General features: G+C 46.6%; 1 protein-coding gene and 1 pseudogene across 1 annotated transcript; both read left to right on the forward strand.

Annotated features, from left to right (window-relative positions):
• The first annotated feature begins 44,586 nt into the window (after nt 1-44,586).
• Nucleotides 44,587-202,095, forward strand: HPD (4-hydroxyphenylpyruvate dioxygenase). The gene is made up of 14 exons (XM_086942984.1): nt 44,587-44,743; nt 44,923-44,949; nt 46,551-46,613; nt 113,869-113,973; nt 134,500-134,542; nt 135,936-136,018; nt 154,496-154,585; nt 155,840-155,943; nt 160,455-160,532; nt 160,822-160,984; nt 178,071-178,142; nt 200,175-200,297; nt 201,717-201,833; nt 201,921-202,095. Exons 1-14 carry the CDS (start codon nt 44,741-44,743, stop codon nt 202,029-202,031), a joined length of 1,182 nt encoding a protein of 393 aa, XP_086799110.1. The 5' UTR covers nt 44,587-44,740; the 3' UTR covers nt 202,032-202,095.
• Nucleotides 179,818-180,031, forward strand: LOC147679427 (centromere protein X pseudogene; annotated as a pseudogene).
• Nucleotides 202,096-288,358: the final 86,263 nt, after the last annotated feature.

Below are 288,358 nucleotides of genomic sequence, written 5' to 3' on the forward strand. Positions count from 1 at the left end.
AGACACTCTTTCACTCGCACTCTTGTACTTGTCCACAATAAGGTCTGACAGAGACACAAACCAGTTTAAAATGTTTATTTCAACTAACGTGCTCCAATATGCAGTATACGTGCCACAACAAGCAGAGAAATGCATAATACAAATACGGTCAGCATAGCAGTTAGGGTCATATGTATCATCAAACTATTTTGCATTTCCTATATAGCAAATTTTAAGGAATCGCTATTGAGGAAATGCAAAATGGTATGTATGAACAAAATCGCTTTTTATTTGCGATTCCTTAAGCTTCCTTATTTGCGAATTCGCATTTTGCGAATTCGCAATTAAGGAATAATTTCCAATGCATTCCTATGGACCAGGAGGCCCATAGGAATGAATGCTAAATAATTCTCAAATTGCGAATTCGCAATTTGCTAATCGCAATTTGAGAATTATTGCAAGGGTGCAGGGGTGTCTCAAAGACACCCATCTGCACCCCTGAAAAGAACATGTGTGTGCATATGGCTCACATACATGCCCTATGGGCATGTGTGTGCATCATATGCCACCTTTAAAAAAGCCAATTTGTGCATTTCTGGAAGAATTTGCAAGTTACCATCAACTGAAAGTTGGTGGTAATTTGCGAATTCTTAAACAAAATTTGCAAGCTAAAATTGCTACATACATAGCATTTAAGGAATCGCAAATTTGCGATTCCCTAAATTCTATGGAAAAATAAGGAATCGCACAAGTTTGCAATTCCTTATTTTGGAAATGTTTCATACATTCCAAAACGTGCAAAACGTCCGTTTGCGAGTCGCAAAGGCCGAAATTCTGCGAATTTCGGCCTTTGCGATTAAAAAACGGCTTGATACATATGGCCCTTAGTCCATAAATCATGAAAGGAGATGTCATTATGAAAGAACAGTATATCCTATCCTGCCTCCCCTTGCTTAGAAGTAGTGTTATTATGTATTAGAAGATGTCAGAACTTTGTCTGCAGACCCCATACCGTAGCCTATAGGTGGTAGATCTATCTCGCTCTTCTCTCTGGAAAGGTCCCTCTCCAAGTGCTTGCTACCTATTTGTGTATTCCAATAAGACTGAAATACGTTGTCCCAAACAACAGCTGCATCTGCATGTTTTGTCTAGTTGCTAACATGTAGTAAGGGAACCCAATAAGTGAAACTGGGGAGTAGTAATGTTTCAGAAAAAACAATGGTTCATATGTGGGCAAAATATTGTCTAAAGCAAAGAGAGTCAGCGTCAGATTTAGACACTGTGTTTTAAAGTCTAGATGGATAATGAATATCTCAGGAAACAATAATTAGTGTGACCAGGGCCAAACGAGTCTAGTTTAACGGTTTTTAATTTCATGAAAATGTACACAAAATAGTTCAAATGCTCACATAAGAAAGTGACAACAAGCGTGATGTAAGTGAGGGAGACTTTTTAAAAATGATATACATCGCATTGATAACATATAGGAGAACTCATGAATAAATTATGCAAGGTGTGTGGCGTTCTTGTTGTAGGGGGTCTATGGTGTTTTGATCTCAGCTGTTTGAGATCAACTTCAGGACATAGCAATTGTGAGCAAGTTGAATCTATAAGAGATATTATATATGTTAAAGTACGGACCCTGGAAAGTCATTTAATTTAATTCTTGCTTTAAAAACAGTGAATGTTTTAAAGCAAAAATTAAATTAAATGACTGTCCAGGGTGCGTACTTTAACATTTGTAATATCTGAACATGATCTCAAACAGCTAAGGTCGAAACTCCTTCGACCCCCTGCAACCCAGTCTCACTCATGAGCACAAGTTTCACTTCTTGAAGCACTGTCTCACTCACTAAGTGTGTAGCTCATATCTTGAAGCCCACTCTCACTCATTGAGCACAAGTTGCACTTCTTGAAGCACTGTCTCACTCACTGATTGTGGAGCTCATATCTTGAAGCCCAGTCTCACTCTTTGACCGCAAGTTTCATTTCTTGAAGCACTGTCTCACTCGATGAATATGGAGCTCATTTCTTGAAGCCTGGTCTCACTCTTTTGAGTGCAAGTTGCACTTCTTGAAGCACTGTCTCACTCATTGAGTGTGGAGGAGCTCATATCTTGAAGCCCAGTCTCACTCTTTGAGCACAAGTTTCACTTCCTGAAGCACTGTCTCACTCATTGAGTGTGGAGGAGCTCATATCTTGAAGCCCAGTCTCACTCTTTGAGCACAAGTTTCACTTCCTGAAGCACTGTCTTACTAAGTGTGGAGGAGCTCAAATCTGGAAGCCCAGTCTCACTCTTTGAGCACAAGGTGCACTTCTTGAAGCACTGCCTCCCTCACTGAGTGTGGAGCTCATATCTTGAAGCCCAGTCTCACTCTTTGAGCACAAGTTTCACTTCCTGAAGCACTGTCTTACTAAGTGTGGAGGAGCTCATATCTTGAAGCCCAGTCTCACTCTTTGAGCACAAGTTTCACTTCCTGAAGCACTGTCTTACTAAGTGTGGAGGAGCTCATATCTTGAAGCCCAGTCTCACTCTTTAAGCACACGTTTCACTTCCTGAAGACTGTCTCACTCACTGAGTATGGAGCTCATATCTTGAGCTGAAGCTTTATTTACAGGGGGAGAATCACGTGGTGCTTATTTTCTCCACCAAGGAGCAGTCTCGTGTACTGTGCGTGGGTGGATCTCACACATTTAAAGCGCAGAGTTTCACTCACTGAGTGGTAGCGTCAAACACGTAAAAAAAGTTGAACTAGTTAGGTATGCATCGGACATGTTGGCAAAGTCTCACTCAGTGGGTGAGACTCACTGAGCGTCATTCTCACACATTAAGGTAACATCTCCGTGGGTGTGAATGATACATCTTGGGACACAGTTTCACTCACTGGGCTTTGAATCTCACACCATGAAAAACAGTCTCACTAGTTAGTTGTGAATCTCACAACTTTGAGCACAATGCCTTGTGAAGCGTGAGCCTCAAACTTTGGAGTAAGTCTATCTCTTGTGAGTGATTGGGGTGTCAGACAGTTTCATGCACATTGCAGTCTCTCTAATGGTGAGCGAATCCCCACATGATAGCAGAGGTTCGGTCACTGGCCTTGCCTCTCATTCAATGGCTGCCATCTCACGCCCAGGGTTTGAATGTCCCACCTTGAAACTCACTCTCACTCGCCAGCTGTGAATATCACGCATTGAACAGTGTCGGCCTTATGAAGTTTGAGTGTCACGCGATGGTCTACATTCTCACTCTTTTGGGGTGAATCTCACACCTTGGAGCAATGTCACTTATTGGGGGAGAATCACTAGTTGCTTGTCCTACGCCCCAGGGAAGTTCCACTAACTATGGGTGAACGCGACAAGTTGGCAAATAGGATCACTCACTGAAAAACAGCTTCACTCATCATATGTTGAATCTCACACAATAAATGAAGCACCTGTCTGAACCTGTACGAATCTCGCTCCATGGCGATGATTGAGGAGCGTGTCAAACTATGAGGACTGACAAGCTAAATATCCCAGGAGTGGATTTTACATCCATGCCTGAGCAGGAATTCTCACGTATTCCACCTCGTGCCTTCCCAATCACCCACCATTTGTCCCCCAGAGTTCTTACTCCCCACCCCACATCTTTTACTCCCACTTCTAATTCCCACTCAATGCCCTCTAGAAAATCCCCTCTAACTAATATCATCAAGATCGATGTTTCCTAAACCACCTCCTTCAACTCCAAGGTCAATCCAAAGCTGCACTCTTCTTAATTATTGATCAGTTGCTTCCAAATGCACCAACATTTCTGCCACTATCCTGGACCACAATTAATTCTTGCTAAACGACTCCTCCCACCCACTGATAGACATCCTCCTTACCTCCAATTACTCCATTATTGGATAGGATTGGTAGGGAAAACCAGGTGTTGGTGTTGGGTTGCTATCATTCACAAAAGCAATCTGTCCTGTTCACTCTTTCTTGCCCTATTTTCTTATCCTTTGAAATAGCTCATGTTGATCTTTCCCACACCAGAACAAACACACAGAGGTTCCTATGAAACATCCCCATGTAAACAAACCCCACTTTCCTAAATGAGCCCATTGAGCTCCTCACTTCCAGATGTCTTCTTCCATTTGATGGGCCTCATTCTGGGAGATTTCACCATCAGGTGTAACAAATCCTCTGACCCTATCTCTTCTGAACTAGTATTATTCCTCTCGGGTAATTTTCTTCAACTCTGTAAGAATCGCACTCATGTCAAAGGCTCCATCCTTGGTCTTATCATTTCCAGACAAGATCTTGTCCAACTCATAGATCCAGTTATCTTGAACTGGTCTGACAATTTCTTTAATCCTTTCTAAAGATCTTCCCTCACCACTTCAACCCAGAATCAAACAAAATATGAATACACGTATTGCCACGAAATCAAATCATAAGATGCATTATTTTAGAGTCATTTCAGGGATAACAATATATACATACAAACAATCAGTACTGCTTGAATTCACCATCCATTGACAACATACTCTGTGTGATAATTCACAGATTAAACACACATATAAATACCAATACAAATGTAAGAAATTCTTTAAAAAATGTTAAACTTTTAAACAGATCATTTCATTTTCTGGAAAGTTAAAAAAAATATATACAGGCCTTATACACTGTAAAAATACCATATCAAACAAAAAGAGGCTTTAAAGCAAAGGAACAAAACAGTGCAAGGCTGAACAAACAAATACAGTGCGATCAAAATCTTGGACCCCCTTAGTATAAAAGTTACATAAACTGTCTTTTATGTTAAACTTTTCCCGGGCCCCATATTACTCCTTAGCAGTCACATATTTGATGTAGAAGAAGAATTAATCGTTTGACTACATGGTCCAAATTCCATATCAAGTACTGTTTACCCTAAAGGGAGAATAGATGTTTGCCTTCCTCAAGGCAGGATGCCATATTGTTCTCTATGCCGAGATACGGGCAGGAGCGTTTAAAAAAATATTTTTATGTAAGCACAAAAGCAAAACCCTCTAATTGTAGCTTAAACAAATTTAAAGCAGCAGAAACATTCCTACGAAAGATACTGTCCAATATCTGTAGGACAAAATTATCTCTACACAATGGATTTCTTAAGGGGTTCTTCTCAGAGTGTTTCAAGTGGAGTCCCCAGCATAGGACTGCTAACAAACCCAGCACATAAGCGCTGGTTAAACCCAGGTCTAGGCAGATCGCATAAATTGCCACCAAAGAATTCAGGGTACATAATTTGCGTATCATTCTGTCCTCAATGGTGTCCATAAAGGACCATCTTTCTACACTTAGTGCCATGACTACCAACTACTAATCTTGAGGGCCTGCAACACCTCAACCTTCATGCTTCCACCTGCATTCTGTGGCACTAATCTTCTTTTTGAAAAATGCAACTCTTTTATTGAGGTCACCGTTGATGACAATATCTTTGTCTCCACATAAAACCATTCAGAAAGCTAGTAGCTTCAAATGGCTCTCTTTCAGCCTCAGTCACAAGTGACTCTTAGTTAGAAGAGCCAAGACTGTTAGCAGAGCTAATTCACCTTGAACCATTTTCCTGGGTTTCTTACCTGGAAAACATAAAGGAAGCAGTCACACTATGGGTTTCGCCTTGGGCTATCTGGTCAACATCTCTCTTACCCCCAGGGTTTATATTGTATGGGAAAGCAGTAGGGCAATCAATCAATCAATCAATGACACTTGTAAAGCGCGCTACATACCCGTAGGGTCTCAAGGCGCTGGGGGGGGGGGGGGTGCCGCTACTGCTCGAACAGCCAGGTCTTCAGCTTCTTCCTGAAGGAGAGGTGGTCTTGGGTCAGGCGCAGGTCGGTCGGGAGGGAGTTCCAGGTCTTGGCAGCCAGGTAGGAGAAGGACCTTCCTCCTGTAGTCGCTCTTCGGATGCGGGGGACGGCGGCGAGGGCGTGGTTAGCTGATCGGAGGTGGCGTTTGGGAGCGTAGAAGTTGACTCGGCTGTTGAGGTAGCTCGGGCCTTGGTCGTGTAGGGCTTTGTGTGCGTGGGTGAGGAGGCGGAAGGTGATTCTTTTGCTGACGGGGAGCCAGTGAAGGTCTCTGAGATGTCCGGAGATGTGACTGGTTCGTGGGATGTCGAGGATGAGTCTGGCTGAGGCGTTCTGGATCCGCTGGAGTCTCTTCTGGAGCTTGGCGGTGGTACCGGCGTAGAGGGCGTTGCCGTAGTCCAGTCGGCTGGTGACGAGGGCCTGGGTGACGGTCTTCCTGGTCTCGGTGGGGATCCACCAGAAGATCTTCCGTAGCATGCGTAGGATGTTGAAGCACGCCGAGGAGACGTTGTTGACTTGCCTGGTCATGGAGAGGGAGGAGTCCAGGAGGAAGCCCAGGTTGCGTGCATGGTCTGTCGGTTTGGGTGCGGTGCCCAGGGCGGGAGGCCACCAGGAGTCGTCCCAGGCGGAGGGTGAGGGGCCCAGGATGAGGACCTCCGTCTTGTCCGAGTTCAGTTTTAGGCGGCTGGTCGTCATCCACTCGGCTACCTCCTTCATCCCTTCGTGCAGGTTGGCTCTGGCGGCGGCGGGGTCGTTGGTCAGGGAGAGGATCAGCTGGGTGTCGTCGGCGTAGGAGATTATGCTGAGGTTGTGTTTGCGTACGATGGCCGCGAGGGGGCTCATGTAGACGTTGAAGAGGGTGGGGCTCAGAGATGATCCTTGAGGGACGCCGCAGATGACTTCGGAGGCCTCTGACTTGTACGGTGGTAGGCGGACTCTCTGTGTTCTTCCGTCGAGGAAGGAGATGATCCATTCCAGCGCCTTGTCCTGGATTCCGATGTTGCTGAGGCGCCGTACTAGGGTGCGGTGGCAGACCGTGTCGAATGCCGCGGAGAGGTCTAGGAGGATGAGGGCCGCTGTTTCTCAATTGTCCATCAGGGCTCGGATGTCATCGGTGGCGGCGATAAGGGCGGTCTCGGTGCTGTGATTGGCTCGGAAGCCGGACTGTGAGGGGTCGAGGGATCCGTTCGTCTCGAGGAAGGCGGCCATCTGCTTGTTGACGGTCTTCTCGATCACTTTGGCTGGAAACGGGAGGAGCGAGATGGGGCGGTAGTTCTTGAGGTCGGTGGGGTCCGCTGTTGGTTTCTTGAGTAGAGCGCTGAGTTCGGCGTGTTTCCAGCAATCAGGGAAGATGGTGGTGTCGAAGGATGTGTTGATGATGTCTCGCAGGTGGGGTGCGATGACAGCGTCGGCCTTGTTGAAGACGTGGTGAGGGCAGGGGTCGGTCGGTGATCCGGAGTGGATGGAGTTCATCGTGCGGATGGTGTCTTCGGTGCTGATCGGGGTCCAGGCGTGGAGGGTGGTGGTGGGGGGTGGTTGTTCGGTCATGGTGTGCGTTGGTTGGTTGTTGAAGCTGTTGTGTATGTCCGCGATCTTGTTGTGGAAGTATGAAGCGAGGGAGTTGCAGAGGTCTTGCGATGGGGTGATGTCGTTGTTTCCTGCGCTGGGGTTGGAAAGCTCTTTCACGATGTTGAAGAGTTCCTTGCAGTTGTGTGCGTTGTTGTCCAACCTGTCCTTGAATGCTGTTTTCTTGGCGGCGCGGATCAGCTGGTGGTGTTTCCGGGTGGCAAGCTTGAAGGAGGTCCTGTTGTCCGGTGTCGGTTCCCTTCTCCAGACTTTCTCGAGGGCTCGGCAGTTCTTCTTGGAGCTCTTGAGTTCGTCGGTGAACCATGGAGCCTTCTTGCTGCCGGGTCTGCTAGGCGGGGTCCTCAGTGGGGCGAGTTCGTCCGCGCAGTTGCTGATCCACTTTGTGAGGTTGTCGGCGGCCTGGCTGGGGTCCGCTGAGCTGGCAGGAGGGTGCTGGCTCAGGGAGGTGGCGAGCTGGTCTGCTGTGATCTTGTTCCAGCTTCTGCGGGCGGCCTGTTGTTGGTGTTGGTGGGTCGTCGTTCTCTTGAAGGTGAAGTGGACGCAGCTGTGGTCTGTCCATTGAAGCTCTGTGGCGTGGCTGAAGTCGATGTCTGTGCTGGAAGAGAAGACTGCGTCGAGTGTGTGTCCGGCGAGGTGGGTGGGGGTGGACACCAGTTGCTTGAGTCCCAGGTTGGCGAGGTTGTCGAGCAGGGTGCTGGTGTTGCGGTCGTTGTAGTTCTCCAGATGGAAGTTGAGGTCTCCCAGGAGGATGTAGTCAGCGGAGGGGAGGGAATGCGGGCTGACAAAGTCGGCGATGTCCTCGCTGAATTGTGTGCGTGGTCCAGGGGGTCGGTAGATCAGGGTGCCTCTGAGGGTGGTGTTCGGGTTGGTGTGGATCTGGAAATGCAGGTGTTCGGCGCTGGTCAGGGTGTTGTCGGTGCTGGTCGTGAGACGGATGGTGTTCCTGTGGATGATGGCGATGCCTCCTCCCATCTGGTTGGCGTTTCGGTCCCTCCGGACGATCTTGTAGCCCTCTGGGATAGCGATGGCGATGTCGGGAGCTGAAGAGGCGTTCATCCAGGTCTCCGTGAGGAAGGCAACGTCAGGGGCTGTGGCGTCTAGAAGGTTCCAGAGTTCGATGGCGTGTCTGTGGACGGAGCGGGTGTTGAGCAGGACGCACTTGAGGTGGGTGCTGCTGGTGTTCGACTTGGCGGGTGCTGGTGCGAGGCTGGTCCGGATGCAGGAGAACTTGCAGGCGTGGCAGCTGAAAGGTCCGTGGGTATGTCGCGGGGTGGCTTGATGGCATTCTGGGAGTCGGTCGGTGTTGAGTGCGGTGAGGGTGGCGGCGGAGTACGTCAGGCGGGTCGGTCGGGCTCTTCGGGGGCCAGTGGTCCTGGCACTGGTCGCGATCCGGTCAGCCAAAGTATCTCTCTTTCTCCCCCCTTTAGGTTGAGTTTTCACTCAGGTGTCTCTCTAGGCTCTTTCCCTTGTCCTTATTGGTCCTTAAACGTCTTCCTGTCTCTTCATTGCAGTCGCTTTCCTATTCTGGCTCTGCGCCCTTCCTCCTCGTTATCAACCCACGGCTTCCTGAGAGTAAATATTTTTCCCTGGTTAGTGGCATTTCAGGTCCCATACCCCTTCTTGGCCCTCTTTCCCTTCATTGCCACCCTACCCATGGGAGCCAACTGCAATCGCTCCATCTCTTTCAAAGAAAATACCATATCATAGGGCTCTGGAAGTCACCTACATACCCAACGCATGTTGTTCCTCTTGCCCCTCTATCTCTTCAACCTCCAGCCTTGGAAAGAGTGTCCTGTGCCTTCTACTGTTGGACGCTGTCAATATTAAATCTTAGTACATCCTGATGATGTGCCTGTAGTGTCCCTCTTGGTATTGCAGGGTTTCGTTACCCTAGCTCCTGTGACACAAACTGATTTCTCCTTAGAGTTCATTCTTTCTCATCTCAGAAGAAACTCTTCTCCCTGCTGTGTCTGACACCAAACCCTTATCATACTCCGGTGACCCAGCTCTTCCTTCTTGTGCCAAAAATCGCACTCAGTTCCTAATACCTCATTGGCTTTCCTGCACCACAAGTAATGATCCAGTTCAGAGAGTTTGGGCTGTTCGCTGTATATGAGACAGCATGCTGCAGCACGTGGCAGCACCTAGAAGGCGCTGGCTCTCTCCCTTGAGCTGCATTTTCCCAGCTATCGGAGCTGCTCCCAATCCGCAAAGACGGGGTAAGTCACTCTTCTCTTTTTCCAACGGCTGCGGGACGCTACTGGACCGATTGATCGTGGCGCCCGCGGGTTGATGCACTAACGGTTTACATCAGAATTATCGCTTTTAATATGAAGATAAAACATCGAAGTTGACATCTACGCCTCATTAGACGTGCCGACTGTTCCGTATTGCCGAGCACTGCGATCAAACGCGTAAGAGGCAGACATTCAAGCTGCGCTCTAAGTCTTCTGTAACAGGCACTATAATCCGGGTTTTTGGAAACATTAGTCAAAAATAAGAAAACCGGCAAACCGACTTACATCCGCTACTTTGGTGCTTTGAATAGGAAAAACTATACTTCATTTTTATACAGCATTTTATCAAGGAAACACAATTTAAAACCACTTCTGCTGCAACGTTCCCGGCATATCTAGTTATCAGCCTAATAAGATTGTACATGTGACTCCTGAAGAAGGCGTTCCAGTGATAACGCCGAAACGCGCGTCGAGAAGAAGATTAACTTTGTCCATTATTGCCTTAGGAATCAGTAATCTATGATATTGTTTTGAATATTATGTTAGGTTGTATATTCTTAAGATGTCAAGAGCACTTTTTTAACTTTATGTCAAGTTATTTTATGTTTTTTAATCTAAGTATATATACTGAATAAATAAACAAAATTTTGTATTTTTTTAACTACCTGTGTTGCTTGTTCACTTAGCGTTTACTCCCTCCTTGTTATTGCATGGGTTTTTTTGTTTACATTGTATGAGACAGCATGCTGCAGCACGTGGCAGCACCTGGAAGGCGCTGGCTCTCTCCCTTGAGCTGCATTTCCCAGCTATCGGAGCTGCAAAGACGGGGTAAGTCACTCTTCCTCCAGCTCCAGACCGGAGCCCATCAAGGGTGTGATGTCTCCTGCGGCATCCTACATGGTCCTATGGGCGTCAGTCTGGGGCAGGCCTTAGTGTGCCGCAATGTTTTTACCGGGCAATGACCCGAACTTCTGACAATGTTGGCACCGACAGCTCATTCTGGCTTACGGGGTTGCCGTTGTACTTTTCAGCCTAGATGCAGACTCCTTCAGTTCAATCGCCCACACCACAGTGGTCCCTCCTAGCATACAGGGTTGCCGATTAAGGCAGACACAAATCTCAACACTCTGGCAACAATAAATTGAAGCGTGGCCCCCTCTCTCATACCCGGTCACCATAACAAGGTGGTTCTGGCCTTGCTTTTCCCATATGGCGCTCACTGCACAGCTCAGCTCACAGTGGATCTCTCCTGGCATATGGGGGTTGCCAAATTTCTCCTGCAGATGGTCAATGACCTGATCAGTGCACAGCGGTTTCCACACACCTCACTCAGGGAGTCGTTTTGATAGGGCTCCCCACTGGACCTTGCTCCCTACAATGCTCTCCTCTTCCTCACAGAGTGCAATGGTCTTGGCAAGCAGAGAGGTGCTGGTGCTCCAGACTCCAGGGCAAGTGTTCTTGGTTTCCCCAGGTGCAGTCCCGCCACACAGGAGGGAGATTAGCAGGCCTTTGCCCCCAGTTCTGGTTACAGGCAGAAGTCTTGCAGAGCTTACCCTTCGTACATAGTCCATCTAGCTGTTTGGCAGACAACAATGTTTGGGGTCTTTACAACCACTTCTTATAGTGCATTTTTAGACACCAAATGTAATTTAGAGTCTGAGTCTTTGAAGTTTTATTTAGGGGTTTTGCTTCTTTTGAAGTTTTTCTTCTTTCCACTTGAAAGGCTGTCTGTCACAGCAGGAAACACTCCAAAGCTGATTTTCAAACCAAACCATTGGTTTGTAGGTGGCATGAACTGGAGAAGTGGTATGTCACACTAGGTTGCTCCCACATCTCTCTCATATAAGAATAAATGAAGCTGGCTCCCCGGTTGGAAATTACCTTCCTTGTAAATCCAACCCTAGAACAAATTGACATGAGAACTCTCACCACCACCTTTGTAGTCATTCTTCTCAGAGGTACAACTTCAGCTGTAGGGTATCTGATGGCATGGTCCACCACAACCAAGATATTGTTGTCTGACCGTGAGGGGGAGGTCATATGGACAGACTATGTCTATTTCCACCTGCTCAAATGGAACACCTACAGCTGGTAGAGCCACAAACTCCCTCTGCTTATCACTCATCTGTCAAGAGGGACAGGTTCTACAGACACTCTCTGTGTCTCCGTGCAACCCTGGTCAGTAGAACGGAGGGTCCAACCTATCCTGGGTTTTTCTAATTCCCAGGTGTTCTGAGAAGGGCAGGTCATGGGCTAGTGACAACAGGATGTTCCTGTACACTAATGGAACCACTAGCTTCTTTCTAGTTCCAGGCTCAGGTTTTACCAGTTCACTATAGAGAAGACCATCCTCCCAGCCAGCATAGTGTTTCCCAACCACTACTTTGCTGACCTGTTCCTGGGCTTCCTTATGAAGTTCCACCTTCAACTGGTTAAGGGATTGAAAATCCTTTGCTCCCATCCCTCTTACCCACTTATTCCAATCACGCAATACACAGTGGTGTAACGAAACTTGATGGGGCCCCCTGCAAAGCACATGTAGGGGGCCCCCTCCCCCTGCGGCGCAGCCCACCATCTACCACTTTGCCCTACCACCCAAAAATCTAGTATATTTTTATTTGAAACCTCCAACATTTAACTGAAATGCCTCTATAGTGTCTTTCTCTAAGTTCTAACGAGAAAGTGGGAAACACTCTTAACATACAAGCTATGCCATTTGTAACAATAGTCAAAAGCAGATTATTTGACTGAGGCACCAATCAGAACAATGCCAAGGAGCGAATCTATTGTCTCAGGAACTGCCTATGGCTGAAGAACAAAGAACAACTATCAAGGGTCTGAAATAGAATTGACATTAATGGGCAGTACCTTGAAACTTTTCAAAGACAAACCCAAACCTGCAATTCCATAAAAACTGGACTGACAATATACATGAGAAGTACACAAGATATAACTCAGTATCCTGCGAAGGTCAAGAGAAATAGGCTGGTGAATTATCTGCATGCAACACACTAGCGACTGTCAAGGGTTGCACAAGATAATAACGTAAACTGAGGAAGCAATTTCAATCATAATGTATTTATTAGTAAGCATTGCAAAAGAGGCAGGCAAAAAAGGCTGAGCAACAAAACTGTTTGGATGCCAACAGCCACCCTCTTCTTATTCATGGTTGGTATAGATCCAGCAGCATGGGGCGGAAGGAGGTTCTTGTTTACGCCTCGAAATGCTGGAAAGCGCTTCCGCTGCACATTCAAAAGGCCCCCAACGCACGGGCCTTTCGGAAACTGCTGAAAACCTGCATCTTTAACTCTTCTGAGCCCTCCCTCTGTGTCTGTCAAGGCCTTGTGAGCTAGCGCCAAGACACCTCTGTCGCAGGGTTTCCGTTCTCTCACAGAACTGTGCTCAGAGACCTAGAACCTGGGTGAGTCAGGGTGACCCAAAACTCACCTATGTTTCAGAAATCCCCTTACCAGGCTAGCTACAGTATCTCATCGGCAGTAAATACTTCCCGATGTCTTAGACAATCCAGAACATGAACTTAGAATACCTCAGGTATCGTGGAACACATGAACACTCTTTCGTTATATTATCATTCCAAACCGAAACTGGGAGGCAATGAGAACACGTGCAAGTTTGAAATGTTTATTTTTTCAATGCAACATTCTCAAACGCAGTATCTTGTATAATATCAACATACATATTATAAAAATCAGAGTCAGCAGCATAGTCACTAATCCATAGTAAGCAAACTGTGATAACATATTATGATGCAAAATCTATAGAATTCTGTATCACCTATATTTCGCGCACCCTAATTAGCATATTATATTATATCTAAGAAGGTCTCATTTGGGCTTTAGCTGGGCGAACCCATACCTCAAATTCTCAGTACTAGGAGATCACATCAACAGCTACCAGCTCTCAGCATGTCCAGCATCAAGTGTGTTTTTCAATTCCCTGTAACTGTATCTTGAACTCACGTAAAGCCCAAAGTTGGCACAAACATTATTTGTGTTATGACTAACGTAGTGCGAGGATCAGGCCTACAATAACCTTGTGTTAGAGTGTGCAGCTCTCAGTGTGCAGACAGTTGTACAAAGTGTTCCAGGCACGACTGATACCAGTACAATAATATATTATTCTGAAGTAATTCACATCTTTCTTCTAGGTTAAAAGCTGTAATAACAATTAGGTGTTGTGTGCAAACCGAAGCAGAAAGAAAAGATGGCGTTTAAACTTTTAACAAGCACATGCTAACTTAACACAACCTATGGAAACGTAATAACCATATGACACCCCCCCAATGGTCCGAGGACGGTCAAGAGACAAATATATAAGCCAATACTCTATGAGAGGCAAGACTTGAAAGCAGAGTTCAATGATATTGAGCCAAGCTAAATGAATGTAATGTATGTAAAATTTAAAAAATACAAAAACTATGTATGAATGCCTATAGTGGCCACACAAAATATAAAAAGTCGAACTTGAGGCCTAAATATAATAAACAGGCCTTGAACATATGAAAAAATCGAATGTTCGTATCGAAATTGGCACCATTCAGAATTACTAAAAAGTCACGTGCCATATAGATGGAAGTATTCAGAGTCATTCCTCGTTGAATGAATAGGCAAAATATGTAGCAACAGCTTCCAACATGAAATCACTGTCATCATCCGAAAACAGTTCAGCCATCCAATTAAGCAATGGGAAAGAACATACGTGCTCCTCCAGTACTGAATCCTCTAGCATCATCAGAGGACAACTCAGTGGGTTCTCGAGAACGCTTTGTGCCAGAAAGTCATGCACTGCTGCGAATACGTCCCACTGACCCATTAGTCCATGCATCGCTGCCACAGCCATAACCCTTTCGCCAGAACAGACCAACTCATGAGCCACTACGGGGGACATCAGCTGATCAAAGTCGACGTCAGGAGAAGTCGGTAAACAGAGACACAAATCAATGGCCCAGTCGAAATCACAGCTCAGGCAATGAAACACAGGCTGGACACAGGTGAAATAGGAAAATCTGAAAGATAATCCAAAAGCCGTGCTTAAAGTCGCAAGCGGCAGGGATCCATAATAATCAAGCATCCGGTTGCGAAACTGCATCAGTAGGTGCTGTGCGTTTCCTTGCGCAGGATGGGCATCCATGTTTTATGAAATAAAATATCACCAGAACGCCTGCAGCCAAAGCCAGCAAAACAGGAAATCCGCCAAACAGACTAGCGAATATAGAATGAAAGAACGCAGGGATAATACCAAATACTTTTTCAAATGTAGTCACAAGACCACTGCTAACCATTTTAAAAAAATGAGCGAGGTTGGATGTGGAGGAGGCATTAAAGATTTGATGAACCAGCTCGCAAAAATGAAACGGCAAATCAGTACTTAAAAGAGCTTGCACTTCTGTGCGTGTGTTTGCTATGTGAAGGACATAAGTTTCACGGGCAGAGCTCAGGGCCACCTGTTTTTGAGACAAAAGGGCTCTTATACGGCCTAAACCATTGAATTCAGCTCTCAAGGTTGGTATTCTCGGCCAAATTAAAACTTCTGAATTCCCATGCGTGGGTGGATACAACACATTCTTGCAACAAACGACCCTTTCAGACACGGTAACCACATATCCGATTCCAGCCTCTAACCCACAACAAAACTCGTTATTTAAAAGTAAATAACTACCGTTGGACAACAACGTGAACGTGGGAACTATTGCAGGAACTGGGGTCCCTTTCAAAACACAGGCCAAATTCGGTTTGTCCTGATTACAAGAACCATGCAACTGGATGTGTCTGCAAATAAGTGAGCGGTCAGGGGACTGTGTACATTCTTCACCATTCAGATTCACCTCATTCCCATCCTTAAGGCATCTGTAAGTGTATGGTAAAGACCATGTCTCATGGAGGAAAGCGCTGCCTAATGGTTCATATCGCCCAATGGCAATATATTTCATACAATTTGTAAATTTATACAAAGCAAAAGGTAACGTTATAACACCATGAATAAGCCATGTTGCTGCAGTTACTTCAGCCACCGAAAATGGCAGGGATTCTAATTTTTCAATATGTAACATAGAAAATGTAGCATCTCTCATCGACAACATGCGCTGTTTTTCAGTCAAATTAAACGGGGCAAATAATGATGATATGTTCAAAAAAGTCCATGGCACTCGACCAGACTTAAGAGTCTGTAGTGTCCATGCAAACTGCATCACAGAACGCAATTGATTTTGACCATGATACAACACGGATACTTCATCATGTATTATGTCGACAACAGAAGACACAATATTATTTAAAGTGTAAATTCGGGAAGAAAGCGTGTTAATGCTGTTATCAACCACTGCAAGCACTTTTTCCAAATTAGCTTGATCAATAGCCCTTAGGCGTTTAGCAGCCTCAACCTGGTTAACTTTCCAAATTTCATTGTAAATTGCATACAGGAAACGTTTAGATCTACCTTTAGCAGGGCCTTTTATAAAATCGTTTAAATCCACATTATCATGTAATTGAGACAAATGTAGTTTAACTGCAGCTAAAGTAGAATGCTGTAACCAATTTTGACATAGCTTCCCCACAGAATAAGTCGTGACAGAATAGTCACCCTCAAAACGTGGATCGGGCCTGAGTTTTGTGAATCCCTCAGCCAAACCCATAAAACGGCGCTGGCAAGAATCAGCACTTTTTTGCCATACCAGCCAACCCTTGGAATCCAAACTGGAAATGTTAAAGGACGAATTGTGTAAAAGAGTTTGGTCCCTCATATCGAGCACCGGTCCGAGTCCTTGGAGTGAAGGGCACAAGAACAGTCATTTTACCACCACTACCAGGAAATGTCACCCACGAATAAAACAGTTCGTACGGGTAAGCATGTTCCGCGCTCACCACCAGAACCACAGCCAAGCCATCCAAAGGAACATCATACATCCGCAAATGGTCACGCACCGCAATGCGACTATGCTGCGGGATGTCCACAGGCTGAGCCATGTTAGCACAGGAAGTAGAAAAAACAAATTATACTTTGTAGCACAACTGGGTAGTAATTCAAAGAAACCGTTTTAGATAGATTCAAGCTTGAAAATGACCTATTTCAAAAATAGGTAGGTTTTTCCGACACTGCCGTTTTCCGGAAACGGGAATGTAGGCGTTAAGGTTTGAATGATATACTACTCGAGTGTCATGTTATAGGGCCAACCAATGTTTGGGCGCCATGTCGCAGGGTTTCCGTTCTCTCACAGAACTGTGCTCAGAGACCTAGAACCTGGGTGAGTCAGGGTGACCCAAAACTCACCTATGTTTCAGAAATCCCCTTACCAGGCTAGCTACAGTATCTCATCGGCAGTAAATACTTCCCGATGTCTTAGACAATCCAGACATGAACTTAGAATACCTCAGGTATCGTGGAACACATGAACACTCTTTCGTTATATTATCATTCCAAACCGAAACTGGGAGGCAATGAGAACACGTGCAAGTTTGAAATGTTTATTTTTTCAATGCAACATTCTCAAACGCAGTATCTTGTATAATATCAACATACATATTATAAGAATCAGAGTCAGCAGCATAGTCACTAATCCATAGTAAGCAAACTGTGATAACATATTATGATGCAAAATCTATAGAATTCTGTATCACCTATATTTCGCGCACCCTAATTAGCATATTATATTATATCTAAGAAGGTCTCATTTGGGCTTTAGCTGGGCGAACCCATACCTCAAATTCTCAGTAGTAGGAGATCACATCAACAGCTACCAGCTCTCAGCATGTCCAGCATCAAGTGTGTTTTTCAATTCCCTGTAACTGTATCATGAACTCACGTAAAGCCCAAAGTTGGCACAAACATTATTTGTGTTATGACTAACGTAGTGCGAGGATCAGGCCTACAATAACCTTGTGTTAGAGTGTGCAGCTCTCAGTGTGCAGACAGTTGTACCAAGTGTTGCAGGCACGACTGATACCAGTACAATAATATATTATTCTGAAGTAAATCACATCTTTCTTCTAGGTTAAAAGCTGTAATAACAATTAGGTGTCGTGTGCAAACCGAAGCAGAAAGAAAAGATGGCGTTTAAACTTTTAACAAGCACATGCTAACTTAACACAACCTATGGAAACGTAATAACCATATGACACCTCTGGGTATTCATTGTGCTTTAGAAGTCCTAACATAACACAATACATCACAACATATCACTCATTACACAACAAATCATAGCACATTACTCATAACATAACACATCACTCATAACACATCACAACACAATACTCATAACACAACACATCACTCATAACAGATCAATCTTCACAACACATTACTCATAGCATAAAACATCACACCACATCCCTCTTATCACAAGACATCACTCATATCACAAAACATCACTCATAATACAACATATCACAACACATTATTCTTATCACAACACATCACTCATATCACAAAACAACACTCAGAACACAACATATCACAACACCTCACAAAACATAACATAACACAACACATCACTCATAACACAACACATCGCACACATCACTCATAACACAACGCATTGCTCATAACACAACACAACACATAATTCATAACACAACACATCATAACACATCACTCATAACACAATACACCACTCATATCACATCACAACACATCACTCACATCACGTCACCCCACAGCATAACACATCACTCATATTAAAACACATCACTCATAACACAGCACACCACAACACATTGCTTATAACACAACACATCACTCCACCTCATAACATATCACTCATACCACAACACTACACTCATAGTCATAACACAACACACCACTCATATCACAACACATCATAACACATCACTCATATTACAACACATCACTCATTACACATCACAATACATCACATAACACAACACATCACTCATAACACAAAACATCACTCATAACACAACACATCGCACACATCACTCATAACACAACACATTACTCATAACAAAACACAACACATAATTCATAACACAACACAATTCATATCACATCATAACACATCACTCATAATACAATACATCACTCATAACACAGCACACCACAACACATTGCTCATAACACAACACATCACTCCACATCATAACACATCACTCATACCACAACACTACACTCATAGTCATATCACAACACATCACTCATATCACAACAAATCATAACACACCACTCATATTACAACACATCACTCATAACACAACACGTTACTTTCACAACACATCACTCATATCACTCCACATCATAATACATCACTCCACATCATAATACATCACTTCACATCACAACACATCACTCCAAATCATAACACATCACTCCACATCACAACACATCATAATATATCACGCACATCATAACATATCACTCCACAACATAACACAGCACAACTCATCACTCCACATCACAACACATCACTACACATCATACTACATCACTCCGCATCATAACAAATCCCTCATATCACTGCACATCATAACACATAACACTTTGCCAACTTCTGTGAGGAGGCTTGAATAGTAGAGTGCATACACAGGCCCTGAGATCAACAGCTCATCTACAATCTTTACTTTCATGAAAATCTAGCAACCATTCAAATCCATTCCAGGTTTCAATATCTTTCCCACAAAGATGTTTTCTGAAAAGAACGCTCACCACAGGGTTTGGTGTTAGATTAAAGGTAGGTGACAGAATGTCTCTTTTCATAGTCGCTGCCACTGACCGACACCAAGTCCCTGTTCAGTTTTTCCATTTCCAATCCCATTAATTTTGTGTCCAGGAGGGTTGTAGTATCTGTACAAGTAACGTGAATGAATGAATGAATGAATGAATGAAAAGAAATGGATGGATGAATGAATGGTCACATTTCTAAAGCAGAATAGCTGCACAAAAGCCCGTCCCTCGCTTATGTAAAGCAGCGACTTACATAACGCACTATTACTTAAATCTCATTTAAAAGGCATCTTCTCAGCTGCTTTCTGAAGCAAGTCTCACTCTTAGGAAGATGGACCTATGAAGATGGGATACTGTCCCAGGTGTTTTCGGACAGGTGGGCAAATGCCCCCTTTAACTAGTCTAAACCCAGGAATCTTTAGTAGAGAGGATTTAGACGATCTCAAAGTCCACGATGGACAGTGACCCATGAACCTTTCTCTGAGGTGACTAGTCTTAGTGATGCTTTGTGAAAATGAAATTGTGCGAAACAAAGAAGCCGGGGTCAGAGGACCGTCTCACACATTCCTAAAGTGCTGGAAAGAAACATCTTCAACATGGAAGGTCCTTTACAGTTCCACAAACCGTAAGGTGCTGGTTGGGATGGTGGCAGCATAAGTTAAAATATTCCTCCCTCTCAACCTTACCATGCATGAGAAAGAGCAGCAAGGCACAAAAAACAAGCATTTGCAATGCAATAGGTCTCGCTTTTGCGAGAGTTTGAACTATTCACATTGTAAATGACAATGCCTTTTATTTATGTGTTTTGAAAACTTGCAAGCGATGCGTAAACATGCCCTCTATACTTACAGCCGTTGCCTACGAGAAGCGAGGCCGGCAATAACTACGCCTCTTTTACTGCCAGCCTTGCTTCTCGTAAGCAAGGACTATCTGTACAAAGTGTTTGTTTACGTACCGCTTGTAGGTTTTCAAAACACATAAATAAAAGGCATAGGGGCATATGTATCAAAATACTTATTTGCGATTCTCAAATGGCGATTTTTTGAGCATCGCTATTTGAGAATTGCAAAATGGTATGTATCTAAAAAAATCACAATTTTGGGCGATTTCTTAATATTCCTTAATTGCAAATAGCAAATTTCGAATTTGCAATTAAGGAATACTTTCCCATTCATTACTATGGGCCAGGAGGTCCAGTGGAATGAATGGGAAGTTATTCTCAATCTGCGATTCGCAATTTGAGAATCACAAATTGAGAATAATTTTAAGGGTGTCATAAGGACACCCTGAAGCACCCCTGAAATTTACATGTGTGCGCATATGGTGCACATACATGCCCTAAGGGCATGTATGTGCGTGCCACATGGCACCTTCACAAATGGCAAAATGTGCATTTGTGAAAGAAATCGCAATTTATAACCCACTTCAAGTGGGTGGTAATTTGCGATTTCTTAATTAGAAATTGCACAACTTGGGTGCTTCATGCATAGCATTTAAAGAATCGCAATTTGCGATTCCTTAAATGCTGATGCAAAATTAAGGAATCGCAAATTTTGCGATTCCTTAATTTTGCGATGCGATTTCAATCGTACATCGCATTTTCTGTTTTTTTGTCGCAAACACTGCTTTTTTGCGAATCAGAGCGCTTGCGACGAAAAAACCTTATGATACATATGCACCATAGTAATTTACAATGCCAATAGCTCAAACTCTTGCAAATGCAAGACCTATTGCATTGCAAATGCTTGCTAGAACTGCGGTTGCTCAGCGTCGGCAGGACGCTGTCAACTTAAAGCCCTGCTGATTACACATCACTTTTTGCGTGCTTGCTGCACGTTATTTATGACTGTTGGTCAGTGTGCAAGGGTGCAGGCATGTGTAGTGGACTTTGTGAAAAGTGACTTGTGGGGGTGTTGGTCTGTCTGCATGCCCCGTGGGACAATGTATTTTCCTTCTGTGTATATTACTATATCAAAGCCATCATACCTGTTGACTTTCTGTGCTTGCTGTTGGTGTGAAAGTTTGAATTTAAATTAATATATCTTGGAATTGTAATCCAGACTTGACCAGTAGAACCCACCCATTTTACCTCGAGCCCCTGTTTGCTAGTTTTGAAGTAAACTAAGGGCGTTGCGAGGATAATTCCCCTAAAACCGTTTAACCTCTTGAAAGGGCGGATAATCAGGTCTTTGTGGTAATGTGCATTTCTCTGTGGGGTGCCCCGGCTCCACCCACTGCCATAGGATTAGCTGCAGTGGTCTCACCCTCAGTTGTTTACCTGAGACGCTCCCGAGAACCTAAACATAGTGGGCCCGATTCACAGAACTAACTTAAGACAAAATCCTAAACTTACTACTTTTGGTATTCACAGAAGTTAGGATTTTGTCTTAAGACAGACTTAAGACAGACTTAGGACAGTCTTAAGTTAGGATTCTGTCTTAAGTCTGTCTTAAGACAAACTTAAGACAAACTTAAGACAAAATCCTAACTTTTGTAAATACCAAAAGTAGTAAGTTTAGGATTTTGTCTTAAGTTAGTTCTGTGAATCGGGCCTCTCGGGTTTGAGAGCTCTTTCATGCTATGAATTACCAACACGCCACCTTTCTATCTCTTCCGGGGCACTTTACGCAATATCCGCAGACTAGGCCTCATTAAGTGCACAGTTAGTCTCACGCATTTTATCAACATTGTGGTGGTCGAAGGCTGGTACAGGCTGGGGACAATTGAAGGGTTGTACGTAACACTAAACAGTAACTAGTCAGCGTGTTAATGTGTTTCTGCTGCTTGTTCTAGCAAAGCTTAACCATTACATCAAATCTGTGTTTTTGTACTGAATTAATCCTTTATGCACACATGCAAAGCAAGTAAAGAAACATACGCGTGTGTGCCACATTTCAAAGTCTTATTGCCTTGAGTAATTAAACATTGTTTTTAAAAGTGTAATTAAATTGTCAGAATAGCAAACATTTATTTAACCGTTTTACAACATGTGACGTTCCCCACTCTTTCATTGCACCTTTTTCCATCCAGTACAATAATAAAATGTAACTTGCAAAACCCCCAGGCTAGTCCTAAAACATTATCTAATATAACTTGCGATCTGTAAAGTTGTAGAAATACACAGTACTGTTCAGCACACACACACACACTACGGTTGCTTCCCACAAGCGAGGGCAGTCGCACCCTGACTATGATGTGGTCTTTTTCAGTGCCCGGACTAACTGGCAGTCCTCTTATGACTTTTTTTTTTGTTTTTCAGAATATTTTATTGAAAGTAAATTTTTCATATATAAAAACAAAACAATTGTCTTACTTTGGGCAGCTCTTACAATGTGTACTTTTAACATAGTGGAGCCAGAGAGAGAGAAAAGAAGAGAGAAGAGAGGGGGGGAGGTTTACGGTTTACTGCCTCAGGTGGGCCTCGAGGGCTTCCCACATGTCCTCTTTGGCTGTGTGGTTTGCCGCCTTGTGTTTGGCGGTAATGTTGTCTGACCCCCGAAGTAATGTTATCCAGTTGAACCAGCGTTTGAAGGTGGTTTTGCTGGTGTTCTTCCAGTTCCCCAGGATGGTTTACACCGCTGCCGTCAGCAGAACGTCGACTAGTTCACGTTCTTCTTTGGACTGAAGCTGTGATGCTAGGAAGGCGGTGGCAATGCCCGCTAGGCCATGTTGTGTCTGGCATCCTGTGATTGTGTCTATGAGGTTGTATACTTTGTTCCAGAATGTTTGAACTTTGGGACATTCGTATATCATGTGGGCTAGGTCTCCCCTTGCTTTATAGCAGTTCCAGCAGGTGCTGCAACCGCTTGCCCCCACTGTTTCTAGTCTCGCTGGTGTCCAGTGTAGTCTGTGTAGTATCCAGTATTTTGTTTGTGCCAACTGCAGTGTTACTTTGTTTTTGGACGCCGATGTCCAAACTCTAGCCCTCTCCTCTTTGTTTAGCGGTCTCTGTATAATCTCCTCCCAGAAGGCTATTGTTTTGTTGTTAAGAGCTGTGGTGCGTGGTGTGATTAATTTGTAGATCTGCGCTGTTTGGTGGCCTGTCTTGTTCAGATTCTGTGCATACTGCATGATGGTGGGTTTGTGTTTGGAGAGGTTTGCCTTGGTGATGGCTGCTTTGATTCTTAGGAATTTGTAGAATTCCTTGTCTGGTAGTTTGGTTATCTGCTGCAGTGCCTTGTAGGTGAGTGGGTTGTTTCCTACTTCTAGTTGTGCCGGCGTCATGATTCCTCTGCTATACCATTCTCTGCTATCTAGCGCCTTCCCTTTGTATGTGATTTTGGGGTTATGCCATATTGACTCCCATTTGGTGCCTCTGATGCTTACTTCTAGTTCCTTGTCTACTCTCAGTAGCGCTGTTTTTGTGTTCCGGAGTATCGCATTTTTGGCTTCTGGGTGTCTGTTTGCCGTAAGCGCCATGATCGGGTCTGCACCTCCTAGAATGCCCCTTTCCAGGTCCAGCCATACTGGCATGTACTCTGGTATGGGGGCAACCCAGTGTAATCCCTGTTTGGCAAGGCATGCCGTTTGGAAGGCCTTGTAGTTTGTGAGGTTCAGTCCTCCCTGTTCTTTTTTGAGTCTGAGTTTCGCTAGGCTGATTCTTGGCTTTCCCCCCCCCCCCATAGGAACGTATTGATAGCTTTGTCCATGTGTTTATGGAAATCCGTTGTTAGAGTAAGTGGCAGCATGGACAGCAAGTAGTTTAGCATAGGGGTGACCACCACCTTGATTGTCTCAATTCTTCCCCACCAGCTAATAAATTTGGGGCCCCATGTTTCTAGCTTGGTCTTTATCTTTTTCATCATCGCTTCCTCGTTGTGGTCTAAGGTTGATCTGAGGTCCCTCCCGAAGAGGAGGCCAAGATATTTTAGGGGTTTTGTTTGCCACGCCCATCCGGACGTTCCTAGGACTGTTCTGGTGGTATGGCAGTTCATCGGTTTGCATTCGGATTTCTCCCTGTTAAGTTTGTAACCTGAGACTTGTGCATACTCCTCTATTGTTTGTACAAGTGCTTCTATTGACTCTTGTGGGTTGCATGTGGTGATCAGGATTTCATCTGCGTATGCTGCTAGCTTGAAGGCTTGACCCTCTACTTGCACTCCTGTGATCCGCGGGTGCGACCCAATCATGTGGAGGAGTGGCTCTAGTGCCAGCAGCAATAGCCCCAGTGATAAGGGGCATCCTTGTCTTCTCCCTCTGCCTAGGGTGAGTGTTTCTGATGTGGCTGCGTTGACCACCACTCGAGCCCGGGGGTTTTTGTACAGAGACATGATCATACCTCTGTATCTTTCCCCGAGTCCGAACTTGCGCATACATTGGTCTAGTAATGGCCACGAGACTCTATTGAAGGCCTTTTCTGCGTCTAACGCGATCATAACGGCCTTCTCCGTACTGTTTGCAGTGCGGTTTATTATGTGACAGAGCAGTCTGGTGTTGTCCTGTGAGAGTCTGTTTTTCAGGTAGCCCACTTGCGTTTTGTGTATGAGAAAGGGAAGATGTACATTTAGTCTCGCTGCCATTACTTTTGCGTACATTTTACAATCGACATTTATTAAGGAGATTGGCCTGTAGTTTTGTGGGAACTGGGGGTCCTTCCCTTCTTTGGGGATGACAATAATGTTTGCCTCCGCCATTGAGTCTGTCATGTTCCCCTTCTCCGCACATGTCTGGAAGACTCTGACCAGTGTGTCTTTGAGCAGCGGTTGGAACTGTTTGTAAAATGTTGCCGTGAAGCCGTCTGGCCCTGGGGCTTTGTTGGCTTTTAGCGAGTCTATGGCCATTCCTACTTCTGTTCTGGTTATGTTTTGGTCTAGCGCCTCTCTTTGTTCATTGCTTAGTTTGGGTAGGTCTAGTTTCTCTAGCAGGCTTGCCCCCCGTCTGCCTCCAGTGATGCATCGGCTGTGTATAGGTCCTTATAGAACCTCCTGAACGTTTTGAGGATTTGTTTGTTTGCTGTGTGCGTTTTGTTGTCTATGTCGGTGATTGCTGCAACAAAGTGTTGCCTCTGTTTGGCTTTTAAGTATCCTGCTAGTGCCCTTCCTGCTTTGTTTGCTGAGCATAAGTTTATGGATTTGTATTTGTTGATCCATGTGGAGGCCCTCTCGCTTAATATTCAGTTGAGTTCGTACTTCTTCTTTGTGAGTGTCGTAAGTGTGTTCCTGTCCAGTAAATTTATAGTGTGGTTCCCTTCTAGCACCTTTATCTGCTCCTCCAGCTCTCTAATTTTTTTGTTCCTGTCTCTGTTCATTCTTCCCTTAATGCTTAGGAGCTTCCCTCTTATTGTGGCTTTTAGTGCTTCCCACAGTGTCATGACATCTGTGTCTTCTGTGTCATTGTATTGGAGATATTCTTTGATTGCCTCTTCTATTTCGGTGATGTTAGCGGGGTGTTCTAGTATGTCGCTATTGAGGCGCCTTCTTCTGCTTGCTGTTTCATTGTGTTTCCCGCTTATGGAGAGGGAGATGTGGGCGTGATCTGAGATTGTTATGGGTCCTATCTCCGTTGTGTCAGTCAGGTGTGTGTGTGTGTTTGACATGAGTATATAGTCTATTCTACTGTACGAGTAATGGGGGTTCGAGTAGAAAGTGTATTCTCTAGCGCTGGGGTGTTGTAGTCTCCATGGGTCCGTTAATGCAAGTTTGGTACATACGTTTTTGAGTGTGTTCTGTTCTTGTGTAGCATGGCTAGGCCTGTGTGGGTGCCTGTCTATGGCGTTGTCCATCGCCTGGTTCATGTCTCCCGCTGTGATTAGTAGTTCTCCTAATGGGATCTTGCTGAGCTCGCTTTCTACCTCCTCCCAGAACTTTTTGTCTACTGCGTTCGGCCCGTAGATGTTTGCTATGTGCATGGTTTCCTTGCCTCTTTTGATGCATGTGAGTAGTCTCCTACCTTTTGTATCTGCTACGTTGTCGTGAACCCTGAACTTCCCTTTCTTGCTGATAATGGTAATCACCCCTCCCTTTTTTTTGACGGCTGGTGAGCATACGACCTCGCTTATCCAGTTTGCCTTGAGCCTGTTTGCATCCTCTACGGATACTCTGGTTTCTTGGAGGACGTATACATCTGCTTTGAGCCTATTTAAGTAGTCTAATGTCTTTCTTCGCTTGACGGGGTGGTTTAGGCCTTTGACGTTTAGTGAAATGATCTTGATGTCTGCGGTTATCTGCGCTAGGCCCTGAGTGTTGGGTGTGATCATGGTGCCTTTGTTATCTCGCTGCTGACTGGGCTGATTCCTATGTTAATGTTCTGTATCCGGTGTTGTACCACTGCCCGCCACCAGTCTTTGGGCCCCCCCCCGGGGTGTGGATGGGAATGGGGATGTGTGTGAGCAGAAGGAAGAAAGAAAAAAAGAATAGGTAGCTCCACCAAGCTGTGGTTGTCCGTGCTTCATGGCCTCCCCCCCGGCCCTCTCCTCCCCCCCTCCCCTCCGGCCCCCTCCCCCCTGTCAACGTACTTTCAACGTGCGACAACAACGGTTCTCCGCCCTCCGCCCCCCCCGGGTACTTACAAAAACAACAACCCCTGCTTCCCTCCGTGCTGTGCGTACGATAAAAGGATATTTATTGTTGATCCCTGGGGCCTGCCCTTCAGTGATCATTCCTGAGAGTCTCGTAATACTTGTTTGGTAGTCTTTGGCTCTTCATTCCGTTTATCATGAGGTAGGTGTCCGTTTCATTTTGAGGTAGTTGTTGTCTGCGTTTTTCTCTGTGGTCTTGTGTCAGAGTCTCTTATCGACGACCTGCTGCCGCATTTTCTCCTGTCTCCGAACCATCCGATGAGGCCCTTCTCTTCGCCGTTCGAGGCTGTTTTGTTCCATCTCCTCCTGATCTGGTTCCTGAAGGTATCTACGTAGCTCTGCTGGGTCGTCGAACAAGCGTGTGCCTTTTCTGTCTGATATTTTCATTTTTGCTGGTCCTGCAAAGCTACACGTTATCTTGGCCTTCTTCAAAGTGTCTCTTAGCGCCAGGAAGCCCTTCCTTGTTTCTACCGTGCTCTTGGAGAAGTCCTGGGTGATTATTATCTTTTTGCCTTTCCAGTTGAGTGATTGGCCTTTACGTGCAAAGGCGAAGATGGCGTCGGTGTGGTTTGTTCTCAGGGGTTTGCAAATGATTGTTCTTGGGCCCTTCATGTGCTGTTGTCTTATGGCCGGTACTCTGTATGCCTTGTCAATCTCGAAAGTTCTTTCGAAGTTGAGGTCTGTCAGTGCACTGCTTGACAACGGAGAAACAGCAGCCTGCATCCTCCTAGACCTCTCCGCGGCCTTCGACACTGTCTGCCACCATACACTAGTGCAGCGACTCAGCAACGTCGGAATCCAGGAGAAGGCACTGGAGTGGATCATCTCCTTCCTCGCCGGAAGGACACAGAGAGTCCGCCTCCCCCCGTTCAGATCTGAAGCCACCGAAGTCATCTGCGGCGTTCCTCAAGGCTCCTCGCTCAGTCCAACCCTCTTCAACGTCTACATGAGCCCCCTCGCAGACATCGCACGCCAGCACAACCTCAACATCATCTCCTACGCCGACGACACCCAGCTGATTCTCTCCCTCACCAACGACCCCGCCACCGCCAGAGCCAACCTTCACGAAGGGATGAAAGAGGTAGCCGAATATGAATGATGAAGAACAGCCGCCTGAAACTGAACTCGGACAAGACGGAAGTCCTCATCCTGGGATCCTCACCCTCCGCCTGGGACGACTCCTGGTGGCCCCCCGCCCTAGGCAGCGCACCCAAACCAACAGACCACGCACGTAACCTGGGCTTCATCCTGGAATTCTCCCTCTCCATGACCAGACAAGTCAACGCCGTCTCCTCGTCGTGCTTCAACATCCTGCGCATGCTACGTAAGATCTTCCGGTGGATCCCCACCAAGACCAGGAAGACGGTCACCCAGGCCCTCGTCACCAGCAGTCTGGACTACGGCAACTCCCTCTACGCCGGAACCACCGCCAAACTCCAGAAGAGACTCCAGCGGATCCAGAACGCCTCAGCACGACTCATCCTGGACATCCCCCGTCGCAGCCACATCTCCGGACACCTGAGAGACCTGCACTGGCTCCCGGTCAACAAGAGAATCACCTTCCGACTCCTCACCCACGCACACAAAGCCCTACACAACCAAGGCCCAAGATACCTCAACAGCCGCCTCAACTTCTACGCTCCCAAAAGCCAGCTTCAATCGACCGGCCACGCCCTCGCCACCGTCCCCCGCATCCGTAGAGCCACCACAGGGGGGCGGTCCTTCTCCTACCTCGCCGCCAAGACATGGAACTCCCTCCCGACTCACCTCCGCCTGACCCAGGACCACCTCGCCTTCAGGAAGCAACTCAAGACCTGGCTGTTCGAGCAGTAGCGGACCCCCCTCCCCTAGCGCCATGAGACCCTCTGGGTGAGTAGTGCGCTATATAAATGCTCTGATTGATTGATTGATTGAGTTTGGGTATTAGTACTTCAAGTAGTGCTGCGCATGAGCCCGCCTCTTCTTCATCTTCTTCAGGCACTCCTAGGATCCTGATGTTCCCTTTCCTGTTTTTGTCTTCTTGTTCCGCGAGCATTCTCTGCATATCGCTGGAGATCCTGGAAATGTAACGTACGTCTCTGTCCATGGTGTCTGATGTGTCTTCTATTTCACTAATTCTTCTTTCTGCTTCCCCTACTCTGCTCGTTATTCTGTTCTTGTCTGCACGTATGGCTTTGAGTTCTAGCTGAACATTGTCCATGGAGTTCATTTTGGCTTTGGCTAGGTCGTTGGCTTCCGTTATTTTTTTTACTAGCAGGTCCATTGCTGTCTCCGTGTTCTGAATGCTCTTCAGTTTGATTGGTGAGTCCAGGTCTTTCCTAATTTTTTTGTTGTCACTGATCGACATCCTTTCAATGCCTCTTCTTTCCTGGTAGATGGACAGCCTTTCCTTTTTTTGCTGGTCCGCCTGTTGGGCTCCTTGTGGTGGGCTGTTGTTTATGTTGTCCGTGTGTTTGTTGTTCTTTGTGGTGCCCCCGAATTTGAACCGGCTTGGCCACCTCACAGTCCTTGTTCTAGTTTTCCCGGACGCCAGGGCTTCTGTATCTGAGCAGGGGGGCTGTTGGTTGGGGTGCCTGGTACCCACTAGTGTTCACAGTGTTTCTTGGCTTGGCGTTGGGCTGCGCGGGCCTTCGTATTTGCTTTCCCCCTCCCCAGTAGCTGCGTGCTTGCGCCTGCTTCCTGGTTCTCTTTGGCTCGTTGTTGCCTTGAGACTTTGTCCTGTTCTCGCTTGCCTCTTTCTTTCAACGCCTATTTTGTACAGTTTTGTGTTTCCTTGCTTGTGCCTTCTGGCTTTCTGTTTGTTTGCTCCTTCTGCCGTCTCGCCTTAGGCTCTGTAGGCTTCTACCTGGTTTCTGTCTCCTTTGAGATGGCCGCCACACTTTTTGCCCCAATTAGGGTGGCCTCCTTCCGTTTTGCCCCAATTAGGGTGTCCTCCGCCTTCCGTTTTATGGGCGCGTCACCAGTCTTTTTTGGGGTCTGGTAGGGGAGATCGTTCTTCTCCAGGACCTTTCTGGCTCTTTCTGGCTCTTTGTTCGTTCGCTCTCTCTGCCGTCCTACCCGTGGGCTAGTGAGCGTTTGGTTGGTCTCTGCCACCACTAAGATGGCCGCCGCTGTTTTTGACCCGTTCTCAGATGGCCGCCGCGTTCGGTTTGTGCAGGGTTTTCTGGGCGCTTTGGTCGAGGTAGTGTTCGGCCCCTGCAAGAACCAAACGCTCCGTTTGTTCGGCATGCACTGCCTGCTGTGCTTGGCTCGGCTTCTTTTGCGGCGATTTCGCCACCCTATTTAAGATGGCCGCCTTCGCCGCCTTGCCTTGCGCCTTGCTTCGTGCTTTGCTCCTTAGTCTGTGGCTATTTGGCTCTTACGTTGCAGATGCTGGTACCATCAGGCGAGTGATCGGCCTCGCCCCCCTGCGCTCTTGTATAATTGGCTTCTCGAGCGCTCGCTGGCTTGATGTATTTCTGCGGTGAGGTGGTTAAGATGGCCGCCTTCGGCTCTTGGCTTTCGGTTTCACTTTCCCCTTTATAGCGTAGTTTGGGCTGCTTGCCTGCCCGGGATTCGCCCACCACGCTCGCTGCAGACTCCGTCCTTACCTCCGCTCTTGCTTTCAACGTTTCCTGGTTTCCGGACGTGCCTGGTGTCTGTTTCAGAGTCGCGGTGGCGGCCCCTTTCCCTTCGTCTCCTTTTATTGCTCCGCCATCTTGGTCCGCCTCACTCCTCACTCGCTGTCTCGGGGATCTTAGCTTTTTCTGCCTTCTTTCTGGTGCCTCGCTTGCTTAGGCTCCTTTTTTCTTCTGCTCCATGTGTTCCCACACCCTTTGCTCTGGTTTGCGTGGGATTTAAGGGTCTTTTCGCCGTGTTGCTCGCCGTTCTTTTCCCCGGGGTCACGGAGCTCTCGAACTTAGGCAACCGCCTGCGTTGCCATCCAAGCCACGCCCCCAGTCCTCTTATGACTTTGGTCGTCAAGGGGGACAGCTCGCAGGCGCGGCAAGAGCTGGTTGGGCAGGCCAACTAGCTATTGGTTGTGGTTGGGTTCCTAGGAAGAACAGTCCAAGCTCACTTTTCAGCTTTTTCCTGGGTTATGAGGAGGAACACCTTAAATTGTTGCACATGGATTTCCAAAGGGAATTAATCTTTTCTCCTCTGTATTGTCATGAGAAAGAGCAGCAAGGTACAAAAAATCAGCAGACTGTTCGTCTTTTAATGAACATTTATCGGCGAGCGCTCCCTGCTTTTTCAGAACCTGAACCTGTGCCCCCCTCAAAGAGCAGCCCCGAATTAAGGCACTAAAAGCTCTGGGAACGGCCTGCGCCGAGGCTTCAAAGAGTGGAGGCTTGACTCCTGCCCGACCTCTGACTCGTCTCGGAAAACAGACTGAGACTCACTCACCTGAGGCCTCTTCAAAGGCAGACGCGAGGGGGCAGCAGGACAGGGCAAGCTAGCCACGACAGGCAGGGACTAGCACTATAATAATTAAAATATGCTCGGCGGCCCGGCCACGCGGTGATGACGGTCCACCACTCCTTAAGTAATGGTCTCGAGCTGGGCTGGGTCGGGTCTTCTGGGATGATTCACCTCGTCACGAGTCCTCAATCACGCCACGCACTTTTAGCTGCAAGACGCATAATAGCATTGTGCCCCACCCGCGAACACGCGGCGGTTTAGAGGTGACAACTGCGCGCCGCCGTGCACGCGCACCATTTAATTTAATTATGAGAGTGAGAGCCTCAGAGGCCCCGGCGTGCGCACGGCACTATTTATATAATTAATGAAGGGCAGTGCACCACTGGCCGTGGGCTGTGCGCACTGTTGTGTCGGGTGATCTACACTCAAGGGGCATCTAACCCTGACTAGGCCTAACACGTGGCCCTAGGATAAACTCAGCCAGACACTGGGAATAAAGTTGCTTGTTCGGTCGGCGCGTCTCTCTCTGAACGCCCTCTCACGTGCTCGACCTCTTTTTATTATAGGGCGGTCACATGACCAACTTGTCCGTCCCTCCGGACCTCGGGGCGGACCTTCAGGAACATAACATTCCTCCTAAAACAAGGAAACAAAACAAAAACCAAGAACAAACTGCAAAACCTTAAACATGGTCTGATCATGCTCATTGTCTTAATACTTACAACAAGGGGTGGTGAGGGACAGAGTCTCTGAATTAAGCAGAAAGCTCTCACCCAGTGAAGAGATCAGGGCTAGATCCAACACCGTTTTTTAGCTCACTGCACCATCCCAGTTTCAGAACCTGGCTGTATGCAAATTAGTCTGTTCCTGTCCCAGTGCATGATGGGAACAGGGCAAACCAAACTACAAAAGCCAATTCTTACACTGGGAAGGAAACAAGCTCCCGGGGACCGGTTTCTGGCATTACAGCCGTCTTCGGCCCGGTTTGCTTGAATCCTGATGGTGCAATGAGCAAGGGTCTCACATCTGAGAATACCCTTCCACGCTTAGGGTGGACAAAAATATTTACAACAAGGGGTGGTGAGGGACAGAGTCTCTGAATTAAGCAGAAAGCTCTCACCCAGTCAAGAGATCAGGGCTAGATCCAACACCGTTTTTTAGCTCACTGCACCATCCCAGTTTCAGAACCTGGCTGTATGCAAATTAGTCTGTTCCTGTCCCAGTGCATGATGGGAACAGGGCAAACCAAACTACAAAAGCCAATTCTTACACTGGGAAGGAAACAAGCTCCCGGGGACCGGTTTCTGGCATTGAGTGTCTGCTCAATTCAGACACTCTGTTCATCACCACCCCCTTTTGTAAATCCATTGTCTTAATACTATCAGGACCGAAACCTTCAGCGTCTTTCAAAATGCCAGTGCAATCGGTTCAAACATCATAGGTGTACATGTAAATGAGAACAGTCTTACGTAAAGTAGTCCCTCAGCCACCCGGAGGGGGGGGGGGGGTTGGCACGTAGTTGGCGTTGGGACCCCCGATGAGTCATCAGCTCTGTTCCAGCCTCCACCTCAGGACCTGGCGCCTCACTGTCGGCCCCCTCCGGATCTGGGGCCTCATCCAGGGCCTCCGTGTCGCCGCCCATTTCCTCACTAGAAACCTGCTGCTCGTCACGTGGCCTGACCTCGGGCTGAGATGTTGATTCACCAGGCGGCAACGTAGTTGCAGTTTCGGTTTCTCTGTCGCCTTGCTGGCGCCTTGGCTCGCTGCTCGCAGGATGGTAGAGTTTGAAGTGAGACACGTTGCGAGTCACCCTGTCTCGTCCTCGAGTGGCCGTGATGCGGGTGCCCTTCACACCACTGACTCGCCATGGTCGCTTTTCGTAACTGAGTTTGAATTTGCCACCAGTGGCCCGATTCTTGATGAGCACTAGGTCACCTCTTTTGAAGTGGGGGGCCACGGCCCTGCGTTTCTTGCTGATCTTGTCGCATGCGGAACGTCTCCTCATTTCCACTGTATGTTCATCTATTAGTTCAGGTGCCCACTGGGGGTGATGGGGAATGGAGTCCGTTATTACCCGCCCCAGGAGAAGGTGTGCAGGAGCTACCCCCGTTGTGGAGTGTGGGGTCTGTCGATAGCTACGAAGGAAAGTGAAAATAGCCATTTCCACTGACTGTCCCTTATCATGCGCAATGCGAATTACCTTATTTAAAGTTCTCATGAACCTCTCGGCCTCCCCATTGGCTTGAGGCCACCTCGGGGTGATGCGCCTGTGACGGGTTCCTAGGGACGAGAGATATTCCGCAAAGTCTTGACCCTGGAATGGCGGTCCATTGTCCGTTCTGAGTTCTCTCATGGCTCCATGGGTGGCAATGATTTTCTCAATCTTGGGAATCACGCAGTCTGCACTGGTGCCGGTGACGATTTCGACCTCAGGATATTTGGAATGGTCGTCAATCATCACAAGCGTGTGCCGTCCATCCGGAAGGCTGCCAAAATCCATGCTGACCCTTTCCCAGGGGCCTCGGGGCCTGGGTTCCACAATAATGGGGGCTTCGCGGGGGCTGTCGCCCGTAGTTTGGGCAGGTGCGGGCAGGTGCGCACCACAGTTTCCACCATGTCGTCCATGAGCGGGAACCACACCTTTGTCCGCAGCCGGGCCTTTGTCTTAACCATTCCCTGGTGCCCCACGTGCGCCAGTTGAACTACTCGGCCTGTCAAAGCCGTCGGGATCACCAGGCGATGCCCTCGCAGGAGGCACCCCGCCGCGTCCTCATTCAGTTCAGCCCTCACGTGATACAGGCCGTCCATGATTTTCTGGGCCTCTGGGGTGAGTACCTTCCAGCTCTCCTTGGCTTTCTGCCAGTTAGCCGTCCGGAGCAGATCTTTGGCCCGCTGTATGCAGGCATCCTGAGCCGTGGCGCTCACAACCTCTTCCAGGGATATGGGGCGCGGGCATGATCTGGCCACGACCCATCGCACATAGGCCTCCGTCTCTTCAGCTTCGTCCATCTCCTCTGGGGTGGCCGCCCGGGGATGTCGTGACAGATAATCCGCCGGATTCTTTGCCCCTGGCTGGTACTCGATGGCACAGTTGTACTCTTGCAATTGCAAAATCCACTTTTCAATTCTAGGGGGTGGCTTGGATGAGGTGCCTGAAAACAGCGACAGCAGCGGCTTGTGGTCCGTCACTACTGTGAAGGGCTTGCCATATACGTACAAGTGGAAGTGCCGGCACCCCCAATGAATCGCGATGGCCTCCTTTTCGATTTGGGAGTACCTTTTTTCTGTGTCCGTGAGGGACCGGCTGGCAAAAGCGACAGGGGCCCAGTCTATCTCGTCTCGGGCTCTCTGCATCAGAACAGCCCCCAATCCCGCCGGTCCGGCATCTACCGCAATGAGAGTGGAATGTCTTGGATCAAAAAATGCCAGCGTGGTGTTGCTGGACAGCGCACTCTTGATATTCTGGAATGCCATTTCCTGCTCCGTTCCCCAGTTCCATGGTGTGGAGTCTTTGGTTAGGTCACGTAGAGGGAGGGTCAGGTTGGCTAGGTCCCTTATAAAACGACCGCAGTAATTCACCATCCCGAGAAAGCTTCGGACTTCCGTGACAGTCGTGGGCGGAGGTGCATCCTTGATGTCCTTGACCTTGTCGGGATCAGGATTGACGCCATCGGCCGAGAATATGTAGCCGAAGAATCCTAATTTGGTCTGAAGAAACTCGCATTTGTCTCGGTGCAGAGTGAGTCCAGCGCTCCGGAGCCTACGGAATACCTGTGCCAAGCGTTGGTTGTGCTCGGGAATTGTCTTTGCGTGCACCATGATGTCGTCACTGACGTTGATCACCCCCGGTATGCCAGTAATGAGCTCTTGGATAACATTCTGGAACACTTCGGCAGCACTGGATATCCCGAAGCTCAGCCTGGTGTACCTGCGCAGTCCGATGTGGGTGGAGAACGTCGTAATGTTCCGGGATTCTTTATCCAGCACGAGCTGATGGTACCCCGCCCGGAGATCCAGCTTGGAAAACCATCGGGCCCCGGCCATCTCTCCGATCAGGTCGTCGATCGTAGGGGTGATATGTCGTTCCCTTTTGATGGCCGCATTGGGGAGGCGCATGTCCACGCATATCCGGACCGCTCCCGGCTGCTTTGGCTTCCTGGTAACCACAATGGGCGATACCCAGGGGGTGGGTCCGGACACCTTCTCAATGATGCCCGCGGCTTCCAGCTTCTGTAGTTCTTCCTCAACCAGTGGCCTTAAATGAAACGCAACCCGCCGGTGTCGCAGGGCTACCGGTTGAACAGTGGGGTCCACATGCAGGTGAATTTCCCGACCCCTGAAGCGGCCAATCCCTTCGAACAAATCCGAAAAGTCGGCAATCAGTTGCTGCACCGATTCCTCGTGCACCCCAAATGCAAAAGAGACCACTCCCAAGTCTTCTGCCGTCCGACAACTCAGGAGCATGCCTTGACCTTCCTCCGACACGAAGATGTTGGCACGCGTTATCTTGTCTCCGTGCCGGACTGCTGCTTTAAACTTTCCCCGAATACGGAGGGGCACGTCCTGGCCGTAGGCAAAAACGGTGATCGGAGTGGAGCGGAGGCTGGGGGAATTAGCCATGCTTCCGTAGAGGGATGCACTCATGAGGTTTATCGAGGCGCCCGTGTCCACAGTTGCCATGATGTCCTGATCAGCTACTTGTATCGCACATTGGGGTAGCGTCCTCGTGCGTCGGGTGGCCGTGCCGATCATGTGCACCTTGTGGACGGACCGCTCCTCCTCGTCGTCATCCATATCACTGTTGCTGGGTCCTCCTTCCGCGCCTTCGGGCTCCGCCACCGTGTGTACCGTCTGGCGGGGCTTGCCGAACTTCTTGGACCGGCACACCTTTTCAAAATGATTCATTTTTCCGCACCCGGAGCATATCTTGCCCCGTGCTGGACATTCTGGCGCCGGGTGTCTCGGGCCTCCACAGTACCCACATGATTGCGCCGAAGCTCCGCCCTGCGGGGTTGTTGTTCGCTTCACCCATTTGGGCTGTGGGCGGACTTGTAGTTTGTTCACCGGTTCCACTTTCATGTTGGCCTGTAGAGCTGCTTCCATGTGGGCTGCCCTGGCCTTGGACAGCTCCTTCGTGCGGCCCAGCGTGAGAATGTCTGGGAGGGGTTTCCCCGACTCCTCCAAAATTCTCTCGCGTAGTTTAGCGGAAGCGCAACCCTGAATAATCTGGCCTCTGATTTCCTCCGTGACATCTTGAAATCCACACGTTAGTACCAGTTTCTTCAACCGAGAGTGATAGGCGTCCAGCGATTCGTCTGGTAGTTGCCGCGCTTGTCTGAAAATGAACCGTTCATAGTCTTGGTTGGCCATGGGTTCAAAATGCGCATTGAGCGCGTTTATGAGCGTGTAGTGGGTTTTGGGAGTTGCTTCCGTAAGGGTGCGGGCGATGGAATGAATGTCCTTGCCGCCAAGATGGAGGATCATGGCACGCTTCTGCTCCTTATGGACCTTGGTGGCCTCGAAGAATATGAAGAGCCTGTCCACCCATTCTTTCCACTTCGGTGCGAGAGTGGATGGCGCACCCTCCACCACAAACGGCTCAATGGGCGGAATGTTTGCCATCGCTCTAGACGCCCGGGAGGATGTCCGTGGGCAGCCGGGATGTGATCCAGCGGCAGCCGGAGCGCCCGTCCAGTTGTGTCTTGGTGCGGATTACACCCGTGCAGCCCAGTGCGGCGTAGCACCAAGACGTGGAGGGTCCACGGGGGAAGCACCTCGCGCGACCAATCAGACTCCTGTGCGCCGCAGGAAGGTGTGAGCCAGCGCCGCTCACCTGATGAGAGCCAGGGATCAGAGTATTTCCACCAGGCCGGCAGAGCGGGGGGGTGTGTGGTGGCAAGGCACGAGCACCGCGGACACGTGGTAGTGCCCGCAGCCGCCTCACCTCCAGAGGGACACACACACGCACCCCGAGCGGGGGATCGATCACCACCCTCGTCGCCAATTGTTGTGTCGGGTGATCTACACTCAAGGGGCATCTAACCCTGACTAGGCCTAACACGTGGCCCTAGGATAAACTCAGCCAGACACTGGGAATAAAGTTGCTTGTTCGGTCGGCGCGTCTCTCTCTGAACGCCCTCTCACGTGCTCGACCTCTTTTTATTATAGGGCGGTCACATGACCAACTTGTCCGTCCCTCCGGACCTCGGGGCGGACCTTCAGGAACATAACACGCACCATTTGCAAGAGCCTCAGGGGCCCCGGCTGGTGCCCTGCACCATTTGCATAGCCTCAGGGGCCCCAGCCTTGGCCCCCACAGTGCCCGCACCATTTGCAAGAGCCTCAGGGGCCCCGGCCGGGGCCCGCACAATTTCTTAAGAGCCTGCCGGGGCCCGCGCACTAACACCATTGTAACTAGCCCAGCCAGGAGCCCCGGCCGGGCCCCGGCACCATTTGCAGAGCCTCAGGGGCCCCGGCTGGTGCCCTGCACCATTTGCATAGCCTCAGGGGCCCCAGCCTTGGCCCCCACAGTGCCCGCACCATTTGCAAGAGCCTCAGGGGCCCCGGCCGGGGCCCGCACAATTTCTTAAGAGCCTGCCGGGGCCCGCGCACTAACACCATTGTAACTAGCCCAGCCAGGAGCCCCGGCCGGGCCCCGGCACCATTTGCAGAGCCTCAGGGGCCCCGGCCGAGGCCCGCGCACCATTTATAAGTGCCCCAGGGGCCCTGACCGGGGCCCGTGCACCAATCAGTTAAGAGCCTCAGTGGGGGCCCAGGGCAGTGCGCACAGCGCACCTTTAAAATCCATGATGAAGATGATGTATTGTGAGGGGACCGGGTGGGGCCCCTGGAGCGCAGGGGCCCCCCGCAACACAGGGGCTGTGGGGGCCTGTATTACGCCCCTGACAATACACTATGAATCCAAGTCTCAAACAGAACACCGTCTGCTCTTTAGCAGTGTTGCAGGGATTCTGCCCAAAAAACAGAACTATGTGTAGGATTATGGGATTTTAGTGCACAGGGACTGAGTAATCCTACCAGCTTAGTACCCATGAGCCCAGGGCCGACTAGATATAGTGTCTAACATGCTCTCCTACTCACTCACAGAGAAAAAAGTGATTAGACACCCCAGAACACAACACTCCCAAATCTCTCAGGAATTGCGGTTGCAAGACACTCTTTCACTCGCACTCTTGTACTTGTCCACAATAAGGTCTGACAGAGACACAACCCAGTTTAAAATGTTTATTTCAACTAACGTGCTCCAATATGCAGTATACGTGCCACAACAAGCAGAGAAATGCATAATACAAATACGGTCAGCATAGCAGTTAGGGTCATATGTATCATCAAACTATTTTGCATTTCCTATATAGCGAATTTTAAGGAATCGCTATTTAGGAAATGCAAAATGGTATGTATGAACAAAATCGCTTTTTATTTGCGATTCCTTAAGCTTCCTTATTTGCGAATTCGCATTTTGTGAATTCGCAATTAAGGAATAATTTCCAATGCATTCCTATGGGCCAGGAGGCCCATAGGAATGAATGCTAAATAATTCTCAAATTGCGAATTCGCAATTTGCTAATCGCAATTTGAGAATTATTGCAAGGGTGCAGGGGTGTCTCAAAGACACCCTGCTGCACCCCTGAAAAGAACATGTGTGTGCATATGGCTCACATACATGCCCTATGGGCATGTGTGTGCATCATATGCCACCTTTAAAAAAGCCAATTTGTGCATTTCTGGAAGTATTTGCAAGTTACCATCAACTGAAAGTTGGTGGTAATTTGCGAATTCTTAAACAAAATTTACAAGCTAAAATTGCTACATACATAGCATTTAAGGAATCGCAAATTTGCGATTCCCTAAATTCTATGGAAAAATAAGGAATCGCACAAGTTTGCAATTCCTTATTTTGGGAATGTTTCATACATTCCAAAACGTGCAAAACGTCCGTTTGCGAGTCGCAAAGGCCGAAATTCTGCGAATTTCGGCCTTTGCGATTAAAAAACGGCTTGATACATATGGCCCTTAGTCCATAAATCATGAAAGGAGATGTCATTATGAAAGAACAGTATATCCTATCCTGCCTCCCCTTGCTTAGAAGTAGTGTTATTATGTATTAGAAGATGTCAGAACTTTGTCTGCAGACCCCATACCTTAGCCTATAGGTGGTAGATCTATCTCGCTCTTCTCTCTGGAAAGGTCCCTCGCCAAGTGCTTGCTACCTATTTGTGTATTCCAATAAGACTGAAATACGTTGTCCCAAACAACAGCTGCATCTGCATGTTTTGTCTAGTTGCTAACATGTAGTAAGGGAACCAAGGGAACCCAATAAGTGAAACTGGGGAGTAGTAATGTTTCAGAAAAAACAATGGTTCATATGTGGGCAAAAAATTGTCTAAAGCAAAGAGAGTCAGCGTCAGATTTAGACACTGTGTTTTAAAGTCTAGATGGATAATGAATATCTCAGGAAACAATAATTAGTGTGACCAGGGCCAAACGAGTCTAGTTTAACGGTTTTTAATTTCATGAAAATGTACAAAAAATAGTTCAAATGCTCACATAAGAAAGTGACAACAAGCGTGATGTAAGTGAGGGAGACTTTTTAAAAATGATATACATCGCATTGACAACATATAGGAGAACTCCTCATGAATAAATTATGCAAGGTGTGTGGCGTTCTTGTTGTAGGGGGTCTATGGTGTTTTGATCTCAGCTGTTTGAGATCAACTTCAGGACATAGCAATTGTGAGCAAGTTGAATCTATAAGAGATATTACATATGTTAAAGTACGGACCCTGGAAAGTCATTTAATTTAATTCTTGCTTTAAAAACAGTGAATGTTTTTAAAGCAAAAATGTAATTAAATAACTTTCCAGGGTGCGTACTTTAACATTTGTAATATCTGAACATGATCTCAAACAGCTAAGGTCGAAACTCCTTCGACCCCCTGCAACCCAGTCTCACTCATGAGCACAAGTTTCACTTCTTGAAGCACTGTCTCACTCACTAAGTGTGTAGCTCATATCTTGAAGCCCACTCTCACTCATTGAGCACAAGTTGCACTTCTTGAAGCACTGTCTCACTCACTGACTGTGGAGCTCATATCTTGAAGCCCAGTCTCACTCTTTGACCGCAAGTTTCATTTCTTGAAGCACTGTCTCACTCGATGAATATGGAGCTCATTTCTTGAAGCCCGGTCTCACTCTTTTGAGTGCAAGTTGCACTTCTTGAAGCACTGTCTCACTCATTGAGTGTGGAGGAGCTCATATCTTGAAGCCCAGTCTCACTCTTTGAGCACAAGTTTCACTTCCTGAAGCACTGTCTCACTCATTGAGTGTGGAGGAGCTCATATCTTGAAGCCCAGTCTCACTCTTTGAGCACAAGTTTCACTTCCTGAAGCACTGTCTCACTCATTGAGTGTGGAGGAGCTCATATCTTGAAGCCCAGTCTCACTCTTTGAGCACAAGTTTCACTTCCTGAAACACGGTCTTACTAAGTGTGGAGGAGCTCAAATCTTGAAGCCCAGTCTCACTCTTTGAGCACAAGTTTCACTTCCTGAAGCACTGTCTCACTCATTGAGTGTGGAGGAGCTCATATCTTGAAGCCCAGTCTCACTCTTTGAGCACAAGTTTCACTTCCTGAAGCACTGTCTCACTCATTGAGTGTGGAGGAGCTCATATCTTGAAGCCCAGTCTCACTCTTTGAGCACAAGTTTCACTTCCTGAAACACTATCTTACTAAGTGTGGAGGAGCTCATATCTTGAAGCCCAGTCTCACTCTTTGAGCACAAGTTTCACTTCCTGAAGCACTGTCTCACTCACTGAGTGTGGAGGAGCTCATATCTTGAAGCCCAGTCTCACTCTTTGAGCACAAGTTGCACTTCTTGAAGCACTGTCTTACTAAGTGTGGAGGAGCTCATATCTTGAAGCCCAGTCTCACTCTTTGAGCACAAGTTTCACTTCCTGAAGCACTGTCTCACTCACTGAGTGTGGAGGAGCTCATATCTTGAAGCCCAGTCTCACTCTTTGAGCACAAGTTTCACTTCCTGAAGCACTGTCTCACTCATTGAGTGTGGAGGAGCTCATATCTTGAAGCCCAGTCTCACTCTTTGAGCACAAGTTTCACTTCCTGAAACACGGTCTTACTAAGTGTGGAGGAGCTCAAATCTTGAAGCTCAGTCTCACTCTTTGAGCACAAGTTTCACTTCCTGAAGCACTGTCTCACTCATTGAGTGTGGAGGAGCTCATATCTTGAAGCCCAGTCTCACTCTTTGAGCACAAGTTTCACTTCCTGAAGCACTGTCTCACTCATTGAGTGTGGAGGAGCTCATATCTTGAAGCCCAGTCTCACTCTTTGAGCACAAGTTTCACTTCCTGAAACACTATCTTACTAAGTGTGGAGGAGCTCATATCTTGAAGCCCAGTCTCACTCTTTGAGCACAAGTTTCACTTCCTGAAGCACTGTCTCACTCACTGAGTGTGGAGGAGCTCATATCTTGAAGCCCAGTCTCACTCTTTGAGCACAAGTTGCACTTCTTGAAGCACTGTCTTACTAAGTGTGGAGGAGCTCATATCTTGAAGCCCAGTCTCACTCTTTGAGCACAAGTTTCACTTCCTGAAGCACTGTCTCACTCACTGAGTGTGGAGGAGCTCATATCTTGAAGCCCAGTCTCACTCTTTGAGCACAAGTTTCACTTCCTGAAGCACTGTCTCACTCACTGAGTGTGGAGGAGCTCATATCTTGAAGCCCAGTCTCACTCTTTGAGCACAAGTTGCACTTCTTGAAGCACTGTCTTACTAAGTGTGGAGGAGCTCATATCTTGAAGCCCAGTCTCACTCTTTGAGCACAAGTTTCACTTCCTGAAGCACTGTCTCACTCACTGAGTGTGGAGGAGCTCATATCTTGAAGCCCAGTCTCACTCTTTGAGCACAAGTTTCACTTCCTGAAGCACTGTCTCACTCATTGAGTGTGGAGGAGCTCATATCTTGAAGCCCAGTCTCACTCTTTGAGCACAAGTTTCACTTCCTGAAACACGGTCTTACTAAGTGTGGAGGAGCTCAAATCTTGAAGCCCAGTCTCACTCTTTGAGCACAAGTTTCACTTCCTGAAACACTATCTTACTAAGTGTGGAGGAGCTCATATCTTGAATACCAGTCTCACTCTTTGAGCACAAGTTGCACTTCCTGAAGCACTGTCTCACTCACTGAGTGTGGAGGAGCTCATATCTTGAAGCCCAGTCTCACTCTTTGAGCACAAGTTGCACTTCTTGAAGCACTGTCTTACTAAGTGTGGAGGAGCTCATATCTTGAATACCAGTCTCACTCTTTGAGCACAAGTTGCACTTCCTGAAGCACTGTCTCACTCACTGAGTGTGGAGGAGCTCATATCTTGAAGCCCAGTCTCACTCTTTGAGCACAAGTTTCACTTCCTGAAGCACTGTCTCACTCACTGAGTGTGGAGGAGCTCATATCTTGAAGCCCAGTCTCACTCTTTGAGCACAAGTTTCACTTCCTGAAGCACTGTCTTACTAAGTGTGGAGGAGCTCATATCTTGAAGCCCAGTCTCACTCTTTGAGCACAAGTTTCACTTCCTGAAGCACTGTCTCACTCACTGAGTGTGGAGGAGCTCATATCTTGAAGCCCAGTCTCACTCTTTGAGCACAAGTTTCACTTCCTGAAGCACTGTCTTACTAAGTGTGGAGGAGCTCATATCTTGAAGCCCAGTCTCACTCTTTGAGCACAAGGTGCACTTCTTGAAGCACTGTCTCACTCACTGAGTGTGGAGCTCATACCTTGAGCCGAAGCTTCATTTACAGGTGGAGAATCGCGTGGTGCTTAATTTCTCCACCAAGGAGCAGTCTCGCGTATTGTGTGTGGATCTCACATATTTAAAGCGCAGAGTTTCACTCACTGAGTGGTAGCGTCAAACACGTAAAAACAGTTGAACTAGTTGTGTATGCATTGGACATGTTGGCAAAGTCTCATTCAGTGGGTGAGACTCACTGAGCATCAGTCTCACACATTAAGGTACCATCTCCGTGGGTGTGAATGATACATCTTGGGGCACAGTTTCACTCACTGGGCTTTGAATCTCACACCATGAAAAACAGTCTCACTAGTTAGTTGTGAATCTCACAACTTTGAACACAATGCCTTGTGAAGCGTGAGCCTCAAACTTTGGAGTAAGTCTATCTCTTGTGAGTGATTGGGGTGTCAGACAGTTTCACGCACATTGCAGTCTCTCTAATGGTGAGCGAATCCCCACGTGATAGCAGAGGTTCGGTCACTGGCCTTGCCTCTCATTCAATGGCTGCCATCTCACGCCCAGGGTTTGAATGTCCCACCTTGAAACTCACTCTCACTCGCCAGCTGTGAATATCACGCATTGAACAGTGTCAGCCTTATGAAGTTTGAGTGTCACGCGATGGTCTACATTCTCACTCTTTTGGGGTGAATCTCACACCTTGGAGCAATGTCACTTATTGGGGGAGAATCACTAGTTGCTTGTCCTACGCCCCAGGGAAGTTCCACTAACTGTGGGTGAACGCGACGAGTTGGCAAATAGGATCACTCACTGAAAAACAGCTTCACTCATCATATGTTGAATCTCACACAATAAATGAAGCACCTGTCCGAACCTGTACGAATCTCGCTCCATGGAGACAGGGGTGGCTCTAGGTTCATGGCGGCCCTGGGCAGGGAGCCTAGGTAGGGGGCCCCGGAAGAGGGGGTCCGGGCGGGACGGAGCGCGGAGGCCAGTGAAGAAGGGGGTGTCAGGGTGTTTGGAAGTGGAACAGAGCTGGAGCCACCAAATCCCTGTCAGGGGCCACCGTGCAAATATGTATTTATCCTCAGAGGATTGTTATACTAAGGATATATATTGGCGTAGTGGCCCCTGGGGTTTGGTGGCCCTGTGCAGGTGCACAGCTTGCACTGCACATGCCTAACGCCGCCCCTGATGGAGATGATTGAGGAGCGTGTCAAACTATGAGGACTGACAAGCTAAATATCCCAGGAGTGGATTTTACATCCATGCCTGAGAAGCAATTTCAATCCGGGGGTTTTCTTTTAAAATCTAGGACGTGAAGTCTTGATCTTCCAATGCTAAACACGGGACTACAAATCCCAGAATGCAAAGACCATCGCGCGATCTGGTTCCAATTTGTATCGCAATCTCTGTCTTCACCGTTCTCTGTGGACCTTCGCTGCAAATAGTCTCAAGAGTTTATGAATAATTTACCTGCAAACATTAACTTTGGTTTACCCCTGTGCGCTCGCTCAACCCTGTGCTACCACCTCCTAGACCGCCCCCAGAGTCCAAAGCGAGTTACTGTATTTAATTAACCTTTGAGGAGGAGGAAGATGCGTTGAACAGAATAACAGACCGCTTTTACCGCGCATGGGATTGCGCAATAATAAAACGGTGGGCGGAGCTTACCGCTGCTCCCTGGAACATATCCCCCTGCAAGCTTCTAGGAGTTCCACTGCGCTCGCTGTACAACCATGGTAAGCATCTCTTCACGTTAGCTTCCTACCGGTGTGTGCTCCTGTGCACCGCATGCAGCCCCACACCATGTTTACCCCCTCACACTGAAAGAAAATATTCTGCAATAATGGTGGCTTGGGGAGAAGTGATTTTATATTTGTACCGTTTAGTTTACCTAATGCACTTTCTTTTTCTTTAGACTTCCTACACAGATAAAGGTGAAAAGGTAAGTTACGCTGTGGTTAATTATGATTTTAATTGGCATTCGATTTCTTACCTTTTTGTGTAGGGCGCTTTACTATTTAGCACCGACATTATTATTTTTATCATCATAGATTTTTCTATTCTGTGAATTATTAAGAGTCTGCGTGATGTTCCTTTTTTTTATTAAAATGTTTCAATATTATAGCATTACGTTAAATCCACTGTTATTGAGTGAAGTTGTTTCACAATAGTTTCTGATGCACATGTAAAGTATAATGTTCGTATCCTCGTGAGGTGGGTTATTTATTACTAAGATATCTAGTTCACAGGCGAAGCAATGATCTAAATAAGGAATTGTAAAATAAAAACGATGCATTTAATTTTGTGTAGCGCACTGTGAGAACCGGATCTACCCTAAGCGCTTCAGTTTTACGATTTAAGCATAGTTTCTAGAGGGAATCCTGCAAGTTGCAGGGGAGTGTGATAACCTTACTCCCAGTAAGTCAACATGTTGCTCAAAATAACATATGATTTGGCTTATTTTAAGCTTTCCCTACTCGGTCGATGATTGGCAGGCGGGTAAAGAGATTCGCCCAGGATCACCCACTTTGCTACAGAAGGGAAGCAAGGATTAGGGCTCACGTCTCCTAGTTCTATCTTGAATCGGGGGCTTCCAGAGTCCAGCACTACCCTCTAATTCTAGCCAACGTTGAAGTCTTCCTTTTGTTGTAAACTAAGGACTCCTGGCCTAACATTTCTTTTGACACACCACGTATGCAAATGCTTGTTCGGTATTTCCTACAATTAACCTGACACGGTGTCAGTGGCGTAAAATGAGTCAGTGGCCCCTTAGTCTCCCATATCTCAGATATTCACTGACCTTGGGCTGAATAGGGGTCCTTTGAAGGGCTACCCCTCCCCCCCAAAGATTGGGGCGCTGCAAGAGCTTGTGTTAAGCCTATGCAATGTGCTTTTTTTTATCATCACCCTGAAACCCCCCCCCCTTATTCTGGAAAGTGCCCAGGGAGGTGTTGTCTTTTAGCTGACAAGTGAGGAGGAAGCCGCTCAATTGAGCCTTTTGCCAAGTAACAACGTGGAGATGTGGCTGGTTTGTGCTTTTTTTTTATTTCAGTAAAAACATTTATTGAAATTATGCCGTTTTAAACTCTAGCACTGCCACCAAACGAAGAACCCTCGTATCACCCACCTTTACTTTAAGAATAGAAAACTGCTGAATGTATTTAAAATGCTGCCACTTTGAGTATTTCCTAAACCTAAACGTTTACCTGTTGAAAATAGAGACATTATTTTGGAAAAGTACAATTGAAATGAAAATATACGTTCACATTTCGACGTGATTATGCCTAATCTTTTTGAAAAGAGCTCTTGCAGTCAGGGAGTGACTTCAGAGCGCTGATAAAACGTAATCCGACCAGTGCGCTCACCAGCCTAACTATACCCCACATTTTAATGATCAAAACTGCCTTGGAATACACGTCATTAAATATGGTACTTAACTTAACCACCCCATCCTTTGAAGTCTGCTTGCTAATATTTCATCGGCTTCCAGGACAACGTTTGGCATTGAGGTAAACCTGGTGTTTCTGCTTATTTCTTTTTTAGCACGAAAGGGGGAGATTTCTCAGCTTCCACTCTGTGACACTCTGGGTCGGCAATGCAAAGCAGGTAAGTTAAAACAAATTTCCTCAATTTTTGGTGCGTGTTTTCGAGTTGAACGAGCTAAAGTTCAGACTGAAGCAGCCGAATGGTATTTCGCCCCGGGCTGTGATTGGTTGAGAAGAGGGGCGGCTACGGGGCGTCGGAGGGGTCTGAAATCTGGCTTTCATTAAACCGCGGCTGTTTCCCATCTGCACCTCTCGGTGGGTCAGCTGAGCTGAGCGTGCCACAGCCCACTCCGGGGTTTAAAGAGTCCTGCATTTCAGCACACGTAAAGCATAGCTGCCAAGGTTTCAGATTGCTATATGTGACATTTTCATAATTTTAGTGTCATTATGAGCGACATTTCAACAACTATGAGTGGCACTTTCTCGTAAACAAAATAAAGATGAGGGAAACATATAAATATCAAATTTTACACTCATTTGAGCAATGAGAAACTGTAAGAAGATCTTGAAACTTCTGTAAAGCACGAGAAACTTTGAGGGGCTCTAACCTAGTGCCCTTGTAACCTAATCGTATTGTAAAACAAGCATGGCTAACCTACATCTGAAAGGACATTTACATGTATGCGTTTTTATATAGCGCTGACTTTACCCGAAGGTGTCGGAGCGCTTCACAATAGGAACAGTATAGATACCTACAAGTGAACAAAGTACAAAAGCAAACGTTAAGTTACACGAGACCAAAACTGACCCGAGACTCGTTCACTATTCGTAAAAAATATCACGCTTGTTGACCTGGAAATAAGGACACCAGCATAACGACATTGCTTAATCAGCTCTAATTGTTTATAAGAGCTATGGCAGATCCTTCTGTTGAAATAATATCCAGTCTGCAGATCGGCCCTATACACCATGTGTATCTAAGGGATTTTACTTGACGAAAAACACTAGTCCTGATGATGGTCCTATAGATGCCAACAAACAAGACCGAAACGTCGACCATAGACATCAACTCCTCAGCTTTTATGCATTGAAGGACACCTTTATACATCTTTGATTTTGGTATTCTTCATCTTTTTATGGAGCTGATGAAATGTTATGAATTGATTAGTTAATGTAGATATACTGCTATTCATGACTTTTATTCAACGTTTTGTTCTATTATTTGTCCCCATGATTTCTTCTTTGTGATTTATTCTAATACAATTTACTTCAAACATAACCTTCTTGGCTGTGTGCTTCTTCTCTCTTTGCTTTATTTTACTATATTAAATATATTCATTTGAAAAACTGTTTACTAATGTTAAAGTAATCCTGTGGATACATTGGGCTCAATTGTCTAATGAGCCTACAATTGCAATACTTGGCAGACACTCAAACCACAAGAACACACTGGGAAGGCACTTCCACAGTCATGGAGAATAGAATTTTCTATAATGGAAGGTCTTCCTTCAGATAATAGAGAGGGCGTGAATTAAATTTGGAAATGTCTTTGAAGGAGGAGAACTTTGAGTTCAGTTTTGAAGGCCTGGAAGGAGGTGGTGGTCCGGAGCTGAGGTGGAAGAGAGTTCCAGATTCTCACTGCGTTGCCTGAAAAGGATTGGTCCATCGATCTTTCCTTCTTGAAAATGGGTGGTTCAAGCAGAACATTTTCTGCATTACGTGATGGTCTAGAGCCTCCAGAGAGTTTCAGTTTATTCGCCAGGTAGCGAGGAGAGGAGGAATGCAAGGCTTTGTGGGTGATACAGGCAGTCTTGTAGATAGATCTTGCCTCGATGGGAAGCCAGCGGAGGGTGGATAACATGGGTGTGATGTGGTCGCTTCTTTGGCCCCAAAAATGAAACAAGCTGCTGAGTGGAAAACAGATTTAAGGGGGGACAGATGGGATTTGGGGAGGCCAGTAAGAAGAGAATTGCAGTAGTCCAGTCTGAGAGGACCATGATTTTAAGGTCTTGCTCCGGGAAGAAGCGACGAATTCCCCAAAGAGGGCGCAGTTGGTATCGAGCAGACTTTACAATGGAATTGATGTGGGAGATTAGATTGAGTTTTTTGTCGAGTATGACACCAAAGGATTTTGCGCTGTCGACAATGATGGGTTTATTGTTAAGTAGATTCATCTGATCCATACATAATTGAAATGGGGGAGGAGAAAGCGAGGAGGAGAGGAGGAGGAATTCAGTTTTGGAGGGATTCAGAATCCGTTCATGAGTTGACATCCAATTTTGAATAGAGTCGAGAGTAGAGCTTAGGATGGAGAGATCGTGAGTGGAGGCCACCTTGAGGTAGATTTGCGTGTCGTCTGCATAGAGATGATAGTGGATCCTGATTTACTTAGGAGATTTCCCAGTGGTTCTAAATAGAGATTGAACAATGTGGGTGTAAGTATAGAGCCTTGAGGAGCACCTTCACCTACCGCCAAAGGAGATGAAAGACTGTTCGCTATTTTGATCATTTGGGATCTATCAGAGAGGAAGGAAGCAAACCATTTAAGCACAGTGCTCTCCATGCCCATTCTCTGTTGGAGAGTGTTGAGGAGGGTGTTGTGATTGACAGTGTCAAAGGCTGCAGAAAGGTAAAGGAGAATTAGAAGACAAGACCCCCCCCCCGAATGGAGTATCCGCAGCGCGTCATAATCACTTGCAGCAGGGCTGTTTCAGTGCTGCAGTTTTGGATGAAGCCAGACTGAAAATTATCAAGAAGGTCATTGTCCATGATATGACGAGAGAGTTGTTTCGCTACACATCTTTCTGTGATCTTCGCAAGAAAGGGTAGGTTAGTGATAGGACGGAAGTTGTTGAGGTCATTCGCATCTGCAGTGGGTTTTTTAAGCAGAGGGGTGACCTGCCCAGTTTTGAAGGAGACAGGAATGGAGAATTGAAAGAGGGAGAGGTTGACCAGAGTGATCCAATAGGAAAGAGAATGGGTATATGAGTCAATGGCAATGGCACTAGGGATGGGGTCAAGGGAATGGTTGGAGGGCTTTGTTTCACGGATGCAAATGAGGAGGGCATCTTCAGAGATGGGGTCAAAGTTCTGCCAAATGGCTAAGGATTTGCGCTCCTCTGGAGGGGTAGGATGAACGACCCAATCCACCAGTGATTTCACTTTTTCGTCAAAGAATATAGCAAAATCCGCTGCTTTCTTTGTAGAATCCTCCAGCTTGGAGGTTGGGGGAGAGCAGTTAGGATTCTTGATGAGATCGAATAGTTTTTTGGGTCTATTTTTGGCTGAGTCAAGGAGGGTTCTGAAGTGCGACTCTTTCCCAAGAAAGATGTGCTTGTGGTACTTGGATCTTGCTGAACGAAGCAAGGCCAAATTATCGATGGAGGGCGCTTGCCTCAATTTTTTTTCCAGCAATCTAAGGTGCTTCCTTTCTTCATAGAGGGATTTGTTGAACCAAGGTGCTGTGGGAGAGGGCCTTTTCTTTTTGCGTTGGAGAGGAGGACGTTATTGATTTCGACTGCAAGGACTGTGAGGCATTGGGAGGTGAGTTCGTCAACATCTAGGTTCTGGTCTAGCCTTGGAAGTGATAGCAAAGCTGATTCACAGAAGGAACCAATGTCAATATATTTAGTGTCACGGAACCAGGAGGTAGCCCTCTTAGGTTGGCCAAGAGTTAAAGAGTGTGATAGGCGAAGAGAGAATGGGATGAGGAAGTGGTCAGACCAGTCTACATGAATAGGGGTAGCGACAGAAAGCATGCCTGCTTTAAAAATCACAAGGTCCATGATTGAGCCCTTAGAGTGTGTTGATTCTGTGCATTGTTGGATAAGATCGTTTGCAGAGAGGAAGGTGGCCAGCAAATTTGCAGAAGAGTCTTGCGGTAAGCCCCAGTGGAGATTGAAGTCACCCACGAAGATCTGATTGTCACTTTGCGAGTATCGGTCGCTGATGAAGTCAGTGAATTCCTCCATAAAGGAAGAGCCACTACACGGCGGGGGGTAAATGGCATGGAATCTGAGGGGTGAGCGGTGGTGTAAGTGAAGCTCAAGAGATAGGCATTCAAAAATACGGAAGGAGCTGATAGGAAAAGCCTTAAGTTGAAGGGAGTTTCTAAAGATGACTGCAACACCTCCCCCAACTTTGTCAGTTCTGACATTCCTAAATATAGAATAGCCTGTGCGTAGTAGGAGATCAAACATAGAGTGAGAGGTATCGTTGAACCAGGTCTCTATGAGGAAGAGCATGTCTATGTTGCTTTTGTGTTTAATTGCAGATCTGCAGTTGTGGAGCAGACATCGCAGCTCTGTCAAGACTGTTTTGGTGATGGGGCACTTGGGCAATGACGGGTGATAGGGATATTGTGCTTATACGGGGGTGCTCGGGGGGTTTAGGTAGATTCTTGGTTCTGACAGAGGAGATGGTTAAGGGTGGCGTTCAAGGACTTGTGTGAGTTAACAATATTTGCAGATGATGGGTTATGTTTGGCTATAATGGAGTGAGGGAGCAAGGTGCATCTCGTGGGAAGGTGAGAGTTTTCCAAAGGAGTTGAGGTGAATGGAAAAGAGGAAATCTTGGAGCTTAAAAGTGAAATGGAAGCTACAAGCTGGGAGATGGATTTGATAAGATAGCCTAGCTTCTTTTCCAGAGAGAGTAGGGCAGAGCACGGATGGTTGGGTGACTCGATGGGAGAAGGAGGGGGTGAAATTGGTGGTGGAAGGCAGGGAGTGGTGGGGGGACAGGAGGAGAGTTGGGGTATAGGGTTCATAGGTGGGGAAAGGTGGAGGTTGAGAGCAGGAGTTGGAGTGTCAGAGGTGAGGGGGGAGTTGTCTTTGTTGGCGTTTCAAGAAGGACAGGAATAAAGAACATAATTATGGGGGAGATTGGTGCGGATCACGGCGGAGGGGTAGAATGAGAGGGGAGGACTTTGTGGAGTCGTGGGAATGTTGGAGGTTTGGGAGGAATAGAGGGGAGGTGGTTGGAGAGGTCCTGTCAACTAGGAGAGGTGGCTGTGAGGGAACGGGCATCTGGCAGAGTGAGGGGAGTTGGGAGAAAGGGAAGTTGGAGAAAGGAAATGGTTTTGCTGGGCGCGATGGAGGGAAATGGAAAGGGTTACCAAGGGGAGAAAGTGGGTAGCACAACAATGCTGGAGGAGTGGGGGGAAGGAGAGAGATGCAATGGGTTTGTGGAGATATCGGGGTAAATAGCGAGGGGAGAAGGGGTAGAGAAGAGGGGAAGAGGGACAAAAGTGGGGAGCATACGGAAAGTTAAATGGGGGAGAAGGTTGGAGGAGAGGTGGACTAAAAAGGGGGGTGGCAGGTAGGAAAATGAGGGAAGAGATGAGATTGGAGTACCGGGACGGTGCAGATTGAACGAGGAGCGTATTAGCTAGAGGTAAGGCTGAAGTGATGAAGGGGGGATATACTGTGAGGAGGAGGAATGGGAGAGCAACAGCACACTGGATGCTAGGACTTGCAGCTTTTCGTTTCATGTCAATTATGGGCCCAAAAATACCAGCATTAAAGTGGTGATGTTCAAAAACTGTGGACTTGCACATGTGTCACAAATGACTCAGTCAAACCGCTAGAGTCCCTGCCCACCCCACCATGTGGTAGGCGACAACCCGCTCCGTGCAGGGTCGCACTGGCCTATAGTGAATGCAATCAGGCAGTACCCGATGGGCTGGTCTGACAAGTCAGTGTGTGGGGTCAGGTTTTTGGCAGTTCCTGGGCCTGTTTTATGGTCTGTTGGGCCAGTTTGTACAGTGATTTTCCCTGATATTAAACAAAATATTGCCTACAGCAAGCTCAAATCCATGTAGTCTTCCATCCCTACATAACATTTATACAGCTGTGTTTTACAAGTTGAAACTTTTTTTAAACTATCTAATTCCCTAATGGTGTATGGGTGTTTGTGTATGGGGAGGGGGGCTTTTATGTTGGCACCCTGGCCTAAATGCTGTCCCAGTTCGGTCCTGGCTCCATACCACCAAAAGACTATGCTTCCTGACAGTGTTTGAAATAGAAATATGAAAGTGCAGGTACACACAACTGAGATTACCTGTTTGCTACTGAGAAGTTCTGCTACTCTTCCATTAAAAGTATTGCACCCCTGCTGCAAAATGCTGGAACTCTCCCTTCATAGTGCAGGTACCCAGGACCTGCGCGTACTTTCCCATTTAAAGTACTGCTTCCAGAAGTAGGTCTTGCTTTACCAAATTAATATTATCGGTGTGGTTGTCTTATTGTTGCAATTACAAAGAATAAAGACGACAACATTCAGAATACCATGATTTATTAAAGTTAAGGACTGAAACTGCTGTAACTGTGACATGGAATAATCTTGGCACCAAACACAAAGCCACCAACCCTTTGTACATCCATTTACCTTTGATGGCAATGCCAAATTCTGCTACCCTAAAACGTCAGGCTTCCTAAGAACCCAATTCAATTCTACCGTTGAGTGTGTAAATCTCAAAATACACAGAAAGTGGTCAAGGATTTAGGCAAAATAAACTCAGAGGTCAATTTCTTCTATACTTGTTTGACGTAATGAATTTATGTTTAGTCGTACCATACCGCATAAACTTTTAGGTATACTTTTTAACCTTCAAGCCCAACAAACAGACTATAATTCTTAGAGTGACCAGATGCCTCCATGTCACCGGGACACCACTTGTCCACTCCGGGACTTTGCTTTTATATATCAGTGCATTCTGGAAGTTGTAGTCTTGGTTCATTTTAATTACGTCACTTCGACCTATCCAGCTCCTCACATTGATATCTAAATCCAAAGCCCAGAAATGGAAAAGTGGGGTCCTGGTAAAACGCAGCCATCTGGTCACCCTAACGTTTAGGACAAGTCTCTATTTCAGAAAGCCATGTGTTGCGCCGTTCTCTTAGGGCAGTCAAAGCCATAAAGCAAAACAACAGACCGTTTCCATCTAAGCACTCATGCTCTGTAACAAACTCCGCTTACTTCTGAGACTCCTCTAGACAATAATTCAAGCAGGGACTCCAGACCTTGCTTCATCCTCAGAAACGCTTCAGTGCCAAGACGTCCAAACCAAACAATGTGCTTTTCGAACACGAGTTAACACCCATGACTTAGAACGGATGCTGGCAAGTACCTTTATAAAACCACCTCTTGTTGTACAAGACCAATTCAACAGTGTCTCCTTTGTTAAACTGTTTAATTGTATATTGCGCTATATTCAAGAATTTATATAGCGCTTTATGCCCCTGACGATTTAACAAAGCACTTTAACCGCAGTGGTGTGACTTGCAGGTAATTTTGATGTGCATGGTTGGAAGGAGTGCGTTTCTAGATCTCGCTGGCGTGGAGCTCCCAAGATTTAATGATTTAGAGGGGGTTTCAGTTACAGGCGTTAAGCCCCGCCCCTCTTTCCCATTGGCCAGCGTCACCGTTTATGCTAAACGGTGGCCAGCCATAGGGAAAGAGGTTAGTGTGACATACACTTTGACGGACTGGCCTGCTTTCCTTCTGCTGCAAAAGGTTTGTTTTCTTTATGGGCCAAACACATGGCCCCATAAAGATAATAAACCTCTTGCAGCAGAAGGAAAGAAGCCCTTGTTATTGACCAGAAAATACGTAACAATTGAGGAACCTCAATTCGAACTGTCAAACTTCACAGTCTCTACTTCCCCTGACTGGTCTGAAACCCAGTCTAATGCCAGGGACGGTCTCTTGTGCGACTACAGTTTAGGGAGCAGATTTACAAGCCCCCTGTGCCTCTTTTATGCAGCGTTGCGCCACTTTTGTGACGCAGCGGCGGTGCAAATCCAGCACCATAGTGCGGGGTACTTACAACATGGCGCATCTGGGAGAGGCGCCACGTTCTAAAGCCTTGCGCCACAAGAAGGCGTTCCTGCGCAGGGGTGGGGGGGGGGGGCCTTCCGGTGCAAGAACGCCTCCTAAAAGTGGCCGAGTGAAATCTACAAGATTTCACTCAGTCACTTTTAGGGCCATGCTGCGTCAAAACCCTGCGCCTGCTTTAAGCAGGCGTAAGGATTGACGCAGCATGTTAGAGATAGGGCCCCCGAGTCTTGCTGGAGCTGCGACAACATTGCTGGAGAACTCCAACAATGCGCCGCATTTCTGCCAGAGATGCGTCACACATCTGCCCATCTGAGTTCCACAGAGTGCAGCATTATAAATGCCAAACTAAGGGGGCTAGGCCCAATGGACAGGACCCAGGTAGGGCCTTATATATACTTAAAAACGGGGGGAAACCTGGTATCCTAGTCATTTATGAATTATTTTCACAACAACCACACTATTTTCTTTCAGTGATTGGGTTATTTATTTACCCTATTTTTAAACAACTCTTTTTTCTTTTTTCTTGAAGGACTTTTAAATCTTTCACATGGAACACCACAATACCATATACAATTTACACAAAAATTACAACGCTATACAAAACTGACATTTTCAATACATTACACAAATCTTTACACAACCATAGATATATCAAAACAAACCAATGCACTACATGTACTCAAGCGATGGCTCAATTGGATATCATTGAGCATTCTGATGATTTAATCCAGAATTAATAATGAATCAATTCTATTTCTTTTTTTTGATTCTTTATCCACTCGTTGCTACTTTAATAGCAACTGCCGACGCGTTTCAAGCGGTGTACAGACAAAATATCGACTGGACATAATATCGAGTTTTAAATATAGACTGGACAAAATATCGACTGGAGATAATATCGACTACAAAAATATCGTTTTTCAGGTAAGTGAAGTAATATCGACTGTATAAAATATAGATAGCAAAAATATCGAATTTTTAATAATATATAATATTTTATAGTGTATTTTTATGTAATAATATGTGTGAAAAGTGTGTCTTAATGTTATAAAATATTTTATTAAATGAATTTTGTTTTTATAATAATTGCGTAATGTAATTCTGTAGCGGGTTGTGGGTTTATAGGGGAATAGGGTGGGAAGTAATTTAATAATAATTAATTAATTAATATATGTTTGTTAATATTTTTAATTAATAATTAATTGATAATTAATTAATATTAATTAGTTAATTAATTAATATAATTTTGAACATATTTTGTATTAGTAATTAATTGGTAATTAATTAATTGTAATTAGTTAATTACATTAATTAGAGTAACTTTTTAATATATATAATTTTGTGTTATTTTTAAGTAATTAATTTGGAAAAAATAATATTAATTATTAAAATAATTACAGCTAATGTGCTAATATATTTACTTTATTGTTATTGTTAATTAATAATTAATTGGCAATTAAATAATATTGATACATTTTGGGTAAAGGAGCATTTTTAGGGTTCAGGGTCAGTTTTCAGTTTTAGGGTAAAGGGGTATTTTTGGGGTTCAGGGTCAGTTTTCAGTTTTTGGGTAAAGGGGCATTTTTAGGGTTCAGGGTCAGTTTTCAGTTTTAGGGTAAAGGGGTATTTTTAGGGTTCAGGGTCAGTTTTCAGTTCATGGGTAAAGGGGTATTTTTAGGGTTCAGGGTCAGTTTTCAGTTCATGGGTAAAGGGCTATTTTTAGGGTTCAGGGTCAGTTTTCAGTTCTTGGGTAAAGGGGTATTTTTAGGGTTCAGGGTCAGTTTTCAATTTTTGGGTAAAGGGGCATTTTTAGGGTTCAGGGTCAGTTTTCAGTTTTTGGGTAAAGGGGTATTTTTAGGGTTCAGGGTCAGTTTTGGGTTTTGGGGTAAAGGGGTATTTTTAGGGTTCAGGGTCAACAAATAAGATTGTAAAAAATTATTTTTATTATTTTCATTTATTATTTAATTATTATAATTTAATTTAAGTATTTTTAAGTATATTTTAGTAATTAAAATTTAATATTAATTTAATTTAACACTGTTTTTAATAAAGTCGATATTTTTTACATCTATATTATTGTTAACGATATTTTGTACTCGATATTTTTGTACTTACCTGTTTGTACATACAAACTCGATATTTTGACTGTCGATATTTTGTCCACGATATTTTGGCAAGTCGATATTTTGTCCCTCGATATTATTTCAGTGATCCGTTTCAAGCCTCACTGGTTTTCTATGAGGCTCTCATCAGGGCATCTTACTTTCACCACATTAGATATATCTACAATATAAATAAAACATACCTCATTAGACCACCACCCTTTTCTTCTCTATTTCCCGTGCCCCTCACTGGCACCTGAGCACATACCTGTCAATGTCGTGAATATTTTTGCTTGAGACTTTGTTTTCAGAGATCATGTATCTCTCTCAGTATCAAAATATGATCCTCATCATTGTCTGTGAATAATAAAGTTCGATTTGAAAAAAACCTGACCAAGTGCTCTATCTATAATATAGTGGTGCTACTTTGAACAACAGACATACCTTCCACCAATCCTTCTTGTGGCGATATGCTTGTTTAAGTAGATCTGCTTTCCTACGGGCACGAATAGAACCTGACTCTGTAGGGAAATTCAACATCCCTATAAATAATTGACCCTCAATTCACACACACAAAAGGAGACTCTCATCGGTGCGACATACCTTTGCCAGTAAAATAAAGGATAGTGCCGTTGCCTACTTCGTGCAACTATCTCCGATTCTAGGGAAAACTAAAGGGGCAGATCTTATTAAAACCGCGCGTCATGGACTGTGTCCGATTTACGGTCAAGGAAGCAATTCGATTATGTGCTCCCCTTCGGGTTATCTTCGACAGGGCAGTAGTGTCTCCTCACAATCTTAGAATCGGAGATATTTGCACGAAGTAGAAGACGGCACTATCCTTATATTAGGATGCGGAGAGTATGAATGGGACCCAGACCATGTACGCAGCAAGAGTTAACTTGGCAGGGAGGTCGGCAGCAACAGGGGAGGGGGGGAGTAGTAGAGGGGGGGTACTGTTAGGTTGTTAACATTGCTGAGAATCCAGTATAGCAAGCACTGCATAACGTAATAGACAGTCATAGGATAAGCAGAGACTGGGAGGGGGGCGTACGAACTCACTGGGACGGATCCTATGTTGGGATTTGTGGATATTTCCTGGCTGGATGAAGATGTACCTGTATTTTACTGAATGATAAATGCCAATAAAATATGTTTAAAAAAATAATAATAACTAGGATACCAGGTTTCCCCGTTTTCAAGCATTGTAAATGTGGCGCATCAGTGGTGGTGCACGGGTGGGCAGATGCGTCACAACTAGGGTGACCAACCGTCCGCAAATTTCACGAGCCGTCCGTAATTTGGACCTCACTTCCGTTGTCCGCGAGGATCCTTTTTACGGACGCCTTTTGTCCGTAATTTTGGGTATTGCAGGGAACAGCACTGTTCCCTGCATGAAGCTTCAGCCCCCTGATGGGGCCGCCTCGCACTCCTCCTCGGAGCACAAGTAGCCCACCCGGCCATTGACACTCTGTCTGCGGCTGATTGTCACATACAGAATGACAATGGGCCAGTTTGGAGAGTTACTTACTGCATGCAATGGCCTCCTCCTGCCTTGGGCTAGGGCAGTTGGAAGGAATGCGCAAACGCGCCAATGCTGCTACACAATCCAGTACATTCAAAGAAGCTAGTGAAACAAGTTGAAAAGAAGGGGCCAGAGTTCTTTCAGTCTCATCATTTTAGAAAAGTGCAGTTTCAATATTATATTCAACGAAGCCAAGGTTGCTGCATTTTTAGTTCATGCAACTAACAAACATTGACAAAGCCAATAGTTCTGGCTTGTTGTAGGTGTAACTTTATTTGTATTATATATCTAGATACAATGACAGACGAGGTAACATACCAGTCGGGCGGTACACTATGTTAAGCAGAGATTTTTAGCTTAGGTGTTTTAAGACACGTTCTTAATTACATCAAACACCCCCTTTTCAGAGCCCCCCTTTTTCATCCTGCTTAAAGCCCTGGAAACAACACCATGTCACAGTCACCTCCTGGCATGTATGGCACTGTGCATCATGCCTGACTCATGCCTTCTACTTTTTCAGATTGCCTATGTGCAGGGGCATAGTGAACCCGCCTCCCACCCCACTCCTTGCTTTATAAACTTAAGCAAGGGTGAAATTCTTGATGGGCCTCTTCTTTCTGCAATCATGCAGCCAAAGGCTCAGCTCATAATTAATATGAACATAGAGGCGAGTTAGTGAGTGAAGGGATGGGTGGATAGCTGGATGGATTAGTGAATTGTGAATGGATTAATGAAAGGGTGAATAGTTGGCTAATGAGTGAAAGAATGAATTGATGAGTGAAAGGGTGGATGATCGGTGAGTGAATGGGTGGATGGATGAGAAAAAAGGTAAATAGATGTATGTATGTGTGGAAGGGTAGATGAATGGGTAAAAGGGTGGATGGATGAGTGAAAGGATGGATAGATGAGTGAAAGGATGGATGATGGATGAGTGAATGGGTGGATGGATGAGTGAAATGATGGATGAGTGATAGGGTCAATGGATGGATTCATGAGTGGATGAGTAAAAGGATGGGTGGATGGATGGAAGGAAGGATGGCTAAGCGAAAAGATCAATGGAGAAAGAAAGGGAGGGTGGATGGACGACTGAAAAAGTGAATGGGTGGAAGGATGCGTGACTGGGTGGATGGATGAGTAAGTGAAAGGATGGCTGGATGGGTGAAAGGGTAAATGGCTTGATGGATGAGTGGATGGTTGGGTGGCAGAGTGGATGGATGAGTGTACGGATGGATAGGGTAAAAGGGTGTAAGGATGGATGAGTAAAAGTGTGGATGGAGGGATGGATGAGTGAAATGATGGATGGAAGGATACATGATGGATAGGTTTGCAAATGGATGAATATGTTTGGATATAGATGGGATTACTTATATACAAATACGCGACCTACTTTGATGTGTCTGTAAAACGTACCTTTTGTACCAAAGTTTTGTCCTGAATTTTGACCTCCTGTCCTGAATTTTTGTCCTGAATTTTGACCCTTTGTCCTGAATTTTTACCCTCACCATCCTGAATTTGCACCTATGCCAGTTGGTCACCCTAGTCACAATGCTTCTGGCGCATCCCTGCTGATTAGCAGAGATGCGCCAGAAGTCATAAATCTGCTCCTTGGTTTCCTTATACTTCAGTCTATGACTTCCGTAGTACGAAGGAACACCGTGTGAGTGAGTGAGGTAGTGTGGCTCACTGGTTAGAGGCGGCAGACCCGAGAGCAGAGGACGGCCCGGGACCAGGGTTCGATTCCCGGCGCGGCAGGTTTCTGGACCAGGGTCAGCGGACTCGATAATTCTCTCGCCTTGGTGCCCACTCTGATCAGCGATCACACTCGGCAACTCTGGGCATTAGCTTGCCTCATCCTCACTAACGGCCCCACCAGACCGCCGGGGATGCCTGGTCTCACCCTGGAGATACCCATTAAGGGACCATCTCTCAGGGAAGCCAGGAAGGGTTTCGCAGCGGTCGAAACGCCTTGGGACCCTACGGGTAAGTAGTGCGCTATATAAATGCCTATACATTTACATTTACAGTTTAAAACGGCCCAGAGCGCCCCCCAGCGAGCGCTGTGCGCAGATGCAACCAGAGAGAGTGAGCTTAGATGAAGACCCCAGCCCCGGTTACTCTGATGTGCCCTGTTCGGTCTTTTCTGTTCAACAGCGCCCCTCTGCCACGGCGAGACAATCCAAAGACCGTAGATATGACGATTCTTCATCCCTGTTGCCTGACCCTGCTGAGAATTTAACTAGAAAACATCCCAAGATAACCTAACGGCCTTCATCGTCGACTCGAAGTCCTACCATAAGGTTTATTATTCCACCTACGGTCGTACTTTGCACGTCACAGCAGTGCACGTGTCAGTGTCCGTCCAGGAGATTGTTGTGTTCTAGCGTTTCCACGTCCGGGACGTAACAGGCGTGGTACGTCAGAGCACGTGATGTAAGATAATAAAAAGGGTCTCCGCCCCGACGTATGCCAGTTTTGGTGACGCCGGGCAGACCTCTAGCAAGTCACCCTGTGTCCGTGTATCATTGTTGGTCACCATGTGCTAGGCCCTATGCCGAGAGTGCATCCTTGCCCCAGAACACAACAGCTGGCGACGAGGGTGGGATGCCCCTCGCTGCAAACACACCCCCGCTGAAAGGTGTGTGATTGACTCCAGGGCATCAGTGAGCTTCACATGTGCTCGAGGAGCTCATGCACTGAGGGGGGGGATCTACGGTGACGCCGCGTCGACAGCCAGAAGAAAGAGGTGAGCCGCTGTGCCCGTGCGACCTGCCTTGACTCCGCAGCACCTTCAGTGGCACAGCAAAGCCATCAGAGGCGCTCGGTCCGGACAGGCCTACGTTGCCCTGAACTGCGCCCCCACCCCCGCAAGAGCGCGAGGCTCTGCAGAGGCGCGTAGGAGAGAGACGAGCCCCCAAGGCACCTGACACGCCCCCGCATATCGCGCCTGACCCAGGGGAGCCGCTGAACAAATCTCCCAGGCCAAGAAGCACACAGCCACGTGGGAGCACGTGTAGGGAGGCCCACAGATAGCCTCAGACTGCCAAGGAGACTGGGAGACACCCAGGAATTCTCCCCTGCCGTCACAACCCGAGCCAGAAGGCTAATAAAAGCGGCCAGAAGGGAATTAAGTGACGAGATCCCTAGGCAGTCAGCAAGCGCTGACACCTGCAAATATAAGGCCCCATCACCAACAAGCATTGGCACATCTAAGGGCAGGATTAGCCCAAGAGGATAACGGGAACACCGCCGGGCCACAGTCACTCCCAGGCGAACTGCACACTACCTCAGGGAACATTGCCACCATACCCCCCATTGAGCCCTTTATTGTGGAAGGTTCTCCATCGTCCTTGTCCCCTAAGTGGAAGGATTGGGTAGACCGTCTACTAATATTTTTCGGAGCCACCAAGGTGCACAAAGATCAAAAACGCGCCATGGTCCTTCACTTGGGAGGGAAAGATGTCCACAACATAGCGAAAACCCTAGTGGAAGTTCCGCCAAAGAATCACCACTCGCTAATAAACGCACTGAACGCGCACTTTGAGCCTATGGCCACCAAGACTACGAGCGCTTCATATTTCGTCAGGCAAGACAACTACCGGAGGAGTCTCTAGACACGTACCACGCCTGGTTAAAGAACTTAGCCTCGACATGTGGATTTGCAGATACCACCGAGGAGATACGCGGTCAGATAATACAAGGCTGCACCTCTGCCAAGCTCAGAGAGAGGATCCTCGAAGAGTCCGGCAAACCGCTGGCAGACATCCTAACCCTAGGACGCACTAAAGAATTGTCAAAGGCCCGAGCGGCCCATATGGAGGCGGCCCTCCAAGCGCCAGTAAAGGCTGAGCCTGTCAACAAGGTGACCATCAGATCACTGACGAAATGGACCAAGAAGGGCACAGGTGCCGCCACGGGGACCTTGCCGAAGACATGCGGATACTGCGGAGGGCCACCACATCCTGCAGCAGAATGCCTTGCAAAAGGGAAGAGGTGCTCAGGGTGCGGGCGCTATAACCATTTTGAAAAGGTCTGCAGATCCAAGAAGTTCTGTAGGCCACGTCAGGTGGTGAACACAGTACCGGAAGGAGATCCCAGCCAGAGTGACATGGGCGACGACGAGGAGGAAGAACGGACGATGCACAAGGTGCACATGATTGGCAAAGCCACTCAAAGAACCCGGCGACTGCCGCAGTGTAGCATCCGGGTAGGGACGCAGGAAGTCATGGCTGTCATCGACACAGGAGCAACCATAAATCTCATGGCCTCTGCCCTACACCAGACACTAGACCCACCGCCGATATTGAGCCCCTCTGCCATCACAGTATTTGCCTATGGACAAGACACCCAGCTGAGAATTCAAAGAAAATTCAAGACATCCATCTCACACGGTGACAGGTCCGTTACCGCCAATGTGTTTTTGTCCGAAGACGGGCAAGGAATGCTGCTAGGTTGCCGAGCAGCAGAGGACCTCGGAGTGGTCACCTTCGCCTTTGGGGTGCATCAGGAATCGATTCAGCAGCTGATACCAGAGTTTTCAGACGTCTTCAAAGGCATCGGAAAGTTCACTAGGAAGGAAGTACATCTCCACATCGATCCGACCGTCCAGACGGTAGACCTGAGACACCGTCGAATTGTATTTCATCTCAGGCCACTGGTGGAAGAGGAACTCAAAAAGCTGGAGGCGGCCGAGATAATATAAAAAGTGTCGGGCCCTACCCCGTGGGTTTCACCCATTGTAGTTACAAGAAAGCCCAAGCAACCGGGGGCAGTGCGAATTTGCATAGACATGCGACTCTCCAACGCACCGATCAAGAGGGAGCGACATATACCGCCCACCATTGATGACCTCATCGGGGAAATGGCCGGAGCCAGCTGGTTCTCCAAGCTAGACCTGCGGTCAGGCTACCATTAGCTGGTGCTGGACGAAGAGTCACGCAACATCACAACCTTCTCTACACACCTTGTCTCAGCTTCGGAGTATCCAGTGCGGCCGAGGTATTCCAAAATGTTATACAAGAGCTCATCGCTGACATACCTGGTGTGATCAACGTCAGTGACGACATCATGGTGCACGCCAGGACCATCCCGGAGCACACCAGTCGACTGACTCAGGTGCGTCGACGATTGCGAGAAGCGGGCCTCACACTGCATCGCGAAAAGTGCGAATTCCTCAAACGAAGGCTGCAGTTCTTCGGGTATAACTTCTCCGTCGATGGTGTCAATCCGGATCCGGATACGGTCAAGGACATCAAGGAAGCAGACGCCCCCACCACGGTCACGGAAGTCCGGAGCTTCCTGGGCATGGTCAACTACTGTGGACGATTCATCCGGGACCTGGCCAACCTAACGCTGCCATTGAGGGAGCTCACGAAAGACACCACGCCCTGGATGTGGGGCCCGGAACAGTCCAAAGTTTTTCAAGAAATAAAAGACGCTCTCTCCGAAGCCACCACATTGGCATTCTTCGACTCCGGAAAGCTCACGCAGGTGGCTGTAGATGCAGGACCCGTGGGGCTAGGAGCTGTATTGATGCAAAGAAAAAGGGCAGACGAAGACTGGACTCCAGTAGCATTTGCAAGCAGGTCTCTCACAGACACTGAGAGAAGATATTCCCAAATTGAGAAGGAGGCGATAGCCATCCACTGGGGGTGCCGGCACTTCCACCTGTATATTTATGGGAAGCCCTTCGTGGTTGCCACAGACCATAAGCCATTGGTCGCTCTGTTTTCAGGGACTTCCAAGAAGCCTCCACCCGCATCGAAAAATGGATGCTACAACTGCAAGATTACAACTGTAAGGTGGAGTACCAATGGGGTCTCGAAACCCGGCTGACTACCTGTCCCGACATCCTCGAGCAGCCACCCTGGGAGAAATGGAGGAGGCAGCGGATACTGAAGAATATGTGAGATGCATCACAGCCAGGTCATGCCCCCTGCCCATGTCCATAGAGAGCATTGCGGAAGCCACCCAGAAGGACGTGTGCCTACAGAGGGCCAGGGTGGCACTTCAGAGCGGAAACTGGCACAAAGCCAAGGAGGAGTGGAGGATTTTGACTCCGGAGGCGCAGAAGGTCATGGACAGCCTTTACCATGTGCGAGAAGAGCTCAATGAGGACAGCACTGGATGTTTGCTGCGCGGTCACTGGCTGGTGATACCATCCGCCATGACAGCTCAAGTAGTACAGCTGGCCCATGTGGGCCACCAAGGAATTGTCAAGACGAAATCCAGAATGCGAACTAAAGTGTGGTTCCCCCTAATGGACGACCTTGTAGAAGCCACGGTGAGATCCTGCGCGGCCTGTCAGGTCACGGGAGAAGGACCCCGAGCGACACCGATAATCGTGGAGCCCCAGCCTCACTCTCCCTGGGAATGCGTCAGCCTTGATTTTGGCAGCCTTCCGGACGGCAGGCATACCCTAGTAGCCATAGACAACCACTCCAAGTATCTGGAAGTAGAAATAGTATCCACCACGAGTGCCATGGAGGTAATTCCCAAATTGGAGAAAATCATGGCCGCCCACGGACTGATGCGTGAACTACGGACAGATAATGGTCCTCCCTTTCAGAGGCAAGAACTGGTTAGTTACCTCACCGCGCTGGGCATCCAACATCGCAGGATAACACTGAGATGGCCTCAAGGAAACGGGGAAGCGGAAAGGTTCATGCGAACGCTGAACAAGGTTATCTGCATTGCCCACGACAAGGGGCAGTCATTGGAGTTGGCCATCTTCACATTTTTGAGGAGCTGCTGGCAGACACCCCACACTACCACGGGGGTTGCCCCAGGACACCTCCTCATGGGACGCGTGGTCACCGACTCCATACCCCATCACCCCCGATGGCGCACAAATCCCTCAAATGAATGTCAAGTCGAAGCCCGTCGGAGGAAAGCGTATGCCCAAGTCAGCCAGTGGAGGAGGGCCCGAGCGCCACAGATAATCCAAGGCGATGTAGTACTGCTCAAAAATCGAGCCCCCGGCGGAAAGTTCAGTCTGCCCTATGAAACAAGGCCCTGGACTGTAATCAACGTGAAAGGAACTTGGGTCATTGCCACCAGGGGCCGAGAGACTGTGGCATGCAACGTGTCGCACTTCAAAAGATATCATACTGAAGACGAGGCGGTCACCTCCCCAGAGGCTCAAGAGCTCCCGATGGTACACAGCCCCGGACTGAATAGCCCCCTAACACCGGGAGACGCGGGGGCATCAGGTAAGATCTGGACCAGTCCGCCGGCGAAAGTTCCCAACCGGACGGAGTGAAGAGCCCTGACGTGGACCACCTGGTAGGCGATCCTGAGCCCACTCCCCGTGAGTCGCTGTCCCCGGCTGGGGCTGGCACCACTCCAGGTCGAGGGGACTCCCATCAGCGGTTAAGAAGAAACCCGGTGCCATCCTGCCGTCTCCGAGACCACTTCACGTAAGACTGTTCCTTTATATGCCTGTGTTGATGTTTATTGCATAGTTTTCAAAGCAGGACTGAGGACATTGAAATTGTTTTTTCTGAAAGAAATGCTTGGGGGCACAGCATCTTGTTTTCTTTTGGTTGGGGAGGAATGTTGTGTTCTAGCGTTTCCACGTCCGTGACGTAAAGGGCGTGGTACGTCAGAGCAGGTGATGTAAGATAATAAAAAGAGTCTCCACCCTGACATATGCCAGTTTTGGTGACGCCGGGCATACCACTAGCAAGTCACCCTGTGTCCGTGTATCATTGTTGGTCACCATGTGCTAGGCCCTATGCCGAGAGTGCATCCCTGCCCCAGAACACAACAGAGACATAGGTGCAGTGCTTAATTTGTAAAAAAACTTTGTGCTTGGGCTCTGACAAGAAGACACTAGAGCTTGCACCATCCGTTGCCCCTGGAAGCACTACTAATCATCACACTCTTAAAAGTGTGACAATTCATACTATTACAGGCCCCCAAAGCTACGAGAATGGCTTTGGAGGCAAATACTAATAATTGTACATTCAAATAATAAACAGAAGAATTTGTGCTCGTGCCTAAATTGAAAGACAACACTACCATGTGGCAGACAGTCATAAGCCCCGGAGCTGGCAATTAAGTGCCGGTGCTGAGCACCAGCACAAATTAAGCACTGCTTGGGTGGAGCTGACGGAACGTCACTTCCATGACACAACCCAACCGGAGCATCAGTTCTTTTCAAGTTCTTTCCTTTCTCGCGTTTTACACTGAGGAAAACGCGCCAGCAGACAGTATGACAGTGATAAATTAACCGAAACACCTCGGCAGTAAAACAGTAGTGTAAAACAAGCATTTACAATGCAATGGTTTTGCCTTTGTTAAAGTTAGAGCTATTGGCATTGCTCTTGACACTCTGAAGCTCCACTCTGCATTCTGAAGCTCCACTCTGCACTCTGAAGCTCCACTCTGCACTCTGAAGCTCCACTCTGCACTCTGAAGCTCCACTCTGAAGCTCCACTCTGAAGCTCCACTCTGAATCTGCAGCTCCACTCTGCACTCTGAAGCTCCACTCTGCACTCTGAAGCTCCACTCTGAAGCTCCACTCTGAAGCTCCACTCTGAAGCTCCACTCTGAAGCTCCACTCTGAAGCTCCACTCTGCAGCTCCACTCTGCACTCTGAAGCTCCACTCTGAAGCTCCACTCTGAATCTGCACTCTGAAGCTCCACTCTGAAGCTCCACTCTGAAGCTCCACTCTGAAGCTCCACTCTGAAGCTCCACTCTGAAGCTCCACTCTGAATCTGCACTCTGAAGCTCCACTCTGAAGCTCCACTCTGAAGCTCCACTCTGCACTCTGAAGCTCCACTCTGAAGCTCCACTCTGAAGCTCCACTCTGAAGCTCCACTCTGAAGCTCCACGCTCCACTCTGAAGCTCCACTCTGAAGCTCCACTCTGAAGCTCCACTCTGAAGCTCCACTCTGAAGCTCCACTCTGAAGCTCTGAAGCTCCACTCTGAATCTGCACTCTGAAGCTCCACTCTGCACTCTGAAGCTCCACTCTGAAGCTCCACTATGCACTCTGAAGCTCCACTCTGAAGCTCCACTCTGAAGCTCCACTCTGAAGCTCCACTCTGAAGCTCCACTCTGAATCTCCACTCTAAAGCTCCACTCTGAAGCTCCACTCTGAAGCTCCACTCTGAAGCTCCACTCTGAAGCTCCACTCTGCACTCTGAAGCTCCACTCTGAAGCTCCACTATGCACTCTGAAGCTCCACTCTGAATCTGCACTCTGAAGCTCCACTCTGAAGCTCCATTCTGAAGCTCCACTCTGAAGCTCCACTCTGAAGCTCCACTCTGAAGCTCCACTCTGCACTCTGAAGCTCCACTCTGAAGCTCCACTCTGCACTCTGAAGCTCCACTCTGAAGCTCCACTCTGAAGCTCCACTCTGCACTCTGAAGCTCCACTCTGAAGCTCCACTCTGAAGCTCCACTCTGAAGCTCCACTCTGCACTCTGAAGCTCCACTCTGAAGCTCCACGCTCCACTCTGAAGCTCCACTCTGAAGCTCCACGCTCCACTCTGAAGCTCCACTCTGAAGCTCCACTCTGAAGCTCCACTCTGAAGCTCCACTCTGAAGCTCTGAAGCTCCACTCTGAATCTGCACTCTGAAGCTCCACTCTGCACTCTGAAGCTCCACTCTGAAGCTCCACTCTGCACTCTGAAGCTCCACTCTGAAGCTCCACTCTGCACTCCGAAGCTCCACTCTGAAGCTCCACTCTGAAGCTCCACTCTGAAGCTCCATTCTGAAGCTCCACTCTGAAGCTCCACTCTGAAGCTCCACTCTGAAGCTCCTCTCTGCATTCTGAAGCTCCACTCTGAAGCTCCACTCTGAAGCTCCACTCTGAAGCTCCACTCTGAAGCTCCACTCTGCACTCTGAAGCTCCACTCTGAAGCTCCACTCTGAAGCTCCACTCTGCACTCTGAAGCTCCACTCTGAAGCTGCACTCTGAAGCTCCACTCTGAAGCTCTACTCTGAAGCTCCACTATGCACTCTGAAGCTCCACTCTGAAGCTCCACTATGCACTCTGAAGCTCCACTCTGAATCTGCACTCTGAAGCTCCACTCTGAATCTGCACTCTGAAGCTCCACTCTGAATCTGCACTCTGAAGCTCCACTCTGAAGCTCCACTCTGAAGCTCCACTCTGAAGCTCCACTCTGAAGCTCCACTCTGAATCTGCACTCTGAATCTGCACTCTGAAGCTCCACTCTGAATCTGCACTCTGAATCTGCACTCTGAAGCTCCACTCTGAATCTGCACTCTGAATCTGCACTCTGAAGCTCCACTCTGAATCTCCACTCTGAAGCTCCACTCTGAATCTGCACTCTGAAGCTCCACTCTGAAGCTCCACGCTGCACTCTGAAGCTCCACTCTGAAGCTCCACTCTGCACTCTGAAGCTCCACTCTGAAGCTCCACTCTGCACTCTGAAGCTCCACTCTGCACTCTGAAGCTCCACTCTGAAGCTCCACTCTGCAGCTCCACGCTGCAGCTCCACTCTGCAGCTCCACTCTGAAGCTCCACTCTGAAGCTCCACTCTGAAGCTCCACTCTGAAGCTCCACTCTGAATCTGCACTCTGAAGCTCCACTCTGCACTCTGAAGCTCCACTCTGCACTCTGAAGCTCCACTCTGCACTCTGAAGCTCCACTCTGAAGCTCCACTCTGAATCTGCACTCTGAAGCTCCACTCTGCACTCTGAAGCTCCACTCTGCACTCTGAAGCTCCACTCTGAAGCTCCACTCTGCACTCTGAAGCTCCACTCTGAAGCTCCACTCTGCACTCTGAAGCTCCACTCTGAAGCTCCACTCTGAAGCTCCACTCTGAAGCTCCACTCTGAAGCTCCACTCTGAATCTGCAGCTCCACTCTGCACTCTGAAGCTCCACTCTGAAGCTCCACTCTGAAGCTCCACTCTGAAGCTCCACTCTGAAGCTCCACTCTGAAGCTCCACTCTGCACTCTGAAGCTCCACTCTGAAGCTCCACTCTGAAGCTCCACTCTGAAGCTCCACTCTGAAGCTCCACTCTGAATCTCCACTCTGCACTCTGAAGCTCCACTCTGAAGCTCCACTCTGAAGCTCCACTCTGAAGCTCCACTCTGAAGCTCCACTCTGAAGCTGCACTCTGAAGCTCCACTCTGAATCTGCACTCTGAAGCTCCACTCTGAATCTGCACTCTGAAGCTCCACTCTGAATCTGCAGCTCCACTCTGCACTCTGAAGCTCCACTCTGAAGCTCCACTCTGAAGCTCCACTCTGAAGCTCCACTCTGAAGCTCCACTCTGAATCTGCACTCTGAAGCTCCACTCTGAATCTGCACTCTGAAGCTCCACTCTGAAGCTCCACTCTGAAGCTCCACTCTGAAGCTCCACTCTGCACTCTGAAGCTCCACTCTGAAGCTCCACTCTGAAGCTCCACTCTGCACTCTGAAGCTCCACTCTGAAGCTCCACTCTGAAGCTCCACTCTGAAGCTCCACTCTGAAGCTCCACTCTGAAGCTCCACTCTGAAGCTCCACTCTGAAGCTCTGAAGCTCCACTCTGAATCTGCACTCTGAAGCTCCACTCTGAAGCTCCACTCTGCACTCTGAAGCTCCACTCTGAAGCTCCACTATGCACTCTGAAGCTCCACTCTGAATCTGCACTCTGAAGCTCCACTCTGAAGCTCCACTCTGAAGCTCCACTCTGAAGCTCCACTCTGAAGCTCCACTCTGCACTCTGAAGCTCCACTCTGAAGCTCCACTCTGCACTCTGAAGCTCCACTCTGAAGCTCCACTCTGAAGCTCCACTCTGCACTCTGAAGCTCCACTCTGAAGCTCCACTCTGAAGCTCCACTCTGAAGCTCCACTCTGCACTCTGAAGCTCCACTCTGAAGCTCCACGCTCCACTCTGAAGCTCCACTCTGAAGCTCCACGCTCCACTCTGAAGCTCCACTCTGAAGCTCCACTCTGAAGCTCCACTCTGAAGCTCCACTCTGAAGCTCTGAAGCTCCACTCTGAATCTGCACTCTGAAGCTCCACTCTGCACTCTGAAGCTCCACTCTGAAGCTCCACTCTGCACTCTGAAGCTCCACTCTGAAGCTCCACTCTGCACTCCGAAGCTCCACTCTGAAGCTCCACTCTGAAGCTCCACTCTGAAGCTCCATTCTGAAGCTCCACTCTGAAGCTCCACTCTGAAGCTCCACTCTGAAGCTCCTCTCTGCATTCTGAAGCTCCACTCTGAAGCTCCACTCTGAAGCTCCACTCTGAAGCTCCACTCTGAAGCTCCACTCTGCACTCTGAAGCTCCACTCTGAAGCTCCACTCTGAAGCTCCACTCTGCACTCTGAAGCTCCACTCTGAAGCTGCACTCTGAAGCTCCACTCTGAAGCTCTACTCTGAAGCTCCACTATGCACTCTGAAGCTCCACTCTGAATCTGCACTCTGAAGCTCCACTCTGAATCTGCACTCTGAAGCTCCACTCTGAATCTGCACTCTGAAGCTCCACTCTGAAGCTCCACTCTGAAGCTCCACTCTGAAGCTCCACTCTGACTCCACTCTGAAGCTCCACTCTGAAGCTCCACTCTGAAGCTCCACTCTGAAGCTCCACTCTGAATCTGCACTCTGAATCTGCACTCTGAAGCTCCACTCTGAATCTGCACTCTGAATCTGCACTCTGAATCTGCACTCTGAAGCTCCACTCTGAATCTCCACTCTGAAGCTCCACTCTGAATCTGCACTCTGAAGCTCCACTCTGAAGCTCCACGCTGCACTCTGAAGCTCCACTCTGAAGCTCCACTCTGCACTCTGAAGCTCCACTCTGAAGCTCCACTCTGCACTCTGAAGCTCCACTCTGAAGCTCCACTCTGCACTCTGAAGCTCCACTCTGCACTCTGAAGCTCCACTCTGAAGCTCCACTCTGCAGCTCCACGCTGCAGCTCCACTCTGCAGCTCCACTCTGAAGCTCCACTCTGAAGCTCCACTCTGAAGCTCCACTCTGAAGCTCCACTCTGAATCTGCACTCTGAAGCTCCACTCTGCACTCTGAAGCTCCACTCTGCACTCTGAAGCTCCACTCTGCACTCTGAAGCTCCACTCTGCACTCTGAAGCTCCACTCTGAAGCTCCACTCTGAATCTGCACTCTGAAGCTCCACTCTGCACTCTGAAGCTCCACTCTGCACTCTGAAGCTCCACTCTGAAGCTCCACTCTGCACTCTGAAGCTCCACTCTGAAGCTCCACTCTGCACTCTGAAGCTCCACTCTGAAGCTCCACTCTGAAGCTCCACTCTGAAGCTCCACTCTGAAGCTCCACTCTGAATCTGCAGCTCCACTCTGCACTCTGAAGCTCCACTCTGAAGCTCCACTCTGAAGCTCCACTCTGAAGCTCCACTCTGAAGCTCCACTCTGAAGCTCCACTCTGCACTCTGAAGCTCCACTCTGAAGCTCCACTCTGAAGCTCCACTCTGAAGCTCCACTCTGAATCTCCACTCTGCACTCTGAAGCTCCACTCTGAAGCTCCACTCTGAAGCTCCACTCTGAAGCTCCACTCTGAATCTGCACTCTGAAGCTCCACTCTGAATCTGCACTCTGAAGCTCCACTCTGAATCTGCACTCTGAAGCTCCACTCTGAATCTGCAGCTCCACTCTGCACTCTGAAGCTCCACTCTGAAGCTCCACTCTGAAGCTCCACTCTGAAGCTCCACTCTGAAGCTCCACTCTGAATCTGCACTCTGAAGCTCCACTCTGAATCTGTACTCTGAAGCTCCACTCTGAAGCTCCACTCTGAAGCTCCACTCTGAAGCTCCACTCTGCACTCTGAAGCTCCACTCTGAAGCTCCACTCTGAAGCTCCACTCTGCACTCTGAAGCTCCACTCTGAAGCTCCACTCTGAAGCTCCACTCTGAAGCTCCACTCTGCACTCTGAAGCTCCACTCTGAAGCTCCACTCTGAAGCTCCACTCTGAAGCTCCACTCTGAAGCTCCACTCTGAATCTGCATCTCCACTCTGCACTCTGAAGCTCCACTCTGAAGCTCCACTCTGAAGCTCCACTCTGAAGCTCCACTCTGAAGCTCCACTCTGAAGCTCCACTCTGAGGCTCCACTCTGAAGCTCCACTCTGCAGCTCCACTCTGAAGCTCCACTCTGAAGCTCCACTCTGAAGCTCCACTCTGAAGCTCCACTCTGAATCTGCACTCTGAAGCTCCACTCTGCACTCTGAAGCTCCACTCTGCACTCTGAAGCTCCACTCTGCACTCTGAAGCTCCACTCTGCACTCTGAAGCTCCACTCTGAAGCTCCACTCTGAATCTGCACTCTGAAGCTCCACTCTGCACTCTGAAGCTCCACTCTGCACTCTGAAGCTCCACTCTGAAGCTCCACTCTGCACTCTGAAGCTCCACTCTGAAGCTCCACTCTGCACTCTGAAGCTCCACTCTGAAGCTCCACTCTCCACTCTGCACTCTGAAGCTCCACTTTGAAGCTCCACTCTGAAGCTCCACTCTGAAGCTCCACTCTGAATCTGCAGCTCCACTCTGCACTCTGAAGCTCCACTCTGAAGCTCCACTCTGAAGCTCCACTCTGAAGCTCCACTCTGAAGCTCCACTCTGCACTCTGAAGCTCCACTCTGAAGCTCCACTCTGAAGCTCCACTCTGAAGCTCCACTCTGAAGCTCCACTCTGAATCTGCACTCTGAAGCTCCACTCTGAATCTGCACTCTGAAGCTCCACTCTGAATCTGCAGCTCCACTCTGCACTCTGAAGCTCCACTCTGAAGCTCCACTCTGAAGCTCCACTCTGAAGCTCCACTCTGAATCTGCACTCTGAAGCTCCACTCTGCACTCTGAAGCTCCACTCTGCACTCTGAAGCTCCACTCTGCACTCTGAAGCTCCACTCTGCACTCTGAAGCTCCACTCTGCACTCTGAAGCTGCACTCTGAAGCTCCACTCTGAAGCTCCACTCTGCACTCTGAAGCTCCACTCTGCACTCTGAAGCTCCACTCTGCACTCTGAAGCTCCACTCTGCACTCTGAAGCTGCACTCTGAAGCTCCACTCTGAAGCTCCACTCTGAAGCTCCACTCTGCACTCTGAAGCTCCACTCTGAAGCTCCACTCTGCACTCTGAAGCTCCACTCTGCACTCTGAAGCTCCACTCTGCACTCTGAAGCTCCACTCTGCACTCTGAAGCTCCACTCTGAAGCTCCACTCTGCACTCTGAAGCTCCACTCTGAAGCTCCACTCTGCACTCTGAAGCTCCACTCTGCACTCTGAAGCTCCACTCTGCACTCTGAAGCTCCACTCTGAAGCTCCACTCTGAAGCTCCACTCTGAAGCTCCACTCTGCACTCTGAAGCTCCACTCTGAAGCTCCACTCTGAAGCTCCACTCTGAAGCTCCACTCTGAAGCTCCACTCTGCACTCTGAAGCTCCACTCTGAAGCTCCACTCTGCACTCTGAAGCTCCACTCTGAAGCTCCACTCTGCACTCTGAAGCTCCAATCTGCAGCTCCACTCTGAAGCTCCACTCTGAAGCTCCACTCTGCACTCTGAAGCTCCACTCTGAAGCTCCGCTCTGAAGCTCCACTCTGAACATAGAAAAACAAGACTGTCCACTGGTTTATATCGTACATACTAGTACTAAGAAGAAACATGATGTACCAGACGGCACACTCAATGGTAATGTCACACATAAATAATCTGAAATTTGCCGGCTAAGAGTACATATGATCTGGCATTCAACTAAAAACGTTGGTGAACCTTCCTCTCTTACCCCTAACATCTTGTGACTTTTACCTGTCCCCCTCAGCAAACCGGCAGGTACAGAGTAGACGATGGTGAAAACAAGTAGTGAGCCAGAGAAAGCCACCAATCGCATTGCGCACACGTGCACTCCTTACGAAAGGCGTCAACACTGCAGAGAAGTAATTGGGCTGCACCTGCGTAGTAATTAAACACCAGCCTCGTACCGCAGGTGCTCGTACTTCTGTCCTGCACAGATAACACACGACACTGCTCCGGTACAGACCTTGTAGAAGGTAGAGGGGAGCGCACGTGCGAATGTTAACCGGGTGAGCGCTGTAACCTTTGTACCGTTGGTTGTCTTTGACCACTGCGGATGCCACAGGCGGGTGCCGGCAATGCCGGAACAGAATCGGGGGCGTTCCCGGCTTTCGCCTGACGTCGCGTGACGTCGGCAAAAGCCAAAGAATCTCGGGAACGCCCCCGTGTCTGGTCCGGCATTGACGGACAGGCCCCTCATCCAATGGCTAGGCTCCATTTATGGAGCCAGCCAATGAATGACGAGGGCCGACCCAAAGCCACACTACAGTTCTCATTAGGTTTTTGCTGCGCAAAAAAGATGCGCAGAGCGCATTTTTTGGCGAGGCAAAACCTAAACAGCAGAAGGCGCGCCGCGCGCGGTGTAACAAGCTATGAACTTGCGCTCTTCAAAACTGATGGAATAATAACTCCTCCACACAGGGACTTTACATCTCAAGGACTAACTTAAATACAATTACTAAATACAGTTATCCCTCCAAACAGAGGGATAACATCTTGTCCCTATGTAAAGAGGGCAGGCAGTTCTTCTGAAAGTGCCACGTCTTTTAAAATGTTAAACTCATCAACGGGGGCTAAGTGGGCACCCCCGGGTGCTGGGCGGGATCCTCTGCCCACATGGGCTGCTAATGGCTGGGCGTTTTTGAGTAGGTGGCTTCCAATCAGACGGATGGCACCCGCATCGAGATGCAATTGTTTGCTTTGGTCACCCACCAGAAGGTAACGGCCCCACCCGGGACGCCCATTGTCGCCTCGTTCTTCCCACGAAACCCTCCCGCCCTGTGCGGTCTGTTAACCTGCCCGCAGGCCTGTGTGACCCGAGGAACCGGAATGAGCCCACCTTTGACCCGGACACTGAATGCACACCTCATTCCTGAGCGCTGGGAATGCAATGCGCGCCAGGCCTCGCTGACCAGAGGGTCGCCACTGCACTTTACACGCACAGACAGAAAGGCAATACATACTGCTCTCTTAAGAAGGGATGGTGAAGCGGTCCTTGTAATGTGAAAAACAATAGAGGAGTGACCATTCGCACAATCGCAAGTGCACACCTGGCCCATGTAGACTTGGAAAAAACTCCTAAATTAAGAATCGCAGATCTTTTTTATACACCTGTTATTTACTATCTGGAAAAACTCCGAGGCATTATCATTTCCAATAATACTGAACGCACCCAGCTTCCAAGGAGAGATGCCAGGCAGCCCTTTCTAGAGTATGCGCGAGGCGGAGTCCGCACTTGTATGTATATATGGCACATTTGTAAAGCGCAACTGTCACCCAACGGGTATCCTGGCACTTCCAACCTTAGTTCTGTCCTGTAAATTACACATGTAGATGTGGGGAAGTAGCACAGGGCACGCTGCACACGCTTAAAGGCCCTTTAGGCGCTTTAATGAAACATTCCGTTACTCATTTTTGGCACTTATTTTGCCAGCCTCGAACAGGTGAAGTCCGCCGAGCTTTCATTTGCATTGCAAACCTGCAGAGTAGACGCAAATCTCTGCAACAGATCCTTAAACACACCGAACTCCCCTCCAAACGATTGGGTTTTATGTTTTGGGTGTCGATAATATCAAAACCTCTAGAAGCAGATATACTACATGTTCACCCAACGCGGTGCGCTGCATCGAAGGGAGAGAACAGAAAAGGGACATAACTATAAAGATGTGGCTCTGTGGCCCTCTCTCCATGCCACGGGGCGCTTCAGGTTGGCATGCGCCAATGCACGCGCCCTTCAACCATGGTGTAGCGGCATGTGCGTTTTGTCAGGGTGTAGGAAAGAAGGGTCCCAGTAGAGCTCAATACATTTGGTTGAATTTATTGTAGAAAAATCAAATAAATATCAAACAATGTCACTTAATCACAATGAATGAACCATATCATTTGGTAAATAACAGTGCCCCAGAAAGGAATTGGGAGTGGGATAGCGTGATGCTGTGAAGGAAAAGGACAGTGAGGAAATAAAGTTGGTGACAAATTGTGTATTGCGAAATTAATTCAAATTACAATACAGTTTCATGGCTTCAGATCCCTGAGCCGAACAACAGGGGATCATAACATATCCCAAAGGTTAGAACAATTTCTGTTGACACAGAATTATTCGAATTAGTGCGGGAGTGTCAACTGAACAAGAGATGGAGGTAGCCGTCGACGTTTCGACCCCACGCTACATGTGTAGGCGTGTCTATTGCCTTACGTCGGGGTCTTCATCAGGACAGGGTAAACAACAAAGGAGCACTACAGTATCTGCTCAAGTCGAGCAAGTGGCATGGCTATGTCCACATTAATCACGTTGATTCCATACGTAGTATCTTAACAGCCCGTGAAGATAGGAAGTATCTCATTGGTTGGTCATATATCTCCACATCGGCGGTGCGTCAAAACAGATCGCATCAAGTATGCCGCATCTTCTCTGTAAATTCACGGAGCTCAAAGTCGCAGCCTTCCCGCTGTTGCTGACTGCAAACTCAGTTTGCAGTCAGCAACAGAGATACTTCCTATCTTCACGGGCTGTTAAGATACTACGTATGGAATCAACGTGATTAATGTGGACATAGCCATGCCACTTGCTCGACTTGAGCAGATACTGTAGTGCTCCTTTGTTGTTTACCCTGTCCTGATGAAGACCCCGACGTAAGGCAATAGACACGCCTACACATGTAGCGTGGGATCTAAACGTCGACGGCTACCTCCATCTCTTGTTCAGTTGACACTCCCGCACTAATTCGAATAATTCTGTGTCAACAGAAATTGTTCTAACCTTTGGGATATGTTATGATCCCCTGTTGTTCGGCTCAGGGATCTGAAGCCATGAAACTGTATTGTAATTTGAATTAATTTCGCAATACACAATTTGTCACCAACTTTATTTCCTCACTGTCCTTTTCCTTCACAGCATCACGCTATCCCACTCCCAATTCCTTTCTGGGGCACTGTTATTTACCAAATGATATGGTTCATTCATTGTGATTAAGTGACATTGTTTGATATTTATTTGATTTTTCTACAATAAATTCAACCAAATGTATTGAGCTCTACTGGGACCCTTCTTTCCTACACCCTATAGCACCCAGGTCCCATGTGGATTGATTGGGTATAACCCCCCTTTTTAGATAACTGTGCGTTTTGTCAAGCATAGGTTTTTGTACCGGAAGGGAAGCCTTGCGGTACAAAAACTCTTCGTCAATACTTTTCCCAATTTGTATGTGTGCTGTACACGGCAGCACACATACAAAGTTGGCTAAATGTGGAGAATTTAAAAAGTTTCTCCAAAGTTAGGCCAGCCTCAAGGAGGCGTAAGCTAGATAGGAATTTGCTCCAAAGTCCATGGGTGGTTGCCTGAGAACTCTCTTGTACCACCCGTGGTACGCCACCTTGAGGCCGAAGTAGTGCATGTTGCTACTTTGTGTTACTTTGGCTAATTTTCCAACGTTCATCTCGATTTGCATTAGAAAGTCAATGACACTACAAGTTGTGCCAGGTTTGCGTATAAATGTAATGTAAACCTGGCGCAAATGGTTAGTAATTCTGGGTCCTAGTGCTTAGTTACTTGGTGGGTGGAGGAGGGTACAGGGGACGAAACTCTGACCCAGTGAGACCAGTAAGGCGTCTTCAAGTCTTCATATATGGCATTCATGAAGGACTACATGGACAGGCAGGGACTCGCCCTCATTTGGAAGGTGCGAGCACGCCAACCGCCAGCAGAGATTTCAAACGTCACACCCTAGCAGAACAACTGAACCCCACTGTTAGAAAGGCGATCCTAGGGGGGAGGCAGAGGTTGTCTGGCCGACCACCCCCGGACCCACCTCTCCTTCTGGAGTTGGCCGAGCGTCTTCAAGAGGCCTCCTGGCGAGTTTCCTCTCCTAGAATCGTACGGGCGAGCAACCACACCACTACAAATGGACACCACACAAGGATAGATTCTTAGCGTCTTTATCAGCAATCAAGGCAGGTTATCTCAGCAATATATGTACAAATGGATCGAGGGATCCTTAAGGTCTCGGTAACTGTGGGAAGGGGGTAGCGGGACAGTCTTGGTACCAGCCTGGTACAGGGATACCCTGCGCTCAGCTCTCAATCCTCGAGCTGGGGGTTCCTCGGGGTCGGGCCGCGGCAGCGTCAGCAGGGCTCCGAAGATGGTTCAACGAGGTCGGGCCGCGGCAGTGCCAGCAGGGCTCCGAAGATGGTTCAGCGAGGTCGGGCCGCGGCAGTGCCAGCAGGGCTCCGAAGATGGTTCAGCGAGGTCGGGCCGCGGCAGTGCCAGCAGGGCTCCGAGGATGGTTCAGCGAGGTCGAGCCGCGGCAGGGCCAGCAGGGCTCCGAAGATGGTTCAGCGAGGTCGGGCCGCAGCAGGGCCAGCAGGGCTCCGAAGATGGTTCAGCGAGGTCGGGCCGCAGCAGCGCCAGCAGGGCTCTGAATAGGGTTCAGGGTTCCGTAGTGAGTTCGTCACAGGGTCAGCCGCGGTTCAACCTGCAGGGCTCTCGACTCCAGGATACAACTGCCGACCCATTTCAGAGCTGCCCCAGATTTAGGTCGGGAGTCCTTTGATGTCCGGACCCTCGCACCTGGGGGTCAGAGGGGCCGGGATGAGAGTGTCCAGACACACAGCAGGGGGGTGGAGCCAGCGCCCAGGGAGGCCGGAGGGCGATCAAAACCAGGCGTCTGGGGACGGCTGGAGGGCCATTGAAACTCTCCTCCTCCTTGTTCCGTCAAGTGGCCCTTTTATCACCTGGTCGGATCTTGGTGCCTCGATGTCGGGGCTTCGCTGGGGCCGCGGCCGAGGTCGGGCCGAGGCCATGGGACCCGGACATGGAAGGCCCAAGATGGAGTCGGGCCTAAGAGAGTGGCCCGGGATAGGGGTCGGACCAGCAGCGTGGGGCGAGTAGGGGTCGCCATGTTCTGGAGGGGGAGAGCCGGGGGTCGCCATGAGAGGCGGGTCTCGTGAAGGTTGGAGGGGGTAGCTTCAGGCCGGGGGACAGGGGTCGATGACGTCCAGGGCCCGCCATGCGGTAGGAGTGGGACCACGCCACGAGGCCGGGTCCAACACACGTCCCCCCCAGCTGAAGGCAGGGAGAGTCACCCATCTTCTTGGGGGTTCTCCTCGCCGAGGCGGAAGAAGCGGGACAGGCCGTCAGCGTTGGCGTGGTCGCTGCCGGGGTGATGCTCCACAGTAAAGTCCATCCCTTGTAAGGAGATGGACCAACGTAGCAACTTCGGGTTCTCCCCTCGCATCTGCATCAACCACCGCAGGGGTCGGTGGCCAGTTTGCACCCGGAAGTGGGTGCCGAAGAGGTAGGGTCGGAGTTTCTTGAGGGCCCACACCACAGCAAAGGCCTCTCGTTCAATGGTGCTCCAGCGTTGTTCTCGGGCCAGCAGACGTCGGCTGAGACAGGACCGCCCCAACACCGTGCTCGGAGGCATCTGTTTGGAGTATGAATTCCCGGCTGTAGTCGGGGGCTTGGAGCACGGGGCAGTACACATCGCTGTCTTCAGGGTCTCAAAGGCGGCCTGACACTCGGGTGTCCAGTGTACCTTCTGTGGCTGCTTCTTGGAAGTGAGTTCCGTGAGCGGGCCCACAATGCTGCCATAATTCTTCACAAAGCGCCGGTAATACCCAGTGAGCCCCAGGAAGGCTCGGACCGCTGTCTGGGTGACCGGGGGCTCCCAGGCCAAGATGGCGTCGATCTTGGGTTGGAGGGGTGCCACCTGGCCGCTCCCCACTTGGTGTCCCAGAAAGGTCACGGAACCTTGGCCGATCTGGCGTTTGCTTGCTTTTATGGTCAATCCGGCCCGGCGGAGGGCCGCCAAGACCTCCCGGAGGTGCTGGAGGTGTTCGGCCCAGTGGAGGCTGTACACCGCGATATCGTCCAGATATGCGGCGCTGAACTCTTCTAGCCCCGCCAGCACCGTATTCAACGGTCTCTGGAACGTTGCGGGGGCGTTTTTCATCCCGAAGGGCATCACCCTGAAGTGGTAGTGGCCATCAGGGGTTGAGAAAGCGGAGCGCTCTTGGGCGCCTGGTGTGAGTCCGATCTGCCAGTAGCCGGATGTTAGGTCGAATGTGCTCAGGTAGCGGGCCGCCCCCAGGCGGTCGATCAGTTCATCAGCCCGGGGAATGGGGTGGGCATCAGTTTGGGTGACGGCGTTCAATCCCCGGTAGTCTACACAAAACCTTAGTTCGGGAGAAGCGCCAGGGGCGGCGGCTTTGGGGACCAGGACGACAGGGCTGGCCCACGGACTGTCAGAGGGTTCGACCACCCCCAGAGCCAGCATCTTGGAGACTTCCGATTGAATGCAGGTCCGAACTCGACCGGGAACTCAGTAGGCCCGGTGTCGCACAGGCGGGCTGTCCCAGGTGTCGACATCGTGGACGCACCATGGGGTGACTCCGGGGGTGAGAGAAAACAAGTCTGCAAATTGTCCCAGCACCTTTTGGCAGTCTCGGCGTTGTTCTGGGGTCAGGGGGGAGGAGAGGTTGACTCCCTCCACGGAGCCATCTTTCTCGGAGGCGTTCAGGAGGTCCGGTAGGGGCTCGGAGTCGTCTTCGGCCCCTCCGTCAGTAGCCATCAGGAGGCTAAGTTCCGTCCGGACAAAGTGGGGTTGCAGTCTGTTGGCGTGGAGGACCCGGAGGGGGTTCCGGGGGGACTCCATGTCCACCAGGTATGTGACAGGGCTCTTGCGCTCCACCACTTTGAAGGGCCCAGTCCACTTGTCCTGGAGGGCACATGGTTCGACCGGGGACATGACCCAGACCTGTTGGCCCGGCTCGAACTCAATGGAAGAGGCGTTTTGATCATACCAGCGTTTCATCTCTTCTTGGCTGGCCTCGAGGTTGTCCGTGGCAAGTTCCCGGAACCGGCGAGTCTGGTTTCGGAGGGTCAGGAGGTACCGGTATACGTCGGGGGGAGTATCTTGGGTGGCTACCTCCCAGCCTTCTTTGATCAGGCTTAGGGGACCCCGGACGGGGTGCCCGTACAATAGTTCGAAGGGGCTGAACCCCAGGGACTTCTGAGGGACCTCCCGATAGACGAAGAGGAGGCAGGACAGCAACACGTCCCATTGGCGTTGCAAGGGCTCTTCCAGGCCCATGATCATCCCCTTGAGGGTTCGATTGAATCGTTCCACCAGTCCGTTCCCTTGGTGGTGGTAGGGGGTCGTAAATTTGTACGTGACCCCGCATTGTTGCCACAGGGACTTCATGTAGCAGGAAATGAAGTTCGTACCCCGGTCACTGACGACTTCTCGGGGGAAGCACACCCGGGAGAAGATCCCCATCAGCGCCCGGCCCACCACGGGAGCCGTCACAGTCCAGAGAGGGATGGCTTCGGGATAGCGGGTGGCATGGTCCGCCAGGACGAGAATAAAACGGTGACCTTGAGATGTTTGGGGCTCCAGGGGTCCCACAATGTCGATCCCCACCCGCTCGAATGGGATGTTGACGACTGGGAATGGTTGCAGGGGGACCTTGTGCTTTCCGCCGCCCTTCCCGCTAGCTTGGCAGGTGGGGCAAGTCCGGCAGTGAATGCTTACATCATTCCTCATCTTGGGCCAGTAGAAATGAGTCACCAGGCGGCTGTATGTCTTGTCCTGCCCCAGGTGCCCGGCGAGGGGCACATCGTGTGCCAGATTCAGGAGGAAGTCTCTGAACCGGAGGGGGACCACCAGCACCCGGCTGGCCCCCAGCTCGGCAATCATTTGTTCGCTGTAGAGGAGATCGTTGTCCCAATAGACCCAGTGGGACCCCAAGGGGTCTCCGGCGGTTTGAGCGGCGGCTTGCTGTCGGATCCCCTCGAGGGAGGGACACGTTTTCTGTTCTTGACGGAACTGTTCTCGGGTGGGGCCACTTTCTTGGTACCATTGGGCCAGTTCCGGGAGGTCACTGAGCGGGGCAACTTCTTCACGGTTGGGCCCCAGCGGACCGGGCTCAGGGTCGGAGTCTTCGGAGATGGCGGGCGGGGGAGGCTCGGGCCACTCCGGTTCTTCGGTTGGGGTGGTGGCCCGGGCGGTCATGGATCGGGTGGTCCCCAGATGCTCTCTCCGCTCAGGGGGAACTTTCCAGGTCGTTCCCGAGGAGGCAGTCTACAGGGGCATCATCCCGGACGGTCACTTTCAGCATGCCCAACACTCCTCCCCACTCAAAGGGGATTCGGGCCATCTGGCACAGGCTCTCTGAATTGTCCCCTGACCGCACTGGGCACAGTACATTGGGCAGTATTTGGTCAGGGGTCACCAGGTGGCAACGGACGGCCGTCACGCTGGCTCCCATGTCGCGGAGGGCTTCGGCCCGGTGTCCATTAATGGTGACCCACTGGCGGTACTTCTGAGTGTTGCCCGGGATCGGGGCCCGGGGGACTATGTCTCTTTTGCCCAGACATACCAGGGACATGGCGGCGGGCTCCCACTCGGTCTGGTCTTGGTCATAGTTCTCTTCTTCGCCCCTTTCCTCTCCCAGGGAGGCGGCGGCAATCTGGCGGTTTGGCAGACCGGTGGCGTGGGGCAAGTAGGGGTCACCATGTTCTGGAGGGGGAGAGCCAGGGGTCGGCTCTCGTGAAGGTTGGTGGGGGTAGCTTCAGGCCGGGGGACAGGGGTCGATGACGTCCAGGGCCCGCCATGCGGGAGGAGTGGGACCACGCAACGAGGCCGGGACCGACACCCACCCCAAAGAAGTTAGTCCCCATTGCAGTCAAATCGCTCAAAGGGTGCACCCTACCCAGAACTAGTTTGCCTCCATTTGCTTCAATGGGAAAATCTCACCTAATCCTTCTCGGAGAGTCAACAATTTGAGATTTATGCTGGCGAGCATGCCGTTATAAATAAGCAGTGAATCGCTCAAAGACAAGAGAATTCTTTATACTTTTTACAGATTCTGTGCTCTAGTGCACGCATATGAGGCCCAGTGAAAGTAGCCAACATGGCTCGAGTGCGTCGGGTACACCTGGATACCACCATGTTCACTGACATCAGGTGAAGTCCATTCAATTCCACTAGTTTCAACTCAGTCCCGATGCCAAGGGGTCACCTCCATCGGCCCATTCTTTTTTTAGCCGGCAGCATTCAGGTTTCTGGCACTTGACATACAAGTCGCAGAATGCATTATGCAGGCTGCTAAAAAAAAAACCAAAAAAACCCTAAATTTAGCTCTCCTGAGTTAAGGATTGTGAAGTTGATGGCTGTGTACTCAACTGGCTGAACTCTTTAATGTTGAGTCTGCGTGAGCCAGAGCCATTTGATATGGCATAGGGTCTCACTTGCTAGACACTATTGTTTTTTTTTTAAAAGGCTTGAACCCTATCCATTGCTTACTATTCCTTGGCTTCAGTGTCACTTCTTCTTTGCTGCCTCCTAATTGAACAGTGCAGGCCAAGTGTCACATCCTGTTTCTTTTCTGGTGCATGGGCCAAGCACAGATTGATTCTTCTTAATTAGAAAGATTCCTTTTCTTGCTCCATGTAACTTGGCTCCCCCCTAACAGACTGAGAACTTGTAGCATTCCAGCTGTTTTGTAAAATATGAAAGCTTCTTGGAGACACAGTCCTTTATAGACCACCAGGATATCAACCCCAAATGCCCACCAACCTCCTGGCACTGCTGACCCCACTAAGATTAAGCATGGGCAATGCATAGTTATTGGTGATTTTAATTTACCATTTGAGAACACCAAAGACCCCCTTTGTAAACAATTGGGAAAGGATATGAAAATGCTCCAACTCAAACAACGGATCACAGGTCCCGCCCATAGAGCTGGCCATACTCTAGATCTCCCTTTGTCAAACATTGAAGCCACAAACATGTTGGACTTTGGCCCTCTAACTTAGACAGACCATTCACTGATTACTGTCTCTCATGTTATTAGCAGATAAAAACAATACTTATACTTCTAGATGTTTCAGTAGCACTCAAAAGACCGTGGCGTTGCACGAATGCTGAAACTTTTCACAAACCCTTCACTCCTTCTCCTACTGGTTATTTTAAACCATTAGAAGATTACATTGAAACCCCTAATACAGCTATTTAAAATACTTTAGATATTTGCGCCCCTTTGAAACATAGTAAATCAGTTAGAGGCTCGCTCTCAGAAAATTGGTACTCTAATGATTTAAGACTAGCAAAATGGAAATGTACAATGCTTGAACATAGCTGGAGGCGCTCAAAAAATATAACAGATTGCCAAATTTACAAAGTGGAATTGAAAAAATATCTCCAGGCATTAAGGAGACCATAATTCCAGTGACCTTGGCTACCAGTGAGTGGTCAGTTCAACTCCACTAGCGTTTTTATTGTATTGCATTTTAACTGCTTTTACATGACGCTTCATTCCTTTCACTGGTAAATCGATCGCATACCGCAGCTCTGAGGAGGGCTTGCTTGGAAGAGTGTTGCATTCCAATGTGTGGTGCGTGGGAAGAATGTTCCTCTGTGCGTGATTGACCAGGGTGGTGCTGTTATCCAGGAGTCGGTCACAGCGCCTGGTGTATCGGGTTGAAAGTTGAAGTTAGTTGAAGTTAAAAATTCTTAATAGAGCGCACTGTGACCAAGCGGCTTCCTGGCTCTAGAATTAAAACTGAGGAGCACAGAAATCTGCCGAGATGGAAATCAGCAGGAGTACGCTTGGGAGAACAGGAAAGTCTTAAGGGCCTTGCGAAATTGTAAGTAAACTGGAGTAGATCTAATGGACAGCGGAAGGCTGTTCCAGAAGCGAGGGGCTAGCACAGAGAATCTAGTACCTCCAGTTTTGGACCTGCGAAAGCGAGGGACATTGAGAAGGGCCTGATTGGAGAAGGGGAGGGCACGACTGGGGGTGTAGGGACTGATGAGGGAATTAATGAAGGCCGGGGCAGTGCGGGCACGGGCCATGAAGGCCAGATATCCCATCTTGAAAAGGGATCTCTGGCAGATGGGGAGCCAGTGAAGGAATTTCAAAACAGGAGTGATGTGGTGGAACTTGGGAAGGTGGTGGATAAGACGGGCGGCCTGATTCTGAATAGCCTGAAGACGGCGTAGTTCGTAGGCCGGGATACCCACGTAGAGGCTATTACCGTATGTGGATGTGGGTTGCGTGTGTAGTAGTAAGTTGGTCTTTGAAAGGCGATTTGAACCTGTGCCTTAGACATTGCAAGGACCTCATTTCTGATCTTGCCTGTCCCTTTTAAACACTGAGTCCTGATGTTTTTATTAGGCCGAATACCTGCCAATCAAGGTGAAATTAATACAATGAGAAAAACAAAGATCATAAATTCGATCATATAACAAACAAGACACAGCTCATAACAGGTACATATGAAGGTCCCCGTGGCTCCTGCGATGCAGTTCGTTGCTCAAAACAGAGTTTTGCTCATGTATGGATGGAAAAGTCCCTGCAAGGTGACGGACGTGCATCCCTTGCACAGAGTGCCCAGACTCCTTAGTCTGATTTTTTGTCATCAGCGAACACTGGTCATGCATGTGTGCCATGACCTAGGCCTCTCTTTCAGTAATGGGAGAGGATGTAGCCTTACGGCTAGAGCAGTCGACCTTGAAGCTAGGGAACTGGGTTCGAGTCTAGGCAACCACGCTCAACATCCTGTGATTCTGGGCAAATCACTTAGGGCCAGATCTAGGAGGCCATTTACCGACCGGTAAATGGGTATTTGTGATGTAGGTGGCCAATTTTACAGATTCGGTAAATTTACCGAATCGGTAAAATACAGAATCGGTATTTTTACCGATTCGGTAATTGCCAGATGTAGGTGGGACTCTTCTGAGTCCCAAAGGCCTTACAGATTCGGTATTTTACCACCCAATCCAATTGGGTGGTAAAATATGGAATCCAGGTGTGCTTGCATATGTGTGCATGCACACCTATGCCATGTGACAGACAGACATGCCCTTAGGGCATGTCTGTGTGCCACATGGCACACATGCCTGTATTTGGGGTGCTAGAGGGTGTCAAAGTGACACCCCCTGCACCCTTGCAGGATTCGGTATTTACCGAATCGGTAAATACCGATTCGGTAATGCCCATTGATTCCTATGGGCTTCAAGGCCCATAGGAATCAATGGGCATTACCGAATCGGTATTTACCGATTCTGTAAATACCGATTTTTACAGATTCGGTAATTCAATTATCGGATTTACCTAAATCCCCCTCCTTCAATTTTACCGATTCATAAATACCGAATCGGTAAAATTCAGTATTTATGAGTCGGTAAAATATACTTACCTACATCTGGCCCTTAATCTCCTTGTGCCTAACACAAATGAATGTGTCCATCTGTAGCGAAACTGGTGCTCATGTAAAGTGCTCTGATACCCGATGTCCCGGGTCTAGTTCGCACTATATAAAACAAAACAAAAAATGCATTAAAAATGCAATAGGTCTCCCCTTTCACTAAGTTACAGCCATTTGCTTTGCTATACAATACCATTAGCAAAGCAAATGGCTTTAACTTAATAAAAGGGAGACCTATTGCATTTTCAATGCTTGCTTAGTTTGTTATTCACGAGAAGCACTCTGTGTTGTTAAAGAGGATCGGAGAAATGCTTCAGTATTGTTGCAGCCAACTTATAGCTGTGCTAGGCTGTGCTGCAAGGGGCGGGGCAGGCTCAGCCACGCAAGCAGGCACCTACCATTGCCCCAGGGGTGGTCAGTTTCATTTGCTTGAAAACAGACAGGTTTTTAAGGCTCTCTGAAATTGAATGTGAATGCACAGAGCTTTAAAGGTGCTGGGCATAACTGAAGGCCCGGTGAAATGAGATCTGGACAGGTAGATTTAGAAGGTGTTTGGCTTTTGCATTCTGTATTTTCAGGAGCCTGAGTAGTAGCTAGAGGGGCCTCTGAGATAAATACCATTGGTATAGCTCTGACATGATAGAACTTAAACATTTGTATACTGCATGCTTTTTTAGAACACTTTCAGTAAGAATGTTTGATGTAAACGAATATGTCAAGACGTGCGTTTAGTAAGGCCCACGGATCTAGTGCTGCACTCCAATATCAGATCTATTAAGAAAACAAAACAACTATACAATAATGAATGTTATATTAAAGATGTTCACTTCGACCCCCATTTCCGTTCTGAGCATTGCCATGACAGTCCCATGAAATTGGTGGTACAGTACACATCAGCTGAATCCAGGGTTGAGGTGGGCTGTTGCGTACTAAGTGTTACATATCGGGAGTAGTGGTGGTGAGTGTGTAGGTACCTGCTGACTGCACTAGTCGCTGCTAGCAGACTGCTGGGGTGGGTGGGCCTTGTTTGCATGTGGCATGCTTGATTCAAAGAGCTTTACTTTCCATGCATTGCTAGCATTGAGTTTCAAATCGGTTTTATGGAGCCAGCAGAAAAGGGGTTAATTGTAAAGGTAGCCAAAAAACTGCAGGCTAGATCGTTAAAAACATACATAAATAAACAGGGCAATCCCTTGGTAGGCTGGGCTGCATTTGGACAAAAGTAGCCATGAGTGATCAACACATAAATAAGTGTGCTGTAAAATGACTTGGTTGGCCCCATGTTTTCAAGGAAGTTCTTGGAAATTGATCACCCAGCCTGTCTGCATCTGCAGCCCTAGAGAGGATGTGCACACGAGGGGAGACTGTCTTTAAAAATATCTGTAAAACGTTATTAAAAAATATTCAGATGTCCAACTGACTGCACACGTATACACATGCAGCTGTGGCCATCTTTCAATGTTTGTAAATAAAGATCTTTTACAAACATATTCAAAGATAAGCACCTATGCTTCCACTTGTATGTTGAACTGTTTTTTCAAAAAGTGTGGCTCACTGGTTAGAGGAGGCAGACCTGGAAGCAGAGGTCAGCCCGGGACCAGGGTTCAATTCCCGGCTCGGCGGGGTCTTGAGTCCTAAAATGTCCATGGACTTGACAATTCTCGCTCCGGTGCCTACTCGATTCACGGGTTCACACTCCGCGACTCTGGGCAATAGCATGCTTAATCTCCACAACGGCCCCTCGCGGCGGGATGCCTGGCTTTCACCTTGCGATACCCTGCCGGGATTATCTCACAGGGGAATACCAGGACGGGTTCCCTAAGCAAGCGCTTAGAAACCGCTTGGTGATTTGCGCTATATAAATTCCTGTACAAAAATGTATTTTTTTAAAATAACGATTTACAAAACCATTAAAACAAACTTGGGCAAAGTCAGGAAGCAGGCACCCCGAGCCTGACTTATTGGTTTTGCCAATGTTTTTTTGCTGCAGTTTACCAACTTACTTCTAGTACTTCTTCGCCACTTCCCTGGGACAGTAGTTGTTGGGTTATGTACTCAGAACTTATTGTGGCACCATGACAGCAATGACTGGGGGTGGAATGCTGGAATGTTCATGTTGGAAGGAAACACGAGTTGCTGCTCCCTGCCCGCTCTGATGGTTGTGTTGTGCTTATCTAGAATAAATACTTCAAACTCACGCAACACTTTTGTTATTTGGAGAACTTTTCAGTGGCAACCAGTGGAGTTTGGACCCCATGACCGGCAGAGCGGGCATTTCTGAAGGACAGAGTCAGGCTACTCCTAACAACAGGAAGAACAGAGATATCTCCTGTTTCGCCGTTGTAGCTGGTCCCTGGTTTCCGGTGCGGCTTCAGGAGAGGCCACAAGAGGCAATTTATTCAGATTTGGCCTCATTTTCAGCTTCAGATTTGGACTGTATGTTGCGTATCAGTGATACATACACATCACCAATTATCAGTGAGCTCATCAATTAACGGGTGGTAACGCATAGCCCAGCCCTGCCAAGTACCACGCATCAGGTGTTAGACTAACACATTTTATTGTGATGGTCTGCATCACCGCATTAATCGCGCATTTTAGTGCCCTGATGGCACCAGCGCATTCAGCCTGGGTGAAGTAGGTAGGGACTGAGACCGCCATCGGAGCTGCATTTACAGCGGCCGGGGAGGCATCCAAGTGCTCAACGAAGGAGGGCTCCTGCACCATGGGGCTCTGGAACAGGAGCCTGTCTGTGAGCCCTGGAATCGTCTGCCTGCTCTCGGTTAGCATCACAATCTCGCTTCGGCAGAGGGCGCTTCTAGCCTTCTCCCTGGCATTGCCTGCTCCCACTCTCTCACCACACCCAATATAAATAGAGTATATTGCTTCAGTGGTTGTCCGTCTAGTAGTGAACTGAGCATATTCCACAAGACCCGAGTCCATGAAGGACACGTGGGCATGAGAGCCATGAAGAGAAGGATCAGCAAGATCGTTTGGTGGCCGAGAATGGATCAATGTGTAGAACATTATGTGATTGATTGTGTTGCTTACACAGTGAGTGGTAAAACTCAAGTTACATTTTCAAGTCTGGTCGAAGCCATACCTGTTCTGGATAAGCCTTGGTTCAAATTGGGTCTGCATGTCATAAGATAACTTTATGTATTGAATGAGCGAAACAGGCATGGTTCAGCGTAAAGTGCAGTTTGTGAAGACAGCCAATAGGGAGGAGGTGGTAGGATATTTGTAGTCTTTATGCTTGAGAGAGGGTGCCGCAGTTGAACTTGTCACCGACAATGCGGTGCAATTTGTGTCTAAAGAGTTCCAGAAGTGCATGTCCCATTGGGGTATAAAGCACATTACTACCTCTTTGTTTGAATCTGTTTATTGCTTTTTAGGTCTAGCTGAGCCAATGCGCATGCGTTGCTCTGCAAAAGTTAAGTAAGTGCTTTCAAAAATGCTCCCAAAGTCTGCAGGCAGATTCGGCACAGTGCATGTGCACTTGGCGCACGCACCATTTGTCCGCCTGCAGCCTTTGGGAGGACTTTCGCGGCTGCTTTGATGTTCTCAGTGAGCCGCGCGGCCACTGAGAACATTAGAGCGGCCGCGAAAGTGCTCACCATTTGCCACCCCCCCCCTTATCCCACTTCCTTCTTGTTTTTTATGATCTCTTCATCCGCATCGCTGGCTCGGTCTGCCTCTGTCTTGTTTGTAATGTGCATGTGGCACATTTTCGTGTGTGCCAACTTTTAGCTGCTCTGCCAGTGTTCTTCAAAAGGCCCTTGTTGGTGTCAAAAAGCAATAAAAAAAAAACGAATTCTGCAGTAGGATCTTAGAAGATATTGGTATTTTAAACATGACAGGTGTCTGATCAGGAAAATGCACATTATAGGGCCACGATCTTGTGTGTGTACATTTCTCTGATTTCTCATGAACAAACCATAATGGCATTTGCTTGCCTTTCTTTCCGCTCATGCCTGCTATGCAGTTTTAATTGTTTTAAGGAAACTGATCTTTCCACAGCTTGAGATCATGGTGTAAAAGCGACCAGGGACCATCCCTTCTGTGGAAGGCTGTATGTACACTGTTTGCTCCAAAAGACAGTGTGTTAGAGCTTTTGTTTTTTTAAAGTTTTGTTTTCATGTAATCGCATAGTAAGGTGCACTTCAATTTTCTAATCATTTTAAAGACTATACATTAGTTATTTATGGTTGTTGTCTTCCGTGCATGCCATGAATGCTTAATATAGGAGTAGGCCCTTTAAACTGAACATAGGAGTGTCAACACTGAACAGGCAATAACTGAGCGCATACTACAGCAACACGAAATAACACAAGTGCAGTATGCCCATTGCACAAAGGCGGCTAGCATGATCTTTCCAGTTCAAAAGTTGGACGTCTAGTGGCCTGACATAATTGATGGGATTGCATGTACTGATGTTATGTTTTTTTGCTTGCCCTGTTGTAAATCAATGTGTTTGCTGTTGGTGTTTACGGAGAACATGAATGCACGTTAACTTGCTTTTCTAAAAGATTGCTGACACATCAGTCAATGACTAATCAAGAAATTGCTGCACCTTCCTAAAAATTAGGTCAGTTAGATATTCTTTCCATTGCTCATGAAAGAGAGGGTGCCCCTGTTAATACTCGAATAGTAGAGAAGTGATTGCTTCTAGGAGTTGGACTAGATAAATGCAGGATAATAACTTTACTACATTCGAAAGTGGTCAGTAATATCCTCTTATTGCATAGGCTCACTTATTTTTTTCTTTACAGAGTTTTATATAGCGCAAACTTGACATCAGAATGCTTTGCATGAGCACCAGTTGCGTTACATGCAGACACATTCATTTTTGTTTTGTTTTGTTAGGCACGGGGAAGTTAAGTGATTTTCCCAGAATCACAGGATGTTGCGCACCCAACCACACACACACAACCACACAACCACACACACAACCACACACACACACAACCACACACACACAGAACCACACACAACCACACACACACACAACCACAGACACACACACAACCACAACCACACACAACCACAACCACCCACACCCACACAACCACACAAACAACCACACAACCACAACCATACCCAACCACACACACACAACCACACACACTCACACAACCAAACCCAACCACACAAACAACCACACAACCACAACCATACCCAACCATACACACACACAACCACACACACTCACACAACCACACAAACAACCACCCACACAACCACACACAACCCTTCACACAAACAACCACACACACACAACCACACAAACAACCACACACACACAATCACAACCACACCCAACCACACAAACAACCATACAACCACAACCACACCCAACCACACAAACAACAACACAACCTCAGACAGAACCACATCCACAACCACACATAACCACACACACATAACCACACACCCAACCACAAGCACACACACAACCACAAACACAACACACACACAAGCACACACACACCACCACAAAACCACACACACAACCACAACCACACACAACCACCCACACAACAACCACACACACAACCACACACAAGCACACACACACACACACAACCACACGCAACCACACACAACCACACACACACAACCACAAGAACACAAACAACCACAAAACCACAAACACAAAATACACACACAACCACACACACAACCACACACACGACCTCACACACAACCTCACATACAACTACACATAACCACAAACACACACAACCACGCACACACACAACCATGCACACACACACACACACAACCACACAACCACAACCACACAAACAACCACACACAACCACACACAGAACCACACACACACAACCACAAGAACACAAACAACCACAAAACCACAAACACAACATACACACACAACCACACACACAACCACACACACGACCTCACACACAACCTCACATACAACTACACATAACCACAAACACACACAACCACGCACACACAACCACGCACACACACACACACAACCACACAACCACAACCACACAAACAACCACACACAACCACACACAGAACCACACACACACAACCACACACAACCACACAAACAACCACACAACCACAACCACACCCAACCACAAAAACAACCACATAACCACAACCACACACAACCACACACACACAACCACACCCACAACCACACACAACCACAACTACAAAACCACACACACAACCACAACCACACAACCACAACCACACATACACAACCACACACAACCACACACACACAACCACAAGCACACACACATACAACCACAAACACAACACACACAACCACACACACAACCACAAAACCACACACACACACAACCACACACACAACCACAACCACACACAACCACCCACACAACCACAACCACACACACAAACACACATACACACACACAACCACCCACAACCACCCACAACCACACACAACCACACACACTACCACACACAACCACACAACCACAAACACAACACACACACAACCACAATACCACACACACACACAACCACCCACACAACCACAACCACACACAACCACCCACACAACCACAACCACACACAACCACCCACACAACCACAACCACACACACAATTACACACACACAACCACACACAACCTCACACAATGTCACACACAACCACACACACAACCACACACACACACAACCACACACAAACACAACCAACCACAACCACACACACAACCACAAGCACACACACAACCACAAGCACACACACAACCACACAACCACACACACAACCACACACACACAACCACACAAACAACCACACAACCACACCCAACCACACAACCAGAACCACACACAACCACACAACCACAACCACACACAACCACATACAACCAAACACACAACCACACACACAACCACACAAACACACAACCACACACACACACAACCACACAACCACACACACACAACCACCCACAAACAACCACACACAACCACAACCACACACACACAACCACATACAAACCATCACGCTCACAACCACAACCACACACACACAACCACACACACACACACAGCCACATACACAATCACACACACAACCACACACACACACACAACCACACACACCACACACACAACCACAACCACACACGACACACAAACACACACACACAACCACACATAACCACACAAACACAACCACACACACAACCAAACACAAACAACCAAAGCCACACGCAACCACAACCACAACCACACACAGAACCACACACACAACCACAGACACAACCACACACACAACCACACACACAAAAACACCATCAGTGCACACTTTCACCAGGCACAGACATCATCAGTCATCAGTGCACGCTTTCATCGGGCACAAACACCACCAGCCATCAGTGCACGTTTTTTACCGGGCACAAACACCACCAGCCGTCAGTGCACACTTTCACCGGGCACACACACCACAAACCATCAGTGCATGCTGTCACCAGGCACATACACACCACCAGCTTTCAGTGCACGCTTTCACCAGGCACACACACACCACCAGCCGTCAGTGCTCACTTTCACCAGGCACACACCACCAGGCGCCAGTGCACACTGTCACCAGGCACACACCGCCAGCCGTCAGTGCACGCTTTCACCAGGCGCAAACACCACCAGCCGTCAGTGCACGCTTCCACTAGGTACACACACCACCAGCCGGCAGTGCACACTTCTACCAGGCACACACACCACCAGCCATCAGTGCAAAATTTTTACATGCACAAACACCCTCAGTCATCAGTGCACACATCAATTAACACATCCACAATTAACTATTGTAACAATTGCAGTATGGCATACTTTACTTTTAAACATATTCATCTAAAGCGCAGCATGCCACCATTCTACAAAAATAAATACACATTTTTTTGGCCTACAATTTATAGACTTTTGTTGTAATTGGTGTTGCAATATTTAGCAATGCCAATAGCTCAAACTTAATTAATGCAAGACCTATTGCATTGCAAATGCTTGTTTCTATGGTTACAGTTACAAAAAAAGATGGATTTCCAGGAACACAGTTTACAATATTGACATCAGTTAACAATTGCATTTTAGCACTTTGCAAGAGCAATCTGAGAAAATACATTGTTGACAATGTTGAATAGGGACTGAAAAGACATTGCCACTCCATGTAACTGTAATGTTAGTGGAACGCAGTTTGACAGGAGACATTTATGCGAATCACACGAAGTGGCACTACAAAACGACTGCTCTTTGCGTCAAACGAGCGTGTACTGTTTGCAACAAGCAATTATTCACAATGACAGTAATAAACAGCTGAAGGTCTTCATCAAACAACATTGAGAACGCATGTGGAGAAAGAACCTCAATAGTAACTGTGATGCCAGCAGTAGCTTCCCCCTCCCTCACAAACAACGAACCCTACTCCATGTCTAGTTGCTAAGTGAGGTACTCTTGTCTGTCCTTAGGCACCCCATCAGTGGGGCCATTATCTGGCATAGGGCTTTCATCGTCCACGTCTCCTGCCAATGGGAGCAACAAGAGGGGGGGGGGAAACAACTCACGCACATCATCTCTGATGCATCTTCGCAGGTTAGTTGGGCCTCCAGTGATGGGTAAGCATCAGATATATCCATGTGGAGGTCTGCCATGACCGCATCTAAAATTCTGGCCAATGGATATTTACAGACCCCATGGCATCCTCCCTGTGTAATGCAATGCTCTCTGCCTGTGCCTAGTTGATAAGCGATCACGTCCAAGCTGTGAGGTGTGGAGTGTCGGGTGATGTCCACCTGCATGTGATCAGCCGTTTGGCCGAGATCTATGATGCGAGGTGTAACTTTATACTTTTTACTTCGCCGATATAGGCAGAGTATGCACACCTCCCATGTATGAGAGAGAGATAGCTCTCAGTACAGTGCACCAAACAAGCTTGGACCGCACTCCAACATAGCTGCAGAGGCAGGCAAGCCCAAAGGATATGTATGATACCTGCATTCACCACCCCGCAATGAGGTGTTGGGCCCGAGTTCGAGTGGCCCAACCCTAAGAGGAGGTCTCCCTGGCGATCCTGAACCAAGAGCCAGTGACCCCTTACCTGCCTCAAGCCTCTAGCTGATGCCTACAGCCTCAAACCGGAAGGTCCTCCCAATCGTGACCAGGAGCTGGTAAGAAGATCTGACCCTAAAAGGCACCCCTGCACCCGACGCCCCACGGCCTTGGGTGGCCCAAATGATGGTGCCTAAGCATTTCCAACATCCCAACTTACCTCACCAAGTGGTGGTCGCACCCAGAAGACCTTCGTCCCCGAACCTGCAGTGCTTTTGCAAACCAGAGACTTCCCAATGAAAGCTACAGGGCTTTCGACGTCAAAACAGCACTCTGCACCCGGCCGCCCCAGTGCCGCTGAAGGTGCATCTTTTGTGCTGGCCTAAACCCCAATTGCCCTGAGCTTCAGTCCAGGAGCTTTGCTCCCACAACCCAGTGGCCTGCTCGTCAGCAGCCACCAACCGAAGACCCCTATCCCCCATTGGATAACATTGGGCCTCAGCATAATTCACCCAGCCGCCCTAGTGCCGCTGAGGGTGTAACAAGAGTGCATCCTTGACCCTGGGGGACCCCTGAGTCTAATCCCAGAATACCAACTCCCACAACAAAGTACTTACCTTTGAACCAATAACACTATTTTCCTCCATAGGATAACATTGACTGTTTTCCTATGAAAAGTGTGGAGTTGAAAAATCTAAGAAATACTTTAAAAATGTAACCAAATAACCAAAACGCTTTTACTTACCTGTTTACAGGAAATGTCCCAGTGCAGTATCCAGGTATATTATACTGCACTGTGTAAGAAAAGTAATCCAAAAAGTATTTGCACTGTATTCTGGAAAGGATTGCATTATCAGTAACCCTACTGTAATCACATTTTCCAATTGCAATTCCAACTGTATATTTACTGCAAATTATTTGTTACTTACCTGTGCCAGGCTTGCTTGATTATAGGAAATAAAATAACAAAATGAATATTTTCATACAAAAACAATTGGTCTGAAGTACAGTCTTTGAGTGTGTGAATGAATTTGCTGACAGAGTGTGTACAACAAATGCTTAACATTGTCCTCTGATAAAGCCTTGCTGCTGCCCACACTACCACAAATAGAGAGTGAGGTGCTATCTACTTTTACCTCTGCCTACCTTTGGGGTTCCACTGAACTCTGTTATCACTATACCTCACTTTGGTATAGTATATACAGAGCCAGCTTCCTACATAAGCCACAACAGCTCAGGAGCGGCAAGCCAGATCCAGAGGGCTCAAGATTACACACAGTAGTGCCGGGGGAGGCAGCAGGTAAAGAGTCCAGGTCCGCGGTGCGGCATGAAGGCGTCCACTCCACCCCGGCGGCTAGGCCTAGGTCTGATCTGGCCACCTCATCGACCCCTCAGCCAACAGGGAGCAGGGGCAGAGAAGACAGAAAGGGGCAGCCAGGAGAGCAATGGCCTCGCAGCTTACATGCTCGCTCGCCCCACAGTGATCTCTCAGGTGGTAGCTCTCTTTCCCGCACTCATCATGCCCACAACCCTCTATCCAGACCAGCTAACCTCTGCCTCGGGGTCGGTCCGTCGGCATGCCGTTCCCATTCAGCCAGCCTCAGCGTCCAGACACCCGGCCACTCCGTTGCCACCCGTGGTCTCACGGTCAGGTCAGCAGGAGGTGGCTGGGAATGTTAACCAATATAGTGCAGCGGCACCAGGGGCACCCGACTGCCCAGCTATCATCATCTCACCGCCATGCGGATGTAGGCCGCAAGCAAATTCCGTAGCAGAGAGGCAGTTCCCAGCAGGCAATCATCTCAATGGCGGGTTGCGCCTGTAGAGGGCCAACTTGGGAGCAGATAAATCGGGCCAGGACATTGGATGGAAACTGTTGACTAGAGTAACGTCGAATAATGGGGTAGATGCTGAGAGCCTACTCCGAGCACGTCTGCCATCTTGGCACTGAAAGCCACGCCCCGCACATTACTACCTCTTTATATCATACCCGCAGTGATGGCTTGGTGGAGCATTGTAACAGGTCATCAAGCCATTACTGCGGGGAAGATTTAAACATATTCAAAGGTGGGCAGCTGTGTGTCCACATGTATGTGCATACATGGGTAGCCATTTACATATTTCTTTTTAATCAAGATTTACAAAATCGGTAAAAAAAAAACTTTGGCAAAGCTAAGAAGCAGGCACTCTGAGCCAGACCTATTGGTCTTGCCAATGTTTTTTGCTGCAGGTTACCTACTTTGCTATAGCACTGCATTGCCACACCCCTGGGATAGAGGCCATAGGGGAATAAATGTTGGGTCATTCGCTGTTTATCCTGAAAAAAATATATTGCATATAGCCACCTCAGCTCAAATAATTTCTGTGAATACAGGAGTTTGAGATATATAAAAATACTACTAGACCTGCAGGTCTAGTGACTTAAAATGAACTCGACCGAATTATAATGCTCTTGACGCATAAACTGGTTTCAAAATATGTGATCCTGGGCAAATACTTTATTTTACTGAGCCACCATTATCTTGTTTATCACACATGAGAGCACCTTCTAATACGCAAGTTCAGGATGTTTGATGTACAAAAACACTTTGTTTGATTATATAGACTAAAATGTTGCTCCATATATAATTCAAATCTAGCCACATGTAGGATGCACATGACCGCTGACTTGCCTCTTAGTTTATTAACCGCATTGTCTTCAGGGCGGGGGAAGAAATGTTTCTCAAATCCTGTTTTAGCAAATTACATAACTGAAGCATGAAGTGGTAGTATACTTATTTGCAATCAGCCATAGAAATGGCCACATGTCCCACTGAAATGTGGATTACTGATAAACCTGTTTAGTGTACAATGTTTGGAATTCAGTTTCTGCAAATATTTGTCATTTATACATCACCAAGAAAAGTGTTCTGATTTGTTTTGCTCCTATTTAAATATTTGTTTGCGTCGCACTTCTGAATTACAAAAAAAGTCATTTCTTAATTCCTAATATATGTTGAAATACTTTTACTATTTATTTACAAGCTGTCTAAATGTTTTGTGTTTGTAAAAAAATCTGCCATTTTTACAGCCTTTTGTTTCACAATGATTGTCAGTCAGCTAACTTGATAAAACCTCTAACTGTAATAAGAGAAAGAAAAGTAAACACCATTTTCCAGGATGAGAAGTACAACAATTAGTAAAATGACAAACTGACATTTGACCTCGGTCCTGGAAAAGACTGCAAATGTGTCAAGATAAAAACAAGATTTAAAGGTGTCTTTATGCTCATTCACTTTCTGAATGAGCAGAACACCTGTTGCTTCCAGCTGTAATTAATTATCCAGAACAGACTAGTAGATGCTAAAAATAGCTCGACCTAATAAAATCTGACTCGCCATAGCGAGTGGACAGGTCGATTTTTCGAAGGCCTGAATTTGTTCCAGCAGTTTCACTCTATTCCTGATGCATGATGCCGGCCAGCCAATCAATGCTTACTTTCTGCATTCTGTCCCTTTTCCCCTCATGGCGAGATTCCTAGCACTTCTTCACAGGGAGAATGAGGAAGTCATAATAACCCCCTCTACCCTCACATCAGGAGCTTCACTCTTCTGATGAAGACGGCATTATACATGGAATGGCCTTCCATATTCCACAACAATTAGAGTCCAGAGCTGTCACTTTTGTCTATTTAGAGACTTTATTTATCTGCTTGGAAGATGAGAGGAAGGGTTTGCAATAACCAGGTCTCTCTTTATCTTTGGCAGCTGCTGTTCAGTAGATCCATAAAAGATCTATTCGTAGATCCTGCCATTGGCATTGGGCGTCTTTTGTTTCTTGTTGTCAGAACCAGGCTTTAGAAGTTTGTTCATGTGAACCCAAATTGATGCTTCAGTTTGTGCAGGATGGATTGACCTAGGATTAACAGTGGCTACCTTTAAGGTTCAGTTAGCAGCTATTAAAACCATTTGTTCTCTGTGGGGGTGGGTGGTTTGGCTGCCATCGAATAACTGTGGAGCATCTTTTAAAAGGATTTTCATTGCAGAGACCACCTCCTAAGTTGTCAATTATGCCTTGGAATCTTCCTTTGGCACTTAAGGATTTACAGCTTCCACTGTTTGAGCATTAGTGGACATGCCTGTTTCATTTTTGGCCCTTAAGACGGTCTTATTGTTTGTTAGCCTTCGTTTCTGCCAGGAGTCTTGATGGGTTGGCCGATCTTTCAGTTATGACTCCTTACCTTCAGATATATTCTGATAAGATTACTTTACAGCTAGGTCCACATTTTTTACCTGAGGTATGTTGTAACTTCCACATTGGGAAAGAAATTACTCTTCCATCATGTTTTCCAAGTCCCATCTTCAGAAGGAGAGAAGGATAAGACTGCATCTTATGGGTGTTTTTGAGCTGTGCAATTTTACTCTCCTGTTTAGCTGAGTATAGACTTTCAGACAACCTTTTTGGGAATTTTGGATTCTTCAGGGGGATCTAGAAATCATCCACTGTAAGACACTCGATTACATCTGCTATTTCTTTAGCTCATGAACTCACAGGGTGTTTGCTTACCTAGTTCTATTTAGGGGGAGAGGAAAAAAAACACTTACCTGCTAGACGCCGCCACGCCGCCACCGCCAGGAGTCATTCTGAAGGCACGCAGGCACCTGGAAGCACGCCGCCACCGCCAAGAGTCATTTTCCACCTGACTTCACGCGCCGCCGCTCCAGGACTTCAATTCCCGGCAGCCTACACGGCGGCGCGCTTTCAAACGACGTGAGGGCGCCAGCAGGCGCACAAAAGCGCAACAGAAACCCACTTCGCGGGACACCCGGAGCGAAGCCCGGGCAAAGGGCGGGCCCTCTACAGCCCTCACCGGCACGAGTAGGTCAGGCTAGGCCACCTCCCTAAAAATCAACACTGTGCACCAGGGATTAGTTCCAGCCAGCTCATTGAGTGGAAGTGTTATTGCATTTTGGTTGACCGCCTCCCAAGTTCTAGTTACCAGACGGGGTCGGTAAGTAGTCTGTATAGCTGCCACCGAATCGCCCAGGAGCTTGGGAAGAGGAGGGGGCCTTCGCTGAGAAGTTGATAGCAGATAAAACACCTCTACGAATCAGGAAATAAGTCCGCTGGATACCTGCACAAGGCGCTGAAGTAAGACATTTATTTTTAAACCTTGAGAGTTACACTTTGTCATTTTATTGAGTTGTGGGTGCAAGACTATCACACACCTTTGTATAACTATGCCTAAAAGAAATCATCACATGGGATCTGAAACACCAAAGAACACCATGGAAAACTACCTTATTCAAGTGGTTAACAAGATAAACAGTGAGCGCAGACAGTCGTTGGGACTGTCCCAGTCACCCATTCTCCCTCCCATGAGCCCACCCACTTCCTCACAAACAAATGAGTCTCTGCTATTAGACTCTAACAATGATGCTCATGAAATAAACTCCCCAGTAAATGTCAGTATCGATACCAGTGCAGCTAATGTGGCGGACATTGAGCCACATGTGGACAATGACTTAGATGCACAGGCTGTCATTGTGGTTGAAGAAAAAGAAGAAGTGGAGGACGAACCATCAGTAAAGCAGTCCACGAGGGCAGTTAGAGCCTGTCGTAGATTACAAAGCAAACGTGGGGGGGCACGTTCAGGAAAAAATAAGGTTTCATCACCGCCAAAGACAAAAATTACTCGCCAGAACCATGAGGAGAACAATCTGAGGGAGATATTGGATGAGGACCGAATGTCAAAAATAGCGGAGCTGTTAGAAATAAAAATTCAGACACTTATCAAGCCACTTATTAGCAAGATTGATAAACTTTCTGCGGAGATAAAGAAATTGGGAGGTACACAAAATGTATTAGCAGATGTGATAGGAAATGTTTTAAGTAATGTTAATAAGGGCCACGACTGTCCAAAGGAAGATAATGAATCTGGGTTAACATCAGATGTTACCCCACCAGGGCCAATCCTTCCGGAATGCCCGCAAACTGGCCATATTATCAATGACTTGCCACTAGAAGCCCCAATTGTTCAACTAATTGATCCATCACATGTCACAGTGCCCCCTAGTTCTGAAGAAGATTCAACACAATTTGTAGTTGAAGCATCGCCATTGGTGTTAGTTCTAGCTAATACACCAATCCTACCACCGGGTCAAACCGAGTCAGCCTCGTCACTAATAAGCAAGGCACTATACTGGCTGTCAAATAATATGCGGATAGCACAGGGGGGTGAACAGCGGCTGGCTGACGAAATTAAAATGGCAAGGAGGGTTAGATGGATAGGAAATAAGCAAAAAAAATGGAAGGGCGACTGTGTGATATTAAATCTTTCAAATCCAGCTGCTCTTCCCGATATTCTATCCAATATTCTTCCACCACAAAGAAGAAGTAGTTCTATAATCCCCCTTACATTAGAATTCTTTTACAATGAGTCGCAAAAAGCCAACAATCATAAGTCCCTAAAGCCAGCTTGGTTAGCGAGAAATAATGGATGGGGTGGGGGACCTACAATGTTTGACACAAACTATGTTTCTAAAAATAGGGCTGGCCCATGGCAAGTTAATCAACATAACACTCCTCGTTATACCACTCCAGGGCAAAATTGGAATCTAATGGGCAGACGAGGGCCGGGTACACTTGCTAACAATTGTGGGACCTTAGGTAATGGCAACTACAACGGAGGATGGCCAGGTGTGCAGCAGAATTTATTGTATCCTATTACCCCAGCACCCATAGGCAATGGCAACCATAATGGAGGATGGCTGGGTACTCACCAAAATCCAGCATATCCTATTACCCCTGCACCTAGATGGAATGTACCAGCAAATGGTTGGGGTTTTGGGGCCCCATCTTATAATTGGGGAGTCAGCACCTCAAATAGGTTTGAGGCCCTAGCTGGTTTAGCTGATTGCGATTGACTTGATGGAGGGGCTTTGGCAATGTCATATGGCATAAAACATACATATCCTAGTTTGCATCCTGAAGTTGTACCAAAGCAGATCGCACTTGTTAAAAATTCTCAACAGTCACTGCATTATGTTGACACAATGGTACAAACACCACACTTAGATGTGAATGTGTCTATTACACAACAGCAGGTAACAGAGAAACTAGGTGTTCTAGAAATAACAAAAATTATCTGTTGGAATATTGCAGGTTTGAAAAAAAACCTTTCAGATCCGGCCTGGCAAGACTATCTGGCTAGTGGGGATTTAATCATGTTCCAGGAAACCTGGGGGCTCGAGAATTATTTTAAGGTTGATTATAGATCTTTTTTCATCCCTGCAGTAAACACAAATGGGGGAAGACCTTCTGGCGGCCTAACAATATGGGTGAAAATTACAGGAGGCCTATCCTTTAAGCAAATTGATACAAATAATCCCGACCTTTTATTACTTGAGATAAAAAACACTAAGGGTTGTAGCATTTACGTGATCAATATTTACAGTAGACCACATCGATCATGTAAAGAATCATCAGTTGTAACCCATTTGAGTAATATTGTGGCGGGGTTTGATCAAAATGCAATAATGATTATAGGTGGTGACTTTAACAGAGGTTTCGAACCTATAATAGGTCTAGAAGACCTCTATAAGGATGAGGACAGTGCCAATAATATCCCTTTGGTTGACACAAACTATAAAGCACCTTGTACAGTGAGTGCCTTACAACTATTGAATTTGACTCTCGAGTCAGGCCTACGTGCCTGCAATGGGTGGTTGCCCTCAGATTGCCCCAGTAAACTAACATTTACCAGAGGGGCGAATCCCAGCCATTTAGATTATTTTATAGTTTCTCTGAATTCATGGCCCATGATCATCGACCTAATGGTGGATGACCGCACGGAAAGTGACCATTATCCTTTGATTCTATCTGTCCAGACCCAGATCTTTAAAACCCTTGACAAAAGTGTTAAAAGTACAGTTTCCTTGCCACAGGACCCTCTAGTGGCAAATAACCGTAGATCCCTGAGGTGGCCAGTGGTTTTAGGTAACACAAAAATCATTAGTCAAATCTATAATGTATTTGTGAGGCACATGTCTCCTCTCTTAGGAAATAGTACTGTCACCCAAAATCCTTGTCTGATAGAATCCCATGAACATTTAATTAACCAACTTGGCGAGATCCTAACTAGGGCGGTAAAAAGATCACATACCGCCCAAAAGAGTAAACAAACAGGGATCACCTGGTACAACCAGAAATGCCGGAGAGCTAAAACAGACCTAATTACAGCGGTCAGGGGGGATTCAGCGGATATTGTGAGAATTAAAAGAGCTCAATACAAAAGAACCCTATTAATGGCCAAAAAAGAGTGGGACGAAAGGGTTTGGTCAGATTTGTTGGACGCATGTAAGTGTAAAGATCAGACCTCCTTTTGGAGCCTCATCGCTAGAGGCATCAGGGGGGCGACTGAATGCAAAGATAAATTCTTAGAGGAGGAAACTTGGGTCAAGCACTTTACCTCATTATATGCTTGCGAAAGTTCTGGCGAGATTGAAGGTTGGGACAGCTTGCAGCCTCTTTTGGCTGCACATGACACACCTCTTGTCTTCTCCTTGACAGAAACAATTCTCGCAATCAAGGCAGTTAAGCCAGGGAAAGCGCCAGGCCCTGACAGAATACCAGGTGATCTTTGGAAGCACGAGAATTACATTTGGGCTCCTTATATCAATTTATTATCTAATGATATTGCTAGAGGAGCTCCTGTTCCAGAAACCTGGAAGGGGGCGGAGATTGTAACACTGTTCAAGAAGGGTGACAGGTCAAATCCCTCGCACTATCGGCCTATCAGCTTAATTGACGTGTTGCAAAAAAATTTTTCCCGCCAAGTTCTTAGTCGGCTTTCCACTTGGATTGAAGAACACTCTATCTATACAAAATACCAGGCAGGTTTTAGATCAAAGATAAGCACTGAAGACCAGGTTTTTAGATTTTTATGTTTAGTCTGGAAATATACGATCATAAGAAGTTCCCATATATACGTGGCTTTTGTTGATTTGAAGGCAGCTTTTGATATGGTTCCAAGGGTAGCCCTATGGAAGACATTAAGTAAGATGGGCGTCCCCGGGAATATCCTCCAAACTTTAATTAGACTTCACGAGAATAATTACGCACGAGTTAGATGGGGACCAAACGGAGAAGTCAGTGAGAAGTTAAAAATAGCAAAAGGGGTAAGGCAAGGGTGCGTAATGGCACCTACTTTATTCTCTTTATACGTCAATGACAATCCCGATACTCTTTTGGGCTGCGAGCATGACTCTCCCAAATTGAGCGGGCAAGCCGTTCCGGCATTATTGTTTGCAGACGACACCATTTTAATTTCTCAGACACCTAGGGGGCTCCAAAACCTTTTAAATACATTTAGTTTGTATTGTCACGACAAGGAACTAGAAATCAATTCCTCAAAAACAAAAGTTATGACAATCAACCCTCATAAAGGTTTTAGTAAAGTTTTTAAGATAAATAACGAACCTATCGAAGAAGTCCCCAATTTTAAATACCTGGGTATCATTTTAGACAGCAACGTTACATGGAAAACACAATTGGAGAACTCGAAATTAAGGCTGACTCAAAATCAGTGTACGATTTTAAAGAGGCATAAGAATAGCCATTTTAAAGCAGTCTCACCAGCCATTGAATTATTTAAGTACAAAGTGCAATCATCCTCACTTTATGGCGCGGATCTCTGGGCTTATGCTTTAAAGGATACTTTCCGAGTGAGGGAAAATTCCTTCATTAGGCAACTCTTAGGGATACCTGGGTCAACACCACTGACACCCGTATTATGGGATCTTAACTTTCGACGTACAGATGGCTATGCTTCTCTCCGTCCGCTGCTCTATTGGGTCCGCTTATGGTCCGTTGAGGAGCTGACTGATTACAGAGAAGCATTGAAAGAGATACTGGCTATAAGGAATATCACGCATTTGCCATGGTTAGAGTACGTCAAAAAATGGTTTGAAAAACTAGGGTTAAGTGACTTTTGGTTTGATCCTGACTCCCTCACAAATAGCTCAAAAAGGATCTTGAAACAAAGGTACTGGGACTATATTAGAGACTCAGTGTTATCAAACCCCAGAACAGGGACTCTAACCTCGAAATTTTTTGAATTTAAAATGACCATGCAATTAGAGCCCCTTATGGATGAAATTTACCCTCCATTGGCCAAAAGCTTATATCTAAAGATCCGGTATGGTATTTTGCAATTAAAAGAAAGGACAACTAGCTGGAACTGTAATAAGGGGTTGGCCGGGGCCGCTGGCTCCGATATATGTGAGTTTTGCGAGATGGGGCTGAAAGAGGATGTGTCCCATGTTTTATTTATATGCCCAGCATACCTTAAAGCCAGGAAAAAATGGCTAAAGCCAATCTGTAAAAGGTTAGGCCTCCGACAAATTAAGGTTGGACTTAGAATTTTGTAAGGGAGACACTGCTCAACCGATTGTGTTCAGCCTGAGCCGTTTTCTCTTATGCGTAGCCTTGATTAGGAAGATGAAAAACCAAAAAACCTAAGGAAATAGGCTAGTTTACCATGTTACTGAGTCATCTGTTAGCTGCTAAAGTGCTGCTTGCTTTACTGTTCTGGTGTATACTTTTTTTTAACAAAAACAGATGTTTGATTTATTGTTTTATTATTCTGTACACTTATTCAGTGTTCTTGTATACTAGAGGGGCCAACTAGGACCTAGCCACCCTCAAGTGGATGATTTGGAAAATGAATTGAATTCTATGTATTTTATGCAAAGGAAGTGTGTTGATATTTTTATCCACCCGCTATTTTATTATGTATTTAAATTGTGATATGATGTATTATGATTGAATGTATTGTATCTTACAAGGTTTTTTAAACCGAATAAAGATTGAAATGAAATTTGGGGTTGATCCAAATGGTGAATGGCAGTTTCATAGACATAAGCGGACAGAGGCATTCTCTCCATGAGAAGTGTGCTCACTGAGCTATGCCGTCTACACATTTGTTTCCCATAAATACTGGATGTCGGAGATCTGACTGTTCTAAAATTTGGAACCAGTTTTATGGCTTCTGTTTGTTTTTTTTAAACTGTTTTTGTTACAACAAACAGAAATTGGCAATGCAGACATACATATATATCCGAGGTGTTACTAGCTCGTGTAAATCGCGGTTCACATTGTAGATCATTCTGCGTTAAATATAATACAGATATTATTATTCCTATCGATTTCCGCCCCACTTCAATCCAAACTCACCCCCTACCCTCCCTCTCCCGCTTCGTCTGAACTGTCAACATCAAATTCCGGCAATGGTTCACAGATATCCCCTCGGAAAGTAATCCATGCCGCCCATATCTTATTCCATTTCCTTGGACACCCCCTGGTTGCAGACACTGCGCGTTCAGTGACCATTGTCAGGTCCATGTTTCTGCACCATGCTGATAGCATCGGCACCTCTGCTGCCCCCCATTTCTGCGCAACATCCCTTTTGGCAATTAAAAGACCCATTGTAGCCCAGATTTGTCCGTGACGGGAGAGGTCGTTAGGCTCCCACACGTTTAGTAGGCATCTTCTCGGTTCATGCAAGAGTGACACCGTTGTTGCCTGAGAAATGGTGCGTAGCACCTGCCGCCAATAACCTATTAGTCCTGGGCAATCCCATAAGGTGTGGAAATAGCTTCCTTCCTCTCCGCAGCCTCTTAGGCAGAATGGGTGTGGTGTTCTCTGCAATTTTTGTAAGGTGGTCCTAGTGTAATATATGCGGTGTAGAATTTTAAGTTGCACTAATCTAAGCCTGGCCGAAATTCCCACCTCTTTGGGTGAAGCTAGGGCCTCCCGCCATTCCTGATCGTCCATTTCTCCAATCTCTGTCACCCATTTTTTTCTCAGTATACCTGTGAGGTCAGGTAGGTTATTAAGTAGTTTCCTGTATGTAAATGATGTGGCACTTGTTTGCATGTGATCTGTAAGCAACCGGTCTTCCAGCGGGGATGCCTCCGGGATCTCGGTGTACAGTGGGATCGCTGTTAGTAATGCATGTCGTATTTGCATGTATCTAAATTTCTCATTCGGGCCCAGATTATATTGGAGTTGGAGCTGGGGAAATGGTATTACTGTACCCTTGTTCCATAAATCCCCCACCGTGGAGATGCCTATGTTGTCTCATTGTGTGAAACCCTTACTTCGGCGCAAGTGTCCTAACACCTTGACATCCCACAGTGGGGTCAGCCTGGTTATCACCCCTCTCCAACCCAGTCGAGCCTGCTCCGCATGCCAAACCTGGGCAGTGTGTTTAGTAGGTCCTACTAATTTCGAGACCGAGCCTTTGATGTAAAGCACTGCTAACATGTTATTCGTTCCCAGTTGAGGCCTATCTGCCCTGTACGCTGGGTCGTCATGGGGTACATGGATCCATTGGTTTACGATTTTGAGTTGTGCCGTCCAATAGTACATTTGGAGTTTCGGAAGCGCAATCCCCCCATCGTATCAGCTTTTGTGCAGTTTCGCTTGAGCGATACGGGCTGGGCGGTGACCCCAAAGAAGGAGCGATACTTGTGCCGCTACTTGTTTAAAATAGCGGGGTGGGATCGGATCCGGTGCATTTTCCAGGATATAGAGGAATCTAGGGAGGGCCTTCATTTTGTACAGTGCAGCTCTCCCGGACAGTGTGAGGGGCAGCGACGCCCAGTGTGTCATATCACGTTTCAGTCTTTCCAGTGGCGGTGTCAAATTCTTAGTGAAGAAATCTGTTGCGTTTCTGGTGATGTGTATCCCTAAGTATTTAAATGAGTCCTCTGCAATCATTAATGGGCACTCCATGGAAAGTGCTGGTATCGGCCCCTTTAAAATGAAGATGATCGATTTGGACCAGTTTACTGACAGTCTACCGTGGGTGTTATAAATATTAAGAAGTTCCGGTATGCAGCTCTCTGGTTCTGTAAGATATACTAGCATGTCATCCGCGTAAAGTGAGAGACGGTCTTCCCACCCTTACTGCCAACTAATTCCTTTCAGCAACGGGGTCGCCCTAATCAGTGTCGCAAGGGGTTCTAGTACTACTGCAAATAACAGCGGCACGGGGAACATCCCTGGCGTGTTCCCCGTGCCAGTGGTATCTCGTCTGATATGTGGCTATTAGCAGACACTCGGGCCACAGGTTTGGTGTACAGGAGTCGTATCCATGCACAGAATTTATGGCCGAAACCCATACGTGTTAGCACTCCAAATAAATATTGCCATTCCACCATATCGAATGCCATTCTCGCATCCAAGGACAATATCACCGCCGGTTCTGTGAGCAGTGAGGCTTTTGCCAACACCCCTTGCACGCGTCTGAGATTAAGTGCTGTGTTCCTGTGAGGCAGGAAACCGGACTGGTCTGGGTGCATCAATTGCGGGAGATGGATCATCAATCTGTTTGCTAATAGTTTTGCTAAAATTTTTGCTTCTGCATTTAATAATGATATCTGGCGGTAGGACGCACACTCCGACAGTGGTTTTCCGGGTTTTGAGATCGCCACTATCGTGGCGATACGCTGGTCCAATGAGAGCTCGGCCTGCGCCAAACTCTCATTGTACATCGCCAACAAGGGCGGGCCTATTGTTTCCGGCATCAGCTTAAACCATTCTATAGGTATCCCGTTGGGTCCCAGTGCTTTGCCCGATTGAACCGCAGTAATTGCAGTTTGTAATTCTTCAAGAGTTAATTCCGCCTCTAACTCCACGGACATCTCTGGTGTCAGAGTTGGCATCTCAATATGTCTCAGGGAGTCCCGTATCTCCGCCTCTGTCAGTGTTACAGTTGGGGTATATACCTCTCGGAAGTGTTCTGCTAGTGCGTGTACTATATCTTCCGGGTGTGAGTGTAGCGTTCCCTCCCTCGAGCGCAGCTGTTGTATTCCCTTTGTGCCATCTCCCTTCCTATCCAGACATGCTAGCATTCTACCGGCTTTGTCTCCTACATCATATATTTTGTTTTTGACCATCGCGATATCATCCATGGTCCGTTCTTTGAGGTAGTCTCTGTATTGCCGTTGACGGATATTCAGGGTATGTGCTGTGTCGGGCCTGTGATCTAAGGTGTATGTTTTATCCGCCTCTGATAGGGCCAACTCTAAGTCTGCCAGTTCCTTTTGTTGGGACCGTTTGTGTCCAGTGATGGATGCAATCGCTTGCCCCCTGAGTACCGTTTTGTAAGCTTCCCACACTATTGGGGCCGAGTCAACTGATGTCGTGTTTTCATCAAAGTAGTGTTTGGTGGTTTTGCGGAATTCTTTCTTGATGGCAGGGAACTTGAGGTAACCTGGACAAATGGGGTACAATCGCTGGCGTACTTTTTCTTGACACGAGAGTGTAAGAAAAAGGGGAATGATCCCCTCTGGGTCTTATGTCTATCTCCTCGATATTCCAGAGCCTGGTGCCCAGCATCAGAAAATAATCTATCCGAGATATGCTATTGTGTACCATGGAATGATATGTGTATTGACAAGTATTAGGGTGTATATGTCTCCAGATATCTACTAGACCCTTAGCTTCTATAAACCCCTGGAATCGCGATGGTCCAGGTGGTTGCAATCGAGTGGGGTATCTGTCTAGAGCTGCGTCTATTGTGTTATTAAAGTCCCCATCTATGATAAGGTCCCCCTCTGGCAGTGTAAGTAGGAATTCGCCGAGCGCCGGTAGAGCCACAGAGTGGAGTGCCGGCGGTATGTAGACCGGCACTATATTTAGGAGTTTGCCCTCCCACTGGCCCTGTATTGCTGCGAACCTCCCTTGATCTATCTTAGTCAGCAAGACCATAAATGACAACGTTTTCTTAATCAGTATGCCTGTTCCTCTAGATCCTGAGGAGAATTCGGAGTGTGCAGCCATTGTATACCCCCATCTATCCAGTGCTCTGCATGCCGTTCCTGTGAGGTGTGTCTCTTGCAAGAGCGCCAGCGCCGGGCCATGACGTTTCAGCGCGTACAGTACCAATCCCCTCTTTATTTTGTCAACCAGCCCTCTTACGTTCCATGTTAAAATTTTTAGGGGGTTTACCGATGTCGCTTGTATTATAGTTGCCGGGCCACTAGATATTGAGGCCGACGCCATAGGTAATATGTGGGAGCAAGAGGGACCCCAGTCCCTTGGTATCAATTAATGGACCCGCCGGGCAGGCGAGTCCGGAGCGTGTAGAAGCGTTCGGATACCTCTCGTCATGCGTGTGGTAAAGCAGCGTCCCTAGTGCATGTTGCGTCGTTTGAGCTAAAAGCCTCTCTTGTGATCGCTGTAGTTCTCTGTTATCATTGCCTTTAATAATCGCCAGTAAACTATAAGAACATATAACTTTCCCCCCCTAGCCCTCCCCACCCTCCCTGCTTCCCTGCTTAGCGGTTCTGCAACTACCCGCCACCCCAACTCAGCAGGGTGCTCCTCCCCTCCCAAAAAAATAGTACTTGCTTGTCTGGGGTAAGAGGTCCAGTGGAAGTCCCAGACCCTCCGGTCCGCTACCTTGGCTGGCCCAGCCGTGGTCGAGCTACTTGTTTGTGTCGTCCACTGGCAATCTTTTAAGTGGTGACGGCATGGTCCATATGTCTATTCCTCTTCCTGAGTCGGAGTCTGTTCTGATTCTGAGTGTCTCGATCCTTGTGTTCCCAGGTCTTCCCCTCCTTCTCGGCGGCGGTGTTGTCTCTTCCCGCGATTTGGGTCCCCACAGTTTGCCATCCTTCGATCCAATCCTGCGCCGCTTCCGGCGTCTTGAAAAACTATGTCCGTCCATCTGCGACTACTCTAAGTTTTGCAGGATAGAGCATAGAATAGGGCAATTCCTGGGCCCTCAACAAGTTTTTTAACCTCTATGAAACTTCTCCTGCGTCTGGACACTGCTGCCGTGTAGTCAGGAAAGAAAGTTATTGTGGAGTTTTGCACTCCTATGGGTGGAGAGATCCTTGCGGTTTGCAGGATTGCGTCCCTGTCTCTGTAATTAAATAACTTTGCGAGTGCCGGTCTCGGGGGGGGCCCTGGTTTTGGTCTGCCGCCGGGTACCCTGTGTGCTCGTTCCACTGAGAAGAAGTGGGAGAGTCCTTTGGGTTGTAGTCTGGTTTTCACGAGGTCTTCCACATAGAGGTTCATTGCTTGCTTCCCTTCTGTCTCCAGAATGCCAAGTATGCGTACATTATTGCGTCTTGAGCGCCCTTCCTAGTCATTGAGTTTCTCCGCAAGCAATTTGTTGTCTTTTTGAAGCTGGGAGACGGTTGATTGTAGTTCAGATGTGTCCGTTACTAGTGATTTCGTTACTATCTCCACTTCTTTCACTCTGTCTGTCATTTTGTGGAGATCAGCACGTAATAGTGAGACGTTGGTGGAGATAGAGCCCACCGTGGTTTGAACGTTAGATAGTGCCTTCATGATATCTTCAAGAGTAATTTTTTTCGCCCCGTCTCCTTCAGGGCTTTTTCCTGTAGGTGTGCGTCCTTCTGATTGAGATATCGAGCTTTTTTCAAAAGCAAATGCGTCCAGTTTGGCCTGTGTGGCACTGTTCCTAGGACCCCTTCCTGCCATGGCTCCTTCTGTGTGGAGTCGACGACTGCCTGCGCAGCCTGAGTCTTCCGCCTGACACTGTAGCGTGGAAAGGTGACCATGGGTCTGTCTGTTTTCCCCAGTGTAGGTGTAGTTATCGGGTGTCCTGCACTGCAGTTTTCCCTCTACTCCAGCGGGTTCGCAAAATACGGCTCCCTGCCTCTGGTTGTGCTGTATTGGGACTTCCCGCCTCTTGCCGCTCCTCCGTCTGCGCGTCCGCCACCAAAGTGAAGTGCCTGCCTTGACTCTGCAAATGGAGTTTAGGTGGATTGCAGGTTGTCAGCTGTCAGGGGTTTGGTTACAGTTTACAGTCCACTGTAGGTTTGAGCGTGTTGTGCCAGCGGGTTGTATCTGGCCATAACTGTACTATTCACTAGGCAATCTGAACTCCGCGTTAGCTGGCGAGCTGCCTGTGCTTCTGGACCTACCTGTAAGTTTGCTTTGCTCCCATAGCAGGCATTAAGAACAATGGCCCTGTTACCGGGTCTCATTGGGGCATCACCAGCGTCAGGCACAGCGCCACCACAACAGTTGCTACCGATTTTACCACTGATGGTCTGTCTTTGTGGCGCCCGTACCTCGTCACCAAAGGTCCACTATCTCTTCACCGGAGTGCTCGTTCCTTCTCTCGGGATGTTAATATACTGTTTATCCCCGCTTCCTGTCTCCGGATGAGATCGGCTCTGCGCACATGTTCATGCCCCTCCGATGCGAGTCTCACGTTCGGTCCGTACGATCCCGACTTGCAGTAAAGTTGTTAATTCAGTGTTGGCCACTGTGGGTGTGCTGACTCGGCTCGTCCTCACTGCCGCTTCTCTCCTGTAGATTCCGTCCCTGAGCTTCGCTGCTGGCGGCATTCGTCTCGGGCACACAGTTACGCGGGCTCCGGCTCACTTGCGCTCCAAGGCGGCACCTTCCCAAACTTTAATCCCTGGTCTCTGTCTAGCAGGTCGGCCGCTCCTGTGCATTCGTCGTTTTCGCCACTTTCCAGCCCCGGATTGACATCGGAGTTTCACCAGCTGTTGCCGCCCGGCCGCGGACCTCGGTTCCAGCCCCTGGAAGTCAGTAGTATGTCGGATTATTGCTCGGATAGTCAGAAGGGCCGCGTTATCCCTGGAGCCCCTCAACTAAGGAGCCATCTTACTCGGCTGCTAGCCACGCCCCGCTTCTGTTGGTTTTATCTAAATAATGTTTGTTATATTATGCTTCATTATATAAAGAGCTGTGTAGCAAGCCAACAAAGGTAGTACATTTCTTTGTGAATAAAGTTGTGTTGTACTGCTTTTTTTTATTCTCAATTCGGTAAGAACTGGGAAAGGGTGGGGTTACAGTGGTAATGGTCTGATTAGCTACCAGTATATTTTATTCCTTTTAATAGCTGTCTTCTCCCAGCACTCACATTCTCACCCTCCCTCCTCCTAAACACAACTTTGATCTGTAACGCTTGGCGACAACAGACTGTTGTGAAGTCTAAGAGATATATCATGGGCTCAGGCTGGGCAGGTCCAAAGGATCTTTAGGATGAAAGAGGGGGTAAAAGTTTTAATTGTCGATGTGACACTTTTGAGAGGTGTGCCATATCTCAATTCTGTAATTTCTGGGACAAGGAAGGGTATCCAAAGTAATGAAGATTACCAGTAAGTAATCAGCCCATTTTTATACTCATCTTCTTGCTTATCACACAAACACACTCCCCATCTCTGGTGATTCTAAGCTCACCCGCAAACAGGAAAAATGAGACTGCAAACTAAGAAGTGTAAAAAGAAAAACCAGGCAACCGGCTTTTCCATCTATGCACTCAGGATCTGGAAAAGCATCCCCATATCCAAGAGGGCCGCCTCAGTGCTGCACTATTTTAAGAAAGAGTTGAAGATGCACCACTTTACAGAACACAAATAACATTGCATTACCAGCCCACAAACCACCTATCTCTCTTAACACTCATTGACTTTGATTGTCTTTGATCCTGCACAGCATATAGTTGCCTTTTGTTTAGGTTTGGGATGTGGAAATACAGCCTACAATAATACCTATGCTGCAAACAATGGTTTTACCTAAGGTATATATGTTGTTGATTTTAGAGGATGAGGTTTTCTGATACTCACTACAAATACGTTTTTCATTTTGAAGGCAGCTTCATTTTACTGCAATAAAATGGGATTCGAACCGTTTGCTTACAAAGGCCTGGAGACTGGCAGCAGAGAGGTGGTGTCCCACGTTGTGAAACAGGATAAGGTAAGGACACAACCAGTATTGTTACCATAGGAAGGCACAGCCTGTAGTGAACATACCTTTTCCAGCATTGTACAGATTTCTTCAAAAGGCTTTTGTGAATGGTTGGTGAAAGCATGTTGGCTGAGGTGGCGAGATGTCCATGTTACTCCTGAAGAACACTTATCTTTTGGTCTAACGACCACAGCTTTGTTTATGGCCTCATCCATTTTTGGCTGATAGAAATCTTCAACCACGGTGCGTTAGTGGTGACTTGTACAGTCAATTATTATAAATCCTCCGTTGGCGAAGTCAATGTTTCCAACGGCCACATGCATAAAAGTCCGGTTTTGCGATTTGCGATTTGCGATTTTTAGGGAATCGCAAATAAGGAATCGCAAAATGGGATGCATGATTTAAATCGCATAATATTTACGACTCGGTAAAAATCGTAATTTTTACCGAATCGCAAATATTATGCGAAGTCTAATTTGCGATTTCGCAATTCCCATTGGTTCCTATGGGCCAAAATGCCCATAGGAATCAATGGGAAGGCATTGACATTTTGCGAATTTCAATTAGCGATTCGCAAAATGTTAATGCATTCCATGGGTGCAGGGGGGGGTCCAAAGGACCCCCCCCTGCACCCCTGAAATGTATTTTGAAGTGAAGTGTATGTTTCACACACACATGTCCTAAGGACATGTGTGTCTGTAACATGACAGTGTTTTAAAATGCAATTTTGAGCATTTTAATACATTTTCGCAAATTACCACAAGGTTCACCCTCGTGGTAATTTGCACCCCCTAATTGCGAATTTACAATTTTAAAAGTAATCATGCATTGCTTTTAAGGAATCGCAAATTTGCGATTCCTTAAAAACAATCGCATTTTTGGAATTCGCTAAAAATAGCGATTTTTCCAAAAATGTTTGATGCATCCCAAAAACTTATTTAGGAATTGCAAACGGCCGAATTTACCGATTCGCACCGTTTGCACTTTGCAAATAGGTTGATGCATGTGGCCGTAAATGTTGCTCTTTCCACCTCCGGGTATTAGGAAATTACACCTTCAGTTTCCAGCAATCAAGCATAGGTTAGGCAGAGCTTGGCAAGAAAGGTCTGGCCATAGAAAGGGACTCTGAAACACTGGAATTCAAACCAATTTAGTCAGTCATCTGACCCAATAGAGGAGACCAGAGTCTCCACAGCCAAAAAGGGGCAAACAAGAGAAGTTGTGCATTTTCTATTGGAATTCTATTTAGAAACCTCAGGAGAAGGTCAATGGGCAAGAATGCAAACAGGAGTCCTGGAAGCCAATGGAATGACAAGAGTGGCCACTGCCCATACCTCTTTCCAAGGTGGTCATTCTTCTGGTGCAAACTAACGGAAGTTAAGCATACTCTCTAGATGCAAACAGATCCAGCCAAGGATTCAGTAAGTGATCAATTAGAAACTAGTCCCGTATGTGGGTTTGCCAGAGATCTAAAGAGTGACGTAGGCGACTGGAACCGAGGATAGTTCAGTATAGTCGGGCCTCGGGAGGTTGCTGAAACATGGTTACAGGAGTGATTAGGGATTTATCAGCAAAGATGGCTCCTTGACCACCAGCGTGTCCGTGTAAGAATCCTCTACCAGATCCCTGCTGATTTGGAAACTTGTGTTGTTGGGAACAAGGAAATAAAAAAGAGCGTGGTCGGGGAAGCTGAATCCAGAATGACATTAAGATCTATTTATCTTCAGGGTTTTGCTTCATCAGTCCATCCCATTGAGGGCCACAAATGGTAGATGTGAAGTGAGGGAACGTTGAGTAGCCTCCAGTTTCTATGGTTGCATCCAGATGGGAACTCATCCAGCAGTGATGGCTCCAGAGAAACCTTCAGCAGCACACAAACTATCAAACATCAATTATGAGGACTCTCATCCTGAGATCCATAGTCCCTAAGCGCTCATTACAGTCCCTTCCCTTTTGATCATAATCATAAAGGGCTGAAATCTTTGTGTGGTATATGCCATCTCTCTTGCTCCAGCCTCCCCTCCACAGCTTAACCTTCCAACAATCTTCCATCTCTCGTTCATGCCACTGTCTCTGTCCCACTTCCTGTGTCAAACACAATTAAATGCTTCAGTTTCTCTCTCACTCAAACTGACACATGCCAAGGAAGGATGCATGTTTTCACTCTCCTTATCACCAATGAAAATGCTAACTGATAATGTTTTTAACTTATACTGTTGAAAACAATAAAGCATTATCAACTGGCAGGTCCTTAGCCACTGACGAGATGTGAAGAGAAACCTCTGTGCAGGATTATTTTTGGGGTCAGTTACAAATGTCTGCTCTCTGTATTTCTTTTATCTTGTATATCGATGAGTAGCTATAACCTGTTATATCAGGATTACTTGGAACTGCCCACCCACCTCCTAAATATTTATGCTAAAATCATGCACGCATGTCTCAACCTATCTGTGAAGGTGTTATGTTATGTTATGTTATGTTATGTTATGTCATGCTATGTTAATTTTCTAGTGCGCACAGCTACTCAACAAGGGTTTTCCAGCGCAGGTCCTGAAAGAAATTCTGAAAACCCAAATTAGAATTATTGGTTGAAAAGCCAAGTTTTTAATTGCTTGCGGAATTTGGAGTACAAATTCTCTTCCCGCAACATGTCAGGTAAAGAGTTTCACAGGGTTGGGCCGAGGAAAGAGAAAGAGCGCCCTCCCTATCTCACCATTTTGAACCTGGGAATTTCACATTTCTCTTCTGTGGAAGAGCGTAACATGCGGGCGGGATGATATGGATGCACCAGGTCTTGCAAGTATTTGGGTGAGGAGCCGTTCTTGATTCTAAACATATAACACAGGGCTTTGAATTTAGCTTGTCTTTCCACCTTGAGTCAGTGCAGTTCTCTCAAGGTGTTAGACATACTGGCCATTCTAGGCAGTCTACACAGCAATCTGGCTGCAGAATTCTGCACCACCTGAAGCTTACGCAGCACGTCCGTGTTTGCACCCAGAAACAAGATGTTTCCATAGTCCAGGCGAGATGTTACAAGTGCCTAAACTACTGTCCTCTGGGTGGCGACAGGGAGCATCCAAATGATTTTCTTTAACCATTTGAGGATGGTAAAGCAGGTGGAAGCAGTTTGTACTGCCCGTTGTTTCATCGACAATTTATTGTCGATAATGATGCCAAGTTTGCGGACCTGGGGGTGGGGGGCATAGGTAAGGGTCCCATTTCGGCGGGCCAATGTTGATGGCCCCAGTGTTCTACATTTTTCCCAAAGATGAGCACCTCCGTTTTTCCCCATTAAGTATGAGCAGGTTAGATTCCATCCACGATGCAACACTACGCAAGCACAATTGTAACTTCGAAGGACCCACTTTCTTGTCAGCCGTTAAGGAGAAGATAATCTGCGTGTCATTGGCGTACCAGAAATTCGCCAGCCCTGCTTTTTCAGCAATCACTGTCAAAGGTTGTATATAGATGTTAAAAAAGAGCGGACTCAGAATTGAGCCCTGAGGCACCCCATACGGGGAGGAAAAAGACTTAGAGGTGGCCCTAGAAGAGAAGACCTGGAAAGTCCGCTCGGATAAAAAGGAGGACAGTCAGCCAAGTGCTGCTCCAGAAATGCCCATGGCCTGTAAGGACTTTATTAATACAGTGTGAGAAACCATATCAAATGCGGCACTTAGATCTAACAAAACAAGGGCCACAGTCTCCCCTGCATCCATATCATAGTGCAATATTTCCGTGACACCCAGCAGGGTAGTCTCCGTAGAGAACCCGGCTCAGGAGCCCGACTGAGAGGAGTGCAAGAAGTTGGATGATTCCACAAGTGTGGACAGTTGGGCGTTCATGTGTTCTTCCAAAACTTTGGAAAACACCGGGAGCAGGGAGATAGGTCGAAAATTTGTCAGCTGAGCGGAGTCCGCATTTAACTTTTTCAGCAATGGCATGACCATCGCATGCTTCCTGACCGATGGCACCACTGCCTCACAGAGCGGGCTGTTCCATTTGCAGAGAGAGGATCGCAGGGAGAGCCTGATTTAATACTTGCCAAGATACTTCTAAAATAATCAATGTCTGAAGGTAGCCACGTCTTTAATTTAAGCAAAGGTTCGGTTACCACATTGGGAGCCGATGCAGGACTCCTCAGAGCAGGGGTCGACGCACAAGTTCCTCCTAAAGTCTGATAAATTTGTTCTACTTTATTTAAAAATAAGTTAGCTAGAGTATCACATTGTAGTTCATCAAGAACAGGTGGGCTAGGTTGAGTGCATGTACACTGGGTGCGTCGAATACTTGCATATGAAGTACCTTATGACCCCAGACTCGATGTTGAACCTGTTCAGGTTGTTCAGAGTCGCCACTAATGGAAATCTCCCACTAATGTGACAGGAGGTTTAGATTCCAATAAAGACAGGGAGGCAAATATTATGACTAAAGTCTCTTTTACTGGAAATCTAGCAGCAAAGAAAAAGCAAGTGAAACATCCAACATGGAAAAAACTTTACAAGCATATAGGAATAAGTCGGCATGCCGTCCTGGTGTGATCTCATAATACATTAGCCAATCAGTCAGTCAGTCAATCACTTTTATTCGATTTTTGAAAATCATAAAAAGACACAGGATACAATTCATAAATTACACACAAAATATAAAAAAGAAGGCAATAACAAAGAATATGTACATAATATATATACATAGTAGATCGTATATCATATCATCAAAGAGACTATTTTTAAAGTGACATATGCATGAACAATCAATATAAACAATCTGAAAGTTTAAAAAGACTATTAAAACATTTTATAACATCAATATATCTATTATCTATTATGGATAAACTTAAGATATTTCGTTTATAATTAATCCATTGTTGCCTTTGCTGCGCTTTTTATTAATACGTACTCCTGCTACTAAAAAGTTAGTGACATGAAAAGTGACTTGTGCATTGTGCAAAAGTTGCAGAAATAAAAGCGCAGGCCTAACTTGTAAGAAGCGAGCCTCTCTAAGGATGGGAACAAGATATTTTCTTCTGATTTTATCGTAATGATCACAAAACATAATAAAATGTAATGTGTCCTGAGGTGAAAAATGATCACAATCACAGGGTTTGTTATTATCAGGAGTATCCCATCTATAGTATGTGCCCAACAGAAAATGTATTAAATTCAAACGAAATCTAATTAAAAGAAAGCGGTGGAAAGGTTTGTTGACGAATACCAGATATGGGTCTGGACCTGGTTCTGGACCTGAGACAGTTTTAAGTGCAAAATTCCTTCTCACTGTCATTTTCTTTAGCTCAATTTCCTCTCGCTCTGCTATAAATAGGTTTTTCAGTGATTCCTTAATTGTTTTGACATCCTCCTTCCGGATGCTCTCGGGGGAATTAAAAAAGATCAATACGTCCCACCTGGGTTAACATAGTTTTTACATACATCATCCAAGGGATCTTTAAAACTCCATCCAGACTTAAGCAATCTTCAAGAATTTTATGATTAAGTGAAATCTCTTCGTTTAACCAAGTTTTTAACCAGGAAATAACAGGGGCGGCTTTTATAGCGTCTGAGACATACCCTACCCCCAATTCTGAGTGAATAGTAAAAGTGGGGGTGGACTGGGGAACAGTGAGTAATGATCTAAGGAACCTGTTTTATGCCCTTTGAATGAGGACAGAGCTTGTATATCCCCAGATCGAGGCCCCATATGTGGCAATCGCCATTCTCTTAGCATTAGCCAATCATACTACACTGTGAAGCATAACTCTCCCTGCGGAGCAGTAAAACCCCTTTCCTTTGCAGTCAGAAGAACATCCTTGTAAATTTAATAAAGGAAAAGTCAAAACGGCTAAAGACTACCTCCTTGAAATGTCTGAAGCTGGCAAAAAACATAAGGGACTTTTTCTAAGGCAGGTTGAAACATCTTATTACAAAAAAATTAAATTAAAGACTGTTTTAGATGCTCGTTTAGTCTGGAAAGCTATTGGCAAACATCTAGGGCTTCCTACATATACAAAATATACACCTTTATGGCAATGTAAAATTTTTTCTAATATCCCTAATGACTGTAGATCCCAGAGGTGGGAGCTCCTAGGTATTAAAACAATCGGAGATTTTTTTGGTAATAATCTCCCACTTTCTTTCGAGCTCTTTCAAGCGAGATATAATGTCCCCGCGAACGATTTTTTAAAATTTTATCAAATATCAGCTAGTATCTATAATACCAAACCAAAAATTCTACCAGATAATATCCCATTTTTAGACATTATAGGGAAAAAATCTACTAGAATTGTGGTCCTATATCAGTTACTTTTGGCCAACACCCCTGATGATTTAGAGCGCACGGAACAATCTTGGGCCCTAAAATTAGCTAATCCAAATGTAGATCTAGATCTCTCATTAGCCCTTTCAACAAGATACTTTATAGCCTCTAACTTAACGGCTCAATATTATAGAATCATTTATAATTTATATTATACGCCAGCTAAATTGTTTGCATGGGGGCTTAGGATTGATGATAACTGTCCCAGATGCAAACAACCACTCGCAAATCTCCTACACATGTTTGCTGAATGCCCTACATTGGTTACAATTAAAACTATGATGTTGGAATTCTGGACCCAAATTTTTGGGCACCGAATACATGATTCTATAACATTGCTCCTATTGGGTCATGATGACTCTTTGAAACACAATAGAGAAGAACAGGCGGTACTTTTTTTGGGTTACGCCGTGTTACGGATAATTCTAGCAGCTAGGTGGAAAGATACAGAGCCTCCTACCTTTAATATGTGGCTTAGCCGTTTTATAGCTATCTATAAACAAGAAATCTCAATATACGCCACAAGAGGTAGGAAAATGAGAGCAATAGGAAAACAGATATGGGAACCTATTACCAGATGGTATAATGAAGAAAGGGGAAACCAGATACAGGGCCTCTGATTGATTCTGACTCCATTTTCTGTTTTTTTTTTTTCTCTCTATTTTATCATTTTTCATCTTTCTTTTCAGTACTCTTTCCCTTAATTGTTATATCTTTTCCTGAGGTAGAACTTTGTTTATATATATCTGTGTATGTACCTCGTAATCCATGTATACCACATCATTTCATATTGCTTATCCTGTATATTTACGTTTTATGTTTTGAATTTGCCAATAAATAAAAATAAAAAATAAAAAGAAATGTCTGAAGTTGCGCAACAGAAAGACGGGAATCAACAATTCCCATTGGAGTGAAAACAATCGGTTGGATAACCTTGTCAAAGCCAAGGGGCTTTAATCTCCATTCAAACTACAAGATAGAAATTCATAATTGTATTTGAAGGAGAGGAAGGGCTAGATAGTCTTCATCTCTATGTCTTTAATAGATTCCAAACCTCAGTTCACGTTAGTGGGGGAGATTTCCATTCTATTACGAGACCAGAGGCTCAATTAGGACAAGTTTGAAGCTTTGCCAAAACATCACAAGAAACATGCTGAACTGGTTTATAATTAAAGGTCTTAAATGTAGACTCATTCATCCTATCTGTTCTCCAAACACCCAAATGAAAGATAAGTCATGGACTCCATGGCTCCTCATGTTGAGTGAGCCGCCAAAAGGGAAACATCAATGCTCACCTCAGCCATGATCCATGTCACCCATCTTGGCAGAGTTGAAAGCGAGACTGGAGCATAAGTTTGTTTAAAACAAATTAGAAGCTGATGGAAGACAGAAAGTAAATGTTTGGCATTCATAGGAATGAAAACATGTAACCACCCTCAATATTTGTATAATCTGGGAAAGCAGGATACAAAACAGAGGTAGACAAAGTCTTAGTATTTGTAATTATATAAAAAGTGACACCCAGTGAAGAAAAAGATTTGATAGGCACCTGAAGCGCTCTGACATCAGAAACCCTTCTGAATGATAGAAGACAGAGTAACATAGTCAATTTTGCTGATACCTGTTTTAATAAGAATCAAACCTATCCATCTTGAGTAGCGCCTATACTTCCTTATTAGCTTTATCTTCTTCTTAGATACAAAAAGAGATGGTCTGTAATATCAATTGGTGTGATATATTAAGGCTCCAATTGCGAAGAAAGAGGTTGAGTCTGCCACCCAACATTGTTGAGGGAAAAAATTGCAAAGCATTAATGACTTACCGTAATTTTTCATGAATATCCTTAGCCAAGATGAAACTTTCTCTGGAGAGGCCTCCTCTTTGAAGAAAGAAGGCTGTCATTGAACTCCACAGAGTGAGCCCCTCTGTTGACATAAATGACTGGACGATAAGAGCTCTGTTTTTCGAGGCCGGGACAACGACCTATGCCTTGACCGGCCCTTCGAAAAACACAAGGGTGAAATACTTTACTCAGATCTTTTTTAGATTTTTCCAGGAAAGTTAATGTCTAAGCAGAAGAACAGATATCCTTGACAAAGTGGTCACATATCTAATGGCCAATGGCAGCTAAACCGAGCCATATTCCAGATTGATTCTCATCAACAAAAGTCATTTTGTCATTCCATTGCATTTGCCACATTGGCATTTCCCAAAATAATTATAGCTCTTTGTCTCCAGCTTCTCAGAACAGATCAATCGACAGGGGTTTCGGAAACTGGTGTGCCCTCTGTGATCTCCATTATCTGGGTTATAGGGCCCAAAGTCTCCAGAAGTTTGTCAATCCCTTTCTTCTGGTCCTCCCCCTTCTTAGATAAAAAGGGTACTGCACCTGGATCATCATCAGGTGTCACCGCCACTATATGAGGGCTAACACAATTTGGACATGCTGCCCCAAGTTTGTTCCTGTTGTGTTTATCAAAAGGTCTCCTAATCAAATGGACTATAAATTGGGAAATGGAATGAGGAGAAGTCCACTCCCCTGGGACAGACTATCACCTCTGGGTCAAAATAGGCGAATCCTAAGGAGTCTAAATTACCCCACTAGGTCCTGGTAAGGCTCGGGCTGTGCAGAATTGCCAATGTCATGATCCTCAGTATCTAAGGAACCTCCCAGAGGGGGGAAAACTGAGTTGAAGTCATTAAGCAGTAGCGAAAGATGATCATTAGATGACTGTCATCTCAAGTCAAGCCAACTTTATTCAGTCATATTGAATAGACCATAAAATGATATAAAAACAAAATATTCTAAAATAATCATGACAGTTTATAGTGAACATAAAGTATAGTTCTGAGGATTCAGTTCCTGATTTAATGTATTAAATATAAGACATCGTCCATAAAAACACTAAAAATACATGGAGTAAAATGCAGTTCTACAGTAAAATAAAATGTGCAATCAATACAAAAGACAAGATTAAAATTAGTCTGTCATCTTAGTATACAAAAGTGTCATTCTTATGGGCGGAGCTAGTCGTGCAATTTCTTTGTCTTGAGCGCCAGCCTCAAAAAGGAATAAACCATAAAAGCAATGTCCTCTGATCTCAAGTATTGTAAAAGGTGCAAGGCTTTTGCGCAACAAAGCAAGGAGTGCTTGATAAGAAAGGGTTTAACAACCATAGATCTATGAGCAGAGTAAAAAGTGCAAACAATTACATGGGAAGTGCTTTGAACTGGCACCTGATCACATGTGCAGGGCACACGATTATGTGACCAGTCATTACTCTAAGGGAAAGTGACTAGTCTGTGGAATATGTTGAGGCAAAATCTGAGCAAAATAAGGCACTTATAGTGCTGTGCATCATATGATGAAAATGATTGTATGCATCTGGAGGGATCAAGAGGCAAATAATGAATAACAGAGGGGTGTGCAGACACCCTGGCACGTCTTTCTTCCTTCCAGAACATAAAACATATATCCCTCAGTGTCTTTTTAGGTATTGTGGGCAGGGATCGCAAGGGCTCTTCAAATGAGTCCTCAGCCACTGTCAAGGCCCTAACGCCACTCAACCAGGGAATATCTAGGGACCATGAAAGAGACATGCACTCCTTAATTATCAAATTAGCAGGGTATTTAGGGAGAGTACCTCGTTTACCCAGATCGTGACCCACAATAAAAATGGTTAAGTCCTTAAAATATCCTCAAGGTGCGTAAGCCCTAAATCCCTGTGTGTAATAAAAGAGGAGGTGGACGGTGGTAAGCCCAAGAGGCGGCATGTGAATTTATTTTCAGTGGTCTGTAGTGGGATTAACGCCTGAGAGCTCCACACCTCTGCACCGTAGGTAGCCAGTCCAACACATTTAGCATGATAGTACCCACCATGTGAGTGAGCGATCTTTTGCCCAATTTGGCACCAAAGGAAAAAACGGCATTCATACTCCTTGCAAGCTGGTTGTTTCTATTATCTATCTGCGGGAACCAGGACCCCGTGCAGTTGAAGGTTACCCCAGATAGTTAAAGTTAGTCACTTGTTTAACAGGGATTGCCTGAAGCTTGAAAACAGACCTCAGGCCTGGCCTATAACTGCAGGACATTACAAAAGATTTGGTAGTATTAATCTTTATATCTAGCCCCTCCATAAGGAGGCAAAAGCATTCAGAAGACACATCAGAGCTACCGGTGTACAACTCATGACGACGGCGTCATCAACATACAATAGGGCTGGCAATCTGGGGCATGTCCCCACACCTTCACCTCTCCAGATGGTTTACATAGAGGGAGAATAAGAATGTTGCGTGGACACAACCTTTTCTAATGCCCCTGCACACCCTAAATGGTTTGGAGCTCTCCCTACCCAGCCCGAACCTAACAGCAGCGCTGGAGTGCATTACATTTCCCTAATGGTGTTAGTGACTGCTCTATCTTTGCCCAGGCCTTCCATGATACCCCACAATTCCGAATGGAATACACGATCGAAAGCACTGAACAAATCCATAAAACCCAGGTGAAGAGTGCCAGGCTTGGCGATTGTATATTACTCCAGGAAGAGAAAAAGATTAATACTCTGGTCTTCTGTCTTCATCCCTCTCCTGAACCCGTACTGGATATCTGATAGAGAGCCACTCTACTCTGCCCTTGTCTCCAAATGGGGTAGCAGGAAGTGGCCCAACACCTTTACCGTAGAGTCCAGGAGGGAAATGGGGCAATATCTTGGGTCCTCCCGATTGCCCTTCTTAAATATTGTGATAAGGGAGGTAGGCCAAGAGGAGACCTTAGTAAATAGACCTACTGTTCTGAGGATGTTGGCAACAAGAAGTGCCCACAATTCCAGATTGTTCTCAAATAAATCCAGAAGGACCACATCCGGGCCAGGGGCTTTACAACCTGGACTGGCCTTAATAGCTGTAATCACCTCTTAAAGTGAGGGGCAACACTGAGGGTGGAAACACCCCTCACCTGCAGCAGAGGAGGTGCGAGCATTACCCGGTTCATCGCTACTGGAGTAGAACTCCCTCCAAAAGAAGGCAGCCCATTCATGGCCAGGTATAGCAGATCCAAACAAGGGAGCATCATTGTCTTTCAGAAATGGTTGATTGGTAATAGCCCAGAAGGCCTTCAGGTCACTTCTAAGCAATGCTTCCTGGAACGACTCACAGGCTTGTAGTCTAAGAGTATCTTTTCTTGTAGTGATCGCCCTTTTATAGAACTTACTAGAGCGCTTGTTCTCAACAGTAGACCTGGCCTGGGTGTGGAGCGAGACCATCAACTCTTTCAGGCTTTGAACATGCTCCGTCAAACCATCACTTTGCCCTACCAGGGCCTACATGAGGCACCTTATGTAATACGCAAAACATTGCCTCTGAGAGATTGGTGAAAGCAACTTTGATACTGGCTGCATCAGCCTCTGCATCTAGATAAATCTCAAACAGGGAGCTATTGCCCTTGACTAGCTGAGAAGTAAGAGTTTTGGCATTAACAAACTCTCATTTATACGGGTGTCCTTACTCTTGTTAGCAATGATGCCAGTAAATTTCCTAGAGGTACCTACCAAAGCCTACCAGCTGCAGATGTCAATAGCAAGGCTTAGGGGAAGATGGTCGCTCATGGCGAGGCTATGTACTAAGTGTTCACTTGCTGAAGCTGCTAGGGTGGAAGAAAGTGGAATGAAATCAGTTCCAGAGCCCGGCCCGTTACCCACAAAAATTGGAGGGAAAAAAACATTCATAGAACTGTATTAATTCGCAAAACACAGGTTAAATTTCATCCTCAGATGTTTGATGTGACTATCAAATGTATCATGAGAAAAATTAGAAGGATTCCTTTCACAGTCCACAATGCAGCAAGCGTCTTGAGATCAGGGGGGGGGGGGGGGGCAAAGATGGGCATTAAAGTCGCCTCCCGGATCATACCCAACTCTTTGCCTGCTCTGGAATTAAGGGTGGCCAGATCACAGTCCAGTTTCATCAAGATACTGCTTCTATCTGCTATTGGGAGGTTATTGCAAAAGTTCACAATGCCCAGTTGTGAGCCTGCTGCAAATTCCAGTCCCATGATCTGGAAGGTTGGTGTGTAAACGCCTAAGCCTGTGGCGTTTTGTGCGTGTTCCTACCTACACGCTGTTTGCTGCTTGGGGATCCCGACCTGCCACAGCATCGTCTGCCTGGGGATTCGAACGACCGGCAATCCGAAAGCTGCTGCCACTCCACCGCCTCTGCAGTCTCCTCCCCCCGCCGCAGCCCTCCAACACCGGGACTGCCGCCGAGCGGGGGAGTAGAGACTACAGCCCCCAGAAGCCTCTGCGACTGGCCCGGAAGTCGCGTTGAGGCTGAGCGCCTGGAGGCGCCGTTAAAGGGGCTGGCCTTGCGGTGGAGCGGGTGTGTAAACGCCTAAGCCTGTGGCGTTTTGTGCGTGTTCCTACCTACACGCTGTTTGCTGCTTGGGGATCCCGACCTGCCACAGCATCGTCTGCCTGGGGATTCGAACGACCGGCAATCCGAAAGCTGCTGCCACTCCACCGCCTCTGCTGACTCCTCCCCCCGCCGCAGCCCTCCAACACCGGGACTGCCGCCGAGCGGGGGAGTAGAAACTACAGCCCCCAGAAGCCTCAGCGACTGGCCCGGAAGTCGCGTTGAGGCTGAGCGCCTGGAGGCGCCGTTAAAGGGGCTGGCCTTCCCGCATCGCGGGACCGCGCGCGGGGCCGTGCCCGGGGCTAAGCCCGGGCAAAGGGCGGGCCCTCTGTGGCCCTCAGAGGCCTGAGGAGTCTGGGCTGGGCATTACCCCCTGGCCAAATTGCCACCATCCATAAGGTATTTACACTCTCGCCTAATACGTATCACACGAATAGCACCTATGGAGCCCAAGTCAAACACTAAGAACCTGGTTAAAAAGATGCCTATCCATACACGCTCTGTCACAAGGAACACTGCTCCAGTAAAAACACCGCTACCAACTCTAACTGCAATTGATCGCATGTTACAACAGACCATTGTGGTGGTAGCGAACGCTATTGAAAATACTGAGAGACGATTGTCCTTACCACCTAGTGCCTGTTTAATTCAGCATATATCACAACCCGATGATCGCAGTGTAAACAATATAAATAATATAAATGTGACATCATTATCAAACGACTCTATTTTAATGCAATCCTACACGGGTCTTCCCGGGGCCGAGCCAACCCATGTGGAAAATCATCCCACAGTTCCTGCAGTGTTTCAAGATAGGGAAAGTCGGCTGTCCATAACCCCAAATTTACAGATTAATGTTACACCACCTGAGGCACCAGGGCCCAGTAATGCGCCTGAGACCAGCGCAGTTCTGATTTCCTGCGAGAATGAAGATGTGATCCCCATAACTGATTCACCCATCAATAGCTGTGTAGACAGTACGCCCGATCATGGCTCTGCCCACCGCAGATCCAGACGCACACGCAATAGAAAACTATTGGCCCCAAGTAGGGTGTGTACGAAACAAAGGGGTAGGAAAAAGAAGGCAACTCCGTCATTATCAGAGCAGGCTAACAGAGGAGAGCCACCACCCCCACAGTTAAGTTTAAACCTTGGGCTAAGAGGCAATATTAATCCTACCATACCTAATGAGGAATTTCTAACGTGTCAAATTGTAGATGCTATGAAGCTTCTTATTGCCCCCCTAACTGACAAACTTGAACAGATTTGTAAAAGGGTGGAAAATGTGGAGAAATTAGGTCTAGCCAAGTTAGACATCCTTGAACATCTGGGTTCACAAGTCACCTCAACTTCCTCGCACGCATCTCACATAAATAAGGACAATGTGATTGCAAATAACACAACTAAGATACAGGTTCCTCCTGTAAGAAATGTCGCCCCCACGGCAACTACCGCCAAATCCAGTAACCCGCACACCTTTACCCCAGGTAATACGACAAGTGGGCCCTCTGAGGCTAGAGGTAGAGAGGCAACGGGTCATATCCCAGTAAACGGGAATCCACTAGCACGCAGCCACTATAATAACATAATTCCTGCAGTGATTAATCTCCTGCCAGAAAGTAGACCATATGTGGCAATTCTCGCTAATGTCCCTAAACTTAAACCCTCCCAATTTGAAAACAACTAAACACTCAAAAATAAAATTTTGCACTGGCTTGTCCACAATTGTGGATTCCCCCTAAGAGGGGCAAGTCAGATTCTTTCAACCAAAGGGTAGGGTGGGTGGGTCCCAGCAAAAAGGAAATAAGTGGGGACTGTGTAATCATAAACTATAAAACCACTGAATGGGCAAGGGACTCCATCCTGAATGCACCGATCCCATCAGATACTGATTACAACACCACCCTGTTCCCATTGGACTACTTTTACAGGAATCAGGTGGGATTTAAAGTTCCAGTGCAGAATTTCAAACACCCCAGAGTAATAAACATGCCCCACCCACCTGTACAGCAGGCACCAGTGCAACCAGTCGGGCACCCTATGTTTCCCCATGACCCAAATACCCAATATGCACCACAGCAACCACTGAATTTATTCAGAACACCAAACCCCAATTATCTCAATAACTTTAATGTCCCTGGGTTAGGTACTAGCGTTTATGGTCAGTATGCAGTCCCAACATCCAACAGATTCCAGATATTCAACTCCCTAGATGAAAATGACTGACTAGGGGATACTGTTGTTGCTGGATCACCTGTAACTGAAGAACCTAGGTTGATGGATGTCAATATAGCTGAGGAATCTCCAATAGACATCGCTGTAGCAAACTTTGATGATTCAACCTTGGCAGATGTAATCATACGTACCGGTGAGAACGAACTGGAGAATCCGACAACACCACCAACCATAACAGTTACCAACCCACCACATGTAGCTACAGAGGAGAACTTGAGGGCCATCACGTGGAACATAGCTGGGTTAGCCTCTAAGGTCAACACCCCCTTTTGGGCTGATTTTATCAAACAGGGTTACGACATTATTTGCCTGCAAGAAACCTGGGACAGGGAAGATGTACACGTCGAGGGATATACTTCCTTTAGTGTGCAGGCTGTGGCTTCCCAGGCTGGTAGAGCCAAGGGTGGTCTAGTGACCCTGATATCCACCGCACTGACCGAATTTAGTGTTAGCGACCATGTTGTACTAGGAGAGCACGCTTCTGTTCTGCGCATGGCCCACAGCAGATATAGAGATCTAATAGTAGTGAACTTCTATAATAATATTGCAGGGCATAAACGGGGATCGATCATTTCCGATATAGAGCAGGCCATTGATGTGACCTTATCAAGTACATCCAAACCAGCTGCAATCCTATGGGCTGGAGACTTTAACACCAAAACATGCAACTACGCCCTCAAGGGGGCATGTGGCCACAGGGAGGAGTACACGGGAAGGGAAACTAATGTATATAATCATTTCCCGCACAATAACTATGGTGGTGCTTTAAATAAACTACTTGCCAAATATGACCTGGACCTCTTAGAATGCAACAAGAACATAAACAACGACAGGTGTCCGACATTTCATGGGAGAAACAGCCGGTCTTTCATCGATCATATTATGATATCCTGTTCCGTAGTTTACATTAATGTCTGGGTGATCGAACAAACTGTCAGTGATCATAATAGTGTAACCGTTGAATTATTGGGCTGGGGAACCAAAAGGAACACCTATGGCCAACCAATCCAGGACATTGCGGCAGAAAGACCTAATGGGATGAGGGTGAAATGGATAAAAGTTGACCCCAACCAATTTGTAGCTAACGTGATCACAAATTGTTGCAGAGAGGTTGAATATTGTTTGTCCTCTAATCCATGCCCACGAATTTTGTTATCCAACTTCCTAAACATAACAAAAACGATTGAGAAATCCTTGACACACAAATCCCAGAAATTAAGGAAGGTCAAGGCGGTGTGGTTTGATGATCATTGTGCACAATCACTAAAAAGGCTGAAAACCTCACTTGATGCTTCTCCAAGAGACGCTAGCAAGATCAGGGAAGAGCGTCATAACTATAAAACTGCACTCTCCATCAGGAAGAAGGAACTACAGGACGAGGCATGGGCTAAATTAGATTTGGCTGCTGATACCAAAGACCACAAACTCTTTTGGGACACTGTAAATAGTCCATTCCTGAAGAATGATAACATTCCCGAGCTAACCTCACATGTCAGTTGCCGGGCCTGGATAGCACACTTTACAGGGATTTTTAACTCTGAATTAACTCCTGGTTTTATTTCTGATTTTAATCCCAATGTTTTAACTGACACACCAACCTGTTTTAAATGGGAGAAAATACTGTTTTCTGTGACATTAAGCGAGGTGATTGAGGCAATCGAGATGAGTAAGGGGGGGAAAGCCCCGGGACCGGATGGGGTCCCTGTGGACTTTTACAAATTTGAGATTACCCTATGGGCCCCCATTTTGACCCGTTACTTTAATGCTGCTATTGAAGATAAGTTACCAACTTCATGGGGGCAATCAATTATAGTGCCACTTTTTAAAAAGGGTTCCAGGGCAGAAGCACGAAATTACCGCCCAATTTCACTTCTGGACTCGTCGTTAAAGATTCTGAGTCGTGTACTCTTAGTAAAACTAGAGTCCTGGGTAGAAGACAAAAACGTTCTCTCACCTATCCAATACGGGTTCCGAAGGGGTCTAGGAACTATGGAGCAATGCGTGAACCTGGAACTTATTATCGGCAAGTACACGAAAGCCAAGGAAGGGAATTTGTTTATGTGCTTTGCCGATCTAAGTTCCGCATTTGACTTGGTGGAACACGCACTGCTCTGGCCCACACTACTTGCCATGGGCGCACCATCCGAAATCATCCACCTCTTGGCTAGAATGTACAGTAGCCTCTCAAGCAAGGTTAGATTCGGAACAGATGGTGAATGTACCCCCTTTTTTAAAATTGGCAGAGGGATCCGACAAGGGTGCGTGCTAGCCCCTCTTTTATTCTCCCTTTTTATCAACCAGGTTGACCAATTTTTACAAGAATCTTATGCTGATGCCCCTATTATTAATGGAAAGCAAATACCCGTCCTTCTATACGCGGACGATGCGGTCCTGATTTCTAGGACCGCGAATGGGCTGCAAAAGTTAATTGAGAAGTTTCATACTTTTATCCAGGGCAGAAAGCTTAAAATCAATAAGGGCAAGACAATGACTATGACCTGTGGAAAGAAAACGAAGAAAAACAAAACATTTTTTTAGATGGGGATAAACTCGAGGCTGTTCAATATTTCTGTTACCTAGGTATCACTTTCTCAGGAGATGGGAGATGGGCAAATGAACAATCTAATGTTGACCTGAAAATGACCAGAAATGTAAATTGTATTTTCAGATTTGCCTCAAAACTAGGGGGTCGTAGAATCCGAGAGATGATCTCCATCTATAATTCAAGGTGTATGTCCTCTGCTTTGTACGGAGCAGGGATATGGGGATATAATCCTCAGATTGCCCTGTCCATCCAGCAGGAGGAAAACAAGTACCTAAAACGACTACTATGCCTCCCTGCTTCGGCTTCAAATGAGATTACCCACAGAGAGTTAGGCATAAATCATGTTACAGATTTGATTGCATTGCGCCCCCTGTCCCTATGGCGGTCCATATGGGCTAAAGAAGAAACCAGGTTTACCCAGGAAGTAATTATGGATTGTATCAAACTTGACCGTCACTCGAAAATCCCCTGGCTAAAACACATTCAATCCTGGTATAAGACCCTCTTTGGCCAGGACATTTTTAAAGACTTACTAACAGAATCAGTTTTAACAAAGCGTGACCTCAAATCCATTTACCTGGACCATGTAAAAGGGATCAGAATGAAGGAGTATGCAACGCAAAGTACGTTCAAATTATACATGGAATACAACCTTAGCACAGGTCTCTCCTCCTATCTCACATTTGTCAGTATTAATTCCCATCGCTTTGTTCTAACCCGTCTGAGGCTGGGAATAGTTCACCATTTAGTGGCTTTCCCTACAGTAAAAAAACCTGGAACATGTCTGTGCCCATGCGATGGGAAATCCAAACAGAGCACCTGCCACTTTTTACTTTTTTGTAATTTTTATACTGGTTTTAGAAAGTTTTATCTGAAGCAATTATTTTTAGATCATAACATGTGCAATACAAGAGCCGCAATGCAACTGATGTTTTACTTGGCTTCCCCGGATGTGTGTTATCGTGTGGCCACTTATATTCTAAAATGTATGTGGCAAAGAAAATCTATTATAATATGACCTCTTTCCCCCCTGAATACCCTCCAGACTGTTACATTTTAAGTGGTTTTTGCCTTTTGCACTAGCGTTTTTGCACTAGCGTTTTTTGCACAAACCCTTATTGTAAACAAACTGCTACCATAACGTTTATAGTGATAAAATAGTCTTTTGCACTTTATTTTTATTTGACATGTCAATAGCACTTTATGTATATAATAGGTCTTCTGAATTTTTGCAGTTTACATCTGCATCTTTTGCACTTACCTTTTGTATAACAACTGCTGCTAGAACATATAGAGTGACCAAATTTAATTTTGCACCCAAACGAGATACCTCTGTATTACAATTGAACTAAAACAAGACTGGTATGGATATTGATGTAATTTTAACTGTTTCATTATCTAACTCACATAAATATGAATTTGAAACTGTATTTATGTGTTGCTACATGGTTGTACTTGTACAAACCGAATAAAGCATTTTGAAACGAAACGAAACGAATGGGGTATCTGCAATATAACAGAAAAGTTTTATGTTAACCATGGTTGAAATATAGATGGCCAAGCCCCACTTAGGGCGCCCAGAGAAAAATGGAATGGCTGGTAGATGGAGTGTTCTAAACCCATTCATGTGGGCAGTCAGAACGGCCCATATTTCCTGTAAGCATAAAATCGAGTGGGAGCACACAAAATCAATCCACGTGTGGTCATCGATTTTTTCCTTTAATTCCGGCCATATTCCACACCAACATGGAGAATTTGGGAGAATGTTCGCTTCCAAGACAGCTATTGGGTAATTGCACTCCTCCATCTCATGTTATATCTGGGGCCAAACGATCAGGATGTCAGTCAGGCGTGGTGAGGATTTCCAATCACCGGTCGCCACCTATGAACTTGGGATCTCGCAGCGAGTGAGAAAGTGTGGAGAAACCGCACAAGGATCCAATGGGTGTTGTTGGCAAAAGGCGTAGGGATGCCCATAACCCAGGAGAGGGGTGCAAGGACCTCCAACATTAGATGAGAAGTTGTAGATGATCGCCAAGAGTGGCCTAATGCAAGGTCCTTTAAGAGTTCATTGGCCGGAGGTAGGCGGAGGCAAGCTACGCATTCTTGGGGAGTTACTTGGAGAGTTCTAAAAATGTGAGGTAACATCTTGAGAATGGGCCAGTGCATTCACACGTATAGCCAGTTGCACCTCGTAGAATTCCACCAGCTGGTGCGCTGGATTTACTTGAGGGTGGAAGCAATGGAATAGGATATGAGCGTGGTAGCACTGGTGAGACTTCCATCCCCCAAGTATAAACAGTGTCCTTGAGCTGCCAAACTGAGTTAGCCAAGTCCAGAGTACTGCACGTGGTGATAGTAACAGCACTCTCCCTTTTGGCTGGATTTTCTCTAAATTCAATAGACTCAAGGTGTATAGAGTCAAAATATCTCGCACCAGCTGCTATCCCAAGCAGCTTCAGAATAGAACTCCTGTTAAGTATATCATGTCTGCCCCTGGAGACATACTATGGAATAAACTTGAGTATGTTTGTAGGGAATTTGCTTGCTGCACCAGTACTTCCAAAGGTTTGATGTTATTAGTCCACGCGCTCAATGGAGCTGTTACTGTTCTCATTGGGGTTGGAGGATGAATAGTAGTGGCAGTGATGGAGGCCAAGAACACAAACGGAGACAGCAAGCATTGCTTGGAACAGCTGATTTAATTAGATACACACGTCCCGCCCCAGTGGGCGTAAGCAAATTAGCCTTATGATTTTCGTAGTCCATTTAATATGCTGCCATAGTACTTGAGGTAATCACATCTTGTGGGATGTGGAAAATTCTACATAAAATGATAAAGGCTTGGAATATTTTAATGATGCAGATATAATGAAGAAATCGGTAAATTAAGATAAGACTTGCCATAGAGTTACCATTTCTCCAATGGAGACAAATAGCCTTGGGCAACATAAGGTGTAGGCTTTTTGAAAATGCTCACAATGTGTTCAATTAAAAGGCATTTACTAAATATGACCAATATGTGTATATTTTTCTTTCAGATAATTTTTATCTTTGTATCGCCGCTTAATCCTGGAAATGAAGGTAAAAATATGTAAAATGCTGTGATAAGGGTATCAGATTATACCATTAGGATATTATGGTAATGGTTAGGTATGAATTAAAAAGGAATATCAAGTCAAAAAATGAAAGATCAATATGTTTGTGCCAACACCAATCAGCCGAGGCTTCCTTGATACACATTTCTATTGTAAATCACGTTCAAATTGATAAATGTACATAAATGTTCAATGAAAAACTGCAACATGGGCTTTACTTCAGATTTCCAGCGCCAACATTCCCAGATATGAGTGAACATTTTGAACATAGTAAATGAGTTGCACTTCTGTACCTTTTTACCCTCTCCAGAGCACCACTTATGTTTGAGCGATGACGCACGGCCACACTGGAGCAGGTTTCACACTGTAGGTGCAAACACATTAGATCCACTTTGCAAAAAATAAGTGTAAATGTGATCTCAGAGATTTCCTCTACTGCTTGGAATGCCATTTGACATATATGGACAGTTCCATTGCTCATTGGGAAGAGTCAGTGCTTATGTAGAATTGCACTATTTTTTATCTGCCCCTGGAAAACACCTTCCTGTATGGGAAGTATCTATGCCTAAATCCCCAACAAGTCTGGGAGAATTCCATCCACTGTTCCCACCCAGGAAAAATGTTTTACTCCAGCCCTTAGGTGTTGAAAATTTCTGATTATGTCCAAGGTGGGTGAATGATAGTTTCTGTTTATTGTTTGTTATGTTATGTTATCCGGATTTATTACGCGCGCAGATGCCCCAGCATAGTTTGAGTTAAATGTGCTTGTTAATTAATCAGATGGTTGAACACCCATGATCTCTGTGACACATATTTTGGTTCATATTATTATGTTCTGCAGTGGGAAAATCAAGCTTACATGAAAATATTTGCAGTGCTTGATCTAAAAATGCTGACAGCTTCGTTTTACATTAAATTGTTATTGATGTCTAAGAGTTTCTGGTTAACAAATACATGCCTGTTTTTATGTTAATAAAAATGCACAGTCTCGTGGAACAAAATTGATTGAAAGAACATCAGGCCACTTTCTGTTAATTTATTCTGCTAAAATTTCTAGAGGAGGTGATTGACCAGCAGCTCCTAAAAGCAAGACGCCACAGTGCATAGAGACAATAGCTTTTATAATCAGTTTTAACCCCTTGCATGCTGCCGCGATTCTGCGCCTGTGCGGCAAAATCGCGAGTCGGCGGGTTTATGACGGCCCCCAGCCGTCATCGGCATATGAGCGCCGTACTGCATGACGGATGGGGGCCGTCATCAGCATGCAAGGGGTTAAAGGAACAAAATAACAACATAAGAATGCGTTTGTATCTCTTACAATCACCTTAATATTTTTTCGGTGCCTACTTTAAGGAAAGTCGTTGTTCCCTTGTTTTCAGAAATGGGAGCGCATTTAATAAAACACGGAGACGGCGTGAAAGACGTTGCGTTTCAAGTGGAGGACTGCGATTCTCTTGTTCAGGTGATGTATATATGAACAAAACCTGCATAAACAGACTCTGGGCTGTCATGTAAGTGCATGAAGTCGTCTGCCATATTTAGAGTGGATGGTCTGATGTACTTTTACTTCTGTTCGGGACCGGCCGCTCCAAAACAATAGCAACAAAAAATTAGCCCCGCACCCTGGTAGAAACTCCCACCGTGTCAGGGCCAATAGTATTTTGTTTTACTCAAACTGCTACTTTAGGAGTTTGTTTTTGGCAAAACAAAACAGTTTGAAGAGCAGCTGTGTGAAACTTGGCAGCCACTCAGTAAACTTTCAGTGCCTTTCAGGAGCCTCCCTGGTGGCAGCTTCTTTGAAAGCACAGAGATCTCCACTGGGCTAGCCAAGATCTCAACATGTGGTAGAAGACGGGTCCCTGCCAAACTCTAAATGAAGGCCCTATATTTAATAACAAGGAGGATGTGGTGCCCAGCCCACTGTGTTGTCTTTGTTAATGCATTATTTTAGCACATAGTGTTTGGCTCACCAGCCATGTCGAGGCATACAGATATTACAAAGTGGAGGAAGTCACTGTCTACTTCTGATTCAGACATACTTTCCATTGAAAATTATTTTTTTGATTTGCCTATTGCTTTGCCCATCATCATTTTATCTCCACAGTGTTTTTCATTTTAGCTCCTGTATAAAGATTTTCTCACACCATCAAACAAAATCACTGAACTCATTTTCACCAAATTTGACAAGGATGTAGAACTGTACTGCGAAACGGTGCTTTTGATCAGTTAACACTCTTGTATATGTTTTGGTAAGACCTTCGGAAAGGGAAAAACCAGTGAAATTAATACATCACTCCTCCCAAAAAAACTGCAATTTGGAGAAATTTAGGAGAAACACTGGTGAGTCCCACAGATTAGGCGCTATCAATGGAACAAGCCAAATGTCACTCTTTCTACAAAGATCTACTCAAGATTAAGACAAGAAAACATTCATGGTTTGGGAGCAGCTCATAGAAATCCAATTATTTCGAACTCACCCATTCTCTTTAACCGAAAAGCGTGTGTCATTTAGATACAAATTCTCACTGATCCCCTACACCGACTTTCAATAAGGAAAAATTATTGGTGACATTAGCATCAGATTCTGGCTGTTCTATCAGCAAAAAGAATCTCTGATCAACATTGTATGTATATCTATTCCTTGATTACCAAAATACATTTTATAAACAGTTGGACATGTCATGATGCAATCAAGACCTGTTAATCGGGTTCAAACCCTCAAATGACGGGCTCCTTCTTAAGATTTAAGTTAATCTCCTGTATCAAAGTTAAACGTGCGGCTGCTACATTTCTATATGTTGCTGTGACTCCAGGCATTTAATACAAGTAGCCTGGACATTTCACAGACTTTAGGCTAGCATGTTTTTAAATTTATTTTATTGTTATGATATATATTGACTGCAATGATTTTAATAATTAATTTTGCAACACATTTTACTTGTTTACTTTTGTATACCTCAGCAGTTGAACATCCTTTAGTTGATACTCATAATTTAAGCACTGTTTGACAAATATGCTTGATATTTTGGCAGACATTTACTATGTTGAGCTTACTCTTACTATTTTCAAATGTGTGCAGAGCCATCAGTTACAAAGGGGGCAGGGCAGACATGCTCATTTGCAAATAAGGTTGTCACTGGTTGATGAATCTGCTTACAGCTTGGCAGAAGCTTGCTTTCTATTGGTTTATAGAGTGTGGCAAAGTTAAATAGGATGTCAATAAACTATTCATTTACTTATAACTTTTGCACTGGTTGAGGAATCTGCATGCAACGAAGAAGGTCGTTTTTTTAAAATTTAATTTATTTATCCTTTTAGCATGAAAATGCAGTACAGACAAATGGGCTCACTGTCAGTGTTACATTCAAACGAATAAAGTAGAGAATTGAGACCATTACAACGTCACAATGTCAAATAGAAATAAAGTAGTATAGTGGCAAATAGGTGCAATTATAATCCCTACTTCCTGTTGTGCTTGTTGGAGGTTCAACCGGATGTCTCCTGGTCCTTACTCCTGTAAAGAGGACTATGGCCGACATATTCATACAATCAACAATTGGCATCATGTACAATGTTTCGAATCAGCAATTGTATTGACATCTGTGCCTATCCGACCCCGACTGAGACTATACCTTGCTCCAATTGGGAAGTGGGGGCGGTGCGGGTGGCTTCAGTGTATGCCCTAAATTGGCCCCAGATGTCTTTAGAGCGGGAGGAACTGGGCAGTGTAGAAGAGTATGTTCCGCTGTTTGTGTTGCAGCCACCTTTTTAAAGTGGGAACTGATTTCCGGCCCCAGTGCAATGCGATTTCCCTTTTGGCCAGCAAAAAACTGATGATGGTGAACCTACGGATTTTCTTGGGGAAGTTGACAACATATCCCAGCAATGCGATCTCTGGCCAGTCATGTCTACCAGAGTCTTGTGTATTGACTCCCAAAAAGACTGTAATTTGCGACATGTCCATGTGAGGTGGGCGAAGTCGGCATAAGGGGAAAGGAGTTTACGACAAGTGTGTGGTCTTGATGGGTCAAGTGTGTGAGATCTGGCTGGAGTGATGTTGACCCGTCGTAGAAATTTGTAATGGAGTAGTCTGTGGTGAGTATTTAAGGAGATCTCGTTCGTCATCGTACAGCAGGTGGCCCACTGATCGTCCGTGATGCGGTGTCCTAAATCGTCCTCCCATTCCTTACGAACCTTATCATCTGATACTACAAGGAGGTCAGAGCAGGCATTGTACAGTTTGGATATTAGATGCATCCCATGCTCCGATTCAATGATCAAGGACAGCGGAGTGAATGAGTCCGGTTCAACAGGGAAGCTGGGTAAGGATGCCCGCAGTGCTGAGCTAACGTGTCTAAGGATGAAGCGATCCATGAATGTGGCTTCTCGTCGGTCACGGCAAAGGCGGGGCCGCCAGGGAACAAGTCTCCCATTCTGGTGATGGCATATTTGATTAATGTGCGTTCTTCTGTTATTGGGAGCCATAGCGCGTTTGGAAGTGGGATTGCTCACGAATAAAGTGTGGATGTGCCTGCTGTCCGCATCAGTTTGTGCAGGCCCAACTGATGGTGGAGACCGTCTGTATATCGTTGGGATCTCTCAGAACGCCCTTAGGCAATACTGCGGATAATTTCTCGGGTAACACAACGTCTGACTCGGGCCAGAGATAGGGGATTCTGGGGTCTGGGTGATACCAAGCATAGGCGTAACTAGATTGGGCCACTAAGTAGTATAGCTTAAGGTCTGGGACACCAAACCACCTTTTTCATACTGGAGGGTTATTACTTGCCAGCGCACCCGGGGTTGTTTGCCACTCCAAACCAACCGTATGAGATGAGAGCGTAACGTTAAGAAGAAATTGTTGGGTAGACGGATAGGAATTTCATTAAAAAGATATAAACATTTTGGGAGTACTATCTTTATTATGGCAACTCTGCTGGTGATAGATAATGGGAGTCGTAGCCAGCGATCTACTTGTGATTCCAAGGTAGTGACTGCCTGCTCATAATTCAGACGGAGGATGTGGTCTGTGTCCAGGTGAATATGTGTGCCTAGATATTTGACGGTCAGTGCACCATTCCAGGGGGAATTCGCAATCCCAGTATGTTGTGCCCGTTGTATAGGGGAAAATGACCGACTTTCGCCAGTTGATGCCTAAATCAGAGTGCTGCCCGAAATGTATGATTTCCCATATGAGCGGTTCCTGATTAGATCTCGGCTCCCTAACATAAAGGATAGTTTCATCAGCATAAAGGGAGACCAATAGTGGACCAGTACGAAATTGGAGGCCCCTGTGCAGGTGTTTCCTGTAAAGTGCCTGATTAACAGGTCCATTGCGAGAATAAATAGGAGTGGGACAGGGGGCAACCCTGACACGAGGCAGGTAGTTAGCAAGTCCCAACCAGTAGATGTATTCCAAGTTTCATGACACTACAGTTCAGGGGAGGGAGGGTCAAAAAGTGTTTGATTTACTAAGAAGTTTGAAGCTGTTTAGTTAACCTCACTAAATTTGGCAGCTATTTAGCCTGGTTATCCTTGTCTTGGTATTTTTAAGCTTATGTTGATCAACTAACGTATGAAAAAGGGGTGGGCAAGAGAGGTCATTTTTAATAACATTGGTATTGTGTGGTAAATCTTTACAAAGATACGAAGATTAACTAAAGCTTGGAAGGTTGGGCATATTACAGGTATGTCAATTTTTTGTGCTAGTCTATCTAGAGGGGCCCAGGCAATACTTTTCATTTGACAAAAAGCAGAAGACAACGGCGGGCAAATCAACTGCACATCACACTAAGTTCAAAGACGGTGCACTCTTCTTCCAATATCAGCCATTGTATGGTATTACTGCAAATGCAGACAAAGACTTGAAAACACTTAAGAGTGGAATGGTGTACCCAAAAGCAAGTTAATCAAAGATTCCTTCAGTAAAACATTCCAGCCAACGTGTTTCTTTCAAACTGTGTTGAACTTCATCAGGGCTGTAAGTAATACATATAGACCTAACATGAGTACAAACATGTATTGCTAGAACATATATATATATATATATTATATATATATAACCTCAACAACACACCTTGATGCGGTATGAAAAAAGGAAGGCACACTCGAAGAATCTAAAGCATAGTGCTTTATTAGTGCAGAACCCCCCCATGACATATATATATATATGTATATACACACACATATGAAGGACACTGGGATATGACCTTAAGAATGAATACAAGATTCCACACATAGACAATAATCCTTATAAAACACTTCTCAGAAACCTATAGCCAATAACTAATATTCGTATATTGATCATAACAGTTCAGAGGGTCCAAAAAAAAAACAAATTCACAAATTTAATCGTTTGCAAGTTATAAATTATTAAACCATATCGTTGTCTTTCCTTTATATACTCAAAATACATTATCTTGGAGATCATTATAACACATTTTTAAACATATTTAAAATGTGTTTTTTCTTTATAAAACTATCGCACAGAATAAAATCAGATTATTCAATTTTTGGTGTCAGTTACAACTGCTCACGAGACCAGAGTAATATATACTTCTCATTACCCATTAACTTATCCTGTTTTTGGTCAGTAAATCTATAAATTAATTCATATATGTAGGTTAAAGTATGTGTGGATTTAAAAACCTATGCAAAATTTGAGGCAAATTAACATTGATTTGACCCTCCTTTAACATCTTCATTCTCTCCTCGATACTGAGGATTGAGAAAACTAACAGTGTCTCCAAAATCTCATGCAGATCCATCAACGTTATTAGTAAATCAAAAATGTGTTGACTTACCTCCTTTAGTCCTCTTCCTTTAGAGCTACACAAAACCTTATATGCCTTCAGATTCATCAAACAGCACTCACATTGCAAGCAAATGAAAAGTATTGAAAACACAAAAGAGTGGAATGGTACACCGAGAAGCAAGTTAATCAAAGATTCCTTCAGTCCATTTGGAAAGTTCCAGCTTTATTTATAATCATAAGATCCAATCAATAAAAAACAATTCAGCCAACGCGTTTCGTTCAAACTGTGTTGAAATTTGTCAAGGCTGTAAATAATACATATAGACATAACATGAGTACAAACATGTACTACAAGAACATACATATATATAAAAAACATATAAAGGACACTGGGACATAACCTTAACAATAAATACAAAACTCCACACAGACAATAATCCTTATAAAACACTTCTCAGAAACCTATAGCCAATAACTAATATTGGTATATTGATCATAAAATTTCAGAGGGTCCAACTCAAAACAAAACACAAATTCACTAATTCATTAGTTTGCAAATGATAAATTATTAAACCATATCATTGTCATTCCTTTATATACTCTCAATATATTATCTCTGAGGTCATTGCTCCAAGCCCCATATTATTGTGAACACATTTTTAAACGTAGTTTAAATGTGTTTTTTCTTTAAAAAAATATTGCACATAATAAAAACCAGATTATTCAATCATATGTGTCAGTTACATCTGCTCATGAGACCACAGTAATATATACCTCTCATTACCTTATCCTGTTTTTGGTCAGTAAATATATACATTAATTATCTAATTCATCTATGTTGGTTGAAGTATCCTATTACGAACTGTATATCGGGTTTGGGATGATAGAAAACAATGCAAACGTAAAAAATGAAAGTAACATAGAATTAGACACACCATGTTCTTGCAGATGTGCATAATTAACTCCATCAGCTTCCTCCAAGCACATGACATACTAGAGACATAATTTCTCCTAATCTAAATTGTACTTTGTGTTTATATGATGGTGAATATCTTTCCTGTTTTAAAATGTGACCATCATCTGTAACAAATATATTTTACTTTTTTGATTATTTCGTCATTGTTAATTAATGCTACAATCACTGGAAGATGTTCCGGGGAGACAGTTATCCTTATCCAATACCTACGTAGAATGTTTTATGATGGATTAGTGCAACCAAAAAGCCATTAGTCAAAGGTGTTGCTCATATCAATCCTACCCCGAGCCCCTGCCCCTTAAATACTAAAGCTCAATATTATATTATATTCAACAAACGATTTTAAAATCACAGGTCATTTATGGCATCCATAATAGTTTTGATCTACCACAGTTCAGAATTAGAAAATGATGAAAAGTGTATTCAAAATTACCATCGCATATCTATTTAGACCATAAATTCAAGGACACGAAGTTCCTACTTCCAAACCAAATGTTAAGATAAACTGGTCATCTCCCATATTGGGTTCTAACATATCACATCATGTTTAGAAATTCTTGAGAAACAAATCCAACTCATAAAACCATGTATTACAACATAGGAGTAACATCAGTCCCTCTCAAATCTGATCGTACCCAGATTCCATTCTACAACATAATGCCTTGTTAAGTTTAATACTGATTCCTTTTTACCCAGTTGCGGACTCATGATCTGCGGCATCAACATAACTCCAACCCCTCAAAACATTTCCCCAATTTTTTAGATCAAATGCCCAAATTACCTCAATTCGTATTCTCAGTCTATCAACAAGTTTGTTCCGTAAATAAGTCCACATGAGACCGTTACCTGCTGACACTTGCAAGAGCCCACGAATATGCCAGAGTATCAAAGTAAAGACATAAGTTCATCTTACCCGAATCCGTATTGACAAATGAAAACCCAGCTCTTACTTCTTCACATATGACCAATGAGAATCCCTTCTAAATACGACCGCAATCCATAGGTGGTGACATCCCTTGACGTCACAAATCTGTATTTCTGCGCCACTCCAACCAGAACAAAGCTCTAGTGTGCAGGTTTTTGTGGACATGTTGGAATGGTGCAGGGTTCAATAATTCCCACCATCACAGTCAGAGGCTCTTTATATGCCGAAAACAAGTTTTGAGTTTTATAATTATAACTCAAATGTAAGGTCACTTTGTAGGTTGAAAGCAGATTCACATTAAGCTCAGAAAGCCGATTCCCTGTGTTTGCTTAATTTATAAATACTCTTACATGAACAGGAGTTAGAAGAAAAGCAACGCTTACAATAGCAGTCCCTAAAGTTCATAGTAAAAAGGGAGGCAGTCTGTGTCGTTAAGCAACTGCTACCACGGCACCGACCATGTCAATCCAGAAGATATGAATATAGTAACGGCTATTTTGGAGTGGTACACATAACGAACTTTGTAGAGTGCAATATTAATCAAGTTTCTTCCATACCAATAAATAATAAAATAGAAATTAAAAAAAGCAGAGAAAGGAAAAAGAAAAGGACATTAATTCTAACAAAGAAACCAGTGTCATAAACCCGGCACTTGATATTGCACCAACCACATCAATAGAAATAAAAAAAAGCAGAGAAAGGAAAAAGAAAAGGAAATTAATTCTAACAAAGAAACCAGTGTCATAAACCCGGCACTTGATATTGCACCAACCACATCATGCCAATAGGTATGTACATCATGATGGTCATATACGAGTAGTACAAACCTATTAGATTCAATATCGATCACATTATCCCTATGCTATTAAATGTCAAATGGCAATCATTTCTAAAATGAAAAAGCAAATATAAAAAAATTAACAAGACGAAGAAAAATGAATTAAGGGAACACAGAGTCTGTTAGTGGCGTAGTGTGCACCATAGTCATTAGGTTTGTGCATCTTCCAAGTTTCCTGCAATGGTTGTAATCATGATTCTAGAATAAACTAACACATAATTCAAAAATGGGATTTCAAAAGATAACCCCATCCCAGACACATAAAATGGACACTATCTCCCACACCTGGAATACAAGAATATTACCCACAGTAATTCATTACCCCAGGAAAAAGTGAAACTCGTTATCCGTGTTATGTCCCAACTGGGTGGTTCTGAGACGACAGGTCCATTTCGCTTCAGTCTGTCTCAATATCAACTCTCTGTCCCTCCATGAGTTTTCTGTCACATGGTCTATCCCCACGAACCAGAAGCCCGAGTGATTTGGGTGGACAAGTTTATAGTGCTTAGTCGTGGGATATCTTGTGTCACTGTTTCGCAATGCTCGACAATGTTCCTGAATGCGTGTCTTAAGCGTTCTAGTCGTGCTTCCAACATAAATGATGTCACAGCTACACCCTATTACATAAATAACAAACCTTGTGTTGCAATTAATAAAGTGTTTTATGTAGAAAATTTGTTTGGTGTTAAATCTAAACTCATCCTGTTTGTTTTTAGCAAATCGGCACACATTGCAAATATTGCAGGTAAAGAAGGCTAATAGTTTAGGTGGCAACCAGGTGTTCCTGTTTTGTGTGGTAGTGACATAACTCGGGCACAGTGAGTTCCTCAGTGTGCGAGATCTCCTATAGATGACCATAGGATATTTTTCCCACGTTATTACGCAATCCTGGCACCTCTGTAAGGAGGTGCTGATGTTTGCATAATGCCCTATACATTTTTTCACTGTGGAGCGTGTATGTGGTGACAAATGTAGGTTTAATGAACCCATGTTTCTTCCTATTTTGTTTCCTGTTAGATCTAATTTCAAGGGTGGAATCCTGTGTTACTTCCAAGACTTTTTTTCTCTGCCTGGGCCAGGACTTTTTCCCCATAACCCCTTTTCAAAAATCTTGCTTTAGTCTGAGCAATATTAGTCTTAAAGGATGATTCCTCGCTGCAGATATGTCTAACAATGATCATTTCTCCGTATGGGATTGTTATAATCAGAGGACGTATGTGCACTGGATGCATGAAGACTGCTGTTACATGCAGTTTTTTTGCAAAATGTACTGTGAATAATGCCTTAGAAGTGTAAGTTCAAAAAGCCAATTGTTATGTGGTAACCCATTGTCAGCTTTACAATATATGTATTGTCATTAAGGTAATAAAAGTACTGATGGAGTGCGTCAACAGAGCCTTACCAAAGACAGATTATATCATCGATGTACCTCCCTCAGAACACAATGGGGCATATTCTCAAGGAACTATCGCCGAGTTTTCAGCACTTTATCACAGCCAAAGTCGTGATAAATTTATCTAACCATTCACAAGCTGGTGCTAACAGCCCAGAACACCAGTTTACTTGTGATAGCAGCCGCAAAAAACATCGCCACAGATGACACCGGCAACTATCACTAATGAGATGCAGAGTAGGGGTTCCCGCGCCAAAAACAGCGACAACACCACTCCGCAACATTCTCAACGACCAGCCAATCAGCGATAAGATCAGAAAACATGCGATAAGGTGAGTTAGCGGCAGGAAATTAACACCTGCTCTGACCTGGTGTAAAGTCGGACGACAGCCTGCACCAGAAAAGTAAGCCCAGCCCAAAAACACACCTGAAGGGCAACAGATACCATGGAGCCAACAATCATGCAGGCCGGACACCCAAGAGGGCTACAACACCGCTTCCCCCCCCCCCCCCCCCCCGGGCCCTACCACGGGCAACCCCACCACCCCCGGACCAAGATATTTCACATCAATGTCAGGAGATCATGAACAAAAGCATTCACCTTTACAAAAATCAACATTCATGTGAGTACAGAATATCTGATTTATTCATTCACCATCGAAAGTCCAAACAAAATATCACATCGTATCTGTGTCAAAACAACTATGCAGAAGAGTCATGGCGGGGCATCCATCCCTAGACAATCTGTGAGTCACAGTCTGCAAGACAATATCCAAGATAAGAAGGTGTGTCAGGCACTCATCAAAGGACAGAGAGAGTGAGAAAGAGAGAGACTAAACAAGGAGCGCAATGCCAATCGGGCCCTTGGCTCATTCATACATGCCAACTGCTGTGTGTGTATCGCAATTGGTGCACCCCAAATCTAAGGCCAGGCATCAAAGTGAGCGCAAAGGACACGTCATATTTAAGAAATGCAAGCAGTATTCAGACCAAAATTAGGTATGGAAGCTCCTTTGTCTCAATACACAAAGCGGAAGGACAACCGAACCTCCGACCTTGGTCCTGAATGCGGCTGGCACACCCTGTGTGAGATCCCATACCAGACTCCAACGCCTCCCACACCACGATCTGTGCTAATGAAAGACCAACGGGTCCACATTCCACACACACTTGTCCCTGCTCTAGCTACACCTGCAAGGGATGCCCTTGACACATTGTTTAAAAACAACCCATACGTCCAAAAGTTGCACACACCTACGACTCATTGCCCAGAGTTGTGGCATATCATCCACCAAACTGCCGCCGGCCTGAGGATTGCCGGTGCTACGAGACCAACAAATGCAATGGCAGGCCATCCCTGGCACATGCACAACCCCTGTCATGTGGAACTGTACCGTGCACAAAGGCTGCATCTATTGGTATCACTGCCAATGGCAGTATTGCGAATCAGTTTCCGTCTGAGTTTCCGTCTTGCCTACGTCACCTGCGTCCCGCCTTGGTTCCACTGTCAATCATGCACATTCGAGTGGCCCATGAAGGTCTGCCTATCCAATGCAATGGGTGCAGAATTGGATTATGATTTGACAGTTCGCCCCCTATTGGCCCACGAACAGGAGTGACACCGGGATACCCGTGCATGGGATGCCTTTATCTTTTGCGTATGTGCTGGCAGTTGTGCATGGGAGATTGCACAACTCTGCGTGTGCAGTGCATGTGCAGTGACCACATTGAGGCGCTCCCCTATTGGTCTGTGTTGTGGATTGCTGAAACAGCATGGACTGAGCACATCTTCCCGGCCCAGTTAATGGATTGGCTCTCCCTGGTGTTCCTTGAACTCGACAACGACGTACTCTTGGAACAGATTGCACATGAAGCTGCGTTCACATTCATGGACGAGTAACTACGTTCCTGCAACCACATCTGATTGTCACCCACAGCACAGGTCTCCACATCTTGTTGCATCTTGGGGAATGCTCACATATCCAACCACAACAGTGGACATGTCTGCCTTTGCCTGGACTCAGAATTCATGTGCGTGGAACTACGAGTGTGTACACACACACCTGTGCAAGGTGATGCAGTCTCATGGGCGGAGCAGCACAGCGTCGTTTGGCAACGTTTCCAATTGCTGGGGGGAGAGTACACACATGGCAATGTAGACGACATGTGACCTTGTAGGACCCTTTCACCGGCTCGCTGTCAGCAGAGCAGACAGTCTGCACAGTTCGGTGGGACAGCACTATGCCGATCCCATGGGCTGTGAGTCGTGTCCCCTGACACGCGGTGAAGAGAAGACGCCAAACATCACATGACTCGTCCAAGGCAAGGTGGGCTGAGCGCGTTGGCATCCATAATGATCTGTGTACATTTTTGCCTCCTCATTTCCTGCACCTCAACATGTGCCCATGTTGCTTGTAAGTGTCTTAAGCATTCCCCTGCATGTTGTGGTCCTTGCCTTGCCCGTACTGACACGCACATGCTAATAATGTCTACGCAACTTCACTACTGTCTAACTGTGATGCGTGTTGATCAGTATGACAAATCGTGTGCCTCAATGAGCATTGTCCGTACACAGGTAGGGACTGACTGACGCATGTACAATGGGGGTGGGTCTCTTTTGACTGCTCCACCTCTGTGAGCCAGACATTGTGCTTGAAATAGTTGCTGGCAGACCAGTGCACTTACGTGTCTTCAGGAATGTGAGTATGGTGTCCAACTTCTGGCCATGTAGAGCAATGTTAAACATCAAAACAGACTGTGTCCACACACGTGTGTGAGTAAGTATGCAAAGTGATGTTCTATTGTCTCATGTGATGGAGGACACCACTTCTGGCCTGCTCCCGATTTTGTCACTACTACACACAGCCCTATTTAACACATGGACGTGTGCCTACGCTGGGGCGTTGCGAGTTTGTTGTTCAAGTGCAATGAGGCCACAGCTAGTTCACACCTTCACAGTCATCACATTGGTCATGTGGCTCAGGGTCAAACATGTGCATTGATGTAATTTACCAGGGTGTACCTTCTTGAGCAATCAATGTCCCTAAATCCAGCCATACTTTCATATTTGAGTGAACATAGACATGACACATCTGTGTGATTTTGAATGTTTTATTCACATTATGATGCATGCCATAGTTAGTTAGCTAGTTAGTCCAATTTGTATAGCGCAACAACTGCCTCACCAAAGAGGCGTCCCGTAGCTGGATCTGTACATGGCCATGCCACGCACACATTACATGGTAGCCCAGTGGTGGGCCATCCATAGTCCTCTGGGGAAAGAGAAGTGAATTAGAAGAGGAAGAGTGCAGTCCGCAGCCGGACTGCTGTGGAATTGGTAACCAGTGAAGACATGGCAGTCTGTGTCGGGCTCCAGGGGAATGTCGCAGAGTGTTCTGGGGGACAGTGGGAGTTGTTGTCCCAGGCCATGATGCATAGGGTTGAACCAGGCAGGGACAGGCCATATGGCGGGGATGGATGCTTCTACCTCCTTCATCACACTCATTACCATCCACATCTTACTCATCTGATACGTCTTTGTTTCCGGTATGTCAGGTATGTGTGGTGGTGTTATGGCTGCATCACTGTGTGCCACTGACACATCAGGGTGTGAAGGTGATTGGGCTGCACCACTGTTTTCTACTGACACATCAGGGGTCGCTGATGTGTGTCAAAGTTCCCGCTGTAGTTATCTTTGACAGGCTCTGTGGAAGCAATAGCAAGATGAGGAACTGCAAGGCATGGAAGATCCTAGCTACATTTTGCTGGCGTTCAGCCGTGGCAGCCATACTTCCAGCCAGCATCAGCTCCATGGTCTCCATTGTCCCGCGCATATGTGCCAACTCAGTGCTGTCTTTGCTGGTGCCTGTCTGACTGGACAGTTCTTGTATCCGAGTGATGGCCCCAGCGATGTCAACCAAAGATTGTCAGGGAGCATGGTGCAGATAGTGGGTGTCCGTTAGGGACTGTAAGTGGTCTCTGATGGGACTCAGACACCCATGTATGGCATCAAATTTGGCTGCCACAAGCTTGAAACCCACCTGCTGCTGATCAGCCACCTCCTCCTGGCAACCCAATACACGGCGTTGGAATTCCATGAATTGGTCGGGGGGTCCTGGTGGACAGCCGTGGTGGTGTGTTTTTCCTGCTGTGTGGTCTGTGCAGGGGGTGGGGTCACCTCGAGGCAGCTGGGCTGCCCTGCTTCTGGGGGTGGGGTGTGGAGTCTGTCCATTAGCCGTTGGAAGGTGTCTGAGCATATTTGCAGGTTGTCCTCTTCATCATCACTGGTGAGATTTGTAGTCTGCTCTGCAGTAGGTGTTGATTGTCCCTCTGCAATGTAAAAAGGGAGATGCAGGATAACTGAGAGTCCCATGTATGTTGATGCTTTGTGGATGTTAACATACAGACTGCATGACAATGTACATTGTGACTGTTGTGGTGGAGCTGGCTATTTGATGGCAAGACAGTGGAAATTTCGACTACATGACGGATGTGTGGTCGTACTCGTACATTATCATTTCACATTGTCATGCAATGCCAGATGTTGTTGGCCAGTTACTACGCGCAAGCAGCACCAGTTGTGTCCTCTGTCCTGTGTTATAAGTGTTGCACTTTGTACCACATTGCCGTCAATGTTGATGTGCTGTGATTGCTATGTGTGTGTTCTGCATTGTAGGAGAGTCGCTCCTGCAGCTCAGATTTCGCAGACCCTTATCCCTTTGAGGCGGTGTGCCTTTGACTTGTGTGCTTTTCGGGGGCGGGGATGTTTGTGACCTGGGTCATTTGTGCTCTTGGACAGGTTTTGTGGTCATGTGCATAGTTTGTCTGCTGATGTGTTATGTACTTCATGGGTTGTAGGTGCACGTGGATGTGTCAAAGTGTGACCTGTTCCTTCACAGATGTGGTCCACACTGGGCCAGATCAATGTAGACTCGTGCACCATGTCAATTATTGTGACTGCAGCCATGCTATCGGTCATGCAGTGTCACTTGCATAGTCAGTGTGGCTCATAGAGACACTGCTTTTCAGGATTCTGCAAATGTGCATGGGTGGGTTGTGGCATTGGTGATATGGAGGTGGCCCATTTGTGCACATTGTGGACGGGGGCCTACTTGGTGTTTCTAGTTGTGCTGCAGTGTGCCACGGGTTTCAGGGACATGTTCCACTATCATTGTGCGTGTGCAGTGTGCTACACATGTTTGTGCATGTGTGCCATTGTGCCCATCTCTCCCCATCCCCCAGTCCCAGGTGGTTACTCACCCTGTTGCTGTTGGGTCAGGTCATACTGAGCTTTGTCCTGACCCTCAACTCCTTGCATCGTCTCCACACTGATGACTGTGGCCATCATTTTTCCAGCTCATCCAGCTCCTCTTGTGGCACAGGACTCCCACCTCCAGTCGCCTTTGCTGCCTTCCTGTTGGCGGCGAGTTTCTGTTTGGTCTAGCTTTGCACGTCATGCCAGCGCCTCTTGACCTCCTCGACACTCCGACTGCATTCACGTTGTTGACGATGGACTGCCATATTTCCGTTTGTGTTGCTAATGACGCTGTGGAGGTGACGAAGAGTTGTTGGTAGTATTTGGTCACTTCTGTGACGATGATCAGGTCTTCCTGTGGCCTGAACCCCATCTTTCTCTTCCTCTTCTCCTTGCCCTTACCCGAACACAGGGTTCGTGGTTGATCTTCAGTGGGGTTTGTAGGGCTCGGGTTGTCCTTTGCACTCGGTCCAGGTGCATCCATGGTGCTACGCAGTTGACTTTGGTGTGGTTTTTTTGTTGTTGCTTTTATAGTGCTTTTTCCCGCATGACCCGTTGGAATTGCAGGCCTGTTGCTGGTTTTCGTATTGCGATTTGGGGCATTACAACTTTTTTGGCGTTCAGGTTTCTCATTTTTTGTGCGTCGCGTTGATTTTTATGCGGTCATTTGGCGCTTTATCCTGCTGCTATCGCATGGTGCCGCCGGGTTGGGAATTGAACGTTAAGACTGTGTTATATTGTCGTGATACACTGCGATATGCAAAGTTGCGTTAAGCTAAATTTGCGATGCTCATCACGTTCTTGAAAATATCCCCAATGTGTTTCGTCCAGGGAGAGGCACCGCTACCCCAGGCGTGCTCTCTCTCATACCAGCCCATAAACTGGGATCCCATCGCTTTTTGGATAGGGACAGGGCCGATCACTTTGAAAGATATCGAATGATTTTGGAGATGATAGATATCATACTATCAAGAAACTACTTTATCCATGATGGAGGTTGGTGTAATCACCTCCAGGGAATAGCGATGAGTTACCGGTTTGCTACCTCTTATGCAGGGCACTCTGGGCTGGTATGCGAGGGAGCACGCCTGGGGTAAGGGAGCCTTCACCTGGACAGAACACATTGTGTTCTGGGGGAGGTACATCTATGATATAATCTGTGTTTGGTCAGGTTCTGTTGACGCAGTCCACCAGTACTTTTGTTACCCTATTGACAATCCATATAATGTAAAGCTGACAATGGATTACCACAATGCGAGAATTGACTTTTTGGACTTACATTTCTAGGTGAAAGAGAAGAGGCATTATTCACAGTACGATGTTTTGCAAAACAACTGCATGTACCAGCATTCTTCATACGTCCAGTGCAAATACGTACTCTGTGATTAAAACATCCCATACAGAGAAATGATCCATGTTAGACATAACTGCAGTGAGGAATAACCCTTTAAGACCAATATTGCTCAGACTAAAGCAAGATTTTTGAACAGGGGTTATTGGGAAAAAGACCTGACCCAGGCAGAGAAGAAAGTCTTGAAAGTAACACAGAATACCACACTTGACATTAGATCCAGCAGGAAACAAAATATGAAGTAACTTGGGTTCAATAAACCTACATTTGTCACCACATACACGCTCTACAGTGGAAGAATTCATAGGGCATTGCCCAAACAGAGGTGCCAGGATTGCGTAATGAGGTGGAAAAGAATCATAGGGTCCTCTATAGGAGAGGTCGCACACTGGAGAACTCACTGTGCCCGAGTTGTGTCACTACCAGACAAAACAGGAACACCTGGTTGCCACCTATACCATTAGGCCTCTTTACCTGCAATAATTACAATGTGTGCCGATTTGGTTAAAACAAACAGAAGGAGTTTAGATTTAACACTGAACAAATGTTCTACATAAAACACTTTATTATTTGCAACACAAGGTTTGTTATATATGTAATAGGGTGTAGCTGTAACATCATTTATGTTGGAAGCACGACCAGAACCCATAAGACACGCATTCAGAAACATTGTCGAGCATTGCAAAACAGTGAAACAAGATAGCCAATGACTGAGCCCTATAAACTTGTCCACTTATATGACCCAGGCTACTGGTTCTTTGGGATAGACCATGTGACAGAAAACTCACTGGGGGATATAAAGTTGCTATTGAGACAGACTGAAGCGAAATGGATCTATCGCCTCAGAACCACCCGTTTGGGAGATAACACGGATGACAAGTTTTACTTTTTCCTGGGGTAATGAATTACTGTGGGTAATCTTGTATTTCAGGTGTGGGAGATAGTGTCCATTTTATGTGTCTGGGATGGGGTTATTTTTTGAAATGCCATTTTTGAATTATGTGTTAGTTTATACTGGAATCATGAGTACAACTACTACAGAAAATCTGGGAGATACACCAACCTTATGGCTATGGTGCACACCACTCCACTAACTAAGGCTCACTGTGTTCCCTTAATTCACTTTTCTTATTAATTTTTCTTGTTAATTTCTTTTATTTGCTTTTTCATTTTAGAAATGATTGCCATTTGACATTTAATAGCATAGGGATAATGTTATCGATATTGTATCTAATAGGATTGTACCACTCATATCTGACCATCATGATGTACTTACTTATTGGCATGATGTGGTGGGCGCAATATCAAGTGACCAACAAAAGGCTCGCACTCCAAGATGTTAGTTTCAGAATAATTTATTTATCTGACTGACGAGTTTTGACCTGGTGGCCTTTGTCAAAGCCACATGTAATAGTGAAAGGTGCCCCAATTCCCTTAAAAACAATACATCACCGTAAACATCGTGAAAAGACTAGCATATGTTACTCCTATTGTTGCATAAGTTACTGGAATTTGATAATCATGCTTGTTTCATGTCTTTTTGAGATTGCTGCTGCCACATACATTTGCATTTTGTTGCATCTGCATATTTGAAAATATTGTAGATAATGCCCAAACGGGGTATTTTTGTGGATTGTCTTTTTCCTTTTGTTATTTTTGTTTAGCGCTTATACTTCACTTGGGATTACAGATTTCATCATATGTTCTCTCTTTTGTGACTCTTTCATTGTATTGTGTTTTAAAAATGTTTATAGTTTTGAGCTGTAAAGGCACTTGACTTAAAAACATTTGTGTGACTGCATGAGTGGAAGTATCTAGACACTTTCATTTCTAAACAAGATCTATTGGTTTATATTGGTTGCATTCTGTCCTTGGTATGTGTAGCTGAGGATCTTTACCAATTTGGGAATTTGGCATATTAACTATTGATATCTGAATAGTTGCAATTGTTGCACCTTAGGATTGGAGGGGGCCATGTAGGCCTTTCACACTTAGTTGGTCTAATGTAAACTACTTCCGAAAGAGAAGGCTTGTGTATGAAATAAGCAGTCCACCCTCCAACCTTTTGTGCTCTGTTAATTGAATAATGACTACTGCTGAACTGGTATAGAGTGCCTATCCCCAAACATTTATAATATAAGCATTGTGTATTATGAGGCCTGTTGGAAGCTATTTCTATTTAAGACCTGATTTAGAATTCAGCGGATGGTTTGTTATCCCGTCCGCCGTATTACAAGTGCATTATATCCAATGGCACTTGTAATACGGCAGATGGGATATCTGTCACATTTGTGACATCTGCCAAACTCTAAATCAGGCCCTTAGTTTCTGAACAGTGACTAGGGTCTGTGCCACTGTCTGTAGAGGTATGGTTGGCTGTTAGGGTGTGTGTGCATAAAGAAGGCATAAACAGTTTCTTTTTAAGACATGGACTTTTTTACCCTACAGAAAGCTCGCGAGAGAGGTGCAACCATTGTACGGGAGCCTTGGATAGAGGAAGATAAGTTTGGCAAAGTGAAATTTGCTGTCCTGCAAACAGTAAGAAAAACTGGGTTTTAAGCCTATTATATTCCATATTTTTTTGTCAGTTGATTGATTAATGTAAAAATATAAGAGCAATGATGGAGTTGGTTGGGGTGAAAGTAACATAAAAATGTTTAGAAACCACAGCAAAAACCCAAGCAACTTGGAGAGAGGTTGCAAAAGCAACAGACGAGGGAGAGGCTCACAAGCATGGAGAGAGTAAGGGCAAGGATTTCAGCGGAGCAGCACACGAGAGGGAGATCAAGAAAATGCATACACTCAAATGAGTTATTGAAAAAAAAAGGTGATAAGTAGGTCCCTGTGGGTAAACAGTGAAAGGACACAAGGAAAGAAAAAAACCAGGTAATACGGATCTGGTAAAAATACTGAAGTAAGTAGTAAAACACCCTTTTAAAGAATGCATTAGGATCACACACATTTTTGGTAAAAGTGAAAATACTTTTTAGTTTCAGACACTTTCAAGTTTGTGTACATTGCCCATTATTTGTAATTTCCTCTGCCTGTACAGTTAGTTTTAATATAAAGTTTCCTGACTCCGTTTTGGTACAGTGGTGCACTATAAAACAGTTGGATAAAATACAGTGAAAAGGACATACACCATAGCATAAACGAAAATTATAGTTTTTAAAAAAGTAAGAAAACTGGTAAAAGATTACAAACAGAAGTGGAATCTTATGAAAAAAATAACTACAATATATTGCTTTAAATTGAATTAATATGATCTACAGTTAGGCCAATTTGACGAGGTGGGAGGGTTGAGCCTCAGTACTCTATGATCTAGTATTCAGAATAAAATTGTCCAAAAATAAATGGAAAATATTCTTCAATACCATGTATTTAATAGCGTCTAACAGATGTCCAGTTTGGCATGATCAATGCCAGAATTTCATTATATCAACATAAAATAAATTTACACATGAGCAGCCTTTCTGTTAAATTCTTTTGGGTGTTTCTAGAGTTGATAAAAGTAAAAAGAAAAGTCAGGCTGACAATGGATTATTTCACAATTCATGGAAGTATTTGATTTGACAATTTTTAACTTTTTCATCCTCAAAAACACACTAAAAGATGGACTGTTAGAGAGCATGTAAGAAATATAAATAGAATTAATTTACATAGTTGGTGTGTATCCTGACAGTCTGGCCTGAATCCGTCCCTACTTTACCATTGTTGACCAGACATGATATAATTGGTAAACATTGTCATTGTAGATTAAACATCAGCCGGTCGTATTTATTTTTATTTCAGTATGGGGACACAACACATACACTGCTGGAAATGATGGATTACAAGGGACCATTCCTACCTGGCTATCAGACTCCAATATTCAAGGATCCGCTGTTGCCAAATCTGTAAGTATTGCCTGGCAGTCTGTCAATTTCCTTTGCTGTTCAATCTTTGCCCAAAAAAGGAGCTGATTGCTTATGCTTTGTGTTTCTCTGGACCTAACCTGCTTATATCTTTCTTTGTTTTGTAAATCTCATTTAGATCTAAGAAGGCAAGGTTGTTGTTACAGTAAGGCCTTTGTATGAAGTTACCTTATGAAGGCACTCGAAATGGCGACAAGCCACCATCCCTGGGAGTGCTAGCCATTCCTAATGGGGTCGCAAATTGCCCCTGCCTCATTAATATTCATGAGGCATGCATTTTCCGACCCCATTAGGAATCGCAAACCATATCTGAGACACTTATACATCCCAATTTGAGAGTCGCAAATGTGACGCAATTTGCGAGTTGCAAATTGGTGCATCGTACATCTGGCCCCTAATCATCTCTGTGGCTTAAATTAGCAAACAGAACCAGTTTGTAGGGCCGTAAATATCTGTCTCTTGACCCAGCAACCCCAGGTGCTGTCATGCCTGAATCTTGGCAAAACCCGGTGCTCGGAACCCGCTCAGTAGGTTTGGTGCCATTTAAATTATCTATACATAATACAGCGTAATTTGTATTATTTAGGAGACACAGCAGCAAACTGACCAAATATGGAATGCATTCCAAGTCCTACATTTCAAATCCAGGAACAGGTATTTAATGATACTGCCCTGTATGGTATAAAGGAATATGCCCAGAATTAACAACAATAAAACAGTTCCATTACCGTCACAGAGACCTCACAAGAACCTTTTAAAAATGATTTTCTGAAATCCAATCGAGGAAATGCTATCTGCTAAAGTTGTGGTCCTCCATGTCTTTAGGAGGTCATGTTAACCACTGATGGGGCCTTCTGTTATTCTTAGACATGTAAAAGGGAGGGAAGAACTCCTTCTTACAACGCGAAGGACTAGTAGGGCTAGGTGGAATAGAGGATTCTCCTACAGAGCGTGTCGACGTGTGTCGACTTCCTCACCCTGCCTGCTACTGATGTCATTAGAGTGCTTCCTCTGTCCAAACTAACAGCGATCAGGATAGAGGAAGGAAAAGATGAGCCTGGTCCATGGTTCAGCAGGGTCCTAGGGCATGATGAGGTAGAGGCCTTGAAAGAACGGCATTTGTCCTCTAATGGAGGAGCAACAAATAGGAGGCGATAGAGGAGACCTATCCTCATGGAAGAGCTCAAATCTACATGAGGGTAGCTGGGTAATACTGAAGTGGGGAAGCGTCCCTGGTATGGTCATTGGTTCCTACTAAAGGTGATCAAAAATATGGCGAACACCCTGAGGTAACGTCACTATCCCAGATTGTGTAATATTTCTGTTCCTCGTTAATTGTACTGATGCTTACCCAGACCGCCACTTGTGAGCACAGCAGGAGCTTTTACTGGTGATGATCTTACTCACGAGAGGCATTGCAGCAATTTGGAAGCAAAGTGGCCAGGGCAAAAGAAAGAGGAAGGCGAGTGGGCATGTTTTACTGGCAGCCATCTTGAAGTTAAGGGATCTATAAGCGTTAGAACCTATAAGCGGCATTGAGGTGGTGCAAATGGGTGATTCAAGGAAATCCTAATGACCTCTTGTAAAGGACAGGTCAAACTGTAGAGTGCAGTTGTGAAAATGTCAGCAATGTACAGCCTACCTTTCCGGGGCCAGGTAAGGCAAGTAAAATAATGAGGAGAAAGACGACAGTCGTGATTTGTTTTCACTAACGAGCATTGTTCTACAAGCAAAGCTGCATTGAGAAGGACTCCAATTTGAAGGGATTGGTCAGTATTGCTCACCCCTGTTGGTAGACAGGAGGATAAACTGCATAAACAACTTGAAAAGGTGGCATACTTGGAGGCAACCTCCATAAGCATGGGTCTAGAATCAAAGAACTCTAGGACAATGACCGAGCAATTGAACTCAGAACTGTTCCTGTGAATGCGCTGAGCAGGCAGGAGAAACACCATCATTTAAAGAGTAATACCTTGAGATTTTGCTCCAAACATCACCGTTTGAGAATTCTTGGCCTTCAAGTTGGAATTTGTCATTTGATTTCATAGGTGTGTAGCTCAGTGTGGTGGATCACTTCATTGCAGAAAGTTGTTATCAGGTAAAGAACCACCTTCAGTTGTCAGAACGAATTCATGACTGGAACCCATAGTGATCATAAGGCTCCCGAATGAGAGATACAGACTGTATCCTGATCGTGCCCTAGGCCATTGGGAAATTTGTCTCTCAAAGGACACTAGAGTCACACCTTTTGACTCCGAACAAGCCAGAGCCATCTGTTAAAATGTCATTTTTTTTTTATTTATTCAAAAACAAAATCCCAGAGCAATGACTCCCTCTGGGTTTATTTTGCAGTTTTCACTCTCCTTAATGCCAGGTTTTACCTGGTGGTGACGGACAGTCGAAACTTGCCATTTGTCATCCCACTCAAAATAGGGTGGCTGGACAAATCCTCTGACAGCCAATTACTATGTTGGGCTTTCAGGGGTGTATGTCGGCGGTGGAGATGGAGTAGTCTCCACCGTCAACATGCTGAACATCTGCCCGACTCTAAATGAGGCGCGCGGACCTTCAGTTTGACAGAGCGTATACTATGTTGCCGTTGCAATGGCGTACCCTTTACGCCAAACCCTAGATCGGACCCTTGTTTTTTCTAAAGAAGAAAAGTCTTGGGAAGTGATTATTATTTCATGGGCTATTCTCCTCATTTCAAAAGGTGATCAGGCGCTGTTCCAGGATTTACAGTGAATGCAGATATCACTGTAGTTTGTAAACCTCAAATCTCAACTTCTTCTCCTTGGTAGCTTGCTCAAGAGTTGCACAGTGATACTGTTGATGATTCTTAAAGTCCCTGATGCTGCCAAGATATTCCTTGGAGCTATAGATAGCAGCTTCATTGTACATTGGAGATATCACTCATTTATGGCTAGAGACAAGGTCAAATAATAAAGAAATTCCTATAATTCCTATACATCATCCAACACCAAGCAGAGAACATACATCTGGTATATAATGAAGCTGTGTAGGAATTATTGTACTGACATATCGGTAATTATGGTTTTAATTAATTGCTTCACACTGGTCACAGTAACATATAGCTCTCGATCTCCTGGAACCTTCCACAGAACTTTAACAGGTAACTCAACATGCCACTGAAGCCTTCATCCCTCAAACTTTGGCAATTTATTATGTGTTGAATATAAAATAATGGTTTGGAAAAAACAAAAAAAAATCCTTAGGTGAACTCTGGTACTATTGTTGAGGCTGTACTCAAGGGTTTTGAATTGCCCTGCTGATGTCTAACTGGGTATAGTTTCCCAACACATCTGGAACATTGTTATGTTTTTCATACCCTCAACTGCCACATCATGCATGGCAGTCCAGTACAGGAAACATCCGTATCGGAAACCCCTTCAAAATCGGGAAGACCTTCTAACTCTATGGCCAAAATCCAACGGTTGGCCGAACAGCAAGACATTTAAGAGGTTTGAGACAGCTGAGTCACTGCCATTAAAAATTAAATGGTTACCACAGCTCTAAATGAGGTAAAGGAACCAAGAAGTGGGCAGAAGGGTATCTATGATGCGTGACTGATTCTCCGTTTCTGCCTACCTCTGAATGAGTCCTTTAGTCCATAAATGCACAGTAACAGGGACCCAATGTAGACTCTTCCTCATTTCTGGATAATCTATATTTTTGCCACCTTTTGGTTAACACTAAAATTAAATGTATTTAATTTTTATGTCTGTATATTGTTAAATTAATCGCACGGCCATGTTGTCAACCATGACCCGCCTTTTTTAAAGATTAAGGGCCAAATTGTAACCTTACAGCAGAGCGTTGGCACAGAGGTGCAAAACGCCGCACCAAAGCTCTGCTGAAAGTCGCTCCCACCCGCCTGTCAGTGTACTACTTTTCAGTGGTCAGGTGGTGGGATGGCAGTTCCCACTGCGGTGCCATTAAAAAGACTATGGTGCCATTTAAAAAGTCACCGCAATGGAAGCGCCTCACAAGGTTCCCGCATGGCATAGACTCGTAAGTCCATGCCCTGCAGGAATCTATGTGCATGCACACAGGGGGGTACATGGTATGCCCCCCTGTGTACATTCACAGATGTCTGAGGCACAGGGGGGCCCTGTGGGGCCAGCTTTGTTTCCTCTCTGCCATATCTATGTATATGCATGAATATGGGCTTTTAAGCATTAACTTGTGGGAAGCAATGAAGTGTTATTCATGTTGGGGGAACTGAGAATTCAAATAGTGCAAATATAAAGGGGAAGAAGTGAGGTCATTTATTTGAGGCAGGAATCTTCCTTTAAGAAATGCTTTTTCAGTTACACTCCAAAGAGGGTCTTCAATTTTCTCTGGTTGAATAAAAATGCAAAATGAACGTTTGGAAATATGGTCCTTCCATGTTATCAGTGCAAGTGTGCCATAATATTTTTATATCACAAATACTGCTAGCAAATTTATGTCTTTATCTCTTTTTTTTTTAGCCCAAGTGGGATGCTGAATTATCTGGACCATGTGGTGGGTAACCAGCCTGATAATGAGATGGTTCCTGTGGTGGAATGGTATGTCCTGCATTGAGATGTTGGGTTGTGTATAACATGGTAACGCAAAGATTTAGTGCTGAAAGGCCAGTGGAGGGATTGTGAACTAGGACATAGAGGTGTAAAAAAACAAGTGTGTCTTTAGTGCTCTTCCCACTTCTCCAGTGGTAGACTCAGAGCTGCACAGAGTAGGAATTAAATATGATAATACATCTTACTGCTAAAAGAATATTTAAAATGGACAATTGAGCAGAAAATAACTAGACTTTCCCCCGTTCTAAGGATAATTCTATATTTTGTGTTTTTTCAGGTACCAGAAGAACCTATTGTTCCACCGCTTCTGGTCTGTAGATGACAAGCAGATGCATACGGAGTTCAGTGCCCTCCGCTCGATTGTGGTGGCCAATTTCGAAGAGACCATCAGAATGCCAATCAACGAGCCAGCCATTGGAAAGAGGAAATCCCAGATCCAGGTATCCATTGAAATATAGCACTCAATCTAGAGCCAAGGTTCTATACCTACAATGTTTGTATGGTTCACCTTGCCACCTGTGCTACTGCCACTCCAGAGCAAATGTCCTGTACCTCTCAGATTTATCTCACATTGAGTATCTGGCCATCGGTTGGCCAGCGTCCTATACTTTTGTATTACTCTAATATTGAGGATCCGGCCATCATTCGGCTTTAATGTTTAGTCGTAAATGACAAGATTTCACATGTTATTTTCCAGAATAATTGTTCTGTCAAGTGAATTAAAACTTAAGGTTTAATGTGGCTCAAAAGAGATGTGAGCCAGTGACCAGCTTACTGACCTTGTAAATGGGGAGACCTGGATCTAAAACTTGGCTTCATTTCTTTCTTAAAAACCTAGAAGAGTCAGTTTAACTCACTTTATATCCTCATGCTTATCATTGTAAACACATATGCTAAGAACATTTGAAAAATTGATACTAGAAATATTCAGGGAACTTTATGATAATAGACACTGACTTAAGAATGAGGAAAAAAATAAACTGTATTCTGTCTCCAAAATGACCTCAACTGCTTTTACAATCGTGAGGCATTGGATGATTGCAAACATCAACAAGAGCAATAAAAGCTATGTTTGCATTGCTATTGTTTGAAGTAGCAAAGGCTGGAATAGAATTTGATTAATATCCTTAAATCTTACAATGTAAGTGATAATCAAAGGACCTTAACCAAAAGAAACTTCCCTGTAGTTTAGTCTTGGTACAAGAATTTGAATTGTCTTCTTTCTCCCCTTACATAGCCAAATAATACATGGTTAATTCAAGATTTTATCACAATACTCATTAATATATTGTAGTTTAAAAGTTATCTCATAAAGAGAGATGCAAGATGGATTCACAGGAAATTCTCTTGTGAAATACACCTGGGAAGTTGTAAAAAATGTATTGTTTACTTAAGGAATAACTTGTTTTTTAAGCCCTTTATGGACATCACTCCTAAGTAAATAGATAACTGTACATGACAAGTGCAAAACAAACGAATCAAAATGTTTGCAAATTGAAAGTTTCACCAAAATCAGAAATTGCGGAACTATTTGTGATAATAAAATGGCTGACATACAGTATGAGTCACAAATAATTGCTGTTTTCTCAGGAAATGTTGCACCTGCATAATGACTGTTAAAAAGATGATTGATTATTTATATCCATCACTTTAAGGAGTGGTTGGTCCACTTCATTGGACAAATTCTAAAAATGTCTTGTATGCAAATTTCGACAAATTAACTACAGTATTACCATTATTGCTAAAGCAGGATTTCGTATTTGGGTCTGTGAGTGATAGCAACATATCCACCTTTTATTCAAGGATTAGAGACAATACTGCAAGTTTCACACATGCCTCAATAGACTAGTACGCAGGACTGGTAAAAGAGCATGGTACTTCCCCAGAGAGGGTCTTCTTTGTCCTAAACAAAAAGAGCACACTACTAAGATTGCCTGCGTTACCACCTTCTCACCAGCTTCTAATGCTTTGCGTAAATGCTTACTGAGACATTGGTCCCTACTGAATGTTAGCATCTTGCAAATTGATCGACCTGTTTTCGCCTTTCGTAAAAGTTCCAACCTCAAAGATCATTTAGTGAGAGCAGCACTTCCTAGCCCACCCAAGTGGGCTAGGAAGTGCACAGAGCCACCAAACCCCAGGGGCCTCCACGCCAATATAGATCCTTAATATAATAATCCTCTGAGGATGGATACATATTTGTGTAACGGCCCAGGCAGGGATTTGGTGACCTCCGGCTCTATTCCACTTCCTAACACCCTGACCCCCCCCTTCTAAGCCCCGGGGGGCTCCGCCCCACCCGGACCCACTCTTTCGGGGCCCCCCACCTACGCTCCCTGCTCAGGGCCACCATGAGCCTAGAGCCGCCCCTGGCCCACCTCAGCGGAAAACAATTGATGCACACTGGAACCAAACACCACTTATAGGGCATGCCAAATGTGGCTCATGTAACGTTTGTGATTACACCATGGAAGGTAAATCCTTCAATTTCAATAATGTACAAATAAACTGTAAATCATTCACAAAGTGTAACACCAGTGATGTAATCTATCTTATCCAATGCCCTTGTCCTAAAGTATATATTGGCCAGATCAAACAGAAAATCAAAACAAGGATCGAACAGCATCGCAGCCGGTCCGTTGTAAGACCCCCAACGCTCCGTTGGTTGATCATTTCACACAGGAAAACCATAATGAGAATGACATTAAATGGACTGTTTTGAAAGCACTGAAATTACCACCACGTGGAGGAGACATGGCCCTCCTTCTGAACAAGGAAGAACTCAAAATGATTATACTAATGGACAGTATAAGTGGTGGTCTCAACAGAAATGAGGACTGGACGTCTCTCTTATAGAATCATTGACCTTAATTTCTGTCCAACGCTAATGTGCATATTGGTTTTAATTGTACATATTCACTGTGTTATTTCGTGGGCTTTTTCTCTCTCTCTCTCCCCCCTCCACTTCCGGTTCCTGCACTAATACCCATAGTAACATTGATTGGCAAGTCTGTCCCTTGATAACATGGCATAAGACAACGTGTACAAGCAACAAACTTGTTGATAGGAATGGAAAATCTGGAAATAGCAATTGCTCTTGGTAACTACCTGAAAGAGATAAATCGCTTAGCTCAGGAAGCTAAAAATTAAAGTATGAGGAATTGCAAGCCCATAAGACATCAGATAGTACTGTAATGAGCAACATATCAAAATAGTCTATTTTAAATGTAATAATCTCCAATTTTATTATGTATAGCATGTGTTTTAAATTCTTTTTTAACGATTTTATAATTTTTAAAATTGTGTACAGTTTTGTTTGTTTATTGATGTTCGCAGCTCTACTTTCGATCTCATTGTTTAAATACTACGGTCTAAATAAACAGAGTTTCTCTCTCTGTCCCTTGATACTATGTACAATAGAGTTTGCATAATTGAATTGTCACCTAAATTCACGGTAATTTCCACTGTCGTCATGGTGTGGTGCTTTCCTTCCATCGTGGTACTTTCACTATTCCTAACCACTCCTGGTCCCTGTCCCCTCCCTCACTGTACATGGCCTCCGCCTCCCCCAGCCGCTTACCCGAGGTCGCCCATGCTCATTCCTCCTCATCCCCTGCACCTTGGGCCAATGCCTTGGCATCAACTACCATGCTGACCACCCAATCGCCGTCCCCGGGCTTGACGATCGGCCCCTTGCCACCCTTAAGATGTCCGACGCCATAGTCACACACATGTGACTTGCACACTTCCGCCTCACCCAAGATGGTGGTACCCTATTGAGTGCATTTAATCTGAGCCGCCCTGGCTCATTCCCCTGACAGGAGCCATCAAGCCCGCCAGCGGATCTGAGATATCCCAATTGGAACACCAGGTAAGATACAGGCCTTCCCCTAGAGTCTCGCTGCGAGTCCTGCCCACTCAGGCAGCCCTCCCTTACCATTCACCTCTCCCCTTAGATCTTATCCCATCCCTGGATACCCTCGTGACGGGACTCCTCGCCGTAACCCCTCGCGTCCACCAAGGCACCAACCTTTCTGTGTACCTCCCCCTGGACATTGGTAAGTCTCGCTTAGTTAGCCTAATAATCCCCCCTTGCCGCTTCCGTTGCACGTATTACTAATATCGCCCACCCTTCTCCCCCAGACTCCCAGGTCACGGCTATCAATCCGGTTGACTGCTTCACCCCGAAGCTCCTCTTTCAGGTTAATTATTCCTTCAAGGTAAAGGCTTATTCCTTGCTCCCTCCTACTCCTTCCCTTCCCTCACTCCTTCTTTTCATCGCCTTAATTCCTTCAGATATAGTACCACCCTGTCCACTCTGACTCCCCTGGAATTCACAGAACCCTCGGACCCCACCTAGCCTACCTTATTCTACGGGACAGTAGAATCTGCTACTGTTCTCCGAAAGTATGACAAGGCCTCACATGCAATCTCCCGCCCAGGCACGCTCCCTTGTTACTCCCCACTGCGACGCAGCTGCACTCTTCTCATACTGTGCTCCCTATCACTCCATTATGTCACAAATGTCAATCTGCAATTGGTATGACTGACACTGTCCACACACACACGCACGTCTGCAAGGTTTTTTCACCTTAAGCATGGTTTGAAAATCCACCTAAACGATGCCATGCAGGCCCCAGGTTTTTAAACTATTGTTGTGTTTTTGTTTTTTCCCCCATCAACTTCCCAACAGGCTCCCTACTCAGGCAATGCAATTCTAGTCCTGATGATGATCCTTCATTTTTAATAGGATCGAAACGCCGTAGACAGTATATGTAGTGACACATCAGTTTTCCATTGGGTTACACAAGAGTTTTGACTACATGAGTACAGCTAGGCCAATGTATCAATTGTTACTAGCGTCTCGTTATTATGTAATTACCTGCAAATACCCCGCTCTTTTAAATTCCCTGGTATTGTTCTGTTTGTGCTATATGTATTGGATACAGGACTGTGTCCCACTGTATAAATGTTCACCTTATCTGTTCACTTCTTGCAAATAACTAAATCAGTGTCCGGCTGGACACACCTTCCTTATTATAGTACAGATTGTTGTCTATAATTCATTGTTCTCTTTATTGTGTTTAGTCAAGGACCCTTGTTGCCTGATAAAACTAATACCCCTGGTCCTTGATTACCTAGTGGGTTCCCTTGTTTCATTGTAACTCAATAGTTAAAGCAGCAGAAAAGGGATTATCAGAAATGCTAGACAATATTATTTACTGGCAGTCGCCAGTAGGTAGTTACCATTTTTGTATGGAAAAAGCATTTTTTGACTTAGGGCCGAAAGGAAGGGGGGGGGGTTGAAAAATTACGATTTCCCATGTTAATTCCCATAGGAGCTTTCAACACGACTACAGCCCGAACCGCTGGACAGAATTACACCAAATTTGGCAAGAAGGTAGATTTTGGTTCGAAGGTCAAGCTTTCAGTTATCCCGTGTATATATGTTCAGTAGTTGTTGAGAGATTTAAGGGAAACCAAATAAGGATATCAGGATATCTGGGCAGATTCTAAGCACAGATCTCATGATTAGATCTGATTGGCTGCCAACGCTTGAGTTTAGGAACGACCCTCTGGGCGCTGCTGCTTTGGATCGACGCTGCGATCTGTATAGTTTTTAGATCATATATAACCAATAAATAATACATTTGTTCTTATTGCATCATCCTTAGATTTATTTTCATTTTTCAAATGTTGAAATTCACATATTGAAGCATGTCATAGTTATACATCCATAAATCCATAGATCCGTGTGGATAAATAAGGCTTTTCCCAATGCATTTCGTACCTCTGATAGGTACTTCATCAGGGGAATCTGTATAAATAATACATATAAATGAGGGTCCATCAATCTCTCTTTTCTATAACAAACCTATATTCAAATAGCACACACATATGCAGTACATTATTCCACATGATTGAAACTAAAATGATTGATACTAAAATGAATTCTACTCGAAATCAATTCAACAGTTCTCACTAAAACTTGGAAACGGGGGGCGTGGCCAAGATGGCGGGCTGAGCGGTCGCACTTGCCGAGGGCTCCCGGACCCCTGAATTTCTGCACCGCTTGGAACCGCTGATTCCCCCCCGGATCAAGCGGCCACCGAGCCTGGTGCTTGCGGTGGATGTGTGGAGAGCCCGCTGAGCCTGGTTAGCGCCGTCGGGGACGAGATTTTGGCCGGTGTAGCCCAGATCGGACCCCGCTGCATGACCCGATTGGGAGCTGGAAGCCGCGCGTCTCCCGACCCTCGGAGCGCGACGGGGTGATCGGCCCCTGAGGTGTGAAGTCCGCGGTGGTGCAAGGGCTGGTGGAGTTGGATTCGGCGACGGCTCCGCACGAGGCTTGGAGCTGTCCAGCAGTAGCTGTACGGAACGGAGCGGAGCGGAGACGCAGAGCGGTGGCGGAGTCGGTGCCCCCTTGCTACGCCAGCCCGCGGCTCGGCGAGGCCTGCCGGTGGGGGTCGCCTCGGCTGGTTATCTGTGCGGATCTGGGGACCGAGTCTTTCGAGGTTACCCTCTCCCTGGCGCAGCGGACCCCGGTAGCTGTGGCATTGTGACTTGGCCCCCTGACCGGATTTCTGGTTTTTGGGTCGGAGAAGGACAAAGGGTCTCCATTTTGGGCGTTGTCCCCAAGACACTGCCGAGCGGCCATTTTGTGGGGACTCGGCCGGGCGGCTCATCCCCTCGCTCGCTACGGACACTCCCGGCTGGCATATAGCCGCTTTCTCTGCTATTCAGCGAGTCTCAGTGTTTGTTCTCGCTCAACGATGTCGAATGCCAGGGGACAGCGAAGAGGCGACCGGACCTTGCCGGAGATGCTGGGACGAGGCGCCCTACGCAGCGGAGGTGCTCAGCCGGCTGCGACCTCTCCGGCTCCAGCCAGGGGGGCGGAAGGTGGAGAGCCCCCGGTGACGAGGTCCTTTCTCGAGTCCCTGTTTAGCTCCCTGAGGGAAGACTTCCAAGCACTCAAGAACGAAGTGGCCGGGGAAGTCCGCGAAGTGAGGAGAGAGATGGACTCCCTGGGGGACCGGGTGAACACGGTGGAGGAAGCGGGCCACTCCAGGGATGAGGAGATCACCCATCTGCAGCAGGAGGTCATACGGCTCCGGGAGCAACAGATCGAGCTACAGGCCCATGCCGAGGACCTTGAAAATCGGTCCAGGCGGAACAACATTCGGGTCCGCGGAGTGCCGTCTGGTGAAGAGGGGGAAGACGTGACGGCATATCTGGTGGCCCTCTTCCGAGCGATCCTGGGAGAGCCGGAGGACTTTCGGATTCGCATTGACCGGGCGCACCGGGTGGGTCGCCCCCGCAGGGCTACGGCGCCCGCCCCGGACATTTTGGCATTCCTCCCGAACTTTCCTCTGAAGGAGCGGATCCTCCGTGAGGCACGAGGGCAGCAGCCTTTTCGGTTCCGAGACCACCCTGTGACACTGTTTCAGGACTTATCTACGGTCACGTTGCAGAAAAGGAAGTCCTTCAAGATCGCTACGGACTTCCTTCGGGAGCATGAAACGCAGTACTCCTGGGGGCACCCCTTCCGCCTGATCTTCAGGTGGAACGGGGTCTTACATCAACTTCGGTCCCTTCAGGATGTTTGCGATGTGCTGGGCCTTACTGCAACGGACACGGATACCCCGGCCCCGCGACGGAGGCGCAGCAATCGTAACGGCTGGCAACGAGCTGAGGGGGGGGCCTCTCCCCCGACGGAGCGCCCGGGCTCGCCTGCAATCCGGGCTGAAATGGCGGCTGCCATCCAGGAGGCCTCCAGAGTGGCGACGAATGGCGAAGTGGCCTTGACGGCCTGAACTCACTCCGGGGGGAGTCTACTTTAGCATATTCTTATTGCAGGTGCGGGGTTTCGGGGGGTGGCGAGGGAGGAAGGGCGAGTGCGAAAGGTGGTGGCTGGACGTCCACTAGGTTGACTTTCCACGGCCTTGCCCGTTTGGGCCGGACTGGGACAATGTTTCTTGTGAAAAGTTCGAGAAGCGGGGGAAGGGGTCGGGGCGGTTGGGTAGTTGTTTCGTTTTTGGGACCTAGAGGGGGGGCCAGTTGCGAGGGGTGGCGCGGTTTTGTTGGGGTGGGGGTGGGGGGGGGGGTTTTGGTTGTGGGAGGTTGGGGTCCGGGGACTGTACTGTGCCAATGGTTGATTCAACGTTGCTCTGTTTTGAGGTCTCGAAAGTGGCCTTCTGCGTTTGCTGACCAGGCTTCGCCTACTGATATGTGCTTCCGGACCTCTCTCTTAGATGGCTCTTAAGGTGCTTACTCTCAATGTGAAGGGACTGAATAATCCGGTTAAGCGGCGGGCAGTGTTGTCCCTGTTGGAAAACTCACAGGCGGACATCTGCCTGTTGCAGGAGACCCACTTGCTGGCTAAGGACTGCACACGGATGAGAACCCCCAGGTTTCCCACTCAGCTATTTTCCTCTAGTACCTCCAAGACGGCAGGGGTGGCCATTTTGTTTTCTAGAAGGTTCAGGGGTGAGGTTGTGAGCAAGGTGGCGGAGCAGAAAGGAAGACTCCTGGCATATAGAATCAAGGTGGGGGGCTTAGCACTGACTGTAGGCTCCGTTTATTGCCCCAATGATCATCAGGACCAATTCTTACACAGGGCCTTGGACGACGTTGCATTCACATCTGATAGGCACATAGTGTTGGGGGGTGATTTGAATCTGGTTTTTGATGCAGCGCTGGATAGGTCTGTGCAGCGGCGCCAGCAGTTGGGTGAGCTCTCGGGCTCGATTCGAACTCGACTTGCGGAGCTGGATCTGCATGACTTGTGGCGAGACCTCCACCCCGCCACCCGCGCGTATTCTTATTTTTCACACGCCCATAGGTCCTATGCGCGCTTAGACCACCTTTTAGTGTCGGGCCCGCTGCTTCTTTTGGCTTCGAATGCAGATATGGGGGTCCTTTCTCTTTCTGACCACGCCCCGGTTGAGGGCACTTTCACTCTTCCGCCGGCGGCTCGGCCGAGGGGGGTCTGGAGGCTCCGAGATACGCTTTTGCATAGGCGGTCGGTAGTGGAGCAGATCAGGGCGGCCATTTTGGCTTTTCAGACCGTGAACGATAATGGGGACACCTCCCGTGCAACACAGTGGGCGGCCCTGAAGGCAGTGCTCCGAGGTGAATTCATCGCGATTTCCGCTGCCGAGAATAGGGACCGGCAACTTAAGAGGGATGAGCTCACCCAGCAGGTGAAGGAGCTGGAACAGGTTCATCACAGGACAGGGGCCCCCAGGGTGTGGAGGCAGCTGAAGGCGGCGCGGAAGCTCCTGGCAGCCCTAGACACGGATCGGGCGGAGTACGCAGTGCTCCGCCTGAAGCACAAATATTACACGGGAGGCGATCGATGTGGGCGGCTCCTGGCTAACAAACTCAGGGTGCAGCACCAGCAGCACCGAGTGAAGGAATTGCTAGACCCGGCCGGAGGCAGAGTCACGACAGATGACCACATAGCAGACGTCTTCCGCGGCTTTTATGCGGACCTCTACTCCGGGGAGCCCCCTTCGGCCCAGGCTGAGGGGGACTACCTGGACTCGGTTCCGCTTCCGTCGCTGACTCAGGATCAGGCTCAGTATCTGGAGCGTGACATACGCATTGAGGAGGTGGTCACGGCGATATCCCGGCTCAAACTGGGCAAGGCTCCGGGCCCGGATGGCTTTATCCCGCTGTTTTACAAAACCTTCTGTCAGGAGCTGGCGCCTCTGTTGACTCGCCTTTTTAACTCCTTCGCAGAACCGGGGGCCATCCCATCCGAATTTCTTCAGGCCACGGTCTCAGTGATCCCTAAGCCGGGCAAGGACAGGACCGCTTGTGGGTCCTACCGTCCCATTTCGCTGCTGAACACCGACTTGAAGGTGTTCACCAGTATCTTGGCGGCACGCCTGGCGTTGCATCTCCCTGGCATGGTTGACGCGGACCAAGCAGGCTTCGTGCCCGGTAGGCAAACGGTGGATAATACAAAGAGGGTGACGCACATTCTCGAGAAGGCCTCTAGGGTCCCTGGAGAGAGGATGCTCCTGTCCATTGACGCGGAGAAGGCCTTTGACAGGGTGCACTGGCCCTACCTTGAGAAAGTTCTGAGCAAATTTGGGATAGGGGAGAAGTTTCGTCACCTGATCTTTAACTGCTACCGGTTTCCATCTGCGGTGGTCCGGGTGAACGGCGGCAGCTCTCGACCCTTCCCCATTGAACGGGGCACGAGACAAGGGTGCCCGCTCTCCCCTTTGCTCTTCGCCTTGTACATGGAGCCATTTGCCCAGAGAGTTCGGCAGAACCCTGACATTATCGGTGTCCAGATGGGAGGGTTTCGCCACGCGATTAGCCTGTACGCGGATGATGTCATACTGACACTGGATGACCCGCGGAGATCACTTCCGGCCTGTGTGGAGGAACTGAACTTATTCGCTGATGTGGCGGGCTTTAAGGTGAACCTGGGTAAGTCGGCCGCCCTAGATATCTCGCTCTCTGCTGCCACTAGAGTGGAACTGCAGAGGCTTTACCCTCTGAGCTGGTCCAAGGACCAGATCCCGTATTTGGGGATCCTGCTGGCACCCTCCCTCCCGGAGATGGTCAAGGCCAATTACGCAGCTCTAGGCACTAAAATCAAGGAAGAACTGGGCCGGTGGGATAAAGGCACGCTGTCGCTACTGGGTAGGGTATCCGCAGTGAAGATGACCCTTCTGCCTCAAGTGCTTTACCTCTTCAGAGCATTACCGCTCCACCCCCCTGCGGGGTGGCTTGCGGAGACTCAGACCGCCATTGCACGATTCGTGTGGCAGGGCCGTAGGCCGAGGATCAAGAGAAGCATCGCTATGCTCTCACCGGAGTCCGGAGGGCTGGGAATACCGGACTTACGGAAGTATTTTCAGGCCGCCCAGCTCCGATACCTCGTGGAATGGAGCCGGTGGGAATCAGATAAACACTGGTTGTTCCAAGATCAGGCGGTGGCGGGTCGGACGCTGCAGGAAGTCCCATTCTTGAGGAGAACCCATCGGCCTCCCAATCTTTACGCGTCCCTGGTGACGCGGGTCCCGCTCCAGACGTGGGACTCGGTGGCTGCCAGATGCGAGCTGACTACCTTCCCCTCTCCCTTCACGCCGCTCATTGGCAACCCGGACTTCGGCCCGGGGATGGTACGGGGAGCCTATGAACGCTGGCGGGTGGCCCGCTGCTGCACTCTGTACCACTTGTACTCCCCCGAAGGAGTTGTCTCCTTCCAGGACTTGCAAAGGGATTATGGCCTCCCTGAGACGGAACGCATGCGATATATGCAGGTCCGCCACTGGGCATTACAACCCCAAGTGCGCGACGCGGCACACAGGGAGATCACGGAATATGAGCGTTGGTTAATTACTCGCACATCGGACGCCAAACTGATCTCGGACCTGTATAGGATGCTGCAGCCCCCCTCATTTCACATTCACAACCCTGGTCGGGAACGTTGGGAGCGAGAGCTTGGGCGTGAGCTGAGTCATAAAGAATGGGACCACATCTCCTACCGCGCGCGCCACTCGGCCTATCACACGGGTCTTACAGAGACCTTTACTAAGATTTCGACCTACTGGTACCGCACTCCGGAGAAACTGCATGAGATGGATAGGGCGATACCAGGGACGTGCTGGCGCAACTGTGGCAACACTGGTACACTGACACACATTCTGTGGGAATGCCCCCTGCTGGCTCCGTACTGGGAAGAGGTCCTGAGCGAGGTTGACAGATGCTTCGGGATAGAACTGCCTAGGTTTCCGGCTTATGTCCTGTTGGGGTTACCGAATGGGTTGATGTATCCCCTTAGGTCCAAGAGGGGTAGACAGATCGCAATTGCGCTGGGGTCAGCGGTGCAGAATATTCTCATACACTGGCGCACTACAACACTTCCTTCTGTAGTTGGTTGGCTGCACAGATTGTGGCACGTTCTTGGAATGGAAAAGATGTCCTTAGTGGCCCTGGGGGATACGGATACCTTTGCGGAATTGTGGGAGCCCTTTCACAGCCTGTTATGCTCTGAGTTCCGAGAGATTACCTGCCCTAGATATCTGCGTCTGTTGAGGCTGACACCGCCGCCGGACCCGCCTGCCTGAATGGGTGGGGTCGGTGTTGCATAGTAGTGTTTCATTGAGAGTTCACAGTGGCGGAGACTGTAGATGCTGGCACAGTACAGGGGGTGGGTCGGGAAAGGGTTGTTTAGGGTTTAGTTTGGTTGGGTAGGTTTTTTGGAGCGGGGTAGTTTCCCCCCCCTTTTCCTCTCCTCACTCCTCCCCTCCTCTCCCCCCTCCCCCCCCCCCCCCCCCCCCCCCCCCCCTCCCCCCGTCGTTTGTCCGTACCCACAGGTGCTGAAGCTACGCTCCCGAGTTGGATGGAGCCTCTCACGAATTATGATTGCATTGATTGTACTGGCTATATGATGCGCACTGAAGCGCGGATCTTGTGGGTCACCTGTTTCTTACCCCTCTGTGTCCTATCCCACCCTGCTTCAATAAAATACTTTAAACCTAAAACTTGGAAACACGCTGTCGCCCCTAACGTGAGCATGGTGCGTTTCCGTGAACCACAAGTCAACTTAGTCGTACACAAACCAAACTTTAAGTTACTTATAGACAATTTCTTCGAGTTGTTGTTTGAAACTTCACATTCTAAACTAAGTCTTGTATATGCATCTAGCCCGTTGTAACTCCCCACTCTACTCCCAGTGTAAATAACTTACCGCTGTTGAAAAGGTACGTGCATCGTACTCGCCAGGTGAACAACCGCGGGATCAACCCGTTGTCATTGATGTAACAAGGTGATCTTCAAAAGTGAAGACGGCCTGTCTCTCAGGTGGTTTAGAAAGTGAAAACGGATTAGGTCTGAATAACAAATGGGTTCAGCCATGTTGGAAAGGTGTAATATACCTAGTGCATCTAACTCAAGGCAACTCGACAATTCTTATCAAAATATATCATCAAATATAAAGTGTAACATATAAAAAGGACATTGTTTCATAATCATAACTCATATTTCTATCAATGCAATCAATGTGGTTGTAAAGGTTTCACTGTTAACGTATATTATAAATAACACGAGAGGTCCAAGCGTTCATTGAGCCCATGAGGTTTCAAAGAATCCAGCCTAAAAATCCATTGGTTTTCTCTTTGTAAGAGTTTTCTGTTCACATCTTGATTTCCATGGTGGTAATCATTTCCAGCACCAGAAATTTTAATTGTGAGATATTATGTCTTTTTTCATTGAAATGAACAGCAATGGGTGATTTTTCATTTTTGGTTCTTATATTGCTTTTATGCTCTGTCACACGTGTCTTGATCTTCCTGGTAGTTTTGCCCACATATACCAGGCCGCATGGGCATTTGAGAAGATATATCAAATTCATGCTGTCACACGTTGCCGTTACTTTGAGATGTATAGGGTTTCCTTGCCGAGGATGATTGATAGAGTTGCCCTTGATAATTGCATGGCAATTGTTGCAATTGAGACATGGTATTGTGCCTTTGTACGTTTCTTTTTTAGGGTTTTGAATACTTTTTTTGAGCATGTCTTGAATATTTCTACTTCGAGTGTAGGCAAATCTTGGATGATTTTGAAAAATCCCTTTGAAGTCTGGTTCATTGGATAGGATTTGCACATGTCTAAGAATGGATTGTTTATATGCATAACTTTTGGTAGAAAATGTTGAAACTACTACAGCACGTTTTTCGGATATATTTTATTAAAAATGCGAAAAGAGCTGTGCGCCCCGCTCCCGGGTCATACTCGGCCCTGGGGACCACAACATTCCTGAGGCCGGACCGTGCAGATCAATGGAGGGGAGCTCGCTCTCCTCCTGGAGCTAATAATGACCCTGGGGATCGCCACCCTCCCAGGTCAGGCTCCTGTTATATCCTAGGGTGGTCCCGCCAAGTCAGTGCATACATGAACTCCGCTCTCAGCAAGGGAGAGCTGGAAACCGCTCCCACTTGCTGAGAGAGGAGTTTCGTCTGTTTCTCTGCCCTGTGTCAATCGGACAAGAAAACACAACAAAAATAATTACTCTGAAAGACAGGGAGCTGCATGTTTAGCAGCTCACTGTCTGTGAGAGCAATGCTGGCTCCTGCAAGGCGGGTAGCCGGCTGAAACCACGGAGCCTTGAGACCCCCACACGGTCCCGGGGAACAAGATGAGAAAGAGGCAAAATAAAGATCAGAAACGAGCGGAAAGAAGCAGAATATAGGTCAGAAACAAGCAGAAAGAGGCAAATTAAGGTCAGAAAGAGCAAGATAAAAGACAGCAACAAGCAGAAAGAGGCAGAACAAAGGTAAAAAACGAGCAGATAGAGGCAGAATAAAGGTGTGAAACGAGCAGAAAGAGGCAGAATAGAGGTGAGAAACAAGCAGTACTTGGCAGAATAAAGGTCAGTAACATGCAGCAAGAGGCTGAATAAAGGTAAGCAACGAGTAGAAAGAGGCAGAATAAAGGTCTGTAATGAGCAAAAAGAGGCAGAACAAAGGTGAGAAACGAGTAGAAAGAGGCAGAATAAAGTTCAGCAGCGAGCAGAAAGAGGAAAAATAAAGGTCAGCAATGAACAGAAAGAGTCAAAATAAAGGTGTGAAAACTAGCAGAAAAAGGAAAAAATAAAGGTGAGAAACAAGCAGAAAAAGGCGTGATAATAGTGAGAAACGAGCAGAAAGAGGCAGAATAAAGGTCAGAAATTAGCAGAAAGAGGCTAATAGGGGTCAGAAACAAGCAGCGAGAGCCAGAATAAAGGTCAGAAACGAGCAGAAAGAGGCAAAATAAAGGACAGATACGAGCAGAAAGAGGGAAAATAAAGGTCAAAAGTGAGCAGAAAAACTAGGGATGGGCGATAAACCCCACTCTGAAGGCAGAGTTTTGCCACTCTTGCTCTGTTTGGAACGCAAGGTTTGCCAAAAACTCCCCCAACCGGGTGTGGAATTTATCAGCGCGCTCACCTCTAGACTTCATCCTCTAACCAGTAGTGCCCCCGGAGGCGCATTTTCAGAATGGTTACGAAAGAGGGTGGGGGGCCTCCGATCAGGTCTCAGCGGTCCCACTGTGGGGGACTTACTTTTGGTAACAATAGGGGCCCCCAGCAGCCAAGGGAATTTAATGCCCCAACCAGTAATGCTCCAGGAGGTCCTGGACCTCCGACTTAGTCTCAACAAAGGGGACTAACTTGTGGCTACAATAGGAGTTTTTGGCCCCCAACGACCCTCAGCAGCCAAGGGAGGTTCATCCCCCAACTAGTAGCGTGCCAGGAGCCATGCTTGTAGAGTGGTAGAGAAATGGTCTCAGTAATCCCACTGTGGGGGACGTACTTGTGGCAACAATAGGGTTCTTGATCCTCAATGACCTTCAGCAGCCAAAGGGAGCTCATCCCACAACCAGTAGTGCACCAGGAGACCCCTCTGCAGAGTGGTTGAGAAAGGGGGTGCGACCTCCGACAAGGTCTCGGCACTCAAGTTGTGAGGGCCTTAGTTGTGACAACAATAGGGGCCCTCAGCAGCCAAGGGGACTTCATCCCCCAACCAGTAATGCTCTAGGAGACCCCTTTGCAGAGTGTTTGAGAAAAGGGACTTGGCCTCCGATTTAGTCTCAACAATGGGGACTTACTTGTGGCTACAATAGGAGTTTTTGGCCCCCAACGACCCTCAGCAGCCAAGGTAGGCTCACCCCCCAACTAGTATTGTGCCAAGAGCCATGCCTGTAGAGTGGTAGAGAAAGGGTCTCAGTAATCCCGCTGTGGGGGGGGGGGGGGGGGGGGGGGGGTTACTTGCGGCAACAATAGGGTTTCTTGGCCCCCAACGACCCTCAGCTGGTCAAGGGGAGTTCATCTCCCAACCAGTAGTGCGCTAAGAGGCATGTTTGCAGAATGGTTGAGAAAGGGGGCCGGCCTCCAAGGTCTCAGCAGTCCCGCTGTGGGGGACTTACTTTTGGCAACATTAGGGGTTCATGGCCCCAACGTCCCTCAACAGCCAAGGGGACTTCATCTCCCAGGCAGTATTGTGCCAGGAGGCCCCTTTGCAGAGCGGTTGAGTAAGGTGGCGGGCCTCTGACAATAATTTGGCTGTGGGGGACTTGCTTGTGGCAACAATAGGGGTTCTTGACCCCCAACAACCCTCAGCAGCCAAGGGGACTTCATCCCCCGCCAGTAGTGCACCAGGAGGCCCATTGCAGAGTGGTTGAGAAAGGAGGAAGGCCTCCTATGTGGTCTCAGCAGTCTCGCTGTGTCGGATAAAGCGGTGGAAACAATAGGGGTCCTTGGCCCTTTAAGACAGTTGGCAGCCAAGGATACTTCATCCCCTAACCAGTAGTGCAGCAGGAGGTGCGTTTGCGGAGTGGTTGAGAAATTGGGTTGGGCCTCTGACTTGGTCTCAGCAATCACGCTATGAGGGACATACTTGTGACAACAATAGGGGTTCTTAGCCCCCAATGACCCTCAGCAGCCAAGGGAAGTTCATCCTCCTACCACTAGTGTACCAGGAGGCGCGTTTGCAGAGTGGTACAGAAAGAGGGTGGGGCCTCCGATGAGGTCTCAGTAATCCCATATGTGGGGGACTTACTTTTCAGGACAAAAGGGGTTCTTGTCCTCTCTCCACCCTCAGCAGCTGAGGGCAAATCATTAGGGGTGGCGTGCAATACTCCGCCCGCGCACGAAACTCAGCAAAATCTGGCCCAGTTGTTCAGTAATCCAGGCCCACAGAAAACGAGCAGAACTCATTCAGGCACTACTATCAACCATTCACAGAACAACTCAGATACTCTCTCAGCCACTCACAGACCCATTCACTTATGTACCCATTCACAGACGAACTCAGACACGTAACCCACTCACAGACATAGTCAGACACTCATACGCCCACTTACAGAATCAATCATACTCTCTCACTGAGTCACAGATCTACTCAGAGACTTGTGCACCAACTCATAGACCCTCTCAGAAACTGACACACTCACTTACAGACCCACTCGGGCGCTCAAATACCCACTTACAGCCCTACTCATACTCTCTCACACCCACTTACAAACCTACTCAGACACACACAAACACCCACCGAGACACTCATGCACTCACTCACACACTCTGTGTCAAAGGTTTGTGGTCACAGTTAGGAAATCACATTTTAAAAACCTTACAAATTGACTCAAAAAAACAAAGGTTACAGGGACGTTATAGTTGGGAAATAGAATTTTAAAAAAAATGAAATTCGCTGAAAAAAAAGGTTACAGATACGTTAGTTTTAAAATAGAATAAAGAAACCTTAGAAATTCACTGAAAAAACTAAACTTTGAGGGATGGTATAGTAAGGCTCAGATTTCACTTCACCAGAATCTGTGGCAGGTGAGTCTTTCCAGGCTTGATTGCGTGTACCTAAGCTCTCACTTGTACCAGGCATCAAACGAGTGTTCATGACCGGGGCATGTACGCCTACCCACATTGCCTTTTGATATTGTGGTGGATTTACATAATTAAAACGAAATTACATCAATGCCCTGGAAATAATGCAATGACATGTCTTGTTTTAGGAATTTGTTGATTACTACGGAGGACCCGGTGTACAGCACATTGCACTGAATACGTCTGACATCATTGCTTCGGTAAGTGCTGAGTTTTGGTCTCTTTCTCTTATTCGGGAGGTTCAGGTGTGTTTCACTTTGGCTTACCATGAGTAAAAATGTTTGTCCCATAAAATCATGTTGTGACTTAAACCTACTTTTCAGTGGTTGACAGATGAGAAAAGAGCACTTGACTTGTAATGTTTCCCAAGTGTTCTGATAGTCATCCCCCTATATTGTATACTCAATCAGAACAAATGCTAGGGCACCATTGCTCTATGTTAGTTTCCCTGTGCAGCACCAAAAATGGCCCTCGAGAACAGCAGCTACCAATAGCATTGGCAATTTTTAGCCACCTGGGCTGAAAGTGCCTCTCCTATGAGGCAATGTGATTTGTGGCATGCAGGACTAATGACTGTGCCTTGTTTGACCAGTATAGAGGAGAGTGTTGTCCGTCTACAATCTTTCCCAAGTGCGAATGCTACCTCTCTGGCAAAGGCGAACAGTCTAGAGTACACTCACCCATGCAGGGTAGATAGCACCTGTGGCAAAAGAGATCTCACCAGTGACCTACGGCTAAGATGGAGAGCGTTCCCCATTCAGCTGCTCTGGGACAGTCAATGTCACCCAGTGCTAAGCCGCAAGCCTTCTCCAATGTAGATCACGCAGCCTGTGGCAAAGGGTATCTCACCCGGAGCTAAGCTCAAGATTCCCACGCTGAGCATGCAGCCGCTTTTGCAAAAGAAGTCTAATCCAATGCTGAGCCGCAGAGCTTTCCCCAATAAGAAGCATGCAGCCCCTCTCGCACCGTAGATCTCACCCACTGCTAAACGGACAAGCTTTCCCGCAACACAGAGCATGAAACCCCTCTGAAAGGGTATCTCACTCTGATCTAAGGTGGCATCATTGCCCAACATAGGGCATGCAGTCCCTCTGAAAGGGTATCACACCCTGATCTAAGCTGGCATCATTCCTCAATACAGAGCCTGCACACCTTCTAAGGGGTACCACACTCAGACTTATGTTCGACTTCCTACACTCAGTTCAGAACACATCTTAAGACGTTGCTATTCTCCCAGGCATATGAGTAAGCTAACTACCTCGTTGACGCAGCCTCCCCACCTGCATTTAGTGCCATGAAACTGCCTGGGGTACGCGTGCTTTACAAAAACCTTTAACATAACATAACACTCTGATCTAAGCTGGCAGCATTCCCCAACAAATAGCATGCGCACCTTCTAAAGGGTATCTCACTCTGATCTAAGCTGGCATCATTCCCCAACACAGACCATGCAGACCCTCTAGGGCAGAGTTATTCAAACTGTGGGGCGCGCCCCCCTAGGGGGGGCGCGACGCCATCTCAGGGGGGCACGCACTCCGCCATAAAATGTCACCTTTCATTGTTTCCCACGGCGGAGCGGCAGAGTGGAGCTGCAGGGGCCCTAAGAAGGGGTAAAGACCATAAAAGCCTCATTAGCAAGCAAAAGGTCTTTAAAAGACCTGTGAAGAGACGGCAAAACAGCAGGTGAAAAGGAGGGCAGACTATTCAGAAGTAATGTTGAAATATCCCGCCTTTATTTGGTGACGTAAACATCCAATTAGCAGGGAGTATAGGAGTCTCGAAGACCTTTCTGGTTTTTATATAGGATCAATAAAATATATTTGTTGGCAAGAAACTTTGGTGCGTGAGGAGGAGCGGAGACTAGCGAAACCGGAGATGGAGCGCGAAAATGAAGAGGGGCCCAAGTTCAAAAAGGAGACCGTGAATAAGAAACTACAGCTCAATTTCAAAGATGATAAAATTCGAGTCAGTAATGACGCACTGCTTCTGATGTCTGAGATGCTGAAAGTTTTCGTCCGCAGAGGAGGTGCCAATTGTTGACATTGAACATCTGGAGAAGGTGCTACCACAGCTGCCTCTGGATTTTTAATGATACAGCACTTCTTTATTCTATGGCAGTGCTTCACTTTCACCTTGTTCTCCAGGGTTCAGCCTTCGCAGTGTTCCAAAGTACCTGTTGTGTCCAGAAGGGCTGCCGCTACAGGAAGTGTGAGCCAGAATGAAACCTCCCCTCCCCGCACTATCCCTTTCACGTTGGCAAGAGGCTCATGTGGGTGTTGTTTTGCTGCCTGATCCATACTGCACTGCAAGTTCCAGCCCAGCAACTCTCGGACACACTTAAACCAGCTGAATACTACTCTTTTATCTACACTGCCCTGCATTGGGGCTACCAGCTGACCCTTCTATTCCCTCTGCCCACTCAGCGCAGAGCGTTCCTTACTCGCTTGCTGTGCCATTTGCTGCTTCACTCCAAACTGCCCGCTTTTAAGTTTGCTCACCGTCCATTCCCAATTTAGGCCAGCCAGACCTCCCCTCCCCTCTTCTAGTCACATACTGTCCTGTTTTTTTTTCCACACAAATCCACCGACTTCCTCTTTGTCTTTTTAAGCTTGCAGCCATGCTTGCTCTTCAGCACAGTATTTCTTAATAAACGTCTTATGTCCTCAAAAACAAAAAAAGACCTGTGAAGTACTCGGGTGCGGCTGTGTGTGCGCCTGCGAAGCTGTCTCATCGCGGGCTGCCACCCACAGACGCAGGAGGGGTCGGAAGAAGGGAAGCCCTTTAAGTCCAATGGGCGTTGCGCGCCTGTTCTTCACCCATTTCAAATGGGGCTTTTGGAATAGAGAGCAGCAGCCAATTAGCACATAGGAATGTCACCACTGACGTGCCACCAATGAAGAGGACAGCACCATAGATGGCAGGAAGTGCCGCGAAATTTGCGTGCACAAAGCTCCTGCATAATACTACCTTTTGGTAGTGTGGCACTTCTTCATTCCTGCTGTTTGCCCTGCGTGCTGCCTCGCTGTGAAGGATTATGCCTCTGAGCATTTTAAAATCTCCAACAGGTAAGTCAGATCTGAAGAGAAAGCGAACAGACAGTCCTTCATTGGGCATTTGCTTGCCTGAAAGTAGTATGTTCACTTTCGGTTTCACAGCATAGTGAACATCGCATACTCCCTGTATCCTATTTTTTTACTGTCTCACTTAATGTCTGCCTCTTTCTTTAGTTCCATTGTTTATTTATTTGGGAGTTTTATAAACTCCTGCCAGTAAACGTTTGGTTACTTCACTGGGCAGTTTTGATTTAAGCCTGGCACCCTCAGGCATAAAACGCCCTAATTAAAGCCCCCTACAACATCCATTGCACAATAGGCAGAGGCTTTGCATCTTCAGGTTTAGCACCCTAATCTAACCTCAGCATCCTAGTCCCTCACCTAGATATGGTGCAGGGTTGTCCTTTTCAGAGGGGCACCTCCAAATACAGCCCCTTTCTCCTATCTTCACACTCCCGGGACAGACTTGGCATCTTGCGCCACAGCACCCATAAATACAGCAACATACTAAAATGTACCCACCAGGGCACCTTTCTACATGTGGTATACACCTTACATTTTTAGGCACATCAGCTGGGATATTAACCTCCTGGATCACACATCCCAGACACTGGGTATCCTTTGGCCTATTGTTATATTTTCAAACTTGCACCCTACAGAAGCAAATCACTAGCATTATGATAAAAATGCAGGGTCTAGAGCACTACAGAAGTAGGAAGTTCCTTTTCATCAGCTGTGAAGGAGAAAGCCTTCAGCCTCAAAGTCTATCCCAGGTATGAACTTGTACCAATCACTACCCCAGAGGATCAACCTGCTTCACCGGAGACCAGAAATCCTGGCCACTACCATTGTCCCAAAGAAGACACCTGCGTCACTCCCAGGTCCAGGGAACAGGGACATCTTAAGGATTTTGGGGGGGGCCATATTCAGAACAGCTTTGAATTTATGATCCAGTTTCAGCTCTTTCATGCCCTCTTCGGTCTGGTCACTGACCTTACACTGGCACACTGGTCCAAATTCTAAATGTGTTGACATTTCATATTCAGGGATAGTGACGTGTGTATTCAATATTGTAACACAGCGGCAGCTCACTAATATTACTGCAAATAATCTCTGTGACACCCTCCCATTTCTTGTGTGTGCAGTTCTGTTTTGTTCTAAAATAAACTTTTTTTATGGATGTTGCATGAAACTTTAACACATTTGTCTGCAAAATGTCTTTAGTAGACTCTCACACATCACCACAGTAAAAATAAATTAAAGGAAAATGCTATTTAAAACAATCTGTTTAAGAATGATTCAAGATAGTCAGGGTAAGACTCTCTCCTGAACAGAGCTGTCTCTATCAGGGGTCCCCCTTAAAGGCTGGGGCCCTGGGCCAGAGCCCACGTTGCCTATGTCTTAAAACGTCTCTGCTAGGGAAGACACCTGCTGCAACCTGTGTTTCAAATAAACTGCTTACCTCAATGCCTGGCAGACAGAGTCAACCGCTTTTTTTCATGGAAAGAGAAGCTATGATAGGATGGGCAGTGCAGGGATAGGGAGAATGGGACAGTGCTGCTTAGGATGGCCAGAGTTGAAATTGTTTTTTTTAATGCCATTGGACAGTGCTTCTCAGTGGAGAGCAAGGTCTTTGAATGGTACTCATTTTATTGACCACAGAAGATTCTTTAAGAAGGCTTCGCAAGAATTAAATGGAGAACCAGTATCAATTTGCACACATTTTATCTTGAAAAATGTAGTTTTGGACTGTGTAGTAAGCCTCTGTCATTTCACCGCACCAACTCGCAAACCTGCAGTTTTCTAAACACTCTTACTGTGTTTAACATTATTAGCCAGATATGGACTGGGAATTGCGGATACTAGGTTCCAGAATTTTTTGTCAAGTGGTGAGGGGGCCCGACATCTAAATAAATTCAGCTGGGGGGGCTCAACCTAAAAAAGTTTGAAGACCTCTGCTCTAGGGGGTATCTCACCCTGATCTAAGCTGGCATCATTCCCATACGCAGAGCATGCAGCCCCTCTTAAAGGTATCCCACTCTATCTAAGATGGCATCATTCCCTTACATTAAGCACTCAGACCTTCTAAGGGGTATCTCATCCTGATCTAAGATACCATCATTCCCCAACATTGAGCATGCAGACCCTCTAAGGCAGCGGTTCCCAAACTTTTTTGACCCGTGGCTCCCTTGACCTAATTGGCAGTTGGCTGTGGCTCCCCACCATTTTTTTACCCGCGCACCGGGGTGCTGCGACGCACCCTTTGGGAACCACTGGTTTTAACTTCATCACCATCCCCCTTGCAGCCTTTCCCCCTCTGCCTTACACCCTTCTCCCCCTCCACCTTGCACCCTTCTCCCTCTCCCCCTTGTACCCTACTGCACCTCCGCCTTGCACCCTTTTCTACCTTGCACCATTCTCCCATCTGCCTTACACCCTTCTCCCCTTTGCCTTGCACCCTTCTCCCCTCTGCCTTGCACCCTTCTCCCCTCTGCCTTGCACCCTTCTCCCCTCTGCCTTGCACCATTCTCCCCACTGCCTTGCACCCTTCTTTTCTCTGCCTTGCACCCTTCTCCTGTCTGCCTTGCACCCTTCTCCCCTCTGCCTTGCACCCTTCTCCCCTCTGCCTTGCACCCTTCTGCCCTCTGCCTTGCACCCTTCTGCCCTCTGCCTTGCACCCTTCTGCCCTCTGCCTTGCACCCTTCTCCTCTCTGCCTTGTACCCTTCTCCCCTCTGCCTTGCACCCTTCTCCTCTCTACCATGCACCCTTCTCCTCTCTACTATGCACCCATCTCTACCTTGCACCCTTCTCCCCTCTTCCTTGCACCCTTCTGCCCTCTGCCTTGCACCCTTCTCCTCTCTACTATGCACCCTTCTCTACCTTGCACCCTTCTCCCCTCTTCCTTGCACCCTTCTCCCCTCTGCCTTGCACCCTTCTCCTCTCTACCATGCACCCTTCTCCTCTCTACCATGCACCCTTCTCTACCTTGCACCCTTCTCCCCTCTGCCTTGCACCCTTCTCCTCTCTGCCTTGCACCCTTCTCCTCTCTACCATGCACCCTTCTCCTCTCTGCCGTGCACCCTTCTCCCCTCCTCCTTGCACCCTTCTCTACCTTGCACCCTTCTCCCCACTGCCTTGCCCCCTTCTCCTCTCTGCCCTGCACCCTTCTCCTCTCTACCATGCACCCTTCTCTACCTTGCACCCTTCTCCCCTCCGCCTTGCCCCATTCTCCTCTTTGCCCTGCACCCTTCTCCTCTCTACCATGCACCCTTCTCTACCTTGCACCCTTCTCCCCTCTGCCTTGCACCCTTCCCCTCTCTACCATGCACCCTTCTCCTCTCTACCATGCACCCTTCTCCTCTCTACCATGCACCCTTCTCCTCTCTACCATGCACCCTAAGTAACCATAGTGCACCGACTCTGTCAGACTCTATTGGGTATAATATGACTTTGTGGGGTCCTCCCCAGAGTGATGCAAATAAGCAACATAACATTATAGGACAGCCTAAATCAACAAAGAAAAAACAGAAAGTCCGGCTCCACTTATATTCTAAGTTATTTTCTAAAGGCATATGTTTCTCTTACTTGGCATCTATCTAGGTTTTGGTTTTTTAAAGAACCTACGATTCTCTCTCCAACCCCTAGGTCGCTCTCACTCTTTCTCTGTCACTCTGTTACTCTCACTCCCATCTACTCATATGGTGGCCTTTGCGCAGAAGCCGGATGGAGAACAATGTCCTGCCATCTACATAGCACTTAACCCTAATATCCGTCTACCCTGCACTGCACCTTTCAGGTCTTTCACCTTTCCTTATTTATTTATGTCAAACTTTTTTCTTTCTCCCCTTGTGCCCTACTTTTCCCTCATCAATCTTTCCTTTTCACTCGAGTCGGGAGAGGCGATCGACGCAATAATAAAGAAGAGCAGAGGTGTGGTGCAGTACACCAGAGAACCACACATTTGCTAACAAGCAAGAGTAGGGCAGGGAGGGACAGAGACGGCATGTGGTGGAGAGGGCGGAGGACGGTGTGTGATGGAGAGGGCAGAGGACAGGGTGTGATGGAGAGGGACAGAGACGGCATGTCTCCCCAAGGTAATGCAATCCTGCCGTGCGCCGCTCTAGGCTTCTGTAACTGCAGTATGGCCCATTGTCATTCTGTGTGAGAGAATCGCCACAGACAGAATGACAATGGGGCTAATTGACAGACTGCAGGTCTGGGAGGAGCTGTTGAAGCCTCTCCATCACTCCAAAGAAATGTGAGCTGGCCTCCAACAGCGAGTGCTGACGGCATTTCCCCCCAGTATGGAGCGCTGCGCTACAATTTCCCACATCGTGCCGCGGCGCCCCTGGCTCCTCATAACGGCGCACCAGGGCGCCGCGGCGCACAGTTTGGGAATCGCTGCTCTAAGGGGTATCTCACTCTGATCAAAGCTGGCATTATTCCCCAACATTGAGCATGCAGACCCCTAAGGGGTATCTCACTCTAATCTAAGATGGCATAATTCCCCAACATTGAGCATGCAGATCCCATAAGGGGTATCCCACTCTAATCTAAGATGGCATAATTCCCATACATAGACCATGCAGAACCTCTAGGGGGTATCTCACTCTGATCAAAGCTGGCATTATTCCCCAACATTGAGCATGCAGACCCCTAAGGGGTATCTCACTCTAATCTAAGATGGCATAATTCCCATTCATAGACCATGCAGACCCTCTAATGGGTATCTCACTCTAATCTAAGCTGGTATCATTCCTCAACATTGAGCATGCAGTGCCCTCTGAAAGGTATCTCACTATGATCTAAGCCGGCACCATTCCCAAACACACAGCATGCAGCCACTATGGAAAAGTGCATTGTCACATGGTGCTAAACTGGTAAGAATCCCCCAATATAGTCCCTATTACAAAGGTTTGTGGCTCTTTGTGGGCCTGTTTTATGTTGTGTGGGCCGGTTTTTGGTGATGTTTATCTGATAGCAAGCAAGGTCAAATCCATGCAGTCTCCCATACATTGCAAAACACTCATACAGCATGTCTTTACAAGTTCAACACCATCCTAATTTGAAAACAAGGGCAACTTTTTTAGCATTATAATTCACTAATGGGGCCACTTTGTTTGGTGTCCGGGCCTTTTTCAGTCCTAGTCTGGCTCTGATCAACAGTTCTGTTCCACTGCTGAGAGTAGTAAGCAGCCAGCAACAAACATCTCAGTTGTGTCATTATACCCTCTGAAATCCAGATGTTTCAGCAAAGTGGCTTATCTACAGTTATCTCCTAAAACAAAGCCAAGAGGATACTGTCCATGGCCGATCATGCTTGAAACACATGATCAGTGTTCCTGTCTTTTCTCTTCCTCAGAATCACCAACCACAGTAAGTCCTTTGGGAGCTCAGTGCATTCTAGGGTCCATGCCAGCTGATTCATAATGAGGCTACTTGTTAAGCCTAGCTTTCATTGAGCACTTCTGATATGGGGCTTGCCTTTATGTAGCATAGTGTGCATGTGCCTGATTCACCAAGGCTTTGTGTATTTACGTTCAAAGTGATTCACAGATTATGTATTTGCACTTGTAAATAGTTTTACCAATTTGTTCTTTTTTGTATGAGTAAATCGTCTCCCAGGGCTAGGGACTGGGCGTTCCAGGAGGAATCCTGGAATAGGGTGGTAATGTATTGCTGTCAAAGGTAGGTGTAAATGAGGGCTACTGGAGTTATGTGGCAGGGAAGGATCAAATTATGCATCAGAGTTGACTAAATTAGACAGCAAAAAAGGCATATTATGCGGCATAATGTGGCACATTTTGTGCTAGCATTACCTCATTATTTTGGAATTTTTACAAATGTTAGCACTTTCTGGGCAAAGGCTTCACCTCAATGGAACCACTTTGACACCAAAATTCAGTAATAAGTAACAGAAAGATGACCAGTCAACCTTTGAAAAGTGCCTTCCATTGCAATCAATCAATCTGCATTTGTAGAGCGCAGCACTGTTACCCCTGGGGGTATCTGGGTACGTGTTGATTAAAAAGAGGGAAGAAACAAGCAGAAGAAGGCAAAACAGAGGGAAGAAAAACTAGTGAGCAGAAAAGGCAAAAACAGAGGACAGAAAAACGAGTGAGCATAAGACAAAACAAAGCATAAGAGGGCAAAACAGAGGCCAGAAAAATTAGTAGAATAGGCCAAACAGAGGGCAGAAAATGAGGAGAAAGGCAATACTGAGGGTAGAAAAATGAGCACAAAAGGCAAAACAGAGCCAAACAGGAGAAGACAGAAAAGCATTCCGAAAAGGCAAAATGAAGAGCAGAAAACCCAGCAAAAAAGCAAAACAGAGCAAGAAATGAGCAGAGGAAGCACAAACAGAGGGCAGCAGGTAGACAGGCAGCTCAGGATAGTGGGCTGCTGGCAAGCTGGACAGGAGAACTGTCGCATGGAGAGCTGGCACAAGGACCTGCTCCAAGGGGTGGTGCTGCGGCCTCCATTAAATAGATCCTGGGGAAGGGTGAGGCGCTGGGTGGCGGGAGGAGGGAGCCAGCAGGAAGAGGGAAGAAATTAGCAGAAAGGCAAAACAGAAGGCAGAAAAACGAGCAGGAAAGGCAAAACTGAGGGCAGAAAAGGTAAAACAGAGAAGAGGGCAAAACAGAGAGCAGAAAACGAGCAGAAAGGCAAAACAGAGGGCAGAATAGGCAAAACAGAGCAGAGGAGGCACAAACTGAGGGCAGCAGGTAGACAGGCAGCACAGGGTAGTGGGCTGCTTGCATGGAGCATGGAGAGCTGGCATGAGGAACTGCTCCAAGGGGTGGTGCTGCAGCCTCCATTAAATAGGTCCTGGGGAGGGTGAGGCGCTGGGTGGCGGGAGGAGGGAACCAGCAGGAAGAGGGAAGAAACTAGCAGAAAGGCAAAACAGAAGGCAGTAAAACGAGCAGGAAAGGCAAAACTGAGGGCAGAAAAATTTTGCAGAAAAGGTAAAACAGAGAAGAGGGCAAACAGAGCAGAAAAACGAGCAGAAAGGCAAAACAAAGTGCAGAAAAAAGAGCAGAAAGGCAAAACAGAGCAGAGGAGGCACAAATAGAGTGCAACAGATAGACAGGCAGCAGAGGGTAGCAGACTGCGGGCAGGCTCGACAGGAGAACTGTTGCAGTGGGAGCTGGCACGAGGACCTGCTCAATGGGGTTGTGCTACGGCTTCCATTAGTAGGTCCTGGGGGGAAGGTGGGGGGCTGGGTAGTGGGAGGAGGGAAACGGCTGGGGGAGAGAAAAGCAGGAAGAGTTAAAAAATGAGCAGAAGAGGGCAAAACAGAGGTCAAAAAATGAACAGAAAAGGCACAACAGAGGGCGGAAAAACAAGCAGATAAGGCGAAACAGGGCTAAAAAAACTAGCAGAAAAGGTAAAACAGAGCAGAAGAGGGCAAAACAGAGGGCAAAAATCGAGCAGAAAAGGAAAATCAGAGGGCACAAAAACAAGCAGAAAAGGCAAAACAGGGCAGAAAAAAGAGGACACAAAGGCAAAACAGAGGGCAGAAAAGGAAAAACAGAGCATGAAATGAGCAGAGGAGACACAGAGGGCAGCAGTTAGACAGGCAGCATACGGTAGCAGACTGCAGGCAGGCCGGACAGGAGGATTGTTGGGGGAGCTGGTACGCCAGCAACATGTATTGCCTTGTTTTTTGTAACCTTTGACCTGTTTGGGCTAGAAACTATTTTTATTTTACTGAAATCTGCAGATGATGGATTATGTTGCAAATGTGGCAAATCCATAATCATGCAATAAACTCTGTGGTCTTAAAATCATAGAATCACAGAATTCCAGTGGCCCTGGTGTCATTTCTGTTGCAGGATACGAACAGTAAGGGAGCACCAAATATGAAAAGAGCATCACCATAACTTTTTTGAGGTGTACATGAAAGACTTTATCCATGGGGAAAATAATTCCTCCCAACTAAAAATGTACTCAAAATGTATGAAGAAACCTCACAAAGTAGATTCCGACTTTTTCATGGGGGCCAGGCCCTTTTTAGGTCTTGTCTGATCCTGCGCATGCGCTGGTCTGGCCGAGACATTTAGTAGGTGAGTTTTCAAAGTGCTACTGGCTGGCCACTCGCTTGCATTCACGCGAGCGTGCACGCGCGCAGCCGCCATCTGTCTCCTCCTTCACGGGTCATTAAGTTACTTGTTTTTATTTCCGGTGCTTTCCCCTCTGCCTCCGTCATTTTACCATGGTGTGCAAACTTTTTCGAGTTGCATCAAAATAGTCTTATTATTATTAGTCTTATGAATGAACTTATTGGTCTCAAACTTTGACGTCTCTTCCTTGCACGACCACGTATTTACTCTGCTCGTCAATGCCTACCAACTATACAAATTGGTATCAGTCCTAATTTAATTGCTCCCAACACGCAACTTGCATGGATTACAGTACGCACACACACACACACACACAACCACACACACAACCACACACACACAACCACACCCACACACACAACCACAACCACACAAAACCACACACACAACCACACACACAATCATGCACTCAACCACACACACACACACACAACCACACACACAACCACACACACACAACCACATATACAGAACCACACACACACAACCTCACACACAACCACAACCACACACAAACACATACAACCACACACACACAACCACCACCACACACATACAACCACACCACCACACACACAACCACACACACACACAACCACACACACACAACCACACACAACCACACACGCAAACACACAACCACACACACAACCACACACCCACAACCAACCACGCAACCACACAACCACAACCACACACACACAACCACAACCACACACAAACACAACCACACACACAACCACACACACACAACCATGCCCAACCACACACACAACCAAACACATACACACACAACCACACACACAACCACAACCACACAGAACCACACATACACACACACAATCACACACAACCACAACCACACACACAACCACACAAACAACCACACATACCCCCACACAGTCACACACACCCACACACAACCACACACAACCACACACACAACCACACACACACAACCACACACACAACCACACATACAACCACAACCACACACACAACCACACACACACGCACAACCACACTCAACCAAACTCAACCACACACAACCACAACCACACAAAACCACAACCACACAAAACCACAACCACACACAACCACAACCACACACAACCACACAAAACCACACACACAACCACACACACACAACCACACACACAACCATGCACTCAACCACACACACACACAACAACACACACACAACCTCACACACAACCACACACACAACCTCACACACAACTACAACCACACACAACCACACCAAACCACACACACACAACCACACACAACCACACAGACAAACATGCACTCAACCACACACACACAACCACACACACACAACCACACACCCATACACACCCACTCACACAACCACACACAACCACACATACAACCGCACACAACCACACACACACAACCACACACACAACCACACACACACAACCACACACACAACCACACATACAACCTCACACACACAACCCCACACACAACACACAACCACACACACAACCCCACACACAACCACACAAACAACCACACATACCCCCACACACCCACACACAACCACACACAACCACACACACAACCACACACACACAATCACACACACAACCACACATACAACCACAAACACACACAACCACACACACACGCACAAACACACTCAACCACACACAACCACACACACAACCACACAAAACCACACCCACACACACAACCACAACCACACACAACCACACAAAACCACATACACAACCACACACAACCACACACACAACCATGCACTCAACCACACACACACAACCTCACACACAACCACACACACACAACCACACACACAACCTCACACACAACTACAACCACACACAACCACACCAAACCACACACACAACCACACACAACCACACAGACAAACATGCACTCAACCACACACACACAACCACACACACACAACCACACACCCATACACACACCCACACACACAACCACACACAACCACACACACAACCGCACACACACAACCACACACACAACCACACACACACAACCACACATGCAACCTCACACACACAACCACACACACAACCACACACACAACCCCACATACAAACACACACAACCACACACACACAACCACACACCCAACCACACAACCACCCACACACAGACACAACCACACACACACAACCACAACCACACACAAACACAGCCACACAGAACCACACATACACACACACAATCACACACAACCACAACCACACACACAACCACACAAACAACCACACATACCCCCACACAGTCACACACACCCACACACAACCACACACAACCACACACACAACCACACACACACAACCACACACACAACCACACATACAACCACAACCACACACACAACCACACACACACGCACAACCACACTCAACCAAACTCAACCACACACAACCACAACCACACAAAACCACAACCACACAAAACCACAACCACACACAACCACAACCACACACAACCACACAAAACCACACACACAACCACACACACACAACCACACACACAACCATGCACTCAACCACACACACACACAACAACACACACACAACCTCACACACAACCACACACACAACCTCACACACAACTACAACCACACACAACCACACCAAACCACACACACACAACCACACACAACCACACAGACAAACATGCACTCAACCACACACACACAACCACACACACACAACCACACACCCATACACACACACCCACTCACACAACCACACACAACCACACATACAACCGCACACAACCACACACACACAACCACACACACAACCACACACACACAACCACACACACAACCACACATACAACCTCACACACACAACCCCACACACAACACACAACCACACACACAACCCCACACACAACCACACAAACAACCACACATACCCCCACACACCCACACACAACCACACACAACCACACACACAACCACACACACACAATCACACACACAACCACACATACAACCACAAACACACACAACCACACACACACGCACAAACACACTCAACCACACACAACCACACACACAACCACACAAAACCACAACCACACACACAACCACAACCACACACAACCACACAAAACCACATACACAACCACACACAACCACACACACAACCATGCACTCAACCACACACACACAACCTCACACACAACCACACACACACAACCACACACACAACCTCACACACAACTACAACCACACACAACCACACCAAACCACACACACAACCACACACAACCACACAGACAAACATGCACTCAACCACACACACACAACCACACACACACAACCACACACCCATACACACACCCACACACACAACCACACACAACCACACACACAACCGCACACACACAACCACACACACAACCACACACACACAACCACACATGCAACCTCACACACACAACCACACACACAACCACACACACAACCCCACATACAAACACACACAACCACACACACACAACCACACACCCAACCACACAACCACCCACACACAGACACAACCACACACACACAACCACAACCACACACAAACACAGCCACACAAACAACCACACACACAACCACATACATACACACACAACCACAACCACACACACAACCACACCCAACCACACACACAACCACACACACACACAACCACACACACACAACCACACACTCAACCACACACATATAACCAACCACACACACAACCACACCCACAACCACACACACAACCACACACACACAACCACACACACAACCACACACACACAAACACACACAACTACACACACAACCACACACACTAATACAACCACACACACAACCACATGCACTAACAGAACCACACACAACCACACACACACACACACCCACACACACAACCACACACAATCACACACAACCACACACACAACCACACACACACAACCACACACACAACCACACACAGAACCACACCCACAATCACACCCACAACCACACCCACACAACCACAACTGCAATGCAAACTTTATCTCAAAAAGTTGCTGTAAAAAGCTGCAAGTCCGCTACAGAAGCCCATTCATTTGCTAATTATTTTACACATAAGGTTGCACAACCATAAAGTGGAGTATTCAGGATTTTTATTAGTTTCTTGTTTGAAGATGTTACTCTCTCCTGCGCACCCCACTCCTGTACTAAGGTTACGAGTAACCTGGCACCCGCCTTTCAGAGGTTCTTGCATCCACCCAAGTCTGGCCTGGCACTGGTGCGTCCCAGCCTGGCACACACCGGGTGATGATCTCCGCACCTCCTTCTAGACCCCAGCTCACTACTGTTTGCAGTCTGTCACTCACCCCTCCCTGGCACTCACCCTTCACACCTCAGGCCTGGCAGTCACTCCTCGCATCTGGCACTCACCCTTCTCCCTCTCCGGCACTCAGCATTGACTTTGCGTGACACTCAACTGTCACCTCCCTGACATTCACCCATGTCCCTCCTGGCATTCACTACTCACCCCCAAGGCACTCACCCTTCACCTCCATGGCACGAGCCCTTTATCCCCCTGGCCCAGCAGCTACCCTTCACCCCTTGCACTCACCCTTCCCCTCCCTGGCACTCACCCTTGACCCTCCTGACTCTTACGTCTCACCTCCATGGCACTCAACCTTCATCCCCTTGGCACTCACACTTCCTCCCCCTGACCTGGCACTCAACCTTCACCTCCGTGGCACGAGCCCTTCATCCACCTGGCCTGGCAGCTACCCCTCTCTCCTGGCACTCATACTTCCCCCTTCTCGGCACTCACCCTTTACCCTCCTGACTCTTACGTCTCATCTCCCTGGCACTCACTCCTCACCTCTCTGGCACTCACCCTTCACCCTCATGGCCTGGCAGTCACCCTTGTCCCTCCTGGCATTCACTCCTCACGTCCCTGCCACTCACCCTTGATCCTCTTGGCACTAGCCCGGTTTCCCCCAAGAACAAAAAATAACAAGCATTGGCATAGCCAATAGGTACCACCTTTAGGACCTTATAAGTGTTTAGCCACGCAACAGTTGATGTTGTTGCACCAAGGGTATTGTGCTGCATAACTAAATACTTGGAAGGTCCCAAAAGCGAGTCCTATTGGCTATGCCAATGCTTGTTTAAGGTGTTATTGAGGTTGAAAGGATTGTACATGGCACTTTGTACATTTTACAAACAGAAAAGAAGGCTGTACTGGCAAGCTTCTTGTTTAATTCCCAAGTGAAAAGATCCACAGATGCCCAATGACTCAACCAGCTATTAGAAGAAAAATTATCTACATAGTTGGACAGAGCTTACACAGCAAATTTTGCTATCTGAATAGTGTCTTAAATATACACAAAATTTGAATATTGATGTAATATGCACTTCACCAGTTCTCACCGCCACCTTTTTATCAGAGATGGGTCTTATGTCCAGCTCGCTGATGAGTGCTACCAAGAAAACCCATTGTGGGAATAAATTCTTCATGATGTAGATCAATCGGTGATGAAACAAAAAAAAGTAGTTTCATTTTAGCATTAAAAGTGTTTTTTATAATATCATCAATTTCAAAGTAAAGCACTACACAGAACGTGATCACCTTAGGATAATTGACAAACGTTTGTATATAGGTGATTTGTCTTGCCAGGTAGGTGTATACCACATTTGTATAGTTATTTGTATGCTGAAGCTTGTCTCATGCAGAAAACATACAAAAAAGTGATGGATAGGAATGCTTGAAATCATCTCAGACAGTGGTAATTACTCGGGCCGCATCCTAGCCCATTGTTATTTTGCACAGCATGCCACCTCAGTTTGAACCCTACCATATGGAAATCAGCATTGACCCTGTTCCAATAGGAACAGTCCAGCCTAGGTCATCCCTGGACCAGAATCCTAGCATCCCAAGACCGGTTTTTGACTGGTTGGGGCTTGTTAGTCGTGTGCCCCGATCCCGGTTTCCTGGAAAGGGGCTGTGATAATTCCAGTATACAAAAAAGGAGATAAAACTCAACCAGGGAAGTACAGACCTATCAGTTTGATAGATACGATTCAAAAGGTAGTAGGGAGGATGATCCTGAATAAACTTTTAGACTGGATTGAGGAGAGTAGTATATTGTCCCCCTTCTAAGCGGGTTTTGGCAAATACATTAGTACCATTGATCAAGTCTTCCATTTTATGCTTCTTTATTGGAAGACTGTGACATTGGGTAAAGGCCGCCTTTATGCTACCTTTGTTGACCTACGTTCAGCTTTTGACCTTGTTCTCCGTTCCCATTTATGGGTCACATTGAGAGAACTAGGTCTTTCTGAAGAGATTTTAACTTTAATAATGAGGCTGCATGAGACAAACTATGCTAAAATCCAATGGGGGGGCAGGGCAGGGTCACCACCCAATTCTCGGTTGAACGTGGGGTGCGGCAAGGTTGCGCCATGGCTCCAACGTTATTTTCTTTGTATATTAATGGTATAGTGGACCGCCTGCTGCCAGTAAATACAGATGCCCCTTCTCTAGCTGGTGTAAAAATTCCAATTTTAATATTTGCGGATGACACATTAATTATTTACAAAACTCCCAGTCCAGCCCGAACTACCAAGCCATGTCTTTCCTGGACTGTTCCCGTGAGGCACAGGGTCAAGACTGATTTGCATATAGCCATTGTCTGACCTAGGGTGGTGTGGAGTGCAAAAAAACGATGGATTTAGGCCCAGATCTTTGTACTGGGGTGAATGTAAGACATTGTTCTGCATTCTGTCCATCAACTGTGTTTTTTGCAATTTTATATTGGCGCAGGTTGTGGACGACACCTGAACTCTCATCATATGCCGCAGGATTTCTTGATGTAATAAAATCTGATGGCTTTCACAAAATTGGCTGGCTAAGGGGTGTTAGAAATAGCCTGGTAGGTTTGGGTACGAAAATGCTATGGGAAAACCCAACAGAAGCCTCTTTCCCTCTAAGAACATTCTAAAGGAGAAGTACTGGGAACGGCTGCTTACAATGCTTGGAATAGCACCGATTCATCTACCATGGTGGGGATTTTTTTAGGAACAAAGCCTACTCCCATGCTCGAATCCTATTGGGATATTATCACCAGGTCAAGGGATAGGAAGCTGTATTTTCAACTTAGGGCAGGATCATTACCTCTGAAGTCACTTACCTCTAGGTGGACTGACACAAACGATAACAACTACCCGGCTTGTGGGAGTCATAATGAAACAGTTGCCCACTTGCTTTTCGCCTGTCCTGCCTATGCAACCCCTAGGTGACTTTAGGCTGACCCCAATGTGCAAACTACTGGGCACAAATAGAAGTGTTGAAGCTGAAAGGCTTATGTGCACCAGTACTTTGCCATTTACTTCAACATCTGTAGCCAAATACTTAGGTTAGGTGTGGGTGATAAGGCAGTACTCAAATTCTGTGTAATTTTTGGTGAATAGCAAATTTAACCTTCTTAGTCTGGCCATAGAGTGTGATCGATTAATTAGAAATCTGTTTTTATTCTTATTGTAAATGAACTTTTTAATCCAGTGCAAATTGCTGAAATGAAATTTCTATCTCATCCATTTGTATAGATTCTAGTTTTAATCAAATTCTTTTTAATATGTACAATCCAGCCAAATATTTTTTTTAATTCTGTGTATTTAAATGTTGTTTGTTTTGTGCTTTTATGAGTATACCTCGAATAAAGCTACTTTGGATTGGTTAGTCGTGTGTAACTTGGTTCCAATGGCAGTGTGTGCATGAGACTCATGTTTGTGCATACCCATTGCACTGAAATATACCAAAAAGTGATGGATGGAATGCTTGAATTAATCTCAGCCACTGGTAACTACTTGGGCTGCACACCATGGCAGTTTGGACCCACTCATATGCAAATCAGCCATGGCCCTGCGCCAATAGGAACAGTCCAGCCCAAACTCACATTTCTTAGGGTGGTTATGTTCCTGTTAAGGGAAGACCTGGCCTAGCATTTCAGGCTTGACTTTTCCTATTGGGGAAGTGTTCAAGGCTGATTTGTATATACTTTGGCCCAAAAGAGGTGGCACAGTGGGCAAAAGAATGAGGGCTGGATTGCTACCCTAGAGATTGCCAATGGTTAGGATTATTGAAAGCATGCCTCCCCCCCCCCCTTTGTGTGTTTGATGCAGTGTGTCTCATGCAGGCCTTATAATTGGAATCATGAATGGTAAGGATATTTCAAATATCTTTAAAGTTATTTCCTCTCTCAGATCCCCTGTCTTCTGAAAGAGATCGATCCTTGTATACAAGGCAGCAGAGTGCTGTACATGGTCGAAGGCAAGCTTAAAGTAAGCGAGTAATAAGAGAGGATTCTGTGTTGCGGATGGTTAATGTGTCTTTTTTTTTGGTACTAATGAAATAACCATAGAGAGATTACAATTAACGGTATACTCTCAATTGATTATGTATTCATATAGCATTAGCCAAGAAAGTTTAGGCTTATTCTTCCTCGAGGGAACCATTGCCCTTTGTATTAATGAACCTGAAGACCAGTAACACAAAACAATTTCACCCTCTTTTCACCCTCTTCAGGGCTCATTAGTCGGGTATAGTTTGGTTCCAGTGGCACAGTGTGCATAGGACCATCGTTTGGGCATACTCGTCAATGATGGCGAGATATGCTAACATACACTGCCATTTATTAGCCGTGCTCCTACTCAGTTTGTGAATAATTGAATGTGTACATACTAAGGAAAAAAAAAGACATTACATTCACCATGGACTTTTCAAAAGTAAAACTCTGTCCCCTTCTGGCACCTTTGGAATACCCCTGAACCAAAAAACACTAATGTGTGAAAAGCAAAAAACCCACTTATCTCTCCTAACACTTCCACAAGTGTCTTGAATCATCCTATTTAGGGCCACTAGAATGATCAGGGAGAGGTGGACCAAATTATGTGGTAGGGCTGGCTAAATTATGCAGCAAGAAACAGCAAATCATTTGGTTTAATGCAGCATATTTTATGATACTATTGCTTTCTGATGTCCTCATTTTTGCACAGGTTAACACTGTACAGGCAAAGGTTTTATCTGATTAGTACCATTTGAACACCCAGCTACAGAATAAGCAACAGAAAAGAGGACCAGTCACCTTTTACAAGGGGCCCTTCCACTACACGGCAATAGGTGTCCCTGCTTTTTGGTTACTTTTTATTCCTTTTGAGCTTTTTTTATGTTAAAAACTGTATACTATGCAGCAGATAATGAATTATATGGCAAATGCGGCAAATCCATACTTTTGCGGAAAAAACTGTAGACACAAAATCACATTATGATGGGCACTGACCGGGATCGTAACATGGCCGAAAACTAATATGCTCAGTATTTGGGGCTCTATCAAAATCCTATGAAAACACATGGCCAACATGCCGATATATGACTACTAATGTCAATGGATATCTTAACTGGATACCGCGATAAATCTTTCTCTGAAGTTTATTAAAAATCAATTGAAGCCTGAGTAATTACCACTGATCTACGAATGTGTCCCCATCATTGCGCGGAACAGAATATTGTATAATATCAAGGGACACCTAACAAAGGGAATGAATCCAAATCTTTCAAGCCTTATCAGATCCTAATGAGCCTTGATAAAGCCCAGAGGGCGAAACGCGCGTCGGCTGTAATTTGGAATATCATGAACCTGTGGAAATTAAAATAACAGACTTCAAGACAGAAGCTTTGTGATTGGACTATCTTATTTGCTCCAATAAGATTTCTTGTATAGTTTATGGATACAGGGCGCTTGGGGAAAAAAACTAAGAAACAAGTTTGTAAGAACATTTACGCGCCCTTCCACATGAAAATACTGACGTTGGTGTAGCTTGGGTATTATATTTTTTCACAATTGACCTTGATTCGGCTGAATCTAAGGACTAACTGACACTTTGGTGGGTAGGTGTCATATACCTTGAAGCACCCTGGCCTTGGTTGCCACAGATACTATCATATTGTTTCAATATAACTGGCATCAATTTGTAGAAGTGCGGTTCATTGTAAGCAAACCCATAATCTATGTTTATACAAAATCACATTATTCCTGTAGCACTAGTCATCATTTTTCAACATACCACTTTGACTCCGGACAGCGAGAGTCCCTGAACTCTAGCAGGCTCCCAGATTCTGAACTAATACAGAATCATGGAGGTGGTGGAACTGCACTTTGCAAATGTATGTAACATAACAATCATATTGCCCCAAATGTTAGGTCTGTTGTCTTCTGCTTGGTAGAAAACATTACAGAAAAACTGCTTAAGAGCTTTAACCTGTGGAGCTGGCCTTCACACAGTTTGCCTCTAGGACTCAAGCTCAGTTTTTAAGAGCAGCTTCAGCTATTGTGGCTGTGGATAGGTGAGTTACATACATTAAAGGATTGATCTGAAAGCATTTTAAGCAGATATGGAGTTAAGCATAGTAAATCTGTTTACCCACATATACTTAATGATACAGTGGTAGTCTATTTTATGCACTCTATACTGTGACATACAATTAATTATGTTAATGTGTACTTTTATAACACACTTATGCCATGGCCTTGAGCCCTGTACTTTCTTAAATTAAAAATATTCATGTTGAGCTTATGCATCTGAAACATCATGTTATCTTTTCCTCTCTCCCCGTCTCGCTCTCTCTCTGGTGGCCTCTCATTACACTTTCTGTCTCTAGTGGTCTCACTCGTTGGTTTCCCATCTCTCTTTCTCTTTACCTATTTTCTTTAAATGCTTTATTTAGACAATAAAGTCTGTCAAAGTGCCTAAAATGACCTTTCTTCTTTGTTCTCTGCATTCCTCTTGCTCTTTTTTTCTGTCTCAAATTTTCTGTCCATGTAGCTTTCACTCTCTGACTTTCTCTAATTCTCATGCTCTCTTGTTCTTTCTGAACACCAGGAGTCAGGGAATCATTAGCATCTGCAAGAGAAGATGAAGTGGGACTAGAACTTTACTCAAATTATGTTAATCAAACTGGAAAATCTTTCTTCCAGATCAGAAATCTCAAGGAACGTGGTATGGAGTTCATGTCGGTTCCATCAACCTACTATCAAACGCTGCGGGAGAACCTTAAAACCTCAAAAATTCAAGTCACAGAGAATATTGACAAGCTAGAGGTAAGTTGCATCCACAGGGCCTGATCCATAAACTGCACTTTGTAGTACATTTTGTAATACTACAGTAGTACTTAAAAACTTACTACAAAGCGCTATTCCCAAACTGCACTTATGTGGTAACTGACATTTATGAGCAATTTTACTACTTTTCGGTGTTCACAAACTGCACTAAGTTACTTACGACAGAAGTGTAAGTTACTTCAAAGTGCAAGTCCCTACTTTTTTTACTTTCCATGGGGGGGTGTTGCAGTACCAGTGGGTGGTCATGTGTAGTGCTTGACTTGCTACAAAAGTGTACGTTTAGTACAAAAGTAAGTCACTACAAAAGAGCAGGGCGTGAACACCGAAAAGTAGTAAACTAGCTCAAAAGTGTAGGTTACCTTTGTGAATCAGGCCACAATGTGTATACAAGTATTCTTCAGTTACTGTACATTACGCGTGGAGGTCACTTGCTTACTTCTGCTTAAATTCTATTGGCAGGGGCTTCAAACATTTCATTTAGTTATCCATTACTTCACTGTCTAGCCTCAGAGCAAAATAAGATAACGAGGAGTTGTGCACTTGAAAAGAATGAGCAAAGCAGTTAATGAGTAGGTTGTGGCCTATTAACGTGCTGGAAGGCATAGGTTTTCAGATTCTAGCTCAGGATTTGCTGTTCAATCTCTTCAATGACACTGATCTATACATTGTTGTCCAGGATGTATCCTAGTTTGTATGACATTACTCTTTTCACTCACTGCTAGACCTCTGCCCTCCCTGTTTACTGTAGCCACTAGACCATCTATCTGCAGCATTTTACTAGCTGTCTTAGTGCCAGAATTTCATGGAGAATAGCGGCAACGACTTAAAAACATCAGGCAAGGTTGGCACCTCACCTTATTAGATTTGAATTTTACCATCTCATGTGAAGTAGACTTTTTGTCTTATTTTAAAAGTTTTGAATTAACATAAAGAGATGGGATGTGCTTTATAAAACTCAGTAATAGAGTACTAAGGCCCTGATTTAGAATTTGGCAGAGTGGGAGGACTGCCGTGAATAGACAGCCCTACTGCAGGCATAGGTAGAGGAAATGTAGAATTGCTTCCACTTGCAGGGAGAAAACTCCCTGCGTGTTGAGCTATTTATTTTCTATACTGAGAAAACAAACTGCCACTTTGGGATGTTATTTTCTCAATATAAAAAAGGTTTGCCCTGTGTGTGCTTTCAACATGGCTCCCACTTGTCAAACCTTCAGTTCTGTGAAGAGAGCCACAGTAGTGGTGGCTCCCTGCCCAGCACAGAGCCCCCCGGCAGGTAGCAGGGGATCTCTCCAAAGGGTGGACTGTCCTCTGCCAAGGCTGTGGAGGCCATGGCCACGGCTACCCTTTCAAGCCAGCGGGCCGTCTGTTACATTCTAAATTGCTCTTTTTGTAACACAGGAATTGAACATCTTGGTTGACTACGATGACAAAGGGTATCTGCTCCAGATCTTCACCAAACCAGTGCAAGACAGACCAACTCTGTTCCTGGAAGTCATACAGCGTCATAACCACCAGGTAAGCAGTCCAGTATCTTTTATTAAGCATATATTGTGCCTGGGAAAAAAAATTATCTCTTAACTATAAACACTACCTATTTTGCAGGGATTTGGTGCTGGGAATTTCAAGAGCCTGTTCAAAGCTATAGAAGACGACCAAGAGGCGAGAGGCAACCTTACCGTGTTGACACCCAACGGAGAAGCCGAATTTATCTGAATCGCAGCCTTGACTATATATTTGATTGCAAAATACAAATATATTATTCTTAGAGGAAACTTCACTTATTCTGTGTTGTGAACTTTCTGTGATGTAACGTTCCATGTGAGATTAGGATTGTGCTGTGTTGCTCTCTAACCTCGTGAATGGAAGGATGTTGAGGCTTGATGAACTAGAAAACCAGGTCTTGCCCTTCCCATCCACCCTTTCTTCAGTTCCTCTTTTCCCACCATGTGACTAAACACAAGAATTGTAATGCTGAGTCATATTTGTTGTGTCAAAATAGTTGGGTTTTGGCAGTAGGGTGTCCATCACACTCCATGTCATCACAGACACTGCTTCCAGCTCTGGAATGTTGTGTGACAGTTAAATCCATTCTGGATGTTGGCGACTTACTTTGTTTTCTTCAGTTAAACCAATTTTACTACTACATCTTACGATAAGGATTATAGGTGAAAAGCTGCATATTGGAACAGTGTGTTTGACGACAATGAAATGAGGGATGGAAAGTTTCAGTACTTGCCAAAGATAGGGGTCTGGAAAGATTTGTACATGTGCTGTAAATAGGGAATTTTTTTCATACAAGGTAGTCAGCCACGTATCTGCTTGAAGCGTGGTTCCCGGCTAAACATGCCAGGCATCCTTGAACATCTGTTCACTCATCTCTTCCACCAACATTCCACTGCATGGGCGACTCCTCACAGAACTGTAAGCTGTATTAAGGGTCTACGTAGACACAGGAATTACATTTTAGTGTGTTACTTGAATACTTTTTCCATTGGCTGGTATTATTTTCTTTGAATGTTTACTTCCTTCTAGCGGGTGTCCTGAAAAGTGACATGGATGCAGTCCATAATTTAACATCTGTTTTCCAGAGCAATTTCCATTTCCAACGAAGCGTGGCGATGCGAGAGTAGGGACAAAGGGGCCTGGAATGGTCACGATGGAAACTTTTCCTTTTGCTTTCTTGCTGTTCTGAGTTATCAAGGCCATCATATGCCCACTACTTCAAGAGCATTCACCCCAGTTTGACATCTTAGCTGTGCGCCACAGTCCAGGCACCTCCCCCCCACTGAACCATGATCTCAGATGTAAGATTTATACTGATCTAAATTGAATTTTGCACATGGTTATAGTAGGCACACAAACCACCTCTGGATCTTGTTATATTTACGCCACTGAAGCAAATAACTCATCCATGAGGGCCAACTCATGCTTCGTCAAGAGGGGTAGAGGCAGATTCCTACCACATACTCATCCATGTATGCCTGAAGGCTGTTTTATCAGCTTATCTCAGCTGGAGCAAGATTTGTCCAATTTTGTAGGTTCCTCGCCATCCCTGAGGTAGAATGTACTTGCCTAAGAGAAAGAAACAAATTCTGGTGTACCTTCTTTCCTCAACTCTCCCAAACTTTTGCGCCATTGTTAAAGATGGATGATGAGCTGGACTCTTCCCATTGACAGGAGAATCTGCAGCCGCAAACTGAGCTGACATGGATTCCATTCCTACAAATAGTTCCCCTTTGGGATTTTCATACTTAGCTTCTCATCCTGAGTGGTGGCGGAAATTGTGGCACAAAAAACCCTTGGAGAAAATAAAATTACTTTAAGGTCGCAGTATTACTCTGGGGCTTTTTTGCCCGGTTCATGTCAGAATGGCAATAAATGTGTGGTTTTGGTCTTACCAATTGGGACTCCGCTTTCCACACAGTTTACAGGGTGTAAAGGTTTCCAGGAAATATCTGCAGTAGTTTTCTTGGGGAAAAAATCCAAGGTGCAAGCGATTTGTTCTCAAGTAGGACTGTGAAATACTGGGCTAATCTAGTTCAGGTTATTCCAAAGAGAAGAGGTTTCTTCCAGAACAGAAGTCTCCAGGCCCAGTATTGGAGCAAGAGTAAGTTTATTGCATTCACCGCCTTAGACATTACACCTTGAGCCAGTTCAGAAGGAGGATCCTTTTTTAATGATTAAGAACGTGTGTTGGCCATAGTGATCAGGCCACAGGGACGCCCAACCTTTTCTAAAGAGATTTAATAGCTTCACAGGATTCAGATTTGCTAAAGATAATATTCTAAAACTCTGTTGCAGGCCACAAATCAGCATATAGAATATTTGACTTTTTATACTGTGAGCAATGGGGTCTACATTGGTAAAAGAGTTCACTGGGTTTTGTGCCTGTTGTAGAGACGTATGTGTAATCTGCAGGCCACAGGTTTGAAAACCAGCGGAGCTGGGCTGCCTCTGTCGAACACCCGGCAGAGGCAGAAATATGAGCACAATTTGGGTAGACATCTGTTACCCCCAGAAACTGACTATCAAAAAGTTGAAGCGCTATAAAAATTATTATGGATTATTATAGAGCAGTAGCCAATAAGCTACTATGATCATGTTATAAACCCTTCTCAGATATGTGATTGGGCACCTGGGAGCCGGTGTTAAGAAAGCCCTTTTAAGAGTAGAAGTTGTAAGGGAGATACATCAATGAACCTACAAGTATATATTCAATTAAATCACATTGATTCCTTCTATGCATTAAACGTGCTAACACTTGTTTAGAATGTAAATCCCTTTAAAGCACCTTGCCAACACCTTTTAAATAAACCTTTTTTTGTGCATTTTTACTTTGCATTAATATATTGTATATGCTTCAATATCATTCTTTCTACTATTGGAGAGAATTATTTTACACAAAGGGCGTACTAAGATCATAGCTTGTGTGAAATAAAGAAACTAAGCTCCTAGGAAAATGCCTGTACCCGAGAAAAGCAAAGAGCAGACTGCTAGTGTCTTGGGAAAAAAACATTGAAAAATGCACTCGTTTCTGTGGTTTAGTAACAAAAGCATTGAAGAGGAAAGTGCAAAATATGTAGATTAGCTGTAAAGATAATGTATATTCCTGAGTATTTATAGAGCATGGGTGTTAATTCGTAGTTATGATTCGATCTTCCATATCATTTGTTTTTGCGATTTGTTAATCATTTTTTCTTTAACCAATCTGCTAAATTTTGTGCTGAAGTTTGAAGCCTACTGCCCAGGTTCTCCATTCAAATCTCATGCAGATTGATCCAGGGCAGGGGTCTCCAAACATTTCTGTAGTGAGAGCTACTTCTGATCAATGAAAATCATTATGAGCTACTGAAGGCCAAGTAACTCGTCCAGACGCCGCCTTGCTCCGCTGAATCAGTAGTATTTTTTTTAATCTTTATTTAGCATTTTCATATTAACATTAGCATTGCATTGAGGATATATGAGTAACAGCACTGGTTTTATGTATAACAATTCTGTACGCATTCCATACACAGGCACATCAAGGAGATCTACAATATATGCTTTTCTTAGTAGCCCATGTCAATCGTCCACTCATTTTCCCACACCCAATATCCCCCACTATCCACCCTCTCCCACGTCTCGCCAATAGTTTTTATCTATGTGCAACCATCATATAATGTGTAAGCACTACGGGAGAAAACATCGCCTCACCATTCTATCCTATACCCGTTGGGACTATACCCGGCTCTTGCTGGGTGGGGAAGTCTTGCTGCTGTGCTGTCAGGAAGGTCCGGAAGGGGCCCCAAATATCCTTGGGCTTGGATGTAGGTGGGATTGTATTGGTATATAGTTCGCTTTTCATGGAGCAGGAAGCCAAGCTATGGAGCCAATTCTTTTCTGTGGGTGCACGTTTACTGCCCCAAAGTATAGCGACTTCTCTTTTTGCCAATAATAAACAAATAGCGACAAATCTACGAATTTTCTGTGGAAGCTGCACAACATTGCCCAGCAAGGCAATCTCCGGCAGGGGTTCCATCGGTATCCCTATCATACTACTAATTGTTTTGTGTATACCTATCCAAAAATGGTGAATGTTTGGGCACGTCCAGGGGAGGTGAGAAAAATCTGCATCCGGGGAGTTGTATCGCTGACAGCAATGCGACCTGGTGGGGTCTATTCTGTGCATTTTTGCATTTTGGCCGGGGTGATATACATCCTGGACAAGAATTTGAAATGAATCAATTTATGTCGGCTATTAAGGGAAACAGATTTCGGAACTGCACAACAGGCCGACCACTGCTCATCTGTTATCGGGTTCCCCAGGTCTGTCTCCCAAGCCCCGCGTATCTTGTCATCTTTAACCGGAAGGATGTCGGCACACGCTCTGTAGAGCTGGGACATGAGATGGAACTCCCTTGCTGCTGTTAATGGCTATAGTGAGCGGGGGTAAGGACGCAGGTTTTAGTGCAAGGGTACTCAAAGTACGGCCCGCGGGCCAGTAGCAGGCAAGCCTTCAGTGGCGGCCCGTGGACCTTGAGACATCGCACCTATGTTCTTTTTTGAAACCTCAGCAAACACCTCTGGTAGCAGCAGTGCGAGACAGAGACACTGCTCTGTGGGGGCCAGGCGATTCCAGCCACAGTCAAGAGTGGAGCTGCAGGGGCGCCAAGAGGTGAACAAAGCCTCATTAACAAACACATGGTCTTTTAAAGACCTGTGAAGTACTGGGGTGTGGCTGTGTGTGTGCCCAGGCTGACACACATGGGGGTGGAGGAGGGGAGAGGACAGCAGGTGCAGAGAGCCCGGTGAGGTGGGAGGGCAGAGCAGGGAGTGAGAGCCCGGGTGAGGGAGATGGGAGGGCAGAGCAGGGAGTGAGAGCCAGGTGATGTGGGCGGGCAGAGCAGGGAGTGAGAGCCCGGTGAGGTGGGAGGGCGAAGCAGGGAGTGAGAGCCCGGTGAGGTCGGAGGGCGGAGCAGGGAGTGAGAGCCCGGTGAGGTCGGAGGGCGGAGCAGGGAGTGAGAGCCCGTGAGGTGGGAGGGCAGAGCAGGGAGTCAGAGCCCGGTGAGGTGGGAGGGCGAAGCAGGGAGTGAGAGCCCGGTGAGGTCGGAGGGCGGAGCAGGGAGTGAGAGCCCGGTGAGGTCGGAGGGCGGAGCAGGGAGTGAGAGCCCGGTGAGGTGGGCGGGCAGAGCAGGGAGTGAGAGCCCGGTGAGGTGGGAGCGTGGAGCAGGGAGTGAGAGCCCTGTGAGGTGGGAGGGCGGAGCAGGGAGTGAGAGCCTTGTGAGGTGGTAGGACAGAGCAGAGAGTGAGAGCCCGGTGGGGTGAGAGGGCAGCAGGGAGTGAGAGCCCGGGTGAGGGAGATGGGAGGGCAGAGCAGGGAGTGAGAGCCAGGTGATGTGGGCGGGCAGAGCAGGGAGTGGGAGCCCGGTGAGGTGGGAGGGCGAAGCAGGGAGTGAGAGCCCGGTGAGGTGGGAGGGCAGAGCAGGGAGTGAGAGCCCGGTGAGGTGGGTGGGCAGAGCAGGGAGTGAGAGCCCAGTGCGGTGGGAGGGCAGAGCAGGGATTGAGAGCCCGGTGAGGTGGGAGGGCAGAGCAGTAAGTGAGAGCCCGTTGAGGTGGGAGGCCAGAGCAGGGAGTGAGAGCCCGGTGCGGTGGGAGGGCAGAGCAGGGAGTGAGAGCCCTGTGAGGTGGGCGGGCAGAGCAGGGAGTGAGAGCCCGGCGAGGTGGGAGGGCAGAGCAGTGAGGGAGAACCGGGTGAGGTGACAGAGGGAAGCAGGGAGTGAGAGCCGGGTGAGGTGATAGAGGGTAGCAGGGAGTGAGAGCCGGGTGAGGTGAGACAAATATAGATAGAGACAAGGGCAGACAGAGCTAGATAGGGTCAGAGATAGGGACAGAGACAGATATAGGCAGAGACAGATAGAGGTAGAGGCAGACAGCTTTAGAGACAAAGAGAGACAGCGAGAGAACAGACAGAGATAGACAGAGAGAGCGACAGAGAGAGAGAGAGAGAGAGAGAGAGACAGACAGACAGAGAGAGAGAGAGACAGAGAGAGGGAGAGACAGAGAGAGACAGAGGGAGAGAGGTAGACAGACAGAGGGAGGGATGGAGACAGGGAGGGAGACAGACAGAGGGAGACAGGCAGAGGGAGAGAGGGAGACAGGCAGAGGGAGAGAGGGAGACAGGCAGAGGGAGAGAGGGAGACATACAGAGGGAGAGAGGGAGACAGGCAGCAGGAGACAGAGGGAGACAGACAGAAGGAGACAGAGGGAGATAGACAGATGGAGACAGAGGGAGAGAGGGAGACAGACAGAGGGAGGGAGACAGACAGACAGACAGAGGGAGGGATACAGACAGAGGGAGGGAGGCAGACAGACAGAGAGAGGGAGGGAGACAGAGGGAGGGAGACAGACTGACAGAGGGAGACAGACAGAGGGAGGGAGGCAGACAGAGGGAGGGAGGCAGACAGACAGAGGGAGGGAGGGAGGCAGACAGAGGGAGGGAGGCAGACAGACAGAGGGAGGGAGGGAGACAGACAGAGGGAGGGAAGGCAACAGACAGAGGGAGGAAGGGGGACAGACAGAGGGAGGGAGGGAAACAGAGGGAGGGAGGGTGACAGCGGGAGGGAGGGAGGGAGGGAGACAGACAGAGGGAGGGAGGCAGACAGACAGAGAGAGGGAGGGAGACAGAGGGAGGGAGACAGACTGACAGAGGGAGACAGACAGAGGGAGGGAGGCAGACAGAGGGAGGGAGGCAGACAGACAGAGGGAGGGAGGCAGACAGAGGGAGGGAGGCAGACAGACAGAGGGAGGGAGGGAGACAGACAGAGGGAGGGAAGGCAACAGACAGAGGGAGGAAGGGGGACAGACAGAGGGAGGGAGGGAAACAGAGGGAGGGAGGGAGACAGCGGGAGGGAGGGAGGGAGGGAGGGAGGGAGACAGAGGGAGGGATGAAGACAGGGAGGGAGGGAAACAGAGGGCAGATGGAGGGAGGAAGACAGAGGGAGATGGACAGTGGAACACAGATAGAGGGAGACAGATGGAGGGAGATAAAGAGAGGGAGGGAGACAGAGAGAGAAAGAGAGGTGAGAGAGAGAGACAGAGGGAGACAGAGAGAGAGGGAAGGAGGGAGCAAAAGAGATAGAGGGAGGGAGACAGAGAGAGGAAGGGAGAGAGAGAGAAAGAAAGAGAGATGTGTGTGTATGCTGGTCTGTTGGCTCAGTGGTTGAACGCGTCCGCTGCAGGGGCCTGTGTTCAACTTCATGGTCACAGTTTTTTTCTTTCTAGCCCCTTCCCCCTCCCCCACTGACCCCGCCTCCACTGGTGCGGCCCATGGCCACAAACCACACTGTAAATTCGGCCCCCGAGAGAAAGTTTGTGAGTACCCATGTTCTAGTGGATACTACGGAAACTTGGCCCTCAAGGCAGAGCATTGTCTCATTAGGATAAATCTGTCCATGTAGGTGGTGTCAGGAAACAGGGCCTCATCGTCAGGTACAAAATGTGGCCACCAGGGTAAAAGTCCGCCATTTAAGGATGTTAAATATAGTACAGGTCTTTTGAACTAGCTTTTCGCCTGTAATGGGTAACCATCTAGGGTTAGGGAGGGTAGGGCAGAGGAGTACAATGATGAAGCATTCAATATGCGTCCTAGTTTGGTCCAGGCCTAGCTAGTCATTGAGACTGGCTGAATATCCATGGTGTCTCTGGGGATACCCAAGGGCAGGACTGTGGCTAAAGTGTCCGGAAGCACAAAGTCTGATTCGGGATGCAGGAATGCTATCCTAGCATCTGGGTGGTACCAAGATTGTGCAAAGCTGCATTGTGCCGCCAGATATTATATTTGCAGATCAGGGACCCCGAACCCTCCTATATTGCAGGGAAGTGTCATGATTTGCCAGCGTACGCTGGGTTTTCTGTTACCCCAGACCAATTTGATTAAGTGTGAGCGAAGAGTGCCGAAAAACCGATTTGTGAGTGGGATTGGTATGTTCTGAAAGAGATATAAAAATTTCGGAAGCACATTCATTTTTATGAGGGCTACCAGTCCGGCAATGGAGAGTGGGAGTTTCAGCCATGTATCTATTTGTGTTTCCAATTTGGAGATCGCCACCCCATTGTTACGGCGGATGATCTGGTCCGTTTCAAGGTGGATGTGGACGCCCAGATATCTTACTGAGTCTGATTCCCACTCCAGTGGAAATTCAATATCCCATTTTGAGGTACTTGCTGTGAGGGGGAAAATCACAGACTTATGCCAGTCCATACCCAGTCTGGAAAAAGTGCAGAATCTGAGTTTTTCCCGAATAAATCCAAATTTAGTTGGGGTTCTCAAACATATAATATTGTGTCATCTGCATATAGGGAAACTAACAGTGGCCCAGTGGAAAATTGTAATCCTCTGTGTAGGTGCTTCTCCTGAAAATGCCTAATCAAGGGGTCCATTGCGAAATTAAAGAGCAAGGGGGACAAGGGACAGCCCTGCCTTGTGCCGCGTGATATGGTGAAAGGAACCGATAGAGTGCCGTTTAACCGGAGCCTAGCAGTGGGTTGGGTGTACAGTAGGGCCTTTGTGGCGAGGAAACCGGCAGGCATCCCCATACGTTGCATTATGGACAAGAAAAAGGGCCACTCTAGCGAGTCAAAGGCCTTCTCCGTGTCCAGTAATATCGCTGCAGCAGGGATTTCTGGGTCTATCCTGTGCAGGGTGTTAAATAACGTACGGAGATTGAGGGCTTGTGGAGCGATGTGGCACAAAACCGATTGTGCTGGGGAGATTATAGATTCCATCAACAAGGAGAGACGACAGGAGAGAGCCTTAGCAAGTATCTTATAGTCGAGGTTTAAAAGGGACAAAGGTCTGTAGGAGGTGCACAATCTGGGATCTTTTCCGGGCTTGGGAAGCAAAATAATAACCGCTTCACGGTGAGTGGGAGGTAACACCTGCCTCTCTAGTGCTTCGGCATACACCCCCAATAACCAGGGGATCAGTAGGGCCTTGTAGGCCTTGTCCAATTCGCCCGTGAACCCGTCTAGGCCAGGGGCAGTGGAGGAGTTGAGGGCAGTGATGGCTTCACCTATACTGTCTTCAGATATGGGAATCGCCAAAAAGTCCTGCATAAAGCGTTCTAGATACACCATCGCAATTTCTGATAAATAATTCTCCTGGTCTGTCCGGTCATTACCTAGTCTTGTGGTGTATAAAGTTTTAAAATAAGACAGGAATTCACCCTGGATGTCAAATCAGTCGGTGAGTTGCTGCCCCATTGCTGTTTGGAGCTCTGTGATGTATGTTTTCGTGTATGGGGGCCGGATCATCTGGGCTAACACCCTCCCAGGGTGGTCTCCCTCCCTGTATACCTTGGCGTCGTGGTATTTCCCCATAAAGAGGATTTCCCTCTCTGCTGTGTCTCTGTAGTCTACGAGTGAAGCTGCTCGCTTGCTGTCAGTGTCCGTATCCAATGATTGCGCCTGTCGAGCGTCCAGCGTGCCAAGTTCTGCCCCCAAGCGGGCAAGGGTACCACGCAAATCCCGCAGCCCCCCTGAACTCTTTGATATGCACACACCTCTCATGTAAGCCTTAAAGCCCTCCCACAGTACTGCCTCGGAATCCACTGACTCTGTGTTTAAAATGAAATAGTTCTCAATTGCCTCCTGGATTCCCTGTCTAAACAGCTCATCCTCTAATGCGCGATTGGGAAAACGCCATTGTCTCTTGAAGCCCTCAGCGCGGGGGACCCTCAAGATTAATAAAACCGGGGAGTGATCAGAGTAGGTCCTGGAGAGAGTTCTAATTCCTTGGAACCAATGGGAAATCTCTGGGGTGGTGAGCCAGTAATCAATCCTTGTCCATGTGTTATGTGGGCTGGTGTAATGTGTGTAGGTGGCGTTGCCAGGATCTCGTGAGCGGCCCAGGTCGAACAGTGAAAACTGGTCGCACAAGGACTCCAGGGCTCTAGGTGCTCGAGGCTTGGGTTCTGGGGTGGTCGAGGTGCTGTCCACAGTCGGATTGAGGGCTATGTTAAAGTCACCCTCCAGCACCAGTGGCATAGGGCCCAAATGCATGAGTTTAGAGAGTAGTGAATAATAAAAGTCAGGGGAGTCTGCATTTGGGCCATAGATACATATCAGTGCAACCCTGTGACCCATAAGTATACCCACAAGAATCACAAACCTTCCCCCTTCATCATACGTTACAGAGTGGCATTTAAAGGGGATGCGCTTGTGTGCAAGGATGGCCGTACCCCTAGCATAATTGCTGTAATTTGTGAAGTACCTATTCATGCCCCAGCTTGCGGCAAAACGGGAGGGATAGCTGGTGTGCAGATGAGTCTCCTGTAAAAAAGCTATGTCGACCCCGTGTCTGAGTAAATAATGGACTACCTGCTTCCACTTGCATATGTTATTCAATCCCCGCACATTCCATGTTGCAAAGGTGACGCTTGAAGGGCCAGAATTAAAACCTATTTGTGCCATTTAACTGCCAAGGAATGCGAGCCAGTGAACAAGAATCGTGCGTATCTGTTAAATATGTCTATGTACATGTCAACTTTTGTTTCAATGCAAAGCAACAAGAACCAAAGCCCACCCACCACCCCCCACCCAGCCTTCCCGCCCATACGGAGAGGCAATACAAAGTGTAACAAACTACAACATAGTTGCAGCATAATGAAAAACAGGCATCTTGGGTACATTTTGTTCCCGCAACGAGTATTAGTGGGTGAACACCAAACAGGGGGCAATTACGCTCCCACGGCTAAGTGACTCATGTAGTATAAAGAAGTATGTGAACCATTTCCCAACGTTAACAGCAGAATCTTATATGTGCAGAAAAACAGATCTGGACTGTCAACCATGCCCGGAACCCGAAAAAAGTTCCATACTGGCGTCCGGACCGCTGTGCGATTGAAAGCTTGACTTTGTCTGAGGAGTGTTTGGAGTTGACTTTATAAGTGTGGCAGAACTCTTGTACTACTGTAGGATTTCCAAAAACACGGGCCCGGCCGTTGACCTCCACCCATAACCTTTCTGGGTAGAGCATGCCATACCTCAGGCCTAGGTTCCTGAGTGTTGCCTTGACTCCAGAGTATTTCCTCCTAGAATCCTGAACCATAGCTGTAAAGTCAGAGTACAATGAAACTTTGGAACCCTGCCATATTGTTTCACCCCTCTCACGCACTAGTCTCAGTGCAGTGTCCCTGTCCCTGTAGTTCGTCACTCTGGCGATGATGGGTCTAGGCCGGCAACCTGGATTGGGCCGAGGGCAGAGCGATCTGTGGGCTTGCTCCACCACAAAACTTGCTGTAAATGCTTCCCTCCCAAACAGGTCAGTTAGAATCGTCTCCACCAAGGTATCCATTCGACCAGCAGCTGTGGACTCAGGCACTCCCAGTAAGCGAATGTTATTGTGCCGGATGCACGCTTCTAAATCTTCACTCTTGACCGCGACCTCCTTAAGAATACATTTTATACGATCAAGCCTCTTCAAGGATTGTGCCATCCCATTCTCCAGGTACGACGTGCAGGATTCTACTACATCAAGGCGCCTATCATGCTTTGTAATATTGGAACCCAATTCTGCCATATGCTTGTCCAATGTGTCAAATCAGACATCCAGAGCTTTAAATCCCACCCTCATTTACTGCAGCAGTGGGCCCAGTTGTGTGACATTGTCGGCTGTGGTGACGGAGGACTGACCACCTTCTGTCATATCGGTGGAGGGGTCGGTGGAGATCTCAGAGACTTTTTCAAATGGGAGTAGACGCTGTTTGGGGTCCTTGTGTTTTCGAATATACGTTTGATAAGATTATGTTGATGTTGGAGACACATTTTGCAGTACATCCAAACATAAGGAGTATAAAAACATGAACAACAGGAAGATAGTGTCCATATAGGAATCACCAATGCGTGTTGGATTGTTCAAACAGTACCTAATTGTAGGTAAAGGTAAACATATAAAATAACTTCACATAAGAGCGCATGCCAAAAAGAACTGCACTAACTGCTGTGATTAAATGACATGTAAGAGAAATTTGCTAAATTCAGATTTTTTTTTACACAGTCTACTGAAAATCACGATAGGTGAACACCAGGGGAGGCTGACTCACCTTCAGGTGCCAGGCAGGACAGTGCCCTCAGGGTACAGGACACTGCAGTACTCTACAACTTCCACTCCCTCCCTGGGTGTCGGTAATGAAAAATGGGACACAGGACCTAGCAGGCAACCCTCCCATCACTCTACTGCACACCGGTCTCTTTTGTTCGCCTTGCTGCGCCCACCACGCTATGCCGGGATTTACGGAGTGGGAGGCAGAAAGCGGGCAGAAACCAGCCAGCTGTGTACCAGCCTGGCAGCTACCTAGGTCTGTCTGCTCTCTGGGAAGCATCTGCTGAGCTCATGGATACACCTACCCTCACAGAAACATTACACTGAGACGGAGATGAGGAGGTGAAGCCGACTCTGACCCTTCACTAGACTTCAAAACAGCAACATGCGCCCGGTGGTGGCTTTCAGGTCAGATCGCCCGTCATCACCAGTGCACATGCCACAACCAGCGGTTCCTAATATTGTGTGCTTGGTGCACGGCGCCCCTGGCTACAACGGGGTTCCACTGTGTGATGGGGAAATACTGGCACCCTCCCAGGAGCATATGAATGAAACTCACCAGACATAGCAGGTTTGCTCCGAAACACAGTGAAATTGATTAACTGGTACCAAAAGCATGCATCATTGCTAATTAGTAAGGAAGATCTGCCACCTTAGGGGCTCTCAGACCGCTTCTTCCCAGAGTGACAAGTTTCTAGGTGCTATATACCTAAAGCAATGCCATGTCAGCGGAACTAGAATAAGGCACCAAGCCAAATATGGCTGACATGGATGTGCAATGTCTGCACCATGCAAAACAGCCAGATATGGGCAGACCAGAAAGGCAGGCTCTGCACTGTGTAACACTTACATATCATGTTGTCAAGACAAGCAAGGTGACCTATAAGGGGGTACAGAATAGCTTGTTGAAGCTTGTCCAGTCAAGATCAGATAGGAAGCCCTTTTGAGCTCCAGGCCTCATGTTAATGTGAAATATCTAATCATTATATCTTTTAAAGTGCATACACATGAATTTGTATGGATATTTATATATATTTTATAACAATCCCCCCTTTTGGATAGACCTATCCAACATCAGTGTAAAACTAATATATATATATATATATATATATATATATATATATATATATATATATATATATATATATATATATATATATATATATATATATATATATATATATGTATAAATGAAGGAAACATTCATTTCATATCTTTGGATGGCATTACACAGTGTTTGCATACAATGCATGTATTGTCACATTGATACATCTTGATGAGATCAATATTATATCAGCAGGCTGTTGTGATACCGGCAGTAAGTGTCCAGCAAATATTTTTCTCTGTGTGATGCATAGTGCTACAGTGTCACTTTAGTCACTCAGTTCCTGGGCACTTTCAGCAAGTGTCAGTAATTTAAAGGCACACAGTGAGCGGCGATCTGCTTCTCCTCCTGGTCCGCAGTCGCCTTATTCAGGGGCAGTGTCACGGACCTGCCCTGCGTTGTCCTCTTCAGTCTATTTTTCTGCAGGTGCAGACCATCATGTGTACTTCACTCAACAGCATCAGTAGATGTAGATGTCGTGTCCCTCTGACACTTTATGATGGGCCATCATGGATCGTGGAAATGGTCTGGTCTGTCCTCTTCTTGACTGCTGTGTTGCTCAGGTCCTCTGGTGACAGATGGTCATCACTTTCTGGTACCTCTGGTACCGTCCTCTCAGGCGTTGGGGAGCTCCCTTGCATCTTCTCCCCTCAATCCATTCATGGCGTTGGTTCACCGTCTGTGGTCCAGTCCACCTAGAACTAAAAGAAACAGCTTTTATTTTTCTCGCAATGACCATGTATCCATAATCACTTTAGAAGTCTTTGCCACATTGCAGGCAGTACTAAATGCAGAGCACCAGGCCATTTCAGGCCTGTTCCATCAGTTGCTTTTACTAATAATCTATTTTTATTTTGGTGCTCATTTACTCCTCCTGGCCCAAGTTGGAGGGTGGTATGGGGTATGCATGTTATACTTTATTCCCCAAAACAACCTCTTCAGCATAAATGTAGTCACTAAGTGATCTCCTTTTATCGCTTTGTAAGCCCTGGTGGGTCCTAACCTTGGAGAGATGGCTTTACTGAAGTATTGCGCCCCAGTTGCTGCACCATTCTTCCATGTTGGATACACCTCCATTAATTTTGAAAACATATCCACCCACACCAGCAAATATTTAAATCCATTCACTGGGAAGCAACATGCATCTGCACATTCATCCTCCCTTGTGCAATATCAGAGGGTCCCTGCTCCAGTCTTGTAAGGGAAAGGAACATACTGCATGGGGACACAGGCCTCTCATCCTGTTAGGCCCATACTCTCTTTATTATTCGGCTCGCATCCATCATCAATCCTCCCTCTATGTTCATCTGGTGTTGCAGACCATTGTGCTTCCTTTACATTAGCTTGTTACAATTGTCTCTGAATGAGCTGTATTTTTGGACTGCTTTGTTCATGAGTCCCATCTGCACTGGCTGTAACATGCTTTCATTTAATGCTGTGTCAGCAATGGCATTACCTTTGGCTAACTTAGTATTAGCTGCTGTTTAGGCTTTACATTTTGTGGTGTATAATAGTATTGCTATAAATAGGATCCTTACTAAAGGACCATTTTAATAAGATGCCCTGCTTCTGTTATGAATCCATGATACTTCCACTGCTGGCCACAAATAGGAACTGCAAATCATAATGTGAGTCAGTTTAAATGTTAACAGTTTTACCCTTAAATAGTATTCATGCTTTGTTACATCATACAGCTCATCTTATTGGGTAGGTGTTCAAAGTGGCAGAGCTGCACTTCAGCTATTGCTATAGCATACCCTGCTCTGTATTCAGTGTCTATCATTCTGCTAGAGGAACCATCAGTGTACCACTCCTATAGTCTGCCTTTTTTAATGGTGTCTAATCTTGGCTTGGTGCAGTTTTCTACAATCTCAACACCAATTTACTTAGGGTCTCATTTGTTTCTAAGAGAATGGATCTCATCAGAATAACCTATTGCAGGTAATACTTTTGACAAAATTAACAGGTGGGCATCTTACATGGTGCCATTATAACCCGTGTGCCTGCTAGCAGGAAAATGTTGAGTCGATCCAGACAGCAACAACTGCACCAAATATGGCACCTAGACAATACAGGTATAGTCCAACACAATGAGAGCTGTCCTCTCTACCATCACAGCTGCTGACCCCTAATCACTGCAGAAAGCAAAGTCACATAGTTGTGTCCCACAGGCCTTTCTTTTCCAGCTGTGTCAGCACATCATTGGCAGCATCACTTCATTTGCAATGTTATTTTGCTCTGAAACAGAGATGGAAAGGCAGTTTGTAGTCAGGCAGTCCCCATGAAGGTGCAGTACACAATGTATCTTTCAATTTCTTGAAACAGTTTGCAAGTTCATTTTGTAACAGTCATAGTATTTGCATTCATGGACCCATTGGTGGCAGCAGTTCATTATCCGCATGAAGGACATCATTCCTTGCTTGGTGGGCAGGAGCTGAATGCCCTGAAACAATTTAATTCTGTCAGGTGATATGCGGCGTGTACCTTGGAATATCACAAAACCCAGGTAAGTCACCTCTTTTTGGCAGCCCTGGCATTTTGAAAATGAGGCTACTCTTCTCTCCTGGAGGTAGTTCAGCAGAGCTACAGTGTCTTTTGTCACAGGCTTTCACAGGCCTCAAGTGATGGAGAGGTCACAAGGAGGTCATCAGCTTACTGCAAGACAATGTACCACCTTCCAGGCATAGGTGGCCCAAGTCTCTCTTTACTGCCTACGCCTTTGCATTGGGACTCACAGTGAACGTATTCTCAGTATGATGGCAAAGAGATTTCCACCCAGTGGATGGACTTTAATGCTAAAACCCACTGAGGAGAGAAAAATACTCTGCCTCTACAAGTATAAATAATAATATTGTACTGGTGTCAGGCACAACAGGCTCTAAGGGAACCACAAGTTCATAAGGTAATCACTTTATGGGGACAGCATGTTTTCACCAGCCTCTCTTTTTAAAATCTTATTTATTTTAAATATCACTTTATGGTTAGGGCATTTTTCCAATTCTCTTCATTCCCTAGATCAATACCCTTATTGTTAGTTATGTGTACATCTATCCATTTCCTTTTCATATGTAACAAACTGCAGTCTAACAGCATCATTCATCATTTCTCAACACATCCATACGTGCTCTACAGGGGGTGCATACAACAGAGAATCCTTAATGAAGCTGCAAGCAGCAAGTGCCCTGTTCAAACCTATTGTTAGGTATTTGTGAGTAAATTCCATGTATTAAAATATAATAATATGGAAGAAGACCGTCTGGTCGAAACGCGTTGCCATTAAACACAATTGAAACACACAGACCCTGGAGTGCGAGTCGTTTGTGTGGTTCCTGGGGGAAGAAACTCTGGTCGGGAGCCCTTTCAGCCATATATATATATATATATATGGCTGGCTCACCTCTTCTTGCTACTTGCTAAGGTTAGAGACTGCGAGCACCTTCACTGCGGATTGCTCTTCTCTTTGCTTCAACCCCTCGCGGTACCCGCTACGCGGGTCCCGCTTCGCTAGCAGCATTTCTGGTCCGTGCTGTTTGGTTGTTTGGGATATCGAGACTCTGCGAGCCAAATCTCAGAACAGGCAGAATTCCTTCCTGGGGCGGCGGTAGGTGCAGGGCTGCGAGCGAGGGCAGGCGCAGGACTCCAAGTCCCAGGAGCGCCTGACCCTCTGCATTACCATCAGCTGCGACGCTCTCCCTGCTGGCTCCTCCCCCGCCTCAGCGCTGCTAAAACTTTCTGTGCCTGTGGATTACATCGGATTGCTCACCTCTTCTTGCTACTTGCTAAGGTCAGAGACTGCGAGCACCTTCACTGCGGATTGCTCTTCTCTTTGCTTCAACCCCTCGCGGTACCCGCTACGCGGGTCCCGCTTCGCTAGCAGCATTTCTGGTCCGTGCTGTTTGTTTGTTTGGGATATCGAGACTCTGCGAGCCAAATCTCAGAACAGGCAGAATTCCTTCCTGGGGCGGCGGTAGGTGCAGGGCTGCGAGCGAGGGCAGGCGCAGGACTCCAAGTCCCAGGAGCGCCTGACCCTCTGCATTACCATCAGCTGCGACGCTCTCCCTGCTGGCTCCTCCCCCGCCTCAGCGCTGCTAAAACCTTCTGTGCCTGTGGATTACATCGGATTGCTCACCTCTTCTTGCTACTTGCTAAGGTAAGAGACTGCGAACACCTTCACTGCGGATTGCTCTTCTCTTTGCTTCAACCCCTCGCGGTACCTGCTACGCGGGTCCCGCTTCGCTAGCAGCATTTCTGGTCTGTGCTGTTTGTTTGTTTGGGATATCGAGACTCTGCGAGCCAAATCCCAGAACAGGCAGAATTCCTTCCTGGGGCGGCGGTAGGTGCAGGGCTGCGAGCGAGGGCAGGCGCAAGACTCCAAGTCCCAGGAGCGCCTGACCCTCTGCATTACCATCAGCTGCGACGCTCTCCCTGCTGGCTCCTCCCCCGCCTCAGCGCTGCTAAAACCTTCTGTGCCTGTGGATTACATCGGATTGCTCACCTCTTCTTGCTACTTGCTAAGGTAAGAGACTGCGAACACCTTCACTGCGGATTGCTCTTCTCTTTGCTTCAACCCCTCGCGGTACCCGCTACGCGGGTCCCGCTTCGCTAGCAGCATTTCTGGTCCGTGCTGTTTGTTTGTTTGGGATATCGAGACTCTGCGAGCCAAATCTCAGAACAGGCAGAATTCCTTCCTGGGGCGGCCGTAGGTGCAGGGCTGCGAGCGAGGGCAGGCGCAAGACTCCAAGTCCCAGGAGCGCCTGACCCTCTGCATTACCATCAGCTGCGACGCTCTCCCTGCTGGCTCCTCCCCCGCCTCAGCGCTGCTAAAACCTTCTGTGCCTGTGGATTACATCGGATTGCTCACCTCTTCTTGCTACTTGCTAAGGTCAGAGACTGCGAGCACCTTCACTGCGGATTGCTCTTCTCTTTGCTTCAACCCCTCGCGGTACCCGCTACGCGGGTCCCGCTTCGCTAGCAGCATTTCTGGTCCGTGCTGTTTGTTTGTTTGGGATATCGAGACTCTGCGAGCCAAATCTCAGAACAGGCAGAATTCCTTCCTGGGGCGGCGGTAGGTGCAGGGCTGCGAGCGAGGGCAGGCGCAGGACTCCAAGTCCCAGGAGCGCCTGACCCTCTGCATTACCATCAGCTGCGACGCTCTCCCTGCTGGCTCCTCCCCTCTTACCTCTACTATAATTCATCCTTTAGGTCCCGCGCCGCGGGAGCGCGCGGGAGTGCGCCGGGAGAAGCCCGGGACAAGGGCGGGCCCTCTGAGGCCCTCAGAGGCACGAGAAGGCCAGGCTAGGCCAGTCCTCTAACACTTACTAACATTAAATATTGTTTCGCTCTCTTTGTCTTACATGTGAAATGTTATCGAATGAATGTACTGTTCCCACTGATTCTGTAGATATAGTCTATCTGATATAGGCTCTATTCTCGTTCCCTAGATCTTAGTAAATCCACCAAACAGTTCAGTGTAGGTGCACTAATAATCAATTTGTATTACACTGTTTATCTGTTTAACTGCTCTCATTTTCTGCTTGTGATGATGACAAGGAAACTAAGGTCTGGGAAAATACTGTTAGGAAGATCAGGCACAAAAACCAGATCGAATCCCCTCCGCAATAAACTTAGTCAGGCTTCTAATTTGAAAAGTACTTGTCAGCTTTTCAACCTGTGAGAAAGGGGTAAGAATAAAGTTTCAGGAACGGACAATAAGTCAGAGGACATTAAGGACTCTGAAGCTATTCATTCAGACACTGTCCCCAATAACCCGCAGGAGTTGCCTGGAATTAATAAGGTATCTGTGGAAAAGAGTTCAGGGGCAACAAAGGCAGCACCATTATCCCCCGAGTGCGGTTTTTCTCCTCCCTTATTTTCCACAATGAAAAACAACATTGACCTTGTACCAGAGGTAATCATAAAAACAAAAAATGATATAGAACAAGATAATTCACATATTGGGATAATTCCACTTGATGAAGACCCCCAGACAATAAACATATCACCAACAAAAGGGTCTTTTAACAATGGGTTGTCTCCAATGATCCTAGACAAAGAATTATGTCAACGGTATTTGGAGACTGTTCCGACAAAAGCCGAGATACACCAGAGTACCCCGGTAATGTCGAACCATGCTGGTTTACATCTATACAGCAGCACCCCCTCTAAGTCCTCACACTAAAATTTTTCCACGAGTCCCAATTTAAACCTGACCGGGATAAATACATTTCAATGTAAGGGAACTGATAAACCTTTCTCTGATTCCCTTCACATATTAGAACATTTATTGTCATCCATTTTACAATTACTGGAAAAATTCGTGGGGGGATCTGACTGCGTACTTGACACAGTGACCCAAATCTTAAAAGTCTTGTTGGGGTCCCAAAAAGAGAAGGATGTGGACCTGAAGGTGCCCTCTCTTCTATCTTTAGCTCCTGATAAGGCAGGAATAAAAGACCAATCTTTAGCAGTTAATATTACTACAAAAAAAGCACATGAGGATGAAAAAATAAGTGTCATCCTTCCCTCACCCCCCCTAAATGGCTCTCTAGTTAATGATTCTGAAATTATTCTGAAATTAAAACCCATGGGGAACTCCCGCTAAAAACTGGGAATGACCTTTTCCCTATCTTTAAGAAGCAACAGGGAGATAGGGATATAGAGGCGGAAGCTATCCTGGAAGAGAATAGTAATAAAGGGAAAACTGAGACAATAAAAAAGAACGGAAAGAATAAGAGGAAATTATTGAGACGAATAGAAAAAAATAGGCGGAGGAAAGTTCTCTTTAGAAAACACCTAAATTCCCCCTTACAGAACGAGATATATCAAGTTCAGGTGGCAGCTGAAAAAGATAAAAATCTCGGAAATAAGACTACTAACGAATATATTGTCCCTCCGCCTCTGGCTACACCAGCATTATCATCTATCTCCACACTTCCTCCAGTATTAACAACCGATATAAATACCCTTGGTCAGCAAGTTTTTAACAACAGGGATATAATTGCGGCACATAATTCAACCTCCTTAGGTCAGGAGCAAAATCCCCCTGCCCAAGTAGCTCTATCACTTAACCCCTTTGCAACCGCTTTGTTGGGAGCAGCTGCAGGAGGTGTCTCTACAAAAGAATCCATAGAGGCACATAAATCAATTTCCTTAAGACCTGAGCAAATCCCCCCTGCCCAAGTAGCTCCATCACTTAATCCCTTTGCAACTACTTTTTTGGGAGCACCGGCAAGAGGTGTCTCTCCAAAAGATTCTAAGGAGAAAAATATAGACACTGTATGGGTAGAATTTTCTCCCCTCTTCGATGCTGAATGCATCTTGAATAGATCCCTCTTGCTTAAATATTTTCAAAAATCTGCCAACCTGAAGCTCATACAATCAGCCGATCTAGAGAGAGTCCAATTATTAAAATCAGAAGTGGGGATGATAACTAGGGTGAAGTTTCATTCCAAATTAGTAGCTAATCTTATTCTGCAACGCGCAGAAGATCTGCAGAGCAGAGGAATAGATGTAATCCCAGTGTTAACACAAACTAGACAAATCAATGCTCCCAAAGTTCAAAATCAACAGAAACCCCGTTTCTCTTTGCTGCAAGCCGCTACAGGTAATATAAACAAGGTGGGTGAAATCACAGAATTAAAAATAAGGAAGTCTAAGGATTCTCGGGTAGTATCCTACGTTAATCCTACCCTGATTTCTTATCAAATTAGTACCGGAGAAGAAAATGACCAATGGAACTGGCTCCCTAGGGTACTCACCGAAAAATCCTCAAGCAAACAATTATCTAACCCGCATCTTTAGCAAAGAATTATCGATAATATCTTGGAATGCGGCGGGTTTAAAAAATAGCTCGGAGAAAACAGCATTCCTTATGTCCCTAGAGGCAAATATAATATGCCTCCAGGAGACTTGGTGCAGTGATAATATCCAAATAGGGAAGGATTATTATGTACTGGAAGGAAGTGCCATAGCAAATAAAAAAGGACACGCCAGTGGGGGTATAGCTTGCCTTTTATCAAACCGTATAAATTGGGAATATGAGCATCTTATGGACCCAAGTAACCTTTTTCAGGTAGTAACTTTATTTGGGTCAGGTAATCCTTTAGCTTTGATAAATGCCTACATACCTCCAGAAACTGGTTTTAATTTAATTTTAAAAAAGATCTTCCTCCTTATCCAGAGTATAAAGGAGAAAGATCCAAGAACGGTTATCATTCTAGTCGGGGACTTGAATTGTAAGATCTCCAACTTTAGTTTAAACTTATTCTGCGACAAAATGAGAGAAGAGACCTTCCATATTCCTCGAGCAATGTTCCCAGAAAATATAAAAACAAATAAACGGGGCAAACTACTATTAAATGAGTTGGCAGAAACAGATGGGATTATTGCAAACGGGAGACTCCCTTCGGATTCCCCAGCTAATTTCACACACAAATCCTATCAAGGGGAATCAATTCTTGATTATGTAATATTAGGGATTCAATCATTCGAGTTGTGAAAGGATATCGTTGTGATCGACACACCATTAAGCGATCACAGAATCCTCTCCATCTCGATGAATGTAAACCTTCCCAAATGTGATCAATGGACTTTGAATAGCGATCAAACAAATTTTGGCACCAAGTCAGGAAGGTGCTACTGGAACGCAAGGGCACATCGAAATCTGGAAGCAATGCTCGATGTAGCAATATCGGAGCTTCCCTCCTGGCATGGTTGTGAAATTGAAAATTTCTCCCTATTTTTGAAATCAGTGATAACAGGGACAAAAAAGCTGAATAAGAAAAAGTCCATTGGCATATTCCCCTGCCCTCTGAGACTGCTCAACATAGAACTTAATAAATTAATAAGGGCCCAATATTTAAATAGAATAAGTGCTATAACACGGCAAATAACAACGCTAAAAAGGAAAAGGAGAAGGCTCTTAGTCTCACTACGCAAAGAAAAAGAGGATGCCATCTGGGTAAAAATAAGAGAAGCTGCTACTAACGGGGAAATGAGGCAATTTTGGTCCCTTATAGGTGAGGGGTGTGGACTGAGAATTAGCCCGCTACCCATCCCTATCGAGGAACAAATATGGAGGGACTTTGTCTCTAACCTTTATGCAAGCAATAATACTGTGACTCCCCAAGTATGGCACATGGAAAAGGATTTGACTATAGAGCCTTTCTCAGAAAAGGATATAGATTTAGCTATTGGGGAAATGAGACGTTCAGGGGCTATGGGTCCAGACGAATTGCCCATTAATGTATTAAAACAGAATAGGACCAAATGGAGCATGCTCCTCTGTCCAATTTTTAATATTTGTCTGTTAAGAGGTAAGGTCTTATCCTCCTGGAAGGGAAGTATCCTGGTTCCATTGTTTAAAAAGGGGGATCGTCTATCCCCTCAGAACTACCGCCAGATTGCATTGTTGGATGCAATCGGCAAAGTTTTCACAAGATGTCTGCTCAAACAAATAAATGCATGGGTGGATTCTTCAAATTTCTTTCACTCGAGCAGACAGGCTTCAGGAAAAACCATGGGACCTTGGACAATTTAACCGCCCTCCAGGTAATAATTGACAAATACATAGGAGCTAGAAAGGGGAGAGTCTATGCGGCATTCATAGATTTCTCCACGGCCTTTGATAAAGTCGACCGACAGGTATTGTGGAGAAAACTACATGCCTTGGGAATGCCTCATAGACTCTTATGTTTGGTGCAGGATCTGCACGATAATACGTGGTGCAAAGTGCTGTTGGGGGGAGAAAGGGGCCTATCCCAGCTGATTCCTTCGGCGAACGGCCTTAAACAGGGCTGCCTTTTAGCTCCCCTTTTATTCTCCCTTTATGTCAGCGACCTTCCCCTTATTATATCTGCATGCGAAGGAATTGCGCCACGCCTGGGAGATAGAAATATCTCTTGCCTAATGTATGCGGACGATATTTAAATCCTAGACCTTACTCCAAAAGGTCTTAATAACCGCCTGCATTCATTACACAATTTTTCCGAAGAGCACTTCCTGAAAATAAACATCTCCAAAAGCAAGATAATGTGTATGGAGGGACGAAATAAATTGAAGTTGGAACACATTAGTTGGGAACTGGGAGGCCAAAAATTAGAAAGAGTAAAAACATATGTTTTCCTGGGTAAGGTTGTCAATAGCAACTTGAGTAACAAATCCCACATAGAAAGTAGTTCCCGTAAGGCAAAGTCTCAGGGAAACGGCCTAAGAGCATTGTATAAATCTACAGGTAAGAGACATTTTGTTCACCTGCTGGAGGCTTTTCGGGCAAAAGTCCCCCCCGACTCTGCTTTACGGTGTAGAACTAATCGACTTAGTCGAATGGGGTTTCTTGGATACTATCGAGGGCACCCTCCTGAGAAACTTAACCTCGGTTAATAACAGTTGTAGTACAGCAGCCCTGCGTTTAGAACTCGGTTTAAGAAGCAGCTGGGCACAGGGCCTAGCAGGAGTTATTCGCTGGGTTATTTGTTTGATCAAAGGAAAGCCAGCCACTCTAAGATCCCTTATTACAAAAGAGTTGATGGGCCCCTTAAAAGAATATTCGATTCTTATAAAGAATTATAGGAAGGCCATTACTCTCTTGGACTTAGAGGAAGCCTCTCTTTAAGACCTTTCCATGTACCAATTAAAATTAATACTAAAACAAGCTACATGGAAGCTAAGTTACGAAAGGGACCGCAACTTGATCATACAAAAGAAAGGGGCTACACAGGCTGTTATTTCTTGTTTACCCAGACAAGTACAACCTTATGTGACCTGGAACATACCTCACGGTTTACGCCGCTTTTGGCTGCTTCTTAGACAGGATCTTCTTCCCCTGAATAAGTTGTTGGCCAAATGGCATGGCATATCCAATGTATGTAATTTCTGCAATCTCTCAGTTCAAGACTCTATACACGTCCTGCTGGTCTGTCCAGCATTAATGGCCTACCGTCGCCTCTGGGTAAAACCAGTATGTGCTCAGTTTAGTATTTTATCTGCAAAATCTCTGATAGATGCCATCTTTAGTCCCTCTAATGGAATCTTTTGTAACAGAATCTTCAACTTTTTTAAATGCTTTTTAGACTTGTATTAGATGAATGGTATGTAATCCTTATCTATTTGAACTGTGTATTTTTTTTTGTTTATATACGGTTTCATTTTATTATATTTTGCTTGTTATTGTATAATATGTGGATCTCTACGGAGTTCCAAAATCATATTTAAATAAAATTGAATTGAATATATATATATATATATATATATATATATATATATACTGTTGCAAAATTATATTTATTTATATTAAAGTTGTGAAATGTAACCCTCTATCTCCCACGTTAGTGGAAACATTTTCCACTTTAGTGGAAACATGAGATTCTCCTTGGGCATGTCTGATATCTTCCTCCTGAAACACTGTGCAAAAATAAAACTGATACCATACTCTTATCTACTCTCTGGTATCTACGCTGCACCCCTTGCTAATGTTATTCAGTGGAATAAACCCACCCAGCATACCTCCTACAAAGGTATTATTTCTCAAGAAAACAGTGATATCCTAAACAGATCTGTGGTGTCCAATCTAGCTCCAGGAAGGCTAATGTGATATCCCTAATATTATTACCATGAATTGAGGATTAATTTTGTCCCTAATTTCCCTAGGCACATTATAGATTTAGATATCATTAAAGCAACATTTACATTTACCTGAAGTGTTGTACCCTACAATGGTAGTATCAGGATATTTAATTAATATAAATGAATTTAAGTTGTTTAGGATTAAATATTTTTATTGAGCATGTCAGGACAAGAGGGTTACAATACAGCCGTATAAAGTCATTCGCCATACCGACAAGCGACAGGCAAATCAATGCATCAAGTGGGAGTAAAGCACAGTTCACATCTCTGAGGGTGCAATTATACACAGCAAGCCGCCTACAACCCAGTTTGGGCCGGCCGCGTTTAAGAATAGGGCAACATGCATGCAAAACTGAGCGACGTAACCGGCCCCGACACGGCAGAGGACCAAAGATGTGAAACAATGTCCCGCGGCCTGCTGTCTATCCCTCCGCCGTGCCTTACCCCCTTTCCAGAGGCTGCGTAGTCCGCCAGGTGCTGATGTATCTCCATCTGTGACATATAAATGAACAACCCCCCCACTCCCAACCCCACCCACCTCACCCCAATAGAAACCAAACCATTCGCCCCCCTACCACACCCCAAATTTAAGTTGTTTAAACTACTCTTCAACATTACAAGCAGGTATTATATCTATGTTTTTTCTTTTAGAACAAGTTGCACTGGAATTTGCATTTGCTTAACACTTATTTGCTGTAGGCCAAAATAGAAACAAATCTGCTGAAAAATGAATATGTGCCCCGTTCAATCAAACACAGCCCTGTACACACACAGTGGCTTACCTCAGATAAAAATGCTCAAAAACTCCCTAAACTATGTAGCATGAGAATAACCTACAATAATGGTGTTATCACCTGAGAATTTTAGAATAAAACTACCCACATCTAGTTCCCCTTAAAGCTCAAATAAGAGAAAAGTAATGTAGACTGCTCATCGTTTCATTAAAACATCAGACAGGATGGGCAGTAACATAGCATGTATATATTCATTTTATTAATGCTAACAATTTGTAAAACAGTACTACTGAATAGCCAATTAAATGTCTCATGGCTATTTCATAGACAGTTTAGATAGAGAGAAAACATATTTTTTCCTACCCTTAATTTGTAGAGAAGCTAGCCTCCTTCCCCCATTTTGACAATAGGAAACCTGAAACAGGTTTCACTTCTGTCAACACTATCAACCCCTATATGTAGAAACTGGGCATAAACAAACTCTGAGGAAGTAAATAGCATATTTAAGCGAGCTAAAAAAAACATGAATACCCAGCCAGCAATTCCCTTAGCATGAGTGCATATAGTGCTTGCCTTTGCCAAAAAACAAAAGTAAGCAAACTTCTCCTTCTCTCCCTGCGCTGCCATCTCGTCTTTCAAAAAGTTTCAGATGTCAAAATGTCAAAGGCAAACCTTGCTCTGAGCCCTGTTAGGCTTCTAAATGTGGAACTCAACCTTTTAACCCATTAGCAACTGTTCCATCTTTTGTGCAAGGCTTTCCATGCAGCTTTCCACATGTGGGTATCACAGTTCAAGTAACTCTCAAGAAGCATGGCTGAAATAATATTGCTGCTCCATGCCAGTGTGCTGATATATTTTTTTAAAGTAAGATGTAATTATAAACTCTTTTTTTATGTGTTTTATTATTATTATTTATTATGTGTTTTATTCTTATGTACTACGCTTTTCTAGTAACCTAAAAAAGTGGCTCAAAGTATTTCAGTTTTCAGAATGCCATAATTTTCTCCTAGTATTCTTGTGCATAAAAGCAAAAGATTGTATAAAAGCTTGCAATGTAATTCTCATGTCTGTGCGGCTACTTATTGCATAACTTAGTAAGTGCCCTAATATTCAGTAATACTGTGATTGCTAGAGAAACTTAATATTCACCCTTTTAATTTGGTGTAAGCACAAAAGCTTTACTGAAACATAGAAATTTTCTTTCTCCCTTTAGAAATAAGTAATTATTTACTATGAGATCCACAAATATGGAAAAGCAGAATAGGAAGTCCTGACTTGTACTCTTTCTGTTTTATCCAAAATAATGAACTTCTATTTTAAATCTTTCAAGAGTGCTGCAACATTTTGCATTTATACTTAATATTTGTTATATCCTAGTTTTGTAAAAACACACAAATTCGTTTTTCTCTGTGAGCCCTGCTTTTTTCTATGTAGTGCCTTTTCCTAGGAACAGTCAGTATTAACATTTATCATGCATCAATTAGTATTAAAGGCACACTGAGGTAACCAGGTCTGTCTCTACCAAACCACTCGCCCCCACTCCTACAAATCTATTCCTGCTGACCTTTTCTGCCCTTTTTGACACGTCCTGGGTTAACAGCTGCTGCCAAAAGCCTCTGACGGTGGTATCAGTATAAATTTGTACACACGTTTTAAAGTTTAGTAATATGAGGCTATGTATAATGATCCCAGAATGCTCTCTTATTATATGCAAATATTTGCCGGTGTTTGAAAGCACGTGTGATTATTCTTTACTTTCAAAATAAAACGTTCACAGAAAATGCAAGCAGGAAAAACATTTTGCTAAACTACTGTAATATTTTAGGTACTATATCTTTGCAGCATTATTTAGTAACATGATGATGTATGCTAGTATTTCATAGCATTCATAATGGAAATTCAGTTTAACCAGTTTAAATACATTTATTGAAAACAAAAATAAATAAGCATTGCCAAAGCCAGTAGGTCTGACATTGGAGGTCAGTCTTTTTATTTTTAATTTTTTTTCATTCTTTTTTTTAATAATATTTTTATTTTATTGACAAACTTTTAGAGAAGGCAAATCATAGTACATATTATACAAAATCCTTACTTACAAAGTATAGGTAGCCCGCACCCAAGGAGGAGCTAATTTCATTTTCCACTTGGAGTACAGTAAAGAAAAAGAATAACAAAATAATTCATTTCGTACATACATCAGAGAAAAAGAAGGGAAAAGAAAATAGTCTAAAAAAAAAAAAGGAGGTGATTTTTTTTTTCCCTTTTCCCCTTCCCCTCCTTCTTTTTGTTCTAACAAAACATCTTTCTATTCATGGTTGGGCGTAAGACCGTCAGTGAAGTTTCCCCATATTTTCTCAAATTTTTGTAGTGAGCGAGCACCTCTAAGTTTGGCTAATCCTTGCTCCATAGAATGAATTTCATTAACTAATGACCACCATTCCCATATATTAGGAGGTTCAGGACATATCCATGCTCTAGCCAACACGAGTTTAGCACAGGACATGAGAATCGTTATCAGAGACGATTGGGGGTGAGAAACAGGGTATATGTCAAGTAGTACGGATAATACATTAAAAGTAGGTAAAACAATATTTTTGGTTTCCAAAATTTTAAGTAAGTCTCCCCAAAAGCACTTGAATGGATCACCTCGTTCCTCACCGGAAGAACCCAGAGAGTCCGCCTTCCACCATTCAAGTCCGAGGCCTCTGAAATCATCTGCGGCGTACCACAAGGATCCTCACTCAGTCCCACCCTCTTCAACGTATACATGAGCCCCCTCGCGGCCTTCGCACGCCAACACAACCTCAACATCATCTCGTACGCGGATGACACCCAACTGATCCTTTCCCTCACCAATGACCCCAGCACCGCCAAAACCAACCTACACGAAGGAATGAAAGAAGTTGCCGAATGGATGAAACAAAGCCGTCTGAAACTGAACTCAGACAAAACAGAAGTCCTCATCTTAGGTACATCCCCCTCTGCATGGGACGACTCCTGGTGGCCGGAAGCCCTCGGAAAAGCACCCATCCCGACAGACCACGCACGGAACCTAGGCGTCATCCTGGATTCTTCACTCTCAATGAACAGACAAGTCAGCGCCGTATCCTCTTCCTGCTTCAACATTCTTCGCATGCTCAGAAAAACATTTCGCTGGATCCCCTCCGAAACAAGGAAAATAGTCACCCACGCTCTGGTCACGAGCCGACTGGACTACGGAAACACCCTCTACGCAGGTACTACCGCAAAACTCCAGAAGAAACTCCAACGAATCCAAAACGCCTCAGCCAGACTCATATTAGACATCCCACGCAACAATCACATCTCTGGTCACCTTAAAGACCTCCACTGGCTACCCGTCAATAAGAGGATCACTTTCCGACTACTTACCCACGCACACAAATCACTCTACGACATCGGTCCAGAATGCCTCAACTCACGACTGTCCTTCTACACCCCCTCCCGCCAACTACGTTCTTCCAGCCAAGCCCTCGCCACTGTACCTCGCATCAACAAGACCACCATGGGAGGCAGATCCTTTTCATACCTGGCTGCTAAAACATGGAACTCTCTCCCCGCTTACCTTCGCCTTACCCAGAACCACCTAGCATTCAGAAAGCAACTTAAAACGTGGATATTTAACAAGTAATCCTCCCCTTCCTAAGCGCCTTGAAACCCTCCGGGTATGTAGTGCGCTATATAAATCCTTTGACTTGACTTGACTTTTAAGGTTGGGCAAGAAAACAACATATGTCCTAAATCTGTCGCGTTGGCTGAGCATTTGGGGCATTTGGTACGATCCCCATGTATATTATCTCGGGACCACTTAGATATCCTTTCTGGTGTGTAGTACAACATACATGTTGTGCGAAACTCTTGTAGTCTTAAGCTGGATGATCGCACAGCGTTTTTAATATTGGAGAAAGAGCGTGTAATTTGATTAGAAGTTATATTTAAGCCAGTCTTATTGCTCCATTTTTCTGCTAATTTTGTGCAGTCATCGGTTTTTACGACGCATAAGGATTTGTAAGCTTCACTTATCAATGATTTGGTTTTAGTAGAATATAGACAATTCCAAATGTCACTGTCTAGGATGTTATGTAATTGTTTCTTTCTTATTAAGAAATCATGTATTTGTACATATTTAAATCTCATAGTTTCTGTTAAGTTATAAAGAGTTTGAAGAATGTGGAAGCTTAAAAACCCCTCTGCGCCGTATAAGTCTCCCAGAGTGTTAATACCATAAGCAGACCATCTAAGAGCTGTTCCATCATTGAAGATACCCGGAAAACCCGAGTTACCCCATAACTGCAGTTTCGGGTGGTAAAAAGAAGTTTTGCAGTGGGCCATAATATTAGTCAATATCCTAACGATATCTTTGGCGGTCTTGAACTTCACCCTCTTGAAATAGTTAGGATCATTGGTTTGCAACAAAAACAATTTTGATTCAGATTTTAACAGAGAGTGAAAAAAAAGGTGTCCTCGTTAAGTAACAGAGACCTAAGGCGACTAATGAATGAAGACCAAAAATATAGCTTAAAATCAGGAAAATTAAGACCGCCCTTGTCTGTGCTGTTTTTGAGGAGCTTCAGTGATCTTCTAGCTTTTTCATACCCCCATATAAAACTGCTGAATATTCCGTCTAGCCGTTTAAAAAAGGAGTTGTTTAGTGCTAATGGTATGGATCGAAAGATATACAGGAATTTGGGTAGTATCTTCATTTTGATAAGATTAATTCTACTAGTTAGGTTCAGTGGTAATCTATGCCATTTTTTTAGCAAGACAGTGGTGGATTTAATTAATTCATTGTAATTAAGATTATTTATTTCTCGTGTTTTAGATGTGATTTTAACACCTAGGTATGTAGTGGTCTTGCATATCTCAGGAACATTGTCCACTGGTGAATAATTAGCTATAATTTGTGTTTTGTTTGTGTTTAGTCTATAGCCGGATACTTGCCAAATTTTTGAGCTTCTAAGTTAATACCGTGTAATGCTTTAATTATGTCGGATGTGTAGATAGCAATGTCATCGGCATATGCCGTAATTTTCAAAAGCTGTTAATTAGTTTTAAAGGGAATAATTTCAGGTTGTATCTGAAGGGAATGTAGGAATGGCTCGAGTGAGAGGGCAAATAATAAAGGTGATAGGGGGCAGCCTTGGCGGGTACCCCTAGATATCTCAAAGTCCGCAGAGGTCTGTCCCCCATAGCTGGTACAGGCTGTATAGTGCCTGTATCCCATTCAGAAAATAGCCATTAAACCCCATTTTGATCATGACACGCCAAAGATAATCCCACCCCACTCGGTCGAAAGCCTTCTCAGCGTCCAACATTATCATACCGAGTGGGGTGGTCTATGTTTCGGCTACATCAAACGCAGTTATAGCTGTATTCGTATTAAAGGAAGATCATCTAGATATCTTTGTATTGTTTTTTCATTTGAGAATGATTCTGGGGTATATAGGGTCCTGTAGAAATCCGCAAATTGTTCCAAGATATCATGGGGTTGGACATCTAATTTATTATCAGAACCCCGAATGTTGGTGATCAAGGTACTGGCTCTGTCTTCAGCCACTTTGTAAGCCAAAATTTTTCCTATTTTATCTCCTCCCTCATACTGTTCAATCTTATATTTATGAAGATTGATACTGTTTTTTTTAATAAACTTTGCTTTAGTTTCCGATTTTAATTGGCTTAGTTTAAGACCTATTTCTGTTATCGTTGGCAAGTTTAGCCGTAATGCCGTAGCTAATTGTAATTCCTGAGCAACGATGCTGGAGATCAGAGATGTATTAAGTTTGCGTAGTTCAGAGTTTTGTCTGAATACATATTTTTGAGTGAACCCCCGAATACTTGCCTTGCAAGCGTCCCAAACCATGTTACATGTAGTAGAGTTCTGATTAATTTCTATAAAGTCAATAAGATGTATTTTTAGCTGTGAAATAAAATCTGGATCTGATGTTAAATGTCTAGGAAAAGAGAAAGGTCTGAGGAGGGTGTGTGTGTGTGGTGTATCAAATGTTAATATAATAGGGTTGTGATCAGATGTTATTCGGGGACCTACCTCCATTGTGCTATTGTTGAGAAGGTTAGGACTGGCAAAAGCCATGTCTAGCCGAGAGCATAGCTTATGGGGGGCCGAATAGTAAGTGTAGCCAGGAGAGTTTGAATATAAATATCTCCACGCATCTTTAATGTTATGAATGCGGCTAAGTTCTATGATAGAAGCTCTGGTTTTCCGCATCCGTTGAAAGCTCGGCTGGACCGGTCTTGCACCGGCAATTCGTGTCTGGCGACTAATCTCGATGTCTCCGAAGGGTCCGGCGCGAGGTACTAGAAACACCAAAACAACTGCCGCAGCTACTGTCCCCTCTGCCCCTTTCCTTCTCTCAACGGATGCTGCCACTCTGACAACCGGGGCGGCCGGGGCACTTCCCCCTCTTCTGTTCGAGACAGGAATCACAGCTTTGGAGATTATGCCTTCCTCCGTGGCTTCTGCAGGTGTCACGGCTACCGCGGCTTCTACGGCAGCTTCCACAGGGGCTCCGGCGGCTCCCGCGGATTTGGGAGGCGAGCTACTACTGGGCAATATGAAAGAAAATCCATCCACCGGGGCGCAGACTGACAAGGACACGGTCCGAAGTGAACCTGGAGCAATTACCGGTAAGCCGATAATCCGCCCCCCTGTGCAGACCTCTACCAACCTTTCTTTAAAAAAAACGACCAAACTTACTGTAAAACAGAAAAATACGATGGGGGTATCAGCGGGCTGTCAGAAAGGTGGCGAGGATATTGAAGAAAATGAGACTGGACCTACATGTATTTTGGATAGCTTAAGCGCTGCAGGTAGCACGGTTGAAGCCAGAAATGACAATGGACACACAAATAGACATATTACAGTCAATGACTCAGACCCAGAGCCGACCAAAAAAAAGAAAGTGATAAATGAAGAGTATGAAAATAAAAATGAAGAAAATATAACAAGAAATAACGTGAGCAAGACGCCTGACTCAGCACAAACATTATCAACTACCAATGACTTTGGGCCAGCTAGCGTTGCTTATAGCGCATCAAACACAGCCATTGATAAAACAAATGAAGAGACTACTAATACTCTAGGGGTAACGGATGAGGGGTCTCACGATGAATATGAAATGGAAACAGAAGAGGAGACCATGGACTCATCTGAAGTTACCACCAGATCTTTGGCGACTAGAAGACGGAAACTTAAAACCAAAGCAAAGGTTAAAAAAGGGGGGAAAGGCAACACTACCCTAAATCGCCAGATTACTAACAGTACAGCGATTACTAAGAAGATCCTTATTGATAAAAGTCCGCTAAGGAAATGGATAGAAGCAAAGGGGCTGGTAAAGAATATGACACTAAGGCTATCAGGAACAAGCCCTACGGACTCTGATTCTGCCCTGACTCTTCCAGTTTGCCTTACCTCCCCAGAGAACAATACCCTTCAAGAACCAACTAACTTAGTAACATCAGAGCATGATATGACATCCACCTATTGCCCTCAACTTAATACAGCAGTTACAGCACCAAGCTGCTCACTTATAATTGATGAGTCAGCTTCAATAGCTACAAATAGAGAGGGGGCAGCTAGTGCTAGTGCTAACCAGGCGTCTACTGATAATTGTGCTATAACGTCATTTATAGCTTCAACCTCAGTCCTATCGGCGGTCAACAATAATACCTTACCTCAAGATTTTGAAGAGGAAGACAAACAAGAACCTAGCCCCTCTCAACTGGACATTATACTACAAATTTTAACCAACCAACGCACAGAAGCACAAGAACACTATCTGCAGCTGCGGGAGGACAATAACAAACTCCAGACTACTCTCTCAGAATTGATTTCCAACTTCAGCGAGGTTTCACGAGACATTGAGGAATTACAGCACCGAGTTGTCGATGCAGAAGAAACAATTTCACGGACACATGTAACAGTAAATATACATGATACCCAGATAGCGACTCTTCAACTAAAGGTCGAGGATTTGGAAAATCGGCAGAGAAGATCGAATTTGAGACTATTTGGGGTGCGTGAAGGTTCGGAAGGTTCAGATCCAAGGGCATTTCTCGTAGGTCTATTACAAAGAGCCTTCCTGGACCTAGCAGATTGGGACTGGGATTCACAAATCCAAAGGGCACATCGTTTACCCCTAGTTCAAAAAAACAAGGAGAGTAAATTCCCATGTCCATTTCTTATCTTTTTTGGCAATTTTTTACTGAGACAGGCCGTGTGGCAAAAAGCTCGGCCTAATACACCTATAACAATAGGGAGCATTTCACTGTTTGTACGGTCTGAACTCAGTAAAGCCACTATGGACAGACGATGGGAATTACGTAAGCTAATAGACCCAATTAAATCGGTGGGGGAGCAAGCTTTTCTTCAAGAGCCAGCACGCTTAAAAATCATTAAAGATGGGCATACTTATTTTTTCAACGACCCTAAAGTAGCTGAAGAATATCTTTCAGGGTTAAGCAAAAGCTAGTCCAAAGATACGTTGATAACTAGCTAGGGAAAAACAAAAGGGCGCAGGGGAGGAAGGAAAAGGGGGAAAAAAAAATAAATATATATATATATACACAAATAATAATTCTCACTTTCTGACCTTGCTGATATAACAGTTAAGGCTATGGTAATGGAAACCAAGTCTCAATAGATTCAGAACTTATCGGAGGGGGTGGTGGCGGGGCTCTTCAGGTAGTCTGAAGCAGATGCTGCCAGTCCAACGGCAGCAGCAACTGAAGGGAAGTCCCTTCCCGTTGTGGGTAGGTGACAGGGGGGCGGAGGGAGGGAACCTCAGGCTCGTCGCACGAGGGTGGGGTGGGAGGGATGGGGGGGAAAATTTGAAAAAACTGTTGACAACCAGAAGAGAAGACATATCACAAAAGACAAAATTATAAGTAACTTTACATTTTTTTGTGCAATACGAGAACAAAAGAACATCCACTTGGTCTTTTTTGATTATGGTTACTTTGCTTTAAAATGCATAAAATAAAGTGCCTTGCCTGGAATGTAGCGGGGCTAAACAGTAAAAACAAACGACGTCTGGTCACAGAAGAGCTGAGATTATATAACCCCCCACCTCATACTGCTGTCTGAAACCCATATTGCTGGCAAGGATAGAAAATTACTAAGTCAATTGGGATACGATATTGTTAGTTGCTCAATTTTTGGGGCTTCAATTATAGGGGTGGTAATCCTTAAAGATAAACGATTTAAAGCTGAAATCTTGCAAACCAGCCAAGATAAAAACGGTAGATGGGCTACTGCCCACTTAAGCATTGAAAATCACAATTATGTTGTCTGTGTGGTGTATGGCTCAAATCTGGATGAACCCAAAGTTTTTGACGATCTGAATGTAAAATTATTAGATTGGGATGGAGAGCTCATTATAATGGGGGATTTCAATTGCATCATGGATTACCAATTAGATACCACTTTAATTTGTTGTCAATGCATGCCTTTTTCTAGGCATGGTTTTTAAAAAATCATATCAGTGTTGGAGCTGCTGGGCCCTCACCATTCTAACAAGCATTGTCAAAAGCAAAAATCATTTTTGGTCTCAAAAAGTACACATTGCCACCGGAATTCTGTGCACTGTACAAAACTACTTTGTGGGTCAATATGCTCCTTGTGAAAGAGCAGAATACAGTCACTCACAGTGATGCCTGCTGATAGAGAGAGAGAGAGTGACAGGCATAATTTTAATACACACAAAAGGTGGATGTGTAGATTTGCTCATGTGAATATCTGAATCTTTCCAAGTTCACTTTTCCTCCAACCACTTTTTCCTGACCCTGGAAGAAGTTTTACGTCTGCCACTGTCAAGAGTACATTTCCAACCTCTCTCATTATGAGAATATTTTAGAAGAATTGGTAAAAACTCTTAAACATGCAAGTAACTAGGTTTACACAGACTCAAAAGGGCATTCCAACCCTACTTTGTAACTGCTTCACTGTCCATAGTACTGAACATATTTTCTAAACTTCATATTCTTACCTTTATTTGAATTTTTCTCTCCTGTCGGTTTTTTTTAATCAGCTTTCTAGTGCGCTTACCATGATTTTCATCTGAGATCCTGTCTTGTGATGTCTGGTTTGTACTTACAATGTGCGCTTAAACCCTGAAAGATAAATTCAAAATGTCTTCTGCAAGGGAAATGTTGTTAGGTGAGGGATAGAATAGGTTAAAAAAAGGAAAATGTACACTTATGGACCAGCATCACATATAAAACCCATTTCCTTCTCTCGTGCACTAATGTGCTTCATTTTTTATACAAGTCAAGGAAACATAGATGTTCAGTACTGAAGATCAATACCCTATTCAAATGTAGTCATTCATGCATGACATAACAACACATATTTCAAAATTGTTCCCTGTGTTCCGGTGCAACCAGCAAATCAGAAGTTCCACTCATATTATTCTGGTAGGGTTTCTTTTTGTGGGTAAAATCAATACCCCCTACTAGCATAGGGTCTCCTGAAAATGGATTTTATAAAACCCCCAAAGGGTCTAGCCATTTGTCAATATTTATTGACATAAAGTAACTTAGTTACTTATCAGACACCAGCTTCACTACTTCTTATATGTGTAGGTACACATACATTATTCTCTAACCCAGGCTCCCCTGCAGTGTATGCCACATATCAATTAGTGTATTGATACAGAGAATCTTTTTTAAAACATTCTCTACTGTCCCCTGTCTATTTTAAATGCCAGTCAATGCCCTTTTATTACTACTATGTGTTAAATACATATTTGAAAGGTCACTTGCAGCAAGGCAAGTTAGTTTTTTAGCTTACATCTCACTTACCAACTGGTGACATCACAGTCCTCCAATATGTCCCACATTCTGACATCATTTTGATGGGGAAATACTGGCACCCTCCCAGGAGTATATGAATGAAACTCACCAGACATAGCAGGTTTGCTCAGAAACACAGTGACATTTATTTATTGGTACCAAAGCATGTATCATTGCTAATGAGCAAGGAAGAAGTCAGATCTGCCACCTTATGGGCTCTCAGACCGCTTCTTCCCAGAGTTACAAGTTTCTAGGTGCTATATACCTAAAGTAATGCCATGTCAGCGGAACTAGAATAAGGCACCAAGCCAAATATGGCTGACATGGATGTGCAATCTTTGCACCATGCAAAACAGCAAGATATGGGCTGACCAGAAAGGCAGCATCTGCAATGTGTAACACTTTCATATCATATAGTCAAGACAAGCAAGGTGACCTGTAAGGGGGTACAGAATAGCTTGGTGAAGCTTGTCCAGGCAAGGTCAGATAGGAAGCCCTTTTGAGCTCCAGGTCTCCTGTTAATGTGAAATATCTAATCATGATATCTTTTAAAGTGCATACACATGAATTTGTATGGATATTTATATATATTTTATAACACAGTGCACTGGTTGGGAACCACTCCTGTAGATACACATGCTTGGCATAGACTGTAAAGCAGTTTTTTTCTAAAGCGGTGACTAACCTATGTGGGTTACATTTGCTTAAAATAATGTTCTCAGGGCCTCTTAACTCACAGTAATGTGTTGTAAATGTATGTAATGCATTCCATGTAGCTGCCTTATATATGTCAGTCATGGGTATATTGCCTAAAAAGGCCATGGAAGCTCCCTTTTTTCCAGTAGAGTGAGATTTTGGAGGGATAAGTAGAGTTCTTTTAGCTTTCGCTTAACAAGTTTGGATACATTCTACAATCCAGTGTGAAATGTAGTTTTAGCTAGAGCTTTTCCTTTATGGGGTTTTGAGAATGCGACACAGAGTTGTGTAGATTGTTGTGTTTTGTCAATATAATACACAAGAGCTCTTTTTACATCTATTGTGTTTAAAGCTCTTTCTGCAACTGAATCAGGCTTTGGAAAGAATACTAATAATTCAATAGATTGACTTAAGTGGAATTATTAGATCACTTTTGGTTGAAATTTATGGTTGGTATGAAGTACCACTTTGTCTCTATGAAATTGAAAGACTGGTTCTTTCAGTTAATTCCTGAAGCTCACTGGCATGGCTGAGTGAATTGATTGTAATGAGAAGAGTAACCTTCCAAGATAGGAATTGTAGAGTATAGGAGTGTAAAGCAGTGCTGGACTGGCTGTAGCAGGAGTCAGGCATTTCCCAGGGAGGCTGGAAGAGTGGAGTTCGGTTTTGCAGCGGTACTGCAATATGGGCTCCCAGTAACAAAAGCAGCAGTGCTTCCCATTGCACATAACCCCGCTTCCGAGGGGGGCTGGTCTGACAAAAGTGGCAGGGCTACTTGGGTTCCCAGTCCGGTCCTTGTGCAAAGGTTCAAATGGTGGACCCATTAACCTTGTTAACCTAACATTGAGGTTCCATGCTAGTGTTGGAATGGCTCTAGGTGGGATAACATTTTTGAGACCTTCTGGAAAAGCTTTAATGACAGGAATTTTTATTATAGAAGGGTGTTCCCTGTTTGGTAGATATGCAGCTACTGTAACTAGGTGTAGTCTTATGGAAGTGAAGGCTAACACCGAGGTTTGTAAATGCAGAAGGTAACATACATGTGTGGAGGCTTCACTGCTATGTTAACTGGTTAATATCCTTTGAATGGCAATAGTGAACTAATCATTTCCACTTGGCAGCATAGCATGCTCTACTGGTGGATCTTGTTGCCTCTTTAAGAATATCCATACACTGTTGATGTAAATTCAGGTGTCTGAATTTTAAGACCTCAGGAGCCAGTTCGCAAGATTGAGAGATGTGGGGTTTGAGTGTCTTATTGCTTCCTGGTTTTGGGTTAATAGGTCTTGTCAATTGGGAAGTACCTGGTCTGGGACTACTGAGAGTTCTAGTAGTGTGGTGAGCCATGGTTGTCTGGACCATGTGGGAGCCATTAGGATGAGAGTCAGCGATGTCTGTCCCAGTTTGTGAATCCCAAACGGAAGCAGTGGGAGTGGTGGAAAAGCAAAAGCAAATATCCCTAACCAATTCCTCCATAGTGCATTGTTTTTGGACTGTGACCTGAAGGTGACGTCTGTGCATTTTGCGTTTTCTGACTATTAGAATAGGTCTATGTCTGGGTTACCCCATTGTTGGAAAAATGGGTGGAGAACTTGGGTTGAGTTCCCATTCGTGAATTTTGTGTTGCCTCCTGCTGGGATCTGTAAAGTCGTTGTCTACACCCAGTATGTATTTTGCTAGTAGGTGAACGTTGTATCGAAGACAATTCTCCAGATGGTTTGTGCTAAGTTGGGGTGACCTGGTGCCCCCGTTTTTGCAGATAACATATGGTAGTAATATTGTCTGGTTTGATGAAAATAACTTTGCCTATGAGGTGTGGAAGGAATGCTTTCAGCGCTAGATAAACAGCTAGCAGCTCTAGGTGATTGAGAAGGAGATGTGTCTGACTGTTTGTCTAGTGACCCTGAACAGTTCACTCACAGGTTGGGGAGCGCAGTCACTGGAGTTAAGCATCCGCTGTTATGGTCCTCTGCTGTTTGACAGCTGATCAACACTAGATCTTCCATCTGATGGTTCGCTTGAGGCCATTGATGAGCTAAGCATTCCTGCAACTGGTGCATATTAATTTTGGCATATGGCACTATGCCTATACATAGATCCTACGTGACGCCTTACTGTTTTTACTGGTGTTTGTTGATGAGGCTGAAACTGTTGGATAAGGTTTTAAAAGGGTTAAATGCTTGCTAAATATGAGTAAGCTATCCTTGTTTGAGAATTGAGGATGGCTTCGAGATAAAGTTGTATTTGAAGAGGTTGCAGATGGGACTTGGCTGCATTGACTGTGAAACCTAGTTGATGATGTAGGTTTATAGTAGTGTGAGTGTGTTGATAACAGTTTTGATAGTTTGAACGTTTGATGAGCCAGTTATCCAGGTGTGGAAAAAAGTGTATCTTTTGTCTGTGTAGATGAGCTGCTACTAATGCTAGACATTTGGTGAACATCCTGAGTGCTGTAGTGACGCTGAATGGAAGTGCCTTGAATTGAAAGTGCTTTCCATTCAATATAAAGCTGAGGTACTGTCCATGTTCCTGGTGAATTGAGATAGTAGGCATCCTTCAGGTCCATTGCGGACATGAAGTCACCTTTTTGTAGCAGTGGAATGACATCTTGTACAGCAGAGCTGGCTTTAGGGCGGTGCGACTGGTGCAGCCGCACCTAGAGCTGTCTTTTGGGGGGGAGGGCGCTATGTTTCAAGATAGCTTATGGGTTTAAAAGCAAGTGAATTTCCTTGTGTGTCCAGCAGTTTCCAGGCAACAATAAAAATGACAAGATAACTTGGGTGATTAATGTTACTGCTGGTGAGAGATCCGAATTCTGACTATTGGCAGTTGTTATTCATTATAAAGTAGTGCAGATGATTAATGTGCCTGCTGCAAAGAACGTGTACCATGCAGATCACAGAACTGAATGTGAGTTAACTATGATTAGTGCTCTGAAAAAAAATGAAATGTTTGTCGGGGACAATGGAGAGATAAGGGGCACTGTTGGAGAGTGTCAGTGAGGGAATTAGTGGAGAGGGAGGTAATGGTGGGGCACCAAAATAGAATGTTGCACCAGGCGCCACCAGCGCTAAAGCTGGCCCTGCTGTAGAGTGACCATATAGAAATTATCTGAGAGAATGTATCTGCTTAGGGGTCCGAGGCCTAGGATTGGCCTGGGGGACCCATCTTTTTGGGAATGAGACAATAAATTGTGTAAACACCTGTGCATTGTTAGTGCAGTGGTACAAGTTCTATTACTCCCTTTTGAAGAAGAGCTTTTACTTGCACTTTGAGCAGCTGTTGATGATCTGTAAACAGCCTGTTTGTTTGGGGTGGAATGTTTGATGGAGAGGAAGTGAGCTCCAAGTTATAACCATGTTGGATAATATCCAAAACACACTGGTCAGAGGCAATATTCCGCCATGTGGAAAAGAACTGCTGAAGTCTTCCCTACAAATCATGCTGGTGATAGGAGTTGAGGGTGGGTAGATGAACAGTCTACGTTTCGACCCAGGGTATTGTAGGATAGTTGATCCTTACAGTGCGGGTCTTCTTCAGGACATACGGGGGTGGAGGGGATGGGCAAACCTCCTAGGGTTAAAGAGAGAAATTTTAAGTCAAAAATTACTTAATGCAGGGCTTTTTGTCCCTAACAGAACCGTAGCGGGGAAACGTAGACTGTTCATCTACCCACCCTCAACTCCTATCACCAGCATGATTTGTACGGCTTCATAGGAGCTTGAATCTTTTGAAAATCTCCAGACATTTTGGATATTGTATATGACCCTTTTTGGATAGGGATCATCCTGAATTTATACATGAATTTCAATGTATTCTTTGTTCTTATTGAATGTAGAGTGAGTCACAACTTTTTTGTTAACTTTACTACTTCCCCCTTTCCTCCTCCTTCTCTCTATGGGCACATGAACTAATGACAATCAAATGTGTAATTTGATCTTTTCTTATTGAATAACTCAACTATGATGACATGAATGCAGGGTGAATAAAACGCTGCATTTCCAGAACAGTTTTGACTTTGTCCTTTTGATCCTTTGAAAAACTCCTTGATTTTCCCTGTTCTTCACCTACTCCATATTTGTTGGGGACCCCTCCTTTTATAACATTTAAATACCCAGGTCCCTTTGACTATTTGGGTTCAACCCTGTTTTGTAATATACCTTAAAGCATGGGCAGATATTGTGTTGACCGTTGAGTGAAGGAAACTGTTTTGAATAAAATAAAATAAATCCTCTAATGGTTCTTCGTGTAGCTGAACCGTATGATAACTAGCTGCTCTACCTATATTTTCATAGTATGTACCATCTGGAGGGAATGGTTTAGCCAGATACAAATTTGTGCCTGCAGGTGGGTCTGTGTCATATGTGTCCCACAGATAGTGTTGAGGAGGAATAGAGTATGTGTCCCCATTATCACCATGTTCCTGATAGGAATGAATAGAACTCCCAGGGGAGTAGGGTGAATCTGCAGGAGGTGAATGTGGTGGAGAGTGTGCCCTCGTTGTCACTGATAGTGGGCTAATGGGTGGTGGACTGGTGACCTTATCCACCTTTTTCCTGTGCTTTGGTGGGCATAGGCTGTCCAATGCTTCCTCAAAAGTGAACTGTCTATCGGCTTTTCTTTGGTTTGTGGAGGCACAGCCATAGTTCTACCAGTACCTGGGTACTTCAGCAGTTGTTTTAGTCTGGAATCAAGATGTTCTTGTAGCCTTTCAAGTCCCAGTTCCACAGTTTCAGAGCTGGTCTTGTGTTTGACCGAAGTATGTAACTTTGGTTCCGAAGCAGTCTTCGGAGATGATGTTCTCAGTGCCAAAGTACTTGGGGGCATATTATAAAGCTTGAGCGATAACATTACCATTGCCGAAAAAGTGGCGATAATGGGTTTGATAATATGCTCTATGGAATACCAATCGAAGCTCATGTTAAATGTGAAAGACATCTAACATGAGCTTCGAGTGGAAATCCATAGAGCATATTATCAAGCCCATTATCGCCACTTTTTCGGCAGTTTCCCTGCCGATAAAGCGGCGATAATTATATCGGCCAGGCTTGATAATATGCCCCTTGGTTTCGGTGCTGAGGCACCCTTAGATTTCGGTGCGGGGCTTTCGTTTCAGAGTATCGACTTGAAGCCGATGACTGGTGGGCATTGGCTTTATGCTGTTGTTTTGGTGCTAGGCATTTCTAGTACAGCTTTTCAGTGCTGACCATGACCCAAAGGCAGTGGTGCGCCATGCAAAGGCTTTGATTGGTCTAAGCCAGACTGCTGACTCTGGCATAGTTTATTGAGACTGTGGTCGGGATGGATGGGGTACATTACTATCAGTTTGACCGAGTGCAAATCTTAGATTTAGAGTTCAGACCCCGAACTGTCACCATCGGAGAAGGATCCCTCGGGGGCGTGGCTTGGGCGCCGATGGCGATGGTCGCCTGAGAGCTCGGCTCCGGGACTAAGCCCGAACTTATCCTGAACATCGGAGGCTGAGGGGCACCCCAGACCCCGCATTCGGTGGAGCGAGGCGACGACACCCTGCCGAGGGCCCTGGTGGAGTTTGGACGGAGGTGGCTTTGGAGAAATGCCGAGGTTTGCGGAGTGGCGGAGTGCGACCCAATATGGCGCCCGGACCCCTTTGTCCCCTTGAACGAACCTACGGAGTTGAGGAGGTCTCGCGGATGTCGCCCGGCACCCGGCTTCACCAGCCTCAGTGGTTTTAGACATTAGACATTGGCTGGTTCGGACCCTCCACAGCGGGACCATACTCGATTGGACGACCGGGCGGGTGCCCACGCGTTAGAGGGCGCCGGGCACGGGTGCCCTCAGTTCCAGGCGGTGGTCTGCACCGCGACTCCGCAACTAGCTGCGAGTTCCTGGCCACCCCGACTACATGGATGGCGCGACACTCGGGCGCCACAGGACAACCGGGGGAGTTGGTGGCCCTTGCCCCGGAGCTATAGTGGGTGAACGGGCCTGCCCGACTCGGAGACGGGTGTCTCCGCCCCCTTATCGGTGCCCTCGGACGCCGTGGCGGTGGCGCGAGCCGAAACGGCGGAGTCTCCACAGGCTCTGGAGAAGGAGATCGCCCATTCCGGACTTGAGGGCGAAATCCCGGGAAAGTCGTGCTGGACACTTGCACACGGAGACGCCTACTCCGGGACCTTTGCGGAGAGCCCCTGGCAGCATGGGGAAACCTAAAGGAGCCAAGGGATCCAGCCAGGCCACCTCGGACTCTGAGGCCCAGGACAAGGAAGAGCATGGAGATCCTAAACGACCTGGTGGCGCACCACTCCAGCAACAATTCGACCGTGTACTGGAAGCCATAGAGGCAACTCGGTCGGCTCTACAACAGGACATTGCCCAGGTGGCGACTGGCCTGGGCCTCCTTAGGGCAGACCATGGTAAACTCTCAGACCGGGTCAAGGAGGTGGAGAGCACGGTGAAGACTATCGAACCGGCGCAGAGAACCCTGGCTGCGACGATAAAGGATGCCATGTCCCGAATCGAGACCCTCGAACGGAGGGCGGAGGATGCGGAAGGCCGAAACAGGAGGAATAACATTCGGGTAGTGGGCCTGCCGGAAAAGATCGAGGAAGGCGATATGGTGCGCTACTTGGAGACCTGGCTCCGAGACACGGTGGTCCTGGAGGGCCTGTCCTCCTTTTACACTCTAGAACGGGCCCACAGAGTTCCAGCGCGGCCCCCACAGCTGGGACGAGCCCCGAGGCCGGTGGTGGCGCGGTTGCTCCATTTCCGGGACAGAGACCTGATTCTAAATGCCGCCAGACACAATGGCCCGTTCCAGGTTGCAAACAGTCAGGTGAATATCTTCCCTGACTATACCTACGAGACGCAGCGCAAGCGGTTCTCCTTCCTGGTGGTTAAGCGTGAACTCAGGAGTGAAGGCATCCAATATTCACTCCTATTTCCCGCGAGGCTCCGAGTCATTGTCGACGACAAAACCCAGTTCTTCGACACCCCGGAGGAGGTCTGTGACTGGCTCGAACTGTACAGAACGGGGAAGGATGGTTATAACGCCTCGACCCATCAGGCGGAGGAGCCGGAACAAAGGAGGCGCTCTAAAAGGGTCAGGAACCGCCGCGGCCGCACGGGAGGGCCCTCGACAGCGGAGACATCATCTGAGCGGAGGGGAGTGTTGGAAGTTCTGTCGGAACTGTCGGGAGCAAGGGGCGAAGACATCGAAGAGGAGGAAGAAAACCCGGGTGCTCAGGGGGCACCATCGGACTCGGAAGACTCAGTGGCAGACAGTACCCACACACCGGTGATCACACCGAAATCGGTGGAGGACCTTTTGGACGGACAAGGGTAATGGGATAGGTTGCCTTGTTTTGGGTGGGGGCCCGGCAGGGGGGAGGCGGCTGCCGTTCTTTATTGCTGACAATGGGAGAGGGAGGGTTGGGAGGCTTCTGCTCTTGCCCCGAAAGATTTTGACACAGGGGGGGGCTTATTATAGTCCTGGTGGCCTGGGCGACGAGGGCCCACTGCCTCCGCTCAGCCCGCACCTGGCCCATAAGGCCTTCCTACGGTGGCGACCGTAGGACTAGTGGGGTTTTTGGGGTTGTTCTTCGTAGAAGTTTGGATGGGATCTAGATGGTGCAGTTTGGGTCCTGTTCTGGGGTGGTTGGGAGGGGGTTCTGTTGGTTTCTGGGGGGTTTGGTTCTGGTTGGGGAAAATGGCCGCCGTCAGCGCTGGGAGGATTGATGTCTTTTTTTTGTGGGGACCCGGACGGGGAGACTGTGCAAGAACACTCTGGGACAATGGCTGATGTTGCTAACTTGAAATGTATTACTTGGAACGTGAGGGGGCTTCACACTATGTCCAGGCGTCACAGGGTCCACGCTTATTTAGTGCGTAGGGGAGTGCAAATGGCGCTGCTGCAGGAAACGCATCTGAACAAGGCGGAAGGGGCGGCGCTTCAGCGTAGGTGGCGAGGGCAGGTCTTTTCCACGGCGTACTCTGCTTATGCCAGGGGGGCGCTAATATGGATCAGGGCAGGAGTCCCCTTCCAGGTCACGAGGACAGTGTTGGACCCAGAGGGGCGTTTCGTGGCCATATCAGGCACGCTGGGAGGGAGGGACTTGAATGTTTGCTGTGTGTATGCCCCTAATGTGGACCAGACTGCCTTCCTTTCCAGGTTATCGGGCTCGTTGGCTCACTTTTTCGCCGGTCCCCTCCTGCTGGGGGGAGACTTTAACTCCGTGGTAGATGTAGACATAGACCGCTCGCATCCCCCGCTCCCCGATTCCCCGGTCCGGCGGACGGCTAAGGGCCGTCAAGATTGGCAGACCCGCTGGGGTTTGACGGACATCTGGAGGGCGCATCACCCCGCGTCTAGAGATTATTCGTACTTTTCGAGCCTTCATGAGCTGCATGTCAGACTGGATGGCTTTCTTGGTTCGTCCGAATTAGTCTCGGCAGCGGTCCGATCGGAGTATTTATCGCGGACCATCTCGGACCATAACCCCCTCCTGCTGGACATTCGCTGGTTCCCTGGGACGCCGGCGGTACCCACCTGGAAGATGCGCCCCGAGATCCTCGAGGACAGTGTCTTCAAGGCAGACCTAGGGGAGAGAATCACGGATTATTTTGCATCCAACGGTGGCTCCGCGAGTACTAGGGCGTTCGAATGGGACGCTTTCAAGGTGGTGGTGAGGGGGTACTGTATCTCTAAGAAGGTGGGCATGCGGCGTGTTATCCTGGCTGATCTAGACGCAGCGGACCGAACGCTCCGCGAGCTCGAAATTAGCCGACCCGGACACCCGGAATTGCAAACACAAACGGTAGAGGCGAGGGAGAAGGTGGCGGTGGAGGTCGAACGGCTCCGCTGTTTCGATTATAAGGCCTACACGGTCCGATCTATAGCGGAGGGCGACAGATCGAGCGCGTTACTGGCGTGGTTGGCCAACCCTACGCGCCAGTCCCAAACGACGACTAGGATGCGTAGGGCGGATGGGACCGAGGTGTGCACCCAACCGGAAATTCTTAATTGCTTCCGGCATTATTACGAATGTTTATACCGCAGTCGCTCCGCGCGTGACCCAGACCGGCTTGATAACTATCTTAGCCCGTTGGAACTCCGCACAGTGGAACAAGAAGTGGCAGACACCCTGGGATCTGACATCGGCTTGGGGGAGATCCGCGGGGCCATCAAACGGATGGCGAGGAACAAGACCCCGGGCCTAGATGGCCTGCCGGTGGAGTTCTATGCAGCTTATGCTGACCTCCTGGCCCCTCGTTTACTGGTGGTCTACAGGGAGGCGAAGAGGCTGGGTCGCCTCCCCGGCTCGATGTGTGAGGCGTTGGTGGTTCCTCTCCTCAAGCCAGGCCGAGACTCGTCTGACCCGGGGTCCTACCGCCCCCTCTCAATGCTGACGGTGGACTACAAAATATTGAGCAGTATCTTGGCCTCCCTAGTACACGAGGACCAAGCCGGTTTCATCCCACGGCGAAATACGACCATGAACATCCGAAGGTTGTTTCGCTTGCTTGGGGAACCATTCGTGGATGCCCCGTCCCCGGTAGTTTTGTCGGTGGACCTGGAGAAGGCTTTTGATAGCCTGGAGTGGGACTACTTAAGCGCGGTATTGCGGAAATTCGGCCTCGGGGAGGGATTTATCAAATGGACAGCAGTTCTCTACGCTTCCGCTTCAGCCAGGGTTAGATCGGGCCCTTTGATTTCATCGCGATATCCGGTGGAGCGTGGCACGCGGCAAGGGTGCTCCTTATCCCCGCTTCTTTTTGCACTAGCGGTGGAGCCACTAGCGATGCATCTTCGCTCGGGAGCCCACTATACGGGCTTATGGACAGCGGCGGGCCCGCATTACGTCTCGCTCTATGCGGACGACCTGTTGCTCTTCCTGGAGGATCCGGTCGACGCATTACGGGGAGCGGAATTAGCGCTTACGGAGTTCGGAGACGTCTCAGGCCTACAAGTGAACTGGTCTAAGACCTGCCTCTTCCCGATGCGTAGGGGTGTCCCCACTCCGGCGCTAAGTAAGGAGATCAGATGGGAACCCGACTGCTTTAAATACCTTGGGGTATTTGTGTACCACGACCAGCCCGACCTCCTAGACGGAAACATTGCCCGTTGCATACGAGCACTCCGAGGCAGCATGGACTTTTGGGCCACGCTGCCGCTCTCCGTGGCAGGACGCATCGCCCTGCTCAAAATGGTGGCGCTCCCCCGATTATTGTATTACTTTCGGACTTTGCCGATCTGGGTCCCGCCGGCTACGTTTCGCCGCTTGCGTTCTATGGTGGTCGGGTTCCTTTGGGGCACGGGCCGGCGGCGGGTGGCCCTCAATACCCTGATGAGGCCGAAGGACGAGGGGGGGCTCGCTGTGCCGGACTTCGAGAAGTATTACCTAGCGGCGCAGCTCCAGACATACACCCAGGAGATAGCCAGGGAGTTCAGAGGCCCGGAAGACGGTAGAGGGACGGGTATGGCCAGGCACGTCCTCTCCTTTATCGCGCTGCGACAGCGTTTGGTCCTTCGGGACCTGTCGATGGAGGAGCGGACTATCCGACTCTGTTGGAATCGGGCTCATAACAGAGGTCACCTGCGGACCCCGTATGCACCTGAAATTCCATTGGGGATGCTGACGGCCCTCCCCCACGGAGGAGACTGGTCGCGACTGGCGGACTGGGAGGATTCGGGTTTACAGCTCGTCGGGGACCTGTATGAGGACGGAGTGCTCCTGTCCTTTCAGGATCTCATTGACCGCTTTGGGATCCCCCGGGGCGACTTTTTGCTGCACTCGGCCATTGTGCGAGTGATCCAGGCGCACTGGCAAAACGGACTAGAGGAACCTCAATTGTCCCAGGTGTGCCAGTATGTGATGATGTCGGCGGGCACAGTGAAGGCGGTCACTTGCCTTTACGGCAGGCTGATCACCGAGGGGTTGGTCCCTCTCGCCACACTGAAGTCCCGCTGGGAAGAGGACATCGGTAGGGAGATCCCGGAGACGACCTGGTCCCAGCTGGTGAGGCGAGCATGGAAGGGTACACGTAGCGCCCGTTTCCAACTGGTCCACTATTATGTTCTCCATAGGGCGTACCTGACCCCGGTTAAGATCAGGCGTTATTTTGCCACGGCTTCGGCGGAATGCCCTAGGTGCCCGGCTCAGGAGGCGGACCTCCTACACATGCTATGGGCCTGTCCAGGATTGACGTCCTACTGGCAGGAGGTGGCGGCGACTTTGGAAGAGGTGACGGGGAGGCACTTATCGTTTGATGCGGCGGTAGGGCTATTGCACTGGTTCCCCCATACCCCCCGGAATAAAATCACCAGTAAATTTATCGACCTGGGGCTCCTACTTGCTAAGCGAGAGGTGACCAGGAACTGGAAGGCACGTGCTGGTCCTACGGGCAGCAGATGGCACGGTGAACTTTTGAAATGGGCGGCGGGTGAGAGCGCGCTGCGATATCAGTTGGCTTGGAGGCAAAGCAATGAGAAGGCGCAGGAGGCCGCGTTAGAATGGGAAACGCTGGTGCAGGCCCTCAGGGATTATTGTGCCCCCAGCGACTCCGAAAGCGAAGAAGCAACTAGACCCGAGTCCCGTTAGACACTAGCATTAACAGCACTATTACCTTCCCCGTGGGTCAAGCAGTGGATCCTAAAGTGATAAGCTCCCTGGCGCTGATGGTGGGGGGGGGGGGGAGGGGGGAGCTTCACAATGACTGGAAGTTTGAGGGGGGGGTATCTTTTTGGGGGTTGGGGTTTGTTTAGAAAAGCAGAGGACGGACAGTGTGTTATCCGGACCAGCTCCCGCATCCTACTGACCCCAGCTACATTCGCCGCCCAACCCCAGGGATATGGGCTGCTTGGCTGTAAAGCAATGCTATGGAAGGGGGTCGGTGGGCTATATCTTGTAAAAGTTGGCTATAATATGATGCTGGTCGTTACTGTATTGTTGTACTGATTCCTGCAATAAAAATATATTTAAAAAAAAAAAAAAAATGTCTAGAGTGTTATTGACTGTTCACCTGGACAATTTGAGTCCTCTTGCGCGCTGACCTCACAGTGTCTTTTTTGATCTGAAGAACTTACATGCCTCAGAGATGGATTCCTGATGATTCGGTGACAGGCACAAGTTACATACCAGGGGCCTCATTTATGAAAAGTGACGCATCGCTGCGTGAAAACAGCGATGCGTCACTTTTCACTGCACCCTCCTTGCGACACCAATGATGCGTCATATTCAGTATGACGCATCATTGCGCAAGGAGTTACAGATACGTCAGCATTTCTGACGTATCTGTATGGTGCAAAAGTGACGCATTGCTGGAGTGTGTCACACAAGTGACGCAACTCCAGCAATGTGTCCTTTCACATGGGGTAAGCCCCATGTGAAAGGGCCTGCGTCAGTCTTACGCCTGCTGTGAGGCAGGCGTAAGAAATTGACGCAATTGTGTCCTAGAAGTGGCGCAGTGAAATCTTATAGATTTCACTGCGTCACTTCCATGACCCTTTCTTTGCTCAAAACGCCCCCCTTGCATACATTATACCTGGCGCAGGTATAATGTGGCGCAGGGGTTTACAAAGTGACGCATCTACCTAGATGCGTCACTTTGTAAATATGGCGCAACAAGGCGCATTTTTTACGCCACTGGTGCCTCACAAAAAGTGACGCACCAGCAGCGTAAAAATGACGCACAGCCTCATAAATGAGGCCCCAGGTGTTGGTCATTGTGTAGAAACTGGGTGTGACAGCTTGGACAAAACCAAAAAGGTGTCAATTACATCCCCAGCTGGGCATAACATGAATGGGACTTGGAAAAGAAGAATCTGCCCCGAAGCGCTATGGTCGACTGGAACTCAGACAAAACAGAGAAGTATACAACCAATCTCTGCAGAAAAAAAAACAATCTAACAATGGAGTTGAGGCCCATGCGCATTGCTAGCAAGAGGAGGAGTCACTACACCTCGTGACTTGAACTTCTTTGAAGAAAAACAATTTGCACACATCCAAGCCCAACACTAGATGACGGACTTGGGCTAAGCATGTGCATCTACAGCTACACATTTTACAAACGCGTTGTTGTAACCAACAGGATGGGCACCTAGTTAGTCAGGTAGTTCTAGATTGGTGAATTTCGGCTCAAATATGTGATCACTACTCCCATGACATTTTATAAATGCTCTTGGGGTCTGAGAACAGCCAGAATGGCAGCACTTTGAATTGATAACGCCCGTCACACACAGTGAATCTCAAAAGATATTTGTGTAGGGCTAAATGGGAAAGGATAACGGGCTACAAGTAGCCGTCTTTCAAGAAAAGGCAGACAGGAATTTGTTCTGCCAACTCTGGGACCCAATACTCTCATGCCATTTCAGTAGCATTCATCCAACTCCCTGCAGGAGAATGAGGAACAATCCCCAGTAAGGGAACTCATGGTTTATTTTTGCTGGGGGAGTTATGGCTGCGAAAGAGGACCAGGATGTCCTTTTCTCGTATCACAACCTCTTAGCCCTTAAAAGAAATGCTGAGGCATCCGAGATTGTTTCTGCACCTGTTGTCTACCGAACTGGTGAGCATATATCCGGAATCAGTTATATTGTTTGTAATGGAGGGGGAACCTAGGTCTAGACGTCTTGCTATACCCCGAACCTGGTTGGAGTTTCATTTGTGCCAGCTCATCCGAGAAAATAACCTGTTTTACACATCAGGGTGTGTCTCCTCAGGACAAGACACCTTACAACTAGCCACACCATAAATCCTGACTCCAAAGTGACTGTGGGAATTGCCAGTTCACTTAGAAAAACACAGAATCTTGTTACCCATAGTAGAATCTTTTCCAAAACTGATTGGCTTCAATATCAGTTTTAGTTCAGTTTAAATCTTTATTCGATCTATGTAAAGACAGATCATAAAAGCACAAATTCATCGATTATATCACATTAAAACTAATTGAGTAAAAAAGCATGAATCATTTTTAAAACCTTATTAAATTTTTTAAGTTTGTTTTTAAAACCAAAATCGTCTGTACAATTTAATTTGTGAAGATTAAGAGTCTTAATTCATCATAGCAAACCCCTGGCCCTTCTATTCCTCCAACAGGCCCATAAAAAGGAAGCTATAGAAAAGCAGACATGTGGGTTTGAGAGAGCGTTCAGAAAATGCAGTGTCACTCTGCATTGCAAGAAATGTTTCCGCCTTAGAATTGGGAGGAGGAACCTTTTTCTTTCATTAATATAAAATTTACAAAAAAAGACCAAATGTAGGTCAGACTGTGGTGAACAGTTATCACAGGGACAGGGCCCTAGATCTGCATGCTTGTACCTCTTCTCTGGGAACCCCAACATCAATAGAATTAAATTCAGGCAGAAGCGCAGCAGAATAAATCTGTGCTGGGCTACTGTTACGGAAGAAAGGCAACAGTAGCCTTCCTCTGATCTTTGTGGAATTTGATCATAGACTGCAAGCACCTGGGAATGCCTGTTCTTTTCCCAGCGATCACGGTTGGCCTTCAGCAAAAAAAAGGTTAATTAATTTCTGTTTAGGGACCTTAATACAGGTTATTGTGTTCCTAAAGAGGTCTCCCATCCCTACTGCATTCAATTCAATCTCAACATATCTGAGCCAGCCAATCCTGCTATGGCCCTTGAGCCCCAGGCAATCGCCAGTTATACGTTGGGTAAGATTGACGGTGGCCCGTTCGCCAAATTGAGAGCCACAACAGGATGGGTGCCATTCTGATAACGTCAGACAGATATGGGAGGCCTAATTCAAGGTGCAGAATGTTCTTAGATGTGGACGGTGGCAACAAGACCCTGGTCTTAAAAAAGGTGTCTTCCACTATCTGCAGTTGATCAATTTGGGCCATTCCCCACACTTTGGCCCCATAGGTTGCCGCCACCTTAGTTTTAGCTAGGTATATGTTTTTTTTTTACTGTATTAAGAGTGGTGGCACCAAATTTTTTAGCAAAGCCCTTTATGGCTTGGGTTCCTCTTTCCATACCCAGGGCTCTTGCTGCCACTAGTTTGTTCCAGGATTGCTTGTTATCAAACAAGGTTCCCAGGTACGGGAAAGAATCAACTACCTTGATTTTTTTTTTAGGCCAGATGGAAATAAGGTGTTTTAACGCTTCTAGGAGCTCCCGCTATAATAATGAATGATTTATATTCTTTCACCCTGTTGTCTAATGAGGCCATAAATGACGCATACGCTGATATAAGGCTTTGAAGGGCTATCCCAGTCCTGTTGATTAAAATCATATCATCAGCGTATGCCAAAATTGGGAGGGAAATGTCAAATTTCAGCAAATCTAGGGCGAGGCCAGGCAGGGCCACCGATTAGTATAGATGGAAAAAAGAAACGGGGCAAGGACACAGCTCTGCCCGACTCCCTTCTCAATCTTGAATGACCGCGTGCACTCCCCATTTCTGCCATACCGCACAGAGGCAGTGGCATTGGAATACATCTGACGAATGAAGCTGATAATCAGCGGGTCAATCCCCATACCCTCCATCTTCATCCACAGTCTATGGTGGGACACACAATCGAATGCCGCTGACAAGTCCATGAAGGCCCTATATAACCTCCCTCATTTGGCCTTCGTGTACTTGTCTATGCAAAGCGAGAGATTGAGACATTGGTCCACTGTCCCCTTGCCCTTCTGAAAGCCATATTGCGCTTGCATTAAAATGTTGCGGCCTTGGGCCCACTCCTCAAACCTGGCTAGCACCAGCTGGCCCATAAGTTTGGCAGTTGTGTCCAGGAGGGAGATGGGCCTATAATTCCTGGGGCAACCTCTGTCTCCCTTTTTAAAAATTGGGACTATTATGCTGTGGCTCCCAGAAGTTGGGGGACCCACCACCGCCATACAGTTAAAGACATTTGTCAATAACGGTACCCATAGCTCAAAATCGAGCTGGAAAAGGTCAACTGGGATCCAGTCTGGACCCGGAGCTTTTCCTTTGACACAGGCTTCCAATCCCGTTCCCACTTCATGCAGGTAGAAGGTCAGGGTCCCATTAGTATGACACAGTTTCTCGAATTGGGGAGACTCTTGTTGGGGATGTAATGCAAAGATGCTTTCAAAATGACCTATACGTGCAGCTTCCTCTACATGGCTATACAGAAACGGATCATTTGAGTCTTTGAAGTATGAAGCATTTATAACTTTCCAGAACTCCCTGCTATCACGTGAACTTGCGGCTTGTGCCAGATCATCCCAGGCCTTCTCCCTTAGTTGCTTAACACGTATACTTATGGCCTGTTTATAATCTTAGTGAAGTGAACTTATCAGTGCTGGAACTCTGGGTTTCATTTTAAGGCACTATCCAGGGTTCTCTTAGCTAGGGAGCAACGTGAATTGAACCACCGACCGGGTGGTGTACCATTAACTGGTTTATGACGGGTAAGTGTGGCTTTCCATTTTAGAAGAAGAATTTCAAACTGGGAGACTAATAGGGAGGCAGATACATCCTCAGTCATACAGAGTAGAATGTCCCTCTTCACTTTAGTTAATATGTCCGGAACCAGGTTCTTTTTCTACACCTGTGCCCACTTCAGTTGATAGCCATTATTTTTAGATAGTGAGATGTTATTCACTAACGGATGGCGTCTCTTCACTTTTTGAGGGATACTTAGATGAATATGTAATATTGCATGATCACTGTGGTCGGTAAAAATATTGCTAGAGTGATCAATTCTGTCCTGTAATACAGAAGAAACTAAAATAAAATTGATTATGGACTCCAAGTTGTTTCTCCTAAATGTGGGCTCTATTTGTCCTGTCTTGCCAATATTAACTATAGTCCGGTGCCTTATGTACAGTAGCCTATTGAGCGTGTCACCATATTTACTGTGCGTAAAATGTATAAGCGGGTTACCTTACGGATCTTCCAGCCCACACACTCTCGCCTCATTATGTTTGCATAGATGAATGTCAAAATCCCCCAGCCATATAAGGCTGGGAGGGCCCTTCTGTGTCCGTGAGTTAATTGTTCGAATTTCGTTATTTAGATTATCAGCAACTTGTTTAATGTTGACCCCACAATTATTATTGTAGAAATTAATTAATATCCAATGGGCCTGACCTTTCACCTCCAATTGGATAATTTGAAAATAATTCATCAATATCAATTTCAACCCAGTGTTACATTAAGGAGGTAACATCACGGCCCGTGCCTCGGAAGCCTACATTGGCTGCCTGTAAAAAAGCGAATTATGTTCAAAACATTATGCTTGGCGCACAAACATATGTATGGGAAAGGTCCAAAATACTGGTCCCGTAAACTTACTTGGTGTGTGCCAAGTAGGCAACTCAGACCAAGTACTGAATCACTGCTCACCCCGTCAAGTCAAGTCAAGTCAATGAATTTATATAGCGCGCTACATACCCAGAGGGTCTCAAGGCTCTTGAAGAGGGGTGGGGAATTACTGGTCGAATATCCACGTTTTAAGTTGCTTTCTGAATGCTTGGTGGTTCTGAGTGAGGCGAAGGTGAATGGGAAGTGAGTTCTATGTTTTAGCAGCCAGGTAGGAGAAGGATCTTCCTCCCATGGTGGTTTTGTTGATGCGAGGTACAGCAGCAAGGGCTTGGTTGGAAGAGCGCAGCTGGCGGGAGGGGGTGTAGAAGGAGAGTCGTGTGTTGAGGCATTCGGGTCCGAGTTCGTAAAGTGCTTTGTGTGCGTGGGTTAGGAGGCGGAATGTTATCCGTTTATTGATGGGGAGCCAGTGGAGGTCTTTCAGGTGACCAGAAATATGGTCTTTACGTGGGATGTCTAGTATGAGTCTGGCTGCTGCGTTCTGGATGCGTTGGAGTTTTTTCTGAAGTTTTGCGGTGGTACCGGCGTATAGGGTGTTTCCGTAGTCCAGTCGGCTTGTAACCAGTGCGTGGGTGACCGTTTTTCTAGTTTCGGTGGGGATCCAGCGAAATGTTTTTTTGAGCATGCGGAGAATGTTGAAGCAAGATGATGAAACGGCGTTGACTTGTCTGGTCATCGAGAGTGAGGAGTCCAGGATGACGCCCAGGTTCCGTGCGTGGTCCGTCGGGATGGGTGCTTTTCCAAGGGCCGCTGGCCACCAAGAGTCGTCCCAGGCGGAGGGGGAGGTACCTAGGATAAGGACTTCTGTTTTGTCTGAATTCAGTTTCAGACGGCTGTGTTTCATCCACTCAGCTACTTCTTTCATTCTTTCATGTAGGTTGGTTTTGGCGGTGTTGGGGTCTTTGGTGAGTGAGAGGATTAGTTGAGTGTCATCAGCGTAGGAGATGATGTTGAGGTTATGCTGGCGTGCGATGGCCGCGAGGGGGCTCATGTATACGTTGAAGAGGGTGGGGCTGAGTGAAGATCCTTGTGGCACGCCGCAAATGACTTCAGAGGCCTCTGACTTGAATGGTGGGAGGCGGACTCTCTGAGTTCTTCCGGCAAGGAACGAGGTGATCCATTCAAGTGCCTTTCCTTGGATTCCGATGTTTCTGAGGCGTTGTAGCAGGGTGCTGTGACAGACTGTGTCGAAGGCTGCTGAGAGGTCGAGGAGGATGAGGGTGACTGTGTCTCCATTGTCCAGTAGAGTTCGAATGTCGTCTGTTGCTGCGATGAGTGCGGTCTCAGTGCTGTGTTTTGCTCGGAAGCCGGACTGTGAAGAGTCGAGGGATTTGTTGGTTTCGAGGAAGGTGGCGAGCTGGTTGTTGACAGCTTTCTCGATGACTTTGGCCGGGAATGGGAGGAGCGAGATGGGGCGGTAGTTTTTGAGTTCGGTGGGGTCAGCTGTGGGTTTTTTCAGAAGGGCGCTGAGTTCGGCGTGTTTCCAGCTTTCCGGGAAGGTGGCGGAGTTGAGGGAGCAGTTGATGACGTCTCGGAGGTGTGGTGCTATGATGGAGTCTGCTTTGTTGAAGATGTGGTGAGGGCATGGGTCTGTGGGGGATCCTGAGTGGGTGGAGTTCATCAGTCTGATGGTGTCTTCCGTGGAGATTGGGTTCCAGTCATTAAGGATGTTCAAGGGGGGTGAAGGTACAGCAGAAGGTTGTGTGGGTTGGTCTTCGGGTTGGTTGTCGAAGCTGTTGTGGATGTCAGCGATTTTGTCGTGGAAGAACGAAGCTAGGGAGTCGCAAAGGGTTTGAGAGGGGGTGATGTCGTTGGAGTTGGCAGTGGGGTTGATAAACTCTTTGACGATGTTGAATAATTCCTTGCTGTTGTGGGCGTTGTTGTCTAGTCGGTCTTTGAATGCGGCTCTCTTGGCAGTCCGGATCAGTTGGTGGTGTATGCGGGTGGCGTTTTTGAAGGCGTCCCTGGTGCTGGTGTTTGGGTCTTTTTTCCAGGCCTTCTCAAGGGAGCGACAGTGTTTCTTGGATTTCTTAAGATCATCGTTGAACCAGGATGCGTTTTTGTTGCCTAGTTTGATTTGACGCTTTTTCAAAGGTGCTAGGATGTCGGCGCTGTTGGTCAGCCATTGATTGAGGTTAATGGCTGCTTGGTTGGGGTTCGAGGAGTGGGCGGGGGGGTTTTGAAGAAGCGATGAGGTAATCTGGTCGATGGTGATTTTGATCCAGTTTCTTCGCAGAGTAGGTTGAGGATGGTTGTGGGTTGTGGTCTTTTTGTAGGTAAAGTGAACGCAGCTGTGGTGTGACTGAAGGAGATATGTTTGCTGGAGGTGAAGATAGGGTCGAGTGTGTGACCTGCGTAGTGAGTAGGGGTATTGACAAGTTGTTTAAGTCCGAGGTTGGCGAGATTGTCCAGAAGGGTGGTGGCGTTGCGGTCGTTGCTCTTTTCCAGGTGAAAATTGAGGTCTCCCAATAGAATGTAGTCCTCGGAGGGGAGGGCGTGTGGGGTGATAAAGTCCATGATGTCTTCAATGAATTGTGCACAGGGTCCTGGTGGCCTGTAGAGGAGGGTGCTTCTGAGTGTGGTCTTGGGGTCGGTGTGGATCTGGAAGTGAAGGTGCTCGGCACTAGCGAGGTTGACGTCTGAGCTGGTTGAGATGCGGATGGAATTCTTGTGGGCGATAGCGATGCCTCCTCCTGTATGGTGGGTGCGGTCTTTTCGGATGATCTTGTAGCCTTCCGGGATGGCGATGGTGATGTCTGGGGCTGAGGAGGCGTTCATCCATGTTTCTGTTAGGAAGGCGACGTCCGAAGAGAGATGGTGTCTAGTAGATTCCAAAGGTCGATGGCGTGTCTGTGGACCGAGCGGGTGTTGAGCAGGATGCATTTTAGGTGGTTGGTGTCAGAATTCTGTTTGGTGTTAGTGGATGAGGAGATAGTGTTGGTGCCGTCATACTTGCATGAGTTGCATGTGAAGGGTCCATGGGTGTGTCCAGGAGCGGCTAGGGCGCAGTTGGGGAGGCGGCCGGGGTTTAGGGCTAAGAGGGTGGAGGCGTCGTATGTGATGCGGGTGGAGTGGGTGGTACGGGGGCCAGGGGGCCAGGGGGTCTGGCGCTAGGCGCGGTCCAGGCGCGGACGGGCGTAGACGGGCTTACCTTTGGCGCACCTTCGGCGCGCATGGGGCGCAATCGCTGCGCGTGAACGCTGCGCGTACTGACATCAGTCATATATGGATAGTGGAGGGGGAGGGGTGAGGGCGGAGCAGCTGGGAGGCGGGAGGCGGGGTGGATATCCGGGGAGGGAAGGCTTCACAACAACAACAACACGAGGCTAAACAAGATGGCAGTCGGCCAAATCCAATGCAGAGATGGGGGCACAAAGTATAAATGACACGCACAGACTGATCAACAAAATCGGGCGCAGACAGTCAAATAAATGAAAGGCAAGGCAAAGCAGACAGAGCTCAGCGTTACAGCACGTTATGGAGGCTAGCGCTGTGTGATTATGCTAATTGGTGCAAGTGGCATAAGCGCTACGCTGCGAGACAGACTGTGCAACTATTGAGGAGTTGGAGCGCTATGGGGATGAATAGTTAACTATTGAAATCGGGCGCTATGGGAGTAAGTGGTTGAGATCCGGTGCAGCTCAGATCTAATCAAGGCAGGGAATGATAAATAATTAAAATCAGCCGTTCTGCAATTCTAGAGTCCCGGTCGGGCGCTGTGGGAGTTGATAATGCAATGGAGTGAAGCTCAGGGCAGGTTACAATACCGCACTTAGGTCGGGCCGGCAGCTTCAGGTGGAGCGACCGCGTCTGACGAGTCAGGACGGTCACAGAGGTCTCGTGAAGAGATCGAGCCTGAAGAACTGCGGGAGGGCAGAGCAGCTGGGAGGCGGGGTGGATATCCGGGGAGGAAAGGCTTCACAACAACAACAACAAGAGGCTAAACAAGATGGCAGTCGGCCAAATCCAATGCAGAGATGGGGGCACAAAGTATAAATGACACGCACAGACTGATCAACAAAATCGGGCGCAGACAGTCAAATAAATGAAAGGCAAGGCAAAGCAGACAGAGCTCAGCGTTACAGCACGTTATGGAAACGGGGGTCGTGCCTTTTCCTTTCTGGCACCTTCCCTCTGGAACAAAATGCCCCTGAGCTTGCGCATCACCTCAGAACACATCTGTTTCCGCAAAAAACTCAAGACCTGGCTTTTCTGCTAACCCAGCTGCCCACCCCCAGTCAGAGCCGTCTGCAAGCGCCATGAGACTCTTTGGACGTGATATGTGCGCGTTACAAATGTCCTGACTTGACTTGACTTGACGACTGGAGTCTAAGCACCACCAGATGATGCAGTACAGTTAGAAAAACACAGAATTTGGTACCCAAAGAAGAATCTTCTCCAAAGCAGATTGGCTTCAATATCAATTTCAGCCCAGTGATTACATTGAGGAGGTAACATCACGACTGGAGTTAACGAAGTCTAAGCACCACCAGATGATGCAGCAGGCAGTCATACCCTTCTGGGAGCTGACAAAGGCATCTCGGAGTGAGAAGAGACAAATATGCTCATCATAGTCTCTTTAAATTCCTCAATCTATATCTATCAGTAGTCGCAAAACTCACCTGAGGAATATGCAGAAGGGTAAAAAATGGTTCTGAAGAGGAGTTTGAAGTGTTAAGCTACTCTCTTACCATGATGCCTTCTCACTTTCTCTTATATTTCATATGCCTGTGGGAACGGGACCTCAACCTAATTTTAAACTGAGTTTGGTCTTTGATTTTTTTTTGTTATTAAAGAGACCATCAATGTCAGTGGCGGCTGCTGCCAATCGGTCTTGAGGTTAGGGTCGGAGCACGAGGAAAAGCTAAAAAATAAATACATTTACACTTGCTTTTCGGTGCTGGCTGCCGCCTCGGGGATTTTATACTCCCGAGCCACACCGTGGCTCGCTGCTCCTGGCACTGCAATCCCCATGAGCACTCCTGCTATTAACCAGCATGAGAGAACCGCTGAGATTGGGTGGAGCGGGCCGGTTTCACACTCCAGCAGGGATCTGGGAGCCTATGCTCCTGAGCACTGCTGATATCTCCAAATAAGTCTGGAGATATTGAAGTGTGTATTTTTGTTTGGCCTCCCTAAGACGGCCAGTCAAACCGGCATGCGCACTTTCAGTGCATACCACTCCTCCCCCTGCTGCTGTGACATGGCCCCACCCCGCCCTAGCCTCAGCAGACTGGAAATGAAAAATAAAATTATAGTAAAATAGTTTTATTAGTATTTTATTTTTCTTCTGTCTGCTGCCTTTTAGCAGTGAGGCGACGCTCCTCTGCCTTAGCGGAATAGACGCCCCTGATCAAAGTAGACTCTCCCTCTCGGGTCTTCAGGTGCATCTCCGTCCAAAGTATACAATTAGAAGTGTCCTGATTCTGTCCAAGACACCACAGGCACAAAGGATGAGGATCACTCAGACACCTGGCCCTCCGACAAATCTTACAGGAATTTGAAATGTTCAAATGAACATGGTCAAAACTTGTTAAATTACCAAACCACATTGAAAATGTTCAATGGCTCCAGATCGAACTCCATTGGAGCCATCAAAAAAGAAATGGAGGTCACGGCCCACATGAGTCCTTGCATGGCACTTGGTACGTCATTTCCAATGACATCATAAGATGCTGATGAAGACACTGTGTAGAACCTAGCGACACTGCTTAAGTGCTATAATAAATGTTCTGGATCCAGTTTAGTGCCTGCAAGGGGTTCTATTATGTGAATAAGGTGTACATTGTGAATTGTATAAATTGGTCTGATTTTATGGTCGGGCTCAACATTTATGCTCTTTCATTTTTCGCCTGACATAATAGAGGTTGTGTTTCTACCATATCTCAATAATTGAATTGGCAGCTCTGGTGGGATATTGATGGGTTGCAGGAAGAGACTATAACAATAATTTGGCCTCATCTTTCAGAGGAAGATGAAGCCCTGCCTCTTTTACCTCACATGTCTCGGCATCTAAATGGCGTCCAAGCTGTCTGCTGCCTCCCACAAGCAGGGCTTCATCATGGCTCTGATCAACTCCTGAGGCACAGCCGGGAGCAGCCTGCTAGATCGTATTATTTGTGCTTTTTAAAACTTGAAAATTGAAATTTTAATCTGATGCTGCACTTACTTTGTCTCACTACTGCTGTGTGAAGGCACTTCTCTTTGCGCAAAAACGAGCGCTGGAAAGGGCGAAATCGCCGAGCTTTCCAACGCCATTCCCCACGCCCTGATCGGGACACGCCCACTCAGAGGCCACGCCCCCCTCATCGTCCTTCCACCATAAAAATGTGTATGGACCAGAAGCGCAGCGGAAGAGCGCAGCGGGCGCGACGAATGCGCGCCAAAGGCGCGCATAAGGCAAGCTCGTCTGCGCTTGTCCGCGATCAGGACGCGACCAGGGCCGGTCCCCCTGCCCGACCCACCAGCCACAACATCGCGACATATACCCGGACCGATCTGCTGTCTTTTAGACCCCCCCGCTGCAGGACCCACACTTGCTCTCTCCTGGACGCCCAAAGCCGAGACTTTGTCTGCACTATTTGTCATTTCTCCTTGTCATCTGCTGGCTTAACATCCCGCTCAATCCACGCCCCCACCTCAGCTTCTATTTCTAGCGCTCACCCCCGTTGACCCTTAGATCTGCACTTATTAACTGCAGATCTTTGACCAAACATGCCTTTGACATCTGGCAGTCCCTCCGAGATAACAAGTGGGATCTGCTTTTCCTAACGGAAACATGGCTCAATGACACTACGAACCCCGCCATTTCCCTTGCCTTACCGGAGGGTTACAGTATTAGCTGTGCCAATAGATCTAATGGCAAACCAGGAGGTGGTATTGCCCTAATCCATAAATCCACCGGGACAGCTACCTTTCCCCCATTTGACCACATCAACTGTATAGAAGGTCTGCCTTTTAGCATCCAAACCTCACCGTCCTCCTCCTGTTCGGGAATACTTATTTATCGTCCCCCTCATCCCAATCTATCGCACCTACCGGTTTTGACGGACTATATCATCCAGCTCAGTACACGATACTCCAACTTTTCCACATTAGGAGACTTCAACCTCCATGTCGACAATGAATCATGTCCGCACAGTAGTCAATTTATCTCCATGCTAGCGGCCTGTAATCTAGTCCAATTAATAACCTTACCCACGCATAATGCGGGTCACACACTGGACTTAATCTGCTCCAATCTCTCTTCCATCCGGGTGGACCCCCCCATCCCGGTTATCTGGTCAGACCATTTCTTTATCTCCTTTGAGATTGATATTCCCCGCCCCTGCAGATCTTTTATCACGCCTAAATCTTCAGGAAGAAACTGGAGCCGCATCACTTTGGATGCGCTCCAGAAACATCTCAACAACTCCCAACCCTGCCTGTCAACGACCCCGACCAAGCTATTAACAACCTAGATACATGGATCAGTCAGGCCTTAGATGCCCTGGCCCCCATAAAATCCGTCAAATCTTACAGGACGGCACCTTCAGCCCCCTGGTACTCCAACGAACTTCGGCAGAAAAAGACCTTCTGTAAATCTCTTGAACGCCACTGGAGACAGAACTACTCTCCGGACAGTAAAGCCATCTATAAAACTGCCCTTAAAGACTATCGGAGAATGATAGAGGAGCATAAACGGGACTTCCTGGCCTCTAGAATAAAACTTGCCAGCAATGGAGCCAGGGAGATCTTCAACATTGTTAGATCCTTCACAGACCCCGCCGCGTTGACCAGATCTCAGCCCGCCTCACAGGCACTATGCAACAAGCTTTCTCAATTTTTTGAGGATAAAATTGAGAACATCCAAACATCCTTTCCCCCTTCTAATACAGAAGGAGACGACGAGCGATCCACTCCTCTCATACCATCGCCACTCTCCCTGACTGAATTTGCGGTAATATCGGAAGCAGATTCTATGACTGAGCTCCTTAAATGTAAATCAGGCTCCCCTAACGACCCTTGGCCAGCCAAGGAATACAAAAAACTGGCACCACTACTTAACACCTATTTACATCACATCTGGAATGACTCACTCTGTACAGGATGCTTCCCTACCAAATGGAAGCATGCCTCCCTAGTCCCCATTCTGAAGAAACCCAACTTGGACCCAGACCTCCCCAGCAATTAAAGGCCCATTTCCCTCCTGCCTGCCCCAGCCAAGATCTTGGAAAAGCTGGTTCATTCCCAATTGGCTAGTTTCATCGAATCCAATGGGCTCCTCCATGCCTCCCAGCATGGCTTCAGGTCGGGCCACAGCACGGAGTCGGCCCTCATTGAAATGGCCGACTCTGTGAGATGGACGCTTGACCGAGGGTCGAGGGCGGTGTTAGTGCTGCTGGATCTTTCAGCAGCATTTGACACCGTCTCTCATAAGATCTTGCTGAGAAGGCTGGAGGACTTAGGGCTCGGCGGCTCTGTTCTAAAGTGGTTGTCATCTTACCTGTCTAATCGCACCCAACAAGTTTTCACCCCTCCCTTCACTTCCTCTGCCTGGCCACTTAAATGGGGAGTCCCACAGGGTTCTTCCCTTAGCCCGCTCTTGTTTAACTTTTATTTCACCCCTTTGGCTAAGCTGATCTCCCAGACTGGGATCAAATCCACATCTTATGCTGATGACATCCAGCTACTTTTCACGTTCGATACCCCCTCTGCATCTGCTTTCGACCCGCTGAAATCCTGCCTAAGAGACATTTCCAACTGGATGGATGCTAATTCCCTCCGTCTCAACGCAGGTAAAACGGAGATTCTGTTTTTCAACTCTCCTTCTCCCCTGGATGCCAGCCTGTGGTGGCCTGAAGACTTGTGCCAGGCCCCCACGCCTAAAAACTCGGTGAAAAAAATAGGAGTACGCTGGGACACCCATCTCAGCTTTCACACCCAGGTACAAACAGTCGCAGCCTCATGCTTTGCCAAAATCAGAACAATCAAACGGCTCATTAACTATCTGCCGGAGGAGTGCCGCAAGACTGTGATCCAGGCATTAATCATATCCCATCTTGATTATGCCAATGCCCTCTATCTTGGTATCACAGCAGGCCTGTGTTACAAATTGCAGACGGTTCAAAACGCAGCCGCCCGGCTGGTGGAGAGGATTCCTGCCAGACATCATATCTCCCCTCACCTCCGTAAACTGCATTGGCTACCCATTGCGAAAAGATGCGTCTTTAAAGCAATGACGCTGGCTTTCCGTGCATCTAAAGGCAAGGGGTCGGCCCATCTGAAAAATACTCTTCGCCCTTATGTCAAATCCAGGGCACTATGCTCCAACTCCTTATTTTTCCTAGAAACTCCCCGATTTAAGCGTTCCCGTGCTGGTGGAAAAACCTTTGAGGTCTGTGCCTCCAAGCACTGGAATAAGCTTCCGTTAGCTCTGCGCACATGCCAGACAGAACCAGCATTTCGTAAATCCCTTAAAACCCTTCTTTTTTCCTCCTAGTTTGGTACCTCTGACCTGTCCCTCTAGTTCTCAGAGTCTCCCAGCGCCGGGATGCCCCGTTGGGGCCGCTGCGCGCTTTACAAAACACACTAATAATAATAATAATAATGGCTGAGACCAACTACTGCATCAATGCTTACACAGGGATCTACAGAGGCCCGGACATGACATCTTCCTGCTATGGCTCCTCCCCCCCCCTCCTACGAAGTCACAAAACATTGTTTCTGTTTACTGTACCTTACTATGCTCTTGTAACTGATGTAACTTGCAATGCAACAATCCTCTTATAAAGCACTCTGATACCCCGGGTCTAGCCGTCTTCCACCCAGCCGGACTTCAGACACAGTTACCTCCTCGTCTCCTCGCTGTGTCTCCTACCCCTTCGCCTACCTCTTCCCTCCTTCATTCTTTGCTTGCCTCCCGTATTCCTTTCCTCTCTCCCCATAATCTCTCTCCCCCTGCCTGCTTTGTTTATCCTTGTGCCTATGCTCTGCTTAATATCCCTCCCGTCGCCCTTTTAGATTACCCCCTTACCCTTCTACACGCCATGAACCAACGGATGTAACTTGTAATTGACGTACCTTCTGTAACAATGTGCAACTCGTAACCTAGGTAACCCTACCAGCCTGACTCCCAAAAATGACCTCCATAAGTATGCCCTTGTCCAAAGCACTCCTGCTCCCCTTGTTGGGGATGGATCCAGCATTGTTTGCCCTGGAGTCTCAGAGACCCTTCTGAGAGTCCACAGTGACAAGGGAGTCACACATAGTGGAGGAATGGGATTGTTCCCCTTACCACTGGTAACCATCTCCCACCCTGCCGGAAGACGTACACTGTGTTCACGCTGGGTTTTCTACCCCCTCCTCCTCCACCTCCTCTTCTCTCCGTCATTCTTCTAAGTGTGCCCATGACCAAAGCACTCCTCTCCCCTTGTTGGGGAGGGATCCAGCATCTATCCCCTGGAGTCTCAGCAACCCCGCTGAGAGAGTCGACCGCGACAAGCGAATCACACAAAATGGAAGTCTGGGAATGACCCCTTTACCGCGGGGAGCTGTCTCCCACCCAACCGGACATCAGACACAGTTACTTCCTCGTCTCCTCACTGTGTCTCCTACCCCCTCCCCTACCTCTTCCCTCCTTCATTCTTTGCTTGCCTCCCCTATTTCTTTCCTCTCTCCCCTGAATCTGTCTCCCATTGCCTGCTTTGTTTAGCCTTGTGCCTATGCTCCGCTTAATCTCCCTCCACGTCACCCTTTTATGTTACCCCTTACCCTTCTACACGCTGTGAACCAATGTATGTAATTTGTAATTGATGTACCTTTTAAAACAATGTGTAACTTGTAACCTATTTAACTCTCCTCATGTGAAGCGCTCTGATACCTCTGGGTCTAGCCAGCGCTATATAAAACTCAAGTAAATAAAATAAATAAAGAGCAGTGTATTCAATGAAGCAAACCTAGATTAAATGGGCTATGTGGTCAACAAGGCATCTAAGGATCCTCTCCTATATACATCGTAGACATTTCGGGTGCCGATGTTGTTGACTATCAGATTTTGGATGAGGTCTTCATAATGAAGACAATTTGGGGGTCAACAACGTTTGCCACTGAAGACTCGACGGTCATCAATGTGGTCTGCATGAGCAACCTAGTACATGAAACATTTTTAATAACTAAACCATGGTTAACAGTTTTATTAGTGATGAAGGGTTCAAAGTCGGAACCTGAAAACACTCTTGGATTAGTACTGTTAATTCTGCTTTAGGTGGCAAAGACGGCTTGTAGGAATGGTGAGAAAAGAAAGTGTCCTTACATCCACAAGATGGGGGCATCAGAATTTCCAGGGAGAAATCCTAAGAGAGTCTGAGGACTTTCACTTTTTTGTCAGATTCCTGTGCTTTTTTTCTCTTTTGTCAGATGTACAAACGGGTGCACTGAAGGAATCATCTTGAAGAGCGAGTATACTTTAGGACATGAACTAAGGAACATTTTTGGTGTTCCAGACAATCTTTCCTGAGAAAGACAGGTATGTTTTACAATCCTTAAGTTTAAATAAGGATAAGAAATGAACTCTAACGAAATGAAATGTAAAGATTCCCCTGCCCCACGCTCTCTAACTCTATTCCCATTTAGATCCCAGAACAGGAGAGGCTTAAACTCTCAGGAGGAACAAATAGATACAATATACAGAAACAAAAGCTCATCTGTGTGAAAGAGGCTTCTCAAAGAGCGGATCCTCTTCTTAAGTTGTGTTTTGAACAAGGAAATATCTTTATTATGAAAGTAGGAAAAATACAGAAATCTGTAGAGATTCCTGGATAACTTTGCTTTGATAATGCTCTTCCGGTGGATACTCTAACCACAGATTCCTCACTTTATTAATCCTCCAGGTACCAGACTGGATCTGGAAACTTTTCGAAGCAATCGCTCCGAAGTGGCAATAGGTGGTACCATCGGACTCTACTGCCACCCCGTACCACTTGGAAGTGAGAGCACAGAGCTGTATATAGATGCAATCCTCACACAGTGACGTTAGTTTTCAACTAAGCATAGAGCACCTTTACACGTAGAATATTAGTACCAGATTGAGAACCACTAGTGTGCAAAATCTAACTTGGATCCTTATAATTCCTAGAAGGCCACGCCACAGAACAGGGAAGAGGTGGGTCAGTAACAAATCTGCTATTAGAAAGCTGATCAGGCAAAATTAGGAAGACCAAAAGAGTTGACAAATGAGCTTTAACGATGTCCACAGAAAAGCCTTCCCAGGTCAAAGCCAGGACAAACAGAAGCACTTCAGAAAGTTTAGTTTGTAGTGGTTTGAGCTGGCAATCCTTGCACCAGGACACAAACTTTGCCCAGCATTCAGATCAGATCAAATTTGTGAACAGGCATCGAGCAGTCAATATGACATCCATTATTTCCTTAGGCAGATGAACAGGCATATTCCACAGGATGGGGAGGTTGGAGGACAATGAGGACTCTGCAGTTAGATATGGTATCAATCAATCGGGGGTTTGTAAAGCATGGCTACTCGCCCGGTGAGGGTCTAAAAGGCACGGGGGAGACTGATGGGGCTGCTGATCCATCGGAGTGTGGAGGTTTAGTTAAAGAGCCAGGTCCCGAGGTCCTTCCTGAAGTGGGTCAACGAGGTGGAATGCCTGAAGTGGAGGGGCAGGGTGTTCCAGGTCTTGGCAGAGAGGTAAGAGAGGGATCTTCCTGTGGTTCTGGTCTTGTGGATCCGTGGGACAGAGGCCAGGACGAGTTGGGTGGAGCAGAGTTGTCTGGCGGGTGTGTGCAAAGCGAGGTGGTGGTTCAGATACTCTGGTCTTGCATCGCGGAAAGCCTTGTAGGCAGCTTGAAATTGATTCTTTTGTTGATAGCGAGCCAGTGGAGTAGTTGTGGCATGTGAGTGCGGGAGGAGATGTCAAGGACCAATCTGGCTGCAGCGTTTTGGACGTTCTGTTGTTTCCTGAGCTGTTTCTGGGTGACACCGGTGGAGAGTGCGTTGCCATAGTCAAGTCTACTGGTGATGAGTGCGTGGGTATCCCCCAGAAAGAGTTACCGAAGATAAGTGATTTTTCTTGTGATGGATACTATAAAACTGAAGATTCATCAGCTTGTGAATAATACCAAAGCAGTCCCTCTTAGGGTGGTGGGACTTTGGAATGTCTCAAACCAGTAAGTTCAGCAGGACCGAATGCGCAAAGTTTTTATTCCATCGGAATCCACAACCCACCTTGAATCGCCGCAGACCTGGAACCAACGAGGATGTGCCACTATATCCAATCTTCGCCCTAATCAGTGGAGCCAAGAAAGGTCAATCAGGTGAGAGCACCACACTTAACCAAGATCCCATTTTACTCCAGCATAACATAGGAGTCCCAGGATGAGGTAAACCACGGCTGAGTACACACATGCACAGGTGCAGAATCAAATAAAGTCAGACGCTAGTACCCAGGCCACCCCAGCATGTGTCATAAGCACCTTATCATCAGATCACTTAGCAGGCACCCCTACACTTACATTCAATACCTTTTTTGTCTAACAAACAGCCCTCCACCATCACAACTCTAGTCAATAGACTAAGTGGGAAAGAAATGTTGGGCCCAGGGAACTCTGGCCCCTTATTTCTTAAACAAGTACATGGAACGTAAATAGCTGCTTTACTACCCTCAAATTTGGCCAGCTCGAATTTTTGAGGTAGTACTCATCCTCAGATATATCAAATGACCACATGATAACTTGAACAGCAGCAACATCCTACGCCTTTTTTCTTTTTAAACATTTTATTGTTTTCAACACATCAGCAAGTTGCAACAGTTTTCCAAACAGTAAATTTGGGATGATTACGAACGCGTCAGTGCACAGTTCTGTAAAAAGTATGTATATTCTATGCCTCCAAGTAGGTGTCATTAACATTCCGTCCTCCCTCACCTCCCCCCGTCCCTCAGTCCCCATCTTCATCTGAGCCATCATTGTCAATTTCCGCAGGCGGATCACAGATATCCCCCCTATATTCATTCCATGCTTCCCAAATTTTAGACCATTTTTTGGGGAACCCCCTATTAATAAACACTGCCCATTCTGTTATCATAGCCTCATCCATGTTTATGCACCATGCCGAGAGAGAAGGCCCCTCCACCCCACCCCACTTCTGTGCTATGTTCCTTTTCGCCATCACTATTCCAAGCGTGACCCAGGTCTGCCCATGGCGTGTAAGGTCATTGGGTTCCCAAATGTTTAGTAAACATCTACGTGGGTTAGGTAGTAGTGGAACCTTCTGCACCTGAGATATAGTCCTCATCACCCGAGTCCAATAAGTGACTATCCTGGGGCAGTCCCATATCGTGTGGTAGAATGACCCTTCAGTTCCACATCCTCTGAAACAAAAGGGGTGGTCTATGCGATGCATCTTGTATAGAACTGTCCTGGTGTAATATGAACGGTGCAGAATTTTCAGTTGTACCAATCTTAGGCGTGAGGAAATTCCCGCCTCTCTCGGAGATGCCAACGCTTCCTGCCACTCGGATACATCCATCTCCCCCAAGTCTTGTACCCATTTAGCTTTAAGTGGGCTCGTTGGGTCAGGTAAGTTATTTATCAGTTTTCCATATGTGAATGATGTAGCCTTTTTAGGCATATATTCCGTTAATAGTCTATCCTCCATGGGTGATGCCTCTGGAACCTCAGAGTTAGGGGGAATCACTGACATCAGGGCGTGCCTAATTTGTGTATATATCTGTAATGTTCAGAGGGTGCCATGTCATATAGCTGCTGGAGACGCGCAAACGGAATCATTTCCCCTTCCCGCCACAGGTCACCCACTGTTGATATTCCTATCTTGTCCCATTGGGCGAAGTCCTTACTGTTGCGAAGCTGACCCAATGTTTTGTTATCCCATAACGGAATGAGCTGTGTCAGTACCCCCCCTCCACCCCAATGTTGTCTGTGCAGCGTGCCAGAGAAGCAATGTGTGCCTTAGGGGTCCGAACTTTGTTAAAGCCAGGTTTTTATCATATAGGGGAGAGAGCATGGTGCTGGTGCCGAGCTGTGCCCGATCCGCCTTATATGCCGGGTCTGTGTGCGGGACATGTAGCCAGTGGTTGATTACTTTTATCTGTGCTGCCAAGTACTAGAGCTGTACAGCAGGGAGCGCTATTCCGCCGTCATACCATCCCTTCATCAGTTTGGCTTGTGCTATGCGCGACGGTTTGTTGCCCCATAGGAGATTGGAGACCTGTGCTTTGATAGATTTGAAGTAGGGAGGTCGTATCTGATACTGTGTGCTTTCCAGAACATAGAGGATTCGAGGCAGCGCCATCATCTTGAAAAGCGCCACTTTTCCTAATAAAGTGAGCGGTAGCTGCTCCCAGTGGGGCACATCTCTTTTAAGCCGTTCGAGCGGGGGCTGCAGGTTTTTGGTGTAGAATTCCTTTTCTTCGGCAGTGACATGAATCCCCAAATATTTGAATGAGCTGCCGGCTACCTTAAGCGGACATTCAGCAGGGAGGTGTGGCGGTGGCCCTCTAAGGACGTAAAGCGTGGATTTAGACCAATTAATGGTATATCCTGATGCCTTACCATAAGCCGCACATACATTTAGGAGGGTCAGTATAGAGCGTCTCGGGTTTGTTAAATAAAGGAGCAAGTCATCGGCATAGAGTGATACTTGGTCCTCCCATTAGTCCGTCCACTTAATGCCCTTGATCATCGGTTCCCAATGTAACCACGCCACCAGAGACTCAAGCGCCAGGGCAAAAAGTAGCGGCGACAGCGGGCAGCCTTGTCGCGTGCCTCTCGCCAGGGGGAAGTCGTGTGATATGTGACCGTTAGTAGTAACATGCGCCAGTGGCTTGGTGTCGAGGAGTCCGACCCAGGATATAAAGTTGGGGCCGAACCCCAAATGCTTTAATACCGCAAATAAGAATGACCACTTAACCATGTCGAAAGCCATGTGCGCATCTAATGATAGTATCACTTCCGGTTCTTCCACGGTTCTTCTATTAGAGCTACAATCACACCTACGCTTTTTAAGAGACAATTGGACGAGTCCAATAAGAATGCGACTGAATTTAAAGTCACTATCTTACAGTCCAAACTTGACAAGTTCAAAAAGGACCTCTCTAAGTTTAAGCATGAGCGGATATACCCCTATACTAGCGACAGCTACACTCCACCGATGTTCAGGAATAACGGGAAAAGATTTGGGTCTAATTACTCAGGCTCTAGCTCTGATGATAGTGATTCGGACAACACCAATCCACCACACTTCCAACAAAGGGGACGTGGACGAGGGAACAGAGGTTTCCCACATGGGAATCAACCACCCAACACTTTTCAACAATGGTGGCCACCTAACCCTTGGGGTTACCCACCACTACAACAGTTGATGTACCCACCCCCACCTGGACATTTCCAAGGGTTCCCCAACACGTTCAGCACACAGCCTTTTTTAGGGTTTGGCACAGGGAGGACCAGGGGCAGACGCCAGAACTTACAACAATCAGGGGTCCAGTGGCAGGATCAAACAGGCCCACACACAGGAACTCGGAGTCAGACAGCCAAAAACCTCCAGCAAGCAGGAACATCAGGGAATCAACCCTCATAGTGAATCTTTCCACCAAGACACTAACTCCCTTGGAAGAACAAGTCCTTAACAAAGGCTTAGGCTTTGTTATGACGAACAACGGAGACCCGTTCACACTTCAATGTGAACTGAGCCAATTCTTCAGAAAATTGAAACTCCACTATTTCTTTAAAAACAAAGTGGAGGATCTTGAAGATGCCCATGACTTGAATACGGGGTTGAGAGTGAAATCGAAATTCCTACCACCTGCACACACAGTCCCCCCTCAAGTCCTAGCTTTTGAGAGAGCTGTATGTGATGAAGTTTCCAACCTATGGAAGACACAAGATAGATCCTTCAAGAACATGTCAGGTCAAGAGCGTAAGGCCTTGAAAGGTCTGTCAGATGACCAATCAATAACAATCAAACCCGCCGATAAAGGCGGTTCGATAGTCATTCTTAACACCAATGACTATCGATCAGAATGTCTAAGACAACTGGGTGACAGGCATACTTATCTACCCTTGCAAGAAGATCCCACTGATGGTCTCATGTCCAGGATTAAATCTATGGTAGAAGAAGCATTGGCTGAGGGATGGATTACTCCTAATGAAGGGGCCTTTTTGGTAACAGAATTCCCAGTCATGCCTTACTTCTACCTTCTCCCCAACGTACACAAGCCACAGAGACCGCCTCCAGGGAGGCCTATTATATCTGGCTTGGGTTCAGCTCTGGAACCACTTTCTACTTTCGTAGACTTCTTTTTGAGGCCTATTGTGTAGAGGATGCCCATCTATCTGCAAGATACAAAGGACATGTTAAGGGTACTCCCTGCAATTGACTTTGATTCTGAAAGAGACCTATTGGTCTCTTTCGATGTGGAGTCCCTGTACACTTCCATCCCCCAAGATGAAACTCTGGAAGTGGTTACATCCATCTTGGGGGAGAACATTAGTGATACTATTACTCCTATCACTTTCATCATGGCCTTGGCCACTCTGGCCATGAAAGAGAATTATTTCCGTTTTGAGGACACCATATACCTTCAGACCTCCGGAACCAGCATGGGCAGCGTTTTCACGCCGAGCCTGGCTAGAAAAGGCAGAGAAGTGTGGCTCACTGGTTAGAGGAGGCAGACCTGAAAGCAGAGGTCAGCCCGGGACCAGGGTTCAATTCCCGGCTCGGCGGGGTCTTGAGTCCTAAAAATGTCCATGGACTCGACAATTCTCGCTCCGGTGCCTACTCGATTCACTGGTTCACACTCTGCGACTCTGGGCAATAGCTTACTTAATCCCCACAACGGCCCCTCGCGGTGGGATGCCTGGCTTTCACCTTGCGGTACCCTGCCGGGGTTATCTCACAGGGGAATACCAGGACGGGTTCCCTAAGCAAGCGCTTAGAAACCGCTCTGTGATTTGCGCTATATAAATTCCTGTACATTTACATTTACAATCTCTATATGCACCATTTCGAGCAACAGTACGTGCTCACACCTGCCAACCCTTTCCAATCATCGATAATATGGTGGAAACGCTATATCGATGACGTGCTTGTAGTGTGGAGAGGGAGCCTTGAATCTGTCAGGGAATTTCACCTCTGGCTGAATAGCAGGAATCAGTTCCTCAGATTCACTTTTGAGGCACACAGGGAGAGACTGTCCTTTTTGGATCTCTCTATCTACGTCACATCTGCAGGCTTGCAGAGTGAGTTATATAGGAAGCCCATGGCAAGAAACTCGTTACTGTTATACGAGAGTCATCATCCTAATTCCTTAAGGGACAACTTGCCTTATGGGCAGTTTCTCCGCGTTCGGAGGAACTGTTCCAGGCTGGAAGATTTTAAGACTCATGCTAGGAACTTGTCTTCTCAACTTTTGGAGAGACATTACCCTAGACCACTCAGCAAACGGTCTCTCAAACGAGCGCATAATAACAACCGCGAGGCGCTCCTTGAATCGCCAGTGCCCAAAACTCCCACTGATAGACTTGATAGACAGTTGTAAGTACTTTCAATACTAGAAGCAACAACTTACAGAAAATCATCAGGAAGCACTGGCGCATCCTTAACCATGGCAATGATCAGATTGCATTACCCCTTTTTGCTTTTAAAAGATCAAATAGCATCAGGGATCGCTTGATTCATACGCGCCCAAAAGATGTTCCAAAAAGAATTCTGGGCACGTTATGGGACTTACCACCAGTGGTTGGCCACCACCCTTGCGGCAATTGCTCAGTGTGCCCACAAACTACACACTCTACCGAAATAGACATAGGTACTGACAGACCCTGGTTACAAAACCATTTCATTAATTGTAACAGTGATAACCTTATTTATCTTTTGACGTGTCCATGCTCCCAGCAATATGTGGGGATGACCACTCGAAGGGTGCGAGTGCGCATGCTTGAGCGTAAGAGCTCTTTCCAGTGTAAAAAAACTATGACGCAATTAAGTAGGCATTTCCTTGATAAACAACATGGGGAGTCTGATTTTGTATGGACAGTTCTGGAGAAACCCTTCATACCCTCACATGTGAAGAATGTTGCGAAATATCTGTTCCAGAGAGAGCAACAATGGGTCTTTAAACTCTCCACTGACACTATGGGACTGAATGACCAGATACCATGGCATTCGCTGTAGATTCTTTCATACCTCTTGATATATGAAGATACAGTCTTGTTTTAGCGCAGCATCTGTAAACAAGTCCGATGGCTGCAGATTTGGCCTTGATGTATATTTGTCTCAATACTGTATATACATGACAAGATTGTTACCAGTGCCCCAATTATCTTGTGTTCGTTGATACCACTAGGGTTGTTTGGCACCTAAGAGGTTATCTGTGTGGTATGCGCTCTAGTCTACGGGCGTATACGCGATGACGCGTTACGCCGTAGGCTAGAGCGGCAAGGGCGCGCATGCGCACAAAGAGAAAAGCGGAAGGCGCGAAGACGGAGAACGGCAGTTGGCGACCGGAGCGCTAGGCTGGCAGACGCTCGGCGCCCTTAGCTCCAATTCACATGTTGTATAAAGTGAATAAAGAGAGTGATAACTTCACGAGTCTCAGTGTATCCTGTGGGGGAAGATAAGGACATTACAGTGGCGACGAGGCTGGGACCTGGACACCATTTGGTGCAGTGTACCGGAAAAGAACAGATTAAACCCCCCAGCAAGAACACAGACCCTACAAGGAGGAGCAAGGGCGTGGCAGCAGCGCAGCAGCACAGCAAGGAACAGAACATCAGCCTCCCCAGGCAGGTCAGTGCCACCCAATACCCCAGGAGCCCCCAGGCAGCAACCTGGCAGCCAAGGGAGACACACCCAAGCTAGAGGAAGGGGGGAAGGCAGCTCAGACAGCGCCTACTGCAAGGGACAATACCCCAGGTAGCCCCAGGGGCCAAGGCGACACGGCAGAGAACGCAGGAGCGTCCGGTGAGCCTACCCAAAGGGCCCAGGAAGGAGGACCTAGAGGTGAAGCCAGAATGGCGAATCAGGCGTCAGCCTTAATGGCGCCCGTCCCGTTTCTAACCAGGCCAGGTGAACCCCAACTAAAATGGGAAGACTGGAAAGAATATTTCCTCAATTACATAGAGGCCCTTGAAGATGAGAGTGAAGGAGAATACAAACCCGAAAGGAAGAAGAGACTGTTGCTCCACAACTTAGGCCCAGAAGGGGTAAGAGTGTTCAAGAACCTGGTGCCCAAAGACAGAGGTGCAGCGGAGACAGATGTCTTCGCGAATGCTTTGGACGACCTGGACAGCCATTACCGCCCAGCAGTTTGCGTCTCGATAGACCGCTATAACTTCCAACAGAGAAAACAAGAGGCAGGAGAATCCATTGACGACTATGTGGCAGCACTTCGCCGGCTGGCGATCACGTGTAGGTATGGGAACCTGCAGGATGAGTACATCAAGGACCAAATTGTAATGCACACCACCAGCAGAGCGGTCCAAGACAAGCTATGGGCAATGAACGAGACGACCCTGAAAGAAGTAGTGGCGATGGTCAAGAAAGCGGAAATGTCGAAGAGAGGAGCAGACGCGGCGAAAAGGGAAAGTGGGCCGAGACAAATGGTCAACAAGATCGATGAGGCACCACAATCCAGCAAGCCCAAAACAGCTTATGGAGACCCGAGGAAGGACACAAGAGGGTCTGGGAAGCAGACGTCTCGTCCCAACCAGGGGACGAAATTGGCGTGTTACAGATGTGGCAGTGCGGCGCACACGGCCCAGGACAGGCGTTGCCCCGCGTTCCGCGCCAGGTGCTCGTTCTGTGGGTTGACCGGTCACTTTGAGAAGGTCTGCCGGAAGAAAGGGTCGAAATCCACGGTTAAGTGCATCGACGCAGCCGCGACCAACGGGAGTGATGAAGAAGACCCAGAGGAGGATGACCTGGTGCTGTGCATAGAGGATCAAGTCCTAGATGTATCCGGGAAGCGAAGGGATAAGCCCCGCACCGACATGCTCATCGGGGGCGTCAAAGTACATGTGGCCGTGGATTCAGGGTCCCCCTGGACCATCGTCCAAAAGTCAATATGGGAAGAGGACTTTGTGCCAGTCATAGGACCCGACCTGTGGCCGCCGGACATCCGACCCATCTCGTACACCGAGAATTCCATCCCACTTGTGGGATGCAGGGACTTGGAGTTTGAATTCAGAGGACGGGTGGCCACGTGCACCCTGTACGTAGCGGAGAAGGGCCCATCGGTACTCGGATGGAGAGACGCAGGTGATCTCGGCATCATACTGAATCCCGGAGGTAAAGAACAGATCTTGCTGACGGACGAATGGCCCCTCTCGAGGGAGGAAGACTGGAAGGCCGCGTACCCCAAGGTTTTCGAGAGCACGGTAGGCAAACTCGACAAGTTCGTGCACAAGATGGTCCTTAAGGAAGGAGCCGTACCTGTAGTACATAAGGTACGAAATATACCGATATCCACGAGTGAAGCAGTGCGAACTACGGAAGTTGGAAGAGCTAAACATCATTGAGCCAGTGGACAGCGCGGAATGGCTATCGCCCCTGGTGGTAGTTAAAAAGCCCAACGGAAAGGTCAGACTCTGTGTGGACCTGAGGGAGCTCAACAAAAACCTCATCGTGGAAAGGTTCCCGCTCCCCAGGATAGAGGAAATGCTAGCAAAAATCAAAGGCATCAACTATTTTTCCACCATAGACCTCACGTCCGCATACTACCAAATAGAATTGCACCCGTCGAGCAGGAAGTACACAGCGTTCATAACGCCCTTTGGGTGTTTCCAATTCAAGAGAATGCCCTTTGGCCTGGCGTCCGCTGCGGCCGTATTCCAGAAGTTAATGCACAGGTTGTTTAAAGACATAGCGGGAGTGCAATATTTCCAAGACGACATCCTGGTGATGGGCTCTGACAAAGGCGAGCATGACAAGAAACTACATCAAGTGCTAGGAGTGCTGCAAAGCAAAGGAATGACGGCGGAGTGGAGCAAGTGCAGGATTGGGTCTCGCTCAGTGACCTACCTAGGGCACGAGATAGGTACGCACGGCATATCGCCGAAGGAGCAAAACGTGAAGGCGATAAAAGATGCCAAGGCCCCTACAACCAAAGAGGAGGTGCGGTCATTCCTCGGAATGGCCGAGTATTATAGCAAGTTTGTCCGACATTTTGCCACAAGAACGTATAGGATGAGAGAACTAATCAGGCACAATACAAAGTTCGAATGGGATAGGGAGGCCCAGTCCGAATTCGAGTCCATTAAAGCCTGTATCAGCCATGCCATCCCATTGCAGGGGTACGTCCCCATGGGCAAAACTATTGTGACAACCGATGCAAGCGACAAGGGCTTGGGGGCAGTACTAGCGCAGGAAAGGGAGGACGGAACCAAAGAAACCATCAGCTTCGCATCCCGGGCGCTATCTCCGACGGAACAAAGGTACAGCGTGATCGAAAAGGAGATGCTGGCAGTCACATGGGCGTTGCACAAATTCCGTCAGTTCGTGTGGGGCACGAGATTCAGACTCCAAACGGACCACAAGCCACTCATCAAAGTGTTGACGTCATCTGGCCATGACACGGCCACCCCGAGAATAGCGAAAATGACTCTGAAGCTGCTCGATTATACGTATGATGTAGAATATTTACCAGGCACGCAGAACAAGGTAGCTGACTACCTCAGCCGGGCATCAGCCATGGAAGAGGCGCCCGGAGAGGCCCCGGACACTGAAGAGATGGTCGCCAGTATGGAGGACCACGAAACATCGATCAGTACGCAGGAATGGCAGGCGGCTTACGAGCTCGATGAAGAGAAGAAGGAAGTAAGGAAACATCTCACGTTGGGGTGGCCGGACAAGAAGAAGCTAACGGAGGGTGTCCGACGTTTCTATGAGATAAGAGAAGAATTGTCCCTAAGTGACTCGGGGATATTCTTGTACAGGGGAGAGAAAGTGGTTCCGCCAGTGACAATGATACCCAGACTGCTGACGTTGCTTCATGAAGGGCATCTGGGCATAGTGAAAACCAAGGCGTTGGTCAAACAGACGTATTGGTGGCCAGGTATGGATGCCCACATCGAGAGACAAGTGCGGGAGTGCGGACAATGCCAAGGAGCGGACAAGGTGCTCCGCCCACTCCGACCAGCACTGGGAAAATTCAACACCCCGCAGGGCCCATGGGAGGATGTGGCCATTGACATTCTGGGGCCTGTTCTGGACAGTCGAGGGGTGAATAAGTACATCTGCGTACTCATAGACAAGTATTCCAAGTGGCCTGAAGTGGACATACAAGAGTCAATGGACACGGATACGATTTTGAAGTTTCTAACCTCGGTGTTCCTCAGAGAGGGAATACCCAAAACCATCCTCAGCGATAATGGACCGCAGTTTGTATCGGACAAGTGGGGGAGGTACATGAAGAGGAACGGCATTGTAGGGAAGCACACTGCTGTGTATCACCCATCTTGCAACGGCCAGGTCGAAAGGTTTAACAGGGTGCTCATGGGCTCCATCCAGGCAGCTATATCGCAAGGAAAGGACTGGGAGGTGGAAGTCATGAACATGCTATGGGCCTATCGGATAACACCCTCGGTGGTGGGGTATAGTCCGTTCCAAGTGCTGAGAGGACGGCATCCCTTCACCAGGGACAACGTAGCATGGAGGGAGAAGACCATCACCAGCAAGTGGTCCCCAGCGGTGGTGCAGCACAATCTAGAGAAGGCCCAGAAGATCTATGCCGCGCACTATGACAAGCGACGCAGCACGAAAGAGACAGCGCTGGAAGAAGGGGAGTGGGTTAGGATCAAACTCCCCACTCTACAAAAGAAGGGCGAAAGCAAATTCAGCCAGCCACTACAAGTTAAGGAAGTGCGGGGCAGAGCGGCCCTCCTCAGTGATGGCAAGGTCTGGTCACAGGAGCGCATGGCCAGAGTAAATAAAATAATAGTATGGCCCAAAGCCGAAGGAGCCGGAAGAGACATTGACCACCAGGAGGACACACCCCATTCAGATCACGACATAGACAACCAAGGAGAAGGCGCAGGCGAAGACAATGAAACGAGTGTACCAAGAACCAGGCCGACCGACGGTGGAGGAGTGCAAGCGAGTGCAGAGCTGAGAACTGAAGTGAGAGAAGTTGGGGTGTCCCGAGAAGAGACAGAGGCGAGAGAGAACATGCCGGTAAGACACACCCGCAGCGGAAGGGCAGTTGTAGCGCCCTCTCGCTATAATGACTTTGTGATGGATGGACACTAGCTTGGTGCCGTCTCCCCGGTGCCCCACATAGACACTGTGCACGGCTGGAGGACACTCACATGAGGGGAGAAATGTTATAACTTTGTTTTTGTTAAAGGGGGGAGACATGTGGTATGCGCTCTAGTCTACGGGCGTATACGCGATGACGCGTTACGCCGTAGGCTAGAGCGGCAAGGGCGCGCATGCGCACAAAGAGAAAAGCGGAAGGCGCGAAGACGGAGAACGGCAGTTGGCGACCGGAGCGCTAGGCTGGCAGACGCTCGGCGCCCTTAGCTCCAATTCACATGTTGTATAAAGTGAATAAAGAGAGTGATAACTTCACGAGTCTCAGTGTATCCTGTGGGGGAAGATAAGGACATTACAATCTGTTTGGGGTCATTTGACGTAGGTTAGGTCCCCTCACACCTTAAACTTGGACAATTTTTATTGCATAATTTGAGACATGGATAGAACTACTAACATGGCCGACGCATGGTCATCTTGTAGTTTTGCATATTTATTAGTTAAAGATTCGAAGTGAAACGGCCGATAACTACGACTGGTTTCTGAGCCAATACTTGTTACCTACTTGGCCAGATTTGCTATTCTGAGGCTCTAGTAGCCTACCAGCCTATTCAAGATTCCCACTAGCATTAAGGCTTCAGTCCGATGCGCCCCCACCGCTGGAACTACAGTAATGGTCGTCTTGACGTCATCCTGTAGTTCCGCGGATCGATACGGGCGCTCGGCGTTTGTCAATCAGCAAGGATGGTCAAACAGGGCTTACTTCGACATGTGACGATCCGTGGTATATTCCTAACCTTAATTGGGCTCACAGACACTGGGATCGAGTAGAATGGATGGGATACACCGTCTTTTACTCTGATAAACACATGACAAAAAAACGAAGATTAAGTAGTTCCCTCTACTGTTTCAGTTAATACTCTACGCCCTCTCCCCTTCGGTGCCTCCCCCAAGTCTCAGGCGAGTTTGGTGGCACCGACGGAGAGGTGAGTGATGTAGTAGAGCTACTGGGGCAGCTGATATCAGTTGGAGTCATTATTAATGATCACTATGAAGAACTTTATTATTATTTATTTCATGATTCTTGCCCTTTTGGAGCAATTCATCAGCTCAGTATTATTTGGATTTAATGATTACCTATACTGCCAGACAGTGAATGCATTATGTCAGTATGACATTCAGGTTCTCTTGCATTGTCCAGTGGATGTTAGCCATACTCTAAGGTTGTCTCTCCACCATTGAGTTTATAGAGGGACAGATGTAATATAGTGAACAGGCTATATCATTTGATATTCTTAGACTCGATATATAGGATTGAGTTTTGATTTCTTTTCCTGTTTGTATCTATCTGTTTCATAGTGCGGGGCCTCGTATACCTGAGCACGGTCCAGGTGAGGCGAGGTCCAGTCCCCTGTCATGCTGGGTGAGCAAGCAATTTTATAATTTGTATACATTTTTTTCGTAGTTATAAGAGAAGTAGAGAGCACGTGCTTATGACTTATTAACCCGTTCCCAGCGTCGAACGTTCAGCGCCCAGTGCTGAACGTTCGGAGAACGAATGCTGACCGGACGGCCAACGGTCGTGCGCAGCACTGGGGAGGTAGCGCTCGTGACGACCGTTGGCCGACGGCAGCAATTAAAGGGTTAATAAGAGTGTAATATATATATCTTTCTAGATTACGTTGAACGTCCACTGACAAGGAGGATGTGTAATGAACTGTAGGTACAGGTTGTATCGTTCCTACTGTCTTATTCTTGTTTCACCATTATGGTTTTCACATACACTCAACAGTAGCAACTATTTGAGAGCAGTGGCCCTGATGAATGCCAAGGGACTTAGTGCCCAGTAGGCAGAAACATGTTGGCCCGATTTGTGACAGTCATTGTTCCATACTGTCGTTTGCGCTGTTCCTATTTTTAATTAGGGGATGTGCCTAGGTTCTATTAAAGTAATTGTTTAGACATATCACCCTATTTTAGACTTCACCACTTTTTGTTGTGTTGCACTGTATTTTCACCACTCCTATGAGTCATCAGAACCAGACCAACAATTGGTAGTTATGTTATGTTATGTGATCTTGTATAGCGCATGGCTACCCCAGCGACGGGGCGTCCCAGCGCTTGCAGACATGCCAGATCCAGGAAGGTAAAGGAGGTGCTAGATGGATGCAAACAGCCAGGTTTTTATAAGTTTTCGGAATTGCAGATGATTTAGAGTAGCCCGAGCTTTAGGGGGGATAGAATTCCAGAGCTTAGGGGCCAGATACCTGAAGGAGCGGCCACCAGCTCTGCTCCTCCGAATTCTGACAGTACAAGCCAGTGAGAGGTCCGCTGAGCGGAGTGCGCGCGTGGGAGTATAGAAAGAGCACAGTCCCTGCAGAGTATGGGGGCCAACATTATACAGGATTTTATGGGTAAGGCAGAGGGTTTTAAAGTGAATGCGCTGTTGTATGGGAAGCCAGTGTAGTCGACGGAGAGGGGGGGACGTGTGACAGGTTTTAGGTAGAGCAAATAGAACGCGGGCGGCAGCGTTCTGTGCTCTTTGCAACCTATTTATTGCAGTCTTGTTAGATCCTAGCATGAGGGCATTACAATAGTCCAGGTGAGATAGAACTAAAGCCTGGACTATGGTCTGACGAATGGTAGGCTCAAAAAAACCCAAAATGGGTTTAAGAGAGCGAAGACGCCCAAAGCAGGTACCTGCCACTTTTTGAGCATGAGACTCCAAGTTGAGTGTATTGTCCAATAACACCCCCAGGTTTTTTACTGACTCCTTGGGTATAGGAGCAGGTCCCAGCGTCAGAGGCCACCAGTGCTCTTCCCAAGTCTGTGTGCCATTGCCAATCAGGAGAAGCTCTGTTTTGGAGGCATTAAGCTGAAGGCAGTTGTTGGATAGCCACCTTGAGATCGCCAGAATGTCTTCCTGGAATTTAATTTGGTCCTCCACATTGTTGTTAGAAAAGTTGAAAATAAGTTGCGTGTCGTCCGCATATGATGTTAGTAAGATCATACGTTCCCGGGCCAACAAGGCCAGGGGGCGGACGTACACATTAAACAATGTGGGACTGAGCGCAGACCCCTGAGGCACTCCACATTCAAGAGGGAGCTTGCTGGATGAGTACGGCGGGGCGTGCACCTGGAAGGAGCGATCAGATAAAAAAGACGCAAACCAATCCAGGGCCGTTTCCCTGACTCCGATCTCCCATAGTCTCTCAAGTAGTATCTTGTGGGAGACCGTGTCGAAGGCCGCACTCAAGTCCAGCAGAACCAAGATAGAGGTTGCGCCCGTATCCAGGGAGGCCCTTAGATGTTCTGTAACTGTTAACAGGGCAGACTCCGTACTGTGATTAGCACGGAAGCCATGCTGGGACTCATCAAGGATCCCATTAGACTCCAAGTAGGCAGTCAGAATGGAATTGACATGTGCTTCTGCCACTTTCGCAAGATAGGGAAGCAGCGAGATAGGTCGAAAACTGTCTGGCCTTGAGGGATCCAAAGTTGGTTTTTTTAAGAGGGGTAGTACTTTGGCATGTTTCCAGGATTTGGGAACCTCGGCTTGCTGTAAAGATCGATTAATCAGCTCCCGCCCTTCCTGCAGGACAGAATCATGAAGTGATCTGAACAGATCCGGTTTAATGGGATCATCCGGAGAGCCTGATTTTACTCTTAAGGCTAGGTGTTCCATCCCTGACTGTTCTATAGATGGAAAAGTCAGGAGGGAGTAAGGAGGGTCAGAAGTGACTTTGTCAGGATTAGAGGACCCCAGCGGGCTGTCCAGTTGTAGAGAGTCATATATACCTTTAACTTTGTTTATAAAGAAGCCAGAGAGTTCTTCGCACTGTGCGTCTGACACTATCAGATTACCTGTGCCTCCCGGGGCTTTAGTCATGTCTTTTACCAGGGAAAAGATCGTTTTGGAGCGATTTGTACTTGAAATGATTAGGTCAGTATAGTAACTGGCTTTAGTTTTCTTTATAAGCTTATGATAAGCTTTAGTGGCCATTCTAAATTTAGTTTTAGCTAGGGGATCATACGATCGTCTCCAGGTGCGTTCTAGGAGCTTACAGTGTTTTTTAGTTTCCGTAAGAGTCTCCGAGTACCAGGGGTGGGTCTGAACTCGCCTAGGTCTAGAGTATTTCATGGGGATAAAATGGTCTAGAGAGTTATTTATCCACTCTCTGTAAGCATAATCTGCTTCATCCATGTTACCTGACCACACAGGACGGGTCTGGTTAAGCCTAGCTTCAAACTGAACTTTATCTAGGTTGTTCCAGGGACGCCTCCGTAAAGAGGGAGGAGGGGGCTCCCTACCGCTGACTGGGATCCTAACTGAAACGGACACCAAAAAGTGATCAGTCCAGCTAAGAGGGCTGGGGGATTCTGCTATAACTTCCTCAATATTGGTAAAAACTGGATCAAGGAGGTGGCCTGCCTGATGAGAGGGTCCCACAATCAGTTGGCGAAGCTGGCAAGCTTCTAAGTCGCCAAGAAACTTTGATATATTGGGGGAGTCTTGACGCTCAAGGTGAAGATTGAAATCACCAAAGATACTAAAGTTAGCTGATTGAAGCGCCAGTGACGAGATAGTTGCTAATAGCGACTCTTGAAATGCACTTGCTGATCCTGGGGGATGGTATACAAGAAGCCCTGTAAGAGTGAAAGTGTCAGAGACTTTTATCTTAAATAGTGCGCATTCGCTACTGGATAAACTGATGGCCTTAAGGGTGCAAGTGTATTTGGACTTGTAAATCACCCCTAGTCCACCACCCCTACCGATAGGTCTGTTTTGAACACATATATGATATTCAGGAGGGAGGGCCAGAGCTAGGGTAGCCGTAGAATCCTCAGATAGCCATGTTTCTGTCAAAAGCAGAGCATCAGGCCTTTCATCTAGGAGGAGCTCATGGACGTCCTCATGGTGCTTTACCAAAGACCTGCAATTAAGACTTAGTATGTGAAGCTTGGAAGAGCTGGTGGGCGCTAAGGTTGAACAAGATAGTGAAGAGCAAGCCCCAGAAGCCTTAAATCCACAATAAATGCAGTTTATGGAAGAGGACCCAGGGTGGCATGCATGCGCCAGACACTTAATCTGAGGTCTAAGAGCAAGCAGCTCATCCCTGGCATAGGGCGCCATCAAAAAATACGACAATCAGGGATCTGGGCGACAGGCGACGGACCAGCGCGGACTGTAGACCATACCCAGTACCAATGTTCCCTCTAATTTTTTTCCTCAGTGTGCGGCAGTGGAGGGTCTCTGTGCGCTGCAACCATGGCTACGTGCACCAGGAACCAGACCACGCGCGTTTGCAGTTCCAAATGTCACTCCAAACGTTTACTTAAAAAAGTGAGATGGTGCATTTTCACACATACAGCGCCATGTTATGGGTCTTAAGCTTTGTTTCTCTCTTTTTTTGAAACCATGACTGGTTTTAAGGTTTATGTATGGTCATGTGCATTGTAATGTTTTCTCATCAACTGTTTTTTGTCAATTGTGTTAATGTACATTCACTGTTTGAATTGTGATGTCTCCCTTGTTCTGAACATATGTGAATAACTATGCTCAATTAAAAAATAATGAATAATTGAGTAGATAAATACTCCAAACGATATGATTGTTTCTTGGTTTGCCATGTGATAATTGCATAACATTAATGTGATGACTAGATGCTCTTTGTTTTTCTAAAAGTAGGCCCTTTCTAGTTGTCGTTTAGGGCCATACCCCCTTTAATATGAAAACTTTCTAAAACTGGCATTTTCAGAGTTGTGACCTAAAATATGAATTTACCATTGAAGAGGATTTCAAATTACAATTATGCAGACACCAGACAAGGCATTCCTACCTTCTCCAAAACAAAATAAATCACTTATTAAATATAATTAGGTAATCCAATGTTATCCTAAGGGAGAGGTTGGCCTTGAAATAGTGAACATTGGATTTGGAAGTTTTTCACTACCTGGGCATGTAAAACATAAATGTATATATCAACCTTATTAAATACAGCACTTCCTGCCTTCTGGAATGTTTAGGGTCTACCTTAGAGTGACATATGCATTAAAAAGGAGGGTGGTTTTGGCCTGGCACAATGTTTATATTGGCAGTTTGAAACTGCACATACAGGCAGCTATGGTGGAGGTGAGCCATATTTTAAAGGGCAACATAACTGGGTGGCTCAATAAGTGCTGCAGGCCCACTCTTTGCCTATAACTGACCAGCCATGGGTATATGGTAACTTTACTAGGGATTTACAATTAAATTAAAAATGCCATTATTTGTGTAAGACAGTTTTACCATCCTTACAAGCACTTTAGCACTGGAAAGTTTACAGAGTTCTAGAGCCAACAAAAACTAATTCAGCGAAACAGGAGAATGAAGGTAAAACATTTGGGGAAAACCACACCAAGGGTGCCAGATGTAACAGGAAGGATATGGTTTGACTAGCATTAAACAATTTGGTGAACCAGTCGTAATACCACCACAGTGCATGACTTCTTGTTTCTAGATTCATAATGTTTTCACAACCCCACGTTTTAGTGAGTGGTCTATGTGACTCAGTGTTCTCTACCCATGGGTAAAATCAAATTATTGTTGGGTTATGGTCTTGTTTTCTTATCAAATAATTACTACCAATGTTTAGTGTAATTTAGTTTTCATATCTCTGTAAAAGAAATGGGTAGAAAAATATGTTGAGAAAGTGATTACCTAGGAGCGCAAAATTTGTCATAAGGGTAGGCTGCGATTAATTAACAATAACATGCTATTTGTTTTCATAGTTCCCATTTTGCTCATTAGACAACGGGGGTGTGAGTGGTTCCATGGTGAGATCCGGGACTACTCTCACCAAGCAAATGCCACTGTGCTATGGAACCTTCCCAGACTTTTAATAGAGTTCACACTCAGCATATTTTGGAAAAGTGGTAAAGCCAGAATTAAACCTCAAATCTCCTAGCACTATGGCTAATGGCATTGTCCCAAATTTCGTGGTGGAGGTTGGGTGTTTGTGTCAGCCAACCTCAGTGAATTGAACACCTTGTTTGGGGGTCTTTGCACTCACTACCTTAACTGAGCCTGTTTCTACCACTCCTATGGCTTACATGTAAGTGGCTAAAGGCATAAGGAGATTGGGAGGCCTATGATTCTATTTCATTTCAGTTCAATAATCAGGTAACTTCCTTTGTACACTTGACTCGCCAAAAGGAGCAAAATCAAGCTGAGAAGGCTAACCCCAGGGTGCAGGAGAGGGACCACGATTCAGTTAGAGGATAATACAGTACTATCAAATTTGTGACACCTCTAGAAACTAGGAGCTTGGATTAGAGGGCAGCATAGATTGAAACTCTCAAAATAACTCCATAACTCACTGCCCATACCATATAAATGCCTCGTTTCCTGGATGCCCACCTTACACTCACCCCTACTATCACCACCCTGCTGGCCTCAATGCTGCCCTCGGTCACACCAGACCATTCATTTTGGCCCCTAGTAAAACATTTGCGACTACACATAGTGTACACTAAATAAGCTCTTGTTGTGCCATGGGTAAGTTTACACTATAAAAGTTCAAAACATACATTGCACTGGGGCCTGATGGAGACTGAACTAATAGTATTTTAACTCATAAGGAGTGCAGCCACATTACCACTAGGGGATGTGAAATCAAGCCGAACATCACATCATGATCTGGCAAAGTTGTGCATTGTATCCCTTGGGAAAGATGACGATGAAGGTCTAGCAATCATAGCATTTTGTCAATAACCAGAACGAAGATGATTGTCTACATTTTGGTGGTCTGCAGTGGTTGTAATTCAAATCCTTAGGAGAACAAAGACACAACACAATCCCAGGTAACATAAAAAGATCATAGTTATGTCTCCATTCATGCACAAGCATTATTAAAGCTGGAAACACTATTGGGCTTGGGTCTCG

The sequence above is a fragment of the Lissotriton vulgaris genome, chromosome 11 (genome assembly GCF_964263255.1).
Source record: "Lissotriton vulgaris chromosome 11, aLisVul1.2, whole genome shotgun sequence".
NCBI classification, from domain to species: Eukaryota; Metazoa; Chordata; class Amphibia; order Caudata; family Salamandridae; genus Lissotriton; species Lissotriton vulgaris.

Excerpts from the sequence above, each read along its gene's own strand:
- HPD (XM_086942984.1), top strand. Across the intron at positions 155,944-160,454 it reads GATCCGCTGTTGCCAAATCT|CCCAAGTGGGATGCTGAATT; the intron begins GTAAGTATTGCC and ends TTTTTTTTTTAG. Across the intron at positions 201,834-201,920 it reads TACAGCGTCATAACCACCAG|GGATTTGGTGCTGGGAATTT; the intron begins GTAAGCAGTCCA and ends CCTATTTTGCAG.